This window comes from Galleria mellonella, unplaced genomic scaffold (assembly GCF_026898425.1).
Source record: "Galleria mellonella isolate WM207_F2 unplaced genomic scaffold, CSIRO_AGI_GalMel_v1 utg789, whole genome shotgun sequence".
Lineage (NCBI taxonomy): Eukaryota > Metazoa > Arthropoda > Insecta > Lepidoptera > Pyralidae > Galleria > Galleria mellonella.
In genome coordinates, this window is record NW_026442155.1 from 331,812 (window position 1) to 620,169 (window position 288,358).

Sequence of the window (288,358 nt, forward strand, 5' to 3'; positions counted from 1 at the left end):
CCAGCGTATCCCGTTAGCGCAGGCGGGGTTACCATACCATTTTCATAATTATTACCCATACCCATTAAAAAAAAAAACTTCGTTTACCATCATACATGCTGTGTGCTCATTTGCTACCATTGTATTTGGAAAAAGAACCAGCAAGAAACTTATGGCTATAATGAAAACGGTAAATTACCTGCCAAGCAGCCAGTGCTAGGAGGAGGCCCGTTTTCCAGTACATCTTACAGCTCACTGTTTGCCGATCCGCAGCCACTACCACGATGGTACATCGCGTTATCTCGAAGCAATAGTCATTTTGATAACTGTGACGATGTTAAACTAGCGGCTGAATTAACGGGTAAATCACTGTAATTATTTCGATAATCTATATCTGATATAACGATAATTAATGATCGATTGTAGGCAACTAATGTAATTAATAGCGCGTGATTATTTTTCATGTTAATTGTGACGTCACAGCGACGTCATTTTTGTGATAAGTTAATTTTAGAATAATTTGTTACCTACTCGACTGTTCCAGAGTGACGTTCTTTTAATGCACTAATTATGTTCTTGTTTACACATAAGAGATAGTTTTTTAATGCGTGAAAATGGTGTGGTAATCATGCCTGTGCCACTATTAACAATACGTGGGTGGGGCACGAGTGAATGGTGATAAGTGAAGATGAAAACAGGGCAGTTAGCCTATCATGACCGATTAATTTGAGTTAACTGCCAGGGGGAACTACGTCGAACTGGTAGGGTATATTGCTAGTAATGGGGCTATTTGACCCCAATACTAACACAGTCATGCAAATACAGCTGCTTTACGGTAGAAACACGAATGGGCAGAGGTACCCATGCAAACGACTTTTGTAGTCTCCCTCATGCTCTGGTGTTATATAATTTTATGTCTTTTCAATAGATTTCAAAAAAAGGAGATTCTAAATTCGGTTGCATTTTTTTGTTTGTTAGTCCCACCTGATGGAAAGTGACGACGTCAACGATAAATTAGTCACAATGATTTCCATATGGAACCGCTTGAAGGTCCCATTACTGACAATCTCTTCACTCTCCATGGTTGCAGGTTTTTTAATGGATGATACTGGAATGGTACCCCCGCCTGCGTTATCGGTATACGTTGACGGGGCACCAGTGAAGGATGATAAGTGAAGTGAAAGAGCAGTTCAGTTAATCCATCGTGATAAATACATCTAGTATTTATGGTAGCAAGTTTGAACCCTGTACAAAAAAAAATTGCTAATTCTATTTGAATATTTATTTTTTGGTGATGATAATGGCGGGGTGAAGTGTCATACTTTTAAACTCGCATTTTATCAATTAATTTGTTAGTTATTTTGTTTTATAAATTTTTGACAAAAAAAGCTACCCGATGGAAATAAAACTGTGTAGGAAATCGTTAGTCTTGAGCAATGGCAACGAAACGGGCGTGGAGCCATTGCAGTACCGTTTATCCCATAGTTCTGTAGATAGATAGATACTCTTTGTTTCCTCCATATGATTACAATAGTAAACTTATTATAGATACAAACAATTACAAAAAATAATCACCGTGAGAAAACAATGGACGAACTTATCGCTAAAAGTGATCTCTTGCAGGCAACCTTTGGATGGAGAGGAGTAATTATAAATAATTCTATAGTGCTTCTTCAGATGTGTTTGTAAAGGCTGGTACTCATTAATGGATTCATATCGTAAGACAGAAGAGAACTGCATCCAAAAGGTATTTCGGAGTAATGTCCATTCCTTAGCTGAACACTATGCACAGTTAAGGGCCCAGTGCAACTAATGATGGACATAGGTATACCTACTATTTTTAATATAGTTTTTTTAATTCTTGTTATTAACACTATAGTATTTTATTAACCGGGAACCGCGTAGAGGTCCACCTGATAGGTTATATTGCTAGGGAGGAGAAAGGGATTTTTAGTAATACGGACAACCAGTGGCGTAACTATACCATTTGGGGCCTGTGGCAAATTCTTTTGATGGGGCCCTATCAATAAAAAAAAGATACTTTTCACGTAAAATAAAATACTCAGGTACAATGCAAAAAAAATTGAGCCGGGGCCCTGTTGGTTTGGGGGCCCGTGGCATTTTGCCAGCGCTGCCACCCTATTGTTACGCCACTGCGGACTACCAGTCCCATTCCAGGTGTATTCACGATAACTAACCTGCATTTTCATTCTCATCTATCCCTTAAATGGTGCTTCGCCTGCGTATATTAATAGTACAGACGAGGTAACCATTTCATTATCATCCTTTAAAAAAAAATAATATAAAACTTCGCTATAGTGTTAGATTTTTGTATTTAGAATTCCAGAAACTACAGTAGGTACCTACTACTGTAAGTATTGTAATTTGCTTTTTTAAATAATGATACCAACAGGGTCGGATTATTTATTTGGCTGTGTAGGCTACTGCTTAGGGCCCAACATCGGCTAATAAAAATATAAATGAAAATATTAAGCAAACGATCAATGCAAAACAAATTATTTGCTTTTGTATTCATCATCATCATATCAGCTTTTAACTGTCCACTGTTGAACATAAGCCTCCCCCTTGGGAGGTCTCGCCAGTAGTTGTCACGCTTGGCAGACGGATTAGTAACCGCAGTTAGACTTTGGAGATGTTTTAATGTGTGGCTCGTCCTTCGCCCTACCTTAGGCGACTTCTACAACACCCATGGGAAAGGAAAGGGTGTCCCATTCTATGCCGGGACCACACGGCGATGTTTTTATAATACATTGTCATATTTCAGTACATTTCTTAAAGGATGTCACGTTATTATATTTTGAATAATATTATAGCAGCTTTTAGTAAGCGATCCGTGCATTGCCTAAGGGCCCCGATTTGATTAATCCGTGTTGGTATTTAGCTTGAGATATTAGCTTATATTTCCGTAGTGGAAGGAAATAGGATAAACACAATATAAAAGTACGATAAAATTTAATAGAAAAGCAAATACAGAAAAGCAACGATTGTTTCTAACAGTGTGTCAACTAAATTTAAAAACATATCTTTTTAAATTACAACCGGCCAGTAGTTTATAGCTGTATGAAAATAAACCTATTTCTAACAATCCGGCCCTGGGTTCGGATAACGACTACATCTTTGATCAGCGAAGGATCAGTTTATCAACGCATTGCCTATCGACACTCGAGAATACTCGAGATTACAATCATGGAACGTTCTAAAGGTATACGTTAGAATAAAAAATATGTATGCATACAGTAATAACCCAATTGTATTACATTTGCTATAATTTTAGAGCATATACCTCTTTAAAAGTCCTGCAGCACACCTGCAATTCTTCAAGTGTTGCACATACTGATGGGCGATAGTCACTTATTATCAGGTAAGCTGCATACTCGTTTGTTAGTGTTTTATTTATATATCGTATATTTAATTAACTTTTTAAATACCCTCCCCTATTTGATAGAAGGGATTGTTAGTAATGAGACTAGCGGTCCCATTGCTAGCAATGTACCATATCATGTCCTCGGCGCGATAACCCTGGGGGGAAAGAGATCCCATTGCTAGCAATATACCCAACCAGTTTACCAGAGGGAGACTTTGTACAAAAGTCGAGATGTCCCATTCGTGTTTCAACCGTGAAGCAGTTGTGTTTGCATGGCTGTGTTTCATATGGCGTGAATTTACTGGGTACAGAGGAATAACACCTGAGTCCTCAGGAATGGCAACAAATAATGGGCGAAACAGTTACATTTGTTATGTCCATGGTTTTTCATGTCTATAGGCGAATGTTAAATCCATCAGGTCAGCTTGTTTGCCATTCTAAGTTCTATAAAAAAAAAAAAAAAAAAAAAAAAAAAAAAAAAAAAAAAAAAAAAAAAAATATACCCAACCAAGTCGACCTCCTCGCGGTTCCACCTGGAAACTATCATGGTTAATTCCTGATGAACTCATCATGATGGTCTAACTGGCCTGTTTTCATTCTCATCTATCACCTTTCACTGGTGCTCCGCCAGCGTATCCCGTTAGCGCAGGCGGGGTTATCGAACCATTTTCACCCATCAAAAAAAAACCCTGGAACTCATCACTGTTTACTATTTATGTATTCATCACAATGGGCCAAATGGCCCGTTTTCATTCTCACCTATTATTCGTCACTGGTGCCCCGCCAGCGTATACCGATAGCGCGGGCGGGGTTACCACTCCATTATCATCAATTAATAAAAAAAAAACAAGTATGTTCACATTACAATTAATAGAAATATTGTTTCCAGAGAGACCCATAATATCACTATGTATACAACTACTATGAAGCTCCTAAAACTATGATAATATTATGAATTTGAAAAATTGTAAAATTGCTTTACCGAAAATCGAACCAGGACCTCATTTATCGTAATGAAAAAGTATCAATCTGCCACCCCGTTGTTGTTAGTTTTTTTTTAGTACGTTTGTTCCCTTGTGGAACAGGCTAAGGTCGGAGACCATGCTGCCAATTTGTTGTTAGTTAACGAAGCCGAGTTTTTTTTTATACCACGAAGATGGCAATCAAGCATACAGCCCAAAGGATAGAAGGATAGCGTAAAGGACTAGTATAGTATTATTTTATCTGTGCCGAATATATAATATATATATATATATATATATATATATATATATATATATATATATATATATATATATATATATCACCAATAATCACTTTGATCAGACATTTATATTAATCTATTATTTTAATTGACAGGAAATACCTGATCTGTGATTTTTTTTTAATAAATAAGCTAGATTGTCCGCGTAGCTAATAAATATTCGACGAACGACGACAAACTTTAGAATATTGTTTTTAATTGTAGTTTTTTTCGTTTCTTTTTTTTTTAATGTCACTGTGGTGGCAAACAAGCATACGTCCCACTATTTTATACGAGTAAGATGCAAAACAATGTTTTTCAAATATTACCTAATGTTTAAATGAAATAATAAATTGCATTTAATTTTATACTCAAATGTTAAATGTATCAATAGCTCTAATTATTTTAATTCTTTTAAAAAATAATAAAAATATAATTTAAAAGAAGTCTTCACGCGTATAAACAATGCAATTAAAAAACCAAAATTGCGTCTGATATAGGCATGAATTTTAAATCTATGAATAAACTCATGGAAACAAGATGTCCTCAAGATTAGCGATTAATCAAAAATATATATATATATATATATATATATATATATATATATATATATATATATATATATATATATATATATATATATATATATATATATATATATATATATATATATATATATAATCTTTTTAATGAATGAATGAAGTAGTGAGTGGGCAGTAGCAGTGCTAAACATAAATTAAAATAAATAAAAGATTATGTTCCATAAAAAAATCATTTTAATTGTTACATAACCAGCCATTTTACATAACCACCAAATTTCTATAGGATTAATCTGTAGATATATCCTTTCATATATATAAAAAAGATCTAATCGGTTTGCAACAAACTGACTAACAAACAAAAAAATGCAACCGAATTTAGAATCTCCTTTTTTTGAAATCTATTGAAAAGACATAAAATTATATAAACACCAGAGCAGGAAACCGCCAGAGGGAGACTTTGTACAAAAGTCGTTTGCATGGGTACCTCTGCCCATTTGTGTTTCAACCGTAAAGCAGCTGTATTTGCATGACTGTGTTAGTATTGGGGTCAAATAGCCCCATTACTAGCAATATACCCTACCAGTTCGACCTCTACGTAGTTCCCCCTGGAAACTATCGCAGTTAACTCCAAATTAATCGGTCATGATAGGCTAACTGCCCTGTTTTCATCTTCACTTATCACCATTCACTCGTGCCCCACCCACGTATTGTTAACAGTGGCACAGGCACGATTACCACACCATTTTCACGCATTAAAAAACTATCTCTTATGTGTAAACAAGAACAAAATTAGTGCATTAAAAGAACGTCACTCTGGAACAGTCGAGTAGGTAACAAATTATTCTAAAATTAACTTATCACAAAAATGACGTCGCTGTGACGTCACAATTAACATGAAAAATAATCAGCCGCTATTAATTACATTAGTTGCCTACAATCGATCATTAATTATCGTTATATCAGATATAGATTATCGAAATAATTACAGTGATTTACCCGTTAATTCAGCCGCTACTGTTTAACATCGTCACAGTTATCAAAATGACTATTGCTTCGAGATAACGCGATGTACCATCGTGGTAGTGGCTGCGGATCGGCAAACAGTGAGCTGTAAGATGTACTGGAAAACGGGCCTCGTCATAGTACTGGCTGCTTGGCAGGTAATTTACCGTTTTCATTATAGCCGTAAGTTTCTTGCTGGTTCTTTTTCCAAATACAATGGTAGCAAATGAGCACACAGCATATATGATGGTAAACGAAGTTTTTTTTTTTAATGGGTATGGGTAATAATTATGAAAATGGTATGGTAACCCCGCCTGCGCTAACGGGATACGCTGGCGGAGCACCAGTGAAGGGTGATAGGTGAGAATGAAAACAGGTCAGTTAGTCCATCATGATGAATTCATCAGGAATTAACCATGATAGTTTCCAGGGGGAACCGCGAGGAGGTCGACCTGGTTGGGTATATTGCTAGCAATGGGATTCTTAGTCTCCATTCCTAACAATCCCTTTCCTCCTAGGTAAACGGAGTTACCGTAGCTTATGGGCGCTTGTAACAGCAGAGATGCTACGTGTGTTTTGTCTACCATTAAGGAACTTATCTCTCTCGCTCTTTTTGAAAAACCCCATGTAGTCTCTAGGGAAAACCTTTTTAAGAGAAAACAACAATCCAAAATTAGCAGTAAAATCATAAAAGATGACAATTTAAATGAGCTTTTTAATTTTTATATTTGAATAAAATTATTTTGTAATATTAATTATTCTACCAAAATTATTTCGTAGTTTTTTTTTTTATACAACTTAGAATGGCAAACAAGCTGACGGCCCACCTGATGCAAAGTGGTAACCGTCGCCTATAGACATGAGCAGTACCATGAACATAACAGAGTATACTGTTTCGCCCATGATACCCCCCATGCGTTGCCATTCCTGAGGACTCAGGTGTTATTCCTCTGTACCCTGTAAATTCACGCCATATCCCACCCTTCAAACCGAAACACAACCATGCAAACACAACTGCTTCACGGTTGAAACACGAATGGGACAGAGGTACCCAAGCAATCGACTTTTGTACAAAGTCTCTCTCTGGTATTTAATGTTATTTTCCAGAGAGGCTCGGGTTCTTTAAAAACGGTGCATATCTAGGTAGGTAGGTATAGGTAGACATGTCATTGTAAAGTTTTGCTTGCATTCTGAGGGGTTTTTTTTATGGATGATAATGAAATGGTAACCCGGTCCGTGCTATTTATCATCCCTTACTGGTGCCCCGCAAGTGTATATCGATATATACACTAACGGGGCACCAGTGAGGGATGATAGATGAGAATGAAGGCAGGTCAGTTGGCCCATCGTGACAAATTTAAAAATAATTATTCATGATGGTTTCCAAGGGGAACCGTGTGGAGGTCCATCTGATAAGGTATATTGCTAGTAATGGAGCTGGTAAATCCCCCATACTAACAATCCTTTACCCCCTAACTCGCTGGAGTGGGCACCAGACGATTGTGGGGCGGGCACAGCCCACCTAGACCCTTTAAATAAACCTATGATGGAAACCCCGGAGTTGTGTGGAGGGAGTGATTGTCCAACAGCCTCATTGCTAGCAATAAACCCTATCAGATCGACCTCTACGCGGTTTCCTATGGAAACCATCATGGTTAACTCTTGTCAAATTTATCAGGCTGGTCTGCATTCATCATCACCATTCCCCGTTCATTTTTCACTCATTTCCCACCGCTGTCAGTATATACATTGACAGCAAAAGCGGGGTGGGGTCTCATCCACAAAATTACATAATTGAGAGCTAGAATTGGTTTGGTACATAACAGTTGTTATTTTATTCACGAAATCATTTTTATACACTTGTCTTTTATTTTAAGTATTTATTTATCCGTATCCAATATAACAACGCGTTTATGGTGTTGATGGGATTGTCACCATTCTGTAGCGCGTCAGGGATGTTAGCAGAGCATCGAGTACATTGTTTTTATGCCACGATGCGGAGAAGGTGCGCATCCCTGGTGCGCAGAGTACGTGCCAGCGCCAACAGCATCCTGAGTATGACAGCAAGCAGGCTGCACTGTGTGTACGTTAATCACTGCTTGACAATTTCCAATGGAATTGTACAGCGGTGATTATTTGTATACTATTTTATATTTTATGTGTGTGTATGTGTGTATGAATGCAAATGTGTATGTGTGTGTGTGTCAATTTACTAATATTAATTTTAAGATCATTGTTACTAATAAATATAAATGGATCAAAAAGGCCGAAATATTATTTTTTTTTATTTCGTACAGGTGCAAGCTGAAACACTAATACCTGCCGACTACGTTGAAAATGTTTTCGCCAAATGTAAGTAGCTGCATCACACAAGAGTTCATTGTATGGAATGGAATACAGAACTTGAACCGTAGTCAAAGGATCGAATCCTAGTTCAACCTTGTTACGACCCCCATATGGTGTGAAGTCTACTTTTTATTGCTAATAATGGGGACCTTAATTCCCATTGTTAGCAATATACCCTGACAGCAACCTGTCAGGATCAACCTTTACGCAGTTCCCCCTAGAGACCATTGTGGTAAATTCCAAATTAATGCACGTTTTCACTTTTATAATATTAGTAACCATTAGGTACTAACTATTGTACCATTAGCCTGAATTATATGACGTATGGCCGTATTGTCCCGGCATAGAATAGACCACCCCTTCCTATCCCATGGATGTCGTAAGAGGCGACTAAGTGAGGGCGAGGGATGAGCAGCAGCATCCCTCTTAAAACATCTCTAAAGCCTGACTGCAATTGCCAATCCGCCTGCCAAGTGTGGCAATCACTGGCAAAACCCCCCAAGGAGGAGGCTTATGTTCAGCAGTGGACAGCTGAAGGCTGATATGATGATGATGATGTTAAGACGTATAGGTGACGTGACGTTTATCGAGTTTGCTACTAGGTACCTCCTATTCCAGCATCCCAACGGATAGTGTCCGGTTGGGAGGCGCTGCCGGGCCAGCTGCCTTATCACGTGGCGCTGCGCCAGGTGAACGCAGCCGGCGGCGTTAGCGCATGCGGCGGCTCGCTCGTGCACCGCTCGTGGATCATCTCGGCTGCACACTGCACTGCACTGTACGTACCATAGATTCGCTTCCTTCCGTAGGTTCGCTATTATTTCCTATCATAGGAGTTAGCAACGAACTTTATAAAAAAATGTATTTTCTTTAGCTGATTTTTTAATTTTCTGGGGATGAAGAGCGATGACACATACTATTCACACTGCGTTCCACCGATCCTGTGCACGGATCTTCCATTATTTCACATTACATTTCTCCCACAGTCAAGTGACGCTGGTAGTCCGCGCCGGCGTCGTGGCCCTGAGCACTCCGCAGTACATTTACGAGACGACGGAATGGTACAACCATCCCACGTTCAACGACCAGAACCCAATGCTGGTGCAGCCGAATGATATCGCCCTGATCAAACTGCAGAGACCTGTTACCTACTCCAGTAAGAACATATTTGTTAGCGCCACATTTTTTTTTATTTTTACAATAGCACGACGTGGAATCACGTTAACTTGAGCGAAAACAGTGGCAATATGTTCCATAAATGCCGACCGAACAACCGAAAAGCGAATTTACAATTCGTAAGGGTTTTTTTAATAAGTGAAAATGGAATTGTAACCCCGTTTGCGGTATTGGTCTACCCTGGCCAGACGTCAGTGAGAGATGTTCGGTGAGGATGAAAGCAGGGTCTGTTAACTCATTGTACCGAATTCCATAATCATGATGTTTTCCAGAAGGCACCGTGTGGAGTTCGACCTAATAGCCATGGACCTGTTAAACCCTATTGCTAATAATCCTTTCTCCCCACTTTCAACTGTTTAACGCACTATGCCAACTCCATTGCTGTTTCATGCTGTTTGAAGGATCTGAGGTTATATGATGAAGGGTATCACGAGAAAAAGTATTCCACAATGTAACGACAATTAAGAAATACTTTGAAATGACTCCCAAAAAAAGAAAGGATCTAAAATCAAAATTCAAATATTTACAATGCAGATCCATTTAAGCCACTTTTTGCGTAGCAATATGCAAGACTTGATATACTTATGATATTTAGATATTATCTAGGATAAATACAGTTTTCTGCTTCATCAGGATTGTTGCAACCCATCCGAGTGCAGAGCAACTCCGAAGCGTTTAGAGACTATGGTGACGAGATCGTGGTGGCGAGCGGACACGGCCGATTGTGGACTAATGGTATTTGTATTAAAAGCATTATATTTATTTTAGTATTGTGCGTCTCCGGATTTTACCAACTTAATTAGGATAACAGTGTGCTTTTGGGCAATGTACAATATATGTTGTCTACTTACGTGCTGAATTTAATTCAAAATTAAAAGTTTAACCGTAGCTGAGTAATGATTATGTCTATTAAGGATGTCTTTATAGCACTTACGCTTATATAAATTTGTAGATAGTTATGAAGTCTAAATTCAGATAAAATTTTATATTCAATATGTAAATATGAAAATGGATAGATCAATTGGACCCTCTCCCCATCATTTTACATATAAACCATTTTACAATTATTAGATCAGGGGTGGCTGACTTGACTAGACCCAAGATCAACTATTTACTGACTATCTACGAAATTTTTTTATACAACTTAGAATGGCAAACAAGCTGACGGCCCACCTGATGTAAAGTGGTAACCGTCGCCTATAGGCATGAGCAGTAGCATGGACATAACAGAGTTTCGCCCATGATACCCACCATGCGTTGCCATTCCTGAGAACTCAGGTGTTATTCCTCTGTACCCAGTAAATTCACGCCATATCCCACCCTTCAAACCGAAACACAGCCATGCAAACACAACTGTTTCACGGTTGAAACACGAATACATATTTCTTGAAATCACAAATAAAAAAACATAGTACAGTGCACAATTATGTAGTATTGCGGTATTTTATATTTTATTAAGAGGGAAAACTAAAAATTATTCTTAATAACTACTTATTTATGTTAGTGTAAACATTGCGTCTGAGCATCTTCCACTAGATTAGCAAAATATTAGATATATTTTTGTCTTGTCACGATCAACTGAACTAAAAATCGCGATCAACTGGTTGGCCACTCCTGCTATAGCAGGAGATCATAATGTAATTTTGCAAATATATATTTTTTTTGTACTATTAAGATGGCAAACAAGCTGACAGCCTGGCTAATGATTAGCAAAAACTGGATGCTTGCATTATCGGGAGCTTATTTGTTAATTTCAAAATTCTAGGCGCCTCTCCCGAAGTATTGAACTGGGTATACCTGCGCGCCGTCACCAACGCTCGTTGTCTGCAGCTGTTCGGTAGCACAGTCATCAATGACAACTCCATCTGTGCTGGACCGTACAACGTCACCTCACAGTCTACTTGTCAGGTGAGAGAGCTAGCACCATAGTGCTGAACATGATACCACTCCTGAGATCAATATCTTAGGTGCCTTAGATAACATCTATTGCGACTGTAAGAAATCATCTAAGGTCAGCCTTGTCTGAAAGTAAGAGTTAAAGATCTTAACGACTAGATGCCGTTAGTCATGTGAAATAATACGTAACTTCTCAATTTCAAGATTGCTTTAGCTATCTTATTTTACCAAATCCATTCAAAACATATCTACATAAACTAATTTTAGTTCAATAGAGAGAACAGTAAAGTTAGTACAAGTAGGTATCATAACCTTATCTATCTTTGGCGTGAAAATGTTATAAGCCAGAAATAGTTCAGTTTTTTTTTTTTAATTTTCACGCATGCACGCACGCACACACGCACACACACACGCACACACACACGTACTCACTTTTTCACATAGTTTTCCTTATTTTTTTTTTAAATAAAGTGTACTAAATAGGTAATCGCACTCATAGTCCCCAAGATACAGGTCTGACCTAATTTGGGGACTGATGGTAATGCAGATATTTTCTCGTTGAATATCAATTGTAAAAATTGTAAATTGTACCTTATGCAACTGTATCTTTTTTTTTTTAATGTGATCTTAAAGGAATAGTAACACCGATTGCGCTGTCGGTATACGATGGCAGGGCACCAGTAAGTGATGAAATGATGACAACAGGTCAATTAACCCATCGTGAATTTAAAAAGAATTAATTACGATAGATTTCAGCAGAAACTGCGTGGAGGTCAACCTAATAGGGTATATTGGTAGCAATGGGGCAGTTAGACTCCATTCCAATCCCTTTCCTCCCAATACGTAAGATTGTGGTACTTGCTAAAAAAAACAAACTAGTAAGACCTTTTTTTTTTTTTAATATTTTAAGGGCTTTTACCTTCTTCAGGTATATCAGTCCTATTGTACCCTGAACTGATTTCTCCAACAAAACTTTATCTACCTTCCCTAGACGCGGAAAGAGAAGAATTAATGGGCATCAATAATTTACAGAGATGTTCAAAAATTTCTGGTTTAAGTTCAGCTAACATAGTTTGAATAAGACCAACATTCAATTTATTTAAGTTAAAGTGGCGCATGAATTCTTCTCTTTCCTTCGTGTTAATACGACACTCTAATAGAATATGAAACTAGTAAGACCTTTACTGCAACATCCTTATATGGTGAAACTCCTGTGTTTACGATGGTCGAATAAGATTAAATAATTCATAGTAATTGCTGCTAGGTCACAACGCCTTTGACTTTATTTAATTAGTTATTTTAACACAGGGAGACAGTGGTGGTCCATTAGTCCATGTGTCCAGTGATGGAACGCCAGTTCTGGTTGGCATAGCATCCTTCGTGGCTGGCGGAACTCATGGCTGTCATTCCGGTATTCCCGCTGGTGAGTAACATACTTCCTGATAGCTCCGAACAGCCCTGGTCTGTTTGGAACTCCTTAAACTATTTCCAGACCCAAATAGCCATTGTCGTAATGGAGATACAGCAACGATGTACCCTGCAACTTAGGATATATGTATATATCTTGTCTTATGTTTATACCTCTTCATTTAATTGCAGGTTTCGTTCGTCCAGGCCCTTTCTTAGCATGGCTTGAAGAGGTTTCTGGAATAGACTTTGAGAACATTGAAGAAGATGGAGTTACTACACCAGAACCGGAAGTAACCAACCCTCCCACAACAACTCCTGAACCAGAAGTGACCAATCCTCCCACTACAACCCCGGAACCAGAAGTGACCAACCCTCCCACTACAACCCCGGAACCAGAAGTGACCAACCCTCCCACTACAACCCCTGAACCAGAAGTGACCAACACTCCCACTACAACCCCGGAACCAGAAGTGACCAACCCTCCCACTACAACCCCGGAACCAGAAGTGACCAACCCTCCCACTACAACCCCGGAACCAGAAGTGACCAACCCTCCCACTACAACCCCGGAACCAGAAGTGACCAACCCTCCCACTACAACCCCTGAACCAGAAGTGACCAACCCTCCCACTACAACCCCGGAACCAGAAGTGACTTATCCTCCCACCACCACCCCTGAACCAGAAGTGACCAACACTCCCATTACAACCCCTGAACCAGAAGAGACTAACCCTCCTACGACAACTCCCAACCCTCCCACCACAACCCCTGAACCTGAAGAATCCACCGAGGAACCGGAGACCGAAGAGGAAGATGAAAGCGAAGAAGATAGCTCGGAATCCGATGAGTGTGACCCTGAACTCTCTGAACTTCTTAAAAAATTGCAGGTTCAGGTCAAGGTCAATGTTAAGCTAAACAAATACGGAGTTAAACATAAGTATCATCATAATAAAACTAAAACTCATCATAAGTAATGTGATTCTTGTCATAATAAAGTCAATATCATAATCATTTATTTATACAGAAGTTTTATTCTATTTTACCTATATTTATTATGTTATTTTCTGTGTCAAGAAGCCCGGTTCGAGTGCTAAAGATTTATTAATATAAACTAGCTACGAAAATTAAAGTATTCAGAATGATTAAGGTGAGGAAGGGGTGGCGAAGAGCAACTATTGCTAACAATAATCCCTAACATCGACAACCATCCATCCTTGTCCTTGGAAAGTTTGTGGTGTTTTTGGTGAATTTTTGAAAATGGGCTAATTGACCTAACTTCAGGGGAGGGAGGTATTTCAATGCGAATTATCAGGACCATTGACCTTCACGTGGTCCCCCTGAAAACTGTCGCGCTGAATTTCATGTATGTTCATCACAATGGGCTAACTGACTTGCCTTTTCATTGTCTCCCTATCATCCCTCACTGATGCCTCGCTGAGTGTACCGTTAGCGCAGGTAGGGTTACCATTCCATTATCATCCATTAAAAGATCAAACTTTATGCTAGATGAGGCGTCTATCATCCTTGTGTAAATTGTTAATTTTTAACAAAAAATATTCTTCCAAAACAAAATTAATGGTTTCTTTATAAAAAAAATCAACTGTCAAATGTCAATCTCAAGACGTCAATTACTATCAACAATGACAACAATTTACGTCATTCATTCTCGAAAAGATACTTAGTACTTAGGTATGGACACTGTTTTTTAAGTTTTTATTTTTCCTTTATTTTGTAATAAATGTTTAGTTTTGAAATGAAATGGAGGGATCACACAATAAAGGTAATTTAATTACATCTAATACTTTAATTATTTAATTAGTTTAAGTACAAAAAAATATTATATTCATGTTTTTAGAGTTCTTGTTAGAGTTATTTGTGTGGGCGAAGCTAAAGCTTCCTTCGTTTGTGAATTATCTTTTGTTTGCCTCAGCCTCACCTTTTATACGACAAACTAGATGATTTCGCGGAATGATTGCGAAAGTTCTGTTTATGTGAAATGTCTATTAATCTGGTTTTTTTGATCATTTTATGGTATGAGTATTAAAATGTTTGTATGAAACAATTGTTATTGCACTTCCGCATTAGTTAGAAGTTATCCACAAGGCGATCAAACTAACTGGAGACTAGAGTTGAAGGATTTTACCTGTTACTTTAAAAATACCTATTCTATATGTTACTCAATATATTGTTATATCAGAACAGTTTTCCTTTCTTGTCAATACAATTCTACTGGTTCATTATTATTTATTATCACGGTTTAACATAATCTTTATATTAAATTATTAAAATAAATGCACTTTATTTTTACTATTGATTTTAATTATTTAAAAATTAAAATATTAGCTTTGATTCTTCCCTTAAAGTTGTTGCTAATTTTGTTTTTTTTTTTAATTTATCTTTTTATACTGCTCAACATGGTCAAAATTTTTTTTTCTTTACGAGTTAAAGAACTCATGGAAGTAAACATACAATGTGAAAAATTTATTAGATCACAATAGAAAAATCAAAACAAGCAGGTGCTATATAAAAAAATAAATAGGTATTATGACAAATTATGACTAGTATAGTGTACAAGAATTATATAAGATAGATACAACTGCTTTTCTGTCAGTCCTTTGCTCCATATCACATATGGGGATACCACTAATAAATGCATTCCCAAGAAGAGTTGATGTCAAGCAAGCAGTCAATTGTAAAACCAAAACCCGAAACCTTGTGTATTAAGAATAAAAACATGTTATACTGGCCACAACTAATTGGGATTAGGGCAGAAACATATAAAATTAATAATAATAATAATGAGGTGGCTCACTTCTGGGAAATATACAGAAAGCAATGCTCTTAGATTCTGCCCGCATTGTACGCCGGTTTCTCTCCCTGGGGCCCTGAACCCTGGCCGACTGTGCTTCTGCCGGGGTTAGTTGCCGTCTCCTCTCCTTAAGAGGGGAGATGTGAATTTTTGTAAAAAATTAAAAATGTTTTAGAGATGTCATAATTTATATACGCAATGTATTGCAGAGTCCCTCAACTGTGCCGGATGCCTGAATGACATTGGAGATGATGACTATGTGTCTGCTTTGGGACAAGACTGGCATAAAGACTGCTTCAGGTGATACCTTCATAGCATACTCGTAATAACTAATGTAACAGCAATATTTTTTTATTTTTTATTTATTTATTTAACAAAGTATTTATCATTGCTTCCTACACTAGGCTGAGCCTGTCCTAGGAAGCAGTACTCCTGTTATCATATACATGCATATAGATATTAAACATAGGCTTTTTAGCAGTACTGACAATTGTGTAACTAATCTGTATAATACAATTATTTTATTTATTTATTTTTTCTTTCTCTCACCACCAATACACATGTATAAATAAGTATTATGAATGAGTGTGTGTGCATGCGTGTGTGTGTGGTGTATGTGGTGTGTGTCTGTGGTGTGTGTCTGTGTGTGTGTGTTTGTGTGTGTGTGTGTGTGTGTAAATATAAAATAATTGTTCAAAATTGAGATTTCTTATTAGTGCAGGCAATTGTTATTGTTAATTGTTAATCATCAAATGACATTATTAATTTTGTTTGACATAAATCAATATAATATTTAAAATAATTGACTATATAAAATAATTGACTTTATTTGAATAATAATTGAAATAACTCTTGTGCTGTTTGACACAAATATGTTATTGTTTAATCAACTTTTGTTTGAAAAATGAACAAAGTTGAGTTTCTTTCCTGTTCCTCTCAGCAGCATTATAAATTATACATATTTTTTTTTATACAACTTAGAATGGCAAACAAGCTGACGGCCCACCTGATGGAAAGTGGTAACCATCACCTATAGACATGAGCAGTGCCACGGACATAACAGAGTATACTGTTTCACTCATGATACCCCCCATGCGTTGCCATTCTTAAGGACTCACGTGTTATTCCTTCATACCCAGTAAATTCACGCCATATCTCACCTTTCAAGCCGAAACACAGCCATGCAAATACAACAGCTTCACAGTAGAAACATGACTTTTGTACAAAGAGTCTCCATCTGGTGAATGGTATATATCCCTGGGTGGTATATTCAAGGATATTAATAAAAAAGAATAAAAATACTTGTAATTAACTTTACTAGAATAAAACTATTCTTATTACCAGAACGATTTACATGAATTTTGAACTTTATTAAACATACCACTAGTTAAACAGTACTATTTTATTTTTGTTCAATGCAGGTGCTCAGTTTGTGATGCGTTGTTATCAACATGGTACTTTGAGAAGGCGGGACTGTTGTTCTGCCAGAATGACTACTGGATGCGATTCGGTGAAAACTGCCAGCAATGTGGACAGGTAATTAACAATATACTTAAGGAAAGCTATAAAAGTTGTCCGCTTGGATACTTCTGTCCCACTTGTGTCTATGCTGTCAAGCAGCTATGCTCATTTTGAAGGATGGGATATAGTAATGGGATTACAAGGTATGGAGACATTATATCTTAGTACAGGGGGGGGATGGGATTGTTAGTAATGGGGAGGTCAGTCCCCATTTCTATCAATATACCTATATAATAGTAATGCAAATGGGGTTATCATTTCATTATCATGCATTAAAAAAAATCTTAGCTCTCAAGAATCTTGACATGTGTTCTCCATAGAGATTCTGTGTTGTCAACAGCACTCTTCATATCTATAGATGTTGGTCATCATTGTGACCAATTATCCTGTTTCTAACTTCAGGTTGCATAAACAAAACAACATTTTAAAAGCTAACGACTTGTTGTAATAGTACTACAGTTGAATATCCCACTGTAATATATCCATTATGTAAATACCTCTGGTATTGCAGGCGTTCAAGGCTATGTTACCATCAGGTCTATGCTTGTTTATATATATATATATATATATATATATATATATATATATAGAGCATTGTTTAGTTCAATTATTTAGATAAATAAATAGATAATAAATAATACTGGCAACTGAGAAACGCATGCATTGCCATGTTGACCAAAAATAACAGAAAAAGTTAATTCTCATTAAAAAGTATTCTTCTACCATTACAATGTTTTTTATTTGTCACAAAATCAATTAAATAAATCGAGTGGTTCCTCAAGATCCTCATTAGTATCGATCAACTACCCTGACAAGCAATTTGCTATGTAATTTAGAACTTTAAATTCTCTACTGCATGATACATTTTGAGTTATTTTATTGAACGAGGTTATCAATCCAATTGGCAGTATATCATAATGACTGTGTAACTGTTAACATTCTATTTAATGCGATAAATAATATTAACAACAAATGTATGCCTTATAAAGAGAGTGTTGCATTTTCTAGTAATAAACATGATGAATTAAAAATGCATTTAAATTTAACTTTACCCCCTTTTTTTTCTCCCTTTTTTAGTCTTGTTATTTTTCTCTTATGCATTGACTGGACACAATTTTAATTATTCCTCTCCATCCTAAGGTTACTTGAAAAAAATCGCTAGGTACCAATATGGCCGATCATTGTTGCCTCTTTATGTTGTTTTTATGTCATTAAATATTTATTTTGTTTGTGTACGTATTGTTAATCTTTATAATTAGTACCAATCTTTGAAGGAAACAATAAAGAGATTTCGTTTATTCAGTGTTTTATTACTGAATTAATGAACATGATATTGAATTTTGATATCCCAAACATGTTGAGCATCTCATGCTCAATATGTTTGTTAAATTACCAATGTTATATACACTGTATTTATCAGACTTATCAATAATCCCTAAAAAATTATACGATTAATTATTTTTTCTCTAACTACACTGGGTTGGCTGGAAGAGATCTCTTTTAGAGATAAGCACTCCTTTGCTAACAAGTGGTTAAAGTAATCGTTGTATTTATATTTTTAGAGCTTTCGTGCTAACCATGTGGTTATATTATAAGGTCTACTTATAATGATGTGAAGTTATAATGAAGATGCAATCGCTAGGTGATGACCGGGCCGGTGATGTCGGCCGGCGAGCACCGCTTCCACCCCGAGTGCTTCGCGTGCTGCCGCTGCGGCTCGCACATCGAGGACGGCGAACCGTACGCGCTGCTCGACCGCACGCACCTCTATTGGTCAATATTATTATTACTCATTATTTTAATTTCAAATACATTACCAGAGGGAGACTTTGTACAAAAGTCATTTGCTTGGCCACCTCTGTCCCATTCGTGTGTCAACCGTGAAGCAGTTGTTTGCATGTCTGTTTCGGTTTGAAGGGTGGGATATGGCGTGAATGTATACACTAAGTGTAATAAGAAATAGTTTGTTTCCCAAATAAAATACTGTTTTTAATCATGATGGTTTCCAGGGGGGACCGCAAGGAGGTAGACCTGATAGGGTTTATTGCGGGCAATGAGGTTGCAGTCGCCATTACCCACAATCCCTTTTCCCCCCATTCAAAGTATGTTGCATGTAAACTTTGATTTGTGTACCAGTGGTGGGTGCTACGGGCAGTCGGACGGCTGCGGCGGCGGCGCAGGTGGCGGCGAGGAGGTGGCAGCGGTGGCGGCGTCGCGGCCGCACTCCATCCGCGTGGTGGAAGTGCCGGCCGCCGCGCTGCGACGCCCGCCGCTATTGCACGCGCTCGACGGCTCACAGTCAGTAACCAGTCCTCTATTTCTACCACACACACTGTTGTAACAGGTTACATGAGAACTTGTAACATCGTCATAAATAGGATCACATCTAGATCTTGAATTGAGTTTAGCTTTCAGTGTCAGTAATTTCTTAACATTAGAAGATTTATTTAAAAAAAAGTATTAACCCTTTATACTCCAACCTAGTAACTCATAAAAAATGCCAATAACTCCACGACTATATTAGTTACTTGTGATGTAAAAGAAAAATGTAGTCGTTGCAATAAAACAAAACATTTATTTCTTATCTATTTTATAAAGGGCGCCGAGTCAGTAAAACAATCGTGTCTCCGTAACCGCGACATTGGATTTAATGTTAGCATTTTCATGTCGCAAATACAATGGATTGCAGAGGATTAAGTTTAGAAGTAATGTGTATAATGAATCTTTTAAAATATTAAATGATGTGGAACCTTCATTCCAAATTGAATAAATACTTAGAATTGATTTTGCCACAAGTAATTTTTTTAGGAAAACACTTAAATAGAACGATACACGCTAATAATGATTGCTAACTGCAGACATTCAATTTATTAATATAGGTCCAATTAGAATAACAAAAGTAATTAAAAAATTCTTTATATCCCCACATCCTAATTTTTAATCGAATACTAATTCTGATTTTATAAGCTGGAGATCAACTTAATGGAAAGTACTAACTCCTATTAATTTTAATTTCACCCCTCATGCTTTAGCATAAAGCTGCAATTCCTGAGAACGAAGATGTAATTATATTAAACAATAAATAGCTTTAAATAGGTCCCATTTTGATTTGTTCAAAAATAAAGAACACTTTCCTAGTAAATACATTAGAAGACATTGTAAGAAATTAGTATTACCAACAATAAAGACATCCTTGTGTAACTCAAATTGTTATTCCATGGCAGTCAGAATATGTAATAAAGTGCCAATAAATATAAAAAATGTAAACTGTAATAAATTTAAAAAAAGAATTGCTTAAACGGCTAGTAAATAAGTGTTATTATAGTGCCCAGGAATATTTACAAAATATAAAATATTGACATATTATAAAAGATTGACATTTCTGTATTGCAATTGAATTAACGTTTATAAATTGACATAAACGTTTACATTATTGATTTTTTTTTATCATAACTTTTATAATGACTGTTGCACGTCAGTAATGACAAATTGTGTGAAACTATTGTAATATTACCATATCTCCTTATTGCACTACATTTTTAGCAATAAAATTCATTCATTCATATAAAAGTGCTTCGTGAAAAGATGTGCATTGTGTGAAATGTTTTCTCGTTACATTTCACCTAATGCATATCACAGTAAATAAATGACTCATTAGAATTTATTATTACATTATAATTAAAGTTAACATCTAACTGACCTCCGTCGACCGGCGACCTCGTTGATAACCATAATTTATTATTTAATGAGGATAAATTGTCATGCTAATTGTTTTATATATATATATATATATATATATATATATATATATATATATATATATATATATATATATATATATATATATATATATATATATATATATATATATATATATATATATATATGGATTATAATTATAATTACAATATAAAGATCTTAAAAATAGATACAATAATCAGCTATTTTAATTCTGTTATATTTATTTCTGTCTGACTAGACTAGAAAAGAGCTTTACATAAAGATGTGATCGAACTGTTTTGTTCTTAATGATTAATTAAGCGATTTATCGATGAACGGTCTTATCCCAACCAGTCTAGAACTACATCTCAGACTGCAGGTGTTCATAGGCTACGGTAACCACTTACCATCAGGCGGGCCGTACGCTTGTTTGCCACCTCAGTGGTATAAAAAAAAGACGGTTGGGATTCCGAGGCGGCTCACTCCCGGGAAAGATGCAGAAAGCAGTGTTTTTAGATATCTGCTCACATAGTACGCCGGTTTTTCTCCCTGGGGCACTGAACCAGGGGGGTTAGTTTGCCATCTCCTCTCTTTAAGAGGGGAGATATGACTTTTGTTTAAAATAATAATAATATATGATTTAGATTTATATTTTTAAGATTTTGTTATTGCTCTCACTCTATCATAGTTTATTTATTATATTTGGTGTTAGAGACGTATCTGTCATCGCCTTGAAGGAGAAAACTCCAATCTCTTATCAAACGAAACATTAACACCTTTGTTCTCATGAATTGCAACGCACGAGGGATAGCATTGGTAGTTTTGTAATTTCTCAATTAGTTAGTGATTTTTGAGAATACAACCAAAAACTTGCTTAAACAAAAACTTGAAATTGACTAATTAGGAAATTTCAAAACAAACGTTCAAATTAGCGAATAATAAATTGTACACATCCCTTGAAAAGATTTTACGAATTCCACGTTAAGGAGACACAATGGATGCGTTATTACAACTTACATGACATTACGACCTCATTACAAGACGTTACTAACGTGAAATTATTTTAATATTAATTTGTCATAAATAACACCCACTAAAAATCAAGGTTGTATTTCATTGGTTCAAATACTAATTTCATATTGAAGATGTTATTACACAACTGATGCTCCATAATAGACTGATTGAAAGTCTGCCTTTATAATTGACTAACATCTAATTAATTGTAACCATACAATACAGCAACCGTTGCGCTGGCAAGCTGTCATGGTTGGCGCGCGCGATGCTGCGGGTGGCACTCTCCGCCTGCATACAACTCACATGTCATAGGTACTAACACAAGTCCCAGTGTCGCTTAGGCATGTTTAATATTTTCGTTATTACGGCGCGCTTGGGCATGTTCAACATATTCGTTATTGCAACACGATTGGGCCATGTTCAACATATTCATTATTACAAAACGCTTGTGCATGTTCAATATACTGATATTATAGCATGTTAGACATATTTGTTATTTCAACATACAATTAAAATACACTTAAACTAAACATATATCCTCTTATAAAGGTATACCTTAGTTCCTAACATTATATATTGTATAAAATGAAGTCAGGATATAAATAGTAGATATGAAATTTTTACAAAAGTGTTAATGAAACTTAACCTTCCTCAAGGAAAATGAAGTGAAATCTATTTAAGGTAACGTTATTGATTAACATACATCTAAATTGCTGGGTCTAGAATCACAAAAATAAGTCAGCATAAGCAGCCACAAAAAACGATCAGTATAAAAATACTTTCCTTTTGAACATTTCATACTTTTATACAGAATTAATTTAATTTTTTGACCCCAATTCCTTGAAGATAGTTCAGTTTCTCCTATGTGTGTGTACCTTATCTTTTTCCGTTACAGTTTATGTTAACAGTATATGATAATAAGAAATTTTAGATGAATCGCTTTCTTCGTTGTAGATATAGAAGCATAGCCATGAATGTCGCATGCGCATGTTCAATGTGTTATTTTAGGAAAACTTAATATATTTGTCAAACATGTCACCTTCTATGGTATAAAACAAAGTCGCTTACCGGTCTGTTTGTCGCGCCACCTACCACTATCTATCTATCTGTTCTCCTTTAACCAAAGATTGTCTGTAAGAGATTGCCTTAGCGATAAGACCACCTTTTGTACCTTTATGTTTATATTTTCATCTGTACTTTATGCTACTCTATTCTACTTGAATTGTTTATATGTCATTGTTAATTATTATGTTTCTGGTGCAATAAAGAGTTAAATAAATAAATACGGGTTTCACACGAGCAAAGCCAAAGCGGTTCGTTAGTTTATCATATGAAATGTATTGCAATATATATGACAATAACAATATATAACGATAAATTGCATTTAAGTATCGCATGTGTATCCATCATATTTTACAACATGAATATGTTCATTATGTTGTAATTGGATAATCAACATGTTTATTATTACAAATATATTACAATACAATGTAAATGAACACGTCATATTGAAATAGGCAAGTTTTTTCAATGATATCCAGAATATGAACGAAATTTCAAGTGCATATCTTGTATTTTTATGAATTAAATGCAATGTTTTAGTGATTCATTTAAAATATTTTGATACAAAAGATTATCCGTTTATTAAGTCATAATGTAAATATGAAATATCCCCGTGTCACACGCCTGAGTCAGAGACATCGCGTGATCGATGGACGATCGCCTGCATTGCCTATATACATACTCAGTACTTTCCGTGGGCTTCATTACTCCATATTCGACGTACTTTAAATAAAAGCCGGTCAAGTGCGAGTCGGGTTCGTGCAACGAGGGTTCTGTACAAAGTCATAAAGTTAAAACCTTTTTTGTGATATAAATACAAATTTATATTTTCGGATTTTTTCCTTCACTTGTGCTGCATGATATTGCTTCTTGCCTCTTCATGATTCTAGATTAGCGGGATGATTTGTTTATACCCTATAGGTTTTGATGGATGTAATTTACATGTACTTTATAGAAAATTGTCGCATGTTATATCTATATGTGTGTGTGTGTGTGTATGTGTGAACGTACGTCGCGACACCTCACAGGCGGTGCTGTTAGTCAGTCAGAAGTCATGAAGGAACGTCCCGTGTCTCCCTCCCGTTCTAACATAATACCTTTATACATTTGAATCATATAGTGAGTGAGTGATACACGCGTTTTATTATTTTAACAAAATTATAAATTATTCTATGTATCCTGTGTCTAAATCGAGTGTGCATTGCTTCTGAATATAGCATTGGTTATCACAATATTTTTTAGGTAATTTTTCCTCTTTATTTGTTGATTTAAATCAGCTGTGTAACAGTAATAATAATAAACTCTTTATTGCGCACATTAGAGATGTATACAAGGAGTATTTATACAGAATGTGCATATACAAAAGGCGGCCTTATCGCTAGAAGCAATCTCTTACAGGCAACCTGGTATAAAGTATGGATAAGTACAGAGAGAAAGGTAGATGGCGCTAGTCAGGGTAAATACAAAAAAGTAAACAAATAAAATATGTATTATTCTAAATATCATTTATATAAAAGTAAGTAAATTATATAAACATACATTTATAATATATTTAATAGATAGATAGATAGATACTCTTTATTGTTACCTCCATAAGATTACAATAGTTAACTTATTATAGATACAAACAATTGTAAGAAAATATTACACTGAGAAAACAATGGGCGGCGTTATCGCTAAAAGCGATCTCTTACAGACAACCTGACATTAATAGTTACCAGAGGGAGACTGTACAAAAGTCGTTTGCTTGGACACGTCTGTCCCATTCGTGTTTCAACCGTGAAGCAGTTGTGTTTGCATGGCTGTGTTTCGGTTTGAACGGTGGGCATATGGCGTTAATTTACAGGGTACAGAGGAATAACACCTGAGTCCTCAGGAATGGCAACGCATATACCCCTCACGGCCTATTGATGGTGGTTATATTTTTATTTTCTTTTAAAACGGATTATGACATGAGTAATTTTGTGGTCAGAATTGATTCAGCGTGCGGTCTGCTGACCCTACACATCGGGGACAGGATATTGGAGATAAACGGCACGCCTGTACGGAACCGGCCCGTCGATGAGCTGGACAAGGTGTTGGCGAGGCCCGACGCCGTTATACAGGTAGGTTGTACTCCATTTTTTTTATACAATCCCACCAATCAGTCCCGGTCCTCTAGCTGGGGTATATTTTTTTTTTATGGATGAAAATGAAATGGTAACCCCGCTTGCACTATCGGGATATACTGGCGGAGCACCAGGGAGGGATGATAGGTGAAGATGAAACACGTCCGTTGGCCTATCGTGATGAATTCATCAAAAATAAACCACGATAGTATCCAGAGGGAACCGCGTGGAGGTCGACCTGTTAGGGTGTATTGCTAGTAATGGGCCTATTGGATCTCATTACTAACAATCCCTGTCCCCCTCTAGCTGGGGTATTAGGAGGAGGAACCTCTGGGAGACGCAACTCAGAACACCCAGACACGAGGCAATTTAGAAAAAGTAATTTTCTAAATCAGTGACGTGGGAAAATTTCATAGTTTTACGATATCAGCAGAGGGAGACTTTGTACAAAAGTTGTTTGCTTGGGTACCTCTGTCCCATTTGTGTTTCTGCCGTGAAGTAGGTACACGCATTCTACTCTTAAAATATTTTTTGTTTGCATGGCTGTGTTTCAGTTTGAACGGTGGGATATGCCAGTGGAATTACAGGGTACGGAGGCACATAATAACACCTTAGACGTCAAGAATGGCAACGCATAGGGGTATCGTGGGCACAATAGTGTATTCTGTATTGTTCATAGTACTGTTCATGTCCATAGGCGACGGGTTACCGTCCACCTGATGGAATATGGTATTATGGTACGTTCACCGTCAGGTGGACTGTCAACTTGTTTGCCGTTTTAAAGGTGGATTCGACTAAACGAGAATAGATTTTATTCTTAAATTAAATTTATTCGAGAATAAATTAATTTTACGTTTTACCATTCACAATTCTAAGATTAACGATCTTATTCGGGAATAGCTACTGTACCGCTGTTTTGCGCCGTATAACAGAAATATTCCAAGAATATTAAAATAAAATGGCGTCCTAGGACCATATGATCTAAAATTCGTAAGCTGTCAAATGCGTGTGGTGATTTCTATACGTAGGTACAATTATGTACTGGTAATCTTATATTATAGTGGGTCTCCACTAAACTTAACAGTAACTCTCTCTCTCTCTAAATAAATAAAATAAAATTAAAAAAAACTCAGTAAATGTATAAGCCTATTACTCACTAAACGATTACTTGAATGACGAGTGTGCATGGCAATAGTTGTTCATGCACTGAATTTTCATTTAATGTTAGACATAGACACCTATATAAATATACATTGTAAATAAACTGGCTTTAAAAAAAGTAATTCAATTGAGTTTCTTGCCAGTTCTTCTCAATTGGATCTATATACCGAACTGGAAGGGAAATAAATAAAATTATAATGTAAAAATTTGACGTTCATAAGCGGCTAAAATGTCCTACATGAATAAATGATTTTTGAATTTGAATTTGAATTTGATAATATGACAAAGATATGAAGGTTGTCGCATTAAAACATAGCGACAGAAGCAATGGAAAAAAAAACTCCGATTGGCAACACGTTTCCGTTTATCTTCAGCCATTTTCTTGCAAAAAAAAGTAGAAAAAGCAGACACTACACAAAAATAACTAATAATATGCAACAAATGTACATATACCACGTGGTTGTCAGTTGACATTGACAAAATGACAGCATTGTTTTTTTCATTCACTACAACACAACAAAAGTAAGTTGATACAACATAAGCTTTTATGTCGTCTCCTTGTAGAACAACGTTAATTAGTCGGGTATCATTTTCGGTCACCGTTCACTTTACTAGCCACGAATAGTTGTTCCAAGTATAGTTATACGTTAGATTGCATGGAAAAATGAGTTTTAAATAAATAGTATAATAACTAGTAAACCTGTTTGTCTGTATAGTAATTCTATTTGAATGTGCAAATGAGAAAAATCAATGTAATAAAATAATAATTTGACAGTTAACCATAGAGCACAACCCAGAGACAACAAACAACAACAAAAGAGCGCCAATGTGTAAAATTATCACTGATCTCGAAGACAAACCGAAGCATGATATCAAATCGCCTGTTGAAAGGAAAATATTAAGAGAAGACTTGAAGAAGAACATTCCAATTAGGCATTCCAATGAAGTGACTGACAACGAGGGCGAGGACAGTGGCGGGAAAAAGGAACGGCTGTTTAAAAGGAAAGGGGAGGATGGGGGGAAAGTGAGATTGAAGCGGAGGCAGACGCCCTCGTCCCCGCTTTTGGGTGATAAGGAACGGAGTAGCAGTATGTCAAAATTGCTCGATGTGAGGTGAGTGCGGCTTCAGTGCTCACTAATATTATAAGTGTGCACGTGAGTTTGTCTGCTAACATATATCGCTTTAACAACTCGACCAATCACTATGAAATTTGGTATGAACGTACTATATGGGATGGAGAAGAATATAGGCTACATAGACTATAGACTTTTTAACCCAATCAATAAATATGCTTAGGTATATCTGTCCCATTCGTGTTTCTACCGTGAAGCACTTGTGTTTGCATGGCTGTGTTTGGGTTTGAAGGGTGGGATATGGCGTGAATTTACTGGGTACAGAGGAGTAACATCTGAGTCCTCAGGAATGGCAACGCATGGGGGATATCATGGGCGAAACAGTATACTCTGTTATGTCCATGCTACTGCTCATGTCTATAGGCGACGGTTACCACTTTCCATCAGGTAGGCCGTCAGCTTGTTTGCGATTCTAAGTTGTATAAAAAAAAACCCGGGATCGCGGACGAAGTCGCGGGTAAAAGCTAGTATGGCTATAAGTAGACTATTGTTATTTTTTCAAATTTTCGAGCCTCCTATATTAACAGCTGGACGCGTTAGTATGAAAGGTTTAAATTCTTTTGATTCTCGATCCATGTTTTCTTTGGTAAAAATGTTTAGTCTGGTATATTAATTAATACGAAGGATACCAATTAAACCCTGTATAATATGATTAGAGATTTTTTTTGAAATGGATGATAATGGAAATTATTCCATAACTCCGCCTGTGTTAACGAATGCTGGTGGGACTCTAGTGGAGATGGAAATGAGTGAGGATGAAAAAGCAGTCGGTGCATCGTAATGAATACACCGGGAATCGAGCACGATGGTTGCCAGGGGGGACTACGGGAAGGTCGACCTAATAGGATGTATGTATAGCCAGCGATAGTAATGCGTGTGTGCGTGTGTGCGTGTGTGCGCGTGCAGCGCGGCGGACGCGCGGTCGCGCTCGTCGTGCGAGGAGCGCGGCGTGCTGCACGAGCTGAGCCGCGCGCGCTCGTTCCGCGCCGCGCCCGCGCCCGCGCCGCCCACCGTCTTCCGCGCCGCCGACCTGCTGCAGGTACGCCGCACTCGCCCCACACGTCGTCCCCCGCACGACGCACTCGCCCCACATGCTGTACTCGCCCCACACGCCGCACTCGCCACACACACCGCACTCACCCCACACGCCGCACTCGCCCCGCACACCGCACTCGCTCCACACACCGCACTCACCCCACACATCGCACTCACCCCACTCGCCACCCACGCCTCACTCGCCCCACACACCGCACTCGCCCCACACGCCGCACTCGCCCCGCACACCGCACTCGCCCCACACACCGCACACATCGCACTCGCCGCACTCGCCCCACACGCCGCACACATCGCACTCGCCCCACACATCGCACTCACCCCACTCGCCACCCACGCCTCACTCGCCCCACACGCCGTACTCGCCCCGTACCACACTCACGCTACTTGACACAATCACACCACACAACCCACTTACACCTACTCAGCCTACACACCCCTTTTGCGCCACACACCTCACTTGCTACATACACCATTAATCCAACACGCCCCACTTAAACCCCCATACAATTTACTCTTCTTACACCTTTTAATTCCCCAAATTGCCAATTCATCCCACACGCCCCTTTCACTCCACACCCTCTACATGTCACACCACACTTATTGCTGCAGATAGCGTCTACTGCAACCCCTCTCCCCGCCCCGACATACCCATACTCACCCTACGTATTCAGTGCCATCAATCTGCTACATCATTCATCATCATTTCAGCCACTACCCGTCCACTGCTGGACATAAGCCTCCCCCATAGACTGCCATAAAGAACGGTCCTGAGCCACCTGCATCCACTGACTCCTTGAACCTGCTCCAATACTACACACTTTTTAATAAAAGAAACAGGCAAAAAACATTTCAATGTATTTTTCGTCAGGGCGAGCTGCTGGGCTCCGGTTTCTTCGGCCAGGTGTACAAGGTGACACACCGCGACACCAACGAGGTGATGGTGCTCAAGCAACTGTACAGGGTCGACGAGGACGCCCAGAGGAACTTCCTCAAAGAGGTATACTTTTAACAATTTTTTTACAAAAAATAACTATTTTTTTTTAAATGGATGATAATGGAATGGTAACCCCACCTGCGCTATCGGTATACACCGGCGGGGCACCAGTGAAGGATAATAGTTGCGGATGAAGTAGGTTAGTTAGCCCATCGTGACGAGTTCAACAAGAATTGCTCACGATGGTTTCCAGGGGGAACCACGTGGAGGTCGACCTAATAAGGTATATTGCTAGCAATGGGGCTGTCAAACTCCATTGCTAACAATCCTTTTTCCCCCAAAAAAAACTATTGGCTAGTTGATATGGAGAAAATGGATGAAAGAAGAACTAAAAAAAAGAGATTTATTGACAATGAATGGATGGAAATGTCAGTAGGGGCCACCCTAGACGGACGTATGTCGATCTAATAGGCGACGTGCTGAAGAAGGGCCAAATTAAAGTACCCGTAACCGGCGAGTTTGTATGAATAGATTGATGAATGTGAAGGAAGCGAAAGAGCTCTGTTTGAATCGAAGCATTTCATCATATCAGCTCTTAAATGTTCATTGCTGTTATGTTCAGCAATTCAAATAATATTCGCTTGCTACATGGTACAATAAGAAGTTACATATACAGGGGCACATAACATGCAGCACCCCGCAGACGTATGTAAATGTTAAACTGTATTTAGTCCAGTAGTTTAGTCAATTTGATCATTTATATTTGCCGCAAACTAACTCAATGATATACAATAAAAGTAGTTATATGATGGCTATTAAAATATATAATCATTTGCCAAATAACCTAAAAGAAGTGCCTAATACAAAATTCAAATTATTATTAAAAAAATGGCTACTTGCAAATGCTTTCTATAATATGAATGAATTCTTTGCTCTTTGACATTTTTCTTTTTTTTTACATTGACATTATAAATAATTTAATTAATATATAAGATGATAATATGTTCTAATGGTGACCATGAGTTAGTTTGTGACTGCTGATTGACATGTTTTATTTTATTTTCAATTTTATTGACAATTTTAATGTATGACTGTAAAATAATTAATGTTTTGTAATTATTCGTATTGTATGCCCGATGTATGGGTAGGCTGTTTTCCTTTGAGACGTTAATAACATCTTACGAAAAATTGTAACATACAGCTCACAATAAATTTATTCTATTCTATTCTACATTATATTACAATTAAAGTTCAAACATTTTCCAAATTACAATATTCTCTATGTCAAATTATCATATGAAATTATGGTTTATATTTTAAGTAATTTTTAATACATTACATCTTTTATTAAGTTCACAGTATCTTTATGTTCTACTGCATAAGCATCTTGTAATCATGTTAGATAGATAATTTATTTGCATTACTTACAGCACACAAATTATAACATATATAGATATATATAAAAAGCGAGATAACATAAATGATATCTTATTAGCCTTTAATTTACCACTGTTTAACATAAGCCTCCCCAGAAGGGGAGCTTGGTCAGTAGTTGCCATGCTTGGCAGGCGGGTTGGCAACCGCAGTTAGGCAAATAAATGGAAATATGTTATGTATGTATAAATGGTAAAAAAAAATGATTTTGTCTTAACATGATGTCACATGAGGTGCAAAAGTCCACATGTAAGAATATCGTGGTTTCAACATAAACGAGTGCGGCGTGTGCCGGCAGGTGGCGGTACTGCGCTCGCTGCGGCACCCGAACGTGCTGCGGTTCGTGGGCGTGCTGTACAAGGACAAGCGCTTGCACCTCGTCACCGAGTACGTCGCTGGCGGCACGCTGCACCATCTCATACAGGTACACGCGCACACACGCACACACGCGTGAACACACGCACACACGCGCGAACACATGCACACACGCGCGAACACACGCATACACGCGCACACACCCACACGCGCGCTACACGCACACGCGCGCACACACACACACGCGCGAACACACACACGCGCACACACACGCACACGCGCGCACACACACACACACACACACACGCGCGCGAACACACGCACACACGCGCGAACACACGCACACACACACACACACACACACACACACACACACACACACACACGCACACACACACACACACACACACACACACGCGCGCGCACACACACACACACCTGATATCTATAATATTACATGTCCCAACTGGATGTAGGTTGTATGCTAGTGTATGTACGTGCGTACAGGACCCCGGCGTGTCGCTGAGCTGGGCGGCGCGGGCGCGGCTGGCGCGGGACGTGGCGGCCGGCGTGGGCTACCTGCACCGCCGCAACGTCATCCACCGCGACCTCAACTCGCACAACTGCCTCGTGCGCGAGGTAACCACTGCATCAAAACTAACTCCACTCGGTCGCAAATCCCGTAAAAAAGATTTTTTTTTTATTTATACTACTTAGAATGGCAACAAGCGTCGGCCCACCTGATGGAAAGTGGTAACCGTCGCCTATACACATGAGCAGTAGCATGAACATAACAGAGTACACTGTTTCGCCCATGATACCCCCCATGCGTTGCCATTCCTGAGGACTCGGGTGTTATTCCTCTGTACCCAGTAAATTCACGCCATATCCCAAACCTTCAAACCGAAACACAGCCATGCAAACACAACTGCTTCACGGTTGAAACACGAATGGGACAGAGGTACAAGCAATCGACTTTTGTACAAAGTCTCCCTCTGGTATAAATATATGGCGCCACACTTGTTTTATCCTCTAAATCAGGGATTCCCAAACTCATTTTGTCTACTGCCCACTTTGAGAATAAATTATTTTTTACCTACTTTAAAATTGCCCCCCTTTAGGGCTGCAGCGCCTACAAGGGGGCTTCATCGCCCACTTTAGGAAAGGCTGCTCTAAATCATCATGTAAGCTGGTAACTGTCCAGTGTTGAACATAGCCCTCCCCCATGTGGAAGGTTTTGACAGTAGAGTTGTCACGCTTTACAGGCGGATTGGTAACCGCAGTTAGGCCTTGGTGATGTTTTTAAAGAGACTCTGCTGCCCATCCCTGGACAATTAATTTTCCTTAGTCACCTCTTCCGACATCCACGAGCAAGAAAGTGGTAGCCCATTCTATGCTGGGACCACACAGCGAAGAAGTGACCATTCCACAATAATAATAAGAAATTTTTAAGCCAGATATGATGTACAGGATCAGACGGTGATAGTGGCAGACTTCGGCCTCGCCCGCATCGTGCAGCGCACCGCTAGCAGCACGCTGGAGCGACCGCGAGCCGCACGCGTTGCGTCCGCCGGCCCCACCGCACCCTCCGCCGGCACGCTGCGCCGCAAGCGGTACACGGTAAATATTAATCTCTAGAGGTTATTTTAGGAAGAAATTGTAAAAATTGTCCATTTTTATACACACACTTCTCGTGTCGTTTGTTTCATAATTTGTCCCATGAGACAAATGCATGTTTTCATTCAAAATGCGTTTCTATCGTGAAGCAGTTGTGTTTGTATGGCTGTGTTTCGGTTTAAAGATTTTTTTTTAGGGGTGATAATGGATTGGTAATCCCACCCGCGACATTGGTATACGCTGGCGGGTCATCAGTGACGATAAACCAGGTTCGTTAGCCCATCGTGACGAATTGCACTAGAATCAACCACGATGGTTTCCAGGGGGAACCACGTGGAGGTCGATTTGATAGGGTATATTACTGGCAATCGATCAGTTAGACCCCATTACTAACAATCCCTTTCCTCCCTCGGTTTGAAGGATATGGCAGTGAATTTACAGGGTACAGAGGAATAATACCCGAGTACTCAGGAATGGCAACGCATGGGGGGTATCATGGGCGAAACAGTATACTCTGTTATGTCCATGGCACTGCTCATGTCTATAGGCGACGGTTACCACTTTCCATCAGGTGGGCCGTCAGCTTGTTTGCCATTCTAAGTTGCATGAAAAAGAAAATAGATAAAAACGTTTTGTTTATTTTTTTCAGTATCAAATTTCTTTAAAACTTTTAAACTGCTACGTGCTCTTTATATTGGCTCTGTCATTCCATTTCTAGTCTGTACATATTGTTTATAATTATAATGATGGCGTGTTTCCCAGGTGGTTGGCAACCCGTACTGGATGGCGCCGGAGATGATGAACGGCAACTCGTACGACGAGAAGGTGGACGTGTTCTCCTTCGGGATCATACTGTGCGAGGTACTCACACACACATAAATATTTGCTAAGTTTCAAGCAATCTATACTTATAATAAATCTGTAGAGAGGTCAATTCTGTACATGAAATATATTTACAAAATAACTATCAGGCGATGATTAGTGATCGATACTGATGCCAAAAATGCAATCAGTAAAATTTTTGTCTGTCTGTCTGTATGTTCGTTATAGAAACAAAAACTACTCGACGGATTTTAACGAAACTTGGTACAATTATTCTTGATACTCCTGGGCAGGTTATAGTATACTTTTCATAACGCTACGATCAATAGGAGCAGAGCATTGAAGGGAAATGTTAAAAATGGCCACCCGTGCGACGCCGGGACGGGCCGCTAGTTTATAAATAAAAATTTATTTTTTCTCTGTGTCTATGCCAATTTTATTTATTTATTTATTCTTTATTGCACAATAAAACTCTGTACAAATGGCGAGCTTAATGCCACATGGCATTCTCTACCAGCTAACTATTGGGTAAAAACAGAAAGCGTACGAAGGGCAGATGTGGTGGGAAATATGTGGCATGCATATGTAGCAACATGATATTATGATATATTATTTATTTTTCAAACATTATAATAATTTACTCACCGTTTATTTATTTATTTAAACTTTAACGCACAGTAAAATTCTATGTACATATGGTGGACTTAACACCGGACGGTGTTCTCTACCAGTCAACCATTGGGCACACAGAGAATTACGTAGGCGGTGCATTATTGAATAGAGGAGAAATAAAGCAATACTTGATATATTCATATAATACAAACATACACATAATATATTAAATAAATAAATAAATATATACATGCAGTAAATAAATACATAAAATATTACTATATAAAAACAAATGATTAACTGTATTAGAAGAACAAATAGCAATCTATGACTCAAACAGAGTAACCAGCAAGATTAAGTTTAAAGGGAACGTGTGAAAAAAAGTCAAACAAGTTTATAAATAGGCCTTTTTAAAGTTTGCTGTGTAACTTCTAGTACGTGCCAGCGCCAACAGCATCCTGAGTATGATGGCAAGCAGGCTGCACTGTGTGTACGTTAATCACTGCTGCGGAATTTCCAATGGAGTTGTGCAGCGGTGATATATTGTGCTTAATATATTGTATGTGTGTGTGTGTGTGTGTATGTATGTGTATGTATGTGTGTGTAAATTTACTAACATTAGTTTAAAGATTATTGTTACTAATAAATATTTAATGGACCAAAAAAGTCTGAAATAAAAATTATTATTATTATATAGTTTTTTTTTTATGATATCAGTCATTGTTTTTAGAGCAAAATCAATTAATGTGTTTATATTTTTTAATTATTTTAAAAAGCATTAACGCGGATAATGAAATTGTTGGCTTTTTTATTTGTCTAAATAAAAAGAAATGTTACAACATTAGTACATTACTGCAGCGGCCAGCAACTGAGGCATTGATGGACGAACGTGCAAATGTGGGCCGAGGCGTAGCCGAGGCACACATACGTGGTTGATTTTCATACAACTTTTGCCGGCCTCTGCCCGCATGTGTTTGGCCAGTACGGCAATTTTGATTTATCTCTAAGAAGATTGTCAAAATAATGCTCACATTTCCAAGCATGTTTGAGAAAAAGATATAACTAGATATTTCATCGTCTACGGACAAGTCTGTCGTCGAAAATAATTCTGTCGGTGGATGGACAGGTCTGTTTTACTAATACCGTGTCAAAGCACCAAAAATTACCAAAATACTCCCACCGATATTCATTATTATTTGTTAATTATATTATAATGAATATGATACGTAGATAATCGGGCGCGTGTCTGCGGACCCGGACTTCCTGCCGCGGCGCGCGGACTTCGGCCTCAACGAGACGGTGTTCGTGGACAAGTTCTGCCGCAGCCACGCCTGCCCCGAGCCCTTCTACCGCGTCGCCTTCCGCGCCTGCCACCTCGAGCCCGACTGCAGGTACCGCCCCCTCCGCCCCTCCCCCCTGCCATCCGCGGCCGCTACACACCTCCCGCGCCTGCCGCCTCTATTATTTAAAACTACTATTTACTACTAAATATTACTATTTACTACTAATTGTTCATATAAAACTGACTATTTAAAAGTGCTTGTTGATAACAGGCCAACGTTCGAGGTGATAGAGATTTGGCTGGAGACGCTGATCCAGCAGCTGTGTGCAGGCGCGTCCACGGCGGCCCTGCTGGACGACATTTGCCGTTACGGGGCTGCTCCCGCCTGCGGCCTGCAGCGCTCGCCCAGCAAGCTCAGCGGTGGGCAACTAACGCCCGACGGTCTCGTTAAGGTATATTTTTGGTTTTTTTATGGGAAATCTCACCATATATACAATACTTTGATATTACAAAGTCCTCTATTGAGGTTTTAGGACGTTGCTATACTTGAGGAGTTTTTTTTTAATGAATGATAATGCTATGGTAACTCCGCCTGCGCTAACGGTATACGCTGGCGGGGCACCAGTGAGGGATGATAGGTGAGGATGAAAAGGCAGGTCAGTTAGTCCATCGTAATGCTGTCATTAGGCACTGTAGTGCTACTCAGTTAGGAGTGTCTCCATTGCTAGCAGTTGGGGTGTTTACAATAAATCCCCATCCCTCTTCCGCATAAAAAATTAAGGTGAAATTATGGTGTACAGTCAAAGTCGAACGTGACGATCGAAGGCGAGGCGGCGGCGGGCGAGGCCGGCGAGGCGGCGGGCGGCGGCCGCGCGCTCGGCAAGTGCGTGTCGGCCGGCCACATCAGCGCCGCGCGGCCCGTCGTCACCGTCACCACGCTCAGCCGCAGCCACCACTCGCTGCACCCCGCGCCCGCCGGCTACATCCTGCGCGCGCACGGCAACAGCATCAACATCACCAAGGTAGCTTCCACAACCCCCCCCCACCACCACCACCACCACCACCCCCCACTCCCACTACACCCAATCCAAGCACACTCCGCTTCTGTCTCGCCGACCATATTGGTAAAATAATTAAGACTCTTAACTAGTTCATTATGCCTATTTTTTGACTTGGTGTTACAATATTAACTTCAGGATTTGCTTTGCCTCAAAACACAATGTAATATTTAAAAAAAATGTGTTTAACTTGAACATGCTCTGTGTTCTCTTTTATTATTTATTATATACATGTTAGGGTACTTGATACGACATGACGAACTCATGAAAATTATAATAGAAGGTAAGATAGAAAGAAGGAGCGAAAAGAGGAGACCAAGGCATAGATACATCGGGCAGATCAAGGAAAAAGTTGGTGTCGTATCAAGAGGTGAAGAGACTCGCTGAAAATCGTAATAAATGGTAACAGCTCCACCGACAAGAAAGCAGCTCTTAAATAGACTTTTTTTTATACAACTTAGAATGTCAAACAAGTTGACGACCCACCTGATGGAAAGTGGTAACCGTCACCTATAGACATAAGCAGTACCATGGACATAACAGAGTATAACAGACTAGATAGTGTACATTGACTGGGCCCAGCGCCATTCATTGCTGAAACATTTAATTTAGCAGAGATTGTGTGAAAGATAAGCTGTAGCATCTGACTTCATCACTAATTTCAAATGAACAAAGTTGCCATAGTATCTGCTTTGATCATTTATAGTTACAATATTTTAATTAACAGGTTGATGACATCAGTAAGTGGTTGGACTCCCCCCCGCCACTGAAGCGGACCAGCCCCGACTCGCAGCTCAACACCCTTACCTTGGAGCACAACAACAAGACCAGGAAAGTGGACGCCGCCCTCGGACAAGGTAACCTACCCTGCTTTCTCCGCAATCAGTCGGTCGAAGGGCTGGAGAGCAAGTCCAAACACGATATGGACCCTCCGCACCCTATATGTAGGCACATCAGCATTCCAGATGATTGTGAAATCACCCGCGATCAGGATACTGATTCGTCCGATGACGATGATGACCTTGACATCGCAGACTGGCACAGGAACGTAAGTACATTCCAGAAGGTAGAGAGAATGGATGTGGACCAATCGAAAAATATCCTTACGGGATTAATGAAGAAAGGTGAAAATTTATTGGCGAAAAAGTCCAGTTACGACGTTACAGATATATCGCTAAGGAACCCCGAGTGTTTGAAGGGAGAGAGGAGGATTCCAGAGACGGATTGTAGGAGGTACAATATAGACTTTTTAACTAAAAGCCCTATCATGGCAGAAGGTGTGAAAAACATTCCAAAGAGTTTAGAAGTACGTGAGAAACCCACGGAGAAATCTGGGTTCTTTACTAAGAAACTGTTGTCGCCAAAGTTCAGTAGACTGTTTAGCCCCGAAGTATCAAAAAGTAAGCCTGAAAACTGTGAGAACAAGGAGGAGAAGTCAAGAAGTAAGTTTTTCATCCATCGACCAGCGTCGCCCAGTAATATCTGCCGGTCATACAAAGTGAGACCCTCTGAAGATCGTGACAGGAAACCGAACTTGAGGGGGGATAACAGTGATGTCTTGAAAAGTGACTTAAAACTGGCCAGTTTAGGGAAACCGATGACGCCCATATTCAGGCGTCACCTGCCCACAGAAAAGCCGGAGTTCGCCGACGGTCGGTTTAGCTACCGAGACCGGCGTTCCAAGTATGACGGTAAAAGTCAGGAGCCCAAATTTGTAGAAATCGGCCGCAACAGGATCAAAGCACCGATCAATGCGATGGAGAAGAATAAATTAACTCCTTTAATACGTAGTTCCCAGATCAATACCATGCCCGCTCTGACTCCCGTATTGGAGAAGAATAAAGGGGAAGTTAAGGAAAAGAAAGAGGACGTACCGAAGCGACGGGAGGTGACCATATCGAGAAGTAACTACGTGAGCCTCGCCAACCTGAAGATCAACAGTAAAGCGAGGAATTTGGAGAAAACGGTACAGGACAAGTCCAGGAGCACTGTAGATGAGGGTTCGCCGGTCGAACGGGTTATTTAAGTACTGAGGATATTGAAACTATTAACAACGAGTAAAATACAACGAATTTTTTTTTTTTTATAAGAACCAATCAGGTTGTGTTCGTTCAAAAAAACAATATTTAACTTTTTTTTTTATTTATTTATTTAACTCTTTATTGCACCATAAATAAAAATATACAATGACAAGTGAATAATTCAAGTGAAATACAGTAATATAAATACAGATTGAAATATACACATAAAAGTACAAAAGGCGGTCTTATCGCTAGGGCAATCTCTCACAGACAACCTTTGGTTAAAGGAGAACAGATAGAAATGGCCATTGTATGGGATTTGTACCATGAGGTTTGGAACTAAATGTCATTTTGAAGCCAAAATCGACAAATTTACCCTTGTCGTTTTACTTTGCCGTTGTCACAGATAAAAAAAGATTTAAAACAATAGTGAGTTGTCTCTATCTTACGTACATTTAATAAAAAATAGGGTCTTTTAAGGTTAAAGAAAATATTTGTTTGTACGCTTGTACAGTACATTGTCTTTCCAATACATTTACAGTACAATTATAGTAAAGTATCTGAAAAAATATATAAATATATTTTCCGAGAAGTGTCGACTATTTGTTTTCAAAATTAATTTACAAAATAGTTGGAATAAAAATTGGCATTAATATTTCTTTTAACATTTGCGTGTATATATTTATATTTTCGATTCTATTTTAAGTATTTATTAATAAAAAAGTGTAATATTTTCGTAAATATGTCTGTTGTTGATAGTTTCATAATCTATTAAATATTTACAAACAATACTCTTGCCATGTTGAAATATTCAGGGCGCTTGAAGTATGTAACTTGATAGCTGCATTAATAAAATGTATTAAACAATTACATACATTTATCGATGGTTGAATGGTCACCAAACAAACGTGTAAACATTCCCGCCAATTTTTTATAGAGTAATTAATACCAGAGACTATATTATTTAGTTTTTTTTTTCAATAACGTTTGTTTCATAAAGAACAGGCTAAGGTCAATGATCATACTGCCTAGTCTTCAGTTTTAGTTTAAATATTGCTGTTAATTACACGAAATTAATATCTTCGATTGACAATTATTTATATTTCACATTTCATTGTCTGAATCATAATTCTTTAGTGACTATATTATTTAATCTTCAATCTGGAATGCCAAAAATCTTTCACTACCATAGACTACATTGTTAACTTTTTTTCTCGTGAATGTCAGCGACTCATCAAATATTGATAAAAAAATAATCACTGCTTCCAGCGCCCTGAGCCTAGTTGATATACAATTGTTGTGTTTGTACATGTATACATTAGTAACTGCGTTGTTATAGCATAGATAGTGCACGATAAGAGATCTAAGCTTCGATTGACTTTACGCGAGGGTTGACATATTTAATTTTAATTTCACACGAGTTAAATCTGCATCGTTAAATAATTTGATTCAACGAATTTATATATCCATAATATCGCTCCATAACCCACTGTATATTATTGTTTAAAATGAGTTTAAACCTTTTTATAAGATTGAGAACAGATCGGCTCTCTACTTTGGTGTTTCTAATGACTATTAGTTACTTCTAGCCAAAGTCTAAAAAAAAATTGTCTATGGATTGCAATAATCATTTACAATGGTAAGTAATATGATAAGGTCGCTTGTTCTTTTGTTAAAAAAAAAAACTGTACTACATAAAAAAATTTAAAAAACTACAGAAAGACAAGAAAATGGTATTAAAAATATACAATCATATTTTATCCTATCTAAGGAATGAATTTCTTGAGATTGTAAAAAAATTTGAAATGTTAATTAAAAAAAAATCAAAATGTATCTCATTAAAACTTTTTCAACTTATTCTATCCATTCGTTATTCGCTTACAAGTTTTGCTTAACGTTGAAAGGTAACCTAAAATTGGGAAAATATTGGCAATAAATAAAATAAAAAAAAAAAAAACAAAAAACATTTCCAATAAATTATATATAAAATTCTAAATTATTACTAGAACCTATGAAAATTGATATTTCAATAATATTATTACATATTTGAATTAAAATATGTGTAAAACATAAGCGCTTTCAGTTGAAAGAGAAAATAATGATCAATTTACTTTATTAATATTCAGCAAAAACTTATGGCGGATAATCTTGAAAATAAATTAAAAATAAAAAAAAAATCTTGTCTGAAAAGTTCGAGCACATAACGTCATCTATCGACGACTATTAAAACTATTGAAATAGGCTTGTTTGCAAATACTTATATAAAAGGTCGGCAGCGCACCTGCAATGCCGTTAGTGTTGCGGGTGACCATGGGCGGCGGTAGTCACTTACCATCAGGTGAGCCGCATGCTGATGTCCCGTGTTGTAAAAAAAATATATATATTACACAATTTTACTGTAATTTGGAAAGAGAAAATTTAAAAGAGTTTATTTGAAACTCACCAATTACTCTTTTGTAAATCAATCTACATACCGTTCAAATAAAAAAAATGGGCGTGCATCTATTCGAAATACACTTAGTAAGGACTGCATACACTTAAACCATCTTATTCATAAAAATATGAAGCGACTAGTAAACCTATTTTATATGTTGAAGTGTTCTGCCTTTTTCTTTCGCGCCAATTTCTCAATTTGGTAGAAAGTGACAATAGTATAATTTCTAAAATAGGTTTGTACGTGGTATTAATTTTTATGAGAGGGTCAGTGTTTTCAGATATATCGTCACCTCTACGGCAAATTTACGATCTGCAGTTTTGTCAAATTTGACATTTCTTTAGAAATCTACATTTTGCGCCATACTACTTATTGTGGCTTATTTTCAAATTTCTATCTCTAACGGTTGAAGAAATCGAGTAGCTCGAATCTCCATATTTTTGTGATATACCCAAAGTAAACTTACTTAGCATATTTTTATAGTATTTTCAATAAACACTTTAATTTGAAAATTTTAATAATTATTTTAACAATTTTTCAATCCTAATTTAGTTATTTTACATGAATGATTGCTTTAACGTTGTTATTTAAACTGAAGTTTTCTCCAAAACACGTGATTTATACCTTGGTATATTTACGAAAGTGGCACTTTCGTTAGTTTGCCAGATATTAAAATAAATTATTTTCTTTGGCAACTTACGAAACTGCCACTTTCGTAGATTTGCTGTTGTATAACTCAATACCTAGGAACTCTCATGTATGAAGGTGCAAAGTAACGAATATGCATTTATTTCTGATACTTGTAATATAATAATAATTAATTAAGTGCATTCAATAAAAAACAGGATTTTAAAACTAAAATGCTAGCATGATCGTTTACAGTAGTCTTCTGTCAAAAGTTATTTGCATTCTAATGTTTCAAAAGGTTCCCCTGTAAAATGTATCTTTTTCAATTTCGTAAGTTTACCGTAGAGGTGACGATATTATGTGTGTGCGATTATTTGTGTGAAATCAGACTGTAGTTATTAAACGCCTGCAGCGGTGCCTTCGTCACAAGACTGCCTAGAGGTCCGCATCGTCAATTGTTTATATACACTCCATGTGGACGGTACCCCGACGATTAGAGTGGTATAACACTGGTACAAGTCTGAAGATTAAATAGTCGCTTACAGTGCTGTTTCAGACGTGTTACCTCCCGCGTTCTAGCTGTGGAATAAGCTCCCTGCCGAGGGTTTCCCTAGAGACTACAGTATGGGGTTGTATTTAGGTTTCTTCAAGGTCGACAACACGCACGTGACGCCTCCAACCCTTAAAAGCCTGATTTTTTTAAATAAAAAATATATAAGTGTACCCTTTTACTGTGTTTACTAATGGGGAAAAATAGTAAAAAAATCAAAACGATACATTTTTAATTATTTATTTTAAAAAAAAAAAAAAACGTTTGGTATCATTTTTGATACTCCAGGCATTACGGTAATCAAAATATTTAAATTTATTTATCAATGAAACAATGCAAACGTCGGTATCAAATTTGAAACTTCACGTATTTAAGGGCTAATGTTGCAGGTGACCATAGACTACATTGACTGACTGTAAATGCTTGTTTGCCATTTTTGTGGTATAAAAAAATAACGCCACGTTTACTATAAAACAATACATGTTTATGGTATTGAAGACTGTTTTCCACATGATACTTAGGATGTCAAATAAGTTGACGACCCACCTGATGAAAAGAGTAATAGTTGATGGTGAGATCTCTTTTAAAATGTTTTCAAATAAAAATATAATTTATCTCCGTCCTACTTGTGTTTTTTACATGTAGAAACTTAGTATGAATAAAAAGTATGCAAATTTAGTAATAATCAATACGGTAAACGATTTATTTACAATTCTCATATACGTGTAGTTCGAAACGAGGGTTTTTTTATTAATGGGCGAAAATGGTATGGTAACCCCGCCTGCGCTAACGGGATACGCTGGCGGCGCACCAGTGAAGGGTGATAGATGAGAATGAAAACAGGCCAGTTAGCCCATCATGATGAACTCATCAGGAATTAACCATGATAGTTTCCAGGGGGAACCACGAGGAGGTCAACCTGGTTGGGTATATTGCTAGCAATGGAATTCACAGTCTACAATACTAACAATCCGTTTCCCCCCCGAAACGAGGGTTAAAATTATTCTCAATGGTACTGTCCAAATGGAACGTATCAAAACTGTTTGGTATACAATTATACACAAGTTATGTTCACTGTTTGTAGTTTTATACAATGTAGCTAATAAGTATTGTGACGTATCAGTAAAGATCGATTTAATAGTAGTAATAATTTATACACAATGGGAAAGGCAAAGTAACTAAGCCATACATCCTGGTCTCTAGTAAAATCAGTAACAATTGTTTGTTTACAACGAAAGAGGTAAAGGCACAAAGATATACAACCTTATTCTCAGTAAATAATAGATTAAAAATATAAATAAAAGTGCCAAGGTACTATAAAATTCTACAACATAATTAAATATTGTTTTTGTAAAGTCATTTGTGTAAGTATTCGTTTTTTTTTTTTAATAAGTATGTACTTTTAAATAATATATCAAAATATTTTATATTTTGTTATATTATGCAATAACGATTGTATTTTTTTACATTTTGTTCTCTGTAGACTCGTAATAAAAATATAATATGCTTTAGTGATACGTCACAGTTATGGTAACGCGCAATAATTATAGACAATTTTTACGAAATCCAAAGTATTTAATCTCTTTGTCTATTAATTAGTAGGTCACATTTTTTACATGTGTGTGTATTAAATTTACTCCTGCGAGTGTAACGAATCTCTGTAGTGCCATTGTATAGGCTTGTTTATAGTTCACTACAGCATCGCATGATTTGACTTTTACGATTATAAAATAGAAGCGACATGTACGCGATTGTATAGAGACTATTTAAATTCTCCAATTATGAGAACGTATACGACATGAAATTAGGTTTTTAACATAATATAACGAAAGCCTATTGTCAATTTATCTCGATTATGCTGTTGTGTACACATAACTAAACTTCAGCTTTAGTCTGTAATTATTGGCGGGAAAATATTAAAAAAAAGTTCCCGCCAAATGGACTTTTTTTAATGCACATGACAGTACACTTTTAAGTGACGCTATTTGCGCATAGCTTTACGTTCCTTGTTGCGTACATTTTTATTTTTCGGTTACATATATACTGTCTATAGAATCATGACGTGTGAAGGTAAATAATAAATAGCCTATAGTAATGATGTTGGACACTTGGCTCGAAGTGGTGTATACGTACTTATAAGATAAACTGAATGTTTTCAGTGTTTTTTTTTTCTTACTAAATGTAATTGTTAAGTATATAACTTAGTATTATGATAAAGTGCCCCTTGAGCCGAGTGTATCATCACATCCCATAAATAATTTGACGTTAATTTTAACTATGAAACATAAAAATACATTGCGTAATGTTGTTTCGCATAGTGTGTTTGCTGCGACCATATTTTTATAAGACATTAACATTTTTTTCTAACAAAATAGGTGCGAGGACTAACCGTTTCGGTTGCAATATTAGCTGAACATGTTTTTTTAATTATTTTGTTAAATTCTATCACAGCGAACACGCTGTAGAGTTGCGTTTCCTAAACATTTATGGCCGCAGAATATTCCTTTTTTTTATTAATCCTTATTCCTAATTTCTTTTGATCTAATAAAAAAATAATACATTTTTTGATAACTCGTGCGTGATTATACATGGAAATAAAATTCAACATGGGAGACACGATTTTTAATGTTTGATTAATAAACTTCGTATTCCTTAATTAATTTCTGACATTATTATAATTAATTTTAGTTTTTAAAAAACTAATTTATTAACAGCAATATAGATTAGATTTAAGTTATAGACAATATAGAAGTCTGACTTTTTAATGTTTATTACACAGGGTGCCATTATGTACTTTATTTCAAATATATTAACTAGGAGAGCAATGTTCGATTATAATTAAAAAAAAAAAGAAATTTATTTACCTATTATAAAAGTAAGTACTTGATGAAATCAAAGTTTATTTATAATCGCACATTGCATTTATTTTAAGGATCTGTTTGAAAAATCTCATTTTTATATTTCGTTTACCGATAGCTTGTGCTCATTTTTTATATCTTATCTGTGATACATTTTGTTTGTAAAACGTTCTCTGTATTGAATATTTTGTCTCATAATTTTAATACTTTTAAAATTATGGACTGGTTTCTGTACCTTTAAAAAAAATAAAGATTTTTGTATTGTAGAGAGACCGCTTAATTTATAAGTTAACATTAAAGTTTAGTTTTAGTAATAACAACTGAAGCTCTTTGCGGTCGAATAATATAGTACATACCTATCCATGTACAGATTAGGCTAACAAACTATCGTAACGATTGTTTTTTTTTCTATATCGTATTAATCTATGTATAATTTTTTTTTTTTGCAACTTTCCCGCCTTTTGTAATTTATCTATGATTCAGGTTAATCTATATTTGAAGGCTTTGATTTTAATACCTACTATGTATACTTTATGATTTTATAAGATTACTTATATATTTATATTTTTATGAACCGCATAAGGGCTAAAAAAACGTTAACACATTAATTGCAATAACAACGACTCTCTCCGTCTCCTAGCATTCCACGTGTCTTTTGTAATTGTTTATAAGTACAAATAAATAAAGGATTATATTGATATTTTAAATGTTGTTTATTTTTTTAGTATTCCCTATAATGTTTCTTCATATAAAACTGCATGAATATTTCTGCCCTATTTGCATGGCTATGTTTTCTTATGGATATGTCAATAAAATTATTGGGCGATGGCAGTGCCCCAGCGGGCATAGAGGACAATGGGGCGCATAGGGGAGAAAGGGATTGTTAGTAATAGAGACTCAGAATCCCATTGCTGACAATAGGATTCTGAGGTTGCAACCAGGTCGACCTCCTCGCGGTTCTCCCTGGAAACTATCATGGTTAATTCCTGATGAATTCATCATGATGGGCTAACTGGCCTGTTTTCATTCTCATCTATCACAATTCACTGGTGCCCCGCCAGCGTATACCGTTAGCGCAGGCGGGGTTACCATACCATTTTCAACCATAAAAAAAATGGGGCGCATACACCAGGAAAAAGTTTCATGAAATTTAATTCTTTAATCAAGAGGGTTTTTTTATGGATGACAATGGAATAGCAACTTTGCCCGCGCTATTGGTAGGCGCTGCTGGGAAATGATAGGACGAGGATGAAAGCAGATTTATTGGCTCATCGTGATGACCTCAAAAAGAACTAATCACAATGGTTTCTAGGGGAAACCGTGTAGAGGTCGACTTGACGCTATAATATATATTGCTAGCAATAAGACTTTTAGACCTCCATTATTAACAGTCCCTTATCCCTCTATTAATCTGGGATTTAGTGTACTAATAACCCTGTCGAATCTTTCCGTATCTCCTGTAATTTATTCAAATTCAAATTCAAATTCAAAAATCATTTATTCATGTAGGACATTTTAGCCGCTTATGAACGTCAAATTTTTACATTATAATTTTATTTTTTTCCCTACCGTCCAGTTCGGTATATAGATCCAATTGAGAAGAACTGGCAAGAAACTCAATTGAATTACTTTTTTTTTTTTTTTTTAAAGCCAGTTTATTTACAATGTATATTTATATAGGTGTCTATGTCTAACATTAAATGAAAATTCAGTGCATGAACAACATTTATTGCTTTTAAAAGCGTCATCAGCAGCTTTACCTAGGGGCGCTAACTATGGCCGACTTGCTATTGAAATATATTCTTGTTCAAAATTTGTAACGTAAAGCTATGAACACCAGTGCACTATCTAATGTCAATGGTGACAGCGAGATTTAAACCCTCGGTAGGAAAAACCTATAAATTTTGACCTATTTATTGATTGATATTTCCTAAGTGTCACAAAACCCAAAATGTAGCAATCACATTATTTAATACTAAAATATATTTCTAAAATATCTAACTTTTTTAAACTACTTCCATTGCAGGCCAATCACACCCTTATTTTGTTAGAAAAACTTGCCAGAGGTAATGCAGTCGATCTGGGTTACCATTTCTCTAAACTACTTTATACCTAATATTTTAATTTAACAATTTCGAATTTATTATTTTATGGACTGTTATAAAATAAAATTATAATAAATTGACTTAAATCTATTACAAATTTAGTTCATATTGGTATTTACAATAAATATGTCGCTGTGATATCAAATTGAAATTTTAAGAGATAGGTCTCGAGAAATGACGTCTCTGAATCGACCTCGATTATTAGAGGGGTTACATTAAGACAAATGTTAACCGTAAAATATTTTATTTGAAAACAAATCATAAAACAATGGGGTACAATACAAAATCCGTTGTAACGAATACAATAAATCAAAGTAGAAAATATACAGTTAGTACTCTTCGAAAGAAACTAGCTAACAGTGTGTAAGTATAAATTATATATACGATAATCCAAAATAAAGACAACTACATCATAGATAGGAATACAGTGCAATATTGTCGTCATTGGACATCGAGAGTCAGGCTCATTCACTATGTCACGGTTATATTGTAATTTATATCAGGCACTGGCTACATTTTTTATTGTCATGGATGCAAACCATCTAATGGAAAATGGCTAACATCGCCTATGAACACTACAACACTAAAGGTCGTTACCAGCACGGTGCTGATCTTTTAAAATAAATAATTAACAAAATCGGATTAATGTGGACAAACATCGTTACACAACATGACATATATATTTATTTATTTATTAAAATATTAAAATAAATCTCTTGGCAAAAATAACTGGATGAATATCCATCTTCAAGCTTAAACACCTTACAGATTGGTTCTGAATGAACTTCGGGATCATTTGTCGGGCGGTTGCACCTAAAGTTAGGATTCCATGATATAGTTAACTACAAATTACAATATAGCCGTAACACAGTACGCACCATGTTTGACAGAGTTAAATTTTGTTTATTTTATGAAATGATTTTTTTTTTTTTTACTTTCAGTACCTCTCCAATTCAATAATAGACTGTACAATAAGGTTTCTTGTTTTTATAAAATTCTATCCTATTTTTTTTTTATTTGCATAAAACATAACAATAATTTAACTTTTAATATAATAAAGCGAAACAGTTTTATTTTTTCGCGCCAATCTCTTGAACAACCAATCGGATTTAAAAAAATCTTTTTGTATTCGACAGCTCATTACTTGAGGAAAATTATATTCAACATTACGATACAAAGACAGAAAATACCACAGGATTTTACAAATACCGAGTTTAACTCTCGCCAAACATGGCCAACTTCGGAGCCTATAATTATAGGTTATTAATTACAAGTTAAACTACCAAAGGCCGTAGATTTAAGTAACACAATATCGTTAGAACTCTTGTAAATATTTCTACAAAGTTTACATTACATACGACTATAAAATATATACGTGACGAGTGGTAAATTGTGCACAACGCGATCACAACGGTGAGTATAAATACTGCTACACGGCGGACTTGTTTCGGTAAGCGACCAATAGATAGCAGTGAATTAAGTGGCGGGAAAATGTGTAAAAGAAATGTTAAAAAAATACTTGCAAATTTTGTTTAATTTATTAGATGACAACTTATAATACAAGATTTAGAAAGTAAATTTTTAAATATTAATAAAAGTATACAATTTATTAATATTTAACTATAAAGTATGGGAAAATTTGACTTTTTTTATGATTCGAACCCACATTTATTTGCTATTCGTGCCATTGTGTTTCTATACATATCGTGGAAGGAATCCTATCAGTTGGCAAATTTTCAAACGTCATTACATTTGTAGTACCCGTGGTTTGGAAATTCACGGATGTGAGTTCGAATCCCATGGGATTGAGACGTTGAAAATTAATTTCTAACCTATTATTTATGATTGCCGAAGACAGGCTTACTCGTTTTAAAATATTTTCAAAGCCACCGTGTAGAAGTCGTACTATTTAAAACTTTAAATTTAATAAGTGTATTACAGATCGTGCTATAGAAATGGACGTGCTTGAGTATTCGTGTAAATATTAAAAATGGATTATTATTTATTTTGTGTGTGCTGTAATTGTGTGGGTTCAGTGACACGATGCGATCACGGTCACAGGTCGCATTTTTTTTTAACAAATGTAATTTAGAATTATATTCACAAATTAGTCTCAATATTAAATAAGTTTAAGTTCGTATGATTGATATACAAAAAACTTTAGATTCCCATACAAAATGGGTCTAAATATTTTTTACAAATTCATATAGAATAAAATAGAAAATATTTATTGCCAGAAAAATACATAGTTACAACAGAAAATACAGAAATATTATATATAAGTGACTCATATCAGGCAAAAGGAACTGGTTGAGCTGATGCTGCGAGTGTCCCAGTGCAGTGTGTACAGCTGCACAGCGCTTGTTTACAGCCAGTCCCTCTCTTAACAAATATCAATAAAAATACAAACGGGTACAATTGCAACTACATATTACAAGAATGTATCCTTGACATTCATATTATAAAACTATATTAAAAACTAAAGAAATAAAACTGATCGTCGCCACACGTACTATGAAACCGTGATAGATATCAAATTAAAACTGAATCCAAAATATATTTACGAATGAAATAACAGTTATACAGTTATTAGATTCAGAATACTTACCGGTAAATCGACAAATTTTGCGTTCAGATATCACATTATATACAAAATTTAACAATATTTCACCATGTTTGAAATTAGCGTGAAATAAGTGCAACTCAAATGATGCCATTTGTTTGTATACGCTCTAATTCCTATGACGGTATGTACATCTTGAGTTTTTTGTATATCAATGGTTCATAATGTACACAAAGATTAACAACTGTTAATGCACTAAAACCGACAATCGTTTACTTAATCTGTCCAATTAAAAAAAATGTTTTTAGTTTATATTTACTTTATAATTTTCTGAATTATCTTAAATTTTCCTTATTGGGATTTCCTAATATTTTTTTACTATTTAGTTCTCCAAGTATATGAGTAATTTATAAATTATATAGGAATAAATAAAATTAATTATTTTATTTATATTTTGGCAGGTAATACAGACATTGCCGATGTTATGACATCGCTGTCTTATTACTTATTTCGTTTATCATCAACATGAGCAATTTTTAAGCATTTTGACACAATATCTGAGCTATTTGCAGACAATGTACATTCAATTTGACAGTACAACAATGCGTTTCCTTATATTTGTCTATGGAATTACTGTCAAACGACCATCGCTGCAAAGAATCGCTATAACGCATAAATATTAAAAATAAATGCTATTTAACATCTTAACACTATTATTCTATAGGACGATGTCCTAAAACTTTCTATTTAACATTTATTTTCGTTTCCTTTTTTCTCTCGACTCTCATAAATATAAAATCACCATCGTAAAACAGGCCCGATGTAAAACATATCAAAAAACATACAGGGAACTATAACTACCTAATCTAAAAATCAGGTATACTTGTTAATTTAGACTTAGACATAGTTTCAGACATGTATTTCCCTTAAATACTACGTTTTTGACTAAATAACGAGGCAAATTTAATTTTGAGTTCAGATGAAATATGTTCTATATTGGTGATTGATGATACTATTTCGCGCCAAATTAATAATAGGTATTTATCTCGTTTGCCCCCAAAATATAAATAAGTACAGAGTAGACATAGACAGACGCGTTCCAGAAAAAAAAAATGTTAAAATTTTATAAAATTAACGAATATTTATTTTAAAATAAATGAGATTAGACTTCAAAATTATACTTCGTGATTTTTATAGAGTATTTTGAATCTCCATTAAATAATATTTAGTTTAAAAGCCTATAAATGACGAGCCAAAAAAATACCATCCCAATATTAAATTAGAAACGAACAATCACCAATATACAGATCATACGGAAAGGGTATAGAATTGATAAGGATATTTTTAATCTATAACATAAAATTATTTCTCATTTTTAAATATTTATGGAACATTTAACAAAATAACACTTTCAGTATGATCTTTCCGCGCCATTTTTAATCGATTCCCGCGTTTATTTCGTGAGATCACTGTTCTCAAAAACGTCAAGTAAGCATCAGACATGCAAGTGATATGTGCACTCACTACCTCACTACGCTATGATAGATAGCCCAAAGTGAGCTTTACAAAAACTATGATTTTCAAAAACATGGTCACAAATAATTTTTTTTCTAAAAAGTTACCTTTCATATCAGCACACCGTATTTATGGAAACATTTGAAATTGGCACATTTTTTGTGCATTATTTTCATGCCTAATTTCTTCGAATATCTATCAACTACATAATATATGACCACATTTTGAAAATAGATCTAAAATATATGCTAATAAATGCAAACAATATGACTATAAGCAACATAAAGAGTTTTAATAACGAATCTACAAGAACATACATAAAAGCAACAGATCCGAGCGCTGCTGATGTAGCTACATCCCCTACTGTCGATTACTATCAATATATTAGCACACACGTAAATTCGATTCAGACGCTGGTATCATTTTCCAATTGACGTCACTTTATTGGCCATTTGGAAAGTTTACTGCACACCAGGTTCCTGCCCGGCCATTTGCTGTGTTCATGCAAACACACCCTTATTTTCTGTGTCGTAGATTTCTTTATCGAAAGCAATTGAACCGTTTAACGCGTACGAAAATATAATATTTCAGCAAATAAATTTAAGTGACTCAAAATTACATAAATATTATTTCATGCCTCCTTCCATATGGTATCAAATTAATAACTTTTTATTTAAAAGGTCGCATTCACTAACAACCTTGGATATAGCACCGACTTATAATTTATAAAAATAAGGAGTAAAATAAAAATTATAAAAACTAAGCAGTCATATTAAACGACTAGTAGCAAATTAAAAATATTAATTTGCTTTGAACAAACTTAAGCATAGTTTATATTAAAATCTATTGAAATAATCAAAATCGAGTTTTTTTTTTTAAATTTACATTAGGCAAAGGGGAAATATTCTTCTTCGTATTTTTCTCAGAATGGGTAGTAATAAGTTAATAATAAGTTACAGGTAGATCTATCGTTTGTCCTGATTGTATGACTAATAAAACCAACCAAAAAAAAATTACATTTATTCTGAAGTGCCATTCCCTAAACCAGTGTCTGAAAAACTAAAATTTTAAGTGATCTTCTAAAAATATTATGCCTAGATCCGCTTTTGAAATACTACAGGCTCTAATCTTTATTTCCCTGTAATTTCCAATTAACTCCTTACAGGCAAACGCAGTGAAGGACGACCCCTACAAGATGGGGCGACGACCTCAAATACAATGCAGGGGGTCGATCCGTTCCTTATGGCAGTCTATGGGGAAGGCCTATGTACATTTAACGGCTGAGTTGATGATCCATATGGAGTCTATCTAAGAGAGTATATCTATGTTCATGCGTGCAAAGCAATAAAATTGTTGGTTTACTAAGAAATTTAATAATTGTTAATTTAGCAATGCACGTACTAGGTCAATGTATCGCCCCACCAGTTTTGTATTAATTTCCTATATTTGCATTTAGTATTTGAAAACATTTTTATTTCTTAATTTTGACAGTCATAACCGAGCTATTAGATTTTTTTATACAACTTAGAATGGCAAACAAGCTGACGGTCCACCTGATGGAAAGTGATAACCGTCGCCTATAGACATGAGCAGTACCATGGACATAACAGAGTATACTGTTTCGCCCATGATACCCCCCATGCGTTGCCATTCCTGAGGACTCGGGTGTTATTCCTCTGTACCCAGTAAATTCACGCCATATCCGACCCTTCAAACCGAAACACAGCTATGCAAACACAACTGCTTCACGGTAGAAACACGGACAAAGGTACCCAAGCAATCGATGTACAAAGTCTCCCTCTGTATACATGTCTACCAACCTCGTCGTCTCAATACAATATCGCAACAATCCAATTAAGTCTCACATTTATTTAGAGATCATGGCACTTCAGAATCGATTTCAATAAGTAATTCTATTAAAATTAATTTCCTAGCAATGGGGCCTATTCTGAGACGTTGTTACTCTAAACCTATGTGTAAAATTTCAATTTGATATAACATCGAAATCTTTATTCTAAAAGGACCAATATGAACTAAATTTCTAATAAAGTCCAAATTATTACAAACTTAATTTATGATGGTCCATAAAACAGTAATTTCCCAAAATTATTGAATTAAAATATTAAGAGATAGGTTTAGAGAACTTGGGGGCCTCAAAATCGACCCTAATATAAAAAAAATACTAAATAAACAAATTATCAGTAATCCTACTGATTTAAAAAATATTAAGTAGTTTTTTTTTTTAATATGAACACAAAATGGAAATATTAAAAAAATAAGTATACAACTATGGCGGGACAGCGGATATAACCCTTCTTTGCATGATGTTTTTTTATTGGTGAAATAAATCAAGGTGATATAATTCATGTTCAAAATTAAAGGAAAAATGATTAAAAAAATAAATTTGACAGCTATGTTTTTTTTTTCTGCAATGGACATTAAAAAGGTATCCACACACGATCAACTTAAAGTGTACTTGTTCTTTTATATAATTTTTGGGCATTCAATGTTATAATGGAAATTTCCACCATTATGCAAAGAAGGGTTAGCTCATAATAGATTCTTATTTAATAAGATATTGGGTACAATTTTCGGTCAAACCGGTTCTGGGGATATTTTTTTTTAATTGACTTGGTTCTACAGTGGTACACAGTGTACTGTTACCACCAGATGTTTATTGTCCGGTTTGCCATATAGATGCTAGTTTTAGATCCGAACGATAGGTATTTTTGGCACTTATTATTATTAATTTCAGACTTCACACGCAATGCATACTTTGAAAATATGCCATCATTTATATTTAATCCAAATATTTCTTTTCTAATTAAGATTATATAAATCAAAAGTCTAAAACGTAATCTACGGTAAATATATCAAATAATTTTAAAATAAAAAATTACAATAATAGTAAAAAAAAAATTGTATGGGTAAAAATCTCCCTTCTGTCTTCCGAAAACGCAGGTCAACGGATCTAATTTCGAATACTGATATAAAATCCACGTTTTCGTGTTTTAATGCTAATTCAGCTAATATTCAACTATAACCTACAGAATTAAAATTAACTTTTAGTATTTCAGTCGAAAAGAATCTTGCCAATTGTACTCAGGTGAAATTGGACTAAAACACTATTGCTACAAAGTTCATAATACATTGCATTCAACAATTGAAAGGCTATAAAAACCTATTTAACATACACACAGCAGTTATTGCTAAAATACACACAACATATCATGCGGTAGATATTTTTTTGCGATTCCATTAAGAATATTTATTTATAATGAGAGAATTTGTACATACATACAGACTGTGGCACTGACAAATAGACAAAAATAAACAGGTATTTTTAGTTTGATTTCCTAAAGATGCAACAGAACGATCAATAATTTTATTTTACGCATATTTTTATAAAGCGTTAATTCATTATGAATTTTGTATGCACATTATACCACATAATTCAATAAATGCAGTCATTAAATGTTGTAATCTAAGTGACTTACGACCATCTAGTCTACGATCATATTCCGTCACGTATAGTTCGTTTAAAAATCAAACGATTAAGCTTAGATATTATCTTAACTTCCTGCACTTATTGCTTTGAGAATGTTGATCGCTCTGTCCCACCAAGTACAGTCGTGTTTACTTTAAAATTTATAATCCCATATTATTGAAACGCTAGCTTATTTCATTAAATATCTCACTCAAAATGGAGATCAAACGTATGAAGGTATAAAGGTATCGTGCTAACGCTGTGCTCGTAGATATAATTAAAACTAGATGTAGTTATTTCTAAACATTGGCACATCATATTCGTATTTCTATCAGTTACGACTTAGGTACACGATGTCCTTCTACGGGTTGGGGCACTATGTTGAGCTATTTCTTAGTATGTATGTTTATCATACTTCATTTGACCTCTCATGTCTTTTTGACAAATGTATATTGGATAGAATAAGATTAATTTTGTAATTTTAATAAAGGAAAACTCAAGTAATTTCTTTCGTTTAAGTTTTCCAATGATAAATTATTTCAAATTAGGTGCCGTGACCAAGGTTCCTATATTAATGGTAGACATGAGGGGCAGTTAAGTAGTGAAGTTCAACGCGGCGGGGAAGCAGCCGCCAGCCTCTGCCTTAGACGCGCAAACTTGCCGTGAACGAGACGTAATTGAGCGCGTAGCCGCGAAGAGAGCTCCCTCTGGAGGGCTTGTACCTCTACTAGCTCACGACGTAACTGCTGGTAGTCGGAACGTACCTGGAGAAAGTAGTCATTGGTGGATACGAGTATAATACATTAAAATCAAGCAGAAAAAAATGAACTGTGGAGATGAAATATTAACGGAGCATTTCTACAATTTCTATTATAAGCATAAAACTATGGTAATTTATGGGATTACTTAAAAGTACAATAATATCCTTGAGTTGCGTAATGGTATTTCCATGGAAATTCCCATAAGAACGGATAATAATGGAAGCAAAGGGACCCAAAGCAACAAGAAACAGCTAATTTAAATAGTACTAGCGACCCGCCCCGGCTTCGCACGGGTGCGCATTACATCATATCACATTAGAATTCTCTAAAATTATCAGTATTTCTCTACTATATTATGAATGTATTATACATATAAACCTTCCTTTTGAATCACTCTATCTATTAAAAATAGTCGTACCAAAATGTATTGCGTAGAGATCTAAGCATACATAGGGACAGACAGACGAGAAACGACTTTGTTTTATACTATGTGTGTGATATATGTGGTGATATTGATGTATGAACTCCTACGATAGAAGTAAGTTAAGAATTAAAATATTTTTATTTTAAACTGACACAGTTCGAACGTAAAGGATTTGTTTCTAATGAATAATCGGGTCCTTGTTAAGGTCTTCCATCATTAATTCAGTCTACCATGAATTCTAGATGATATAATGTACTATTCAGATATCTATAATGACATTATAACAATTTTATTAATAATCACCATTTCAAATAAAATATGAAATATTTGAGAGAGAAAACATGAAATAAATATCTCAAAACATTGATATACCAGCCAACAATAAATTAGAAATGGTTAAAACTGAGAAATGCTCCGTTTATAAAAAAGAGAAAAATACCTACTTATATATAATAACTGAATTGAGACTCACACAGCTAATGGACTATTGTTATTAGATCTTTTACATTATTTATAAATGATATTTTCTATTTATACTGTGTCAATAATACTACTAATCGTATGAAGACGGCGGTCATTAATTCCTTTAGACCATATTAATGGTACACGCGCCTCTATGACCTTCAAAAATCAAGTGGAAAAAAAAAATTAACACCCGACATAAAAAGATGTTAACCTTTCTTTGCATGATTTTTTTATTGGTGAAATAAATCAAGGTGATATAATTCATGTTCAAAATTAAAGGAAAAATGGTTAAAAAAAATAAATTTGACAGCTGTTTATTTTTCTGCAATGGACATGTAAACTTGTTCTTTTATATAATTTTTGGGCATTCAATGTTATGATGGAAATTTCCAAAATTATGCAAAGAAAGTTTAACAAGTTTGAACATAGATATGTTAGTTTCATCTGTGGCATCGTAACTCCAAATTTAAATACTTCAATTTTTTTTTTATATTAAGACTGGTTTATTTGGAACATGTCCTAATTATATTTAATGAAAAACTGTTTGGTGTGTCAACTTTCAATTTATAATTTAACACTTCTTATATTATTTAAATATGAGTTTGAACAATTCCAAAACCTGAATTGGAACGTTATGATCCATACACGATTAGCAGTAGTACTGAACGTTTTAGAACTGGCTGATCTTTTAGCATGCAAATAACGAGAATTTGTGATCACACAATGTGACACGGTGTACACCGTGTCTGAAGTATCATATGTGTAGATATGTTAATAAATATATGTGTAAGAAGAGGGATCAAAGAGGAACGTAAATGGAAGCCTATAAAACACAATTATATAAATATATACCACAAAACAATAGCCTCATAGCCGTTTCACTGTCGAATAGTCGCCGCGCGGTGTTCTGATACATGTTTATATTATTTTTATATAATATATATAAATTTATATATCTATATTATATGTTGCATACGTATATATGGGCAATAAAAAGACTATTATTATTTTTTATAAAAATCAAACGATGTTTACTGGAACCAAGACAATTAACTAGATCCTTCATAAGATTACAATAGTAAACTTATTATAGATACAAACAATTATAAGAAGTATTTACATAACTAGTAACCTATTGAGTTGTGTGTGTATCGTGTAGTAACTCCGTGTGGTCCCGGCATAGAATAGACCACCCCATCCTTTCTCGTGGGTGTCGTAAGAGGCGATTAAGAGACGTCCCTCTTAAATCATCTCTAAAGCCCAACTGCGATTGCTAATCCGCCTGCCAAGCGTGGCAATTACTGACAAAAGCCCTCAAGGGGGAGGCTTCTGTTCAGCAGTGGACAGTTAAAGGCTGATGTGCTGATAATGATGATTATTGTTTTGGTTCCAGTAAATATCACCTTTTTTATTTTTTTTAAATATTGCCTAATCGTATAAAAATACACCCATATCAAATTTATTGACATTACTATTTACTTATTTTAAATAGACAATCGAGAGTTAAACTTTTTTTTTTATTCTTATAAGCAATCGGCGACTGGTCGTCAGTGTGTGGTCACAGTAGCACTCCCGCAATGCATATAATTAAGCCTTTTGATGAAGCAACACTGGCCCTGTTCAGAGGGCTTTATTGGGCTTAAATTTGTACCACATTTAAGCCTGATTTCAGCTAATATCAACAAGCATGATAGATTACAGCTGGTCATTTTTCAATTATTACAATATTATTTTTATTTTTTATTATAATTAAATTGAAAATAACTTTTTTAACAAAATAATAATTAACTGTCCAATAACAAAATTTTCCATAATGTAAAATTAAAAATATGCACTCAACTGTATAATTAGGAAAAAGAGTTGTTAGTACAATATTTGAACTAAGCCATAGATTATTGATATAAAAAAAAACAAAAGTATATATATATATATATATATATATATATATATATATATATAAGAAAAGAAAAGAGAAAATATATAGCATTATATTTTTTTCAAGTAAATGAGAAATCACAAGCTGTAAGCAACATGACAATGGGTACACTAGTATATTTCTGACCTTTTTTTCAACACAATTACGCAAGGGGCTGAAAAATAAACATTAATATTTTTTTAAAGGTTCAAACTGTAGGCATGTTAGTAACCATTGTGTGTCTAAAAATTTAATTACATATACAGGTTAGACAGAAAGGGTATATGAACCTGAAACCCAGAGACAGTGTCCAGAGAATTTAATATGTTCCATTTATGGGCAATTGCAAAACAGCTATACTCTTTACATAACATCTGTTCTTGTTTTTTGGTAAATAAATAGCTAAAATTGCTTATATAATATTATGGAAATTACACAATATCTAGAATATAATAAGACTATAATAAACTTTACCCTTACTAATATACTAAGAAGGGGGGGGGGGGAGGGGGAGGGGCGGATTGTTACTAATTGAGATGTTAATCCCCATTCATAGCAATATACCCTATCAGATCGACCTCCACGCAGTTCCCCTTGGAAACCACCCTGACTAATTATTGGCAAATTCGTCGTGAAGAGCCGACTGACTTGACTTTATCCTCACCTATTATCCCTCACTGGTGTTCCGCCAGCGTATACCGTTAGCGCAGGCGGGGTTACCATTTCATTATTATTCATTAAAAAAATATAATAAACATATAACTTAGTCGATGTTTACACATTGGAGATATCTTGGAAATAATTACAAATGGGATTTTAATAAGAACAATAGAAGCAAAAACAATAATTATTGATAATAAATGGTAATTTGAAGCATAGAATTTACTTATTATTTGACAATCACAAGTAATGTTTTGCTTTTAGTCACATATTCAACTAAATTAAGGCTGAGTCTAGTCATAGATGTCGTTGCACTTAGTGACACGTATTGTTAAAGTTTACAAAATATATACATTTTATATTGAGCTATTATTTAAATAAATATTACAAGTTAGTTACTTCTACAATGTTATTAAAGTCTTTTTACTAATAAATTAATAAAATATTAGTATTGTTATTAATAATATTTTAAGTAGAAGTGCTATTTGATTTTTTTTTATACAACTTAAAATGGCAAACAAGCTGACGGCCCACCTGATGGAAAGTGGTAACCGTCGCCTATAGACATGAGCAGTACCATGGACATAATAGAGTATACTGTTTCACACATGATACCCCCCATGCGTTGCCATTCCTGAGGACTCAAATGTTATTCCTCTGTACCTTGTAAATTCATGCCATATTCCACCCTTTAAACCGAAACACATCCATGCAAACACAACTGTTTCACGGTTGAAACACGAATGGGACAGAGGTGCCCAAGCAATCGACTTTTGTACAAAGTCTCCCTCTGGTAAATGTGATGATGTACTGATGTGGTAAATTTGTTTGAATGTAAATCACTGATTATTAAAGAAAAATTATACACTGATATTATACTGAATTACTTGATGCCTTGTGGTATGTAGCATTATTTTTTAGATTAAAGTATTAAAGCATATATGAAGCAATATTGATATTAATATAATTTGAATTTAAATATATTAATAAGAGAAAAATAAAATAAAAAATACAATTGCAATTCTGGAGGGGCAGTCAGAAACAGTAGGGAATTATTCCCATTCTGGTAAACATAAATCTTTACATTGTAAAACATACATACATACATATCTGTCACGCCTGTCTCCCATTAGGGTAGACAGAAACAATGGAACACCAAATGCTCCAATTTAAACAAGCCTCTATCTCTTCCTCCACATTCATCAAACTTTTCATACACTCTTGCCAGTTATGAGTACTTTTAATTTGGCCTTTCTTCAGCATGTCACCTATTTGGTTAACTTATGTCCATCTAGGGCGGCCCCTACTGATATCTCCACTCATTCTTGCTTGATAAATCTCTTTTGTAAATCTTCTTTCATCCATCCTTTCCAAATGGCCAAATCAATGCAACATTCTCTTTTCCAGTTTTGTCACTACATCGTCTTTGAGTCTATACTACTCTCTAATCACATTATTGAACAAATTTCAGTATAATGTGACAAGATTTCCATTTTGGAGTAATTAAATTTATTTATAGTGTTAACAGTTTAAAAAATAGTCACTGATACTAATGCTATAGAAATAAATACTTTCTCTTTGTATTGACAAGTAATATTTATAAAGAATAAAATTGAATTAATTAGAATTCTTTGAAGGAAGTGTTGTACCCCGTCTTTAAAACAAGCATTAGTATTCATTAATGGGGCCTAAAAAAAATACTTTCCTTGAATTTTTTTATATTAGGTACTAAAAACTAAAAAGTAAATTAAAATTCTCGAAACATAGAAAACAGGTATTTGTAGCAAGTGCACTACACAGTACAAGGTATGTACATACCTGTCATTATGGTTGTACTTGATTTCAAAAATTTTAATTCATTTTTACTTTTTGGCAATATAAAATAAAATCTATTTATGTTATTCTTTTACATTAATTACACATTATTACATGTAGTTCCTCAAGCCAATTTAAATTGCATTATTAAAATAATATTTTGTCATGCATTTGGCATTCTATTATTTCTGCCTACCCTAATGGGAGACAGGCGTGACAGATATGTATGTATGTAAAAAAGTAGGAAAAAAAATTAAAACCCTATTAATACTAAAACTAGTTTTAAAGAATGGATTACATACACATACTGTATATTAAATACAATACAAATTAATTTCATTGAACTAGCCTTGTTTACAAGTTCTATTAAATCTGTTTTTTTTTTATGATAATATATTATTATTTAAATACAAAGTTATAACAACATTATGTAAATGTGTGTTAGCAGAGTGTGGTATCACCTCAGAGACAGATTTGAGTAGGTTGATGACACAAAGGTCCTGAGTGTTGACCGGTTCCACCAAGTCTCTCTCCACATTGTCCATTTTCCACTCCATCAGGTCTAGCTGTTCATCTGTACGCTTCACCTGGCATTTATTAGAAATATAATTTAATTATTTATATATCAAGAAACTTACTGCTAAAGTAACATAATTAGTAAATAAGCTGACAGAAACCATTAGCATATTTTTAAAGGAATTTGATCAGTGTATTTGGGCCTTTTTCTTAAATGAACATAGATAAAGAAAAGTAAGAGAATCATTTAGAATTTCCTATACAAACTACCTAGTTGGATGGTCATAGACATGGTCTATGTTAATATGGTATAATCAAAATTTTATATTGTTTTCGGGGCTTTTGAAAAAATGTTAAATTTTACTGGTATAATACTTCTTTAAAAGGATACTAAAGTATTAAATTTCTTACTCTATATAATATAAAAAAATAATTAAAATACATTTATCATATGGAACTCATCACATAATCATTCATTACATCTTTAAATCAACAAATACATTGACAGATCTATTAACTCAGAATCAAAATATATATAATTATAATTTAACTAAGAGTTATTCAAAAATAATTAAAATAAATTAATAAATAACATACAAATGTACTTATTGTTAAATTTATTGTAACTGGCAACAGAACAGACTCAACAGGAATTTAACTATATTGGAAATGGATTATAAGATATAAGTTTTAAATTGGCATAATTCTAATTACTATTATAAGTAGAAGCAATAATTTATGTGCACAATTATTTTAGACTAATTACACATTACTATATATAGTTCCTCAAACCATTTTGTGTCAGCAAAATAATATTTTGTTATGTCATATGGAAATGAAATATTTTTTTATGGTACAAAATCTTGAAATATTCTTAACTGATGCTTTTTTATTTGTTAAGCATGTATTGTTCAACAAATTAAGTTGAAAATCATAAATTATTCATTGTAACTAAACAATTTATATATATATTTATCAAAAGGTCATGCAGTCACTGACTATCTATTCTGCTATAATTAGCAATGAGATACTAAAATAATCCCATAGACATTCCATACGCCCATTCACAGATAAATAATAAGTGACCTTTTACAAATTACTTCTTCAATCTAATCTAGTATTCTAGACGGTACTTAGCAAGGGTTGAATGGCAGAATCAGGGCTTATTGCTTCATACAATATCTACATATTATAATAGTTTATTATTTATAGCGGAAGCGGCGCTCTGACCCAAATTCAAGACCCGCTACATACCGTGACCGTATTGCCTTCGAAACATTAAATGTAATAATCTAACATACCGTCTCTTCTAGATCCTCTAATGTAATTTCCTTATCAGTCATATTTTCAGATTACTAATGATTTTATGTTAGAAATTTAATAAAAATATTACAACTATAGGAAAACGACCATTTCCTTCCTCATTTACTGAAACAAATGTTTATTTTTTTTTTTTTTTTTAATTTATGCTGCCTAGTCTTCAAAAAGATAATTTGTCTGGAATACAAATGTTTAATTTATAAATATCAGTATGTTGTCAATTTTAGTTTGTCAACTGTCAGCGTAATTGACATTGACATATGTCAATGTCTATTGCGTTTTGATTATACCATTTTTTTAATTATTACGTTACGTATCTTTCAATGTATACTTACATAAAGACTTAAGATTACAATACAGGACAAAACTTTAAATACAAAAGAATTTAAAAGAACCTATATTAATTAAAAAATGTATAGATCAAATGTCCTATATGATCTGAATAATATATACTAGAATGATTAAATGCTAAAAAAAACTACTAAAAACGGGCAAAGTTACAATCTATGAATAATAACTAAATTCAATGCATAAAGCCAAAGGGTTCCCAAACTTATATTTTGTCTACTGCCCACTTTGAGAATTAATTATTTTTTAGCGATCTCTTTTTTTTTCACCTACTTAAAAACCACTATTATTTCAAGATCAACAAACCACCCCCCAAGCCTCTACAAAACGCTCTACATTTTTTTGGGTCTCTTATCGCCCCCCTTTAGGCCTGCAGTGCCCACAAGGGGGCGTTATCGCTCACTTTGGGAAAGGCTGGCATAAAGATATAGATAACTAAAGGATTTTCTAAAATTGCTACATATACAATGAAGACATAATTAGCTCAAAAAGCAAATTGCAAAATACTTATGTAAATTGCAACAGGTAACAATAGGTAACAGGTAGTCGGCCCCTTTTATAACGTAGTAACCACCACTTATAGACATAAACTGTAACGATAACATGAATGGAGCTTAAACTTTAAATTAAATTTTATAAGATGTAAATATCTATTAGTTGTTGGATATTTCCAATTTCCAGGAGAATGGACAACAACGGATTCACATGGGGTCTCAATGGGAAATAGGCAATACAGGTCAGTGGATAATACACAAATAAAATCAAGGATTATTTTATAATTATATACATTTATTTCCTGTCTTTATACACTAAAGACATCGAGACAAGAATATGAGACGGTGCGATGGACACCGTACCTGCATTTAGTATGAACAATCAATAGTGTTTATTAGCTTAGAGTATCGCATAGTATTAACAGACTTTATATTTTCATTGTGTATTCTACGTAAACATGATAACACCACAATTAAATTATAAAAGCTATGTTTTTTTTTTTCAAAATAATCTGTCAATATCTGTTTTATGTACTAACACCTAACATAATTAACAGTTGTATCAATTCTGATGCGATCACAGAATTCAGATAGATGGTAGACTAGACAAGTCAGACGATTCTAAAATGTGGTATCATCAAATAGAAATGTGGCATTACTGTTCTCATAATTTTACAGTGAGGGTTTCTTTTGGTGAATATTGTTATTCATACCTAAACAACTTGTGTGTATTATTTATTAGTATTTACTAAATATATAAATAAAAAAAAAACAACTGTAACTGTAATAAATAGATAGATAATTTGCATTATTTACAGTACACAAACAACAAACGACACAGATAAATATGCATAGAGAGAAAGAGAGAAATAGTAAGATAAAGACAGAAAGAGTAAGAGAATATAAAAAGGGGAAATTCCATAAAAGCAATTTCTTTTTCTTTTTGAATAAAATAAAATAAATTAACCTGATAAAGTTATTACGTTGTTGTATTAGGCATGTTACGTTGCTAATCCTGACCACAGAAACTATGATTACCTAATGGTGTTTATGACTGGACTTGCTCGACGTCACATCAGAATCCGGTCCACTGTTTACTCTATTCAATGCTTAATATAATAACTAGTCCCTATAAAATTTACATATGAATTGCAACTGAATTGGATACAACTGGCTGTACTAATCTAAAACACTATGGTTTCTGGTATTTTTTTTTATCAATTAAAAACAACGAGACCATAAACAATTTTTTTTTAAATAAAAAAACGGAAGTACATACAAGACATTTTAAATAAATATATTTTTTTTTCTTGTAAGACACATGTGTAGTAATGTAACTAAAGTAAATCTATTGATATTCATAAATATGGAGGTGTTATTATGTCCACATTTATATATAAACCATATAGCTGAGCGTATTTCTTACAATATTTGCTCTAGGAGTTAGCTACGGGCAGATAATGTATTATTATTATTTATTTATAGCTTTATTGTTAATTTGCTAAGTATCAGGAGATATTAACAGATTGATAAAGATAATTATTTAAGTACCTATTTTATAACTAAACTAAACATTAAAAATCCGACGAAAATCTTGAAATAAGTTCAGATCGAATTTTTGGCTAACATTTTCAACATACTAATGCGTTAATACTCGCAGACCAGAGTCGACTTGTACGACACATGTAGTTTGAATTGACCCATCGCGTTCTAATTCCAAATTGCTAAGTTGACAACTAAACCCATAGTTTTAATTTAAAAACATTCTTTTTTTTTTTAATTTTATATCTGTGAATAAAAGATCAAATATTTCAATATACGAGCAAAAGAGTGGATTGAGTATTAAGTGTTTTAGATTGGCACAGTTGTACATGCGCCACCTCGGTGCCCGCGGCCTGCGGCCCGCAGTCATATTGCACTCCCTTATAACACGTATAACATACAATAACATCGCTTAAAATCGATACACATACAATATCGTACTAATTTATAAATTATGTTACACAGGTAAACAGTTGAAATCGATATAATTAAAATAATAATAATAATAATAAAAAATTCATCTATAACTTGATATAACACTAGATATTTGTACAAAAATTAAAATTCGATTCGTATACGTATACATCGTGCCCGAAGCTGAATATTTGAAGTGTTGACATTGAAACTAATAAAAAAAAAACTGACGTATAATATAGTTGGTTGTGTATTACTTAAAAATATGCCGTATGCAGTGTACATAAAGTTTACTTTGAGTAGACTTAAATTAACGTACATGTCGTTGATCACAAAACCGAACGTCGTGTCTGAACATTAGAGAAATAAAAAGACTACCATAGATAAATCTAATTTGCATATTATTTTTATTTGCTTGATATCATCTTTTCATGTATCTTTATTTCTCTACACGACGTGGTAACAAACACCGCGTTTCCACCCAGGCTTTTTACATACAACATGTATTTACATGTGCAAATCAACCAGCTGGTTTACATCAAAATATACCATTATTTTTATACATGTTTAAGACAATATTTCGCGTATCTTTCAAATCAAGATCAAGACAGCACGTATTTTGTTTTTATAAATACCGGTACAAAAAATACGTCATAAACAAGTATAAAACATTACATGCACAAGGCATGTTTTCTACAAGTCTCGCACAGAACATGTGTGTGGGTGGAAACAAGGTGTTAGTAATAATATCACAAAAGTCAACGACGCTCAGTAGCTAACTATAGAAAAATCAGTCGTACCGCATTGCTTCGCCCGTAATTGACTACGTTCGAGAGCCGCCGTCGTAAGGCCATTCCTCGCCTCCCGCCTCCCAGCCGGTGGTCAGAGCGTACCGGCTACACGTAAATAAAGAGATAGAGGAACTGTGAGTGGGGTCCGCGCTAAACTAGACTTAATTACTAAACATGTAGGGTTCATTTGAGCGTGTCCGGCTGTTCGAAGTTTTGCTCGGTGACGGACACGGCGTCCGACGAGAGCGTCTCCTTCAGTGGGTCCACACAATTCTTTGGAATCATCGTGCCTGCGGAACAGGACAAAAAATGTATAATTAGTAACATGTATGAGCTTGTCTTGTGTATTAATAGTTGTTTACTAAGTTATTTTCGGGTTCTTCTCGCGAGATAAAAAATATATTTAATTCAGCGTTGGAACCATCAATTCTATTTATACGGATATTAAAAAGAGGAAAGATTTCATAGTTTGTTTGCAATTAATAAACTCAAAAGCTACTCAACTGGTTTTAAAAATTCTTTCAGATTCTTTATTTGTATTAAACATGGGTTATATTAGTTATTCAGTTGTGTACGCTTTGAGCCACATGTTTCATCAAAATACTGGTATGTAATATTTATTAAAATACTTATAACTTGGCCATTTTATACATATATTGGTATGTAAAAAAATATATTTATCATCAGAGAAAATTAATCGTTAACACTTGAACAATAGATACACGATTAGTTTAACAATTGCTAGGGGAGCGCTTATCTCTAAAAGAGATCTTAGCCAACCCAGTGTAGTTAGAGAGAAAATAAAATATTGCAATTGATCAATCGTTACCTTACTTTTTTATATACATATACTATTTAAATATATATTAATTAATTAATTAATTGAGAGGCAAAAGTTAGACATTCCAGCAAGTTACCTCTATGTTCCATTTGTCTGCTAGATAGACTGTCATATCTGTCTGTTTACTGTATATCTGTCTATTTATTGTGCAGATAATCTGTAGTATTGTTTTATTGATATTCCCTTTGGCCGCAACAGAATATCAGTGCTTTGCTCTTTTGAGAGAGAGAATTAAACTGAGTTGTGACCATTTTGTATTGCTATGGCACACTCACAAACGAAAATTGTATTTAGCTTTGTGTATTTTTTTTTATCATTTATGTTATCTCGCCTTTTTTTTCTTTTTTTTTTGTATATGTATGTTGTAATTTGTGTGCAAATAAATTATGTATCTATCTATCTATATTCTTTTTAATTGCCATTCCATCTTGTAGCTTTTTATAAGCTACATTATTAGCAAGAAATGAGGCTATATTTATTTTCAAAATTTCTGTCGGAACTGGGCTCCTAAATAGGTTAATATAATAATCTGTGTTAATGTGAAAGATTCAATTGTCTTTGTATATTTATGTGTGTGGTGCAATAAAGAGTTGAACAAATAAGCGGGGCCCCAAATAAGTAGTAGCGGTACGCACCGACGATCTTGAGGCCGCGGTCGGTCTTGATGCGCACGACCTGCATCTTGTTGAGCGCCGAGCGCGCGGCCAGCACGGCCTCCACGCGCGCCCACACGGCCAGCACCGACCCCGCCAGCACGTGGTACGTGCGCCGCCGCAGCCCCACCTGCACCACCATACGCTAACTGACCACGCCCTCTAACTCTAACTCTAACTCTAACTCATTCTATCTCACGGACTCGCTAGCGATATCGATTCCATCGACCAATTCGCTCGCCACTTGTCTAAGAGGGCCTGATTTTTCATCCTCACCTATCATCCCTCACCGTTCTTGACAAGTGAAAAGACAACCATAGTTAGGTTTTGGTGATGTTTAAAGAGGGACACTGCTGCCCATTCCTCGACCAATAAGTTTTTTTTAGTCATCTCTCACGACACCCATGGGAAGGAATGACACATGTAGCACTTTTAGTACTTGGTTTTGTAACAGTTGCCATGCTTTTAGTTAAATCAACAATTCTACATTCTGCTTCGTTCTTTATATTTCTAATTATAATTAGGGTTGCCATCCGTCTGGGTTTCCCCGAATTTGTCCTAGTTTAGAGGGCATCTGGGGAGTGCCCGGGCGGGAATAGTCTTGATTTAAAAATTTAAAGTAAAAAAAAGTAAAAATTAATAAAAACGTAATGACATTTTCAACTGTTTTTTATTGCAATGACTATGTTTAAAAAAACCTGTTGATATGTTCGAGTCCTGGGCTTTAAAATCCGGGGTTTGCACGCGTCTTCTCCTTGTTGCCAAATTTTAGAGATGGCAACCTTGATTATAATTAATAATTTTAAAATATTGTAAACTTTACAAATATATATTGTATCTCTGTTTTATTACAGGTCTCCTAATAGAATGAAACATTGAATATTGCTATATCATAAACTCACTAGTGACAACTATTTCATCGATAGATTTAGTTTACCACTTGTCTATGATTCTTTTTTTTTAACGAGTGAAAATGGAATTGTAACCCCGCCTACGCTATCTGTATACACTGTCGGGGCACCAATGATAGGTGAAAATGAAAGCAGGTCAATTTGCTCATCGTGAAGAATTTAACAAGAATTAATCACGATGGTTTCCAGGGGGAACCGCGTGGAGGTCGACTTGATAGGGTATACTGCTAACAATGGGGTTGTTAGTACCTATTTCTAACAATCTCTTTCCCCCATATCTATGGTTCTAGATCGTTTACTGGTGGCATACGCTGTGCTATCGTTAATAGAGTCGCTTGTGCAGCGGTACCTCGCATTCGGCGGCGCCGCGGCAGGCGCCGCGCCAGTAGGCGTGGCTGCAGACGCGCAGCGAGGCCGAGTACTGGCCGCGCCACCACGACTCCGCCTCGCTGCTCTCCACCTTCTTGTACTTCTTCTCGATCTCCGCCAGCGACTCCAGCCGCAGCTGCAGCCCCGTGTTCGGCCTGCCGGCGAAGCGGGACGGTTCTAAACAAACTCTCACGCACAAGGTGTCCTACCACGTGGTACGAGGACAGAACCCCACAACATGAACTAATTCAGAAAATTTCCATTCTTGTATTGGTAAACGCAAGAGCAAACAAAGTATGTCAGTTGTATTGTATTGTAAAATCTTTATTGTATATAATTCATACTGAATACATTAAAAGATTATCCCATAAATGGATCTCTTACAACCTTTGAGAAGCTGAAAGAAAACTGTAGAATGTACAAGGGTAATAACCGTTGTAATTTATGATCCCTCGAGCCGGATATTTATAATCAAAATATTAATATACCAACGTATGTAATTGTTACATTAGCTATCTTTCGCGTATGTATTATACAAGTTATGGTCCTTCGAGCCATATAAATAAGATACATACAACTAAGAAATTGAAGAAGCCTACCTATACAGCTGAAACATCTGTTCCTTCTTGGAGAGCTTCTCCTTTTTATGGGGGTTGGTGTGCGCGGCGAGGCACAGCACGGCGGTGTACTTGTTGTTACGCGCCGCCTGCGACAGGTAGAATCCGTCCTTTGGTCCCGTTGCGCTCGAACACTTCTCCAGCGCCTCCATCCACTCCATGCCGCGCTGGAATATGACATATGCGGTTATCATATGTAGTATATTCAACTTATTATTTCTACCAAAAACTCTTGTCAAAAGACAAGTTTGTGAGATGTATTTTAGTAAAAACAATTGATGTGATATTTTACACAAAAAAAAAAAAACATGTTTTATAAATATATGTGTAATAAGAAGTGTATGCAGCGCATGATCTCTTAGAAGTTCGTAATGTGTGTATTAGGGGTCCGTAGGAAGTCAGATAATAGTAAAAATACTTATTAATTGTGTAGTAAACTCGACGAGACGCATCGTCGTCGTCGTCAGGCGGCAATTTTAATAAAATCTATTGAAACTACCAATAATAGTATTTTTTTAAATACAAAGCATTTTTTCTTTGTTAAATCTTAGGACCGAACAGAAATGTTTTTTTGACAGCGAGGACTCGTGGGATTGTGTAAATGGTGAAAGTGGTACCTCCGAGTGCACGGTGTGCAGCTCGACGGGCGCGCGGCCGGTGGCGTGGCGGCGCACGAAGCGCACGCAGCGCACGCGCCGCACGAGCTCGCCCGCGCTGCCCAGGTCCAGGATGCCCAGGTCGAACCGCCCGCTGCGCTTCGCTGACAACCACACGGCACACGTACAACGACCACGCTCAACGCACACTAACTGTACACATGTTTGTAGGCAAATGTTCTAACATATCGTTACACGGAGATATTTCTGATGTTCGAAAAATATACTAGATTATGAAATATAGTACATTACTGCAGCGGCCAGCAACTAAGGCATTGATGGACGAACGTGCAAATGTGGGCCGAGACGTAGCCGAGGCACACATACGTGAGTCCATCAATGCCTAGTTGTGGCCAAGACTTATACAGTGCTTTTCCCAAACAATGCGCGGAAATCAAAAACACAATTTTACTTTCTAAGAAGCTAAAATAAACAGGTTTCTTTTTGCAAGCCAGTTCGAAATTTAAATAAAACCTTGTATTAGTTACCTCCTTGGTAGCCATGTTTCGAAGTAAAAGGCCATTCCATTTTTAAATTACAGGACCAATATGAGTTTACATAGTAATTTATCTGGCCGCAAAACACGACAGATATGGATTTTCATACAACTTTTGCCGACCGCTTCCCGCATGTATCTGGCCAGTACGGCAATTTTGATTTATCTCGAAGAAATTAATTTTTCAAACATACTTGAAAATGTGAGCATTATTTTGACAATTTTCTTGTCTTGTGTAGGTTTATAAAGCCTACCAAATCTATCATAGTAGTATCGATCAAATTAATAAAATTATATATATTACCTTGCTCCATGACAGCCGTGAGTGTGTCCGTGAAATATTTGAAGAGTCTATTTTGCAGATCTACTGGCATGCCTAATATCCTGTTCAGGAATTTTGACATATTGTTGTAATCCTGTGAACCAAAATAAAACAAATACATTATCTAGCCTCACACAGTCTCAGGACTTTGGAATAATTGTTATGTTCATGGTGCTGCTCATGTCTATAGGCGACGGTTACCACTTTCCATCAGGTGGGCCGTCAGCTTGTTTGCCATTCTAAGTTGAAAAAAAAAAAAAAAAAAAATAAGAGAATCCAAGGAAGGAATAAGGTGCCACAGATCTACCTTCAGATACCTCCACATTGAATAACATAATATAAAAGCTTTACTTAAATATTATATGTAAGTTTTCTGTTATTCATTTGTGCATGAATAGGGATACCAGAAAGCCTAGTTACTTTTCAGTAAGCGTTAGATATGTATATGGTAAGGCTAAATAAAAAAAAAATACATTTTTTTTTTCGTTAATAATAGAAAAAAAATAAAACAAGGCAAATAGAGCATACTAATTCACAATTATGTCATTTTCACTGATTAATTTGGATCGATATCTGAGATGGATTTTAAAATATGAAACAATTATCAGAATCGTTAAAAGTGCTTGTCATTTTAACAGGACGTACATACATTAATTTGTACAAATTAATATTACATGAAACGTTAGTTTTCGACTAAAATAAAAAAAAAAAAAACACCTAATTTGGGGAATTTTTAATGGAATTACAATAAAAAAGTGGCAGGCTTCGTTTTGTTTGACATTCGTTTTCACCGACTGAATTTTAGCGCGTTTCTGATATTAGATGCGCCATCTTAAAATCTAAGTAAGCTGTTCACATTAGCTAGTTCTAAAGATTTTTTTTCTTTTTAATTGCATCCAATTTTAAGATCAATTATCATTATAATTAAATTTAAATCCATTTGCGCAGTCGGTATATGGTCGTGGTGGTGGGGGGGGGGGGGGGGCAGTGAGGAATGATAAGTGAGGATGATAGCATATCCAGTTAGTCCAATGTGACGATTACGTCAAGAATTAACTATGACAATTTAATGGATGATAATGGAATGGTAGCCCCACCCGAGCTATCGGTATACACCGGCGGGGTACTAGCGAAGGATGACAGGCGAGGATGAAGCAGGTGAAACCATGACAGTTTAGAGCCGAAGTGAAGTCGGCAGGATATTTTTTAAATGAATAATAATGGAATGGTAACCCCGCCTGCGCTATCGGTATCGATATCGGTGTTGAGGACGGTGTGGAGGTGTGGAGGTGTGGAGGAGTGACCTTGTCGAGCGACAGCACGCCGGGCGCCGCCTCGCTGTTGACGATGAGGCCGACGCCGACGAGCGCGCTTGCCACGTCCTGGAAGAAGTCGCCCGCGTAGTCGCGCGGCGCCGCCACCAGCGGCGACTCGTACTTCATGATCGCCTTCATCACCGCCTCCAGCGCCGCGCGACCTGCACACCACCAACCGCACACATTTATACTTTGCCAGTAATAATATTAAAAAAAAAAAAATCAACAATAAAAGGGAAAAAAAGCAATTTATTTTGCTGGTCGCTGGAGCCGCCTCAGCTGTTGCTATATATGTACAGTGTACAGCTCCAGCGAGATGTACCTATACAGCGCTGATTTTCAGGCGGCCCCTTAACTCCTTCACCTTTAGCATGCGTGCGGTTCGCCAATACCTATTTCTCGGATGGGAGACTTGACACGCTCAACGAGTACAGTGAGCGTATAGCATCAGACGGGCTGTATGCTTGTTTACCGCCTTCGTGGTGCACCTTTTTTTTATATAACTTAGAATGGCAAACAAGCTAATGGTTCACCTGATGGAAAGTGGTAACCGTCACCTATAGACATGAGCAGTACCATGGACATAACAGAGTATACTGTTTCACCCATGATACCCCCCAGGCGTTGCCATTCCTGAGGACTCAGGTGTTATTCCTCTGTACCCTGTAAATTCACTGTCACATCCCACCCTTCAAACCGAAACACAGCCATGCAAACACAAATGCTTTACGGTAGAAACACGAATGGGACAGAGGTGCAAGCGGCGAGGGGCGGCGAGGGGCGGCGAGGGGCGGCGAGGGGCGGCGACTAGGTGGCAGCGTGGGTACTGACCGTACTTGTTGTCGATGTTGAACTGCGAGAGGTCCCTGGTCTCGGTGGCGCGGCGGTCGCCGTGCGTGAGCGCGCCCAGCGACTCGAGGCGCTTGGCCACGGTGGAGGCGAAGCGGCGCTCGCCCGCCAGGTCCGAGATCAGGAAGATGTACTCCGGCGCGTTCACCTGGTTCGACCGGTGCGTGCGCCCTGCCGCCACCACACACATCGTTACTAACACCATTTCACACCCTATACACCCTATCAGAGCAACCTCCACGCGGTTTCCCCCCGGAAACTATCGTGACTCTTGTAGAATGCGTCACGATGGACCAACTGACTTGCATTTTTTTTGTTTTATGTGTAAAAATAGTATGGTAGCCCCGCCTGCGCTAACGGGATACGCTGGCGGAGCACCAGTGAAGGGTGATAGGTGAGAACGAAAACAGGCCAGTTAGCCCATCATGATGAATTCATTAGGAATTAACCATGATAGTTTCCAGGGGGAACCACGAGGAGGTCAACTTGGTTGGGTACATTGCTAGCAATGGGATTCTCAGTCTCCATTACTAACAATCCCTTTCCCCCCAAACTGACTTGCACTCATCCACACCTATCATCTGCCACTGGTGAATATATGAGTTTTATAATAAAATAATTGATATTTTTCGGATATATACCCCATGTATATCACACCTTTTAACTATGATCGTATTTTTATACATATTAAAAACTTGCCAGTAACTACATAGACCCGGGGGGAAAGGTATTGTTAGTAATGGAGACTAAAAATCCCATTACTAGCAATATAGCCAACCAGGTCGACCTCCTCGCGGTTCCCCCTACAAACTATCATGGTTAATTCTTGATGAATTCATTAAGATGGGCTAACTAACGGCCTGTTTACATTCTCATCTACCACCCTTCACTGGTGCTCCGCCAGCGTATCCCGTTAGCGCAGGCGGGGTTACCATACCATTTTCACCCATCAAAAAAAAAAAAAAACTACATAGACCTCCCCCTCGTAAGAAGAGTTTTGCCGGTAGCTGCCACGCTTGACAAGCGGGTTGGCAACCACAGTTAAGCTTTGGTGACGTTTTAAAGGGAATGCTGCCTCCTATCCCTCAACCATTCATTTCCCTTAATCACCTCTTACTACACCCACGGGAAAGGAAGGGGTGACCCATTCTCTGCTGGGACCACACAGTGGACCAAAAACTTGTACCTATTGATGAGATAAGGGTAGAAACACTCACCAAACTGCTGTATAGCCCTATCCGCTGACCACGGCAGCTCCAGCGTTATGTGCACCCTTCGCCTTTGGTTTCTAGCCCTGTTACCAAATTGAACACTTAATATCATCTACATATTTATTTATTTAAACTTTAACGCACAGTAAAATTCTATGTACATATGGTGGACTTAACACCGGACGGTGTTCTCTACCAGTAAGTCATTGGGCAAACAGAGAAATAAGTAGGCGGTGCATTATTGAATAGAGAAGAAATAAAGCAATACTTGATATATTCATATAATACAAACATACACATAATATATTAAATAAATAAATATATACATACAATAAATAAATTCATAAAATATTACTATATAAAACAATTAAATAAAACAACTGCAATTGAAGAGCAAATAGTAATTTATATAAAAAAAACACATATATATATATATATATATATATATATATATATATATATATATATATATATATATATATATATATATATATATATATATATATATATATATATATGACCCACTAATATATATCAAAGTACAGCCAAAACAGCTGGGTGACTTTGTACAAAAGTCGATTGTTTGGGCAACTCTGTCCCATTCGTGTTTCAACCGTGAAGCAGTTGTGTTTGCATGGCTGTGTTTCGGTTTGAAGGGTGGGATATGGCGTGAATTTACTGGGTACAGAGGAATAACACCTGAGTCCTCAGGAATGGCAACGCATGGGTGGTATCATGGGCGAAACAGTATACTCTGTTATGTCCATGGTACTGCTCATGTCTATAGGCGACGGTTACCACTTTCCATCAGGTGGACCGTCAGCTTATTTGCTATTCGAAGTTGTATAAAAAAAGAATTATTTTGTATAAAGAAAATTATTGTATTTGAGTTAGATCAAGAACACGCTGTTTCGCCCATGATACCCCCCATGCGTTGTCATTCCTGAGGACTCAGGTGTTATTCCTCTGTATCCTGTAAATTCACGCCATATCCCACCCTTCAAACAGTGTGACAGAGATGCCCACGCAAACGAATTCTAACAAAACTTTAAATTTTTTCTTCAAGATAAGCAATTATTTCTCCTGTCCCCACTATCTGTTTAGTAGTTTACATTTGTTTGACTGGTTTGGACAGTTCTGCTATAAAGCATTACAAGTACGCTTGATTTAAGCGTTACCTCCTATCACTCTGCAGCGATATCCCGCTGGAGGCGGCCTCCGAGATGATAGCCACGTCCTTCTCGCCGTCCATGAAGCGTTGCTTCTCCGTGAGGTTGAGCGTCTCCAGCGGCACGTCCGCCTCCGACCGACTCTCGTACAGGATCTGGCCGTCTTCTGTTTGCACCACGCGACCCTTGCGACCCGTCATCTGTTATACAATGCATTAGATTGAGATTAGATTTGATAGATGATACTCTTCATTGTTTCCACCAAAAGATTACAATAGTAAACTTATTATAGATACAAACAATTACAAGAAATAATCACAGTGAGGAAACAATGGGCGACCTTATCGCTAAGAGCGATCTCTTCCAGGCAACCTTTGGATGGAGAGCAGTAATTATAAACAGTTTGATCGGAGGCACGATGAAGATCCTATTATTTCTAAATATGGAGATGAAATACATGTAATAATGTAAATAGAAATTCTTACTCTGATTCTAGATTTTTTAAGGCTTGATGGAAAGTGTATGGTGAACGGGTGAAGAACATATTGTATCTAAAACTTATATCAATATAATACAGCATTACATAATTAAGTTATCCAGAAGTAATCTTAATTCAAATAAACTTGTTTACAGGCACTTTTAAATAGTATGGTATTTTTTTTTAATTTATTGCAGGGTTTGGATAGTTATTTATTTATTTAACACTTTATTGCACCAACATAACAGAATTCGTTGGGGGGAAAGGGATTGTTAGTAATGGGGTCAAATAGCCCTATTACTAACAATATACCCTGTCAGGTCGACCTCCACGTGGTTCCCCCTGGAAACCATCGTAACTAATTCTAGTTTAATTCGTCAGGATAACTGACCTACTTTCATCTTCATCTGCCATCCTTCACTGGTGCCCCGCCAGTGTATACCAATAGCGCAGACGGCGTTACCATACCATTATCACTCATTAAAAAAACAGGATTTGTTGTTATCTGTTGTGAAGAGCCCGGAACAAACTCAACAGTTACTCTTTTAAATCTCTGTTAACATTATGTATATTTATTTAAATGTACTATGTCTAAAATTACATGGTCGTTAAAAGCCCGTGCATGATCGACTAACACCATGCACATTTTTTTTTACAACACAGGGGACAAACGAGCATGCGGTTCACCTGGTGGTGACTAATCAGCAGCAGGTATATCGCTAGCAATGGGATTCTTAGTCTCCATTACTGACAACCCCTTCCCCCCTGTATGGTGTAGTTGTGTGGTCACCTCTGCGACGTTGTCGGTGCCGCCGAGCTCGTCGACGAGCTGGTCGAGCGTGTTGGGCGGCAGGCGGCGGCCGAGCCGCTCGATGGCGGCCAGCAGCTCCTCCTTCATGCTGCACGCGCGCTCGATGGCCGACCGCGGCGGCGGCTGGCTGCGGCTCGGGCCTGCACCACCCACCACACCACGCAACGTCACACATACAAATCTACTATGTTACCAGTACATGGTGTATACAATACTATCTTTAATATGAATAAACACATTATTTCTTACTACAGAATATTTTTTATACAACTTAGAATGGCAAACAAGCTAACGGCCCACCTGATGGAAAGTGGTAACCGTCGCCTACACACATGAGCAGTACCATGGACATAACAGAGTATACTGTTTCGCCCATGATACCCCCCATGCGTTGCCATTCCTGAGGACTCAGGTGTTATTCCTCTGTACCCAGTAAATTCACGCCACATCCCACCCTTCAAACCGAAACACAGCCATGCAAACACAACTGCTTTACGGTAGAAACACGAATGGGATAGAGGTGCCCAAGCAAACCGACTGACCGAGGTAGAGTCCGTTGGTGCCGACGGGTGTGCCGGTGATCAGGCCGCCGGGCGCCGCCACGGTGACGGGGGCGGCGGCCGGGGCGCTGTTCTTGCGCTCGAACATCGTCTCGATCTTGTCCTGCGTGCTCGCCGGCTTCTTCTTCTGCGCCGGTGCCTTTTTCTTTTTCGTGATCTTCTTTTTGCGGCCGATCCACGGATCTGTTTAATGGATTACTTTTTGAATTATTTCTTTTTTAAATTCCGCTACCATTAGTATGCGTGCGACTGCCGATAGTTGACGATTGACTACTATTATATATTTATTTATTCATTAGTACATATATGTGTACATGGCGGACTTAATGCTAAAAGCATTCTCTCCCAGTCAACCGTAGGGAAGTGTCAGAACACTCGAATGCGGTACTAGTAATTATTGATATACATACATACTAAAATTATATATATAAACGAATAAATATATATGAATAACAAATATACTTACACATATATGATATATACTATATTATACACGAAATTGAGAATAATATAAAGCACTTTTGTTGTTAGTATAAGACTATGGCCTTCCTTATTAATTATCAATTCTGTTATTATTGTTATTATATTATTAAATTTAATTCTTCGATTCGATCATCATCATCATTATTATTAAATATTACATTGTTATTAATAATATAATATTATTATTATCAATTATTATTATTACCATATATTCTTCATCTCTGAATGAGGCATCGCCGCAGATTATGCCGAACGGTCAATACCACAGTTCAAGTAGCAATCTTTTAATTTGCCTGAAGTGAAGTCGCTCTCGTACAGAAGTAAAACACGTGTCGCAACAAGTACATAGAGTGAACAACAGAGACTGATGCAAATCATTGGCGTGTGTATATATGTGCTCTGTGAATTGTTTTTTTCTACCCGAAGTAGTGGTAATTTATACCAACCTAACACTGAAACTAGCTTTCCTCAAGATAGCGGGCATTGTGTGGTTTCAATTTGAAACGATTCTAATCATGTATCTGTGTCTATGTGTGTGCGTGTGCGTGTGCGTGTGTGCGTGTGCGTGTGCGTGTGTGCGTGTGTGTGTGACTGTATGTGTCTATATGTGTCCGTGTGTGTACGTGTACATGTGTGCGCGTGTGTCCGTGCGTGTGTGTACGTGTGTTCGCGTGCGTGCGTGTCCGTGTGTGTGTGTGTCCGCGTGTACGTAGGTGTGTCCGTGTATAGTGCGTGCGTGCGAGCGTGCGCGTGTCCGCGTGCGTGTACGTACCGTCGTCGCTGTCGCTGCCGGCGCGGAAGGGGTTGAAGTCGCTGAGGTCGGAGTCGGTGCGGCGTGCGTCGTCGGAGTCGCGGTCGGCGTCGGCGTCCAGCTCCAGCTCGTCCTCGGAGCCGCGCACGAACTCGTCCGACGACGAGCCGCCGCGGGCGCGCTTGGCCGCCTGGTTCGCCTGCTGCCGCGACGTCACTGCGGCCAACAATCATTGGCTTACATTAGACAATGTCTCAGTACATTTAACACGAATGTAAATACTTCTGACAGAATTCTACAATTTAAAATATTGTAATTTAATTAAATCTCTTTTCAGCCGGCTGCCGGCTGAACGGAAAGGACAGCAAATTCGGCGCCGGACTCAACGTGTTAATGCTCCTCTCCACTCAGGGTTTGCTGGATGAGAACTCTTGCAGAGTTAAGCTCGCCTGTTGTACATCTTCATTTAATATAAATTATATATTTTGTAATTTTTGTGTGTACAATAATGTATAAATAAATCCTCATCTCCCTAGCCTTATCCCAATTATTATTTGGGGTCGGCGTAATATGGTTTTATCCAAACCTCTGGTATTGCAGGCGTTCATAGGCTACGGTAACCGCTTACCATCAGGTGTGCCGTATGCTTGTTTGCCACTTCAGTGGTATAAAAACAAAATGAATCCACCTGGAATTCAGCACGATGGTTTCTAGGGGGAACCACGAGAAGGTCGACCCGACCTATATTGCTAGCAATAAGACTGGCAGTACCATTACTAACAATCCCTTTCCCCCGCCAAGTTAGTATTAGTGCAAGCAAGCAAGCGCAGTGGACTCACGCTTCCTCTTGGAGGTGTTAGCGTCGCCGTCGAGCCCGTTGGGGTTGTAGTGGGCGGCGGCGGCGGCGGCGGCGGCGGCGGCGGCGGCGGCGGCGGCGGCGGCGGCGGCGGCGGCGGCGGCGGCGGCGGCGGCGGGGGCGGCGGGCGGCGCGGCCTTGCCCTTGGCCTTGGCCGGCTCGAGTCCCAGCAGCCGGTTGATGCGGTTGCGGTCGGGCGCCGGGAAGTGCTTCTCCACCAGCGTTTGGAACACGCCCCTGTACGTAACACAATTAGTTATATATTTATTCTTTATTGCACAATAAAACTTTGTACAAGTGGCGAGCTTAATGCCACATGGCATTCTCTACCAGCTAACCATTAGGTGAAAACAGAAAGCGTATGAAGGGCAGATGTGGTGGGAAATATGTGGCATGCATATATAGCAATATACTGAAAGAATTATACATAATATATACGTATATATATACAATTATTCAGGTAAATCAATTTTATCCCCTTCAAAGCATTCTGTGACATAATGCACTTGTGCCAACGCCGTTTCCACTGTGAGAAGGCTCCTTGAAAGTCCTCTGGTTGTAGGTTTCTGCTGCCCCGTCGTAGCTTTTTTTATCTCATTTATGTCCCCCAAATGCCGCCCCCGAAGTACCAATTTGGTTTTTGGGAACAAGAAGAACTCACACGGGGCCAAATCCGGCGAATACACCGTAATGGAATTTTTCTCAAAAACTCACGGACAACTTATACATATGTATATATATTCTACTCGTGCCACACGAGCTTTGAGGCGTCTGAGCACATCGACGTAGAATTTTCCATCAACTGTCTGGCCTGGAGGGACGAATTCTTGATGGACAATTCGAAAAAAACAATCAACATTGTCTTGACATTTGAGCGGGATTTTCTTGATTTTTTTGTTCGTGGTTCCCCGGATGTCTTCCATTATTTTTCACGGCCATTCTTGCCGAGTTTCGAGAGAAACTTGATTACGACGCGCTGCTCTTCAACGGAAGCGGGCTTGCCGACGGGGTTTCGTTTTTCACTCGTGACAAACTACCGCACGGCGGTCAGACCAGAACTGAAGCATTGTTAGGGACAGAGATCTCTTTCTCGATCCAGAACACTTTTATACGAACTTTCCGGACAGACCTCGTATATAAGATATATATACATATCAAAACAACTATAAGCATTCTGAGATATAATAACTATTGAGTGACCTGTAACTAGATGGTTTTGTTCAACAAGTAATTAAAGTCCTGTAAAATATATATATATACATATGTATATATATATATATATATATATATATATATATATATATATATATATATATATATATATATATATATACACTGGGTTGGCTGGAAGAGATCTCTATCAGAGATTTTGTTGTTAAACTCATCGCTATATGTATTGATGTAATAAAGTATATATATATAAAACTATATATATATATATATATATATATATATATATATATATATATATATGTATTTATGCTTTAAAATAATGTTTAGTGAAAAAATACGAGACATGTCTTATAAAAATCTGACATAGAACAAACACTTATATATATTTTTTTTTTTTTTTATACAACTTAGAATGGCAAACAAGCTGACGGCCCACCTGATGGAAAGTGGTAATCGTCGCCTATAGACATGAGCAGTACCTGGACATAACAGAGTATACTGTTTCGTCCATGATACACCCCATGCGTTACCATTTTTGAAGACTCAGGTGTTATTCCTCTGTACCCGGTAAATTCAATAGTTTTACAATGACTATAAATTCATATCTGTATTTTATTAACATATAAATACAATATTTTATCTTAGATTATATATAGATAGATCATCGAACCTCAAAAACGGGTCAACTTTTTGTCAGCTAATTGTCAAATTAGCTGACTCGTTTTTTTTTTTATCAGTATTCTATATATTTACGCATAAAATGTATTTTGACGTATTATTTAATAAATAAAATTAATGTTTACCGCATTAAAAAAGTGCAGAATTTATAAGACAAAATAAATATACAAGTTATAAAGGAATCACTCGTAACTATTTATCAAGCACAATTGTATGAAAAATTTGGGTCAACTTTTTCTCGAAACATTTTACAATCTAAGTATTTTATATTTAGACGTCCTTGAAATAACATTTACATTAGCAAAACAAAAGATATCGACTTTCGTTATCGCCATATTTCAAATTTCCCGCGCTTTTTGTACCGCGTATCTATAAAACCTACTCGCTCCGAGTCACGAGGTCGTTCGCCCCGGCCGCCATTGTCCGAACTCGGTTATTACGCATCAGAAATACCAACTCGGTTCGGCGCACGGCGACACATGCGCTTTTCTTTCAACATTGATTTATTGTAATTGTGTGATACCGTGTAGGTTTTCAATGTGCATTTTATATTCTGTTATTGTTTTAGTGATGTAAATATTCGAGTGAGGCATCGTTCACTAAAAATTCTAATTTGATATATTATTCTACGGACCAGTATAAACTAATCTTTGTATTCACAATATGTCTCATAAATGTATTTTAGCAATTGAAGTTTTGTCTTTTATTGCCTTGAATTTTCAGTTTTAAAGAAAGTGATAAAAAACTCCAATAGTTAAAATAGATTTGTAGGTTTTAATTTTAAACCGACTTAAAAAAAAGGAGGTTCTCAACTCGGCTGTATATATTTGTTACTTCCTAACTCCGTTAGTTTTAAACTGATTTGGAAAATTCTTTTTTCATCTGAAATGATATACTTACATATTGGTCCCATAGAAATTTTATCAAAATCGATTCAGTAATTTAGTTTTGAAATCAAAATAAGGCTTGTCACAATTGATGTCAGTTTTTTTTTTTTTTATGGAAGACAATCACAACTAATTATGTTTTTTTTAAATAGAATTGCATCAGATCTGCATTATACTTTAATTCTTTATAAACTCGTAGTTTCGCTCAACTATCAAATTAAACTTATAATTTTAGAAATAAATTTAAGCATCTCAAAATCAACCCTAATGTTATTTACAATTTTATTTATTCCGTTTCAGATAACCTGTTTAGATTTGTAAGAAAATCTAATTCCAATATAACACAGAGACGTAAATTACGCTTTGGAAGTAATAACGGATATGTTTACTTCGCAAGAACTAAAGAAATTTCTAGAACAAATATCTGAGAACGCGAAATTCGTAAAGTACGATTTCGTGTCAGCGGAAAAATTTACGATACAGTTGAGAAGTACGGTAGTAACCGACCAGTCGCAGGAGTACTACAACCAGTATGTCGGCAAATGGATACAAAAGTTCTCCGACTACACCGCCACCAACTGGATAGTGAGGAATTCATTTCCTAAAGTCAAACGGATGCTGTTCCGCAAGGTGTTCACTTGCCACCGGTCGGGTTATAACAAGTCAAAGAGCGCCGATAGAACGCTCAATGTCGAGTGTAAAGCAAAAATAGACTTCAAAATGAAGTTTATCAATAGAAACACCATAAGGAACGACGCGTACCTGAAGGATAATTTGAACATGTGCATCTTTATAAACTTCGTGCACTCCCACAAGGTGAGAGGCCGGGAGTCGTACAACTTATTAAAGAGCTCGTCGGACACCGATCGGATTTTCTACGAGTTGTTCGACGATGGATACACACCGACCATGGCGAAAATGTACCATGAACTAACACTGATCGATAGACACGGGCACGGGTCCGAGGTTTTAATGGCGGCGAGTATAAACCCATCGATGCACCACGTACATTACGTACATAAAAAGTGGAAAAGTTTGGACAAAACGATTGGCACACCTGAAGAACTTATGGCCAGAAAGAAGGAGAGTATCACCAAACTGGGCGGTCTGATGTGTCACGACAACCCTCAAGTTATCGTCGTCGTAACCCCTCTGATGAGGCGCGTAATCTCAGAGTGTAGTTTGGATATTGTCATCGTGGAGTCAACGGTGACAAATATTCTTGTAACCTTCATGTACGTGCCGAGCAAAGTAGGAGCTTTACCAATGGCTTGCGTGCTGCACACGGAACAAAACGAAGCCAGCTACAGTCAAGCTTTTTTCGCTGTAAAATTGCTATTGGAAGATGAGTGCGGCAAAAGTTTCGAGCCGAAAACGCTGTTCGCGAACAATCTGCAGGTCCAAAGGAGCGCATTGGAAGCTATCTATCCGAGTTCGAGGGTACTGGTCTCCAATTCGTCGATATGCTGCGATGTATGGGAATGGATATGTAAGGACACCAATAAGATTGATCGCAAAAAGCGACACATCCTTATGACAATGTTCGACTCAATGTTTCGGGCTGATACTATGGAAACCGCTGAGAAGTATTTCGACGTGTTAAGTAAAGACGAATATGTGAATGCGACACCGACATTGTTGGACTATGTCAATGAAATATGGGGCCAATGTAGACATTGGTTTGTTGATCACGAGGAGGTCAAGGATAAACACATCGATTTATCTGTACGTCTGTTTAAAGAACTAATTGTGAGTAAATGTAAGCCTTTCAACATAGGTGCAATGGTCGACGTCGCAACCAATATATTGGACAATTATTTCCGCCAGATATTGCTAGCTTACGTGAAGGAGCAGGATGTTTTCAAGATGTATACAAAGTTTTTTAAAATGTGTAAAAGTGTATTAGAATTGGACTTTAAAAGAATTGGTGCTAATGAGTACAGGATGCAGCTCGAGTCGCCGGCATCGAAGAGCAAGTACATAAAATTCAGGACGGACACGTGGTGCTGCGACTGTGTTTACGGAAAGAGGGGACATTTCTGCGAACACCTGACGAGTATCATCAATTCGATGGAATCAAAGCTCAAAATAGCGGATTTGGGTGAAGATGAGAAATCGTTTATCGTTACAATAGCTGGGGACGACAAATGTGTTAAGGAGCTAAAATTTGAGAATGTAGCTACTGAAATAATTCACGAGCACGGAGAATCGATAGATGACGAATGCGACGACCAATCAATAAAATCATCGAAAGACAATGACGTTTATTGCTATGAAGAGATAAAAATAGAAAAGCTTGAGAATACCGATCCTTTGAATGACGATGATAGGAATGACGAGCAAAACAGTGGACTAACTGCCGACTCCGAAGCTAGATCAGTGGATGGACAATCAGAACTTCATAGAAATTACGGCAAGGCCTTGAGAGCGTTGAACGAAGAGTTTCGAAGGTTGAATAAGTTATTCAAGGAGAATGCTAATACGTCCAACTTGAATACAGTGCAGCGGTTGGCGAGGGAGTTGAGCAAAATAAGGCCGATAGAGAGAGTGAGTTTTGCTAATATGAGTATAGAGTTAAATTCCAATGCAAAAAAAGGAAACGTAACGATGATGATGACGATGATAATGATGATAATAATGATGATGATGATTAACCGTTTAGTTGATATTTTAAATATTTCAATTAAATGCTGAATGTAATTATTACTAAAGTTATACAATTTGCATATAGATATGTTCAACTTATTTGATTAATATAATATCATACCGTGCTATAGAGTGCAATATCTATGTATTGTAGTTACAATATCTATATATTGACCCAATAACGGATATATCGGTTATCCAAAATTTCAAAATTCAAAATTAAAAAATCATTTATTCATGTAGGACATTTTAGCCGCTTATGGACGTCAAATTTTTACATTATAATTTTATTTTTTTCCCTACCGTCCAGTTCCAATCCAATATATAATATAGCAGCCGATCAAAATTAATATAGATGTCCGACCAGTGTGTACAATAACGAAACGGATAATGACCTTTTTTTCACCATCAATGTTCAGAGAAAATCACCAGAAAGAGACAGGGACGCAGTTGCGTTTGCATGGCTGTGTTTCGGTTTGAAGGGTGGGATATGGCGTGAATTCACAGGATACAGGGGAATAACACCTGAGTCTTCAGGAATGGCAACGCATGGGGGGTATCATGGGCGAAACAGTATGTGTGTGTACTGTTATGTCCATGGTACAGCTCATGTCTATAGACGACGGTTTACCACTTTCCATCAGGTGGGCCGTCAGCTTGTTTGCCATTCTAAGTTGTATATAAAAAAAAAAAGAGCAAATCAATACATAGATATTAGAGTAGTACTCATATTACACATGCCTAGTTAACTCAGAGCAGGCAACCTGGACCCAGGTGCCTTATATTGTATTTTTATCTTTCATTCATTTTTCAAACTTAATTTCATTAAAGTCTTGCAGAGGTTCTCTCTCTTCATTTGTACACTCTTGACAGAGTGGTCGTGGTTTTCACATTGACAGTGGATCGTCGATGAGACTCTCCTTCACGATTGAGGTCCTCGCAATGCGTCTCCATCTACTTCTGTTCGCAGCCGAGCGAGAGCATTCCACAATAGACTGCTGTGTGGCCGTTTTGATGAGGTCAGTCCATCGCCTTGGCGATCTACCACGAGAACGTTTGCCTTGTACAGCTCCTTGCAGAAGTTAGCGGCGGAATTTTAGGCTAAAGTATTTGTATTGTGCGGGGATCGAAGCTACGACCATCAGAAGGCAGTACATCAAACCGCTAGAGCAGTAAGATCGTCGTAATTGGTATGCGACGACAAGTACTCACTTGGCGGTGGATACGAAGTCTGTGAGCTCGCCGTCGTCGCGCTCGAGCTGGTCCAGCGTGCGAGCCTCGCCGGTGGACTGCAAGCCGATCACCACGCACTTGCCGCACTTCACCGCCTCGCGCGCCGTTACCACCGCGTGGTTCACCTGCACGGAGTTGTTTTCTTTTAATACATGATATTGGAATGGTAACCCCGCCTGCGCGTTGGGGGGAAGGGGATTGTTAGTAATGGGCCCATAATATAGTAGTAATAGTAATTGACCCATTGCTAGCAATACATATTTCTTTTTATGTTTAATTTTTTTTTTACCAATAGTTGCAACTGAATGGCTTTGTTGCAGTCGCATTTATTATTAGATCATGCCATACCAGAGGGAGACTGTACAAAAGTCGATTGCTTGGGTACTTCTGCCCTATTCATATTTCAACCGTGAAGCAGTTGTGTTTGCATGGCTGTGTTTCGGTTTAAAGGATGGGATATGGCGTGAATTTACTGGGTACAGAGCAATAACACCTGAATCCTCAGGAATGGCAACGCATGGGGCGTATCATGGGCGAAATAGTACTCTGTGTTATGTGCATGGTACTGCTCATGTCTATAGGCGACGGTTACCACTTTCCGATGGACCGTCAGCTTGTTTGCCATTCTAAGTTGTATAAAAAAAAAAACTATCATAATATGTATTAAAAATAGAAATTATGAATTCTCATTATTATCATCATCAATTCGGCCATCATCCGTCCACTGATGAACATAGGCCTCCCCCATAGACTGTCATAAGGAACGGTCCTGAACTGGTAACTGGTGTTCTAACATACCTTAGCAGAGGGGGAGGGATTGTTAATAATTTTTAGATCTGACCTATTGAAGAAAATTTCTCATTGATAATCCTAGTAAGCTATAATGAGGGGGGAGAGGGATTGTTAGTAATGCGGATTATCAGTCCCATTGCTAGCAATATACCCAAACAGGTCGATCTCCACATGGTCCCCCCTGGAAATCATCGTGCTGAATTCCAAGTGTATTCAACACGATGGGCTAACTGACCTGTCTTTTCATTCTCACCTATCATCCCTCACTGGTGCCCCGCCAGCGTATACCGATAGCGAAGGCGGGGTTACCTTTCCATTATCATCCCATAAAAAAAAAACTCTCGCCTTTGCTAACATTGTTATTAACTTATTGTTGTTACTGTATATTTTAGTGCAATAAAGAATATATATATATATATACCTTAGCAGCAATACACAGGTACTTGAAGAACCTCTGGTGTGCAGACCAGAACTGTCCCCACATGGTCTTCTTCATGCGTGGCTCCGCGTCGATCAGCTCCGCCGCCTCCGTGAAGCGTTGCATTGCTTCTACCCACTGTACATAAACAATTTAAGTTTGTATTCACACAAACAATAGAATCACAAGAGAAAGAGATCCTATATTGCTCTTTTTTGAATTTATTTCAAAAAAATATGGTTATATTAATTAAATAATTCATTAGATTTAACCTTTTAAAATATGATTAATTATAAATTTGTTTTAATTTATTGTGCACATATTAGAAATATATAAATTTCGAATGTGGAATTACAAGTAAATTAATCCAGGATTTTGCTACACAAAAAAAAAACACAATTTAACCAACTGGGAGTAAACTTTGCAGAAAAACACAAAAAGACGGGGTGGCCCATTCTATGCCGGGATCAAACGCACTTGTTCTTTGTTGTACAGCATGAAATGTTTTTTTTTTATTACTTGGAATTAAAAAAGAAAGTGTTTAAACTAATGCTTACAGAAAATATTATCAGAATAGATTCAGAATTGGTGTCTGATAATCCAGGTTGCCTGTAAGAGATTGCTTCTAGCGATAAGGCCGCCTTTTGTATATGCATATTCTGTATAAATACTCCTTGTATACATTTTATTTTTTTATACAACTTAGAATGGCAAACAAGTTGACGGCCCACCTGATGGAAAGTGGTAACCGTCACCTATAGACATGAGCAGTACCATGGACATAACAGAGTATACTGTTTCGCCCATTAAACCCTCAATGCGTTGCCATTCCTGAGGACTCAGGTGTTATTCCTCTGTACCCAGTAAATTCACGCCATATCTCACCCTTCAAATCGAAACACAGACATGCAAACACAACTGCTTCACGGTAGAAACACGAATGGGACAAAAGTACCCAAGCAATCCACTTTTGTAAAAAATCTCCCTCTGGTGATAAGTTAATGAGTTATTAGTATCCTCTATGAGTTACTAGGGTCGAGTGCAAAGTGTTAATAGCAGCTCTAATAGCTAAGGCGTACCAGTGCGACAGCCTTGTCGTATGTCTCCTTGAACGCGTCCGAGAGCGGCACCTCCTCGATCTTGAAGGAGACGCCGTGGAAGGACAGTTGCCGCGCGATGTACATCCCTCGTAGCTTCATGTCCATGGCTACTATCTCCATCGCGCCCACACCCCTGTACACAACAAGCGTCCATATTTTAGCCTACTGACACGTGACAACGTCGTAATTATAGGTATTTTTTTTTATTGTTTTTTTATTCTAAATTATTATAAATTTTTTATAATGGTTTGGTTATACAGGTATTATTCTCAAATAATGTTTTTCTAAAAAAATGTTTTATTAACTTCTGAGCATTATTATTGACAATGTTGCTGTAGTTTTCAATAGTATTTGTTTGTTTAATTTTGTTTATATTTGTTTAATTTAGTATTGTCTAATTTTCTGTTTCGTTTACTTGTATTTTATTTTGTGCAAATTCTACTGGCTACCAAATTACTGTTTAAGTGTATAATTATATATTATTTTAGCTGTTTGTTTGCCTTAAATAAATTAATTAAAAAAAAAACAATTTAACAATTTTCGAGATTATTTTTAAAACTTATTGTTGAAAGAATAAATTCTATTTGTCGACTTCAAACACTGTTTTATACAAAATTTATGTATTTGTATGTATCTATTAACAAACAATTATTTACGAACACAGAGCGACCGACCAGTTTAGAGTGCGGTCACCATCACCACCATAATTCTATATTACGACACCAGGTGGCGCCACAAGGTAAAATAAACATATATGTTTAAAAATACATTTTGATGCTAGTTACTAGTTTATGTTCATTTTTTATTCAATGCCTATATACACATGTAACGGGAAATTAAAGTAAGGTAAGTGCGAGACGAGACGCTGTGATGCAAAGCGTCCAACGCCCTTTGAATACTTTCGGATGAAGCCGGAACAATTGTCAGAAACGATAAAAACAGAGTGAATTCATTAATTTCTCGTTACATATGTATAGATATCGGTGGTAGGTATGTCTGATGGGACTATTGGTTATTTAAACGTACTTCCTAAGATCCATATAAAATGGGTCCCAGTACTATTACCATAATACACGTGGGGGTCTACCATGAAATGAAATTCCGAATTTTCGGCCTCAATTTTGTGTTTTTGTTCATACCAAAACCGACCCTATTAATGGAGCTTAACATTTCATTTGTCATAAATCCTACCATAAAAGTAAAAAGGAACGATACTTTAGCATTTTTAAATATTTTTAAACGGTATGTATCAAGTAGTTTTAAATTAAAATTTTGTTTAGGCCCTGTATATATAGGCCCTCTGTTTGTTCCATGTCATTGACATGCCATTTTAACTAAATGCGAAAACCATATCGATGGAAACACATAGTTCAGAGAACATTAGCGTTAACATTCTCGTTATCTTTCGATTGATCGTTCATCGCAATTAAATTACAACTCGCTTAATTTACTAAAAGGTGGCAAGATTATTAAGCTATCATTGCAAATTTCAGAAGCAAAAGTCACTAATCTACGGCGGTAGAAGCGGTCCGAGCGCGACCGACCTCTTCTCGACGGCGTTAATGAAGTCCATGAAGGTGGGGAAGGGCGTGCCGTCGCCCCAGATGCCGAGCCGCACCATGTAGGCCATGTTGCGCGGCTCGGAGGCGCCGGTGGCGGACGCGTACACGACGCGAGCCTTCGGCAGCCGCGTCTGCAGCTCCAGCGCCGTCAGCCCCGTCTTCGTCGCCTTGCCCGACCCCACCGGGCACAGATTCTTCGCCTTGTGACACTCGTCGAACACGATCTGAATGCTTGTTGAGGAAACATATTGCAACTCTATCGTCCCTGACTAAGGTCACCAGGTTTACCAGAGGGCGACTTTGTACAAAAGTCGATTGCTTGGGTACCTCTGTCCCATTCGTGTTTCAACCGTGAAGTAGTTGTGTTTACATGGCTGTGTTTCGGTTTGAAGGGTGGGATATGGCGTGAATTTACTGGGTACAGAGGAATAACACCTGAGTCCTCAGGAATGGCAACGCATGAGGGGTATCATGGACGAAACAGTATACTCTGTTATGTTCATGGTACTGCTCATGTCTATAGGCGACGGTTACCACTTTCCATCAGGTGGGCCGTCAGCTTGTTTGCCATTCTAAGTTGTATAAAAAAAAAAAAAAAAACGGTGGACTACCTGACCTGACATTATCTTATATATTATCATCACACATGTCTTTGGGAAGAAACAATAAAGAGTATCTATCTATCTATCTATCACACACTAAAAAAAAAGTACCATACAGGGAAGAATGATTTATTACCAATTTCACTGCTAGCTATATACCCCAGATTATCTATACTTTATTATGAGTCAAAGTTGACATTTTTTGTAATTTTTCAAACCATATTTCGTTAGTAAATTATTCATGTTGTCTAGTAGAAACTTTAAAAAAAAAAAGTAGTAATATTTTAAATACACTCTCGTGTCACACTACACGTATGTACATATGTATATACATATCCTAATGCGATGCAATTGCAGGTAAATAGTACCTACATACCTGATTTTATCTGAAAATTGTATCAGTCGAGTTTCACTATCATCCTTGGATAGTGCGTGAAGCAATTACAATTAGGAAACATCAGGAAAATTTTAATAAGAAAGATGGATGGATGAGGATGTAAACAGGTCGTAACGTGGAGACAATTCAGGTAATATATCATTACAAACTCTCTTACAAACTATTAATCATGCAACGCGGGGGGAAAAGGAATTGTTAGTAATGGAGACTGAGAATCCTATTGCTAGCAATATACCCAACCAGGTCGACCTCGTCGCGGTTCTCCCTGGAAACTATCATGGTTAATTCCTGATGAATTCTATATATATAGATATAAAAGCTGCCAGAGGTGTACTCGACATCAAAATCATTTTTCTCAATTCCATTTAGTGACATAAAATTGTATACGAATAGAAAAGGATACAAGTCCATCAAAGTCCTCGCCGCACCACTGCAGCAGCTGCTTGAGCCGCGAGCGGTACTTGGTGGTGGAGGACTGCGTCTCGCCGATCAGCGCCGAGTACGTCGCGAACACTACTCCCTTCTTCACGTTCCCGTTCACCGCCGACGAGATCTTGGCGTACTTGAACTGGATAGGGGGGTACAAATCTGTATTATAAAATAGTTATGGTCGAAAATTCTGCATTTTGATTTTATGGAACCTTATGGAAATTACCGGGCACTGGGAACTTGGTATGGCCATAGAATAATACAGTAAAATTAATCTTGAAGTATCTTTTACTATTTCTAAAAGCGAATTTAAAATAAAAATTTTAGTACTATTGCTTCATATATAATTTTTGATACCATAATACTTTTACTCAACTCTCTCTTTTTCTTCTTTTGATTTGTCTTATCCCATTTTATTTGTGGTTGGACCTCCTAATCATTCTTCGCCATGACTGTCTGTCTTGATTAGACATCAGATCTTAAAACTTCCTTGTTTTTCATATGTCAGAATGTATATTTATTTATTAGAAACCAACAGTGTTACTAGTATTTAAAATATTAATGCTAATAACAGGTTTCTTATTATTATAATTATAATATATATATATATATATATATATATATATATATATATATATATATATATATATATATATATAAGACACCAACAATATATATAATATACAATATATATATAAGTAAAACAGAACAAAAAAAAAAAAGGAACGGTTAGGAAATATGATCAGCCAAAATGGTAATGTTCTACTCTCCACACTTGGCCGTACTATACACGACCACTTAGTGCTTTTCTACGTAGAAAAGCACTTAGTGGTCGTGAAGGAACCGAGGTTATAGAATAAAGGAAACCAATCACGGGTGAGAGTATATTATAATAGAGACGGTGGCACCTTGTTGAGCGGGTAGACGGCGATGTGTCCGGCGCCGACGTCGCGCAGGTCGCGCTCGGCGTCGTACTTGAGGTCGTTGGACACCGACACCCACACGGCGCGCCGCCGCCCGCGCACGTAGTTCTCGAAGATGATGCCCGCGATCGTGCGGCCCTTGCCCACGCCCGCGCCGTCGCCTGCAACCAAATATTACTGTTAACGTCTTCTAATCAGCGTACACACTTAGCACAAGCGGGCTTACCATTCTACTATCATCTATTACAAATAGCTGTACGACCTATGAGGAAGCCGGCGCGCGTGCCGTCGGGCAGCAGGTGCTGGTGCGCCTGCGAGGCGTACACGATGGCCTCCAGCTGCAGCGCCGACAGCAGCCCGCCGCGCACCGTGTCGCCGGGCAGCGCCAGCTCGTACGTCACCTCGGCCGGCTCCACCGACGACAGCGACGCCGTCTCCACCACCGGGTCCGGGTGCTTGCGGCCCAGCTTCACTGCGAACGGTACAAAGAGTATCGTTAATAATCCTAAACCGAACATAAACCTTCCCCATAAGGTTGCTATGCGTGGCAGGTGGATTGGCAACTGCAGTTAGGCTTCCATAAGGTTGCTATGCTTGGCAGGTGGATTGACAACCGCAGTTAGGCTTTTAGAGATGTTTTAAGAGGTCCATCCCTCGCCCTCCCTTAGCCGTCTTTTACGACACCCACGGGGAAGGAAGGGGTGGCCTATTCAGGCCCCTGTCAAAATGAGACAGATACAAAAGAGGGTGGTATACGATACGTACGTGTAATTGATTATCTACAATAATTTTCAATTTTTTCACCGTTCATAATTACATTTCTGTTTTGCCAAAGGTTGAGTGGGAGAGAAAATGTCTGGTACAAAAGACGGACTTAATACTGTATAGCATATACAGTATTAAGTCCGTCTTTTGTACCAGACATTTTTTTTTATGTAATGTATTCCATAAAGAATAAATAAATAAATATACTCATATAAATTACGGTCTGACGGTCAGTGATAGGTTTTTTTTAAAAAACCAATACTATTTAAATTCACAATATCATTTAATATAATTTAACACAGAGTCTTTATTTAAAATTAGTAATTATATAATATTAGTTATATGTATGAATCGTGATTGATTCCTAAAATATACACCGTACGTTCGCGACTTAAACAACAAACTGGCTTCTCACTGCCCTGTCGTATTCCCTTTTATCAATTTTCTTTGTAAAGTATGTCTTCATTCTTTCTGAGAATTTGTGTGGTGGGAACAGCTATTGTGCAGTATGTATTGGTATGTTGTAGTATGGTTTGGATGGGGTTTGCACCCGTAACACATATATAAACACAAATTACAAATAACATTATTATAAGCTATTATCATTAAACGCGACTCACGTTTAAGCGGCATGTAGTCTGCATACGTTTCCGCCACACCCATGTCCTCGTCATCCACTTCTTCCTCTTCTGCTGGCATCTGGAATTAGAATTACAGTGTGATCTATTATTGGCCAATAACAACGTTTGCCATTTTCCATCAATTATAATGAATACTGATTACGTAGTGCACAGAAAAAATGGATTATGTAACACTCCGCTCTGTTAGCCCGCTGTTAACTTTACAATATAAAATTTTCCATTTAACGACAATTATAATAATAATAATCAACAAACTATAATTAATACAATCTCAGTTTAAATAGATTTTAATGACAAAACAAACGAATAGTTTGCCGGACCATAGACAGTCTGTTAATGTTTATTTTTATTTGTTCTTTAGTAGTATACAAAGCAAACATCGATCATTTGAATGTTTCCATTTGTTACTAATATCATTTAGAGAGATAGTTTCAACAAAATTTACTTAAATTTACAACTAAATGTAAATTTAACTAAATTATGTTGAAATTGTCTCTATCTATTGAGACAAACCACATTCTAGTTCTAGTTATTCCTAATTCGTGCACACATATAATGAATAAAAAAGTTGGCCTGTTTTTGGGAAAGAGATTTAAAAGAAAAGCAAATTAAAACACTTTATTAGTTCTCTTCTTTTTTTTAATTTTTCTATACCACTTTACCCACCTGATGATATGCGGTCATCGTGACCTATGAACGTCAGCAATACCAATGCATTATTACGACCCTGAAGAAACCTCTTTACCCCTTTTTTGAAGAACTCCATTTTTTTTTTCTTTTATACAACTTAGAATGGCAAACAAGCTGACGGTCCACCTGAATGGAAAGTGGTAACCGTCGCCTATAGACATGAGCAGTACAGTGGATGTAACAGAGTATACTGTTTCGCCCATGATAACCCCCATGCGTTGCCATTCCTGAGGACTCAGGTGTTATTCCTCTGTACCCTGTAAATTCACTACCATGTCCCACCTTTCAAACCGAAACACAGCCGTACAAACAACTGCTTCACGGTAGAAACACGAATGGGACAGAGGTACCCAAGCAATCGACTTTTGTACAAAGTCTCCCTCTGGTAAATAATAATATTAATATTGTAGCCTCTTGGAAAGAAATATATATGGAAGTAACAATATATGATCTATGCAGATCAAGTTTGTTTGAAGATTTTTTCGAAAACAAACCTTTATAATGTAAAGTCACCATCTTGCTGCTACAGCCATTTCAAAAGATGAGAATCATCATTATTTACTGTTCAAGCCCTTTTATTTTATATTCATATTAATAGGGTTGACAAAATATACACCATCCGCCATCTTGTAGTGGCGGCCATTTTGAAAATAGTACAATTCTGAGTATTGCATATTGTATTATCATCAGAATTAGAGGTGTATGCTAAATTTTACTTAACATACTTTTCCATAAGATTCTCAATGGCTCGGAACCGTTCCTTACACGGCAGTCTATGGAGGAGGCCTATGCCCAGCAGAGGACAGTTAATGGCTGACATGATAATAATGGCATACTGTTGCCATATTAGAAAATGTACTTTTATAAATTGGCTCGGAGGTAGGTATTTTTAAATACGCAATCGGGACTTAACGCGACGAAAAAGCTTTTGCAGGTAAATAGTACTTACATACCTGCTTCTTTATTGCCGACGTTTCGACGTGGATTGTACCGCGTTGTGACCACGATAGAACTGTCGTACTTAGCTACCAAGACATTTGTTGCCTAGTTCTTTATAATGGAGTATTGTAGCTTGATGACCAGGTCAGACCGGGTTGGCGTGATTTAAAAAAAATGAATTAAAAACTTGTAAACATATAATACATACCTTGTCGGGCTGCCACATGGTGCCTTTGGGGTGCGACCAGGGCGGCAGCTGCGCGAGCTGGCCCAGCATGCCTGCGAGGGGTCCCCCCATGCCCGATGCCAGGATCTGGTTCAGATTCTGCAGCAGGTACGAGTTCATGCCTGGCATGTTGCCCACCATCTCCACTGTGGGCACGAGTAGAAGCCAGTATTAACAATTAGTCCTTTTACAGTGGCACCCAAGGCTCTCTGTCATTAATCACAAATGAATTAAAAGTAAAACAAAGTTTTGATGTAAAAAAATCATACATGTCACAGTTAATGACCAAATTTGACAATATTTTTTATTTATTTTAAGTAACAAGTCTTTATATAAATAAAGGCTCATAGACTTATACTTTGAAGTCCAAATATATAATGTTCACCAAATTACGTGTGAAAAAAAAATTATCACCGACCACGTGTGATACGCATAAATTAATTAAAACATGCATTCATACATTCCGTACCGTATTTTACAAGTAATAAATAATAAATATATAAAATAAAAATAAAGGTCTATAGGCGACGGTTACAACTTTCCATCAGGTGGGCCGTCAGCTTGTTTGCCATTCTAAGTTGCATAAAAAAAAACAATTAAAAATCTATTTTGACGAGTTAAGTCAATTGCCTTATTATGCCATAATGAATAGGTATTACTCAGTATATGAGAGACATTACATTACAAGAATAAATTGAAACATATAAACGATACAAAATGGTGCGTTTTGATTCAGTTTAAAAAAATATGTGTCAAAATTAAGTCATATATATATATATATATAAAACCTCGTATATATATATATATATATATATATATATATATACGAGGTTTGTCCGGAAAGTACGTATAAAAGTTTTTTAAAAATTTTATTTTACAATTATTCAGGTAAATCAATTTTATCCCCTTCAAAGTACTCCCCCTGTGACATAATGCACTTGTGCCAACGCCGTTTCCACTGTGAGAAGGCTCCTTGAAAGTCCTCTGGTTGTAGGTTTCTCAGCTGCCCCGTCGTAGCTTTTTTTATCTCATTTATGTCCCCCAAATGCCGCCCCCGAAGTACCAATTTGGTTTTTGGGAACAAGAAGAAGTCACACGGGGCCAAATCCGGCGAATAGGGGGGTGTTCGGTCACCGTAATGGAATTTTTACTCAAAAACTCACGGAACGATCTTGGCGCAAATTTTTTTTCATTTGAAGTTCGTTTCTTAGAATTTCGTGGACCACGGTTTTGCCCAAATTAAGCTCTTCAGCCACCTGTCTGACCGTTAAACGACGGTCCCCATTAACACAAGTTCGAATTCTTTCCACGTTTTCGTCGGAATGTGAAGTGGAAGGACGTCCTGAACGTGGGTCATCTTGAACGCTTTCTCGGCCCTCTCTGAATCTTTTTAGCCACTTGTGGACGGTTGGTTCCTTCACAGCATCATCCCCATAAACTGTTCTGAGATCGGCAAAAATTTCACGGCCATTCTTGCCGAGTTTCGAGAGAAACTTGATTACGACGCGCTGCTCTTCAACGGAAGCGGGCTCCATGCCGACGGGGTTTCGTTAAGAGGTAACTTCACAGATGGCGTGACAAGCCAGTTCGCACCGCACGGCGGTCAGACCAGAACTGAAGCATTGTTAGGGACATAAGGAAGGGGTCCTGCGCTTACCTGGCCTCCCCACTCCTCTTTCTCGCATTCCAGAACACTTTTATACGAACTTTCCGGACAGACCTCGTATATATATATATATATATATATATATATATATATATATATATATATATATATATATATATATATATAATCTAAGAGCCCTACAAGAGGTTTAATTTTATTTAAATAAATCTTATCTACAATAATTATAAACGCTACTAAAAAGAAAGGATAGCTTCATTAAACATAGAGTTATTATTTAACTACTAACAAAAGACAAAGCTGTAAAAACTATTTCAAACATTAGTTAAACAAACACAAACTGCTCCCTTTATCATATTAGTACTGACTCTACAAGAATATCACACTACAACTAAATTAAATTATTAAAAAATAACAATAAATAATCTACTGCAAGTAAACTACGTGTTAAATCAAACCAAAATAATGTACAATTCAAAATTCCATAAAACCAAAACCATAGGATCTAACAATATACAAAAATACATTGCCAAGATAGAACAGTACAAAGTAGTCTAGTTGCAAAATACTTAAAAACACACTACGTCTGAAGAGCAATATGTTATTTAATAGAATGGTCACACAAAGAACCTGTCGAAGATTTCAAATAAAAAAAAAAACAACAAATAAAAAAAAAAAATCTAACTAACAAAAACGTTACTAATATATACTACAAAAGCCTCAAGTGACACCGTGTAATCAACTCACAAATGCACCCAGGGTTGCCATATTTTTTAGTACATTTGAATTAGCGGGGTATTGCAGCATGGATTTTTTTTTTTATACAACTTAGAATGGCAAACAAGCTGACGGCCCACCTGATGGAAAGTGATAACCGTCGCCTATACACATGAGCAGTACCATGGACATAACAGAGTATACTGTTTCGCCCATGATACCTCCCATGCGTTGCCATTCTGAGGACTCGGGTGTTATTCCTCTGTACCCAGTAAATTCACGCCATATCCCACCCTTCAAACCGAAACACAGCCATGCAAACACGACTGCTTCACGGTTGAAACACGAATGGGACAGAGGTACCCAAGCAATCGACTTTTGTACAAAGTCTCCCTCTGGATATATTATATAAGCGTGTGTGTGCCATGGCAAAACAAGATCACAATTACAACTCTATATGTCGCTTGACCCTGCTGGACAAGACATGATTTTGTACTATGAATTAATAGAATGCCTAATTTCTGAATTAATTTAATAAAATGCTGAAATAATATCTATTAATATGTAGAATGTAAAATCTCTAAATTAGAAGAAGAAACTATCAATAGATACGTTACTGACCTAACAATATTTGTTCAGGCTTTGATTTCTTCAGTTGATATGAGATATGAGGCAAAAACCATATCGGTGGAAACACAGAGCTCGGGGGAAAAAGCGTTAACGTCCTCGTTATGGGTATTGTTCATCGCTATTACATTATAACCCGCTTAACGCTTCTTTGCATGATGTTTTTTATTGGTGAAATAAATCAAGGTGATATAATTCGTGTTCAAAATTAAAGGAAAAATGGTTAAAAAAATAAATTTCACAGCTATGATTTTTTTTCTGCAATGGACATTAAAAAGGGATCCGGACACGATCAACTTATAGTGAACTTGTTCTTTTATATATATTTTGGGCATTCAATGTTATGATGGAAATTTCTACCATTATGCAAAGAAGGGTTAATTTTCTGAATGGTGGCAACCCTGGGCGGTCGGTGGCGCGCGACTAGTGTCTAGAGTGCAGCGTGCAGGGCGCAGTACTCACTCTGCGCGAGCAGCGAGGCGGCACTGTATACGGAGGAGCCGGCCGCCAGCGACGGCGCCGCGCCCGCGCCCGCGCCCGCCGCCGCCACTACGGAACCACACGGCTCGCACCAATACAACACTACCACTAACCTTTACCCACGATCTTTCCCTCGTACACCAGTACATAAAGTATCCTATCCTAAATAAATAAAGGTGTATCCTAACCTACCCATCTGGGGGGGGGGGGATTGTTAATAATGATTGATTGATTGCAGACTACCAGTCCCATTGCTAGCAATACACCCTGTCACGTCGTCCTCCACGTGGTTCCCCCTGGAAACCATCGTGGTTAATCCTAGTGGAATTCGTCACGATGGGCTAACTGGCCTGCTTTCATCGTCACCTATCATTCCTCACTGGTTCCCCGCCAGCGTACACCGATAGCTCAAGCGGGGCTACCATTTAATTACCACCCATTAAAAAAAACCTGCCCGTTTACCAGATTTCATTCAAATCTATCCAGCCGTTTAAACATGAGTGAGTAGCAAATACAACATACATTTTACGTCATACGTTTTAGAATTTCATATTCATAATACATAAATATGCATTACCGCCACACCAACTGTTCATTGTCCACTCTGCAGAACATGAAGCCATTTGCTGACAAAGACAGTCCTAATTTAATCCAATAAAGTGGTTATTCATGCTTACTATTCCACCATTTAATGTATGGCTAGAGCTGTTAATTCAACGTGGTAATGGAACCCACTCGAGGATAGTGTGAGGGGAAATAAAAAAGCTTTTTCTCTCCTCTCGAAGTTGACGCCGAATATGTCTTTGACGAACTTTATGCAGTACTAGCGTCTTGTTCCGGCTTCGCACGGGTGGACATTTTTACATTTTAAAAAGTGGCCACTAAGGCTGCACACGCGACGGAAACTTAAAAATGGAGTAACTTCTCCCGTTTTCCTAACATTTCCCTTCACTGCTCTGCTCCTATTGATCGTAGCGTGATGAAAAGTATACTATAACCTGCCCAGGAGTATGAAGAATAATTGTACCAAGTTACGTTAAAATCCGTCGATTAGTTTTTGTTTCTATAACGAACATACATACAGACAGACAAAAATTTGACTGCACTTTTGGCATCAGTATCGATCACTAATCACCCGCTGATAGTTATTTTGGAAATATATTTCATGTACAGCATTGACCTCTCTACAGATTTATTATAAGTATCGATATAGATTTTTAGTAGAAATCACTTTTATGGTCAAATTGTACAATATTAATTTTGAATTTCGAATACTGCATATTATAATACAGTCAATATTATAGTAAAGAACATGTAAACTCACCTACTCCCCGGCCGGCGCCCAGCGAGATCGGCTTCGTGAGCTGGCTGGCCTGTATCTTAATGGGTTTCATATTTGCAACCTGTCCGAACGCTACTCCAGATGGCGCTGCGAATAAAAAAGGATTATATTATGTTTACATATTGACCTTTTTTTTTATACAACTTAGAATGGCAAACAAGCTGACGGAACCACCTGATGGAAAGTGGTATCACATATGTTACCAATTATTTTATTAATTTAGTATACCAATATTTTATAATATTTGTATCATAACATAACTGTTGTCAAGTGTCACAGTTGCTGATTTGATTTAACTACAAAATGGTGATTTGTCATTTCCGGAATAATTATTTACCCGTCAAAACAGTCGACATAAAAACTAGAAGTAACGACCAACTGTTGACAGTTGTTGATTGAACATTGACCAGTAAAGACGTATAATTTGGTAAGTCGCTTTAATACAAATGTATTTTAATTGCAAAGTTGTGGAACTGTTAATACACGAGTTGGATTCCCCTATAATGACGCGAGTTTTATTTCATAACCACCGACCTGTTAAACATATTTAACCGCATTGTTTTAATGGCGAGGAAGTGAAAGAGGTTTGTTTAAATCGAAGCATTTGGCGTTCCATTGTTTCTGCCTACCCTAATGGGAGGCGTGACAGATATGTATGTATGTATGTATGTTTTAATGGCGTGTAAAATGGTAAAGTCATATTTACTTGTATACATTTAAGATATTTTCAGACCTTACACTAACAATATTTATTCTATTTACAATAAAAACAATAATTAGCATGTAATTTTTTTTATAACGTCCTAGGAGATATTCATTTAAACAATTAAAATTTCAAAATTATTTTAATACAAACTCTCGGAATAAAAACATTTGTCCTGGCGCCGACATTTTAGATCGACTTTAAAAAAATTCAGTGGTAGTTTTGTGTAGTGAATATATCCAAGTCGCGGGTAAAAACTACTAACTACTATGTACAAACGGTACTTTACCAGCTAACGGGTTTGTAGTCGGCTTCACGGTAACCATTGGTGTGGGATTGGGCTTCTTGTCCGCCAAGCGCGCGGCCGCTGCCAAAGTTTTCCCGCCACCTGAGAAACCAGAGACAAATTTGTATTTCTTTTTTTATACAACATTATATGAACGAGTCATGGCCATATCTCGTCTCTTAGCATAAGTTCACAACTGAATGCACCATATTAGAATCAATAAAAATTAGGAAAATACCTAAGTTTTTTTTTTTTTTATACAAGCATAGTAAGCGGTTGCCGTAGCCTATCAACGCTTGCAATACCTGAGGTATTACGTGCGCGTTGCCGACACTGAAGGGAGCTCATTCCATAATCTGAGTGTTCGTGGGAGAAAACATCTCTGAAACTACGTTGTAAGCGACCATTTAGGCTGTAAGGTATGAGAGTGAACTCCCTGTCGATACCGAGCCGTACGATGATAGAAAATGGCCGTGGGCATCATATTGAATAATTCCTGTGAGCACATGATATAAATGATGTAAACAAAACTCTTTTTTTAATGGAACTTCTAATTACCTGGTACCTCCAAGTTGTCCGGGTCCTCGTCATCATCGAAGTCGGATTCCTCGTCCGACGGTGTCGGGGGACTATCTTCATCATCACCATATGCGCCACGTTTTGACTATAACACACAATAGATAGTTTAAAACTTTCGCATTGTTGACACATATCTTAAATACAGTAAAAGCTCTTTATTCGCGGTGTATATGTGCCGTGAATATACCGCGAATACAGAAACCGTAAATATGGAAAACCGAACCACTTATACTGAATATTTGATTATCTGAACTTATTCTTTACAGTTCTAATTATATATTTAGAAATGGTATTATGTATTTTCTTTTATGTGTGAAAATGGTATGGTAACCTGCGCTAATGGGATATGCTGGCGGAGCATCAGTGAAGGTGATAGATAAGAATGAAAACAGGCCAGTTAGCCCATCATGATACATACAGAGGAATAACACCTGAGTTCTCAGGAATGACAACGCATGGGGGGGTATCATGAATGAAAAAGTATACTCTGTTATGTTCATGGTACTCTGCCTATAGGCGACGGTTACCACTTTCCATGAGGTGGGCCGTCAGCTTGTTTGCCATTCTAAGTTGTATAAAAAAAATATAGTATAAGTTATAAGGATAAATAAAGTCTTTATTCCTGAATTACAGATTCTATTTAAATTGTACATAGGTATAAATAACAAATGTTGACATTGGCAACATTTTATTTTTCAAGTTGTCCTTGGACATATGCCTTCTCCATATTTTACCATTGGTAATGGTAATGCCTTGCAGCTTGTCTCCAGCCTTTATATAGGTCATAGTAGTAGTAAATAGGTATTATGTAATCCATTATCTTTATAGTTCATAATGTTATTAAATCATATTATATAAATGAAGTATGTAAAACCCTTTACATATGTAATATATATTAAAGTGGGTATATATTATACTTTGTTACATAATAAATTGTACTAATGTAGGTAGACTTTATATTAACATAACATAAATTGGTTCAAGCTGAACACCACTATTTTGTAACATCATATGTTTAAAACATATTAACATAATAAATAAATATTAAAAATTAGTTACATATTGTTTAAATTTGACTTTGAAATCAATTATGCAGATTTTTGATTATATGGAATATTTTCTTTTTTATTTGATTCGGATAATGTAGATTCTATGTATTTATTTATGTGTATCTTCATGTATTTTGTATGTATGTGATATATATATATATATATATATATATATATATCATACAGTGTTTTGTTCCTTGAAGAATGTTCCACGCTGAGCTTCGACCTTTATGTATTACTGCAGATCACACATAATAACACAATTTTATAAATCTTATGTTGTTTTATGTATTATCTATTCTTATGAACATGTTGTGTGTGATTAGTAACAAACAAATAAACGATATATCTATCTTAATAAATTATATGTATTCGATATTTTTGTGCATTACAGGTTTTTGTATTTTATGCATGAAAAATTATTCACTCTTGCACCACCTGCCCATTTCTATCTGTTCTCCTTTAACCAAAGGTTGTCTGTAAGAGATTGCCCTAGCGATAAGACCACCTTTTGTACCTTTATGTGTATATTTCAATGTGTATTTATGTTACTGTATTTCATTTGAATTATTCACTTGTCATTGTATATTTTTATTTATGGTGCAATAAAGCGTTAAATAAATAAATAAATTCTACTGTAAATTAATTTTTAAGTTGACCATTTATTAATTTATTTTATTTCTCAGACACAAAAGTGCCTAAACATATATCATAACAACTACATTTGACTTCCGCTGATATAAACCCATTTATCCATTGGATTTGTCTGACAACTCTATAAATATAAAACAACAATGTAGAATCATCTTTGTCATAAATAAGGCATTATTAATTTACATTTTATACAATAACCATTAATATACTTTTTATGTTAGTTTTTGTGTAACTTGTAATGACAAACAAGCAAAATTTTTTTATGCAACAAGGAATTTATATTTTGGTAAATTTCAATTCAGATCTTAAGTGACAATAAAGTCTTATGTTGCTATTCATATTGTCTATTTAAATACTAAACAAGTTAACAGCTGTGTAGGCCCAGAAATAGAATGGGCTACCCCTTCTTTTCCCATGGGTGTTGTAAGAGGTGACTAAGAGAAAATAATGATGGAGGGATGGCAGCAGCATCCATCTTAAAACTTCACCAAAAGCCTAACGGCAGTTGCCAACCTGCCTGCTAAGAATAGCAACTACTAGCAAAACTCCCCTTATGGAGAAGGCTTATGTTCAGCAGTGGACAGTTAACAACTGAAATGATGATGATGATTACTTTATTTTAAATTTAGAATTTGATTGTTATTTATTTAGATATTGATGTTAAACATACTATGTTAATGAATTATGTTATATTAAGTCATACTAATAATTACTTATATAAATTTCAAAAACATGTCCACATAAAAACTCCAATAGCCTGTTAATTCATAATTTCTAACCTAAAATTAATTTTATATACTGTAATTATACAAGCTTATAATTGTTTTTTAAATAAACACATTAACAACTGAAACATGTTGTGATTATATAGAATCTTAGATTTAATGCAAATTTATTAAAGGTAAGATACTGCTGGTAAATAATTCAATTCTAGTATCAATTGCTTTTCTGTTTGTTTTCCAAGTTGCAGTAAGCAGCAAGTAATTTCATATACATTCGAAATTACACTGATAACAGAATTTTATAATGTTATTTTATTGGCAATGCACCAATATCTATGATAACAATGTACCTACATTGTGTAACTGACCATGTTACAGCTTGGAATTTACAAAGAAATCCATAAATTAATAATTTAATGTATAAAGACACGTGTTGTTAAACGTAAGTGCATAATAGACACAATGCATCGTATAGACATTGATCCCTGCTTAGTAATACTGCAATACAGCAATGTGCCTAACACAGACAAAGTGCAGGTATTCAAGACGTATTCTAACACTATGTCTAGAACCTTCCAAGAAAATCAATACAGCCACACCCAGCTTGAATAATTAAATCATCATAAATGCAAACAAATAATGAATTTTGGCCAGAAACATCCAAATAATAACACATGTGATATCGACACCACCTTGACAGATTTTTTTTTGGTTAGAAAACTTGAAAACAAAGAAAAAAATACAGAAAAAATAGTTTTTTCTACGCTTATTTTAAAATTCGAGCAAATCACTACGTTAAACACATACATATTTCATTAAATATTAATGAAAAATGCGAAAAACACATTATGTGACAAAGTAAAGTTTGTAAAAAAGTATCAAAACAAAAAACTATCATTACCATTTTTCAACCTGATTCAACGTTTCTGGATCACTTTGGCTTGCTAATTTTTGTTACAATGTAATTCACAAGCAAACATAGACTGTTCAATTTTTCACTAATTATAAATTAAAGTGAGGAACTTCTTGTTTCGTAATAACAAAAATCGAGACGTCCGAACGGCGGTCAATGCTTCCGCCATATTAAAAAATACGCAAAGAGCAAAGAAATTTCATTCGGATACACAAGAAAAAGTTAAATGTTAACAATACAAGTTACATTTTAACAATGCAAAAACGTTTCTGTTTTCGTTCCATAGTCAATTATATTTTACATTTAAACCTAAAACAAGTAGATATATAAGTTTGAACTATTTATTAATATATGATAAGCATAGTATTATTGAATCTTGAGTGCAAAGTGATTTTTAATGGAACTGTATCCGAACATATTGACGCGTTCCGTTCTTCTTGGTTAGCGCATGCTCCATATTTTTTAAGAAAAAGGAAAAAACCAACGAAAAACAGAACGAACCATAAGATTGCCATTCCTTAAAATACATTTAATTTTATTATTTCTACAATTCATTAGCAAATTTAAGTTATTTAAATATATTTATAGTCAAATAAATGTAATTGTAAAGATTCATAAATAAAATTAAAGTCAAACAGCAAAGTGAATATATTGTGTACATGTATACAACAACATACTATTCACATTTTATGTTTTCATTTTATTTAATAAATGGATAAAAAGAGAAATAGACGGTAACATTTCTTTTTTACTAATTGAACTCTAGCTCAATTAAAAAGCTTGATCAAAAAAGTGCATCAAACTTAATTATTGAATACAATTTAGACCTGAAAAACCCGATACTGAGTTGGTAACACTTCAGAATCCGCCATATTGATTATCGTTTACTCATTATTTTGATGTTGTTTGAATTAAATTTGTAATTATTAATTTTTACGGCAATTTTATCTCATTTAAATTGCTCTTCTTTATTGTATAAAATAATGGATTCTCTTATTGGATATGGTAGCGATGATGACAATGAGTCTGAACGACTTGGAAGCCATCACGTCTCGGTAAGTTTTTGTGTCCTTGAAATTAACACGAAAAAAAAGAGTGAAATCTAATTACGTTGCGCCGATTTATATATGGAATTGGTTATATTTACCATTTCCTAAAATAAAAATCGTAAAATAAATTATCCTATGTTGTATGTTAGTAACCCTATGTTGTATGTTATATTTAATTGTAGAATTTACAAAATAGTCACTCCGCTTTGATACAACGTTAATTGAAGTAAAAAAATGGCAAATTTCCCTACTCTGTTTTACAGATTAAGTTAGGTTCATTTACCCATTGTGACAAATCCGTTTGTTACAAATAATTCCCTATTACTTTCTAGCGTATTTTTAGGGTTCTATAAAAGGTACCCACTGATCAATAATATAATTGCCAACTTTTGATTATGATAAAAATAAATGACTGCAGATTTAGATATACATACTTGATGGTATAGATTATATATAGATACCGAACTAATATTTCAAAAACACAAATCTAAAATCACTAATCGAAAAGAATGTTTTTGTAATATTATTAATGTGAGTTCATCACAAACCTCTAAGTTTTCAAAGACATGTTATTTTTTTAATGGGTGAAAATGGAATGGGTACCCTCCTGTGCTATTTGTGTATGCTGGTGAGGCACCAGTGAAATATGTTAGATGAGAATGAAAACAGAGGGCTTACCATGAAATGTTTTCTGAAATTTCAGAGCTGAAAGTGTTTTGTGTAACACATTTTTAATATTAAAAGTACAAGATTATAAATGTTAGGATATTGTTCCTTCTGACTTTTATGGTAGGGTTTATGATGAAAGAAATATTATGCTCCATTTACTGGGCCAATTTCGGTATGAACAAAAGTATGAAATTGATTCCGAACATTTGGATTTTCATTTAATGGTGGACCCACAGGTCAGTTAGCTCATCATAAGTAATTCCACAAATATTCTAAGATGTTTTCCAGTGGGAACCGCATTCATGTCAACCTGATAGGATATATTGTTAGATATAGAGCTGTTAGATCCCATTACTACTTTTTGATAATGTTTTTTATAATTTAAATGAATACTTCAATCTTAAAACTAATTAAATTAATAATTAATAATAATTGACATGTAAGTGAAATTATGTTTATTTTATTTTAATTTGGTTATGATTATTCTTTGTCTTGTTAATTGTATTGTATAATATTTCATATTTATTTGTAATCAAGTAATGGTAATAGTATTGAATGTTTCGATGTTAATATAATTACCTGTTCTTAAATTGTTGCATGCCCGATAGGGTATAACTGTTGATACTGATGTCAAATTCAAAGCAATAGTTACTGCTATATGTATGTACACAGTTAGCAATAAAATTCTATTCTATTCTATTCTAACAATTCTTTTTCCCCTCAATATGTAGATTAATATAGCTATAATTAAAAGTGTACAGATGATAATAAAAAAAAGTTATCTGTATTAATATTTTAACACAAATTGTTTTTATATTTTTTAGATTTGTTATTATATTAATTATTCCTCTGTACCATGTAAATTCACTGCCATATACCCTTTAAACCGAAACAGCCATGCAAACACAAATGTGTCATGGTAGAAACATGAATGGATGAGAGGTGTCCTGTTTTTTTATCATACTAATATAAGGGTACTTTAAAAGAATATGAGGTAACACTAAAAATTACAATTCTGACTGTGAACAAAATAAATGTTGGAACGTTTAAAAACTAGCCCCTTTATACATAAAAATGTTAAAGCTCTCATAAACCTATATTAACTATTGAAGTGTTTTGTCTTTTTTTTTGTGTTAATTTCTCAATTTAAAAGACAGTTATAAATTTCAAACAAAAAGTTAAAATAGCTTTGAAGGATGTTTTATTTTTTATGAATAATAGGGTTGCTTCAAATTTAGTATATAACCTGTGAATCAAATTTGCACTAATAATGTTTTTACTGTGATAATAGCAGAGCAAAATAAATGTATTGATATGCAATCACATTATATGTCAGGCCTGCTATATTTTATAGGAAAATTAAAAGCAACTTAATACAATTACATATTTATTTTGTTTTGTTTATTATTTAATGTATTATAAAGATAAATATTATGTCAAATATAGTTGATTAAATTCTAACCCCTTTAGGTTTATTATATTTATAATTATACCATATTTAAAATGTAGAAGACTAGTGTTTATTACTACTAAAGAGGAAATGTGTATGTTTGTATTTAGAATTTTCTATTTACCAGAGGGAGCTTTATATGAAAGTTGTTTGGGTACCTCTGTCCCGTTTTCTGCCATGAACTATTCCACCCTTCAAACAATTGTGTTTACATGGCTGTGTTTCAATTTGAAGGGTGGGATATGACAATGAAATTACAGGGTCATGTACCCATTTACATTACATCTTAGTCTTCAGGGATGGCAATGTATGAATGGTATCATGAGCGACACAGCATACTCTGTTATGTCCGTGGTACTATTCATGTCTGTAGGTAATGATTACCACTTTCCATCAGGAGGGCTGTAACTTATTTGCCATTATTAAACAGAAATAATATAGCATAATTGTGTTTTGTTTTGAAGTACATTCCACACTATAATCTTTTTTTGTTTTTAATTATAACCTTTAAAATTGGCAATGCATAAGGGAGGGTACCATAGACTCCATAGTATATATTCTTTTATGACCAGAGTGAATTATTTTTTTAATTAAGACTGGCTAGAAAGCCAGTAAAAAGTAAAATAAATAACGAAGTACAATTGAGTACAAAAAAAAATAGGTACAACAATTACATACATAGATATTTGTTACTTATAGTCCATAAAAAAAATATACATATAAAAAGTAATATGTGATCATAGTGATGTTTGTGTGTATAGGCAACAGGTACCACTTTCCGTCAGGTGGTTTAAGAGTAAAATAAAAAAAAAAAAGATATTAAAAGAGTCATAAATTATTCCATATTCAAATAAATTTGAAAATGGAAGCCAAGAATGATAATTAAACTTGTCATATTACTATCAAACTATCCATAAAGTGTAGTGATATTGTTCCAGAGAAATGTTTATTAATCTGTTTTCTCTGCTTGACAATAGACTGATATTGTAGGTGGGCGGTGTGTCCGGTGGGCCGGCGCGGCGGCGCGACGACGACACCAACTACGATGACGTCAACATGGACATGAGCGAGGTGATTACATCTTATCCGCATACCATTCACATACACACGTGTAGTGTAGGGTAGTCAGATTTATATATCACCTATTTCATATTATAATCTGTTTTTGAATTACTCTACTAGTTTCCATTATTACGATACTATATTGTAAACTTGCATTGATCAATTTATATATAATATCTCTCCTTCTTAAGCAGTAAGCATACATGATGTGCTGTTTTCAACAATGATATTAACACTTTTATTATTTTATATGTTACCCATTTGTAAATTGACACAAAAAAAGTCAAAATACCCCCCGAGTACACGCTGAAGTCCCGCGATGACGGCTGTCGACTGCCATGGCTTCTGTTACACCAGGCACACGTAAGTACGTATATTTAAGGCATACTAAATCAACGATAAGTTGGCAATATCTCAATTTATATCCATAATGAAATATGGAAATAAGAAATTTTTACATTATATTATTTATTGCTTAAATGTAAAATGTATATAAACTAAATTGAAGTGGTAATATGAAAAATTCATAAACAGTTCTTGTACTAATTTGTGATAATCAAGATAATTTGAAAAAAGATATTCCCTAGGGGTACCTATTTATATTTGACAGAATGTTATTAAAATTTCACATAGCTAGTATAGCGAAAGCGGTACACATCTCTGATGCGTAGGGTCCGGGACAGCTCTAACGCCATCCTAAGGGTATTTGCGGACCGTCCACACTGCCAGTATTTGAATCATTGCAGAATAATTCACATGCTGGCTAACATACAAAAAAAAAAAATGTAGGTTAAGATAATGTTATTTGTTATAAGTGTCAAAATTTGATTTAATAATTTATATCTGGTACGAACTAATATTGTTAAAGTTTTGTGGACCCTGGTTGCCTTGATTAAAGAATTTATTTATTATTATTTATTACACTCAATCTCTATAAAGTATTATACAATGGCATCCCCATTGTATGATATTTTATTCCCAAAGTTTATTCTCTATCAATAAAACGGAAATTTCTTTTGCATATTTTATGGTCGACTGGTAGAGAGCAACGTTTGGTGTTAAGTCCACCAAATGTACGTAGAATTTTACTGTGCATTAAAGTTTAAATAAATAAATATTTTCCTTAAATTATAATTCTAAGGAGTGGATTAATAAAACAGATTTTAAATTTGGAACTAGCTAATAAATGGCCATCTCTTATGAACGTTACCGGTAATGTGGCTATTTTCTACAGAACTAGCTCCATATAATTCTTCATAGTCTGTGATAGAATAGTTTTGCTAATTTACTTATTTTAGATAAAGGTTTTGAGAATATTATTTTACAATTAACTCCAATATCTTACACCTATAGTTTACAAATGAATCAGACCATTTATGACCTCCCTTCACTCTAAATACGTTAAATATTTGATAACAAACATAAGAGCAATAGGATGTTACAGCTTAAACACGACAATTACATTCTATTAGGACTTGCATGCTTATGTGACATTATTTATTACATAAGCAATGTATAAAACTTATAAAATATTGAAATTTCATTAAAATATGAGAATAATATTTTGATTAACATTCCATTACCTATATGAATTTTTTTTTTCGATTTTTTTTTATACTTAATTGTTTTTATTCAATGCTGGCAAAGAAAATAGTTGTATACTTCTATTATAAATTATTAGACTATTGATATATGTATAATACTTGTCTTTTCTTCAGATTCAATACTATCTATGTATTATATTTATACTGTTTTGATTTATTTTTAATATGCGGACTATAGTGGAGATAAATAAGACCCCATGAGTCGCAATAGTTATAATTCAGTTAAGTATTAATGTAATGAGGGAATTACAACAAAATTTATAGATATATTTCTTTTAGTATGGAGTACTTAAATAGAATAATTTTATGTAATCATTCTTTCTCAGTTTTTTTTTTTTTTTTTTTTTAATATAAAATTTTATTTTATTAAAAAAAAAAACTGCTTCAAGCAATCTAAGAATTGATGAAGGTAACGTGTAAATATACAAATAATTAAAAAAAAAAAAGCAAATGCCTTGTTAACATTTTTAGCCAGTATTACTCGGGTATTGTGTACGAAGTCTTTTTTTTTTATATACAATTTAGAATGGCAAACAAGCTGACGGCCCACCTGATGGAAAGTGGTAACCGTCGCCTATAGACATGAGCAGTACCAAGTCTAATGGTAACCCATACATTTATATCTTTGTAGTTATGGTGAAATATAAAAACTTACGTATTGTTTTATGGACCATCAAAAACTAAATTTATAATAATTTTGACTTCAACATATTTAAGTTTAATTCACATTGGTCCTTAAAAGTTAGTCGATCATGTACGGAGTTTTAACGCCCATGTAATTTTAAACATAGTACATTTAAATAAATACAGTCATAATGTTAACAGAGATTTAAAAGAGTAACTGTTGAGTTTGTTACGGGCTCTTCTCAACAGATAACAACCTTCCGAAGCTTGCAGTAGATTAAAAAAATACGATTTAAAAGTGTTTGTAAACAAGTTTATTTGAATTTGAAAGATTTCCCTGTGAAATTATATTGAAAATTTAATTTTTTTTAATTTTTTATATTGAAAGTTTAGTAAATTGACGTTTCAGAATCGACCCCATTGTAATCTTTCTCTGTCACCACATGGAGAATAGCTAAAAGATGTGCTCATGATGCAGTCATTCCCTTTATCCCTAATGGAGTAGTCAGAGACATAAACTGTAGTAGCTGATTTTAGCGTGAATAGCATTATAAATTGATATACGTATTATTTTTTTTATGGGTGAAAATGGAATGGTAACCCCGCCCGCGCTAACGGGATACGCTGGCGGGGCACCAGTGAAGGGTGATAGATGAGAATGAAAACAGGCCAGTTAGCCCATCATGATGAATTCATCAGGAATTAACAATGATAGTTTCCAGGGGGAACCGCGAGGAGGTCGACCTGGTTGGGTATATTGCTAGCAATGGGATTCTCAGTCTCCGTCACTAACAATCCCTGTCCCCCCGATATACGTATGATTCTATGTATTCGATAATGTAATATATATAGTCTCTAGTGGTAAATTCACTAAATAAAAAGTACGTTAATAATTGTTAAGTAGGAGTAGGTGATACGAACACCAATCTGATATCTATATATAGGGTACTTGAATATTAATATAATGATATATTAATGGCGGGAAAAGGTCCATTCTCCATCACCCATTTTGATATCGTCCATATCGGTTGGGTATCTATTTTCGAATATTTTAAAAGTCTGTTATCCAATATTATTTTTTGGGTAACAAACTTTTAACATATACGTTATTGGATCAATATATATTGTATATATTTATTGTAATAGATATTGTATATTTTTGTAATTATAATATATTATTGTAATAGATATTGTAACTAAAATATATAGGTATTGCTATATATTACTCGCGTCTATTGTTATCACGATTATAATTGTACCTTTGCACAGGATAGTGGTATGATGTATTTGTATCGGTAATTTGTCGCAGGATTCGCAGGCAGAGTCGGAGCCCGAGCTGCCGCCCGCCGAGCCGCACAACTCGTCGCGGCGCTCGTCACGCGATGACAGGAGGGGCTCAGGTACGCTGGCATTTATGCTTAATTTTTTTCCATTGTTAAGCCCCAATGCTAGTAATGTTACTAATCAGGTCGACATCCACGTAGTTCCCCTCGGAAACCGTCGTGGTTACTTCTCGTGGAATTCTTCATGATGGGCTAACTGATCTGCTTTCATCGTCATCTATCGTCTATCACTGGTACTCCGCCAGCGTATACCGTTAGCGCAGGCGTTACTATTGCATTATCACCCATTAAAAAAAATATATGGATACCGATCCGATATGTATATATTGGGTTCCTCTGCACATTGATGGCGGGAAAAAACGTCATCATCTACTTCGATATCGGTCTGATATCTATTTAGGAATATGTTAAAAGTCTGTTATCCAATATTATTTTTTGGATAACAGACTTTTGACATATTCGTTATTGTGGACCTGTATATATATATATATATATATATATATATATATATATATATATATATATATATATATATATATATATATATATATATATATATATATATATATATATATATATGTATATATTGTTACTAAAATATGTAAATATTGCTATAAATTACCCACCCCTATTGATAATGTAGCTTCTTTGTTGAATCCTAATTCTTGTTGATTTCATTACGATGAGCCAACGGACCTGCTTTCATCTTCACCTATCATCTGACATTAGTGCCCCGCCAGCGTGTACCGTGTGTGTAGCGTGGGCGGAGTTATCATTCCATTCTCATCCATTAAGTATACTAAACGTCATTTGTCTGCAGACGACAGCCGTGATCGTGACGGCGATCGTAAGGACCGCCGCCGTGAGTCTCCCGGTCGGACGCGGCCCGACCGCGACCGCGGCGACCGCCGCGAGCCACGCAGGGATGATAAGTACAGGTATGGCCACAATATTTTATACGTTTGAGTACCGACGAGCGCCATTGCGCTCGTGCGCATTGTAACTAAAACTGCCGCGAGCACCATAGTACTTGTGACATCATTTGCTGTTTAGCTCGCTGTAGGAAAATTGGATAATAAAGATACAGTTTTTTTAGAAACAAGAATAAATTACAACAATACGACAAAGGCATTTTTAAGTAAATATGAGTAAAACGGTTAAACATCAAAGTGAGTTTGATTATTACCTTTTAGCGCCTTAACAGCTTAATCTGTCACTATGTGGTTTGGTATACACGTACTGTAGGAGGTGGATAATGACGTACTTTTATATGCTTTTATAAGTCCCGATCACGGGGACGAAGTCGCGGCTGAAAACTTTGCCTACATTAGTCGTTGATGGTGTAGCTTTCTATAGGTGTAAGAATTTTTAAAATAAGTTCATTATTTGTTGAGTATATATATTACAAACAAATATTTCCTATTTATAATATTAATATAAATAAATACTACGAAACATACAAAGAGGACGCCCCTTCCTTTCCCGTGGGTGTCGTAAGAGGCGACTAAAGGAGGGCAAGCGGTGGGCAGCAGCGTCCCTCTTAAAACATCTCTAAAGCCTAACTGCGGTTGCCAATCCACCTGCCAACTGTCAGCATGGCAGCTACTGGCAAAGCTCCATTCACACAGCTGAGAAAGTTCAGCAGTGGACAATTAAAGGCTGACGATGATGATAATACAAAGCTTTAGGGTCGGCAACGAGTTAGTGACACTCCTATTGTTGCAGGCGTCCATAGTCAACAGTGACTGTTTACCATCAGACGTGCCCTATGCTTGTAGGCCACCTTCGTGGTATAAAAAAAAACAGTTTACAGATAATGGTGACCTTGCCACTTTCATGTGAGCAAGAATATGAATGCTATTAATCGTTTTAAAAATTTGTCTTTAATTAAATTTGGTCTGTAGAGCGGAGCGAGACCGTGGCCGGCACGACAGCGCGGCGCGCCGCGGCCTGCTCGGCGACAGACCCGACGACAAGCACACAGACGGAAAGGTAAACATTACCCATTACTTGTTTTTTTTTCTTTAATTGAAAGTTTCCTCTTATCGGTGCAACTAATTCAAGCATCTTCATCCAGCCAGTTCTATCCCAGGCCGTATCTTTGACCTCCCTATACGACATGACACCTAGTGTTTCCTTTATCTGTCCCATGTAGTTGTTCCTCGGTTTTCCTTTTCTTCTTTTGCCCTCTATTTTTCCTTCTACTATGCTCTTTAAAAAATTGTCATGTTGTATGAGATGGCCCAGCATTTTGTCTCTTCTTTACTTGCTTTCAGATGATTTTAATAATTAAAATAAATAATAATGATATTAAATGTATGTAGAAGTAGAAAAAACATAAATAAAGTATAATTTTAATTTGTCTATGACTGTTTTTCAAAATTATTCATCATAACATTTATATTGTGTACTGTTTCTTTTATGAAAGAATTAAAACCGGTTATGTACAGACTAGCTGTTTCTCACGGTTTTACACGCGTCAGTTAGTAAATAAAGTATACTATGTGCTAACATAGGATATGTCTTACACCCATACACAAAATTTCATTCAAATCTGTCAAGTAGTTTTTGATTATACCGTTACAATTTTTGACATTTATAAGATATACATGGATAGTACACATGAGTAATATCGATACAGATCCGATATCTATATATTGCGTCCATCTGGACGTTAATGACGATCAAAAGAGGTCATTACCCATTTCGATGTCGCCCGTACCAGTCTGATATCACCATTCATTTCAATATTTTATATTTTTTTTTATGGGTGATAATGTAATGGTAACCCCACCCGCGCTAACGGTATACACCAGCGGAGCACCAGTGAAGGATGATAGGTGAGGATGAAGCAGGTCAGTTAGCCCATCGTGTGAATTCAACAAGAATTTTTCACGATGGTTTCCAGGGGGAACCACGTGGAGGTCGACCTGATAGGGCATATTGCTAGCAATGGGGCTGTCAAGCTCCATTGTTAATAATCCCTTTCCCCCCAATATTTTATATTGGACAACCAATATTTCTTAACTTATCTTTTATTGAAAGAAAGAAACTTTATTTTACATAAATATATGACTACATTCACAGAGGGGTCAAAAAAACAATTATTAAGAATTAATGGACCAATATATAGATATTGTAGCTATTTATACATAGATATTGCTATATATTACGCGTCTCTAGTACATAGTGCATTAATGATGGCAACTATCTGTGGTAGATTTTTTTCACACTCAATTTTCCACGCTTAGCCTCTCATTTGGGCCATTGTGCGTTATACTGTATTATATACTGTACAGTATTATAACTGTTAAGAGAGTGACTGGCTGAAGACCAGCACTGTGCAGCTGTACACACTGCACTGGGACACTCACAGCGTCAGCTGAGCCAGTTGCTTTTGCCTAATGTGGGACACTTATAGAATATTTTTGAATTTTCTATTTAAATAATGCGTTTTTCTGGCAATAAATATTTTCTATACTATTCTCTATTGTTCACAGCCACCGGCGCTTATGGATTTAAAACCGTTTGGCGGGGAGCCGCCGCCGGGTTTCGACCAGCGGCGCTCGCAGGACGCAAGAGACGCCGTGTCGCCAAGGTATGTTTATATAGAAATTTATACATAAGGGATGCCGGAATTCGTCACAAATAACCCGCTAGCACTTTGGTTGCTAGAAAGATTCATATTATTCTAGTGCTGACAAAGACAATAGGACTATTATTGCAGGCAATATATGATACACTAGCTGTACCCTCGGTGTCGGCCGCTTGAAATAATAAATAAAGTATCCTATGTGCTAAGTTAGGATATAATCTACCTGTGTACCAAATTTCATACAAATCCGCTAATAATGTTTACGAGAAAGATTAACAATCATCTATCTATCTGTACAAACTTTCATACCAATAATATAAAGAGGTTTGCTATTTATATATTTAAGTTAAAGCAAGTTATTTAACTATCCACTGAAATACAGGTCTAGTTCTGTGGGTAGTAGATCTAACTATATGTAATTTATTATTCAGACTTCATAAAGACAATTATTATAGTTGTCGCAATGATGTGTTTGAAATTATAACTTCAGCAAATTCAGGGTATATAGACTTTTTTTATACAACTCAGAATGGCAAACAAGCTGACGGCCCACCTGATGGAAAGTGGTAACCGTCGCCTAGAGACATGAGCAGTACTATGGACATAACAGAGTATACTGTTTCGCCCATGATACCCCCCGTGCGTTGCCATTCCTGAGGACTCGGATTTTATTCCTCTGTACCCTGTAAATTCACGCCATATCCCACCCTTAAAACCGAAACACAGCCATGCAAACAACTGTTTCACGGTAGAAACACAAATGGGCCAGAGGTACCCAAGCAATCGACTTTTGTACAGAGTTAGCATCATTGTCATTTCAGCCTGTATCTATCCACTGCTGGACATAGGCCTTCTCGAATGTCTTCGACCATACACGTTCTTCTGCTTTCCACATCCATCCATTTCCGACTGTCTTAACAAACGGAACAGTGACCGTCTAAGAGGGCGCCCCACAATACATCGTCCTGTACATATCCTGTCCAAAATTATTTAAATTCATAAAGTAGCGTTAAATTTACAGGTTCGTAGACCGCGACCGTCGTGACCGCGAGAAGGGAGAGCGTATCGACAGAAGCGACAGGGGGGAACGTGGCGACAGGAGTGATAGGGGGGAGCGCAACGACAGAGGCGACAGGGGGGAGCGTGACCGCGACCGACACGGCCGCCGCTCCGAAGAAAGGAAGTAAGTGGTCACTGGCAGTAGATCTCTTTATGTATAGATCGTTAGTTGATTTTATTTTGTAATTATACGTAATAAACGACTTCAAAAACAAGGTTTCAATTCGGTTGAATTTTATTTTCTTTGTTACATGTCAGTTGTGAACCGATTTGGAAAATTCTTGATTGATGATTGATCCCATAAAAACTTTATCAAAAAACGGATCAGTATTTTAATTTTTATATCTAAAACTTGTTTTGCCACGATTGAAGTTGGTTTTGTTTTGTAGGACTCAGTAATTTCTAATACTGAATAATCCTGATACTATTAAGAGATAGACTAAACTGTCTTTAAAAAAAAGACGTTCATGCTCATTTTTTTACTTTATCCGAGCAGTAAGTGCTTTATATTATTCTCAATTTCGTGTATAATATACGAGGTTTGTCCAGAAAGTACGTATAAAAGTTTTTTAAAAAAATTATTTTACAATTATTCAGGTAAATCAATTTTATCCACTTCAAAGTACTCCCCCTGTGACATAATTCACTTGTGCCAACGCCGTTTCAACTGTGAGAAGGCTCCTTGAAAGTCCTCTGGTTGTAGGTTTCTCAGCTGCCCCGTCGTAGCTTTTTTTTATCTCATTTATGTCCCCCAAATGCCGCCCCCGAAGTACCAATTTGGTTTTTGGGAACAAGAAGAAGTCACACGGGGCCAAATCCGGCGAATAGGGGGGGTGTTCGGTCACCGTAATGGAATTTTTACTCAAAAACTCACGGACAACAAGAGAGGTGTGGGCAGGGGCATTGTCGTGGTGAAGAATCCAACGCCCCTCTCGCGCCAATTCTGGACGAACTCGTGCCACACGAGCTTTGAGGCGTCTGAGCACATCGACGTAGAATTTTCCATCAACTGTCTGGCCTGGAGGGACGAATTCTTGATGGACAATCCCCCGAACATCGAAAAAAACAATCAACTTGAACGCTTTCTCGGCCCTCTCTGAATCTTTTTAGCCACTTGTGGACGGTTGGTTCCTTCACAGCATCATCCCCATAAACTGTTCTGAGATCGGCAAAAATTTCACGGCCATTCTTGCCGAGTTTCGAGAGAAACTTGATTACGACGCGCTGCTCTTCAACGGAAGCGGGCTCCATGCCGACGGGGTTTCGTTAAGAGGTAACTTCACAGATGGCGTGACAAGCCAGTTCGCACCGCACGGCGGTCAGACCAGAACTGAAGCATTGTTAGGGACATAAGGAAGGGGTCCTGCGCTTACCTGGCCTCCCCACTCCTCTTTCTCGCATTCCAGAACACTTTTATACGAACTTTCCGGACAGACCTCGTAGTATATGTCATATATGTGTAAGTATATTTGTTATTCATATATATTTATTCGTGTATATATGTAATTTTAGTATGTATGTATATCAATAATTAGTAGTACCGCATTCGAGTGTTCTGACACTTCCCTATGGTTGACTGGGGGAGAATGTTTTTAGCATTAGGTCCGCCATGTATATATGTATGTTATTATTATAATGTTTTCTTACTTCTCGAGATGATTTATTGTAAAAATGCTAAATTGATATTGTTACAGAAGTTCACACCGTCGCCGCGAGCGGTCACGGTCGCGGTCGCGGTCGCGGTCACGCGGCGCCGCCTTCCCACCACCCACCACACATACGTCTACGTAAGTATTTTGCGTCTGCGCTCGTTACACCAATGAAGTATCAGATAGTAAATAAATATTTCTAAAGTTCCAAGCTACGCGAAAACTTTAGCAAAAAAAAAATTACGAAATACTGGCCAGTTATAATTATTTTGAAAATAGCATTCAAAAGTAGAAATATGAATGTTCCATTTTAATTTTTTTTTTTATTCTCCATGCGTATTATTTTATTCGCCGTTTAGTCCCAGCATAGAATAGGCCACTCCTTCCTTTCCCGTGGGTGCCGCAAGAGACTAAGGGAGGGCGAGGGATGGGCAGCAGTTGTCCCTCTTAAAACATCCCCAAAGCCTAACCGCAGCTGCTAAACTACCTGCCAAGAGTGGCAACTACCGGCAAACCCCACCAAGGAAGAGGCTTACACTCAGCACTAGACAGTTAAAAGCCGATATGATATAGGTCTTTATATCGGTACATTATTTATATATTGTTGTTAATTAACTCATTTTTTTTTCCAGCTCTGGCGAAAGACGTGGTTCCCCGCCTTCTGGAGATTACAGACCGTCATCTTATAAAGTTAATAAAAAATTAGAAGTCATGGAGAAAATGGGTAAGGAATAGTTTCTAATTAGCACATTTTGTTATGTAATTGGTAAGCTCACGGCCGACCTGATGGAAAGTGGCAACTGTCATCTTTAGACACCACCACTATTCACGATTCAGTTGTGATATTCAATATATTCTTGCGAGGAAGATTGTTGTAGAAAATCACTAATGAATAAGGTGAAGAGACTCGCTAAAAACTCTTTGGAATCAACTTCCAGCAGCAGTATTTCCGAACCGATACGACAACATAACCTTCAAGAAAAGGGCATATTCCTTTTTAAAAGACCGGCAGCACATCTGCAATGCCGTTGGTGTTGTGGGTGACCATGGGCGGCGGTAGTCACTTACCATCATGTAAGCCGCATGCTCGTTTGCCCCCTGTGTTGTAAAAAAAAAAAAAGACTAGTGAGTGGCAAGATTCCTACCGACAAGAGCATAGCTCTTAAATAGGAAGAAAAGTATAAGTAATGCAGTGTAATGTAAATAAATCTTTGACACATTTTTTTTATTTATTTAATACAAAAATCCATAGCTCTTAAAAAATAACTTATGCTAAGTCATTTATAAATACAGCCAACAACGGATTTTATTTATACAAACGAAAGTTAAATAAGTATAAAGCAAGATAGGCAAGTTAGAGTATGTAATGTAAGTGTATGTTTGAAAGAAACTGTAACAATGAGTGTCCATAACGTCAGGTTAATGGATATATAAATTAAATAAAATCTATGTTGCTGCAGTTCAGACATTCACATTATGTCATCTTTGTGGGGAAAAATGTTCAGTTGAACGTGTATAACACACATTGGAGATGCTAATTATTTCGCTATCATCTTATAATCCATTTTCGTACATAAATGATTTACACTCATGTGTCCGGTCGTGCAGGGCTGCAGATCAAGACCCCGGACGGGTCGATGGCGACGGCGCAGCAGCTGCGGGCCGCGGCCGCGCCCACCCACCCGCTAGGCCACCACTCGCACCACTCGCTGCCCTCCTACTACAATCCCAGCGCCGTCAACACTACCAAGATACTCGACCAGGTGTGTATTGCGCATTACAAGCCAGCTAATGAAGGAGGAAAAGGAATCATTAGTAATGGACTCTAGTGACTAGTAATTGCATACATGCAATTCTTTAATTATTATCATATGAGCCGTTAACTGTCCACTGCTGAACATCCTTCTTGGCAGTTTTGGCAATAGTCGTCACGCTTGGCAAACAGGTAAGGCACGAAGCTAGACTTTAGTGATGTTTAGATGTAAAGAGGGACGCTGCTGCCCATTCCTCGACCTCGACGTGAAAGGGTAGCCATTTTATGCCAGGACCGCATGGCAATACCAGGCCATTCTAGCAATATACCCTCTAAAGAATGAATAAATTGGTGAATGTGGTGAGAAAGAAAGAGGTCTGTTTGAGGAGCATTTGGCGTTCTATTGTTTCTGGGTTTTTTTTTTTATACAACTTAGAATGGCAAACAAGCTGACGGCCCACCTTATGGAAAGTGGTAACCATTGCTTATAGACATGAGCAGTACCATGGACATAACAGAGTATACTGTTTCGCCCATGATACCCCCCATGCGTTACCATTCCTGAGGACTCAGGTGTTATTCGTCTGTACCCTGTAAATTCACGCCATATCCCACCCTTCAAACCGAAACATAGCCATGCAAACACAACTGCTTCACGGTTGAAACGCGAATGGGATAGAGGTACCCAAGCAAATGACTTTTGTACAAAGTCAATTGTATGTATAAAAAATACAAAATTATGGTCAAGTAGTCTTGCATAGACTAATCTGTCAAGACATACCACTGTGTGCAGGTCCAGAAACGCAAGTTGCTATGGTCTAACAAGAATAAGAGTGAAGCGGAGGAGGCGGCCAAGTGGAGCGGCACGCGGTTCGCGCAGGACAGCGACGGCAAGCAGGTGTCCAAGTTCATGCGGCTCATGGGCATCAAGGAGCCATGTCAGTGTAATATAATTATTTTTGCCCACTTACAAACTTGTGTCGACATGTACCAAAATTGCCAAAAAATTTACACAAAATTTCGAAAAAAATACTTTTTATACCAGTAAAGTGGCAAACAAGCATACGGCCCACCTGACGGTAAACGGTTACCATAGCCTGCAATACTAGATGTATTATTCGCGCGCTTCCGACCCTGAAGAAACCTCTTTATCCCCCTTTTGAAGAACTCCATGCTGTAGTCCCTAACGACGATTAAAAGTGCTTGTAAACAAAATATAGATTATTAGAACGGTAAACAAGCTTACAGCTTACCTGCTGGTAAGTGGTAAACATCGCCTATATACGTAAACAGTACCGAATACACTGATGAGCTTGGTGCGTAATGCTCTGGTCCCTGTAATATCATTTTAAACTTAAACATAAGGGGGTAACAGGTACTCATGCAGACAACTTTTGTGCTGTGTCCCTCTGGGAAACATTGTATGACCTATACATCCTACCCACCTATCAGCGTTGTAACTGTCCACTGCTGAACATAGGTTATATGGAGCCAGTAGTTGCCACTCTTGGTAGGAAACTGTTAGGATTTAATAATAATTTGAGATAAATGCTGCTGCCCATCTTTTGATCATTAAGTTTGATAGTCGTCTTTTACGACTCACACGGGAGCCACATGGCAGCGGTGGCTCGTTCTATGCCGGGACTACACGGCAACCTTTATATAAATGTACTCAATGAATAATATGAACACAGCTGCAGTAAAACCCGAGAACCCGGAGCCGTCGGCGGACCCGATCAAGAAGCAAGAGGAGCTGTTCCAAGCGATGCAAGCGCAGTATGAAGTGGCGCGTGCCACCACGCACACCATGCGCGGCGTCGGGCTCGGCTTCCAGCGCGGCCAGTACTAGCCTCGCCATCACCCGGCTTACCGGCCCTCGTGGACTACGCTCGACACTGCGAATAGGGAGCCCTGCCTAACAATTAACCTCGTAATGGAAGGGTTACTATCTCGTCTGAAAAATTAACATTCGGTACATAGCAATACGTTACAGTGTTGCCAGCTTGACGTAAGATTTCCGATCTTCTGAATTGAACACAGTGGGCTAGATTGGTATAAAATTTTGAAAATGTAACTCTTTTGCTGTCTGCCTACTTTTTGGAATTTTGGATATACTCACGATAGTAAGTTTAATGGGAATGTATTTGTACAAAATTATAAATAATTAAATATTAAAAAAAAAAGCTATATAAAAACATTAATTAATCTTAAACATGTCTCAAAGCCCCTGTTAACATTTTTTGGTCATGTTCAAGCCGGATTTTCACATTATAATGCCTGTCTCGATTCCTTGCCAGTTCAATCTAGGTCTGTTTAAATATATTTATGTAAGAAACAATGTATGTATTCATATCTGTGCAGTCTGCTTCCGATCCAGTCACTATCAATTTCAAACTGCTACCATACCGAGGTTTTACTTACCATACCGAGATTATATTGCGAAAAAACCGAGACCGACATTATTGTGTGGACCCAGCGTTATTGTATTCGATATATATATCTTTCGTAACATCAAAGCAAGTAGTATATAGTAACGGCATACTTGTTTTTTATATAAGTTAAAATACTAGGGACATTTATCCCAGGAATACTTTCAGATTGTAATATATTCAAACTATTTCGAACATCAAGCCTCACATAGTCTAGGGCTATGTTTAAAAAATATATACATATTTTGTTAGGATCTGTGGTTCATTCCGATACCATAGAATTCTTATTATGGTGAAAGTACCATAAAACTAAGCAGTATTGGCTTTAATTAAGAATTTTTTACTAGTAAATATTTATGTGATTGTTGAAATACATTGAAACATGAATTAATGGCGTTTGCCATTTAAAAACATGACATTGGTACGTTCTAAATTTAAATAATTACAAACTCTTGCTAGGTTATAAAATACTTTGAACTTGGTGTAAATTAAAAAAATATATAAACATGCATGACAGGCAACAAACTATTATTGTCCTTGTAACATAACGACTTTCGAGTTTTTTTTTCCAAGTATTAATATAAAAAATAACGCATGTACTCGTATAGTCTTGTTGTAAATTAAAGTATACATCTAGAAAAACGTATGATTTGGTGAGAACGCCATGTTAAAATATTATTTTAGTGTTCTCTCAAATATTTGAATTCCATTGTTCGATGTCTGTCATGATTGTAAGTCATTATTATATGTAATAATGTGGGAATTTTGTAAACTTCTATGTTAGTTCATCAAATTTCCTTTATACGTATAATTATGTATATAGATAAAATAAAAACTCCTTATTTCTAAAAATGTCAAACCATACATAAACATATTTTACCTATTCAAGTGTTTTGTCTCGTTCTTTTGTATTAATTTCTCAATTTAAAAGATAGTGTAATAGATAAAATAGGTTTGTACGCCGTTTTAGTTTTCATAAATAAGGGGATAAGTCGTTATTGTAAATATAATTAAAAAAAAGTTACTCTATTTTATATTTTGCGTACTGAAAGTTTATACTTTCGGTCAAACGTAATGATTTACTACATACATGTTTCACCGTGACCGCCTGTTGGGTGGTAATGCGTGGATTTATTTTGTATTTATAACTTGCACATTGGCACCTTCCTTAGTGTAAGTAGAATCAAGAAATTTTATTTTAAAATTGTATTTTCATTATATATTGTAATGTATGTCACGAAATCTTACAATGGAGTCGGTTCTGAGGCCCTATTTCTTTAGACTTGTTTGAAATTAAAATAAATTTGATGTCATAGCGAAATCTTTAATGTATGAACCAAAATGAACTCATTATGTACTAGATTTAAATCAAAATTATAGTAATTTTAGTTTATGTTGGTTCATATAACAGTAATTTAAAAAAAAAATATGAAATTAAAGTATTATGTTAAGACATCTTACAATCGGTCCCATTGTTTTTCTTCTTAGTCGTGTTTTTTTTTCTAAATTATTTATTTAAAAATAAAATTGACAAAATTATCTTACTAATTGTAAGATTATTTTGTCTATTTTATTTCATAAAAATATAAAAGTCAGTCACCTTATATATCTATTTTAGATATCGAAGTTTGTCCTTTACGCTCAAATCCCAGTTTGAAAGAAAGTGACAAAAAAATAACAAATAGTGTTATAAATCTGTAATAAAAAGTATATATACTAAATTGAACATTAATAAAATGGTTTGGAATAAATTATGAATAAGAGGCTGGTCTAGCTATTTATTTTATGGACTGTTATAAAAAAAATATAACGCGTCACTAAATTCATTGTCGATGGAAATTCATGCCAAGAGTGTTTTATAAATATGCCTAGTAAAATATCTTTATCTCAGCCATTATCTGGCCGTATTCTTTATCCATGAACAATTACTAAACAGTTTATGTAATGGTGTATAAATATGTCTAAATTTCGTATTGATTTGTAAATTATAATGAATACAAGGTTATAATACATATTTTCGATAATATATTATGAGATATGAGTTGCCATATTCAAATTAGTAATTTAGTTGACAGGCGATTTATTCAGCATTTAATAAAATATAATAGAAATAAAATAGACCACTATTTTGAACGAGTAAAATATTTTTTAATAAGTTTACCGCCATTTGACTAAATTACCAAAGCGATCCAAACTGTACATACTCGTGTACTGCTGTATTACAAAGGTGCCTTTGTGTAATTCTGCAAGCTGTGTGTGATATAACTAGCAGTAGAAATAATATAAACATGGCAATTATTGTGAGTAGAATTTTTAACATTATTATGTTTGTTTGTATCGATAGTTACTGTATTACAACTCGCAATGATTATCATTTTTATCAATTAGTTATTTAATTAATAAAAACTATAAAAGATTTTAAGTCTTTTTTTTTGTTGTTAAACAATTTAAGGTTTTCAACTTGACGCGATTTATCTCGAAATTCTGAAACGATTTTAATAGATTTTCATAATTGTTTTGATGCGGTACTAGTTTAGTCATGTTTTTTAATAACTGACAATGGAATGGTATCCCCGCCTGCGAGGGAAGGGGTTGTTAGTAATGCGGATTATCAGTTCCATTGCTAACAATATACCCTAACAGGTCGACCTCCCCGTGGTCTCCCTTGGAAACCATCGTGCTGAATTCCAAGTGTATTCATCACGATGGGCTAACTGACCTGCCTTTTCATCCTCACCTATCATCTATCACTGGTGCCCCGCCAGCGTATACCGTTAGCGCAGGCGGGGTTACCATTCCATTATCATCCATTAAAAAAAAAAAAAACCCCGCCTGCGCTATCGGTATACACGGGCGGGCCACCAGTGACCGATGATAAGTGAAGATGAAGTAGGTCAGATAGCCGATCGTGACAAATTCACCAATTAATCAATCACGACGGTTTCCAGGGGAACTGCGAGGAAGTCGACCTAAGAGAGTATATCACTAGTAATATTTTTTTATGCAACTTAGAATGGCAAACAAGCTGACGGCCCACTTGATGGAAAGTGGTCAGCGTCGTATCTTCGTCGTTGATCAGCGTCGCTCTTAAATAGGATAGATAGAACCAATTAAATATTGCTATTTTTTTTAACCAGATAAGAAATTCATCTTTACAGTCTTGAATAAAAATGATCATGTATGGTGCGTTTTTTTGAGATTTCTCTCGTGAACTCTTAGATTGTGGAATGAAGTTCCTGCCTACGTTTTCCCTACAGACTATATGGGGCTCTTCAAAAAGGGTATATTAAAGTTTTTTAATTTTTTTTATACAACTTAGAATGGCAAACAAGCTGACGGCCCACCTGATGGAAGGTGGTAACCGTCGACTACAGACATGAGCAGTACCATAGTCATAACAGAGTATACTGTTTCGCCCATGATACCCCCATACTATTCCAGAGGATTTGGGTGTTATTTCTCTATAAATTCACTGCTATATCTTAACCTTAAAACTGAAAGAGCCATGCAAACAACTGCTTTACGGTTGAAACACGAATAGTACAGAGGTAAAAGCCAAGCAAACGACTTTTGTACAAAGTGGTAGACTGGTTATAGGCTTGCTAATCGCCATTACTAACAATCCCTTTTCCCGCTTTTAGTTACATTTGAATTTAGTATCTGTTTAAATGTATAATTGCAATCTATAACTACGAATGACTACCTCTATCCCACAGCTTCTTTCTGCATAAATACTTTATGTATGTAACATATATTTAAGTAATGAGAAAAACTCTATTCATGTACCAAGTTTCATTCAAATCTGTTCAGCGATTTTTTCCTGCAAAAGTAACATCGTCAAAAACTTTAGTAGGATTGTATCTGTCTGTCATACATTGCCACTCTTGAGGACTAATATGTTATATCTGTAATATGCGATTTCATACCTACCTATATATTAGTGATTTTTTTGTGAAGCCACCCACAAAAGCCTTTTTACTAAATACTTACTAAAGATCAATTAGAGAAAATTAATATTTTATTTTTATGTAAAAATTAAGATAATATCGTTTTTTGTAAGTAATTAAATTACAAGGTCTATCTTTTCGATTACGATTTTATTGTATCGATTATGTACATGTCTTTAGTTTGTACTAATGACCTCTGTAGACGGTTAATAACATTTAGACAGCTTGGTTAACGGCGACGGGGGATTCCCTATCACCAATCATTTTGGAAATAATTCGTAAACTAAGAACAAGTAAGAAATTTTTATTCGTAATAGACTACTAATTGTAAAAAAAAAAAAATTATGTGACACGATAGTTTTCTAATCGTTACTAATAATAATTATATTAAATAAATTTTTTGACAAACAGCCCCGTGATTCAATGTCAAAAGACAGAACTAATTCATAATAGTAACTTTAATTTTTTAATTTATCCACAATGACAACACCAACATTAGTTTTTTAATTGTTTTCAGTTAACACAAAACGTCAAAAATAAGACTGATAAAAATAGTAGATTTTTTTATAAATGTAACAATTTTATCTTTTTGATTTTGTCACACAAAAAAAAAACCACAGAATTGTATTTTTTTTTACCATAGATTCATATAAGCTTAAGTCGAGTCACTTAACCGTATAGTGATATTATTTTTATTCTTTCCAAAGTCCTTGAATCTGTTGTACATAAACAATTATATCGTTATCTAACTTCCTGTAACCTGTTATGTCCTATTCGATCTGGTCTCCGTCCTTCTCACAGCACCACCGGGGCATTACTCAACATTACAGAAGATATACGGCACGCCATGAACGAAACTAAACTTACTGCTATTATCTTCCTGGACTTTTCCAATGCATTTAATTCCGTCAATTTTGAAATTCTTCTTAGTGTTCTTTGTGTTGTTATTGTCTTTGCTTCTGCCTTGGAATGGTTCTCTTCTTATCTTTTCGGTTGCGAGCAGTGTGTGAGGTTAAATGATGTTTCATCTAGTTGACTTTCATTCACTGCTGGTGTACCTCAAGGCGGTATACTTTCTCCCTTAGTATTTTCGGTCTTTATCAATATTATTTCTCGAGCTATCTTCTCTCTTCCATCTGTATGCGGATGATCTTCAACTGTATTGACTTTTCTCTCCAGTTGTGCTGACATATACGGTCACAGTTTTGAACAAAGATCTATCGTCGATTCATTCTTGGGCTAAAGCTTTTGGTCTCCTTGTTAATTCATCGAAATCTCAAACCGGATAGTTCTTTCATTACTTCTTTCAAGAAAAGATTGAAATCACACCTTATAATCAATAGTACATGATAATTCTATGCACTTATACATATGTATATGTTCGCGACATTATTTGTATATATCGTAATTTATAGTTGTTAAGTCCTAGTTAATCGTTTTGTATTCTGTTATTTTATATAGATTTGCATAGATTTAAGATATAAGTTAAATAAAGTATTTCTTTGTGTGTTGTCATTATTACCTACGAATAGAAATAGAAATTGTAACAATAAAGAGAATTAAGAAATTGTAAATTGCAATAAATAGACGCTATAGAGTACCGATCTGAAGAGACACGCGTCTCGTTCATTCTCGCCCCGTCCCGCTCGCACAGATCGCTAACGCGAGTTGGAAATGTTATCGTGCGAGCGGGCGGGTATAAAGATAGGCCGCCTCTCGTCGAGCGGCATTCGCTTTCGGGCAGCGACACACTACACTCGAGAAGAAATAGGACAAGAAGAAAAAATACTCTCTTCAGACGGTACCGGAGGCTTCAGAATAGTAATCCCTGTGTTTCACTCCAGCCTGAACCAACGCCCCTACAGTCCACGCTCACCGAACGGCAGTCCACACCGCACATCGTGGTCCTTCGAGAAGCCGGATTGCTGGAGGAACACCGTTGGTACATCGAGAAGCCGGATCGCTGGAGGAAGACCATTCTGAAGCCGGATCGCTGAAATGCCGACTACGAGAAACATGAAGTCGTCGCAACAAAAAATCGCCGTCACCGAAGCCACAACGTCCGCCGCCACCACGTCGACTACGGCCGCCGGAACGCTGTCCGTCGCTGCCACGCCGTCCGTTGCTGCCACCACGTCGTCTGCGGCTGTCAGAATGCCTTCTGTCGCTGCCACGTCGTCTACCGCCGCCACCACATCGACTACGAACACGTCCGGCGATACGACGACCACAGGAGCCACGGAGACTACCGAAGCCACAGGAACGACAGAGGAGACAGCAAGGAAGAAGGAACCGAAGCACGGCACGGCACGCACGGTTCGCACCACGGCCTCGCAGAAGAAGAAGGCTCTGGCCAAGGCACGGGAGGAGCTACTTCGAAAGGAGGTGGAATTATGTCGCCGCCCTGGAAGCCGAATCAGAGGACGACGAGGAAGTAGAAGACGACGACGCTACCGTCAGAAGAGAACGAACGTCGGATTGGGTTCGTCGAAGCACGCTGGCACTCACAATGGAGCCGCATGTACCAGAGATAGAAGAAGTCACCGGCAAGCGTCAGGGGTTCGTCCCATCGAGACCCGTTGAAGAGGATTCGAGAGCGCCGCCGCCACAGCCGAGCAGCGACGCACTTCACCGGGACCACGCACGCCACGTTGACCCACATGCCGCCATGCCTACGATAGCAGCAGCGATGCAGTCGATAAAGAAGGAAGAACCGGTGCTGAAAGTGGGCATCGATTGTAATGAGTTTGCGATCGCCATGAAGATGGCCGCTCGCAACATACTGCCCTCCACAGCGTCAAGAGTCACCGAGTTGCCAGTCTTCAATGGATCGTCGAGCGAGTGGTTACCATGGAAGATGGCCTATGAAGAAAGCGCAAGTCAACACACAGAACAGGAGAACCTAGCAAGACTGCGCAGAAGTTTGAAGGGGGCCGCAAAGGACGCGGCACGCTCCCTATTCGTCGGGTCTACGACCGCAGAAGAAGTGATGAAGATGTTAGCCGCGAGGTTCGGCCGCCCTGGAGCACTCGTCACAGCCGAACTGAACAAACTCCGCGCGCTACCACGACTCTCGGACAACGCAAGAGACGTCTGCCTCTTCGCAAGCAAGGTGCAGAACGTCGTCGCCACGATACGAGCTTGAACAAGAGTCACTACCTCTACAATGAAGAAATAGTGAGAAACGTCACAGAGAAGATGCCGTCGGTACTACGCTTTACTACGATTTCGCCAAAAACCGGAAAACCGGACCTCATAACACTCTCTCAGTTCCTGCAAAGGACCGCCGCACGATGTGGAAACTTCGCCCCCGCCGAAACCGTCCGAATATAGGAAGACGGCGAAGACATACACGACGCAGGAGAAACCCGCTACACCACCGTGCCCGATGTATCGACGAGAGGGACACGCTCCATCGGACTGCAAGACGATGAAGGAAGCAGACACATCGGCGAGATGGGAGTTAGCGAAGACTCATAGGCTGTGTTTCCGCTACCTCAAAGTAAGAAGATTTCGCCACGCCTGCAAGAGCAAGAGATGTGGAGTGGATGAGTGCACGCAGACTTTCTTGCACACCACGCGACAACAGCCGGAGAACGAAGTGACAACACACGTCATCGAGGACAAGTCCGCCGCAGTCGCCGCATCGGCAAGGGAAAACGACAAGATCGCGTTCCTGAAGATCCTGCCGATACGAGTCACCGGTCCCACGGGAACATGCGACACCTACGCGCTACTGGACGACGGGTCGACTTGCACCATCATCGAGATATGAATCGGTGCTACGGGTCCCCCCGCACCATTCTACATGGAAGGTGTGGCCGGGGCACGGATCAACGCAGCTCAATCGACGCGTGTTCACTTCAAGATCCACGGGCGGAATTCACAAGAATACACAGTGGGGGCACGGACGATGGACAGACTGCAGTTATCACCGCAGTCGGTACCGCGCAGCGTCATCAAGGGCTGTCCACATCTACAAGACATAGAGAGGGAACTGGTCTATGAAGAGGGCAAACTGACGGTGCTGTTGGGGCAAGACAACTGGCACCTACTGCTGGCCCACGAAGTTAGAAGAGGATCCGACACGCAGCCGGTCGCATCACTCACCGATCTGGGATTACTGCACGGTACGAGTATGCACAGAATCAGCCACATAGTGACGACGCACGAAGAGGAACAATCGATGGAAGAAATGATGAAGCAACATTTCGCTCGAATCGTATCGCACCGAAGAGGTCTTACAATGAAGAAGAACGTCGCGCCCTGCGCATTTTAGAAGAGAAAACTCGTCCGTTACCGGCGGGAGGATACGAGACGGGGTTACTATGGAAGAAGGACGACCCTGTGCCGCCGGATAACTACGAATCGGCAATGCGACGTCTCCAACTGGTCGAAAGGAAACTCGACAAGAATGAAGAAATTAAGAAGAGGTATGAACAACAAATGGACACGCTACTCAAGAACGGGTATGCTGAAGTTTTTGGTACCTGCCACACTTCGCCGTCATCAACCCGCAGAAACCGGGGAAACTGCGGATCGTGCACGACGCAGCAGCCAAGACGAAGGGCATCAGTTTGAACGACATGCTGCTGCCGGGCTGTCCTCATGCGGTTCCGGCAACGACGGGTGGCAGTCACGGCGGACATAAAGGACATGTTCATGCGGGTCACCATACGGGAAGAAGACAGGGACATGCAACGGTTCCTGTGGCGAGGAGATCGACGAGAGGGTCCACCTGTGGAATATAGGATGAAGAGTGTCATATTCGGCGCAACATCGTCACCGTGTACAGCGATCTACGTCAAGAACAAGAACGCAGAACAGTACAAGGAAGAGTTCCCGGAGGCAGCAACGGCGGTGGTCATGAACCACTACGTCGACGACTACCTCGCCAGCTTCGACACGGAAGAGCAAGCCGTACGCGTCTCAAGACAGGTCGCACAGATCCACGGTCGAGCCAACTACTATCTCCAACGGTGGGCGTCGAACTCGCATCAAGTGCGCGCCGCGTTCTCCGACACCGGCGGGGGCAGCGTGGTACAACTCGACGCGGAGAAGATACTGGGGATGGTATGGCGACCTTCTGAAGACACCTTAGGCTTCAACTTCAACGGACACAAGCTTCCGCCACAGATAGCCAGCGGGGAACAGACGCCGACGAAGAGGGAAGCGCTACGAGCGATCATGTCGCTGTTCGATCCACTGGGCCTCGCCACGCCCATCACCATACAGGCGAAGAAGATATTGCAGGAGACGTGGCGTACCGGTATCGACTGGGACACCGAGCTGCAACCACGGGAAGCGGACGCCTGGCGGAGCTGGATGGACCACGTGCGACGGCTGTCCGCGCTGGAGGTGCCGCGGTGCTACCCGGAGGTAGCCACGGCCGATACAGCGGAACTGCACACATTCGTCGACGCCAGCTCGGACGCGTACGCCTGTGCCGTGTACTGGCGGGCCGTAAGCGCGACCGGCGAGGTCCACGTGTCGCTGATCGCGGCAAAGGGACGAGTGGCCCCACTCAGCAAGGTGACCACGATACCGCGACTGGAGCTGCAAGCGGCCGTCCTCGGGTGTCGCCTATCGCGCACGGCAGTCGAAGAACACGACCTGAAGCCCGCTCGCCGAGTATACTGGTCGGACTCACGCACCGTGCTCGCATGGCTACGCACCGGTCCTCGCGCATACAAGCCGTTCGTCGCGCATAGAGTCGCCGAGATCGTCGAAGAAACGAAGACGAACGAGTGGAGATGGATACCGACGCGGCACAACGTAGCAGACGACGCCACACGCGACCCACCGACGGACTTCGGCTCGCAGCATAGATGGTTCCGTGGGCCGGACTTCCTGTACCTCCCCGAAGAGCAGTGGCCGCGTGAAGATAGTACGAGCGACGATAGTCAAGCGGAAACGGGAGAAGAACGCGTACACAAGCTACAGAACGCGACGCAGTTGTCTATAGCATTACCCGATCCGTCACGTTTTTCTAATTGGTTGAAACTTGTTCGCAGTTCAGCACGGGTGTTGCAGTTCATCGACCTCCTGCGACCGACCAGTCAACGCTGCACCGCCATCCGAAAGAGAAACACGAAGAAAGAGAGCGCCGACCCCACTTGGACCCGCACGAAGAAAGTCGATAGAGAGAAGACGAAGATGAAAATCAAGAACAGCAATAGTCCATCTGTGTGTTTCATCCCCATAGACAGTAGATCGCGCGCGACGGCTATGGATTCGCGCGATACAACAAGAGGCGTTCGGCGACGAAATCGCAGTATTGAAACAAGGGAAACAGCTGCCGTCATCCAGTCGACTCATACAGCTGTCAGTCGTCATAGACAACGACGACATTCTGCGACTTCGATCGAGAATAGCAGCCGCCGCCGATCTGTCAGCCGAGCAACGAGAACCCCCCCTCGTCGACTGAAACCACGCCTGGGTGCGCCTATACATCGCATGGGTGCATCGGAAACTTCACCACGGCGGCTTCGAGATCACCACGAACGAGGTGCGACAACACTTGTGGGTGTTGACGACACGCCGTCCGCAGTGAACTGAAGAGGTGTCAGCTGTGCCGCCTACGAAGAGCAAGACCGGCGCAGTCAACGGGCAACCATCCACAGAGCAGGCTGGCGCATCATGACCGTTCACGTTCACCGGCCTAGACTACATATGACCGTGACAGTGGGCCGCACTCACCAGAAGCGGTACGGAGTGCTCTTCACCTGCTTAACGACGCGCGCAGTCCACCTGGAAATCGCCGGCAGCCTCAGCACGGACTCCGCCATAATGGCCCTGCGGCGCTTAAGCCGCAGGGTGTGAATTATGGTACCAAGGCACCAACCTCAAAGGTGCTGACGTCGAGTTGAAGAAGGCAGCCGAGGAAGCCATCCAAGAAGAGTCATCAGTTCATTTCATCCGGTGCTACATTCCCCGAGCGCACCCTTCATGGGAGGTGCGTGGGAACGGTTGGTGCGTAGCGTGAAGAACAGCCGCTACGTTGAACGAGCGGGCGCCCAAGGAAAATTACACTCTGCTGGTCGAGGTCGAGCACACCCTCAATAGTCGACCGCTAACCCACGTGTCAACATCGGCAGACGACGACATAACCCCCAATCACTTTATTGGGCGGTCCGTCGCGCGTCCCACTGCCAGGCAGCTTTAGTGGCGTGCCAGCCAGAGGCTAGCTGATGAAGGAGTACCTACCCGAGTTGCAACACCGGCGGGAGCCCCGAGCTACACACGGAGCCATCAAAATGGACGACCTGGTCCTGATAGCTGATGGGACCTTGCCTCGCAACACGTGGCCGCGAGGCGTGGTGGTGGCGACCTACCCTGGACCAGACGGCGAGGTTCGAGCGGTCGACGTGCGGACGAACAAGGGCATCCTACGGCGACCCACTAAGAAGCTGATCATACTGCCCACATCGACATCGAGCGACGCGAACACGAGTTAACTCCAGCTACGAGAGCTGCGGCGGGAATGTTCGCGACATTATTTGTATATATCGTAATTTATAGTTGTTAAGTCCTAGTTAATCGTTTTGTATTCTGTTATTTTATATAGATTTGCATAGATTTAAGATAGTGTAAGTTAAATAAAGTATTTCTTTGTGTGTTGTCATTATTACCTACGAATAGAAATTGTAACTTGTAACAATAAATAGAATTGAGAAATTGTAAATTGCAATAAATAGACGCTATAGAGTACCGATCTGAAGAGACACGCGTCTCGTTCATTCTCGCCCCGTCCCGCTCGCACAGATCGCTAACGCGAGTTGGAAATGTTATCGTGCGAGCGGGCGGGTATAAAGATAGGCCGCCTCTCGTCGATCGTCATTCGCTTCCGGGCAGCGACTCACTACACTCGAGAAGAAATAGGACAAGAAGAAAAAATACTCTCTTCAGACGGTACCGGAGGCTTCAGAATAGTAATCCCTGTGTTTCACTCCAGCCTGAACCAACGCCCCTACAGTCCACGCTCACCGAACGGCAGTCCACACCGTTCAGTATATATATTTATCTATTTACTTATTTACGTATTTATTCGTTTTATTTATTTATTTATTCACAATTTGTGTATGTTTGTTGCATTTACATTATTTTTACCGGTATCTTTCCTGCACTAGATTACCCGCCAATTAATTATTTTCTCTCTAACTACACTGGGTTGGCTGAAAGAGATCTCTTTCAGAGATAAGCCCTCCCTTGCTAACAAGTTGTTTAACTAATCGCTATATGTATTGTTCAAGTGCAATAAAGAATATATATAACGTCACGATTATAGTTATACTGCAGATTGATTCATCTTTTAATAGTTAATGGATGAAAATACGTAAGTACGTATACTAAATCTATAGTGAAAATGAAATGGTAACTCTACCTATCAACATACGCTAGCAGGATAATATTTAGGGATTATAGGTGAGGATGAAGCAGATCAGTTGGCCCAACGTGACGAATTCCAGGAATTAATTCAATATTTTCTTGGGGGATTATGTGGAGATCATCTGTTATGGCATATTACTAGAAATAAGTCCGTTCGACCCTGTTTTTAAAAAATCCCTTTCCTCGTACTGTAGGTCAATAAAATATTGACTCCATGTATCTTGGTAGGTATTATATTTGTGGTTCAAATAGTATTCCGAATGAGAGGATGCATCTTTAAAAATGACTATATAAAAAATGCTCAAATTAAGTTTATTTGGATAAAAATATTTTTATTCTTATAATCATCTAAGTTAAGAAATGAAAACTGATTTGCTAAAAAGACAGAGTAAAGTGGAGCAATTTTCTCTTTTTCAGTAAAACATTCGGGCGTTTTAAACTTATTACGCTACTTGACCGTTTATTGAGCTAAAAAGTAACAGTTATATAGTAACGACTATATTTAGTGTTATTAAACGCTTTGCATAAAACGTACCTAGCACATCACTATATCATCGAGAAAAAAAAATATATTTATGGGATTCACCGATAATTTTTCAATTTTTTTTTTTTGATTATTATTTACTGAAGAGGGTAATAAATTTCAGATTAGAAATTAATAGTTACGGTTTTCATTATACTGTTATATAACGTTTATGTATGAAAGAGTGTGTTAAAAAAAAGTATTTCTTAGGTTAAATAATTTCGTAAAATTTAAAATATTTGCACTTAAACTAAACTTTGCGCCAAAGGATTTGTAAAAATGGAAGAATCGGAGGCAAAGATATGTGAAAATTGGTGAGTATTTATTTCTGCCTCGTTGGCTATGTTGTGTCAATATTTATACTATTAATAAACAGGCGAGTTAGCAAGATTTATTTTTAGATTTTGATATTCGGAGCATTGCAAACAGAACAGCTGTTTTAGGTCGATGGTCGGCTTGGCTGTTTACATGTTTGTGCGGAACTTTCTAAACTCTCGACAGAGGGTATCATTACTTTTTTTTTTGGAAATTTTTTAAATTAAAAAAAAGTGAATAGTAGGGGAAAAAATAATATTGTATATGTTTAAATACATTTTGTATATATTTTGAAAAAGTAATACCATTTTTAATTTTATAAATTATTAAACTACCCATATACTCATCATAATCATTAGAATCTAAACTAAAATAAAATTACCTGAAAAACAAATTGTTTCTCTGAATTTATTTTCAACACTTATCTAAGTATTATGTTATCTATGATTATAATACTTTTTAATCTAGTATAAGTTTATCTATTATCAAAGGAGAAAGATTATAAAAAATTCTTCACTCAAAATAAATTATAATAAAATAATTTTTGTGTATAATAAAGTATAAATTAATAAATAAATTTACTTTTTCACAGAACTTTGAACTTTTTAGACTTTCTTATGCATTGTTTGCAATATTAATATAGTAAATTTATAAAACTTTTTATTTAATTTTGAAATTTGACATTTAAATAAATTTCTTTAGACATACCTTATGTCTGCTCTTAAGTTTACATTGCTAAGTAGATTGGAATGAAATTTGCTACTTATCTTACATTTTATTACTAATATGATAAAATTGTAACTACCATTGTATTGTCCATGGTACTACTCATTTTTATAGGCAGTTATCATTTTCCATCAGGTGGGCAATCAGCTTGTTTGCCATTCTAAGTTGCATAAACAAAATCTAGACGATATCTATGCATGGGAGATATTTGACAAAAATTGATAAGTGAAGATGAAGCAGGTCAGTTAGCCCATCGTGATAAGGTCACCATCACTGGTGACTTTATCACGATGGATTTTGATCAATCAATGGTTTCCAGGAGTAATCACGACGAGGTCGACCTGAGAGGGTATATTGCTAGTGATAGGATTGCTACTCATCATTACTAACAATCTCTTCCCCCTCCCCCCATTTAGTAACAGTTGAATAAGGTAGGTAACTATTTAAATGTTATATTGCTATCTATGACTATAAACATAAATTACTACCTGTATAACTAGCTTTCTGCATAAATACTTTATGTATTTTTAAGTAAGTATGTATGTATACGCATAGATTTTATAAGTATAAAATCTATGCATGTTTATGCATGGGAGATATTAGACAAAAATTGATATGAGAGATCTTAATAAGAGTTATAGAAGATATAACAATAATTTTTAGAAATTTTGTCCGTTTGTACAGATAAATACAGAATCATGTAACACCCGAACAAACACAAGTTTTTGTGTTGCAGAAACAAACTTTCTTTTTTTTATACAACTTAGAATGACAAACAAGCTGACGGTACACCTGATGGACAGTGGTGTAACCGTCGCCTATAGACCATATGAGCAGTACCATGGACATAACAGAGTATACTGTTTCCCCCATGTGATACAGACCAATAAAATTTCTCCTTCCTATTAATTTTTTTTTAAAATCTCCCTTGTGTTTTGACATTGTCTAGTTAAGATTTTAATATACTAGTAAGATAATTTATAAAAAAAGGTCCCTTTCACTGACAGCAAGCGTGAGATTCCTGCGGTTAACTTCACTATCCACTCAGTGCACTGCGCGCGAAACCTCCGCGTGTGCCCGGTGTGCAAGGAGCCTGTGCCCCACCAGGAGCTGCAGGAACACCATGACAGATACCATAAGCTGTGTGAGTACCATACAACCTATATGAACTACAGTATGAGGCTTAAAAAAGGCTGTATTAAGGTTTCATCAGTATCAGCAATGCGCGTGATAACGTGATCTATAATATTTTCTGTCTATGGTAGACTGGTAGATAACGCCATATGGTATTAAGTCCACAATTTACACGTTCTAGGTGTAGTAAAGTTTAATAAATAAATAAATACCCTTAGTATTGCCAGAGATCAGGCTCTTTAAACAAGTGGCAAGCGAATTCGTCGATGGAATCCACATTGCTAGCGAGTCCATGAGTTGGAATGAGACATCCGATGTTACTATCTCACTGTATCTCAAGGAATTGCTAGCAATGTCGATTCCATGATGAATTCGCTTGAAATTTTTCGTTAATTTGCTATTTATCAATAGCAAGCAGGCGTCCATAGGCTATGGTAACAGTTTAGCGTCATAAAAAAAATAAGCGTAACAGAGGGTAGAAATGTAAACCAATAACGTTGTACCAGTCGAGTCTGATTTTGTGTTCTGGGTTTTTTTAAATCTATATTTTACAACCTCTAAATACAAATGCAAAGAGTAGTAATAGCTAGAGGGGGCAAAAGGGATGGGTGACATGGGTTGAAGGGCCTCTCGTTCCGCATATTTTTTGTTTTTTCATAACATACTTTCGTATGTTTAAATAAAATGTTGGTGGCGTAAAAGGCTTTAAGTTACCAACGAGCTATGGAGAGGGCTATGCTCGTGAGTTTTTAAGGAACTAAAGGAACCGACATAGCCAGAAGGATAAGCAAGCCGAAGTGGCAACGGACTCGTCGCATAGCTTTAACAATCGAGAACCGATGGGCAAGAAAGGTTTTTTAGTGACGTCCTCTTACGGCAGTCTATGGGGGAGGCCTATGGTCACCAGTGGACAGATATTGGCTGATGTGATGAGGGGACGACACTTCCGTTTTTATATAGTCTTTTTGTATTACTAAACGACCTCGCACAATGTGTATCTTGCCCACATTCGATTTAGGGCTTGTCCCGCTACTAGTCAGTCGGTTGATCAACGATTGACTACATTCTGAAAGTCTAAAATCTGATCACTGTTTAAACTTTTGACTTTAGCAAATTTCGTTTTTGGATCGTGTCATTCACTTCATGCCTCAGAGGGCACGTATAGCGTCCTATAGGCCAGGTCAGAGGCCTTCATGTATGATGAGGGCGGGCTGGAAACTCTTGGCACCAGAAGGCACTCCTTTTATCATTAAATTTTAATGTATGATAATGGAATGGTAATCCCGCCCGTACTGTCGGCATACGCCAGCGTAGCAACAGTATGGGCTGATAGGGGAGGATGAAAGCAGGTCATTTAGCTCATCATAATTATAGGGCACCACGGTGGTTTCCAGGGGGAATCACGGGGAGGTCAGTCTGACGGCAATGATCTGAATCCTTTTACTCTCCCCTTCACATGATTGGCAGTATGTGAATGATACTAATGCTAAGTTAATTGAACAGTGCCTTGCAAACAGTGTGGGGAAAGTGTCTGCGGGACAGATCTCGAGGATCACATCAGGGACTCCTGTGGACACACCATTAAGTCATGCAGGTATGTTTTTACACATTATATATCCAAAATTAATAATAAATTTTAATAATAAACAACACTGGATATATATATATATATATACATATATATATATATATATATATATATATATATATATATATATATATATATATATATATATATATATATATATATATATATATATATATATAGCGTCATCTAGACTCAAACTCAAACTAAGCAGATCTTTAAGAAATTAAAAAAAAAGAGGACTGCACAGCTATCTACTTTATACTAATATTACAAATAGACAAGATTTGATTGTTTGTTTTTAATAGATTAACTCAAAAACTACTTAACAGATTTCAAAAATAATTTGACCTTTAGAAAGTTACATTAATAGCAAGTAACACGGGTAATATCAAGAGTGCCGAGGTTTTCCCAAGAGACTACAGCGTGTGGTTCTTCAAAAGGGGGGTAAAGAGGTTTCTTCAGGGTCGGCAACGCACGCGTAATACCTCTGGTATTGCAGATGTTTATAGGCTACGGTGACCGCTTACCATCAGGTAGGCCGTATGCTTGTTTGCCAACTCAGTGGTATAAAAAAAATTGACCATATTTTTTTTTAATGTATGAAAATGGAATGGTAAGCGTAGGAGATGCCTATGCTATCGGGATATGCTGGGGGGGCACCAGTAAGGGATAATAGGTAAAGACCATATGTCCTTGTGTTGGCTCAGAACGTCGTTATAAAAAATACCATTCCCAGGTTCTGCGAACTGGAGTTGCCACGCCACGAGCTGCCTGCTCATGAGAACTACTGCGGCGTCCGCACAGAGCAGTGTCCAGACTGCAAGGAATGGGTGATGATCAAGTACAGACAGCTCCACCTGGACTCCAACCATGGGTTCTTACGGCTTGATGATGGTAAGTACCAATATAGCATTGACTCCACGCTTTTGTTGAATGATGAGTTAGGGCGCTACGTCAGAGCTCTTCGTTTTCAAGGCAGAATAGAAATTCTTGACGCCGGAGGAGAATAATGGATGATAATAGAATGGTAACCCCGTCTGTGCTGGCGGGGCACCAGTAATTAGTGATAGATGAGGATGAAACCAGGTCATTTAGCCCATTGTGACGGATTCTACAAAAATTAATTACGTTAGTTCCTAGAGGGGCCGCATGGAGGTCGACCTGACATCATATATTGAGGAAATAAGGGTTTGTTGGGAATGAGGATCTAACCGCCCCGTTACCAGCAATATACCCTAGCAAGTCGACCTCCACGTGGTTCCCCCTAGAAAGAATGGTGGTTAATTTTTGATATTTCCAATTGACCTGCTGATCATCATCACCTATCATCCTTCACTGGAGCCTCGCCAGCGTATACCGATAGCGCAGACCAAGTAACCATTTCATTATCTTTCATAAAAAAAAATCGAATACTCGACGTATTAGATCTTTTTTTTTATACAACTTAGAATGGCAAACAAGCTGACGGCACACCTGATGGAAAGTGGCAACCGTCGCCTATAGACATGAGCAGTGCCATGGACATAACAGAGTATACTGTTTCCCCCATGATACCCCCCATGCGTTGCCATTCCAGAGGACTCGAGTGTTATTCCTCTGTACCCAGTAAATTCACGCATTTTTAGTTACCCTTTATACACCCTGTATTGCTAGCAATAGGATTACCCGAATTGGTTTACAACTAACAGAGTTATGAGGTAACAGACATAAAAATAAAATACAATAAAATTGAGAATTTCCTTTTTTTTTTTTTAAGTTGGACTCAAAATATAAATATCATTAGAGATTAGAAACTAATTAAGTATTTTCTTTCTTTGAAAGTTACTAAAAAAAATAACATAATTTGAAACAAGAATATATTAATATTCATCCACTTTTTTTAAATTTTTTTAAATATATATATATATATATATATATATATATATATATATATATATATATATATATATATATATATATATATATATATATATATATATATATATATATATATATATATATATATATATATATATATATATATATATATATATATATATATATATGACATGTTTTTGACTTTTGCTCTCTCTCTCTCATATATATATATATATATATATTAACAACATTTAAAACAACACATCGAGAAATACGAGCCTTACATAAAAATATAACGAGACAACTTGAAAAAAGTTATTAATCAACCTCTCTTTCTTCTTTAATCATGAAGTCCGTTGAATTGATAGCATCCGAACAAGACATCGTAGAATCAGTGTCGGTGTCGGAGTAAGCACCTATATCTTTAATATTAAAAAATAAATTGTCTATCGTTTGATCCATGAGCGTGTCCAGTTTATACAGTGTCTCCTCTTCTTCTTTGACACGCTCCGCTGCACTCCTCCACTGTTCCGTCGTGATCGAGGCGAGGCTCTCGTCGAAATATTTATATGTTTCCCTAAAATCGTCAGTTTGCGGTATTTTCGCTTTTATTCCCTTGAAAACTATCTCGATTGGGCTCAGTTCGCTGTGGAACTCTGGTAGTCTCAACACTTCGATATTGTGTTTGGCAGCCATCACGTCTAGTGCGTATGCTTCGTATTTTTTTATAGCTTCTTTGGCTTTAATCAGTAATTCGCATTTCAAGTCACTCTCTTCGAATGGCACATCCTTTTTTCTCATCCAATCTGTAATATTTTCTTTCGTCCACAATATGTTGGGTGTTCTCTCGTGAAGCCTGCAATGATGCGATGCATTACTCATCACCACCACAGAATTCTTCAGCAACTTGGGCAGTAAATCCTCGAACCACTTTTCAAAGTTCTCAGCATCAGCAGTCTCGCGAGTATCAAGTACTTTGATTTTTGAGTTAAAGCAGTATATACTATTGTCTATGACCCCACCAACATCTGTGTGCATTATGATTATTCTCTTTGGTTCATCAAGAATTGTTGTCGTTTGTTTTGACGTAACTGTTGATCGTCCTAAAACAAATAAAGTATATATTTTATTAATTGTTCATCTATTTCACACGTAAGGTATTTAAAATAAGAATTAAATTTACAAAAAATGTTCATAAATAAATGAATAAAAACTCTTGTTTTATTGTTACCTTCAAAAAATGGTACAGATTATAAATATTATATATGTACACAGAACTTCTAGTAACTTCTATATTTCCGAACCGATACGACATCATAACCTTCAGGAAAAGAGCATATTCCTTTTTAAAAGGCCAGCAGCACACCTGCAATGCCGCTGGTGTCGTGGGTGATCATGGGCGGTGGTAGTCACTTACCATCAGGTGAGCCGCATGCTCGTTTGCCCCCTGTGTTGGAAAAAAATCTCTGGGAATTCACCACGATAGTTTTCAGGAGGAATCATGTGGGTACTCCACATAATTCCTGCCCTGAACCTGCTGGGGAGAAAGGGATTGTTAGCAATTGAGTTGGACAGCCCCATTGCTACCAATATTAGGTCGATCTCCACGAGGTTCCCTCTGGAAATCATCGTGAACAATTCTTTTTGAATTCGTCACGATGGGCTAACTGACCTGCTTTATCCTCACCTATCATTCTTCACTGGTGCCCCGCTGGTGTATACCGACAGCGCGGGTGGGGTTACCATTCCATTATCACCCATAAGAATTTGCGTGATTTTACTGGGTACAGAGGAATAACACCCGAGTCCTCAGGAATGGCAACGCATGGGGGGTATCATGGGCGAAACAGTATGTGTGTGTACTGTTATGTCCATGGTACTGCTCATGTCTATAGGCGACGGTTACCACTTTCCATCAGGTGGGCCGTCAGCTTGTTTGCCATTCTAAGTTGTATAAAAAAGACCCATAAAAAAAAAAGAAACCTGACCTGCCACAGTGGCAACTAACAACGTTCTGCTACCAGGGACTGAAGTATTAATTCTGACATGACAAACCTGAGGCACCCGGTATCCATGTTTCATCTATATAGTATATGGGATGGTTTTGTGCTTTGTGCTTTCGGATCTTGTTCAGATAATTCCTACGCATAATTATAATTTTATCCCTGTCTGTGACAACAGTCTCTCCTTGTCTCCTGATAAATTTATACCCCATTTCCTTCAACACGCGATAAAATGTCGATCGCGTGAAGTCTGGCAGTGATTTATCTGAATTCACCTCGTCGAAAACCGAGGAAGTTCGCGGCAATTTGCCGTTCAAGTAATAATTATAAATTTTCTTTTTTATCATTGACTTGTCAAAGTTGGACAGTTTATTGTATATCTTTGTATTTCTCTTATAATGGTGGTTGTCTTTGAAATGACCAAATTTTCTATAGTCAGCCAACAGTCTGGCCATAGTGTTCTTATTTATATCACACAGACTCGCTGTTTTCTCCATTATGTCGGACTTGTATGGAAATTTGTCTACTGGCCAAGATTCTTCCACATATTTGTATAAATTTATAGCCATGGTCTTTTCATGCACACTAAGATGTCTCTGAAAATGTATTTACAAAATTTTATTAATTATTTATTTGCACACACACACACATATTTTTTTAATGGGTGATAATGGAATGGTAACACCACTTACACTATCGGTATACACCGGCAGGGCATCAGTGAAGGATGATAGGTGAGGATGAAGTAGGTCAGTTAGCCCATTGTGACAAACTCAACAAGAAGTGTTCACTATGGTTTCCAGGGGGAACCACGTGGAGGTCGACCTAATAGGGCATGTTGCTAGCAACGGGGCTGTCAAACTCCATTGCTAACAATCCCTTTCCCCCCATGCCCTTATGTTAGAATGTGGAATAATGAACTTTTTTTTTTATTATTATTTTAAGGGCTTTTACCTTCTTCAGGTATATCAGCCCTATCATATCCATAATGTACTTGTAAATAATAAAAGATTGCCCCACAAATTCTAAAAACACCTAAATCAATTTAGATAAAATTTCTATTGGACCAATTTGCAAGTATAGCCTTTCAGATACAAAAAGAATTTTGAATTTGTAAATAATTAAAGATAAAATATAAATAAATTAAAATAAAAATATAAATCATAATTAAAATTAACTTCAATTAAAAAAAAAACCCAGTTATTTTAATTCTTAAAACTGAACTACTAAACTGATTTTGATAAAATTTCTATGGCATTAATCTGTAAGTATATTTATTTAGATAAAAAAGAATTTTCCATTTTTGGTTTACATCTGATGGAGTTATGAGGTGACAAACATAAAGTAAAAAATAACCGAATATAACCAAGAAGTAAATAAATTATTTGATATATATATATATATATATATATATATATATATATATATATATATATATATATATATATATATATATATATATATATATATATATTATATGAATTAAGTGTCTATGTGTTTTCTGAAAGACAAATCTTAATATATAAAGATTCCGTGTCACAGTGTTCATCCATACTAATTTTTGGAAGCTCAATTGATTTTAATAAAATTATGTTTATATGTATTTTTTTGTGTCAACTTGTGATAAAGGATCTCATTCCTACAGGAATGTTTTGCCCACCATGTAGTGTGCAACATTTTTCATGGGTTAGCTATTATAGATTTAGATAGATAGACAATTTATTTACATTACTTACAGCACACAAATTACAATAAAAAAAAAAACATACACGTAATACACAGCAAAAGAGACAAAAGAATAAAAACAAAAAAGCACAAATAAAAAAAATAATACAAAAACAAAATACATAATCTAACAATCTCCTTTGTTACCATTTCTTCATGCGTGTGCCATAGTAACACAAAATGGTCACAGCTCAGTTTATTGCTTTGCCCTTAAAAGAGCAAAACACTGATATTCTGCTGTGGCCAAAAGTCAGTCACGAAACTTTTCATTAAAAATTTTCAATATAAAAATATATATATATATATATATATATATATATATATATATATATATATATATATATATATATATATATATATATATATATATATATATATATATACGAGGTCTGTCCGGAAAGTTCGTATAAAAGTGTTCTGTGAAAGAGGAGTGGGGAGGCCAGGTAAGCGCAGGACCCCTTCCTTATGTCCCTAACAATGCTTCAGTTCTGGTCTGACCGCCGTGCGGTGCGAACTGGCTTGTCACGCCATCTGTGAAGTTACCTCTTAACGAAACCCCGTCGGCATGGAGCCCGCTTCCGTTGAAGAGCAGCGCGTCGTAATCAAGTTTCTCTCGAAACTCGGCAAGAATGGCCGTGAAATTTTTGCCGATCTAATTCGATAAGACATCCGGGGAACCACGAACAAAAAAATCAAGAAAATCCCGCTCAAATGTCAAGACAATGTTGATTGTTTTTTTCGATGTTCGGGGGATTGTCCATCAAGAATTCGTCCCTCCAGGCCAGACAGTTGATGGAAAATTCTACGTCGATGTGCTCAGACGCCTCAAAGCTCGTGTGGCACGAGTTCGTCCAGAATTGGCGCGAGAGGGGCGTTGGATTCTTCACCACGACAATGCCCCTGCCCACACCTCTCTTGTTGTCCGTGAGTTTTTGAGTAAAAATTCCATTACGGTGACCGAACACCCCCCTATTCGCCGGATTTGGCCCCGTGTGACTTCTTCTTGTTCCCAAAACCAAATTGGTACTTCGGGGGCGGCATTTGGGGGACATAAATGAGATAAAAAAAGCTACGACGGGGCAGCTGAGAAACCTACAACCAGAGGACTTTCAAGGAGCCTTCTCACAGTGGAAACGGCGTTGGCACAAGTGCATTATGTCACAGGGGGAGTACTTTGAAGGGGATAAAATTGATTTACCTGAATAATTGTAAAATAAAATTTTTAAAAAACTTTTATACGTACTTTCCGGACAAACCTCGTATATATATATATATATATATATATATATAAATAAACTGCATTGTATGTGTCCATTATATTTGCCTCCACTTGATATTATATTCTACATAAATAAATAAATAACAGATACCATTAGATGAGGGGTAGTCAGAGATCACTTTCTGTCACATTCAGATATATATAGATTTTAAAGTATCATTCAATTTAATACAATATTGTTTGTAAGCAGTATAAAAAGAAAAGTATTAATTTATTTAGGACAGTTGTCGCTCCCTTGTTAGCTAACACTGGCATTTAATTTTCATCCAACTTCAAACAGAAGGACTCTCAGTTTAGTTGTACTTTTTTTTACCTCATCTCTGTTAATTGTAAACAGACTTTGAAAATTCTGTTTTATCTGAAAGGATATAATTATGGATTAGTTCCATAGAAATTTTATAAACATCGATTTAATAGTTTACTTTTTATGGCAAAATAATTGGTTTGCCACAAGTGAAGTAAATTTTTTTTGTGGAACATAATTTAATTAATATGTAAAACTAACTGATAATGAATTCGTTATTTTATCTGAATATTTTTTTATTCCAGAGATAAATATTATAAAAGAGGTTTTTAATTTGAGAAATAGATTACTGTGCATAATAAAAATCGTGGACGTTACAACGAAGTTTCTTTTTTTGTGGTAGCAAAAAGTATCGTAGAATAAAAAAATGACAAATATTAAAATTCATGAAATATTTTTTAATAAGTAGATATTGTTTTCTCTAAGAATATTAAGCTTACAAGCTTTTTTCGTGGTGCGGTTTCTTGTTGCGGCTCTAGTTCAATTTTCACTGTAACAGTTTTCTTTTTTGAAGCCATTTTAAACAATTTATTGACATAAATAATTGAGATAATTGATTCTGCGATAATTTATCGATTATAAGTATACAAACAAATACAAGTTTGATGGCATTTAATCGGACCACAGACTAGATACTGTGTAAAGAAAACACCACAGAGTACTTTTCTATATACAAGTTAGGGAGGCGTTAAATAACATAGCTAGTTACAGAAACTGGCTACTGGGCCTGTAACCGAATAACTGGTTATAACATAATAACTACTAGTTATTTTTTTATATATTATATTTAGTAAGTGGTTACTTTTGCGTTTCGTCGTTTTTTTTTTGCATTGCCCTTGTTCGCGTATTCACCCCACATCGGCCGAATGGTCTAGCAGACTATATGTGTGAGTGAGGTCGCCTGGTACAATTTACATCTAGTTACGTTGGACTTTTTCATTATTGGTATTGCTCAAATATAATGCTTCTAGTTCACCGTATTATCATCATCATTATATCAGTCATTAACTGTCTACTATTGAACATGGGCCTCTTCCATAAAGAGGGGTTTTGCCAGAAGTTGCTACACTTGACAGGGGGATTCTCCGTTATATAACCATATAATATAACCATCAGAAATGCTCAGTAGTGTATGAGTATGCCCCTCTTTTTCTAAAAAGCTGTCATCGCGATGATTGTTTGGCTTGACTTGGTATAGTATTTTGTTTGCATTTCTCGATATATTTTTTTCATTTTATATATCTGAATGTTACAAGAATAATCGTATAAACAAATTTTAATAGTCAGAAATGAACTATTATGCTATATAGGAAACTGCATAATAGAATTTGAAAAATAACTAGTTAAAAAAAATATTTTTGTGCCTTTTCTGTTTAACACAAGATAGGGTAGACAGAAAATGTTATTCTTAATCTATGAAAAATAGGTACTGATATCAAATCACAATATAGGCTCTATAGGTATCTGTGATTAGCTCCTAAAAATTTGGCGGGAATTATGAGTAAAACAAATTTGATAATTTTTACTTTTTATTTTTAGGTTCTCAGAGGACTGCTAACAGTCAAAATGTATATTTTAAAATTATCATTCGATTAATATATTGTTCGGTAAATTAAAATTAAAGCGTTTAGCTTTATGCCTACACAATACGCTTGATTAAGAATAATAGGTACTGTGGTCCTTAGATAAATTATTTTCCCATATATCATATAAGACAGTATTAAAACTGTGCCGTTAGATCGCATTGTATCTTTTTTATATCTATGCCACTTTATAGTTTTAAGAGCTTATTAAAATTACGATTTATCAAAAAAAAAAAATCAAATGTTTACTCTAATTTTAAATTTTACTTTTCAGATCCTGTCGTGCAGCCCAAGAAAGAATCACCAAAGCCTACAAATGTACCAACACCATCCCGCCAGTCGTTACCACGTAAGAGCAACGTCACAAAAGACAATAGCTCCAAGAATAAACCGAAGATCACATATCCAAATAGACCGAGAACCGAAATAAGGTAAATATTTTTTAATACATTAACTTCAATAGTCGTAGATGACTTATAGTATCTTTGGACGTTTCACGCCGGATCATCTCAGTTTTTTGCTAATCTCTAAAGTCGCTTAACCGATTGTATTGAAATTTTGTAAATGTTTACTCCAATATTTAAAATGGACCTAATGGCAGAATAGAATTGGCCGAGTCCGTTAATTTTTAATATATATATTTTTTTTCCACAATTTTTTCTCACGCTAATCTTCGAAATTGGGGGGGGGGGGGTTGTTAAATTCGCGACTATCGGACCCGATATTTTAATATTATTAAACGATATGTATTATATAATTTTAACGTGTAGGATATAGGTAACGTGAGGGATGAGCAGCAAGCAGCATCCCTTTAAAAACATCTCCAAAGTCTAACTGCGGTTGTCAATCCGCCTGCCAAGTGTGGCAATCACTGGCAAAATCCCCCAAGGGAGAGGCTTATGTTCAGTAGTGGACAGTTAAAGGCTGATATGATGATACGTTATGGCGTTACCAATTCGTTGTCATTTCATAAAAAATCTCTTGCTTCCATCTAATGGGATTACATGATTTTTATTATTTTATTACTTTACCAAAAATTCTTACTACCTCGTATCTTCAGGTGTCTAAACGACGCGAGTCCACTCGAAGCTCCAGGTAGTTCAAGAGATGGCGCTGTAGCTGGCGCGTCTGGTGCTCGTGAAGTGCAGAAGGCGCCGCCGAAGAGAACCAACGACCAGCCACAAATCAACACTACTGTGGCCAACCTGGATAAAGTTCATAAGGATTTGTAAGTATTGATAACGAAATATCTTTCAGATAAAGAGCATGCTGTTTCTGCTAGTAATACACTCTATCAGGTTGACCTCCAAACGAATCTCCCTAAAAACTCGCGATCAACAAGAATTTTTTGAATTTGCCATTGTGACGAATTCAAAAATATCTTGTTAAATTCGTCACAATGGGTTTTTTTTTTATTGGACGATAATGGAATGGTAACCCCGCCTGTGCTATCGGTATACACTGATGGGCACCAATGTGGATGAAAAAGGATGAGTAAAGATGAAAAACCAGGTCAGTTAGCCCATCGTGACGAATTCAATAATAGATTAGTAACAATAGTTTCCAAGGGGAACCGCGAGAAGGTTGACCTGATAGGGTATATTGATAGCAATGGGGATTAACCTCCCCATTACTAACAATCCCTTCCACCCAGTCACAAAAGGTCAACTAACATGGGGGTTTACCATGAAATGAAATTTCGTGTTTTTGTTCATACCGAAATCGGCCCCGTAATTGGAGCTTAATATTTTTTTTTATACCACTGAGGTGACAAACAAACATACCACCCACCTGATGGTAATCGGTTACTGTAGCGAATAAACACCTGCAGTACCAGGGGTATTACACGCGCGTTGCTGATCCTGAAGAAACCTCTTTACCCCCCTTTTGAAGAACCCATGCTGTAGTCTCTTGGAAAAACCTCGGCAGGGAGCTCATTCCATAACCTGAGTGTTCGTGGGAGAAAACATCTTTGAAACCGCATTGTACGCGACCATCTAGGCTGTAGGATATTAGGATGCTCTTTCTGTAGACGTCGAGCCGTACGACGTTAGAAAGTGGCCGTGGGCATTATATTGAACAATTCCTCTGAGCACAATCCGTTGTACATGCGGTAGAACACGCAGAATGAGGCAAAATCTCTTATGACTTAAGGGATCGATACCGCTTGCAAACCTGGGATCATAAACAATTTTCAAAACTTGTCTTTGCACTGAGTCGAAGGGTTCGAGCGTGTATCTAGGTGTTTCCGCCCATTAGTGATAACAATACTCCATGTGGAGCCGGATTTGCCATTTGTAGAGCATCAATCGTTGATCCGGCGTAAAGTAATGCTTCGCTTTATTAAACGTGGCTTTCGTAACCCACACGTATCCGTAATACCGACAGGTCCCTGTCTTCAAGGCCATGGAGACAGCGATAACAAATGTCGGTCCGAATATACATACAAACCTCGGCATGACGAGCAAATTTATGCTCGAGTTTGTAAGCGGGGTATAGTAAATATGATATATCAGCCGGACACGAGATCTGTGTCTCAATGAGGAATAACAGAGTTTCAAGATGGTGGTGAATTGTGTTGATATTAGAATGAGCCCTCTGATATTGCAGAAGTCCACTTTAAATGTGGATGAAGGTGCTGCTGTGTATCGTCTATTTTTTTCGAGATCTGGCCATAAAATGAAAGGGTGTTTGGAGGTTAATAGGGAAAGATTGTGTCAATAACAAAGGAACAAAGTGGTGTCTACTCCGTCCCCGCGCTAAACAGGTTGTGCAAGTTATCGGCACGGCGGCCAGAAGGACCCTCGATCCCCCCAATGATGTAGTAGCCGGGTCCTCTTTGGTCTCCTCCTCCGGCACAACTACTACACCATGGATTATGCACTGGCGGCGGATCAGCCTCCCAGGGCGAAGATTGAATAATCCCTGTGTTCGGGAACTCAACAACCTGCAGGCGGCCAACGAGCAACCGTATCACCGGGTCTCCCTGAAAGCTTACTTTGCTTACTTCGGTACTTCACGCCTGCATAACATGAAGACAGTATTAAAAACACGCCGGCCCCTCTAATATCGGCACAACCCCTCCCCGAGATGGAAATGGAAACCTTACTCGCCGCAGGAACACAACGGTATTAAAACAGCATTATTTGGCTGCAAACTTCTGCAAGGTGGAGATCTGCCCAGGCGGGTGATTACACTTATGAGCGAGAGTCCCACTGTGCCCTACCTTTCTTGTCCGTTCGTATGATAATCCTACTATAAAAGTCCAAAGAAACCCCGAAATTTTGGAAAACATTTCATGGTAGATCCTCTCCTTTTATCCTATCATCTTTCACTGGTGTCCGGTCTGATATAAGTGGGGCCAATGCTGATGATATACACACATGCTCAGGCCGATGTCTCGCGGCGCGATCAAGAAGCGTATGGCGCCGATGCCACCCCCACCGGTTCCTGTGCGCCACCTGGTGTGCTGCAGCCCGCTGCAGCGGCACCAGCTCGAGCAGCACCAGCGGATGTTACAGTCTGCACACTACGCCGCCATAGGTACTGTGGGCGAACGAATGAATTGCTTTGAATAAAGGAATGAATGAATATAATAGAGTGCCACACAACCACACCTATCGACTGGTTCACAAGCTAGGATACTCTGTGTTACGAGGAATTAGGCAACAAACATTTTGGGCACAACCCAAAATAACACATTGACCAATTGAGAAAAGGTTGTTTTCTAAAAGCTAAGAACACAGGTCAATTGTACCTAAAACCTGCTTCTTTATTGCTGGCGTTTCAGTCAGTCATCGTGACCGTGACTTGATGCAATCCACGTCGAAAATTCAAATTGTGTATTTAAAATATACATATTTTTATTTGTCTAAAGTGTGTATAATATGTATATCCCTTTCAGACCCAAGATTTTTTTTTTCAGGTTAGATATATTTTCGTGTTTTGGAACCAAGCCATCTTGCCGGCACGCACGAGACTACTGCACCACCTAACCGCTAAAATGATATCTTATTGGCTGGTTTAGAATCTCACTATCATGTTATTTCAGCTTCGTGCGTAAAAATGAATTGGGCGCGGTTTTAGAATTTTCTAAAGTTACAACTCACGCCCGTATCGTTCAGGTTTGAAAGGGATATACACACATACACACATTTAGTGGACTTATAAGGAAGTGGTGGCTCATTCTATGCCAAGACCCGGCGATTTAATTTTTTATATAATAATAACAACCACTTGCCAATTTAGAAATTTCACTTCAAATTACCTTTAATTGTAAAATAATCAACAACAGCCACAAGTCTCGATGTTAGCGTCATCTAGTATTTCTTGTATAATTTTGTTTAGTGATCCAATCAGGTGGTTGAAAATCGTATGTGGAGATGTTGGTAAGGGCCGCCATAGACGGACATAAGTCGAGGTGACTTGTTGAAAAAGGGACAAATAAAAAGTAGCCGACAACGGCTGGGAAGTGTGTGGAAGTTAAACATAACATATATAATAAAGGACGAAAGTGGTATCTGGCAACACTGTATCATTAAGTTAATTTTCTCACAACTCAACGAGAGAGAGAGAGTTTGTACAGAAGCCGTTTACCTGTCATTCTCTATAAGTACCTCTTAGATGAATGTCTATCTAGTATTTCGTATTCGATTTTGTTTAGCTCATATTAATATTATTACAATTACAGGATTGCGACCAGTGTTCACTCCAACAGTTTTCCTCAATCGACATGTATACTATCAGGATTACATGAACAGGATGCATGGCCACGCGTGGCCGGGCTCGAGAATGATAGTGCCCACTGGGTACCAGCATGGATCCAATAGATCTGAACATACACCGGCTAGGGAATTGTGGCCCCAGCGCAGGTCCAGAAGCTCTGAGCATGCACCACCTCGAGAATTGCGGCCCCAGCCCAGGTCCAGAAACTCTGAGCATGCACCACCTGGGGAATTGTGGCCGCAGCCCGGACCCAGCAACTCTGAGCATGCACCAGGTGGGGACTTGTGGCCGGAGCCTGGATCCAGTAGCTCTGAGCATGCCTCGGCAGAGGACTCGTGTCCTCAGCCTGACACCACGACCCCTGAGCTTGATCCGCGTATTGACTTGTGGACCAATTTCTCTGATCTGAAGCCGATGAGCCCTCAAGAATTCGCCGACAGGTTTGCATTAATATATATATATATATATAAAGTAACTTATATGTTACGATATAACTTGTCCATATATACACTGTCTAGGATAATATGACGCGCCCCACCGAAACCCAAAGAATTAAAAATTTGTGAGTAAAAATATTCGCGAGGTTTCGACCAAGGAATATAATACTCCTCCGTCCGGGCCGCTACTGAAGATGTTTCCTCACGAACACAAACAGAGCACCATGTCTGTACACGGTATACTTTACAAATTCTTATGAAAACAAATGGAAATGAAAATTTCATTGAGATAAAGTTTACTTTTTACAGCATGTTAATAGATGCAGTTGATCAGAAGATAATGCGAAATAAAAACAATAAGCCGGTATAATTATTGCGTTTTCGCTGCTTTCTGTGTAAGTAGGGGGGGGAGGGTAGGACGAACTATATAAACCCGCGCATATGAAAGTAAACGTCAAAAACATGAGTCATCCAATATCAGTCTTTAGTCAAACGAGATATTAATTTAAATAATATCAACATTTTATCATTAATTAAAACCATGCAAAGACGAAGAGGGACGTTATGCATAATTAAAACATGCTCATTTGTGATATTCCTCAGGTTCAAGCACCTACATCTGGGCCGCGAGTCCGATGATGAAACGCGGTGGGTTATGGGCTCTGCGAGAAGTGGTGCGGGGGCTGCGGGGAATAGTGCAGAGGCTACGAGTAGTGCGTGGACAGCGGGCAATGGTGCGCGGTCACAGGGGAGTGATATGAGGACTACGCGGGGCGGTGCGACGACCGCGGGTAGTAGTGCGAGGGCTGCGGACAATAGTGCGGGGGCAGCGGGGAGTAACGCGGGGGCAGCTAGTAGTAGTGCGGAAGCTGCGGAGAGTAATGCGGGGCCAGCGGATAGTAGAGTGGAGGTTATGTCGAGTAATGCAGGGGCTGGGGATAGTAGTGCGGGGGCTTCAGGAAGTATTGCGCGATCTCCGGGGAGTGATGCGCGGTCTCCGAGGAGTGATGCGCGGTCACCGGGGAGTGATGCGCGATCACCGGGGAGTGATGCGCGGTCTCCGGGAAGTAGTATATGGGCTCCGGGAAGTGATGCGCGGTCTCCGGGAAGTGGTGCGCGGTCTCCGGGAAGTGATGCGCGGTCTCCGGGAAATAGTATATGGGCGTGGGACGGGCCAGGGGCTGCAGGGACTGGTGCGGGGGCTACGGAGGCGAGGGCGGGCGGCAGTGACCGTTTCAGCGAGATCAAGTCCTCGCTGCAGGAGCTCCGTCGAGGACTCAACGAGGTCAGTAATATTATAGTCAATTTTTAAACTCGCTTGAATTGTTTTTGAGTTTTTATTTTAAAGGATGAGAATAGAATAGTAACCTCGCTATCGGTATACCTTGGGGAAGTACCAGTGAGAGCTGATAGGTGAGGATAAAGCAGGTCAGTTAGCCCATCGTGAATAATTCCACGAGAATTAACCACGTTGGTTTCCAGGCGAAACCGCGTGGAAGTCGTCCTAATAGGATACATTGGTAGCAATGGAGCTGTTAGACCCAATTGCTAACAATTTTTTCCTCCCTCAGTTTTTGAGTTTACCCATTAGAGTTTGGTTAAAAATGGCTTTTAATATGCCATAGTGATGTGTGAAGTTTAATATATAATGTTATGTATTAATTAATCTTTATTTCTCAAACATGCTTGGAAATGTGAGCATTATTTTGACAATCTTCTTCGAGATAATCAAAATTGCCGTACTGGCCAGATACATGCGGGCAGCGGCCGGCAAAAGTTGTATGAAAATCCATATCTGTTGTGTTTTGCGGCCAGATAAATTACTATGTAAACTCATATCTGTCCTGTAATTTAAAAATGGAATGACCTTTTACTTCGAACCATGGCTACCAAAGAGGTAACTAATACAAGGTTTTATTTAAATTTCGAACTGGCTTGCAAATAGAAAGCTGTTTATTGAAAAAAAAAACAAAGGAATATTATGGCGCGTGAAAAATTATTATTGTTCGTTATTAGTCATTGAACTTAAAAAGTAAAATTGTGTTTTTGATTTCCGCGCATTGTTTGAGAAAAGTACTATACAACCCTTGGCCACAACTAGGCATTGATGGACTTACGTATGTGTGCCTCGGCTGCGCCTCGGCCCACATTTGCACGTTCGTCCATCAATGCCTCAGTTGCTGGCCGCTGCAGTAATGTACTATATTTATATGTATTATTATGTCAATATCAGATTTTTAATAACTGTAATTCTTCCACAAAATTAAATGTATGTTGTTGTTGTGTCAGCCATTAACTGATGAATGGAGGCTGTACAAAAGTCTCTTGGTCACCTCTGTCCCATTCGTGTTTCAACCGTGAAGCAGTTGTGTTTGCATGACTGTGTTTCGGTTTGACCGGGATACGGCGTAAATTTAAGGGTACAGAGGAATAAATATTAGGGATGGCAAAATATAAACAGTATACTCTGTTATGTCCATGGTACTGCTCATGTCTATAGACGAGTTGCCACTTTCCATCAGGATGGCCGTCAGCTTGTTTGCCATTCTAAGTTGCATAAAAAAAAATAATATTATCACAATAAAGTTGGCACAGAAACCACTTATAATATCTCGACATAGATTGGCATTGTACGACAGAGACTGTCACTTTATGGCAATTAAAATATACATAAATTACCGGCAGAACACAGATTTGGCAAACAAACAATTTATTGAGAAACAGTACAAGCAGCATTGTGCAGAACGCACCTTTTTAAAGTATATTTTTAAATTTTATATTTTTTATTTTGTTTTTCGATATCTGACAATGTCATCATTCAGTGATTATATTTTTCTCTACCACTAGCAGCGACCGTCTTATTATTTCGTAAAATATACAGTCCTTTCTCAAGAGCATATCTCTCGTCAAAAAGCTTACTGAAAATTAAGCCACTTGTAAAGTTTTAATGGCAAGTTTTAAATGAATAACTTTTTTTTTTTACAGAGATACAGTTTTATTACATTAGAAATATTTATTGTTGATAAACTGTATTTAAACAAATAAAGTTATTAAAACTTCATTACAAAATACAATGCTTATTTTTCATAGCTTTTTAACGAAGAGTTGAGAAAGGTGATATTTGAAATAATAAGACGATCGCTGCTAGTGGTGGAGAAAAATATAATAACAGAATGATGACATTGTCAGATATCGAAAAACAAAATAAAAAATATAAAATTTAAACATATATTCTAAAAAGGTGCGTTCTGCACAAAGCTACTTGTACTGTTTCTCATTAAATTGTTTGTTTGCCAAATCTCTGTGTTCTGCCGGTAATTTATTGTAAATTTTAATTGCCATAAAGTGACAGTCTTTGTCGTACAATGCCAATCTATGTCGAGGTATTATAAGTGGTTTCTGTGCCAATTTATTGTGATAATTTTTTTTTATGCAACTGGCAAACAAGCTGACGGCCCACCTGATGGAAAGTGGTAACCGTCGCCTATAGACATGATCAGTACCATGGACATAACAGAGTATACTGTTTCGCCCATGATACCCCCCATGCGTTGCCATTCCTGAGGATTCATGTGTTATTCCTCTGTACCCAGTAAATTCACGGCGTATCCCACCCTTCAAACCGAAACACAGCCATGCAAACACAGTTGCTTCACGGTTGAAATACGAATAGGAGAGAGGTACCCAAGCAATCGACTTTTGCGCAAAGTCTCCTTCTGGTTTTTATACTTTATTATACACAAACATATGTGATGTTTGTGTATATATAGTTAAAGTGTGTGTATAGTTAGTCTATATTAAATAAAGATGTACAACAGGCGAGCTTAACTCTGTAAGAGTTCTCTATCAGCAAACCCTGAGTGGAAAGGAGCATTAATTATTATTGATAACTGCAGTAAATATTGATTGATTAATCAAATTTCCCCTCTTAATAACTCTCCGCTTCTCCTTTTCCCCGTCAAGCCAATTCTGACTCTTGTCTCAATGTCATTTCAGGTCACGGCACCTTATAATTCTAATATCAGCCCGTCTGACAACAATATGTAAGTATTATATACAATTTTATGGATTTGGGTCTCAAATAATAAGGCACCAAAGGATATTTTGGGTCTAGCTTTTAATGAATTTCAAATTAACATTCATTGAACAAAATCACACTAAACGATTACTTGAATGATAAATGTGCATGGTGTTTTTTTTTTTAATAGGTGATAATGTAATGGTAACCCCACCCGCGCTATCGGTATACACCGGCGGGGCACTAGTGAAGGATGATAGGTGAGGATGAAGCAGGCCAGTTAGCCCATCGTGACGAATCCAACAAGAATTTTTCATGATGATTTCCAGGGGGAACCACGTGGAGGTCGACCTAACAGGTTATATTGCTAGCAATGGGGCTATAAAACTCCATTGCTAACAATCCCTTTCCCACCTATGTGCATGGTGTTAGTGGATCTTTCACGGGGTTTTAACGCCCATGTAATTTTAGACATAGTACATATAAATAAATACAGTCATAATGTTAACAGAGATTTAAAAGAGTAACTGTTGAGCTTCTTGCAGGTTATTTAAATCTATCTGCTATGATCTACTATGTAAATCTGCAGTAGTTATAAAAAATGACGATTTAAAACTGCTTATAAACAAGTTTATTTTATTGAAGATGTTTCGAATGTACATTCATATAATTTTTATTCATATTTATCTTAAATATACATAGATATACATAGAACTATATACATACATATACATAGAACATTCAAAAACAAAAGTGAACGAAAACTATGGTTTCCTTCAAAGAATGATACGGTTTGAAAAGATTGTCAATATGTACAAAAAATGAAATAAAAAAAAATGTATACGTGATTATATATGTTAAAAATTGTATGACTATACATATACATATATATACATACATCATATCAGCCTTTAACTGTCCACTGCTGAACATAACCCTCACCCTTGAGGGGGTTTTGCCAGTAGTTGCCACGCTTAGCAGTCGGATTAGCAACCGCAGTTGCTAATTCGACTTTTTTTTAAGTGGGACGCTGTAGCTCGTCCCTCTATCATTAAGTACCCTTAGTCGCCTCTTAGAGTAGCCATGGGAAAGGAAGGGATGGCCCATTATACGGCGGAACGACACGGTATAGAATTTACTATATTAATCATAATTTATCAAAACAGGTTCTGTAGTTTTGCTTTTAAATAAAAAAAAAACTGGTCATGCCATCATTGAAGATTTTTTTTGTGAAACTAAATCTTATGTCTTTTATAAAAAAAAATTAATACTTTAAAAAAAGTGCCCATTGTATTCTTATTATAGTAATGTCAGGCCGTCACCCCGGCGAGTTAATCGGGACCCCCGGGGCTCCCAGGGCTTCCAGGGACACCAGGGTCTCCAGGGACATCAGGGTACTCGGGCCCCCTGGGGTTCCCAGGCCTCTGACGCCCCACAGGCCGCTACACAGGTCCCCCTGACAGCCCAAGCGATAGCAGCACACGACGGGTGCGAGGTGAATGCGCAACTTCCGTGTGAGTTCTGCAATGTCCTTGTGCCTGCAAACCACCTCGTGTTGCATCAGGTACGTGTATCTCATTCTCTGTCTTTCTCAACACACGCACGTACGTACGTACGCATGCACGCACGCACGCACTCACGCACGCACGCACGCACGCACGCACGCACACACGCACGCACGCACGCACGCACGCACGCACGCACACACGCACGCACGCACGCACACACGCACGCACGCACACACGCACGTCACGCACGCACGCACTCACGCACGCACGCACGCACGCACGCACGCGCACGCACGCACGCACGCACGCACGCACGCACGCACTCACGCACGCACGCACGCACGCACGCACGCACGCACGCACGCACGCACGCACGCACTCACGCACGCACGCACGCACGCACACACGCACACACGCACGCACGCACGCACGCACGCACGCAAAACCCACCCACCTACCACGTTACCACGTCACGCCACGTCTGGTGGCAAGACAATACTCCATCAATATATATATATATATATATATATATATATATATATATATATATATATATATATATATATATATATATATATATATATATATATATATATATATATATATATATATATATATAAGAAAAACTATTATAGGGGGCTTTATGAACGCGATAGAATGATTTTTAGAATTTTTGTGTTTGTACGTTTATGTACGCTAATCTCAGAAACGGCTTAACTGATTTAAACGCAATTTCCATTAATGCGTTGCGGTTTACTTAACTCCCCGCCGAGGTTTTTCCAAGAGACTACAGCATGGAGTACTTCAAAAGGGGGTAAAGAGGTTTCTTCAGGGTCGGCAACGCGCGCGTAATACCTCTGGTATTGCAGGCGTTCATAGGCTACGGTAACCGCTTACCATCAGGTGGGCCGTATAAAATAACCGATCAGTTGAATTGGCTGAAACTTTATGAAGGCCTTAGGTACGTAATTATCATTTAAGTATATAATACAATATAAGATCGGATTCATGAAGAGTTCCAATGGGAATGACATACGGGAGCTACATAGTTAGACGCTGGAAATGGCTGGTATTTTAATACTTTCAAAATGGCCGCAGTGAGAAGATGGCGGATTGATTAAAAGTGTTGTCAAATGTCGTCAGACTGGCTGTCGGCCGGACCTGACGCAGCTGCGGCCGGACCTGATGCAGCTGCAGCCGCGCGGGCGCGGCTTCCGCCGTGCAGCGCCCTCGTTCTACGATACGTTACACGAGGAGCCCGTCATACCCTGCGAGTTCTGTACCGAGTCGCTGCCTTTATACCTCATCATTGAGCACCAAGTTAGTATTTTTTTTCGTTTTTTATACTACTTAGAATGGCAAACAAGCTGACGGCCCACCTGATGGAAAGTGGTTACCGTCGCCTATAGACATGAGCAGTACCATGGACATAACAGAGTATACTGTTTCGCCCATGATACCCTCCATGCGTCGCCATTCCTGAGGACCCAGACGTTATTCCTCTATACCTTGAAAATTCACGCCATACGAGGTTTGTCCGGAAAGTACGTATAAAAGTTTTTTAAAAATTTTATTTTACAATTATTCAGGTAAATCAATTTTATCCCCTTCAAAGTACTCCCCCTGTGACATAATGCACTTGTGCCAACGCCGTTTCCACTGTGAGAAGGCTCCTTGAAAGTCCTCTGGTTGTAGGTTTCTCAGCTGCCCCGTCGTAGCTTTTTTTTATCTCATTTATGTCCCCCAAATGCCGCCCCCGAAGTACCAATTTGGTTTTTGGGAACAAGAAGAAGTCACACGGGGCCAAATCCGGCGAATAGGGGGGGTGTTCGGTCACCGTAATGGAATTTTTACTCAAAAACTCACGGACAACAAGAGAGGTGTGGGCAGGGGCATTGTCGTGGTGAAGAATCCAACGCCCCTCTCGCGCCAATTCTGGACGAACTCGTGCCACACGAGCTTTGAGGCGTCTGAGCACATCGACGTAGAATTTTCCATCAACTGTCTGGCCTGGAGGGACGAATTCTTGATCCTCGAACATCGAACTCTTTCTCGGCCCTCTCTGAATCTTTTTAGCCACTTGTGGACGGTTGGTTCCTTCACAGCATCATCCCCATAAACTGTTCTGAGATCGGCAAAAATTTCACGGCCATTCTTGCCGAGTTTCGAGAGAAACTTGATTACGACGCGCTGCTCTTCAACGGAAGCGGGCTCCATGCCGACGGGGTTTCGTTAAGAGGTAACTTCACAGATGGCGTGACAAGCCAGTTCGACCGCACGGCGGTCAGACCAGAACTGAAGCATTTTTAGGGACATAAGGAAGGGGTCCTGCGCTTACCTGGCCTCCCCACTCCTCTTTCTCGCATTCCAGAACACTTTTATACGAACTTTCCGGACAGACCTCGTATCCCACCATTCAAACCGAAACACAGCCATGCAAACACAACTGCTTCACGGTTGAAACACGAATGGGACAGAGGTACCCAAGCAATCGACTTTTGTACCCAGTAAGGGTACAGAGGAATAACACCTGAGTCCTCAGGAATGGCAACGCATGGGGGGTATCATGGGCGAAACAGTATACTCTGTTATGTCCATGGTACTGCTCATGTCTATAGGCGACGGTTGCCACTTTCCATCAGGTGGGCCGTCGGCTTCTTTGCCATTCTAAGTCGTATAAAAAAAATATATATTTCTCCACAGGAACGTTGCAGAAGAGAGTCCGACCAACAGTTCCCCGACTGAGACGAGACTTGCCACACACATACATACATAATGTACGATACATTTATATATTGTCCCCTAGCTAGTAATATTTAATTGTGATTATAACGTATACTAAAATATTAGAGGAATATTTAGATAGAGACGTATTTAAAATTGAGAGAGAAATATTTTTTTAACAATTTCCCTTGTCATTCAAAATATTTTTAAAATTATCGTTCCACTGTTGGACACGGGCTGGTCATAGAGAGGGAATAAAGTGAACAAATTAAATGTAAGAAGTCCAGCAGCTCTAGTATATTTTTCAATGGCAATGCCAATGGTTTTGTAAAGTTAATTGTATATAAAATATGTTATGGTACTAAGATTTATAAATACCAAACTGGTCAAATAGAGAATTGGAAACCGTTTGCAAGTAAAAACTGTGTATATGTAAGATATCGACAGACACATTGATGATGTAAACAAGTATTGTAAGAAAAGATTTACTCTAACTTCAATTTTGACACATAATTTAAAGTTATGCACTTCAGAAGACGAAGCTGGCCCGTAGCCATGCTGAGTATATGTCCGGCGAAGTGTAGCCACGTCGAATATGTTTGCCACAACGGCAATCGACAATTGTCTCCGACTGTCCCATCAAAGATTACAGTCGTGAGCATACTTGTTCATTTAAAAAAATTAATAATACTATTTCGTTTAATATTTAAGGAATACGGTTGCTCTATGGTACAGTTTTTTTTTTTCTAAAACTTGCATCAGACAAAGCACATCACAGTATTCATACATATAGTAAAATATTTTTAATTTAATAGTTCATGTAAATATTGTAGTAATTTGCTAAATTTATGTAAAAAAAAATATTGACTTTGTTTTTAAACTTGACAATTGACAAAATAAGTTTTTTTTTTTTTTATAAATATGTGGTCACAAATTGTGATAAGAATGACACAAATTTTTGTCACATTTAAAGGAATATACTGGGACCCCTATGGTAGGTACATTATAAATGTGTTTGCATGTTCAGGGTTTTTTTTTTAATGTATGATAATGGAATGGTAACCCCACCCGCGCTATCGGTATACACCGGCGGGGCACCAGTGAAGGATGATAGGTGAGGATGAAGCAGGTCAGTTAGCCCATCGTGACGAATTCAACAGCATGTACAGGGTCGCCACTAGTTAACTTTAACAGTTTTTTAATCTGCATTTAAATATAAGATTACTCATGGCTATGTATTTGATAGTGACGCGTTTTCAAATCGAGAACAACGCTGTATTTTTTTTATTACATACTATATAAGCTCAGATATAGCAATTAAAGGTTTCTAGTTTTAAACATACATTGTATAATTTGTTGTTAACTTGTTCAGCCACAGTTATGTTAACCTGAGAGATATTTTTATAGCAGTTACTAAGCTAGGAATGTAAATATATTAAAATAATTTAAAACTTCCAATATAAAAAAAAAAGTTGCATGCGTTATTTTGACACGATTATGTTTTTGTTTTTATATAATTGACGCTTCCTTATGCACAAAAAGTCAGTATTCCAAAAAGCACGTTGGTAACAGAAAAAAAAATTATATCGATCTATCTTTCGAAATATCTATCATCGTCATGCTAATGATTTAGTTAGACGAATCAATAATTCGCTAAATACATTTTTTTTTTCGTAATGTTTTAATTTATAATAGATAAGTTTGTTTAATTGAATCATACAAAATTAATCATACATAACTCTTGTGTTCTTTGTGCCAAATTATCTTTTTTTTTTTTTTAAATTAAATATTATAAAATTGACGTGTTTAGCCAAGTTATTATGACTAAATACATATGCATGTAATAGAATTTCTACGTGTACTGTAAAAAAAAATTGCATTTTATAAATTTGACATTTGTAAGGATTATAATGAAATATTGGTGCTATAAACCCTAACATCGACTATGATTGAAAAAATTTATTATTTATTAGTAAAACTCAGTGTAGACAACCCTTTAAGACAGTGTAGACAAGTCTTTAAATTGAGATATTATGACTATGACTAGAGATGGGTTATATATGGCAATACCTATATATTGTTAGTTACAATATCTATATATTGGTCTTATATCACGGTTATCCATATTACCCATCGAAATAAATACAGATAACAAACTAGTGTGGCTAATATTGAAATAGGGGAACTTTTTTACCGCTATCAATTTTCAGAGAAGTCCAATATATAGATACGGGAACGGTACCGATATAACGCATCTTTAAATGTCACGAGAGATACGTCAGTAGGACGCTGTTCTTGACTTCACACATTATTCTGGCGAAATGATAATATAGCTCTAGAGATACAAGAAAGCGCCATCTAGTCCAAAACTAAGCAAACTTATGGCACAACTGATAAGCGTAAGTACTTATCCTTATGACCGCTGCAGTTGGAGATACCTGACAAAGTTCCTCTACCGTGCATTTTTCAAGGCATTTTCTTCCACATTCATGCTTCGGAATCAACTTCCAGCAGCAGTATTTCCTAAACGTTACGACGTCGTAGCCTTAAAGAAAATTGCATATGCCTTTTTAAAAGCCGTCAGCACACCAGCAATGTCTCTGGTGTTACGAGTGCTCATGGGCGGCGGTAGTCATTTGCCATTAGGTGAGCCGTATGCTCGTTTGCCTTGCAAACCTAGTGTCAAAAATAAAAAACTGTCTTACTGTGCTATCATTTTATACTTTTATAATTAAAATATACCTGTGGATCTAATAACTCTATGTAATTGTGATTTATGATAATCCAAAAATTTCTACTATAAGTTATTAACCCTTTTTTGCATGATTTTTTTATTGGTGAACTAAATCAAGGTGATATAATTCATGTTCAAAATTATAGGAAAAATGGTTAAAAAATAAATTTGACAGCTAAGTTTTGCTTTTTGCAGTAGACACTAAAAATGTATCCGGACACGATCAACTTAAAGTGAACTTGTTCTTTTATATAATTTTTGGGCATTCAATGTTATGATGGAAATTTCCACTAATATGCAAAGAAGGGTTAATAACTATTTTTCCACTTTTGTACAGTGGAAGTTTTTTTGTCCAAGGCAGAAAACATACTACCATACACGTGTAGTGTAACACGTAAAGATCAGAGTAGATCAACGAATTAGCACCTTTAGGTGTATTAACATACAGCCGAAATTGGTATAACAAAACCAATAACCACTATGGATGGGTGATATATAAAAATATATATATATATATATTGCGGTTGCAGTACCTATATATTGGCTCTATAACGATTAAATTAAATATGAGTTATCCAATATTGAAATGAATATAGATATCCAACTGATATGGGTCGTATAGTAATGTGTAATGGTTTTTTCTGTCATCAATGTCCAGACCAATATCGGATATACAGATATCGGACCAATATATAGATATCGGAGTAGTACTCATTCGATATTACCCATCCCTAAAAGGACCTTTATTATTCTGTACTGGCAAATATATTACCACGTAATCTGTGAACTATGGCAGTGTGTTTACTGCCTAAAACATAATTTGATACTTGCTCATTTTCAGTAGAAATTATGTTGACGAAGTGTGATTCTATAAATTTTTTTTTGTGGTCAAATGTCTCACTTAATTTGTGATAAATTTATAAACGTAATGAAATGTGCCAATCAAATAAAATATCGTATTAAATAATTGGTTTTTAATTTATCCATCAAAAATTTTTTTTTATGGTACTTACAATGGTAAACAAGCTCACGACCCACCTGATGGTAAGTGGTACTTTTATAATGTCTATAGGCGACGGCTGCCACTTTCCATCAGGTGGGCCGTCAGCTTGTTTGCCATTCTAAGTTGCATAAAAAAATATGAAAGAAGAAAAGTTATTATATTATTTTTAATGAATTTTATTACATTTAAATAACATAAACCTTAAGGTAATAATAAAAATACCACAGAGTAGATAACATAAAACTTGCTACAGTTAGGTATAAGCTGAAGCGGGTAAAGTCGCGGGATTGTTCAAGTAAACACCAGTGCTTTCGTCGTAAGCTTTCTAATTTGAGATGCTGATAAATATGTGAGATTTTTTTTGATGGGTGAAAATGGTATGATAGCCCCGCCTGCGCTAACGGGATGCGCTGGCGGAGCACCAGTGAAGGGTGATAGATGAGAATGAAAACAGGCCAGTTAGCCCATCATGATGAATTCATCAGGAATTAACCATGATAGTTTCCAGGGGGAACCGCGAGGAGCTCGACCTGGTTGGGTATATTGCTAGCAATAGGATTCTCAGTCTCCATTACTAACTTAGAGTTGAAACACGAATGGGTCAGAGGTACCCAAGCAATCGACTTTTGTACAGTCTCCCTCTGGTATTAGGTCGACCTCCACGTAGTCCCCCCTGGAAACTATCGTAAACAATTCTTGTTGAATTCGTCAAGATGGGCTAATTGACCTGCTTCATCCTCACCTATCATCCTTCACTGGTGCCCCGCCGGTGTATAGCGACAGCGCGGGTGGGGTTACCATTACATTATGACCCACAAAAAAAAACAGGTGGACCATATAATTGGTTATCATATTTCAATATTCTATATATAAAAATAAATATATAAATTTGCACGTGTCTGGTTTTATGTATATAGAACTAAACGTTAAAATGTATTTAGTAAATAATTCAGTTTATTTACGACGAAGCTTGATTTACAACTGTTGGCTAATAAATATGAATTTCGTTCGGTGGGACTAAAACGAAAACTTGCGAGGAAATATCTGTAAGGTCACATATACCTACATAATATCTCAAAAGACCTGCGCAAACGAGGAATTGTTTATTTTTTTTTATATGACTTAGAATGGCAAACAAGCTGACGGCCCACCTGATGGAAAGTGGTAACCGTCGCCTATAGACATGAACAGTACCGTGGACATAACAGAGTGTACTGTTTCACCCATGATACCCCCCATGCGTTGCCATTCCTGAGGACTCAGGTGTTATTCCTCTGTACCCAGTAAATTCACGCCATATCCCACCCTTCAAACCGAAACAGCCATGCAAACACAACTGCTTCACGGTTGAAACACGAATGGGACAGAGGTATGCAAGCAATCGACTTTTGTACAAAGTCTCTGTTTGTTCAGAAACTCATTGTTTCGGCCCTGTAGTTATACAACACTTGTGCGTTATACCCCCCTTAATAGGGGAGACCTATGTTCAGCAGTGGATAGTTAACGGCTGGCATGATGATGCTGATGATGATATGCGTTGTAGCATGCAATCTTAGAGGTCTTATTTTGACCGCTTTAAACCAAATAAACTGTGATTGCCAATCCGCTTGCAGATGGCAACTGCTGCTGGCAATATCCTCCCAATGGTAAAGTGCCATTAAGAATGGTCACGCTCCTTATGGCGGTCTATGGAGGAGCAGTGGAAAGTTAAAAGCTGTATAATGATGATGTGTGTTGCAGCATGCAAACTTAAGGGTTTTATTATGACCGCATTAAAGTACATTCAGGATTGTCTCTTGTCAGCGTTGGTGTATTTCAGATTACTGTCCAGAGGGGGGTCGTTCAAAGCTTCGTTCCCATCCTGGCATGTGCACCGAACAACAATCCCACTTCGCCCCTCCCCCCCTTAAATATGCACCTCAGATTTTAAAGTTTAGAAAGACTCAAGATCAATTTTGTTTACGGACAAAATGTATTTAGTAAGTACGCATTATAATTTAACTGTAAAAATAACCGAAGTAATTTGCGCTCGCGTCACCACAGCTCCTGATTAAGAGTTCCGGATAGTCCCGAAACTAGTCGAGCATTCTCGATTGAAATAATTGTAAGAAACCAGTTATTTTTACAGTTAAAATAGAACGTGTTTCGTCCGCGCAGGCCATAAGAGATAGCTAAATTATTTTAATATTTTTTATTTATCATAAATACTTTAAAAGCAGCATAAGAAATATTCATTGGGACATCGCGGCACTGTGATCTGCAACTTCGGACAATTCCATATCTTCTCGCATCGACACTTGGATCGGAACCTCTTCTTTCCACCGGTCTCCAGCAAATTGATCGAGCCACCTGAACTTGTTGTTTTGTGAAAATAACTTAACTTGGAAATGTATCTTGGTGGTTTAGTTCTCGCTTCGTTTGCAACAGTTGGTGATTCAGACGCTTCTGTGGTCTCTGCATCATAATTAGCCGTTGTGAAGTCCTCGTTTCTGGCAAATCTCTTGTCGTGATTACTCTCGGATAGACTTTCTGTAGAAATCGTGATCTGAGCGAGACCGTCAGGGGATATCCTGTTCAGTTTATTTATAATAGCCGCATCGATCGTCTGATCTGAAAGTGGTTTGACAGATTTGACACCTGTACTGTTAGTACCAGGATAACTGTCATTATTGTCAGTGTTATTAGATGTAGTAATTGTTTTTTTAAATACATCATTAATAATTCTAACGTCCGCTTTGGTGGTGATCTCGCTTGATTTGGTCGACTGGTTGTTAGCGTTGTCCGGAGTGGTCCCGCCTATGGACAATGGCAGGATTTGAATCCGGGACTCCCTTGAGGAGTGGTTCGGAAGAGGGTCGCCAGGTAAAGGCTGGATTTTGACGTATGTGATGTCACTGTTGTCCTGTGGCGCTGGAGCCACGGTTGAGCATACGAGTAACGGGAGCAACCATCTGTAAATTGAAAATATGTATATATAAGTAAGTAAGATAGATCTACGATTAGACATTTGGAAATTTACAATCCAAATTTCATAACTGATTCCATGTATGTATCAAAATTGAACGCATAGACGAGAGGGATCTGAATTGTCAGGATTCAATTCTTTTCCCAAATGCGTATATCATCTTTGTTCAAATAGACTTGTTTGCAAGCACTTGTAAATCGTCAATTTGTTTTTTAAATATACTGCAGGGTTCGGAAAATTGTTATCTGCTGAGATGAACCCGCAAGAAACTCAACAGTTTCTCTTTTTAATCTCTTTTAACATATAAGTATATACATTATAAGTACATATATATTTATCAGCTAGCTATCTCGTTCATTGGAGTTACGGTCTTTTTGTGGAACTAAATCTATTTAAGACAATTTTTTTATGATCAATTTTGTATCTCAAATAAGTCCGAAACGGAGAGAATTTCATGGTAGTTACATGGTGAAATGGACACTGAACACCGTAAAATGAATTTACGGTAAACGGTTCGGGAGTATTGAACTTCATTGTGATCAGCGTGGGACAATGGCCTAGTTATAATGTAAATAAAAAATGCTGAGTCAGTAAAAATGTTTTATTGCATAATTAGAATAGGAGTATGGGAGACGCCATTGGCTTTATAGAGTTATTCAACCAACTTCAAAAGTAGACTAGGTTCTCGATTCTGTTGTATTTTTATTTTTGATTGGTCCCATACAAATTTTATCAAAATTGGTTCAGTAATTTAGTTTTTAATTCGAAATAACTGGTTTTGCTACGATTGAGACGTACGACATGATATCATGGGAGGTATCATGGGCGAAACAGTATATTCTGTTATGTCCATGGTACTGCTCATGTCTATAGGCGACGGTTACCACTTTCCATCAGGTGGGCCGTCAGCTTGTTTGCCATTCTAAGTTGTATAAAACTAAAACTAACAGTTTTGACCGAATCATCTGGGATTTTTTGTTTTATTAATCTTTCCCGTGGGTGTCGTAAGAAGCCACTAAGGGTACTTAATGGTTGAAGAATAAACAGCAGCGTCCCTTTTAAAACATTGCCAAAGATTTACTGCTGTTACCAACCCTGAAAGAAGCTCTGAAAAGTGTGGCAGCTACTGGTAAAACCCACTAACAGGAGCAGGCTTATGTTCAGCAGTGGACAGTTTTATTTTTTTAATATTTTTTTTATACAACTTAGAATGGCAAACAAGCTGACGGCCCACCTGATGGAAAGTGGTAACCGTCGCCTATAGACATGAGCAGTACCATGGACATAACAGAGTATACCGTTTCGCCCATGATACCTCCCATGCGTTGCCATTCCTGAGGACTCAGATGTTATTCCTCTGTACCTTGTAAATTCACGCCATATCTCACCCTTCAAACCGAAACACAGCCGTGCAAACACAACTGCTTCACGGTTGAAACACGAATGGGACAGAGGTACCCAAGCAAGCGACTTTTGTACTAAGTGTCTCTCTGGTACAACTTATTAAATAACTAGATAATTAGTATAATAATTATAATCTCTTTTGCAATGGCCTTGTTTTAAGAACTGTGCATCATTGTCAAACTTGTAATACCATCGATGATGTGCATCATATTCTATTAGAGTGTCGTATTAACACGAAGGAAAGAGAAGAATTCATGCGCCACTTTAACTTATATAAATTGAATGTTGGTCTTATTCAAACTATGTTAGCTGAACTTAAACCAGAAATTTTTTAACATCTCTGTAAATTATTGATGCCCATTAATTCTTCTCTTTCCGCGTCTAGGGAAGGTAGATAAAGTTTTGTTGGAGAAATCAGTTCAGGGTACAATAGGACTGATATACCTGAAGAAGGTAAAAGCCCTTAAAATATTTAAAAAAAAAAGAACTGTGCACGTACCTACAATTCTCAATATAGAATAATCTATATATTGTTCATATATAAATTAATTATATATGTATATTTATTTATCCTGTTTCCTTCAATGAGACATCAATTTGTTTGTTTTTGTATACAATAATTGTTTTAACAGATAAAAGTCACATTGTCTGTACTTATAACTGTTGGTCCGGCAAACGCTGTTTTGTTCCCTATTGCTTTGCAAATGTTCTTTTGGATAAAAACTACCCAATTTCTCGAACTGTAGCAAACCATCATTATCATGTCAGCTTTTAACTGTCCACTGCTAAACATAGGCCTTCTATTAATGTGGAGTTTTGCTAGTAGTTGCTATGTTTGGCAGGCGGATTGGCAACCGAAGATAGAATAAAATTCTATGTACATTTGACGGACTTAACACCGGACGGTGTTCTCTACCAGTCAAAGCATTGGGCAAACAGAAAAAAAAAGTAGGTGGTACAAACACGAAAGTGTGTAAGCATGGATGAATAAATGCATGTTTGTTACTCTTTCACGCAAAAACTACCGAACAGAGTCGAATGAGATTCGGTACACGCGTAGATTATATTGTAACTTAAGATATTTTTTTATTATTTCAGCCGTAAACTGTCCACTGCTGAACATAAGCCTTCCCCATAAGGGGAGTTTTGCCAGTAGTTGTCACGCTTGGCAGGCGGGTTCACAACCGCAGTTTGGCTTTTACAGATGTTTAAAGAGGGACGCTGCTGCCCATCCCTCCACCATAAGCTCCCTTAGTCGCCTCTTACAACACCCACGGGAATGGAAGTGGTAGCCCATTCTATGGCAGGACCGAAACGGCTTATAGCTTAACATATAGGACAGTTTATATACGTACGCGCGCGTTTATATAGTCACGCGTAAAGCCGCAGGATACGACTAGTTATCGAATAAAAATATAAGTTCTTTATTCTTTATTGTACACAAAAGGTTATTGAAATGTAAAAACAAACATAATAGTGCACAAGGGCGAGCTTATCTCCAATAGAGATTTCCTCCAGCAAACCCAATATGAGAACAACTGACAGTTCATTAGTAGTTACAGTCATACATGTGTACCGATCGACTTAAATGTTATAGTTAAAAATAAATAAATAAAATGTCTTCACAATTGAAAAGACCGATAGGTTTAGGAGAAATGGTGCTTATCGACTCCAATATGTATTCGGCCGTTGACATGCTCAGGTGAACATTGCGTGGCTACCTTCTATTCTAATATTACATGATTATAGTAAATATTGACAGGCCCTGACCTGTTCATGTATGTATGTATGTATGTATGTACATTGCACGCGCGTGTTGTACGCCGTTGCCCCCATTTGTAACGTTAAATACATTGCAGTTAAAAATGTTAACTAAAAAGTTTTGTTGAATTTATAAAAAGTAGGTAAACAATTTGTTAAAATTATTTAAAATGCCTTTTGTTAAACATATTTTTCAAATAGGTAACATTGTTACTATGAGGTTTGGTATATTAAATCACCAATACGTGGCAACGCATGAGGTGTATCATGGGCGATACAGTTGTTAACATCACTGTTGCTGTTTATGTCTGGAAGCGTCACCATCAATCGAGCCGTCAGCTTTTTTTTTATAGCTGATAATCAAATAGTAACCCTATCCGCGCTATCGGTATATATCGGCTGGTGCCAGTGAAGGATGATAGACGAGGGAGAAGCAGGCCAGTTAGCCCATCGTGATGAATTCAACAAAAATTGTTCACGATGGTTTCTAGAGGGAACCACGCGGAGGTTGACCTGATAGGGCATATTGCTAGCAATGGGGCTGTCAAACTCTATTGCTAACAATCCCTTCCCCCCGCCGTCAGCATGTTAGCTATAATTTGTAGCAATTCTATGTAAAAAACAATTATATTCTATGAAAATTGTTTCACAAAAAAAAATCAACTTACATTGTGTTAAAACCAATCATTTTGATTTAAAAACAAAATTATTCAGCCGATTTTGATAAAATTTCTATGTAACCAATCTGTAAGTATAAACTTTCAGGTAGAAAAAAGAATAGTTCAAATCGGTTTACAACTGACGGAGTTGTGAGGTGACAAACATAAAAAAAGTACAAGTGTATTAAGAACCTCTTTATTTTTAAATCGGTTGAAAATAGAGTTATTAAATAGATGTAGTGCCTTTCTTTTCACCTTAGATTGTTAAATAGAGCATCGAGTTTTAAAAACGGGTCAACTTTGTGTCAGCTAATTTTCAAATTAGCCGACTCGTTTTTTTTCTTAACAGTATTCTATATATTTATGTACATAATGTATCGTGAAGTATCCATATTTAATAAATACAATGAGTTCTTACGCATTGAAAAAAATGCAAAAATTATAAAACAAAATAAATATAAAAGTTATAAAGGAAGGAGACTTTGTACAAAAATCGATTGCTTGGCCACCTCTGTTCCATTTGTGTTTCAACGGTGAAGCAGTTGTGTTTGCATGGCTGTGTTTCAGTTTGAAGGGTGGGATATGGCGTGAATTTACTGGGTACAGAGGAATAACACCTGAGTCCTCAGGAATGGCAACGCATGAGGGGTATCATGGGCGAAACAGTATACTCTGTTTTGTCCATGGTACTGCTCATGTCTATAGGCGACGGTTACCGCTTTCCATCAGGTGGGCCGTCAGCTTGTTTGCTTTTTTTTTTTTTATACCACTGAGGTGGCAAACAAGCATACGGCCCACCTAATGGTAAGCGGTTACCGTAGCCTATGAACGCCTGCAATACCAGAGGTATTACGCGCGCGTATTCTAAGTATTGCTATTCTAAGTTGTATAAAAAAAAAACTATTTATCATGCAAAATTGTATGAAAACGTTGATCAGCTGTTCTTGAAGCATTCGTGTCTATATAATGTAAGCTCACCACCTACTTTACCCTTAGACTACATAGCTGGTCAATCAATCAGCTTGATTGATGGCTGACCATGTACCTGAATTCGAGGTTTACAATTTTCAGACCTGTTTGAAGGCAATTTACAAACGCGATATTGATTATGTATTGTTAGCTCCCACATCTATAGATCGACGTATATAAAATGGATACCTACTCTTAGGGGGAAAGGGATTGTTAGTAATGGAGACTGAGAATCCCATTGCTAGCAATATACCCAACCAGGTCGACCTCCTCGCGGTTCCCCCTGGATACTATCATGGTTAATTCCTGATGAATTCATCATGATGGGCTAACTGGCCTGTTTTCATTCTCATCTATCACCCTTCACTGGTGCTCCACCAGCGTATCCCGTTAGCGTTGTATATATATATATCATATATATTTATCTTTCATCATCTTTTAGACATTGTAATGGGAGCGAGAGAGATAGACATAGTCGTACTATAAATCTATAAGTTAGTAAAATTTTTTGGGATATGGCAGTGAGTTTACTGGGTACAGGGCACAGAGGAATAACACCTGAGTCCTCAGGAATGGCAACGCATGGGGGGTATCATGGGCGAAACAGTATACTCTGTTATGCTCATGGTACTGCTCATGTCTATAGGCGACAGTTACCATTTCCATCAGGTGAGCCGTCAGCTTGTTTACCATTCTAGGTTGCATAAAAAGAATAAAGAAATTCATAGAAGTGCCTATGGGATGCAGGAAGACAGTATACAATAAATGTGGCTCCCATAATCTGTGTACTCACTTTACACTTGGGTTTTTTGTTTAAAAATTATGTAATGAAGTGTTTTGGCGGGTCATTAGCTGCAGACGTTTACAAATAGAAGGTTATTCAGTCATTACTTAACAAAAGCAACGGCAAACTACATTGTTAATTTAATGTAACAAGACATACATAGTAATAACTGTTTAGTTTAAACTTTCACGCTTAAATGAGTAGGTAAGTATAGGATATATATGTTTTAGAAAATAGTTGTTAACATTTTTTCTAATTGCAACATTGTTGGCTTTGGGTATTTTTTTATATAGCAACATCACTGTTAGACAATAGGTTATTCAATTTAAAGTGAATTCTTTATAATGTAGGGCTTAAAAGGACTTGTATCCAGAGCCCTAAAACATATTAATAAAAAAAAAAAATAGGTTAAAGGTTTGTAATGAAAAGAAGAAAAAAAAAAAAAATATTTTTTTTTTGGTGTTGATATTATGCTTGCGTTTATGTTTTTAATAGTTTTAATCTTCAACCGACTTCATAACATTATGTTATCTCATAAGATCGTTAGATTATTTTTTTTATTTGAAATGATATACTTACAAATTGGTCCTATATAAATATAAAATCGGTTCAGTAGTTTTATTACTTTTAAAAATAAAATTTTTTTAATTTTTTTTTTCTGTCAATTAATATTTTGTTATTAGAGAACGTCATTTTTAAATATCACTATTATTGTGTTAGAAAAAATATTAATATTTCTTTATTCAGTCATTCAAATTAGTGTTGAATCAAAATAACTGATTGATAACTGGTTTCCATAATTGAAGTAGACTTTTCTTGTGGTCTTAATAATCGGTGTTATTATTATGCTTGTCTTTGTGTTTTAATAGTTTTAATATTAATGTTTTTGAGTTCATGCATTTATAAAGACAGTTCAAATATTTTTTTTTTTTTATATTCTGTAATATATACGATTGGAAGCTATTGCTATATATTTTTACTACTTATAATACGAGGGAAAAATATCATTTGCACGATCATAATCTATACTTGTCAATAGACAATTTTTTCCGCATACTGCATATGCCACATAAATAAATGTATGCGGTAAAAATTCGCGAGGATAAAATCGTGCGATGAAAATGCAATGTTCAAACTGATTGGATGAGACACTAACCTGAGGCAGACAAACGAATCTGCCGGTAGAGACGTTTACGCTACAGCATGCTTGAGATAGAAGGAGACAATGACGTGCGGTATCATAGATTAAGACAATCCGGTATCTAATTCTATCTTATGCGTGACAAAAAAGTAAAAAAGACATATTTTTAAAGTTCTTTTTTCGTTTAAAATTTTTATCTATTTTTAACCATTTGATGGCATTCGATTTTGTTGAGATTTAACACACTTGGGTATGCTCGGAGTTAATATAGTATTATGGTATCACTGCGCTGGTCTGATGTCCTTACCGGATCAGCGCGAGACGGAAGGTCGCAATTGTAGGAGTTCGTGAACTACGTATGATAAAACCATCATGTTTGGGCTCCTTTGATTTGTCTTAATAAAAACTATAGTTCTGTATGGTGTCCAGTGTTTGATGATAAAGCCTAAAAGTTATAAAAGCTTTTTTTTTTAATTTTAAACAGTCTTTTTACGACACTGACAGTTTCCGAGAATACAGCTCTTTGCGCGCGCACTTTAGAAGCTGTCATAGACAATTCCCGCCAAGGTGACAACCGTAAAATTATGAATATGAATGAAAACCTCTGAATAGAAATTATCGCCACCACTGCAGTCAATATACAGTTTTACTGTACAGTTTAAATTTAATTTGACTCTTAACCTTGTGTATTAATACACGAGCAGTAGGTATTTTGGGTTTTTTTAATGGGTGAAAATGGAATGGAAAACCTGCACTTTGGTATACGTTAGCGGGGCACCAATGAAGGACGACAGGTGAATATGAAGGCAGGTCAGCTGACCAATCGTGAAGACTTTAACAAGAATTAACCACGATGATTCTTAGGAGGAATAGCGTGGAGGTCGACCTAATATGTAATATAACTAGCGACCCGCCCCGGCTTCGCACGGGTGCAATGCTGATACTAAATATACCTATCTACTACATAATGCTACTGCATTTTAAATATGTAATGTCTTCGAAAATATTCATTTAAATTACATGCTGTAAAGGTCCATATTGATCTATATTAAATGGACAATGTAATTAAGCACTTAATTGGATAAAAATCCATGCTGTATTGCTTAAAATCACTTCGTAAATAAGCTATTTTTTTCCCGTAAAATGTAAAGGATAAAAAATGGTTATTGTAGGTTATCCTTAAGTGATAGACATATACCATCGCAGACTTTTTTGTTGACCTTTTTAAGGTGTACAATACTGTACTACATTATTTTAATTTATCTCGTGAGGTTCAGCCAGCGTTTGCAATGTAAGTGCAAAAAATGTGTTTATTTACGACATCACATTAGAAACCTCTAAATTTATCAGTGTTCCTCTACAATATTATGCATGTATTCTACATATAAACCTTCCTCTTGAATCACTCTATCTATTTAAAAAAAAAACCGCTTCAAAATCCGTTGTGTAGTTTTAAAGATTTAAGCATACATAGGGACGGACAGACAGCGACAACGACTTTGTTTAATACTATGTAGTGATATACCCTATATAGTTATGAATGGGCTTGTTGGAACCGATTACTAACAATACTTTTCCTTTCGGTACTTCGAGGGTAGGGAAACGTAACTGGGACTATTTTTTTTTATTGGATGAAAATGGAGTGGTAACCCCGCCTGCGCTAACGGGATACGCTGGCGGAGCACCAGTGAAGGGTGAGAGATGAGAATGAAAACAGGCCAGTTAGCCCATCATGATATATTCATCAGGAATTAACCATGATAGTTTCCAGGGGGAACCGCGAGGAGGTCGACCTGGTTGGGTATATTGCTAGCAATGGGATTCTCAGTCTCCATTACTAACAATTTCTTTTCCCTCTACTGGGACTATTGGTAGCAATAGGGCCATCCATTGTTAGCATGTAAATAATATATTTTTCTACGAACCATGCGTTTTCGATTGACTTCAAAAAGAAGGAGTCTTTCAATTCGGTTGTATTTTTTTTTCTATATATATTTGTACCTCATAATACCTTCAGTTCTAAACTAAATTGAATTTTTTTTTATTTAAAAAAATATAGATTGGTCTCGTGAAAATTTTATCATAACTTAACTGGTTTTGTCACAATTAAAGCCTGCTTTTTTTGTAAACTATGTAACTTTTTGTTGTTGTCAATAAATGTTTTCTTTCTTTCTTTCTTTCTTTCTTTGTGGGGCACAATCTTTAATCCCGTCACATTTGAAGTAATTTTTTTGAGCAAAAAGCACTTGACATTCTGCTATACACCTATTAAAATTTAATCTATGGAACAATAAAGAAAGAGTACCTAAGTATCTATTTTGACGTTAATATGCGGAACGCTCGGCATGCATTTTCGAGTCCCACTTGTTGCATTTTTCAATCACGTAATATCACGCTTTGAGTAGGAAACTAATTAATAAATTCCACACCAATCCGTCCATCAACACAACAATGGCGGTGTTTATCACTAAATTAATTTATTAATTACTCTGTGATCACTCATTGACACTAATGTGACCACCTTAAACATGGTTACACAGGTAGATGTTAATTGGACATCATGTGTTTTTGTGTAAGTCCTTCACACAAAAACAAATTATGTTTTTTTTTAATGTATATTTTTTTCTTTTATGCATGTATTGTTTACCAATAATTATTAGTGCAATTTTTTTTTTAATTTTTAAGGGCTAACGTATCTATTGTACTGCAATGTAATAGCCTAACCAAAATATCATTGCAACTAATGTTGGTGCTCCTAAATAAATAAATACTTAGTTTGTAAAAAGAGTTCCAATATTATAAAACTTACTCATTCTAGAATAATCTGGTGGCAACCCCCAAATGTAACAACAGACCCAATGCTAGCCATGTACATTATAAGGTCGGTCTCCACTGTGGTTTCTCTGGAAACCACTGTGATCTTAATAAATTCGTCATGATAGGCCAGTTGAGCTGATTTCATTTTTATCTTATGTTCACTGAGGCCTCGCCATCGTATACCGATAGTGCTGGTGGGCTTACCATTCCATTGTCATCCATTAAAAAAAAATCCAGGAATAGAGTTAACTTTTACGAGAACATGTCTGAGAGTATATATAGCCTTTTTTAAGGGGCCAAGTCCACCCTGTAAATTAATTTTATAGAGGCCACTGCCCTAACGTGGTAGTCTCAAAATTGAGTTTCCTTTATAAATCGGCCCTACTAATTGCGATAAATAAACCCATGTCTGATGTCCGGTTTTAAGTAAAAAATAAATAAATGGTCACATTAAGCATAGCATAATGGCATCAATAGGGGGGGAAGGGATTGTTAGTAATGGGGAGGTTAGTCCCCATTGTTATCAGGTCGCTCTCTACGCGGTTCCTCCTGGACACCATCGTGATTAATTTATCGTAGAATTCGTCATGAGTGGTTAACTGACCTGCCTTTTCATCCTCACCTATTACTTCTCACTGGTGCTCCGCTAGTGTACCTATACCGATAGTACAGGCGCGGCTGTCATGCTATTTTCATCCATTAAAAAAAAAGGGCACCAAGATTGATAAAGTTTAGGAATCGCTGCTCTATAGTAAAAGTCATCCTTGTAGGCGAGAAAAACTAATTTCCTACATGTTGACATATTTCGCAGCAATCCAAATATTGTTCTGAGCAATCACGACGATTGTTCAACGTTTAAAACCTATTTTTTTTCTCTGTTGATCACTACTCGTATCAACACGCAACTAGAATCGGAACGCAACCGAATATAAAAAAAATAAACATTGTCCATAGACAATGGCGACGGGCGGTAATTAGTAAAGGAATGCTTCCAACATTTTGTAATTAAGTGTTTGGCTAAACAGACAGACGGACAAATGTATTATTGTTACGTAGACGGTGTACAACGTGTTTGTGATTTATTACATAGATTTACACATAATGGATAGTCAGATAATTTTATTTCAAGTAATAATAGAATCTTTATAATAAGTCGAATGGGTGACTTGTGTGAGTGTCGCGACCAAGTAGATTTATTTTTAATTAAATTTCTGACAGACAGCGTGTGAAATATAAGACCATGGAATCGGTTATAGTATTTATAGAGTAAAAAAAATATTACCATCATATGAGCTTTTAATTTTTTTTTATACCGTCGCCTATAGACAAGAGCAGTACCATGGACATAACAGAGTATACTGTTTCGCCCACGACACCCCCCATTCCTGAGGACTCAGGTGTTATTCCTCTGTACCCAGTAAATTCACGCCATATCCCACCCTTCAAACCGAAACACAGCCATGCAAACACAACTGCTTCACGGTTGAAACACGAATGGGACAGAGGTACCCAAGCAATCGACATTTGTACAGTCTCCCTCTGGTCTGTCTACTGCTGAATGTAAGCCTACCCCATACATGGTTTTTTGGCAGTAGCTACTATGCTTAGGCGGATTGGCAACCGCAATTTTTTTTAATGGGTGATAATGGAATGGTAATCCCACCCGCGCTATCGGTATCAATAAAAAATATCGCTAGCAATGTCGAACTCCATTGCTAACAATCCCTTTCCCCCCTGGCAACCGCAATTAGGCTATGGTGATGTTTAGAGAGTTATTGCTCATCATTCGAACATTAAGTTTCCTTAGCCGCCTCTTACGACACCCACGGGAAAGGAAGGGGTGGCCCATTCTATGCCGGGACCACATGGCAATAATAAAAATATTAATAAAAAATTCTTATTACAAGCAAATTATATGCCGAAATATATTAAAGAAATACAAACTTAGAGGGGAGGATAATGGATTGTTAAAAATGGGGATTAATAGCCCCATTACTAGCAATATACCCTGTCAGGTCGACCTCCTCGCGGTTGCCCCTGGAAACTATCGTGTTCTATTCCAAGTGAATTCATCAAGATAAGCTAACTGACCTGCCTTTTCATTCTCACCTATCATCTCTCACTGGTGCCACGCCAGCGTATACCGTTAGCGCAGGCGGGGATACCATTTCATTATCATCCATTTAAAAAAATACATATTTAAAGGGGTTTTGTTTTATTGTATGAAAATGAAATGGTAACCATGTCATATATATAGGGGATGGTTACCAATTTTTATCAGGTGGATCGTCGGGTTGGTTGCCGTTCTAAATTACATTAAAAAAATTGCAGGCGCTATCAGTATACGTTGGCGAGGCACCAGTGAGCCAGTCACCAATCCCTTTTCCTTCCGACGTTTGATAGGTGGGATATGGCAGTAAAATACATAATACAATGTACAGAGGCATAATATCATATCCTTCAAAATTGGTAACGCATGAAGGATGACATGGGCGTCACAGTATATTTTGTAATGATGGGTATTACAGGATGCTGTTCATGTCTATAGGCTGTCAGTATTCAGTTTCATAAAAAAAGGTATAACTAGTATTTAAAAAACGATTAAATATTATGATTTTACATTAACAATTAACGTCCTACTGCTGGGTTTCTCTTGTAGAGAAGTGAAGTAATACTTTAAACTTGGAGCAAATTAAGTAAAATATACCAAATAATTATTAAATTAAAAATCACGAGTCCTAAAATTAACTGAAAATTATCTCCCTATATTAAGAAATATAGACTGTAAACAATAAAATACGAATATCTATTTATTTTAGAAGTTTTTATTTAGTTATAGGTAATTACAAACAACTTTATAACTAATCAATGTCTAATTTGATATTTGCTAACAAATTATTACAAAAAAAAAAACAAAATATTTAGGTTATGGAATTACGAAAGAAACGGAAATAGATTTTTTTTTATATGGATTTATGATTAAATTTAAATTGATTAGAGATAAGCATAGATTAGGGATAGCATCTCCCGCCGTGCGAAGTAATGTGAATTTTGTTAACAAGTCTTTACGCATTAATTACTGATTAAACAGAGATGTTTAGCTTAATTACTCGTAGTTATGTTGTAAGGATGTAAATGATCGAAATGAGAGATTTCTCTTTCTAGACAAAAAAATTCAAGAACACCATAAAGAAATCGGCTGTCATTGAACTCGAGCCGGCTTTTAAAAAGTTTGTAAAAAAATATGAAAATCTACTAACCGATGCATGTTGACGTCTTAAAATCACAGATTATACACTATATATAAAGTAAATCGACAACTGAACGAGTTACTTCAATTTACAATGCACTCTTTATAATTCCAGGCATAGACAAGGAGCGGGTATGTTTTTCCCGCCAAGCGATACAAGACTGATGTTCACGGTAGCGCAGCCTCCGTCTCGAAAATGGTGGGGCGTGAGATTATTGTAGACAATTTTTTATTATTTATTCACGAACTTGAAAATAGTTCCCATGCGTTTATTGTTGTTGGTCAGGAAACTATGCGAATTTAATGCGCAAATGAAATAATAAGTTTATTATTATTATGTTGTATTAGATAATACTTGTCATGCGCGTTCTGTGTTTACATTGAAAATCGCATTGAAAAGCCTTGTTGTTTTTTTATTTATTTTTATTTTATTTTATTGGCACATAAAACGGATCACAACCATAAAAAACTTAAATAATAGTTACATTTGTGATTCGGCTAGGTTATAATCCAATCACATTATGTGCACAGCTTGAGTGATTCATGAAAAGCAAATACATAAAATAAAGAAAATACTTAAAATGTTATATAAATATATAAAAGATAAAACTATATAAAAAAATGTCGTATATATTTCTTTTATTACTATTTTAAAGGAATATTTTTGTGTTAATTAGAGATTTTGGAATATCAAGAACGCCTACTGGAATACAAGCATCTAATAGATTTTCAATTGATAATCAGCACGCGTCAGTTTCTTGAGTTTCTTTTCTATTCTAATCAACGCTTTAATGATTAGAAAATTTAAAGTGAACTTTAAAAAGTGTTTGTTACGTTATAGCGTTTTAACCAATAACCATGAAGTTTGGTATACACGTATTTATATGGGATGGAGAAGAATATAAGCAATTTTTTAACCCAGTCAGTAAGGTAATAGCTAGTGTAGAATAAAAACAGATTTCAATTTGTAAGATTTATCTATTTAAATAACTTTATTGATCAAAAGAACATATTGTATAAATTTATACGCAATTCTTTTTTTAAAAAGACATTTTTGTTTCACTCATTTGGAATGAGTCTCATGAAATTCAATGCAACATTTTTATTTAATTAGCTACAAGTAAAAACTGATGATTTATGTAAAATTCTATTGTGTGTTAATGAAATCTTTTTGTCCCATTTTGAAGGAGTTCTGATGAAATGTTGAAGGACAAATTTTGTTTCGATTTAGACATAATTTATCTGTTTTTTCTTTTTTTAATATTTTATATATTTATTTCAATGCTTAAAGGTTTTTTTTATATAATTTTTATTACATGTATATTAAGAATTAATTTTCAATATATTTTTTTTTATTATTAGATTTGTTTACAGTTTTCTGCAAACAAACCGACAGGCCATCTGATTAAAATTGGTTGTCGGCTGTAGATAAAAACTGCATTAATAATAATAAAAATCATTAATTAATTTTTAAATCTATATTTATTTTGTTTCCAAGCTGCATCTAATATTTGGTTTTTCGCCACAAAATCATAAAAATTTTTACGTGAAAAATCGAAGTTTGTTAGTACTTGTAACGTTTTTTTTACAACACGGAGACAAACGAGCATGCGGCTCACCTGATGGTGAGTGACTACCGCCGCCTATGATCGCCCGCAACATCAACGGCATTGCAGGTGTGCTGCCGGCCTTTTAAAAAAGAATATGCTCTTTTCTTGAAGGTTATGTTGTCGTATCGGTTCGGTAATTCTGCTGCTGAAAGTTGATTCCAAAAAGTGGAAGAAAGTTGGCGCGTATCATGTTATGGTATTTATGGTATTATATCATAACAATTGTATAAGCATGTCGCCATTTAAGACTAAGTATCCATATTTCATGGAATTATTATCCCATCAAAAACATAAAAGTGTAAAACAATGCCAAGCCTCGCACTATACTTCTTTCACTACAAAAAAATATGAGATCCCATGATCCCATTGTGTTTCGGTTTGAAGAGTGGGATATGGCGTGAATTTACAGGGTACAGAGGAATAACACCTGAGTCCTCAGGAATGGCAGTGCATGGGGGGTATCATGGGCGAAACAGTATACTCTGTTATGTCCATGGTACTGCTCATGTCTATAGGCGACGGTTACCACTTTCCATCAGGTGGGCCGTCAGCTTGTTTAACATTCTAAGTTGTATGAAAAAAAAAAGATATACCTGAAGAAGGTAAAAGCCCTTAAAACAATAAAAAAATATTGCATATATACGTACATATCTGTCACGCCTGTCTCCCATTAGGGTAGGCAGAATGGAACGCCAGATGTTTCGATTCCAACAGACCTCTCGCTTCCTCTACATTTATCAGTTTTTTCAAGTCATCAATCATGTGTTAATCATTTATTTGCATAAACCTAGGTATTTAGTTCAGTAGATACACGTTAATTACATTGATGTATAAATAACCTAGATATATAATTAGAGATAAGTAATTAAAAAATTAAAAAAATAATAAAAAAAAAATATATATATATGTTTAAAGATAAAAAATTTCTTCGCGATCACTGCCAGCCGGTAGGGTGCCTAGGATACTTGCTGAATTACCACGCTGAAGAGCTATGGAAATGCATTGACCAAAGTAGCCAGCCTTCTGGTCACCAGAGGTTTTCACCAACCGGTTAGTAGATTATATTGTTGCTTTTATGTTGCAATAGTACTTAATTTCCCCTAATTTGGTATTAAGATAAAATATACATACTGAACTTGTTAGTTCAGTGTTATAGTAAAGTAGTTAGTTAGAAGTAAACGAATTATATGACGTAAGGGTCGTCCATTGTTCTCTCACTGTGATTATTTCTTGTAATTGTTTATATTTATAATAAGTTTACTATTGTAATCTTTTGGAGGAAATAATAAAGAGTATCTATCTATCTATCTATCTACGTGTATATTATATCTAATAATAATTAATCTGTTTAAAGAAAAAAAAAAAATTTTATAATTATTAGCATTGTAGCATTTTAATTTAGTAATTAATTATATATACACCAGGAGTTTATCAAGCGCCGTAAATGTTCATCCCTTGGAAATGGATATATATTTGTGGCGTTTGGAGTTGAAACTCTGGGTCCGTGGGGCCCCGAGGCTATGAATCTTTTCAAAGAGATTTCACGCCGGCTGGTGGAAACCTCTGGTGAGCAGAAGGCTGGCCTATACTTTGGTCAACGCATTTCCATTGCTATTCAGCGTGGAAATGCAGCAAGTATCCTAGGCACCCTACCAGCTGGCAGTGGCAGTGATCTCGATGAAATTTCTTATCTTTAAATATTTTTTTTTTTATTTTTTAATTACTTATCTCTAATTATATATCTAGGTTATTTATACATCAATGTAATTAACATATATTAATGTTGTGTAATATTATATATATATATATATATATATATATATATATATATATATATATATCTGAATCTTGTATTTAGTTGAATCATGTATTAAGTTACATTATATATATAAAATATGCTTTGACTATATTTTGCAAAATACACAAAATACGAACACAGATTTTATAATATTAATTGGAAGTAATAGGATAGTAGGTTACTAAGGATTTCTATATTAACAATTGTATTATGTATAAATACACAATCTACTCATTATGTTTTCCTGGTATAACGGTTGTGGTTTGGATATCGGCCAGCTGCGAGAACGGTACGGGGAACGGCTCCTGCCCATAATAACGGTAGGTTTTTACATTACTACAATTTTATTACTTGACTAACGCTCTGGTTTAAAGTTTTAGTTAAGATGAACTTTCGTAGGATCTAGTTGCCGGATCTCGGTCCTGCATTTTTTTTTCAACGGGTAATATTGCAATGGTAACCCTGTCTGCGCTACTGGTAGACGCTGGCGGGGCACCAATGAGAGATGATAGGTGAGGATGAAAGCAGATTAGTTGGCCCGTCGTGGTGAATTAAAAAAGAAATAACCAAGATGGTTTACAGAGGGAACCACGTGGAGATCGACCTGAAAGGGTATATTGCTAGTAATGGGGTTGTCAGATCCTCATTACTAACAATCCCCCTCCTCGGTCATTGGCTTTATGCCATACTATGAATATGAAGAATGCCCCCAGAAGTTATCTCGCTTGATTCCTGGTGAATACTCCTACAAAGATTAGTACGTTATACCAAGACTATAAATATTCTATTAATATAAAAAAAAAATTATACTCTATGGTGACATGTAACTTTTTACGTTATTCTGTGGTTAAAAATTGAACAAAACAAAAAAAAATGTGTTCTTTTTATGATTTCAATCGTAAATTTGTTAAATTTACGAAAAAAATGTAAAATAACTAATAATAAAACAATTTTTATTTGCATAATTGCCAAAACACTATGGATCAATTAAAAAAACCTACTTGTCAAAGTTTAAACAATACGATAATGGCTTTATCTACAATTTGTGTTTTTTTTTTTTTTTATTTATACAACTTAAAATGTCAAACAAGCCTATCGGCCCACCTGATGGAAAGTGGTAACCGTCGCCTATACACATGAGCAGTACCATGCACATAACATTTTGTGTAAATACATTATATCTGTAGTATTAATTCCTGAGTTTTATGTATCAGGTCAAAGTACCCATAGTAATAAATACTTATCGTTTTTTTAACGTAGCAAGGCCAAGGGAAACATTACTCGACCATGCCAGGCCAGTAACTGAATGGGATAATAAAATCTCGCGCATTTTATTTTTTAACTTGACTCCGTATAATTATGTTTCGAAGTAATTTATATTCTTTGGTTGGTGTGGATAGAGTAGGTCCAAGTGGACCTACTCTTGACTGAATAAGATATTTTTGAGAAATATTGATATGTTATGTGCCTCCATACTATATTTTGTAATTTGGATACCAATCCAATATATAGAAATTGGATTGGTATCCAGAAGTTCTACCAGAGAGAGACTGTACAAAAGTCATTTGCTTGGGTACCTCTGTTCCATTCGTGTTTAAACAGTAAAGTAGTTGTGTTTACATGGCTGTGTTTCGGTTTGAAGTGTGGGATATGGCGTGAATTTACAGGGTACAGAGGAATAACAACTGAGTCCTTAGGAATGGCAACGCATGGGGGATGTTATTGGCGAAACAGTATACTCTGTTATGTCCACGGTACTGCTCATGTCTATAGGCGACGGTTACCACTTTCCATCAGGTGGGCCGTCAGCTTGTTTGCCACTCTAAGTTGTATAAAAAAAAGAACATTGATCGTGGTAAAAAGGTCGGAAATCTATTTTGGGACATGTTAAAAGTCTGTTATCCAATATTATTTTTTAGATAACAGACTTTTAACATATTCGTTACTGGATCAGTATGTATATACCAGTAGATATTGTTGACAATACAATTGACAGTGGAGTCAATTGTATGTATAATAGTTATTCGATGTTTATATATATTTAATTTTATTTATCTGTACTCTGTTATTATATATATATATATATATATATATATATATATATATATATACTAGCTGACTCGGCAAACGTTGTTTTACCATATACATTATTTCTAGAACTATACATGAAAATATATCGTACTACAATTATTATATTCGATTGCCATCTTGCAACCCTATTGCGATATATAAAAATCGCGATTAATAAACAGGGGTTGATCGTAAAAGCGTGAAAATTTCAATTTGTATGTATTTTTCAATGCTAAATCATATTTAAATAAAAATAAAATATTTTGTCAATAAAATAAAAAAAAATTTTTAGGGGTGGGTTACCCTTATCATTGAGGGGTTTAAAAATAGATGTTGGCCGATTCTCAGACCTACTGAAAATGCACACAAAATTTCATGAAAATCGGTAAAGCCGTTTCGGAGGAGTTTGGTAACAAACACCGTGACACGAGAATTTTATATATTAGATATATATATATATATATATATATATATATATATATATATATATATATATATATATATATATATATATATATATATAGCTACAAATAATTTATTACTTATTGTATTATTTTAGCATCATTAATGTTATATTTTATATACAAACGCTACAGACACTTTCTCCTTACGGGTTATCAAGGTTGACTGGAAGAATTCCCTTGAAGGTATAAGTCTACCTGTGTAGGTACATATTTGTTATAACTTAATGTTCATACTATAAGCAATGTACAGAAGCATATAATAATATATGGATATTGCTATTATACATATTTATTTATATATAAAAGACACACCAACAATATACTCACAATAATTAAGCAGACAATATACAATGTTATTAGTAAGTACAAGAGAAAAACTACTATTAAAAAATGCTTAAATCTAAGTTTGAACAAAAACATCTCACTCCTCTCTACCAAGCTTAAGGCCATATGAACACATCCATTAAAGGTGTATACAGCTCTCACAGACAAGCGTCAATGTACACTAACTATTATTATATATATGTATACCCACCCCTAGATATTTTTTTTAATGGGTGATAATGGTATGGTAACCTCGTCTGCGTTATTGGTATACACTGGCGGGGCACCAGTGAGGGATGACAGATGAAGATGAAAGTAGGTCAGTTAGCCCATCATGACAAATTAAACTAGAATTAGTCACGATGGTTTCCAGGGGGAACCACGTGGAGGTCGACCTGACGGGGTATATTGTTAGTAATAGGGCTATTTGAGTCCATTACTAACAATTCCTTTTCCCCCACCCCTAGATATTACTACATGAATTTCTTATTGTCATTACACTAATGTAACTACGTACAGTACATAGTTCGGTATCTTTGGTATAAATAACGAGTTTAATCACATGTAGAGATTTTATTTTCTAAAAAAATCTTTATTTTTGAAGACGAGCCTCATTGCAGTTACTGCAAAAACAAATGGAAGTGAATTAACTAGCCATACAGGCGATGACCTGGAGGCATTACCTTGAGACTACGCGCTCGAGATCGTCCGAACTATTTAATCGATGCTCTTTACCACTTGTTCCGACACAAATACGATACGACACCATAACCTTCGAGCATAGGGGGGAAAGGGATTGTTAGTAATGGAGACTGAGAATCCCATTGCTAGCAATATACTCAACCAGGTCGACCTCCTCGCGGTTCCCCCTGGCAACTATCATGGTTAATTTCTGATGAATTCATCATGATGGGCTAACTGGTCTATTTTCATTCTCATCTATTACCCTTCACTGGTGCTCCGCCAGCGTACCATTTATTTAGGTTACCATACCATTTTCACCCATCAAAAAAAAAACCTTCGAGCATATTCCTTTTTAAAAGGTCGGCAGCACACCTGCAATACTTCTGTTGTTGCGGGTGATCATGGGCGGCGGTAGTCACTTACCATCAGGTGAGCCGTACGCTCGATTGCCCCCTGTGTTATAAAAAAAAAATTGGGGTATCATATGAAAATAAAAATTAGTTTTAAGAATGTACATTCTTTATTTTCTTAATTTAAAACTAATTTATTTATTTTTATGTGCATCATCATCTTGGCCATTATCGGTTCACTGTTGAACAGAGGCCTCCCCCATAGACTGCCATAAAGAACGGTCCTGAGCCACCCGCATCCACTGACTACCTGCAATGCATTTGAGGTCATTATTGTATCTAGTTTAAAGTCGCACTACACTGCGTTTACCCATACAGGGTCGTCACTCAATAACCATGCTGTATAGTTTTCGTAAATGTTAGAAAAAAAACATTCCTCCCTTCCCAACCCTTATTTTCGAAATTTGTAATGCAAAAGGTCTAAAATAAATGCAATTTATAAAAGTATACGAGAATATTACATGGGAAAATAAAACTATGTTTCTAACTGGCATAGTTTCTGATAAATTATCAAAAAAAAAAAAACCACCATAATAAATTTAGTTTTGCGGTCCAATTTTTTTAATTACAATTATGGCTCAAAAGATCAAAATTACGAATTGCAATAAGAGCAAAAACTATTTGATGTTATTTTTTGTTTTATTTTGAAAAACAAATATTACGTGTCTATTTTGTGTTTACTCGGTAGTCGTACAAATGGGAACCCGGGATCCAACATAAGCGCCTCGAGGTACGTCGTGTGGTTTTTAGTGGGTACGAATCCCACACACCCCAGCTGTCCTCCCTCCGGCAGGTGGGACGGTCTTGCTGAAGATTTTCCACACGTTAAACAAAAAACAAAAAAAAGTGTCTATTTTGTGTAAGAAATGAAAAAAAAAGCCATTTTATCTTATACGTGTGTATGGAACTGTTGGCGTACGAGTTTAATTCGCATCTGAATGGTTTTATTTTAAAGTAATTAATTAATTACTTCCTTTAATTATTACATTTTGACACACAATATGTTTTTAGAAAAAGTACTTCAATTTTTTTCTATGCATACTAGAATGGCAAACAAGCTGAAGGCGCACCTGATGAAAAGTGGTAACCGTTGCCTATAGACGTGAACAGTACCATGGACATAACAGAGTATACTGTTTCGCCCATAATACTCCCCATGCGTTGCCATTCCTGAGGACTCAGGTGTCATTCCTCTGTACCTTGTAAATTCACTGCCACATCCCACCCTTCAAACCAAAACACAGTCATGCATGGTAGAAACACGAAACTTCAAACGATAGAACTGTACGAATGGGACAGGTTGTAGATGTAAAGTCCAAAAGCACTTGGTATTATTGAATATTTATTATTTTAAACTATATATAAAGAGACGACATGTTTTGCGGAGTGGCGGGAGCGAGAGAGCTCGAACGAACGAGTCAGAATGAATGATTACTCCATCTGGTATCTCTATATCTACAATTAGTACACAGTTTTCTTAACAATCTGTTTACTTATACAATGTTGACACAAATAAAATGATTGGAAAACTGCATCATTAGACTGCGCAGGTATAAGTCGCTGCATGGTGTCCTTGTAAGGTCATGAACACACGACAGGCGTCCTGGCATCCGACGAGCCTATCATTTGATAGTAATTACTCATCTCCACCCATTAAAAATCATAAGCTTTAAGGGACACGTTAATTTCTTTAACGAGTGATAAATTATTCTGTACATATAAAAATTTTACGGAGAAAATAACGTATGCGCAATGCGTATGTTTTGTATTTTATTTGTGTAAAAGTATTTTTTTTTATAGAACTTAGAAGCTGACGTCCCACCTCATGGAAAGTGGTAACCGTCGCCTATAAACATGAGCAGTACCACGGACATAACAGAGTATACTGTTTCGCCCATGATACCTCCCATGCGTTGTCATTCCTGAGGACACAGGTGTTATTCTTCTGTACCTTGTAAATTCACGCCATATCCCACCCTTCAAACTGAAACACAGCCATGCAAACACAACTGCTTTACGGTTGAAACACGAATGGGACAGAGGTACCCAAGCAATCGACTTTTGTACAAACTCTCTCTTTGAGAAGAAGCGATTTACCTAAATTGTTTAGACTTTTTTTCAGTATAGGTAGATTATTGTAATTACTTGAGACTAGTGATCCGGCCCGATTTAGAACAAATAGAATTTTCTAATAAAAATCTCTAGATTAATAAAAAAAAAAGAAATATGATTTCTAATATACAGTAAACATATATACGCTAAAAGGAAGCACAAATTGTATATAATATCATGTGGAATCTTCATTTCTCTTTCGTTGAACAACTCTGCCTTTTGTTGCCCTTCGCTAGGCAGCTGGCATACAATACTCAGCAAACTGCCATACGATGAGCCGCAACCGGCGCGAGTTCGTCTTCATTCTTCTCCGAATTCTTCATGTTCTCCATCGCGTAAGTCGTTGGCGTGTTCACTGATCATTGGCTCATATCCGGCTCGAAGGACCACGAAACGCAAATTAAACAGCTAATGCCGTTTTGTCGAAATTATCACAGAAATACATACAGTCTTAATAAAATTAGTAATAAATTGAAGTATTCCGTCAATTAATTATTTTTATTTGTACTCATTTTTTTATTGGCTAACAATGGAATGGTAGGGCCAGGCAGCGTATACCTGGCTGGCCGTATATAATATATATATGTAATAATGAAATGGTAACCCCGCCTGAGCTATCGGTATACACCGGCGGGGCACCAGTGAAGGATGATAGGTGAGGATGTAGCAGGTCAGTTGGCCCATCGTGACAAATTCGACAAGAATTATTCACGATGGTTTCCAGGGGGAACTACGTGGAGATCGACCTGATATTGTATTTTGCTAGCAATGGTACTGTTAAACTCTGTTGCTAACAATTCCATTTCTGTCCAGTGAGGGATGATAGGTAAGAATGAAAAGGCAGATCAGTTAGTCTATCGCGATGTATACACCTGGAATTCAGCACAATGGTTTTTAGGGAAGACCACGTGGATGTCGATATGACAGGGTATATTGCTAGCAATGTCTAGACTGGTAGTCCAGATTAGAATGGACTGGTAGTTCAGACTAGAATGGACTGGAAGTCCAGACTAGAATGGACTGGTAGTCCAGATTAGAATGGACTGGAAGTCCGCATTACTAACAATCCCTTCCCCACCATTTGTAGTACTGTTGGACATCGACAGACTGTCTTATGGTCCGGAGAATTATTGGTTTATTTACATTTTAAGTTTTATTTTAATAGAATAAAAGTATTTAGGTTTCAATAATGGAGAACGTTTAGTTTTCAATGACGGTTTATTGCAAGAGTTTTTTTTTTTTTTTTTAATATTTTAAGGGCTTTTACCTTCTTCAGGTATATCAGTCCTATTGTACCCTGAACTGATTTCTCAAACAAAACTTTATCTACCTTCCCTAGACGCGGAAAGAGAAGAATTAATGGGCATCAATAATTTACACAGATGTTCAAAAATTTCTGGTTTAAGTTCAGCTAACATGGTTTGAATAAGACCAACATATCAGATTCGAATAAAATCTAATATATAAAATTCTCGTGTCGCGGTGTTTGTTACCAAACTCCTCCGAAACAGCTTTACCGATTTTTATGAAATTTTGTGTGCATATTGGTTAGGTCTGAGAATCGGCTAACATCTATTTTTCATACCCGTCAATGATAAGGGTGACCCACATCAAAATATTTTTTTTTTATTTCATTTTATTATGCTTTAGCATTGAAAAATACATACAATTTCAAATTTTTAAACGCACATTTTATATTACGCAATAAGATGGCAATCAAATATAATAAATGTAGTACCTACGATGAATTTTTTGTGTATAGTTCTAGAAATAATGTATATGGTAAAACAACGTTTGCTGGGTCAGCTAGTCTTTTTAGATAAAAAAAAATAACACTCTAATTTCTTTTATAACTAACGGAGTTATGAGGTAATGAATGTAAAAAAAAATGCAGCCGAATCGAAACCCTCCCTTTTTTAAAACGGTTGATAAATAGTTTAAAATATAAATAAATAAACAATATAATGCGATCGCTTATTGTGCATTTATAAGTTCAATATCTTGGTTTTGCATATGTACGAGCTAATGCATAATTATTCTTTTTCATGCATGCATATGCATGAAAAAAAAGATGGGATTAATAGACGATTTCTATAATTTTATAACTTTGAAAGTCAAATTAATATAACGAGGTTTTCAAAATTCTATTTAGGGGGTCACAACACTAAAAAGTTTGAGAAACGCTTATTAAAAAAGCCCATAAAAAAAAAAGACAAAATATGTACTCACCGCGGCAGTATATTTAGTCCCTCCTCGCACAAACATGAGTAACTTTAAAACGCGCATTTCAGCAAATAAATACTGTTTATCTACAAGGAAAGCCACCGAGTTTAATAAAATAGCTAATTAGGTACCATATAACGCTGCTGTTTTAGTAACAACTACAAAACAATATTGTTTAGAGGCGGTACATGAACTTTAGTGATGTGCACGTGTACCGGGATTATGAAATCCCGTGGGAAAAATATATGACGAGTGAGGTGCGAACAGTTTTTGCGTACGATGATAGAATGGCACGCTTTTTTTTTATACAACTTAGAATGGCAAACAAGCTGACGGCCCACCTGATGGAAAGTGGTAACCGTCGCCTATAGACATAAGCAGTACCATGGACATAACAGAGTATACTATTTTGCTCATGAACACCCCATGCGTTGCATTGCCATTCCTCTGTACCCAGTAAATTCACGCCTTATTCACATATAATGTATCTTTCTGTAGATGAAAGAATTTTTAAAATTGATTAAATCATTTTCTGAATTTGTCCATTACAAACGAAAAATCAAATCTTTCCTTTTTATAATGTTAGTATGGATATAGATAAACGTTAAGCTATTTGTTGCCTCTTGGTGTCTAAAAGGCATAAAAGTTCAACCAATCCTCATGAAAGTTACCATCCATCTACTATTAGGAAAAGAGAAGGACAAAGGTTACTTTTATCTTATCCCAATCAATAAAAGTGCCACACAATTAGACCAGAATCGCTTGGTACTTAATTCGATCCCGTCGGGATAGCAAACACTTTGTTGTGTCATGAGGCATCAGGCATGAACGAAGATCTGGGGTCACATTGATCGGGATAAGATAAAAAGTTGCTATTCCTAATAGTAGATGATGGTAACTTTCATGAGGATTGGTTGAACTTTTATGCCTTTTAGACATCAAGAGGCAACAAATAAATCTCGTATCACAAATTTGTGTTTGGACAAATTCAGAAATGATTTAATCAATTTTAAAAATTCATCTACAGAAAGATACTGGGTACAGAGGGATCGAATCTGGTATCGAAACGTTTATGCAAAGTTACCACTTTCCATCAAGCCGTCAGCTTGTTTGCCATTCGTTGCCACCACTGCACGATGGGGTTGTATACATATTAGGAAGGACATTTATTTATTTATTTATTTACACATACACTGAACAAACTTTTCACTTAAATAACTTAATTAGATACAATCTCTTTATAAGAAAATAATTTTAACATACATACATATCTGTCACGCCTGTCTCCCATTAGGGTAGGCAGAAACAATGGAACTACAGATGCTTCGATTCAAACAAACCTCTTTCGCTTCTTCCAAATAATTTTAATTACAAATACATGTTATGACATATGACAAAACAACACAAAAATTAAGATTTTACAATTATATAACATTATTATTTTATTTTGAAAAATAAAAAAAAATATTAAAAAAAAAATAAAAATAAAAAATAATATCTAAATGTCTTATTTTAACTTGTTGAAAAACTTGACTCGTTTAAATATAAACAAGTAATTATCATAAATTGTTAATGAAAAGAGGTTATTTTGGATAAATACATACATGATATTTTGAAGAGAAATAAAAAATCCCGTGGTATATGTTCCCATCACTATTTGCAACGAAATAATGCCCTTATCAAAGTCCACAGGAAACGTGGCAGGATGGATCGGGATTGCAGTTCGTGATACGCTTCCAGTGTTACAAAAAAAAAAAACTGCGCCTAAATAACCATTCCTACATCTAACAGAACAGTTATTAGGGATGGAGCATAAATATAGATATAATGAGATATAGATGGAGTTAGATGCAAGAATCTCGATTAGGTAACGTTTGATTTAATTTAGACAGAGTCCAAGTAGAATTTTAAATTAGTTACAGTAAAAAAAAACAACTGAAATAAAGGCAGGGGTGCCAATTGTTGTTATCTATCATGATTTAATCCAGTTTTACTGATAAACTTTATTTAAGCCGTCGATTTAACTTAAAAATGAAGGTAGTTTTAAATTCACTTGTTCTTTTATGTGCATGTTTCGCGATATCTGTGCCAATTCTGATCCGATTTTGATGGTTCCTTATGGAATCAATAAGTTTTAAACCTGTGTAGGTCGCATATTAATTTTGTCATAATTTAATGTTTTAGGAATTAACTATCTATTTACTGTCTTACCTTTACTTACTTACCTTTTATTTTACCCTTTATTTACCTTTCTATTAATACCATAAATGTTTCAATGATTGCGACTAAATGAAGGAATTTTATCGCTTTGGATATGTTTGTAGATGGATAATATTGCTAACGTACTATCCGTATGTCAGAATATCAGTAGTGGATGAAACAACGAGATTGAAGTCAATTCAAATTATTTATTCCCTTTTTATGGGTAATAATGGAATGGTAACCCCGCATGTGCTATCGGTATACGTTGGTGGGGCACCAGTGATAGATGATAAGATGAAGATAAATGTAGGTCCGTTAGCCCATCGTGACGAATTCCACAAGACTTAACCACGATGGTTTTTAGAGGAACCGTGTTGAGGTCGATCTGATAGGGTATATTGCTAGCAATGTGTCTGTTAGACCCCCATTACTAAGAATTCCTTTTTCCCTAAATGATCTATTTCTAGGGGGAAGGTGTGGAGGTAGACCTGTGGGGTTACTCTTGAAATAAATTCCAATAAATCGATATTGATGTTGAGACGTTTCGCACACTCGAATTGCAACACTAGCGACATAATGGTTCCATATTGTTCTGATAGATGCATGTTAGTGTAACTTGAAAATGCAAACTATTGTAAACCGATCCCAATTATAACCTAATTCCTAATTGTTGTTTTATAAGTGCAGTATAAAATTCATTTACAATAGATTGAATTGGGGGAAAGGGATTGTTAACAATGGAGTTTGACTGCCCTATTGCTAGCAATATTAGGTCAACCTCCACGTGCTTCCTCCTGGAAACCATCGTGAACAATTCTTGTTGAATTCGTCACGATGGGCTAACTGATCTGCTTCATCCTCACCTATCATCCTTCACTGGTGCCCCGCCGGTGTATACCGATAGCGCGGGTGGGGTTACCATTCCATTATCACCCATTAAAAAAAATTATTGGATTGATATTAGAATCAAGGGTAGATTGGCTGACACGACGTTTTTTTGTAAATAGTCCCTAGTGTTCCTGTAAATGCTAAAATAACCCAGTAGGTACCTTTTACCATGTCGAATTTCGTCATTCAGCTTAGGGTACACAGATTACAAAACTTTATTAACATTATATCATAATTACAGCGTGCAAAATTAGCGGGCTACATCTAGAACTTAAAATGTATTAGTGTCTATGTACACATAGGTGCCTATTATTTTACGGGTGGTCGGTTATAGAAATAGTATTATATTATCTATGGTTTTAGTTACGTAAATAAATATACATTTAATTAACGTTCAATACAAGCAGATATGATATTTAATAATTAAGTTACAGGAATGGTGCACAGGAAAAACCTATGACGGTGTCGTTAACCACATTTTGTGTATTTGTCGTTTCAAATGGTTATATTTTATACATATATGTAGGTACCTACTAGCTATGGGTTATTTTTTGTAACATTTATATATGTTTATACCGTCCGGGGGGAGGGGTGTTAATAATGCGGGCTACCAGTTTTTTTTTATACAACTTAGAATGGCAAACAAGCTAATGGTCCACCTAATGGAAAGTGGTAACCGTCGCCTATAGACATGAGCAGTACCATGGACATAACAGAGTATACTGTTTCGCCCATGATACCGCCCATGTGTTGCCATTCCTGAGGACTCAGGTGTTATTCCTCTGTACCCTGGTAATTCACGCCATATCCCATCCTTCAAACCGAAACACAACAATGCAAACACAACTGCTTCACGGTACAAACACGAATGGGACAGAGGTACCCAAGCAATCGACTTTTGTACAAAGTCTCCCTCTGGTACGTAGTTTCCCTTGGAAATCGTCGTGCTGAATTCCAGGTTTCTTCATCACGGTGACCTGTCCTTTCATTCTCACTTAGCATCTCTCACTGGTGCCCTGCCAGTATATACCGTTAGCGTAAGCGGAGCGACCATTTCGTTAAAGAATTAAAGAATAAACTACCCTAGTCCACAGGTACAGCAACGCAGGAGGTACCATGAGCATCCCAGTGTATTCTGTGATGTCCATGGCCTGTAGCCGACGGTAATCGTTAGCTATCAGCTGGGCACTTAGCTTATTTGCTATTTAAGTCTCATAAAGAAAGGTTATTGAGCAAAAAAAGGTATCAGATTATGAATACACAGTAATTCGGTTATTTTGCTCCACTTACCTGATACAGTTCAAGTTTAAAGCACCCCAGAACAGCTGTATTGATTCACAATTACCACAAACACAGAGACCAAGTGAATGTTTACAAATTTCCCAAATAGATACACAACAAACAGCGATAAACTATGTAACACCGCAGTGGAATTGTTTTCTCTCTTATTGAAGCGAGTTGTTACGAAAATTTCGAGGGTCAGCCGTCTGTCAATGTCACGACCTTGAGGTCAAGGACGGGGTCTGATCATGCGCACACGGTACAACAATGTTATCAAGGTTCCTGCCACCCGGCAGGAATGGCTGAAGAATTCAAAATACAAAACGTGCCCCCCTAAAGCGGTGCCACTCTTGAGGACTTTTTTTATGCAATTGTACAAATGCCGTTTGTTTGGATACCTCTGTCACATTCGTGTTTCTACCGTGAAGCAGTTGTGTCTGCATGGCCGTGTTTCGGTTTGAAGGGTGGTATATGGCGTGAATTTACAGGGTACAGAGGAATAACATCTGAGTCCTCAAGAATAGCAACGCGTGAGGGGTATCATGGGCGAAACAGTATACTCTGTTATGTCCACGGTACTGCTCATGTCTATAGGCGACGGTTACCACTTTCCTTTAGGTGGACAGTCAGCTTGTTTGCCATTCTAAGTTGTATAAAAAAAAACTGATTTAGATAAAATTTCTATAGGACCAAACTGACTTAATCATGTTTTATTTTTATATATGGGATAGATAAAAATATATGGAATTATATATAGAATAGTTTTTTTTGATGGGTGAAAATGGTATGGTAACCCCGCCTGCGCTAACGGGATACGCTGGCGGAGCACCAGTGAAGGGTGATAGATGAGGATGAAAACAGGCCAGTTAGCCCATCACGATGAATTCATCAGGAATTAACCATGATAGTTTCCAGGGAGAACCGCGAGGAGGTCGACCTGGTTGGGTATATTGCTAGCAATGGGATTCTCAGTCTCCATTACTAACAATCCCTTTCCCCCATATATATGGAATAGTTAACTGCTTATATATTATTAAGTGTTAACTGTCCCCTATTGAACATAAGCCTATAAGGCTTATGTTCCCATAAGGGGGGGTTTTGCCAGTAGTTGCCATGTTTGGTATGGGAGTTGGCAACCGTAGGCTTTAGAGATGTTTTAAGAGGGACGCTGCTGCCTACTGCACGCCTTTCCTTAGTCACCTCTTACGACACCCACGGGAATGGAAGGGGCGGCCTAATCTATGCCGGGACCACACGGCGAATGTTTTTCACTACATTTTTATTCAATGATAAATTTTTACTTGATTTTGTATATATGTTTAATTTTCTCGTTGCACATGCACATACAACTTCATACGATGCGTGTATTACTTATTAATATTACTTCGTGATAAAAATATCCGAAGTTACTCGCTTTTGTAACGTCCGGCTTAAAAATCTGAAAGGTTACAAGGTACAGCCCTGACCATTATTTGCTTTTAATACGTACAAAGCAATTATTAATAACTTGATAAATGAGCCAAAGTCAAAAATACTTTTTTTTAAATGGGTGATAATGAAATGGTAACCCAGAATGCGCTAACGGTATATACTGACGGGGCATCAATGAGAGATGATAGATGAGGATGGAAGCAGGTCAGTTAGCCCATTGTGAAGAATTCCCCGAGAAGTAACCACGACGTAACCCACCAGAGGGAACCACGTGGAGGTCGACCTGATTGATAAGATTGCTAGAAATGCGGCGGTTAGACCCCATCGCTAACAACCCTTTGCCCCGCCAAAAATACTTATATTTAGTACAGGATTAAGCTTTGTGTTCCCGGTACAGAATGGGCCACCCCTTCCTTTCCCGTGGGCGTCGTAAGAGGCGACTAAGAGAACTTAATTTTCGAACCAAAGCCTAATTGCCAACAACTAGCAACTGTCCACTGCTGAACATAGGTCTTCCTCATAAGGGAGGGTAGTTTACCAGTAGTTACCACACTTGGCAGGCGGATTGGCAACCGCAGTGAGGCTTTTGGTGATATTTTAAAAGGGACATGATTAAATAGATTTTCGAAATTTGCATGCAAATATTAATACACATACATTAACAGAGTCTGTCGAGTTTGTTGCGGGTTTTCTTCGGCAGATAACACACCGATCCCAGAGCGGTAGAATAAAAAATTGGCCGAGTTTTTATAAAAAATTTACACGCCCATATGCTCATTTCGTTAGTTATGGTAATCCATTTAAATATAATAATTAAAACACAATCATGAAATATATAATAGTGCTATATTTAAGTAAAATAACGTATCAATAAAATTTTACATAAATGGAGGTCACAAAACAGAAAAAATAAACGTAATATGCGTAAAGCTGCCTTTAACAAAATGGTTATCGCTATAATTACATATAATATAATATCAGCGCCAGTATTTAGGCCTTTTTCCATAAGAATAAACATCCATGTAGAACTGACACTCTCGTGAATCCAATATTACGTTGATGCTCTAACGCTCTAACGTCCAGTTCGCGTCCAATCAGCTAGGGCTTGCATTCAACAGACATGTGCAGTGATATTTTTTTTTAATGGCTGATATTGGAATGGTTACCCCGCCTGTGCTATCGGTATACACTAGCGAGGCACCAGTGATGGACGATAAATGAGGATGAAGCAGGTCAGTTAGCCCATCGTGACGAATTCAACAAGAATTTTTCACGATGGTTTCCAACGGGAACCAAGTGGAGGTAGACCTAATAGGGCATATTGGGGGGAAAGGGATTGTTAGCAATGGAGTTTGACAGCTCCATTGCTAGCGCAGGCGGGGTTACCATTCCATTATCACCCATTAAAAAAAAATAGGGCATATTGCTAGCAATGGTGCTGTCAAACTCAAGCTAACAATTGCTTTTCCACCTGTGCAGTGATATTAGTACGTCGCGCTCATACAAATTGTTAAATGCGAATGAATTTGTGACAATCCTTTAAACTACTGTGGAGGGTAAAGGGAACAAGGGCACATCGTGTATTTAGTACAAGCATACAAGTGTCACTTCCACCGAGTATGTTTACTCTTATGCATTTCTCGATATTGGAAAAATAATCTGAAATTTACAGACTCGTTTTCTGCCAACAAATTCGTATCGAATTCGAGGGTTATTTATGTTTTATTATTGATAACATGCTCAACATACTTGTAGTTCTTGTAAATTTATAATTCTTTACTATTTCATTGAGCTTATTAAAAAAAAAAAGTTTAAATGTTAACCCTTAATTAAGAAGTCTTAAAATTTACAAGGTTAAAAAACATTACGTCTCGACAATTTACCGCTCGGTCTATTTGTTTTGTCACATAACATATAATAGTATTTCTTTCCCCCTTCTATAGGTGGGAGGGGATTCTTAGGAACGGGGACTAGGGGCCCTATTGCCAGCAATATGGCGATGATGATAAATTAACCAGGAATTACTAAGCGCCCTCCCTTCACCTGAAAACCGTTGTAGTCTTAAATGGATGATAATGCAATGGTAATCCAGCTGGCGCTCTCGCTATAGCGCTGGCGGTGCACTAGTGAGAAGCAATAGGTGAAGATGAAAGCAGGTCTTCTAAATAAGTGTCAAGAGTGGTCATGTGGACCGTGCCCACTCCAGATTTGTTTAGTGCCCACCCTTAAATGCAGGCGAAGAATCCCATTATGTACAAAGATATGTCTGGTAATTGTGCCTTCTTTAAGGGTCAGCCCCTCCCTCCTACCCGGAGAAAAAATATTAAATACGCCAATAATTGGATACCAAATGACGGGAGTTCGAGTCTGGTCGGAAGGACCTCGTTTAATTCAACCTAATATATTTTGAGCGGGGTGAAAGGGATTGTTAGCAATGGAGTTTGACAACCCCATTGGTAGCAATATGCCTTATTAGGTCGACCTGCACGTGGAAACCACGTGAACAATTCTTGTTGAATTCGTCACGATGGGCTAACTGACCTGCTTCATCCTCACCTATCATTCTTCACTGGTGCCCCGCCGGTGTATACCGATAGCGCGGGTGGGGTTACCATTCCATTATCATCCACTAAAAAAAAATATATATATTGAGCTTATTCTATCAAACTCCTGGAACATACATTTCCTCACACATTTGCGACTTTTGGCATTACATCTTATTTTTTTACGTGTTACAAGTTCTTTTTACAATTTCTTTTTTGAAAATTTTTACACAATTCATAAACTTATTCAACTTTAAAATTGGTTTAAATTTTTAAAGTTCAATTCATAATTCGGTGCTTAGTTTTATCGTAATTTTAACTATACGTTATTGAATTATAAAAAAATTTATACAGATTTTCCCCGTTATCTATAAAAATTAAAAACTACACACCTTTTTTGGCTATTGAAGTGTTTTCTGTCTTTCATATTGAGAAATTAGTGCAAAACACCTGAGTCCTCAGAAATGGCAACGCATTGGGGGTATCATGGGCGAAACAGTATACTCTGTTATGTCCATGGTACTGCTCATGTATATAGGCGACGGTTACCACTTTCCATCAGGTGGGCCGTCAGCTTGTTTGCCATTCTAAGTTGTATAAAAAAAAGACAAAACACTTCAATAGCTAAAATGGGTTTATTGCAAGTTGGGTGTTTGATAAATAAGGAAGTATATTTGTCAGGTCGACTGATCTAAAATGACCGGGGTGGAAGGTATTTCTAGTAATGTGGACTACCAGTCCCATTGCTAGCAACACACCCTGTCAAATCGACCTCCGAGTGGTCCTCCTGGAAACCCTGCTGAATTCCAGGTGTATTCATCACGATGGGCTAACTGACCTGCCCTTTCATCCTCACCTGTCATCCTTCACTGGTGCCCCGCCAGCGTATACCGTTAGCGCAGGCGGGGTTACCATACCATTATCATCCATTGAAAAAAAGGAATAGTAACCCCGCCTGTGCTAACGGTATACGCTGGAGGGGCACCAGTGAGAGACGATAGGTGAGATGAAAGGGCAGGTCAGTTAGCCCATCGTGATGAATACATCTGAAATTCAGCATGATGGTTTCCAAGTGGGACCACGTGGAGGTCGACCTGACAGGGTATATTGCTGGCAATGGGACTGATAGTCCGCATTAGTAACAATCCCTTCCCCCCATCCCCACCCTTGTAGGTATTACAAATATAATAAAATTAATAAAAAATCATTTGAAGACTGTACAGGCAGTGGAATTTACTGGGTACAGAGAAATAACACCTGAGTCCTCAGGAATGGCAACGCATGGGAGGTATCATGGGCGAAACAGTATACTCTGTTATGTCCACTGTACTGCTCATGTCTATAGGCGAGGGTTACCACTTTCCATCAGGTGGGCCGTCAGCTTGTTAACCATTCTAAGTTCTATAAAAAAAATATTAATTTTAAAATGGCGATTTAACACTATTATTGAATATTACAAAATACAAATGGCATACTTATTCAGAGCTTTATTACACTGTCAAATATGTAGGAATACATTTATATGACTAATTATGAATCCAGAGTAGAAGAAATAATACCTTATTTCTCGATAGAGTTTATTTTCTTATTTCTTGATATATATATATAATAGTCTGAAATTGAAATCAGCATCCTTAGAGGAGTATTCTACCAGGAATATTGAACATTTTTCACTAAGAGACACGGATCGTAAGGCGGTATAGTACATTACTGCAGCGGCCAGCAACTGAGGCATTAATGGACGAAGGTGCATATGTGGGCCGAGGCGTAGACGAGGCATACAAACGTGAGTCCATCAATGCCTAGTTGTGGCCAAGGCTTGTATAGTACTTTTCTCAAACAATGCGCGGAAATCAAAAACACAATTTTACTTTTTAAGTTTAATTACGAATAACGAACAATAATAAATTTTCACGCGCCATAATGTACCTTTGTTTTTTTTTTTCAATAAACAGCTTTCTATTTGCAAGCCAGTTCGAAAGTTAAATAAAACCTTTTATTGGTTACCTCCTTGGTAGCCATGTTTCAAAGTAAAAGGTCATTCCATTTTTAAATTACAGGACAGATATGAGTTTACATAGTAATTTATCTGGCCGCAAAACACGACAGATATGGATTTTCATACAACTTTTGCCGGCCGCTGCCCGCATATATCTGGAATTTTCATTTATCTCGAAGAAGATTGTCAAAATAATGCTCACATTTTCAAGCAGGTTTGAGAAAAAGAATTTTTGACACTGTAAGCACTGTGTGTACACGACCGCTTACCCACACAGAGACGTTCATACCCGATATCCGAACACCGTCTACCTTATCTGTGACGGTACCGCGAGCATCTACCGCTCGCGCACAGTAGGCCGAGGCGCGCAGTCAGCTCGCGTTCACGTCACACCCGCTCATGATTAAGGATCACGAATTAATCCTGAAACTAGTCGAGCTTTCTCGATCTAATTACACGTAAAATAAATCGGTAGCTACATTAGAACGAATTTTGAGTTTTCATTGCAAATTTTTTAACTCGCCTTCCCCGGACGGTTAAAATTTTTTGTTATTATTCGATCCACGTTTCATTGAAAAATGTTCAGTTTTCGTGGGAGATTAGCGAATGTTAAAAGGAAGGTAATGCTTTCAAATTTACTTTTTATATTTCATTCAAACTTGGCAAACTGACATTTTAATATTTAGCCGATATCATCACGACCAAAAATCGACGAAGATTACGTTACAGTTTACACATTAACAATTTGGATGGCTAAAATCGGGTGGGCTTTGGGGTACTTATGTGAAGGCAAGGCCAAAAAAAAGATTCGAATTTCAAAATTTAAATTTTACAACAATGACAAATTTAAAAATATAATGTTTTTTTTCAATAACACATTTAGACAAAATGTCCTTTGACCATTTTTTTGTAAAGTCAACGAATTGTCAAATTTAGACCTTACAGAGATACGATTTAAAGTTGAATTTTGATTGAGGAATCATTAAGAAAAAACTATTTAATTTTTTAATAACATAAATGGATATATTAAAAATGACGTAAATTTTTAAAATGGCACCAGTAATTTTACGTTTAATAGGTAAATATATTTATATTTGTTTTGATTATGATAGAATAATAAAATACAGATACATTCAAGTAATCTGAGGTAATAATATGAATTTTTCTATTTTTTTTTTATTGGATGAAAATGGAATGGTAACCCCGCCCGCGCTAACGGGATACGCTGGCGGAGCACCAGTGAAGGGTGACAGATGAGAATGAAAACAGGCCAGTTAACACATCATGATGAATTCATCAGGAATTAACCATGATAGTTTCTAGGGGAACCGCGAGGAGGTCGACCTGGTTGGGTATATTGCTAGCAATGGGATTCTCAGTCTCCATTACTAACAATCCCTCCCCACCCCCAATTTTTCTACTATAAACGATATCATAAAATGAGTACAAATAAAACATTAGTATAAATAAAAAACTAAATATTAGGTTGTCTGGAAAAGATTGCTTAGCAATAAGACCGCTTCTTGTCTCTCGTACCTATCGAAAATCCTTTAATAAACCATATAATATTGGTGCAATGTTATTTTTTTTATACAACTTAGAATGGCAAACAAGCTGACGGCCCACCTGATGGAAAGTGGCAACCGTCGCCTATAGACATGAGCAGTACCATGGAAATAACAGACTATACTGTTTCACCCATGATACTCCCCGTGCGTTGCCATTCCTGAGGACTCAGGTGTTATTCCTCTGTACCCAGTAAATTCACGCCATATCCCACCTTTCAAACCGAAACACAGCCATGCAAACACAACTGCTTCACGGTTGCAACACGAATGTGACAGAGGTACCCAAACAAACGACTTTTGTACAAAGTCTCCCTCTAGTTCTTTTTGTCACACCGCTCTACCCGCTGACATTGATGCTCCTTTCCACTTTGGGTGTTGCTGGAAGAGAACTCTAGAGTTAAGCTCGCCTTTGTACATTTAATTACCTGTCATATTTCTATATTATTAGTGTCTACAATAAAATATAAATTAATTAATTAATGGCAAACCATGAGAGGTAGCATTAGTGTCACAGTGTATATTCTGTGACGCTCATGGTGTCATGTCTATAGGCGACGGTCAGCACTTTCAAATTGTAACGATTTATAATACGATACCAGAGGGAAACTTGGTACAATAGTCGATTGCTTGTGTACCTCTGTCCCAATCGTGTTTCAACCGTAAAGCAATTGTTTGCATGGCTGTGTTTCGGTTTGAATGGTGGGAAACGGCGTGAATTTACTGGGTACGGAGGAATAACACCAGAGTCCTCAGGAATGGCAACGCATGGGGGGATATCATGGGCGAAACAGTATACTCTGTTATGTCCATGGTACTGCTCATGTCCATAGGCGACGGTTACCACTTTCCATCAGGTGGACCGTCAGATTGTTTGCCATTCTAAGTTGTATAAAAAAAAACAGACTATGGTTTACAGTTTACCATATTTTACACTCAAAAATACATACATACATACATATAATTAAAATATTTAGAATTAAAATAACTCTTGTGTAATATTATATTTATTTCACATTAATACAAAAGATACGTCTTCCTGTTAACTAAACGTTATTTACAAAACAAAACATATTATGAAACTTTATCCGACTTCTGCGTCGTTTTTTTTTTTGATGAGTAAAAAATGGTATGGTAACCCCGCCTGCGCTAACGGGATACGCTGGCGGAGCACCAGTGAAGGGTGATAGATGAGAATGAAAACAGACCCGTTAGCCCATCATGATGAATTCATCGGGAACTAACCATGATAGTTTGGGGGGAAAGGGATTGTTAGTAATGGAGACTGAGAATCCCATTGCTAGCAATATAGCCAACCAGGTCGACCTCCTCGCGGTTCCCCCTGGAAACTATCATGGTTTTTTTTTATACTTTACTAATAAAACTAGCTGTATTCCACGGCTCCGCCCGCGTATATACACAGTACCCCATGTGCTAAGTGCTTAGCTGGCCGTGTGGTCCCGGCATAGAATAGGCCGCCCCTTCCTTTCCCGTGGGTGTCGGTTTCAGGGATGGGCAACAGCGTCTCTCTCAAAACATCTCTAAAGCCTGATTGCGGCTGCCAATCAAATACTAACAATTCTTTTTCCCCAATTGGCGGTTGCCAACCCGCCTGTCAAGCGTGGCAACTACTGGCAAAACCCCCCAAGGGTAGGCTTATATTCAGACTCTACCTATACAGCACATATCTCTCATAATGGCTCTTTCAATTTATTCATAATTTGAAAGGAAATGACAAAACAATAGCTAAAATAGGTTCGTAGAGGACTTAGTTTTTAAGAATGACTTTTTTTCTATTTAATTTAACCTACCCTCCAAAAATAAACATAATGTTGTCTGGTATACAAATTGGGAATCTGTAATTGGCTAATGTAAGGGTGTAAACATAATACTTTTAATTGGGGGGAAAGGGATTATTAGTAATGGAGTTTGACAGCCCTATTGCTAGCAATATGCTCTATTAGATCGACCTCCACGTGGTTCCCCCTGGAAACCATCGTGAACAATTCTTGTTGAATTCGTCACGATGGGCCAACTGACCTGCTTCATCCTCAACTATCATGCTTCACTGGTACCCCGCCAGTGTATACCGATAGCGCAGGCGGGGATACCATTCCATTGTCACCCAATAAAAAAAAAATACTTTTAATTATTCTAGATATAAGCTGTTGATTCCAGATATAATATTAAAATAAAATAAAAATAAATGAAAGGGGTAAATTTTTATCTAAGCTTTGCATACTTCACATTTTTACTTAAACACTGTAAAATCTTATTTATTTTATTTAAACTTTAACGCACAGTAAAATTCTATGTACATTTGGCGGACTTAACACCGGACGGTGTTCTCTACCAGTCAACCATTGGCCAAACCGTTATTTATAATGTGGGAATAAAAATAAAAAAAAAAGCACACTGAGTTAATATCGTATTAGAAACACAGGCCTAGCTTTGACTCATTCTAATATACTAGTGTTGCCTTATAATTGGTGTGTGTCGATTATTAATCGATTCGATAGCACTCAACATTAGGACATAATTGATTATAAACTATTTCACGATTGTAATCGAGTGAGATAATATTGATTAATATATCACATATTGGAGCATGTAGTATTTTAAGTTCGTTATCAAAGGTGTAACAATTAAAAAAAAAAAAAAAAAAACAGTGAATTTACTGGGTACAGAGGAATAACACCCGAGTCCTCAGAAATGGCAATGTATGGGGGATATCATGGGCGAAACAGCATACTCTGTTATGTCCATGGTACTGCTCATGTCTATAGGCGACGGTTACCACTTTCCATCAGGTGGATCGTCAGCTTGTTTGCCATTCTAATTTGCATATAAAAAAATCGCATATTCCATATCGATCTAGTCAATAATCAGTAGCAACATTCGAGTATCGATTCAATCTATACTATAAAAGTAATGTAATTAATAGTAGTCAATTGTAATCGATTATTGCCGATGTCGACAGACCAATCGATATTTCGATTATTCCGACTCACAATCGGTTAATAGATAAATCAATTTATTAGGCTGCACTGTAACATATCTGTAGTTACCCTGCCGTGTCCATCCGTACCCCAGCCCCAGTTTTTATCCGGGGAATTAAAAAGCCCACCTTACGAACTACAATAGGATTAGCTTAGAACTCGCTGTGTTTAGTGTTTTTTTTTTTTTTTTATATATGATAATAGAATGGTAACCCCGCTTGTGTTAACGGTATACGCTGGCGGGGTACCAATGAAGGATGATAGGTGAGGATGAAAAGGCAGATCAGTTAAGCCATCGTGATGAATACATTTGGAATTTAGCACGATAGTTTCCAGAGGGGACCACGTGGAAGTCGACCTTACAGGGTATATTACTAGCAATGAGACTGTTAGACTGACCTGCCTTTTCACTCTCACCAATCATCTCTTACTGTTGCTATGCCAGGATATACCGATAGCGCAGGCGAGTTACCATTCCATTATCAACCATTAAAAAACCAAAGTACATTTCACATGGGTGGGTTATACAATGCAAATTCTATTACGACTTGTGTACAATGGAGTCTCCAGGCCCCCAGGTCATCTGTCTGACTTGCCAGCGTTGTGCAGATGGTTGGGGGCGTCGGCGAACGCGAATTTTAGCCTGTACGCCTCGGCAACTAAGATACTAATGTTCGAATCTGACCAGTTCTGCGTTGGTACGTTTTGGAGTAATATCATGAGTCCTTGAAAGTCCTTCTCGAGCATGAGCCGCTCCCGCCAGTGGAGGAGGAAGGCCGCGCATACGTACAGCTGGAACGTGGCGAATCCGTCCGATTCAGCGAGGTACGTGTCCCATAGACGGATGGTGCAAGGTAGGGGTATCTCTCTTGTGAGCAGGTTGTTCATCCAACGGAATGAGAATTGGAGGTAGTCCACGCCGTGGGTCTGGAGGTGCTCGTGGAGGGGCAGGTCTATGCGGCGGATCAGATCCTTCAACTGATTCACCTGTGAATGAAAGTTAGGATTTTAGGTGTCGTAATATCAGCTTTTAACTGTTCACTGCTGAACATAAGCCTTCCCCATAAAGGTTTTTTTTTATTTATTTAATTAAAAAACCCACAACTCTTAAAAAAAACAACTTACATGCTAAGTCTCTTATAAATACAGCCAATAACGGATTTTAATTATAGAAAGGAGAAGTAGTAGGCAAGTTAGAGTGGATGTATGTAAGTGATGTATGTATGTATGAAAGAAACTATTTTGATTATGTTTTAAGAGAGACGCTGTTGTCCATCCCACTGCGATACAGGCACGACCTAGTTCAGTGGCTAGTAGATCTAATTAAATGTGTTTTTGTTTTGTTTTATACAACTTAGAATGGCAAACAAGCTGACGGCCCACCTGATGGAAAGTGGTAACCGTCGCCTATACACATGAGCAGTACCATGGACATAACAGAGTATACCGCTTCGCCCATGATACCCCCCATGCGTTGCCGTTCTTGAGGACTCAGGTGTTATTCCTCAGTACCCTGTAAATTCACGCCATATCCCACCCTTCAAACCGAAACACAGTCATGCAAACTTAACTGCTTCACGGTAGAAACGCGAATAGGACAGAGGTACCAAAGCAATTGACTTTTGTACAAAGTCTCCCTCTGGTAACTAAATGTTATTTATTACTCAATAAAGACAACTATATATATATATATATATATATATATATATATATATATATATATATATATATATATATATATATATATATATATATATATATATATATTAATATTATTTATAAATTTCATTATCTGTGCTGTATTTGACATTCATGTACATTGTATTAAAGTAAGAAATGTCTATCTGTCTATAACGATAAGGCCGCCCATTGTTTTCTCAGTGTAATATTTCCATGTAATTGTTTATATCTATAATAGGTTTACTATTGTAATCTTATGGAGAAAACAATAACAATAAAGAGTATCTAACTCTTTTGAGGGCAAAGCAATAAACTGAGTTGTGACCATTTTCTGTTACTATGAAAAAAGGACATGGAGGCATGAAAAAAGGAAATTGTTGTTTTATATATTTTGCTTTTTGTTTTCTTTTTTTGCTGCTTTTTTGTTTTTTATCCTTTTATCTCTTTTACTGTGTATTATGTGTATGTTTGTATTGTAATTTGTGTGCTGTAAGTAATGCAAATACAAGAGGGAGACTTTGTTCAAAAGTCGTTTGCTTGGGTACCTCTGTCCTATTCGTGTTTCAACCGTGAAGCAGTTGTGTTTGCATGGCTGTGTTTCGGTTTGGAGGGTGGGATATGGCGTGAATTTACAGGGTACGGAGAAATAACACCTGAGTCCTCAGGAATGGCAATGCATGGTACCCATGATACCCTCATGGGCGAAACAGTATATACTGTTATGTCCATGGTACTGCTCATGTCTATAGGCGACGGTTACCACTTTCCATCAGGTGGGCCGTCAGCTTGTTTGCCATTCTAAGTTGTATATAAAAAAATTATCTATCTAACCTTATACTGAATGCCGAGTTGAGCAAATATATAGTTGTCTTGTATGCTGTCCAGGAACTTGGACAGGCACCAGAACGAGTCCGCCTCGATGACGTCGCGCTGTGCCTCCGTCAGCTTGTCCAGGGGGAAGTTATCCAGCTCCTGGCCGGGGGCGGCCTCCTGTAGGAACACCATGAAGAATGGCGTGACCAGGTCGTTGATGCCTTGCACGTACCCTGAGGCCGGGTGCCGGATCGCCCATATGTAGAGTATTCGTTCGAACATCACCTGGGGAAAAAAATTTAATTACAAATAAATAGAAATATATTTATTAATAGACTTTGTACAAGTTATCTGTTTCTTAGTGGATGATAATGGAATGGTAACCCGGCCCGTGTTATCGGTATACTTTGGTGAGGCACCAGCGAATGGTGTTAGGCGTGGAAGAAACTAAGTCAGTTAGCCCATTGTTACGGATTCAACGACAATTAATCACGATGATTAATGATCACGATGACTGAGAATCCCATTGCTAGCAATATAGCCAACCAGGTCGACCTCCTCGCGGTTCTCCCTAGAAACTATCATGGTTAATTCCTGATGAATTCATCATGATGAGCTAACTGGCCTGTTTTCATTCTCATCTATCACCCTTCACTGATGCTCCGCCAGCGTATCCCGTTAGCGCAGGCAGGGTTACCATACTATTTTCACCCATCAAAAAAAATCACGATGATTTCTAGAGGGAACCGCGTTGACGACAACCTGACAAAGTATGTAGTTAGCAATGGGGATTAATGTCCCCATTACTAACAATCCCTCTCTCTCTCTCAAGTCGTCTGTTTTTTTAATGGGTGATAATGAAATGGTAACCCCGCCTGCGCTATCGGTATACACCGGGGCACCAGTAAGAAATGATAGGTGACGATGAAAGCAGGTCAGTTAGCCCATCGTGACGAATACACCTGGAACTCAGCACGATGGTTTCAGGGGGGATCACGTGGAGGTCGACCTGACAGGGTATATTGCTAGCATACGCATATAATAGCATAGCAGACTGAGAATACGCATTACTAACAATCTCTTTCCCATTTGGTTTGAAGGATGGGATAGGGCAGTAAATTTACAGGGTACAGAGGAATAACACCTGAGTCCTCAGGAATGGCAATGCATGAGAGGTATCATGGGCGAAACAGTATACTCTGTTATGTCCGTGATACTGCTTATGTATATAGGCGACGGTTATCACTTTCCATCAGGTGAGCCGTCAGCTTGTTTGCCATTCTAAGTTGCATAAACAAAACTCATTACCTGAACGGTGCTCTGCTGGAACAGCGCGACGAGCGGACTCATCCGCGGTATGTCGATGTGTATTTGTCTGTAAGTGTCGTCGTCCCGCTCCGCGTCGTAGTATTGGCGCACCAGGTGCTTGTAGTCCGCCCGCTTGCGCTCCAGAGTTTCCGCACGCCGCTCCGAGTTCGCTGGCAGGTAGCCGGCGAGCAGGCGCCATGTAATCGCACGGGCCTGTAATGGGATTCCATTCATCACATCAGCCTTTATCTGTCCACTGTTGAACATAGGCCTCCCCCATAAGGGGGTTTTGCCAGTAGCTGTATGCTTGGCAGGCGGGTTGTCAACCGCAGTTAGGCTTTGGAGATGTTACAACAACATGTGGTAATTTAGTATACTTCATGAAGGTAAAGCCGCAGGATACAGCTAGTAAATAACATAATAAGCATACATAGCTGTCTGCAAAAAATTGCAATTGTAAGAAGTCATGAAAAAAAAAGCAGTCCCTGATGATAACTAACTTAGAGTACCTATAATAGTCAAAGATGGTGACCCATAAAAAAAACAAGTTCAATTATAACTAAACCAGTTATTTTGGTCTAAAAATTAAACTAATGAACCGATTTTGATAAAACTCCTATGTGACCAATCTGTAAGTATATAATAATAATAACTTTATTGCTAAAACCATGATTGTAACAAACTCAGCACTGGAAATTACAGTAAAAGTAGATACGAATTCACTTGTACATTTGGATTAGTTTAAACACCTGTGTCTGAACTAGGTTATAAAACCTGTATCTCAGACAACAGCGCTCAACCCTCATTACATAGTATATAATATTAGTTCAGCTAATTTTTTATATAATTTATCCTTTCAGGTAAAAAAAGAACCGTCCAAATCGGTATAGAACTGACTGTAAAACAATCTATATAACATACATACCTTGTATTAGTATGTAATAATGTACATAGGTATTGGCGCGAAAGGAGCACGTTGGAATGCGCATGCGTCCTTTACTCACATAGTACTGTTTTTATACCGTTAACTGAATCCATTTGTTAATAATAATGGAGTGGACACAGTGTATAACTTTTATTTAGTCAGTCTACCATAGGTAATTTATTTATTTAACCGTTTTAGTGCCATTGATTTTAACTCATATCTGCTTAAAAATACCAAAGAAATCTTTGTCGTGTCGATGTTATTTAGCCTTGTCTCTAAAAAAAACTGTATCTCCTCCAAAAATTATCCAATTTTAATAAGTTTTCTACAGCAAGTGATGTCACGAACGCTCTATGGCGCTCAATTGGTTAAACTTTTTTTTTTATACAACTTAGAATGGCAAACAAGCTGACGGTCCACCTGATGGAAAGTAGTTACCATCGCCTATACACATAAGCAGTACCATGGACTATACAGTGTATACTGCTTCGCCCATGATATCCCCCATGCGTTGCCATTCCTGAAGACTCAGATGTTATTCCTCTGTACCCTGTAAATTCACGCCATATCCCACCCTTCTAACCGAAACACAGCCATGCAAACACAACTGCTTCACGCTAGAAACACGAATGGGACAGAGGCACCCAAACAATCGACTTTTGTACAAAGTCTGCCTCTAATGAGGTCAAACAAAGTCCTTTATTGCATCCCTTTAAAGCACAGTAAAATTCTATGTACATTTGGCGGATTTAACATCAAATGGTGTTCTCTACGAGTCTAAATAAGTAGGCAGTGCATTACTGAATTGGGGAAACATAAAGTAATACTTAATATATTTATATATTATAAACATATTAGACTTTTGTAAACATTTACATGTGTACATGTTTACAAAAGTCTCATTATATGTATTTGTGTACATATAACATGTGATACTGTACCAAAGATAATGGATTTTAAAGAAATCTTTTAATTAAACAAAATTATTCAGATACACTGATTCATAATTGATAAAGTTATTTCTTAATATTCTTCAAAAAAAAAAATACAGTTAAATCATGACTTCCTCTTGTCTGAATTAAGTGTAAAAATATATATATATATATATAACTATGTGTGTATATGTATTATCATGTGTTCATATTGTATCTGCTACGCCTAACAGCTTTTATGTTCTCCAACTGTATATATTACCATAAAATGTTTCATGCCAGGGAGGGGTCCTGGTGCCTTGTGATACGGGTTCTTCGGATACCCAGTTCAGACACCAGTTCACTGCAACTTTAATGTATCTATGGTATTATTATAAATTGTTCATTGTACTCAAAAAGTTGTCAGAAATAAATAAACATTATTACTATTATTATTATTATATATATATATATATATATATATATATATATATAGATGTAATATGAAACATATCATTTTATATTACAATTACATAATTGTACCATTTAGTATTTTATTGATTAATTTGATAACAATACAAAAGAGTTTATGAACAAGTTGTAAACTAGTTGAGTGGCACATTTCAAAGAAGTTGTTAAACAAAAATGCTTATAGAATACACATGGCTCCCTATAATAGTGGCTATACACAGCCCTCTATGACAAAACTGTTCTAATGCAGAAGAAACGGTTTTTCAAATAATCCTGGTATGTGTGGCTATAACCCATCAATGTTCACAAATCCTCGACGCACAACGGCCCAAATGAGAGGCTAAGTGCGGAAAACAGAGTCTTTCTTTCACAAATCCTCGGCACAATGAGGTCGCTTTGTGAGACCTGTGATGATGCCAGGAAGCTTATGTGCTATGGGCAGAGCTTAGCTGGCTGTATTAGCCACAACTCACATAAACAACAGCTCAAATGAGCGGCTTAGTGCAGTAATGAGAGTCCAATTTGCATTTACACATTACTCACTTAAATAGAGTGTAAATAAAATTGTGTGCTACAAAAAAGAACCAACTTCATTTGCAATAAACAGTAATTTCATAAAATAAATGAAAATATTGGGTTTAAAGAAATGGCAACTCAGAACATGTCTCACTTTTACTACATGTAAATAAATGGCAAGATTGTTTACACATTGTAATATTGAAAAAAAATTATAAAATTTACAAATTACTGAAAGAAGACTATTGCCTACATACCTTGTCTGAAGTTAAAAACAAACTTTTTGAGGCAACAATTGTAGAGGAATATTGGATAGAAGATTTACTTTTTTATATTTATAATTTACTAGCAGTTGACAACCTTTTTGGAGCTACAGTGGAAAGTTTTATAAAGAAACTCATTTTTTTTACATCTATCTTTACTCCAAAAATTTTCATGTATCTAGAGATGTAACCTATTCTGAATATCTTGAAGGAAAATGGTGAATATAATACTGTTACTAAAAGAATACTATTTATTCTTACCTGTCGCATAGCAACTAAGACATAAAACAGTTTAAGACTCACCTTAACTGGAATTCCAGACCAACTGAGATGTTTCAACTCATTCAGATCAACAACAGCGCTCTCATGTATTTGCTGGAACCTTTCCAATTTCGATTCACTACTCTCTTCTCTAGACAACAAAGCCGACGGCCTAACAGCCCGCGGACGGCCCGGATAATGGCGCATTGGCCCCGAGGATCCCCCAGAACCTCCACCAACTTTCCTAACCTCATTCTTCCTCGCTTCATCACGGGATTTCACATTTTCAGTCTCTTGTATGTCACTCAATTTTTTACTACTATTTCTATGTGAATTAATCACGTTTAATGCGGCGGTTTGTGATATCGCCTTAGATATTTTCGTTTCTGCAATTCCGGAGACGATGTCGTCGTCGCCCAGGTCCCAGGCATCGTTCACAGACGCCTGGAACTGTTGATATGATGATCCCGAGCCAGACATAACCTCGGTCTGACCGACTCTTTGTAGAGGTCTACCCGGGTACGCGCGCTGTGGTGTTCTCCAAAAGGTGTCAGACAACAAATCGCTCTTGTCATATTCGAGTTGATAACTTTCCATAATAAAATATATCTAAGAACATTATAAATAACTTTGTTGAACAACAAAATAAAGTGAAAAATGTTGATATGACAATGACATATTACTCGTTGTCAGAGACAATAAAGCACTCTTGTTGCCATATAAGATTAAAATGGTTTGTTTACTTTGTTTATACATTAAATTAAAGTAATATAAGACATTGATTTAATAATAATTATAATGATAATAATAAATTCATATACATAATAGCAAAGATCACTGGTTATAATAAAAAATACAATAAATTTGATAACGAAACTATTTAAGAATAGCAATACCATTTATTTATAGACAAACAGCTACGTTTCAAGAATTTTATTAGTTTGGTTTCTTTGTCATTTTATGAAATTAAAAATAATAATGATTAAACCTAGCCTCTTTCGTTTTAATTATGTAATATGCATTAATTTGGCATTTGGCACATATCAAAATACATAATCAGACATATAATTTAATTAGATTATTTTAGTACTTATTCATTTTTCATTTTCATTCAAATATTTAATATTTACTTATTTGTACACTACAAACTAAATTCAAATAAAACATTTATTGAATAATTATTTTCAAACCCAATGAAATTTAACCTGAATACATCCAGTAACTAATTATTACTACAGCAACATATTGGGGTTTCTAAGCGGTTTATTTGATCAATACACGCAGTCCATACCTACTTGTGAATTAGTTTATAAAAATGTCGAGTCCAAATTCTGAGACAGATTCCACTTCTATGTTTATGCAAAAAGGCGATGGTAAGAAAACAAAAAGTCCAACACGCTCCGAATCGTCCTCCAGAAGAAATTCTATGGTAAAAATAGTACCAGCCGAAGTTATCACGGTAAAAGACTTTTTTGACTTTATGAAAACAGCTTATCAAGTTTATGAGCATTTGGAAGGTGATGAGGACGAAGGATCGAAGATTAATTGGGAGGAACTGACAAAATTAACGGTTATCAATCACGTTATTGAACAACAAGAAAGAGATCTTCTCTATCAGACAGCTTTTGCAGAACCAAAGCCTATAGTCAGTAAAAGTGATACCGCAATCGAGAAGAAAAATAGCACTGACCGTATTGAAAAAAGATTTAGTTGTAGTGAGCTTGAGGGTAAGTCGAAATTTTAAATTGTTTTCTATAATTTTTGGCGATATTATAATTGTACTTGAGTTCAACATTTTCATATTCCGCGTTTTAGGAAAAGGTCGGAGGCGTTCATTACCACCTGAAGCAAGAGTTGAGATGCTAGGAGTGTGGACAGAAGCTAATCTCAATTGTAAATTAAATGACGTAAGTGAAAAGTTTGAAGAATTTGTATTTGTATTAATCTATTGTGGATTTTAAATACAGGTATCTTTCTTATTACAGGTGATAAATGAAGGAATATTGGATTCTATCTTGCCTTACTTAGTTGGCTATAAAAAATCATCGAAAACAACAAGCGTTTATGCTCCTATAATTAAGAAAGCTCCATCAAATTCCACAAGTGATTTAAAAAAACCAGCCAGCTTTGGAGGTTGTGTATGAATTATTTTTTTAATAATAGAAAGTCATTAAATTGATGTTTTTCTAAAATTATATTTTTTTAGACATTATAAATGGTACATACATGATATACATCTTTCATTGTATTTTTCTTTATAATTTGTACAATGAAAACATACTGATTGTATTTAATTCGTAGGTTTCGTGAATGAAAAAGAATCGAGAGATCGACTTGGGAGACGGAAATCTTCAGTTGTAGCTGCTCAAGAGCGTAACAATCAAAAACAAGAGTAATTCAATAAATTATAGTTTTTATAAATTATTATAATTGAATGAAGAATATATATCTGATTTTCAACACTTTTAACAATATCCCATATTGTCTAGTGGTTAGGATACCTGGCTCTCACCCAGGAGGCCCGGGTTCAATTCCCGGTATGGGAATTCTCTTTTTGTTCACTATTTTTAAACTGTCATCAAATATATTTATTTAGTTAATGACATGATTGATATTTTGTCTGTACTTACTTAATTATATTTTATTTAAATTCAATTGATATATTGAGAACATTTATTAAATAAATAAGGCCTTTTTTTATACAACTTAGAATGGCAAACAAGCTGACGGCCCACCTGATGGAAAGTGATAACCGTCGCCTATAGACATGAGCAGTACCATGGACATAACAGAGTATATTGTTTCACCCATGATACCCCTCATGCGTTGCCATTCTTGAGGACTCAGGTGTTATTCCTTCGTACTCAGTAAATTCACGCCATATCTCACCCTTCAAACCGAAACACAGCCATGCAAACACAACTGCTTTACGGTTGAAATACGAATGAGAGAGAGGTACCCAAGCAATCGATTTTTGTACAAAGTCTCCCTCTGGTCATTCGAAAGGCAAGGCTGTCTTATGTTTGGCGGCCCCAATGGAAATCAGGGTTGTGATATTATCAAATGCCAAGTAGGAGCCCCATTTAATATCCACTGAAGTACGTCAAATGTTTTTCTATTTCTAATAAAGATAGATCGCTTGGTCTATCGTGATGAATCGACCGCATGGAGGTCCACCTGACAAGGTATTTTACTAGCACTAGGGCAGCTAGTCCCCATTACTGACTATCACCTTCCCTCTGTGTCCAGAAATGGAGTGGAATTGGGTTATTATAAACACCATCATGTTACAGTGGTGAAGTGGAAATCCATGTGTGCGATGAAGTCAAGGGCCTGAAGAAGGACTTCAGGTGTCCCCAGAAGTTGCTAGTCTCCAAGATGGGGTACTTCGCTGACGTCACCGCAGGACAGCGGCTCGAGGACATGGATATATCTGTGCATTGCGACATACAGGTAATCTATATTACCATATTGGCGGGAAAATATTGTTACACCAACGCCTCTACCGGCAAAATATTGAAACATACTAAAATGTATACAAAGATTTTTTTTTGATGTGGCAGTTTAGGTTGAGATTGTGTGTTTAAAATTCAAAACTTTAACTAAATTTATAATTTAATTATATAAATATATTATAAATATTCACCAGAGGGAGACTTTGTACAAAAGTCGTTTGCTTGGGTACCTCTGTCCCATTCGTGTTTCAACTGTAAAGCAGTTGTGTTTTCATGGCTGTGTTTCGGTTGAAGGGTGGGATATGGCGTGAATTTACAGAGTACAGAGGAATAACACCCGAGTCCTCAGGAATGGCAACGCATGGGGGGTATCATGGGCGAAAAACAATAATATATAATTTATTCACTGATAATATATATGCAATATCTTTCTAGGGCGGGTTGTCTGAGAAAACTTAGCAAATTAGCCGAGAATGATATATAATTTATAATTATTTATAATATATAATTTATTCGCTGATAATATATAGCTTTCTATAAGTTAAAATCGGCTGAGTGGTTTGTCCATTATAAACAAACAATCAAAAGTTTCCTCTTTATAGTACATATTAATATAGATTTATAAAATGTGTCTAGATTGTGAAATAACAATTTCTTCTTGTCGTAGATATTTGACTGGCTGATGAGGTGGGTGAAACGGGACAGTATCCTAGTGGCGGACTGGCCGCTGCTCGACCCTCACAACGTGGTGCCCATACTCGTCTCCGCGTCCTTCTTACAGGTCTCTGAGCTCAACAATTAATCAATCATACGTATAATAAAATCGTAACTGGTCGCTGTCTGTACATGGAAGATATATATAAAAAAAACTATTATAGGGGAGCTTTATGAACGCGATAGAATCCGAAACAATGATTTTTAAAATTTTTTACTATTTCTCTGTACGTTTGTGCACGCTAATCTCAGAAACGGCTTAACCGATTTGAATACGGTTTTCATTAATGCATTGCGGTTTACTTCGCTTAACATTTAGTGTTTGTTTTATACCAATCGTTTTATAAATAAAATAAAAAAAGTTATATCGACCTAAATCAATATATCTAATATATAAAATTCTCGTATCGCGGTGTTTGTTACCAAACTCCTCCGAAACGGCTTTACCGATTTTCATGAAATTTTGTGTGCATATCGGGTAGGTCTGAGAATCGGCCAACATCTATTTTTCATACCCCTTAATAATAAGGGTGACCCACCCCTAAATATTTTTTTTTTTGACATTTTTTTTTTATTTTTATTTTATTATGATTTAGCACTGAAAAATACATACAAAATCAAATTTTCACGCTTTTACGATCAACCCCTGTTTTTTAATCGCAATTTTTATATTCCGCAATAGGGGTGCAAGATGGCGATCGAATATAATAATTGTAGTACGATAAATTTTCATGTATAGTTCTAGAAATAATGTATATGGTAAAACAACGTTTGCCGAGTCAGCTAGTCACATATAAAATGCTATAAAATAGCCTATCAGTTGATTTATAATATTTTGTTTTGTTCTGTTTTGCATTTCTCGGGTATTTTAATAAATTTATAGTTATCATACATACATATCTGACACGCCTGTCTCCCATTAGGGTAGGCAGAAACAATGGAACGCCAGATGCTTCGATTCAAACAAACCTCTTTCGCTTCTTCCATATTCATCAATCTTGTCATACACGCTCGCCGGTTACGGGTACTTTTAATTTGGCCCTTCTTCAGCACGTCGCCTATTTGGTCGACATACGTCCGTCTAGGGCGGCCCCTACCGACATCTCCATTCATTCTATTTATAGTTATTTTACAAATTTATGTAATAAATAAATATTCGATTCATCCTGTGATCACCATCTCTCAGATCAAAGCCCCCTCGGGTCTGGGGCCCGAGACATTTTACGCACTCTGCCATCGTATTGTTACGCCACTGCACTGAAATGCTTTCCCTGACGAGGCAAATGTTTTATATTGGACTCGTTGGTGGTACATAGATGGAGCCACTGCTCCACGACTGCCTGATCTACTGCCACGCGCACATGAACGACATCGTGAAGACGTCCACTAACCTCGCCTGTCTGAGTGACGCTCTACTTACCAGGTATGGCGTATTGTAACACTAGATAGATAGATAAGGGCGGAAGGGAGTGTTAGTAATGCGGATTAACAGTTTTATTGCTAGCAATATACCCCGTCGACTTCCAAGTGGTTCTCCCTGGAAATCATCGTGCTGAATTCCATGTGTATTAGTTACGATGGGCTAACTGACCTACTCTGGGGGGACAGGGATTGTTAGTAATGGAGACTGAGAGTCCCATTGCTAGCAATATACCCAACCAGGTCGACCACCTCGCGGTTCTCCCTGGAAACTATCATGGTTAATTCCTGATGAATTTATCATGATGGGCTAACTGGCCTGTTTTCATTCTCACCTATCACCCTTCACTGGTGCTCCGCCAGCGTATCCCGTTAGCGCAGGCGGGGTTACCATACCATTTTCACCCATAAAAAAAAAACTGACCTGCTCTTTCATTTTCGCTTATCATCCCTCACTGGTGCCTACCGATAGCGCAGGCAGGGTTACCATTCCATTATCATCAATAAAAAAAACGGCTCCATTGCTAGCTTTGTATCAGGTTGATCTCCACGCGGTTTCTCCTGGAAACCATCGGGTTAATTCTTATGGGATTCATCACGATGGGTTAACTGACCTGCTTTCATCCTCAACTATCATCTTACATTGGTGCCCTAACCAGCATATACCGATAGCGCAAATGGTGCTAACATTCTATTTTCACCCATTAAAAAAAAAGTTAGCCCAGTTCCGCCTAGAAAAACAGAAACTTTTTGGACTCTTCGCAGGCCTCACGGAGCGGCCTCACTTCTCGAGGATTTCTGAACTGTTTGTTTCTGTGGCCACAGCTACATATTCCAGGATTACGTGAACAGCCGTTTGTTCGGCATCAAAACAGCTTCGACCTAGAGAGCTGTCTTTATCTATGTGGTGAATAGATATTAAGAAAATATTATCTAAACCAGGTTAGCGGCAATGTACACGAATGCGGAATTAGAAGCAATAAGAGATCGGAAGGACAAGGTCCAGTCGCGTCTCTACTGCAAGATGATAATGTCCCTGGCCGAGCCTGTACCTGAGACGCTGCGCGGACATTACGCCACTCTCGCCACTCTCTTCAAGTGTTCCAAGTAAGATATATTTGGGATGAATTCATCCTCACACCTTTAAACCTATTTAATTATAAATCTATTTAGTTTTTGCCAGAGACTACAGTATGGGGTTCTTCAAAAAGGCTATATTAAGATTTCTTTAGGATCAGCAACGTATATATGACACCCCCAGTGTTGCAGGCGTCCATAGGCTACAGTGACCGGTTACCATCAGACGGACCGTATGCTTCTTTGACATCTTTGTAGTATAAAAAAATTATAAGAAAATTTGAACCCTCTGACTCAATGCAACAACGAGCTATGGGAATTGTCGATGGTCCCAGGCGTCCAAACGGTATAACCCTTAAGTCTTAGGAGAGATTTTGTCTCACTCTGGGTATTCTATTGCTTGAACAATGGACTGTACTCAGAGGAATTGGCACAATTAACTGCCTTTTTTATAGAAGTAAGACAAATCATTCATAAAGCTTTGTGTTATTCTAAATCAGGTGCAACAAATTACTAGGGCGGCACATAGCTGAGCAGGTGCCGTGCCAGCCCGCCAGCATGAGGATCGACCGGCGAGGGAACGTCATCTCCACACACAGCAAGTTGGTGTTCTCTTCAATCTAAATACAAATCTATTATTTGTACGAGAAAGTGGATTTTAGAACAATTTGAAACAGAACAAAAACTTCTGTTTTTTCCCAAATTTAAGTGTATGCATTTTTCACAAGGCTGTTCTGTTCAAATCCTCTGAGTTGTGTCAACTACAGGTGAGTTGCTTATTTAGCATTCATCATCTTCATCGTTAACTCAGCCACTATATGTCCACTGCTGGACATCGGCCTTCTTGAATGCCTTCCACTATGACAATAACACAAGTCTCCCCTATAGAATGCCATAAGGAGAGCCTCCTGCATCCATTTGAATTCTTCATTTTATCTAAAGGAGGTGGGAGTCGTTCTGCATTTAGTATTGCTGGCAGTATATTCTGTCAGGTTCATTTTCACGTGGTCCCTCTAGGAAACCTCGTGGTTGATTCCTTAATATTGCTACAGTAGGCCCATTGACTTTATCCTCATTCTCCGCTGGTGCCCACCATAAAGTCTGGTGTCATCGTATACCATTAACATTCCAAATGTTGACGGTAAATGTGTAATTTTTTAAAGCCAGTATTGTGGTAGTGTATATAAGCTTTTAATGACTCTTTGATGACACATGACTCATGATGATTGCAAGCAAGATCTAATATTATTTATAATGTATGGAAGAATATATATACAGGGACCAATCTTGGAGCCTGAATGAGTACATAACCTGGTTATATGGGGAGCTGCGCTCGTGGCGTCGCGTCTACTGGAGATTGTGGGCTGACTGCCACTTCCTCAGGTGTCAGTTGTGCGACAGCTACTTCCCTGCTTATCAGGTAAGGTCACGGATACGAATCTTTTTCTACAACTTAGAATGGCAAACAAGCTGACGGCCCATCTGATGGAAAGTGGTAACCGTCGCCTATACACATGAGTAGTACCATGGACATAACAGAGTGTACTGTTTCGCCCATGATACCCCCCATGCGTTGCCATTCCTGAGGACACAGGTGTTTTGCCTCTGTACCCTGTAAATTCTCTGCCATATTTCACCCTTCAAACCGAAACACAGCCATGCAAAAACAAATGATTCACGGTAGAAACACGAATAGGACAGAGGTGTCCAAGCATACGACTTTTGTACAAAGTCTCGCTCTTGTAAATACATACGTATATACGAATCTATTAAATAAGGTCTCTTTCACATTTTTAAATTCTACATAATTTTCTTATTAGAGCTACAAATAAAGTATCATAAAGAAATTGCGGAGATACTGCTCGTAGCAGACAGGCATAAAGTTTTTTTTTTTTTTGAGATCAGCAAACAATCGTTATATTATTATTTCAGCCTTTAACTGTTTACTGCTGGACATAAGCCTTCCCCATAAGAGGAGTTTTGCCAATAGTTGCCACGCTTGGCAGGCGGGTCGGCAACGCAGTTAGGCTTTTAGAGATGTTTAAAGAGGGACGCTGCTGCCCATCCCTCGCTCCGGGAAAGGTCGCTACGGGAAAGGAAGGGGTGGCCTATTTTATGCCGGGACTACACGCTGAATCGTTATATAGGTGGTACTTAATTCGGTTAAAGACGTTTAAATGCTAGTTAACCACACATTTATATTTTAATTTACATACGTACATACATACATATCTGTCACGCCTGTCTCCTGTATTTTAATTTAATTTCTTGATTTTCCAAAAGGCAAAAACTTTTTTAACAAAAATAAAAAATAAGTTACGTATTAATAGAAAAACCACACCTATTCATGGTGCCACTGCCTCAGTTCTGAATCTTCAGCATTACTGCGTTTAGATTCACAATATAATTAGCAATAATCGGAATATTTTTGTTCCTGATCTTGTTGTTATTACTCCAAAACAACACCGGGACTTAATCTTCACTAGGACCCAAATCAGGTCTTTGCAATCAAGTCAATTTCTCCTGTTATTATTCAGATGGAGTGGTGTTCTCACCACGAGCAGTCGGCGCACATGTTTGCGGTGGAGGGGCGGCCCCCACTGCCGGCCGGCCGGTACCCGTGCTGCGGGGAGAGAGCCTACCGCTTCGAGACTATCACCAGGAACACTGTAAGATGTTTAGCATTCTGAGCCAGAATTATTTATTTATTTTTATTTATTTACACTTTATTGCACCAAGTAAAAAGAGAAATAACAAATACAGTAAATATTAATGAGAAGTGATACAAAAGGCGGCCTTATCGCTAAGCAATCTCTTCCAGACAACCTTTGGGTAGAGGACATTGAGAAAAAGACAAAGAGTAGGTGGCGCACTATTATATAAATATTATCATATAGATACATACCTACATATATACACATACATATATAATATATACACAATTAAATATATACATAACATACATACATACATACACATACATATATAATATATACACAATTAAATATATACATAACATACATACATACATACACATACATATATAATATATACACAATTAAATATATACATAACATACACATACTTAACAGCACACATACAACAGAAAAAAAAAATGACGAAGGAAAACGAAGAGAGAACACAGGAAATAGTACTAAAGTGAGAGGTAGTAAGATTATGTCCACTGTTGAACATAGATTTCCTCCTAGATAGACTTTGTCAGTAGTTGCACTGCTTGGTAGGTGAGTCTTTTTTCAATGGATGAAAATAGAATGGTAACTCCGCCTGAACTAACGGTATACACTGATGAGGCACCAGTAAAGGATGAATGGTGAGGATGAAAAGGCAGGTCAGTTAGCCCATCGTGATGAATACACTTGGAATTCAACACGATGGTTTCCAGGGGGGACCACGGGGAGGTCAACCTGATAGGGTATATTGCTAGCAATAGGGATGGTAGTCCGCATTACTAACAATCCCTTCCCTGCGGAATACCAACCGCTTACCAAAGGAGATTCCCTTACTATTTTTCTAGAGAGCCAAACGTTCGTATACTGCGGTAATCATTTTCCACGAAACAAGCTATAAATTGGTCATCTTAGTTTTATAATAAATTTCTACTAAGTAGGAACGAACGGTGATAGATCAGACGGACGTAGCTGCGGTTCAGAAGCCCCAAGATCAAATCCCAGCACCAATCCCAGAATTTTCAAAATCATGTTTGATTTATTTAAAGATGTTACTTGGTCCGTACTTTGAAGAATATGTAAAGCCAGGTTAAAGGTCCGTATATAAGGTGGTCTTGAAGCTCTTGGCACCAGAGGGCGTTATACGAATAGTAGAAGTAGTACCAGACTTACTCCCCAGGGTTGTCAATTCCGCGAGCACGTGCCAGACGAACGGCTGGCGACGGATGCTGCGGTGATGGAGGTGTACAACAAGTTTCGGGACATCATCGCCATGAGGCCACCGCAGCTGATGTTTCCGGAGCGGCTCACCAGGCTCGTGCCTAGGGGTAATAATAATAATAATAACTGTATTGAATAATAAATTAATTTTTTTTATACAACTTAGAATGGCAAACAAGTTGACGGCCCACTTGATGGAAAGTGATAACCGTCGCCTATACACATGAGCAGTACCATGGACACAACAGAGTATACTGTTTCACCTATGATACCCCCCATGCGTTGCCATTCCTGAGGACTCGGGTGTTATTCCTCTGTACCCAGTAAATTTACGCCATATCCCACCCTTCAAACCGAAACACAGCCATACAAACACAACTGCTTCACGGTTGAAACACGAATAGGAGAGAGGTACCCAAACAATCGACTTTTGTTAGACATTTAGTTAGATGTACTAGCCACTGAACTAGGCCATGCCTGTATCTCAGTAAGCAGTAAGAAGCGACTAAGAGAACATAAAAGTCGAGAGATAGACAGTACCGTCCCTCTCAAAATATCATCAAAGCCAGTAGCAGTTAGCGGTTGCTAACCCGCCTGCCAAATATAGCGACTATTGGCAAAACCTCCTAATTTATGGAAGAGGCCTTCATAGTTGACAGATAACGATTGATATGGTAATGAATGAAGATGATGAACTCGTTTCCAAGAACTAGGTGAAGACAGCGGTGGCCGTCTGCAATGCAAAGAGGTGTTCTGGTGGGAGGGCATCCAACTGGTGCCTCCGCGTCAGCACCTCGGCCTGCTCGGGAAGATGTATACCAGCAACAACAAGTTCAACCGTGAGATATTACTGTTTATTTGATCATGTGGTAGTAACTTGGTCGGGTGACGTGTTGGAAGATGTTATATGAAAGGGTTTTTATACACGTGTTTGAAACCTTCAAATTAAATTTACACTATATATTACAAACTACATTAATTTAATCCAACACGTCATCGCATCATGTAAGTACTATTCACATTAATCATATACCTAGATAGTGTAAATAGTATGTTATGAAATAATCACACAAGTATACAATCTGTCTGTCCAGTATTGCTTTTGTCTAAAATTGTCAAGCGTCAACATTTAGGGGTTGTTTGGAGGCGGACTGTAATCATATAAAATATCACATTAAGGGTTAAGGACAACAATAACATAACTATACTATTTCTTAATCATCAATATTATTTCTGTTATAAAGTACTTGTTTTATTTGTGTAATAGAAAGAAAGAAAGGAAGAAAAATTTTTATTTAAGTAAACTTAGATTTAACTTTCATTTTTTCATTACCGCTCATTCGAAATGCAATTTCAGCCAAGAAAAACGGGCAAGAAACTTAGCTATTGTTTTTTTAAAAGTTAATTTTACTAATAAAACTAAACCGCATTTTAAGAAATTAAGCTTTATTGGACAGATTGTGTATTTTCTCTAGTAGCGAGTTTGTGTAGCAGCCATGTGTAAATTATGCTTTGGAATGGTGCGTAATGACTCGGTAATTTGCAATTGGCTGACACATACAACAAAATTGTATATACACTGAATGTGCAAAGTATATATTTATATAGCAATCGTTAGCAATACAATTTGATATAACGGGTAAGACTATCCTAGCTCGAAGGACCAAAATGTTTTGGTCCTTCGAGCCGCACTGAAATGTAATAGTAATTTTAGTTACCTCGTGGCTGCTATAATTTTTTTTAAATTTAAAGCGTAATTTTTTAATTTAAGTAAAATTTTGTATATTGATTAAAATTTATTTATCACGTTAATTAAACCATTGTAAAATTTGATACAATATAAAAAAAATTAAAACAAGGAAATAAGTACATTAAAAAATACTGCACGAGGAGTATTTTGGGCGTTACAGTAATAATGTTCATGTCTATAGGGGATGGTTACCACTTTTTATTAGGTGTGTCATCAAATGGTACCCATTCCGAGTTGTATAAAGTGGTGGTAGTATGAATATTGTGAAAATGGCGCACACGCAGCGTGCGCTCGGCCCGGCTCGCCGACGTTGGGCGGCGTGAGGGTCTCCACTCAGTCCCTCGCCGGGAACTGCCCCGGGGGCACCTCCCAATCACCAGATCGGGAGACCAAATCGAAGCCCCAACTGCGCGAAGCCAAAGAGGAACCATTACAACCCAAGGTAAGTGATTGACGCGTATCCGGCACGAAGGATCAAAGCCAATATGATCGGTATTGGGGAAATTACAATTTTAAAGAGTATGTACCTTTATTTTTTTTTCTAGTTTCTAGTTCTCGCTGTGATAGATAAATATGGAAGAACATATATGTATTTAGTAATATCAAAGGCACCATAACACAACTCATATGCTGGTAGTAGCGCCTATAATTCTCGACAAGTCCAGTTGACAAAGTCATAGGCGTATTTTAAGAGTGAGAGAGTCGTGCCTATCTTATAATTGTCCGGTGTCCTACCGCAGGATGCGTACGAAGCAAAAGCAAAGATATGTCTTGGAATACATATACTTCTATGCATTATTAAGTGGCCAGGGACCCTGAAATATTACTTTAATTACGCCAATGACCAAGTCCTGTACAACATATAATTATAACTTACTACCTATTTCTTGGTATTTAATACCAACTAGCTGACCCCGCGAAAGTCATACCGCCTAACAGTCGTATCTGAGGGGGAAAGGGATTGTTAGTAATGGGGACTGAGAATCCCATTGCTAGCAATATACCCAACCAGGTCGACCCCTGGAAACTATCATGGTTAATCCCTGATGAATTCATCATGATGGGCTAACTGGCCTGTTTTCATTCTCACCTATCACCCTTCACTGGTGCTCCGCCAGCGTATATCCTGTTAGCGCAGGCGGGGTTACCATACCATTTTCACCCACCAAAAAAAAAAACAGTCGTGTCTTTAATTTTTTAGTTTTTTTTTTAATACTTATTCTGCTATTCGGGACACCTGGTCAGCTAGTAAGATAAAAAAGGAGAAAAAAAATGTAATAAGTCAACAATTACATTATGTGAAAAAATAAAAATGACAAAACACGCCGTGCCACGGCACTCAATTGTTTTGCCTTTCCGGAACCTCTCCATTAACACTGAACTTTATGGATATGGCATATAAAGTTCAAATTGACATTTAAGTATTACGTATCGTTTGTAAGGGAATATAGAAAAGTGTTATTTTTAGACTTTTTCATGCATTTTTTTAGATATTTCTAAAAAAAGAGTTGGCGGAATCGGTTCAGCTATTCTCGAGTATTTGCCCTTAGAAACACATTCAGCGATTCATTTTTATATTATAGATTACCTAGTAATTACTACCTATTACTTAGTACTTACTATTTAGTGCCTAGTGATTAGTTAAATATACACAAAAGTATGCAATTCACTCATTAATGTCGTAGTAATTATACTGTCGCTACCAAGAGGGGATTTGACACCATTGTACAAGTATTGTATATAATATTTGAGCAGAAACTTGCACTAGTCTAGCTTCAAGCACTCTCCAATACATTCATACACACACAGAATGCGTGTGAGTATATTTTTAATGGATGGAGATGAAATGGTAACCCCGCCTGCGCTAACGGTATACGCTGGCGGAGCACCAGTGAAGGGTGATAGGTGAGGATGAAAGCAGGTCAGTTAGCCCATCAAAAGGATGTATTAAGGTTTCTTCAAAGTCAGCAACGCGCATGTAACACCCTAGTGTTGCAGGCGTTCATACGTTGCAGTAACCGTTTATCATTAGATAGACAGCTACTGTGTTAGGTTGACTGGAAGAAATCTCTTTTAGAGATATGTTCGCCTTTGCTAACATTAATATTGCATTAACAATTAATATGCAATAATTTATTTGCATTACTTACAGCACACAAACAGCAAAAGACACAAATGCAAAGGAAAATAGATAAAAAAAGATGCATGTACAAAAAATAAAAAAAAAAACAAAATCAGAATGTATAAAATTAGTAACAATTTATTTTCTTCATGCGTGTGCCACAGTAATACAAAATGGCCACAACTCAGCTTTTTGCTTTGTCCTAAAAAAGAGCAAAACACTGATATTCTGTTGTGGCCAAAGGTGAGCCGCGAAATACCACTGAAAAAAATAAAAATAAAAAAAAAAGAAAGAAATATTGATCAAATACATTGTGTGCGTTCGTTATATTCGCTATTTAGAAAAAGGGCTGTATACTTGTTTGACACCTTCGTGGTATAAAAAAAAAGTATGTCTAATTATTATATATTTAATGTTTCGACATGTATCAGGAGAAAATATATAAAGCTTTACTTTTCATACGTTATTTACGGATAGTATTATGTTATCTGTGCTTAGGGTTATAATCAAAGATTTCGGAATAGAATAGATGGAATGAATAATTCGCATAGTGTGTTGCTCGTTGTATTAATGACATTGCTAATGCGTTAGAGAGAGATAGGCATATAAAAACGCATCTGCCTTTTAACTAGTCCGTAGAAGTCAATTTCATGAAGATATGTCACTTGTTTTTATTGAGTGTAACCCTATCAAATTCAGATACAACCTGTTTGCATAATTTCTACATAAACTGTGTCGAATATATAATTTAGTAATGTAAATGAACAAAAATTTTTACGTATACATTTTCTATATATTAGCCTGCTATGAATTGGAAAAAATAGCAACTGATGGTGTATCTTTCTTCCTCTTTTTACTAATTATATTTGCATAAGAAGAAAGGAGGCAACCAAATGATTTACAATTTTTATTTCATCATTCCTTCTATGTAATTCCTTGTTCTTAGGTTTCGACACTTGGATTTTTTTAATTTAACTCTTTCTAACCGCTTTCTCATATTCTTTCTTTGCTTCCGGTTGATCTTATGAGAACATTTGCCTCACATAATCATTCTGTACTCGTTGAAAACTTAATTTTATATTGACATAATTCTAATATACAAAGAAAGGTATCCAAGTGAGCGGAGTGTTACCGGCCGGCGGTGATGCCACTGATGATGGAGGTGAGCAGACCAGCTCGGACGAGAGCGAGCAGAGTTCGGCGAGCGCGAGGAGTGAGGAGGACGCTCCGCCGAAGAGGACTCCTCGTCTGCCGCGCCCGCGGTCCAATCCACCAATCAAGTGAGTGTACACAGGGACTTGTATATTATAAAATATTAGTATAATTGTTGTAGCTAATTTTGGTATATTCTTTAGAAAGGCGTATACGAAAATCCCTTCTTTGCATAATGGTGGAAATTTCCATCATAACATTTAATGTCCAAAATTTATATAAAGGACAAGTTCGCTTTAAATTGATCGTGTTTGGATACCTTTTTAAAGTCCATTGCGGAAAAAAAAAACATAGCTGTCAAATTTATTTTTTTCTAACCATTTTTCCTTTAATTTTGAACATGAATTATATCACCTTTATTTATTTCACCAATAAAAAAAAATCATGCTAAGAAGGGTTAACATACAATCCACACACTGATCCATTCGATATACTTTACATCCATATTTAACGCACACAAACACACGACACGCCGTCACCTAATGTTTTATAATATAAGTGTAGGTTAGGGGGAAAAGGGATTGTTAGTAATGGAGACTGAGAATCCCATTGCTAGCAATATACCCAACCAGGTCGACCTCCTCGCGGTTCCCCCTGGATACTATCATGGTTAATTCCTGACGAATTCATCATGATGGGCTAACTGGCCTGTTTTCATTCTCATCTATCACCCTTCACTGGTGCTCCGCCAGCGTATCCCGTTAGCGCAGGCGGGGTCACCATACCATTTTCACCCATTAAAAAAATACATGGGTCATATATATATATATATATATATATTTTTTTTTTTTTTTTTTTGATATGAGGTTTGTGAATGCAGGCGCGGGCGCGCGGCTGGCCGGCAGTGGGCGGCGGCGCTGTCGGCGCGCAGCAACCAGGACGCGCAGCGCCGCTACGAGGAGCGCGCCGCCCGCGCCATGCGGGCCGCGCTTGGCCGCCGCGCCGCGCCGCCGCCCGCGCCGCGACGCACGCCCGCCGGTACGTTTTATTTTTATTGGATGAAAATGGAGTGGTAGCCCCGCCCGCGCTAACGGGATACGCTGGCGGGGCACCAGTGAAGGGTGATAGGTGAGAATGAACACAGGCCAGTTAGCCCATCATGATGAATTCATCGGGAATTAATCATGATAGTTTCCAGGGGGAACCACGAGGAGGTCGACCTGGTTGGATATATTGCTAGCAATGGGATTCTCAGTCTCCATTACTAACAATCTCTTCCCCCCCCCCCCCCCAAATGCAATGTTAACTGAATGAATCTTAATTTAATAATTAATAATTTAAAAAAGCTCATCGAATACCGATCAAACATTTATTTTTTAACAGTTTTTTAACACTTTTTATATCAATTTTTTATGATTCGCCGAGAAAATCTAAACTAGCAAAAATATTTTCTAAGAAGCGACTAAGGAAGGTCGAGGGATGGGCAGCAACGCCTCTCTTAAAAAAAAAACACCAAAGCCTAACTGCGATTGCTAATCCGCCTGCCAAACGTGACAACTACTGGAAACAATTCATCAATCATTATTTTCCAAGAGCACAATACGCTCAATGTATTCCGCGTGGAGGTCTATCTGACAACGTATATAGCCAGTAATGGGTCTGCATTACCTCATTACTTCATACAAGGTTATTTTATCTTGCAATATGAGCAATTTTTATCTTCAGGAGGTGTTTACGTCAAACTAGAGACAGAATGGCGCGAACGACACGGCCAACGGACGCGGAGCACGGCGTCGGCCCGGCCGCGGCAGCCTGCCAACAAATTCAAGTGAACACACGGACAGACAGCGAGCTATATCTATAAATACCAACACTATATTATTAATAATATAGAGTTTAGATGATATAATTACACGATTATTTATTTGCTTTGAGTCGATATTCGAAAAATTTCATCCCAACCATCTGGACGAGTGGCGGTCCTCCACCGTGCGTTTTTCAAGGCACTTCCTTCCACGCACAACCACTCTTTGGAATCAACTTCCAGCAGCAGTATTTCCGAACCGATACGACATCGTAACCTTCAAGAAAAGAGCGTATTCCTTTTCAAAAGGCCGGCAGCACACCTGCAATGCCGTTGGTGTTGTGGGTGATCATGGGCGGCGGTAGTCACTTACCATCAGGTGAGACGCATGCTCGTTTGCCCCCTGTGTTGTAAAAAGAAAACAGTGAAAATCGTAAAGTTTTATATATTATGATTCTTGTATACAGGCACTCCTCGTACTTACGGCATGTTTTTTTTTTGATGGGTGAAAATGGTACGGTAACCCCGCCCGCGCTAACGGGATACACTGGCGGAGCACCAGTGAAGGGTGATAGATGAGAATGAAAACAGGCCAGTTAGCCCATCATGATGAATTCATCAGGAATTAACCATGATAGTTTCCAGGGAGAACCACGAGGAGGTCGACCTGGTTGGTTATATTGCTAGCAATGGGATTCTCAGTCTCCATTACTAACAATCTCTTCCCCCCCCCCCCGACTTACTGAATGAATGTTAATTTAATAATTAATAATTTAAACGTAAATCGAATACCGATCAAACATTTATTTTTTAACAGTTTTTTAACACTTTTAATATCAATTTTTTATGATTCGCCGAGAAAATTAAAAAAAAATATTTATCAGAGGATATAATACTTTATTATCAAAAGTAAGTCCTTAAAATAATTATATACAGTGAAGTAACTGCGATTCCTATGCCGGGAATCGAAACAATTGACAACTGCTTGAAACAATGTCAAAACATTGTTTGACGACATAACTTGAAACGACGTAAGTCGAGGACTGCCTTTATTAATCAAATATATTGGATTTAACTACCTACAAGACATGGGTAATATTGGCATTTTATCTTGCAATATCTATATATTTTTTTTTTAAACGGTTTACGGTCGCATAGAAACCTCATAGCGCGGACGACACTGAATCGACGCGGACATAATCGTAACTGGAGGTTTTGACCATCAATAATTCAAGCCGTTGAACACACGAACAGCCGAGCTCATGATCTACCAAAGTATAAGATATATTATTAATAATATAGAGTTTCAGAGGGGATATATTTTACACTATTATTAAAAGCTATTGAGTCGATATTCTAAAAATTCATCCCAACCATCTGAACTAGAAGGTCGTTTTTACCTACTTGTTATAGTGTGGGCTGCTTAATCAACTTCCAAGCAGTAACCCTGGTGTTAGTGTTCTCTCATGAACGTATGCCTTTTCGCAGCACACCTGCAATGCCGTTGGATATTGTGGGTGATCATGACAACCACTACCATCAGAGATATTAATGACCGAGTTTCACCTGTGTTGATAGGTAAGTAACTATTTATTTATTTTGTAGTTTTATATATAAAATAAAATTCGTTTAACTTAAAAGTTTTTTTACGATTTTTTTTTTTGATGGTGAAAAAGGTTCCGATATCGCTCGGGTCCTTTATTAAACATTGGATTTACATATTCGTTATTGAGCCTGTACATGTACTAAAATATATAGATGATATTGTTGTATATTAACCCTTAAATAGCTGAAGTTTCAAATTTGATACCGGCGTTTGCATTGTTTCATTGTTAAATAATTTTAAATATTTTGATTACCGTAATGCCTAAGGTATCAAAAATGATACCGAATATTTTTTTCGAAATAAATATATAAAAATATCTTTTTGATTTTTTTACTATTTTCCCCTATCAATAAACACAGTAAAGGGTACACTTATGTATTTTTTAATTTGATTTAAAAAATCAGACTTCTAAGGGTTAACCATCCGTACTACCTACGCCATTTTGTTATAATTGAAGAATTATCAATCCTACTTTTTGGACTTACCAGAGTGTACAAATTTTTTTTTTTTGTTTATCTATTAATACCTTTATATTAGTTGCAAAACTAATAAAATGCACTGAATGACGTGTGGTATTTTTTAAAAGGGCTATTGTCCTTAAATATACGCAAATATGAAAATTATTGGGGATAAATTTTATAAGTTTGTGTTTCACAGAAAAAGCAATTTCAAATGTGACAAATCAGTTATTTTCATTTAAAAAGTATGTGACAGATTCTGATAATATTTGTATGGTACCAATCTGTAAGTATATACTGTCAGATAAAAAAAAATTCAACCGAATAAGGAATCTCTTTCTTTTTGAAGTCGATACAAAATAATGTGAGTTGTTGTTTTTATTTTATACAACTTAGAATGGCAAACAAGCTGACGGCCCACCTGATGGAAAGTGGTAACCGTCGCCTATAGACATGAGCAGTACCGTGTACATAACAGAGTATACTGTTTCGCCAATGATGAATAAATTATATATTATTGTACATATTCGTTATTGAGCCTATATATATATATATATATATATATATATATATATATATATATATATATATATATATATATATATATATAATATAGTCATTATTAATAATTCAATATGTTGATGTAATGTATTCCAGTCAAACAGTAACGTATTTGTTTAAAATTAAATAATAATAAATTAAGTATTTTTAAGATAGTTCAAGAATAAACACAGTATGTAAATGTATTGCCATTTTTTTTTTGTCTTTTATCGACAGTTTGAATTAAGATTGCGTTCTAAAATAACAATTTCAATCGTGCTTAAATCAAGTATTGTCATTAAAAATCCGGTTATTTTAATAACTAAACTACTGAACTGATTTTGATTGTTTCTATTTTTCATCTTAAAGTATCGCCTTTTAAATAAAAAGATTCTCCGATTCGGTCCAGGCATTTTTAAAAGGGCTATTGTCCATATATATATATATATATATATATATATATATGGGATAAATTTTATAAGTTTGTGTTTGTAAGAAATATTTTTCAAATGTATGACAATTCGTGCAATTATTTTCATTTAAAAATATCTAAAAATCTGATAATATTTGTATGGTACCAATCTGTGCCGTATATACTGTCAGATAAAAAAAAATTCAACCGAATGGGAGATCTATGTTCGACAGTGGTCAAAATAATGTGATTGTTGTTTTTATTTTATAAACTTCCAGAATGCTACCAATATATCCTGTGTACGGCCCGCCTGATGGAAATCGGTTTACGTCGTATATACGACGGAAAGTACGTATAAAAGTTTTTTAAAAATTTTATGTTTACAATGATGAATAAATTATATATTTTATCCCCTTCAAAGTACTATATATATATATATATATATATATATATATATATATATATATATATATATATATATATATATTATATATAGTCATTATATAATAATTCAATATGTTATGTCGTATTAGTTTTTTTATATCATTTAAAATTAAAAATAATAAATTAAGTAAATTAAGATAGTTCAAGAATGTACCTAGTATGTAAATGTATTGCCATGGTAATAAAATTAAGTTTTTTTTTTATTATTTTTTTTTGTCTTTTTTCGACAGTTTGAATTAAGATTGCGTTCTAAAATAACAATTTCAATCGTGCTTAAATCAAGTATTGTCATTAAAAATCCGGTTATTTTAATAACTAAACTACTGAACTGATTTTGATTGTTTCTATTTTTCATCTTAAAGTAGAATTTTAAATAAAAACTGTCTGGATTCGGAGGGACATTTTGATGGACAATCCGAACATCTACCATATATATATATATATATTAGAACGCTTTCTGGCCCTCTCTAAATAATATTTTCATCTAATGTATGTACTCATATTCGTGCAATAAATAAATTGGATTTGAAATATCTAAAAATCTGATAAATTCTTGCCGAGTTGTCGAGAGAAACTTGCCGACGCGCAACTCTGGCGGAAAACCCCCTCATGGGACGGGGTTTCGACAGTGGTCAACTTCACAGGGCTGATTGAACAACTTGGGTCAGACCAGAACTGAAGCATTGTTAATAATAACTTCTCCAGTGCTACCAATATATCCTGTGTATCTCCGCCTGTGATATCGGTTTACGGTATATATCGGGCACTAGTGACAGATAAGTGAATGAAACAGGTCCACTCCAAGTTGTTCCCTCTCGAAACCATGTGGTCAGAGGGAGACTTTTGTACAAAGTCTCCCTCTGGTAAACCTCAAATTTATTTCACGAATAAAAAAATCATGCAAAGAAGGTTTAACACAGAGATTAGTGCGGGTAAATCCGCGGGGAACAGCTGATAAATGAAAAACTACGATTTTGTCAATAAAATTTATTGACAGTTTTAAAACTTATGCCTAGAAGCGCAGCCGGTGCGGGTACTGGCTGGAGCGCAGGCCGAACGCCGCCCGCAGGTAGCCGCGGAGCGTTTTCTTGTCGGCGCGCTTGCCAATCGCTTTGATCACCGCCTCGTCCACCAGCTTCTGGTCGGTCTTGCGCTGTTCCGACGGAACGTATTTCTGCAAATAGATACATTTCCATTTATAATCTTACTATAATTCATAGTACACTTAAGAAATAGTATGTACTGAAGTTTTATCAGAGGGAGACTACAAAAGTAGTTTGCTTGGGTACCTCTGTCCCATTCATGTTTCTACCATGAAGCAGTTGTGTTTGCGTGGCTGTGGTTCGGTTTGAAGGGTGGGATATGACAGTAAATTTACAGGGTACAAAGAAATAACACCCGAGTCCTCAGGAATGGCAACGCATGAGGGGTATCATGGGCGAAACAGTATACTCTGTTATGTCCATGGTACTGCTCATGTCTATAGGCGACAGTTACCACTTTCCATCAGGTGGACCGTCAGCTTGTTTGCCATTCTAAGTTGTATAAAAAAAATCACAATCGAGAACCTCAGTTTTTAAAGTCAGTAAAGAATATTTATATTTAAAAACGTAAACCAAACCAACCTCTTTCTTAGTGACAAATATGTCCTCCCCCTGTTTACGCTTGACGCTGCGTTTGACGCTCTTCTTGTTCTTCTTGAAGTACGCGTCGTCCAGATGGGCGGGCAGCTTGAAGTCGCCCAGGTCGATCTTGGTAGAGGTGCCGATCACGAACCGCTGCGGGATGCGGCGCAGTGGGCACGCGTTGAACTGAAAAATGTTTACCAGTAGATTATAGCATTCTCTCTTCACCCATTTACTAGGAATTTGAAATGAAATAGTGCATATTTTGTGGTACGTGAGTCTATCTGGCAAGTCGTAATAATACATACATATCTGTCTCGCCTGTCTCCCATTAGGGTAGGCAGAAACAATGGAACGCCAAATGCTTCGATTCAAACAAACCTCTTTGGCTTCCTTCACATTCATTAATCTTTTCATACACGCTCGCCGGTTACGGGTACTTTTAATTTGGCCCTTCTTCAGCACGTCGCCTATTTGGTCGACATACGTAATAATAATGATTACTTATTACAAATTACTTAATAGTTATTACATCTCATAATGTTGGTTGTTTGATTGGGATTATTTCGTTTAATTCAGCTAAGATTCATATGTTTTTAACTGATAAAACTTGAAGATTGACAAAATAAAAAAATTAAGTAAAATAAAATAAAAAAAAAGTACTTTAAAATAGTAAAATATTTTTAGTATTTGCATGTGTGTCTGTATGTGTATATATGCATATCTGTGTATATGTATGTATAAAGATATAAGTTTAGTATATAGAATTAGGATATAAGTTTATAAAGCATCATTGTGTATTTGCAATATATAACAATATATAAGAATATATATATATATATATATATATATATATATATATATATATATATATATATATATATATATATATATATATATATATTTAAGTTACAATATATTGGTATCGGACCAATATTATTAATAATAGTGATATTGAATCGAACCAATTACCTGGGGGTCTACCATGAAATGAAATTTCGGGCTCAATTTCGTGTTTTTGTTCATACCAAAATCGACCCAATAAATGGAGCTTAACATTTGTCATAAATCCTACCATAAAAGTAAAAAGGAACGATATTTTAGCATTTTTAATATTTTTAAACAGTATGTATCAAGTAATTTTAACATCAAAGTTTTGTTTCATTCGGATCCGAAATTTCGGAAAACATTTCATGGTAGCTCCTCTGATTAAGACCCAAACTAACTTAATCCTCACCTGTCATCAGTCACTGGCAACCTACCAACATAAACTATTATGGTGTTATCAAACAATCATAAAAAAAAATTAGCTAAAACTCACAGCGAAAGGTCCAGTGACGAGCAGCAGTCCACTGGGCAGGACGCCAACCAATACGACCCTCTTGCCGGCGTGGCGGCCGGCCAGCAGGATGCACACGGCGCCAGGAGTGAGGTTTGGTCGGATCCTGCGCACGTGCTTGCTGAACGTCTTGTGGTGGGGACGCTGGCGAATCCTGTAAACAATAGTTGTAATAAACATGTGAATATTATTAAACTACAATTGGTTGGGGGGAAGGGGTTTTTTTAATGGGTGATAATGGAATGGTAACCTCACAACTGCAATTTTATTGTTAGGGAGGAAAAAGAACAGACAATCCACCTGATGGAAAGTGGCTACCATCACCCATGAACACATGCAATACGAGAGGAGATGCTTGTGCTTTTGTTTGAGAGAATGAACACCAACAACACAATTGTTTTCTTTCTATCTCCAATGATTGATTTATTGCCACATACAAAAATAAAGTGTTCTTATTAACCATTGAAAGCGTTCCTTTGCAATTATTATGATTAATACAAAAACATAGTCTCAATAGACAGGAGACTGGTTTATTTTCAAATATACTCACAGAACCACATTCTGGAATGGCAAAATCTTTAATTACTATATTTTTGTATCAATAATTCCCTTTATCAAAATAGACTACTAAGACATTATGTATTATTTATTTATGTATCAATGTTCTAAGTATGTGAGGTATTTTATAAAATTAGGGTATGATGAGGCTGACATATCCTTATAGGATAACGCCCCCTTGTGGGCACTGCAGGCCTAAAGGTGGTAAGAGACCCAGAAAAAAAAAAATCGAAGTGTTGTGTAGAGGCTCGTTTAGAATTAATGTTTAATCTCTGCTATATCACAATAACTGATTAATTCAATTTGAAGTAATAGTGGTTTTTAAGTTGGTGAAAAAATTGGGGCGCTAATAATTTATTCTCAAAGTGGGCAATAGACAAAATAAGTTTGAGAACCCCTGATTTACGAGTGTTTACTTAAGCTGCATTGAAACAAAATTTAAACGCTAAATGAAATTTTAAAATTGACTTACATGTTTAAAATAGAAAGGAAGAATTCTATAGAAAGTAGTCTACATAGATACAAATAATAAATGTTGAAAAGTGTAGCAACACACTGACTTCTCTCCTGGAAATATTAAGTTTTTTTTAATGGATAAAAATGAATTAGTGACCCCACCTGCTCTATTGGCTAATGGCTGGGCACCAGTGTGGGATGATAGGTGTGGATGGAAGCTCAGTTAGCTCATAAAAATGAATTCCACAAGAATTAATCATGATGATTCCCATGAGGAACCTGTTATTGCTAGTAATGGTACTGTTAGACCCCATTATTAATGGTCCTATTCCCCGTGTGGTGGAAGTTTACCATAAATATTACACAGCACATATCTTATTTGCCTCCTTAAAAATCAATGTGAATCAGACTCACTTGTCCTGTGTGGGGTAGAAGGACCTCCTGCGTCTGAGCAGGACTGTGCGGGTGCCTCCATTCTTCTCACCACCAATCTGCTTCACCACCACTGTTGGCTTTTTCGGCTTCTCAGCTTTGGGGTTCTTTTTGCCAACAAACTTGTACTTTGCCTGGAAATAATTATTGCCAATTGCAGTGAGTTAACTATTTTTATCGATTTTGTACATGTTGTGAATATGGGGGTAGTTTATGGATGGTTCATAAAACAGTAATTTTGTGAAATTATCAAAATTATAAGTTGAGAATAGGTTTAGATAAAGAGCAACTCGGAATTTGCTCCATTATATATATTTATGTCAGTTTGTTAATGGTGATGGACACCTCATTATGTACTCATATGCACTGAACTATAGGTTGTTTTTGACATAAAAAATATCAATTGATAATGGAAAAAAACAATTGTTTATTCAAATTAAGTTTAATCAAAGCTAAGGGGCGATCTATCAACTACTCACCTTCTTATGGAACATCTTCGTCTTGGAGAATCGGACAACTCCATTGCCCAAGTCATAATTTCTTGGTCTACCAACTTTGGTCTTCTTGACTCCGCCCGCTGGGGCCGCGGCGGGCTTGGCCGCCGCCTTGGGCTGTGGTGGAGCCATAACTATCTGTACAAACGAGATACAACCTCAATAACAAACTTGCCACCTGACTTATGAGGTTAGGTTATGTTTAGTTTCTCCAATTGGATCTCACAAATATGAGGTCTATTATTCTACACAATTATGATAATATATAAACTATGATTTTAATATAAAAACACTAAATATAACATATGGAAAGCCAAGAAATCACGAATACCAGTCACTAACCCAATTGTCAATTTAGCAAATTTAAGTTTAAAAGCCTGTTTATACGTGAAATATAACACAAAATCACTAGTAAATAAGATCGGACATATTATTTTTAAAACATATTAACTAGATCAGTGAATTTAGACGTAATTCAATTGGATTTATTTTCAATAAAAACAACATCAACTCACATTATAACCGGGATCAAGAAAAAGAAATTATAAGAAAAAAAATATCTATGGTGTTGTCAGAATAGTGTTGTCATGTAATCACAGATATAATAAATAAGATTTAAGCAGTCAAAGTGGTAGATTTTTTTAATTGATTTATTTTACTAATTAATTAAATAATGAAATTATATTATGTAATAGTAGTAATTTGCAATCTTACTGTAGTAAATTTAAAATAATAATACAAAAGTATAATTCATTTTTTTCATTTCATTTTAGTGTTTTGTTCTTTTTTCGTCAAATGAATGTTGCTATTATAATATATATATTTAATCTGTAACCGAAAACAGAGGACTACGTCACAGAATGTCACAGTGACAACGATGTCATAGTTATTTAATGTCAAAATTGTTGAAAAAATAAAAATCAGTGTTAAAAATGGCTTCTTTGAGGAGCCCGTCTTCGCCATCGGACGGTTACAAAAGGTTCAGTGATGATTTCGCAAATACCAGCATCAACAATTACGGCTCAAATGTCACAAGTAAACGGAAGCTAAAATTTTTCTATGCACTGTAGCCGCAAGACTTTATGTATGCTTTTTTTGTATTAACAATACATTGTAAATCCATTTAACATTTCGTTTTAATTTCTCACCTGTCTTTAGTATTAACGCCTGCTGTCCATATGTCACGATGGAATCGATTGGCTCCTCATTTAATGCCTTAATTGGGTAAATGACGCAGACACCGTAGGCATGAGTCATGCATGAGGAACTAAACACTAACCTATCTATAACATAAACAAAACAGTAAAGGATCCGACCCGACTCGACCTAAATTCATCTAGCCCGCATAACGCTTCGAGGCTTGAGTAGAAAATCGCCAGGCATGCCCATATTTATTTGCATACTTAGTTTGCATGCTTTTTGCACACTATATGTAAATAGTACCAATAATTTCGATTTATGTAATTATTCAGGTATTTATCTAAGTATATTTACTACATACCAACTAACTAGTTATTTTTCTATTTAAAATAAATAGTACATATAGTAACTTGCCTGTACTTGTCTATATATCCATTAATTATCTGAAGAAAAACCATTTAAATTTAAATGGTGCTCCGCCATCTATTTAGCGCAGGCGGGGTTACCATACCATTTTCACTCATCAAAAAAAAATAGATATCTATTCCAAATGTTAACCTATATTGTCAGTTCTTAGTCAACCAGTCCGAAATCGCGCTGGGTCTCGTTCAAAAATCTAGTTCAATTTACTTTTGCACTGTAAATGAGCACTAAAGTGAGAGGGATTGTCAGTCTATAACAGGGACACTAGTCTATATTTCTATCAATATTTTTTTCTTTTTTTCGTCGTTGATTTCGGTCTCTGGAAAAACTGCCGTAGTAAAATCGAGTTCGGCATGATAATTGACCAGACGTTATTCTCATCGTTTTATCTTCCACTAGTCCTCTGCAATTGTATGCCGTTTTTTTATGGATGATAATGAAATGTTAACCCCGTCTGCGCTGACGGTATACGCTGGCGGAGCACCAGTGAGGGATGAAAGGTGAGAATGAAGCAGGTCAGTTGGCCCATCGTGACGAATTTCACTAGAATTAACCATGACGGTTTCCAGAGAGAAACTGCGTGGAGGTCGACCTGATAGGATATATTGCTAGCAATGGGTCAATTAGACCCCATTACTCTCTTTCCCCCCGATAGGATATATTGTTAACGTTAAGACTGGTAGTCCGCATTACTAACAATCCCTTCCTCTCCAATAAGGGATGTTTTTTTTTATGGGTGAAAATGGTATGGTAACCCCGTCTGCATTAACGGGATACGCTGGCGGAGCACCAGTGAAGGGTGATAAGTGAAGGGTGGTGGTTATACCGTTGTCACAAATTACCGCTAGATAACTTTAAACATTTCAGTAAGGGATGTTATTGCAGTGAGATCAAATGGACTTTTTTTTAAATGGGTGATAATGTTTCCTCTAACAACCATGATATCTATTTGTCACAATGAATAAAGCGGACGAAGTCGCGGGTTAAAATTAAGTTTAGGTTATACCGTTGTCACATCGCTAGATAAATCCTTTATCGCCCCAGTGTTTTTTTTTTTTTATTGATAATGGTGGTTGTCCACGGTTCGTAGGTAGATAGATGAGAGAGCAGCCCATTGTTAAAAAAAATAACCACGATGGTGGAACTGAGACTATATTGGCAATGGAGTTTATTATCCCTTTCTCATTACAGTGGCAACTCGTAGGTAGGTAGAGAGCAGAAAAAAAAAAACTTAGGCAAAAAAGATAAAAACTCTTAAAAAAAAAACCTTGAAAAAAAGAGGTGTGTGTCCTACGTCTCTTTGATCCCATCGAGAATTAATTCCATAAACAATGACTGACTTTACCTAATACATTATTTTTTAGCAATTCGCAGTAACTTATTCATTATTCATAATAATCTTTGTCACGCTGTTTAACCATTTATCAAACGGTTCTCCGAGATTTGTCGAACAATAGAATTCTTTACCACTTAGATATTAAGTATGTCGATACGAAAGTAGGTATATGTAGTATATTCCATGCTTAGATTATAGGTATAGATAGAGTGACTCCATAGAAATGCTTCGAGAAAAACAGCTCAAGTTTTTTATACAATTTTGCATGATAAATAGTTATGAGTGATTCCTTTATAACTATTATATTTACTTTTATAAATTTTGCATCTTTTTAATGCATAAATACTCATTTTATTTATTAAATAACACGTCAAAATATATTTAATGCGTAAATATATAGAATACTGATAAAAAAGAGGCAACTAATTTGACAATTAACTGACAAAAAGTTGACCCGTTTTTGTGGTTCGATACTCTATCTATATAATCTAAGATTCCATCTTTTTTTTTTATACAACTTAGAATGGCAAACGAGTTGACGGTCCACCTGATGGAAAGTGGTAACCGTCGCCTATAGACATGAGCAATACCATGGACATAACAGAGTATACTGTTTCGCCCATGATACCCCCCATGCGTTGCCATTCCTGAGGACTCGGGTGTTATTCCTCTGTACCCTGTAAATTCACGTCATATCCCACCATTCAAACCGAAACACAGCCATGCAAACACAACTGCTTCTCCTCCTAAACCTCCTAGATCTATACTTAGACTATTATATTTTTAGAAACATTGCAATGAGTGGCGTGTAGGTACTTATGAATGTACGGTACCCATCAGTTTTTATCACTGATAAAGTGATCGATTCCATATCATGCAGAAGTGGACAACATTTGGTGAATTTTTTTTTCTCACTAAATTGGATATGTTATATTAACAAAAGACATACACAAACATGTTTTAGTACTGCATTTTGTTGTTTACATGATGTGTAACATTGTCGATGTACCAATAAACAATTAAATCACTACATAGTATAAAACAAAGTCGCTGTCGCTGTCTGTCCGTCCCTATGTATGCTTAAATCTTTAAAACTACGCAACGGATATTGAAGCGGTTTTTTTAATAGATAGAGTGATACAAAAGGAAGGTTTATATGTATAATACATGCATAATATAGTGGAGAAACACTGATAAATTTAGAGGTTTCTAATGTAATGCCTTAACGTAATGGGGCGGCGGCGGTATTTAGTATCAGTTTTGCACCCGTGCGAAGCCGGGGCGGGTCGGTAGTAAACCATTAACCATGCGACGCGAAAGTAGAAAAGTTAATAATTAAAATGGTAAGATTTTTGTTAAATATTATTTAAGCATCCGTTTATAATTACGTATATAACAATGTTGACATCATTTGGTGCATGATTTATACTAATTCAGGTGTTATATAAATTTGCATTTTGATATCGAAGCCATAATGTGAAATCACGTCATACTTTCAACTAAAGGTCAATGGCAACAGCTCCAGTATCTTTACCCGACTACGACGAACCAAAAAGGCGGATTATGATAAAGTTGTATAGTTTGTTTTAATAGAAATAAATGAATCCTTAAATTTCCGCCATATCCCACCCTTTAAACCGAAAATGCACGCAAACAGGTAGCTTGAAAGCAGAATTAATATAGACAGATGCACCCGTGCACACGACGCCGTATAAAGCCTGCCTCCGATGAAATATTACCTGCACCGAATTATTATTAACTAGCGACCCGCCTCGGCTTCGCCCGGATGCAAATTATACACACACAAACTTTTCGTAATAAATAAACGGATATATATATATATATATATATATATATATATATATATATATATATATATATATATATATATATTCATCTGAAATTAATCATGTATATATTTATTTATTTAATATGTGTCGATGGTTTATATTATATGAATATATCAAGTATTCTTATTTTTTTCTCTATTCGATAATATACCTACGTATTTCTCAGTTTGCCCAATATCTGGTAGAGAACACCGTCCAATGAATATAAATATGTATATATATATATATATATATATATATATATATATATATATATATATATATATATATAGTAAATAGTATATTTAATATCAATTATGCATATGTATATAATGTCAATGGGGTTTTTTTTATTGGATGAAAATGGAATGGTAACCACGCCTGCGCTAACGGGATACGCTGGCGGGGCACCAGTGAAGGATGATCGATGAGGATGAAAACAGTGGACAGTTCACGGCTGAAATAATAATATATACAACGTATTATCTATATGTGTATGTATATGTATTTATGTTTATATGTGTATATATATGTATGTGTATATATGTGTATATGTATGTGTAAGTATATGTGTATGTTTACCGGGTTTATGTATTATATGTGTAGTTTGTATTATTCTTTGTGTATAATATATGTATTCATACAATATAGAGCGATGACTGAAATTGGAATTTTTAATATATACACAATTTACATGAAAAGGTTATATTGGAAGAAATCTCATGTCTAGAGATAACCTCGCCTTTGTACATTGTGTTTATAATGAATGAAATGAAATGAAATGAAATGAAATGAAATGAAATGAAATGAAATGAAATGAAATGAAATATTTATTTGCTTTAAACAGACATTTGACATTATAAGGGCCATGTGACACAACTTTTTGGCATCTGTCTAATTGCCTTAAAATTGAGGTAGGCATGAAATCTAATATATTCCGTATTAAATATGGATATAAATTTAATTTATATGTGTATATATATTATTATGATCATAGTATATATAAAAAAAAGAAAATATATGAAAACAATGCTCAAACAATTATCAAGTCAAATTACATATTCAATATCGTCAAATAAAATTGTAATTACATTATTATTATTAATTAAATACAAATTATTCCTTATGTTATGTTAATATAATATATGTCAAGTATGACTGATTTATATTATTAATAATTATGTTAACTATTTTTGGGATGTGTAGGCATAATATTCTCCCATACTGTAAAAGACCTTATCCAGAAGCCATAGATTATTAATAGAATTGTGATTAACATTATGTTTTGTGTACAATAAAGAATAAAGAATATACAAAGTCGGGGAGAAAGGGATTGTTACTAATGGACACTGAGAATCCCATTGCTAGCAATATATCCAACCAGGTCGACCTCCTCGCGGTTCTCCCTGGAAACTATCATGGTTAATTCCTGATGAATTCATCATGATGGGCTAACTGGCCTGTTTTCATTCTCATCTCTCACCCTTCACTGGTGCTCCGCCAGCGTATCCCGTTAGCGCAGGCGGGGATACCATACCGTTTTCACCCATCAAAAAAAAAATATACAAAGTTAGCTAGATTTTTATCTACGTAACCAAATGTTGCGTATCTCTGTCCAGTCTGAATCATTATCAGATACTCATCATCGTATACAGAGAAGTATAGTAAGATGTTACTGTCATACAGTCACAGGATTTTTTTTTGTGTATTATAATTTGTAAAGTGAATTAAATACAGTGTAGTGATGGCTAAAGTAATTAATATGTACGACAAAGTATACTATTCGATGCGGGAACACTGGTACAAATTGAAGTCATGTGAGTTTATTTCTCAATTGTACAGTATTCATTGCAAAATGTCCACATAAATACATATAGTCACAGAATATTAACAATACAAGATAGACACCTACAACCATAGCTATTCGGGGGAAAGGGATTGTTAGCAGTGGAGTTTGACAGCCCCATTGCTAGCAATATGCCCTATTAGGTCGACCTCCACGTGATTCCCCCTGGAAACCATCGTGAACAATTCTTGTTGAATTCGTCACGATGGGCTAACTGACCTACTTCATTCTCACCTATCATCCTTCACTGGTGCCCGGCCGGTGTATACCGATAGCGCGGGTGGAGTTACCATTCCATTATCATCCATTGAAAAAAAACCATAGCTATTCCATTATCCTGTAAAATTAATTTGTGCTACTGTCATTTATTATTAAATTATATATAGTCTGTGGCAAATAGAATAGATTGTATACATTTTTCTTATTCAATAAGAATAGCATCGCATTATTTGTTACATTTAAATTCAGAACGCTCTGAACTTAGCCATGAAATATGAAATCTAGACAATGGCATAGATAATAGGTATTCTATGACAATAGAAATGTTCGCAATACGTTATAATTGATGACTTACAGACATTTCAATTTGTAGATTTTGAAATAGTTGAACGGAATTAAAAAAAATAAAATAATAATTGTTATTACCAGATACAAACTGAAGACAATGGCTGTATAGGCTTAGTCCTTTTGCCTTCTCTATGTATAAGGGAAAACGGAACTAAAAAAAATATTGAAGACTAGGCAGCATGGTCTCCGACCTTAGCCTGTTCCACAATGGAACAAACGTACTAAAAAAAAAGGAACCAAAAAAAAAATTTTATAATGTTAATTCAGCTCCCATGCAAAACAAAGCTACGTGAATACGTGAAGAGTTTATTTGACTTAATTTAAACGACAGAAACGAACAGTGTGTTATAAAATGGTTGATAACATAGCTTTGTAAACAATGTGCCTGAATGACACTTGTTTATCTAAATTTGATAAGTGCTCGAGGAGTTACTGAGCTAAATATACCATAACTGCGAAATCAGGAATGGAGTTCTTATCTTTTTTGAGCTATATAAAAAAAAATGCGACGTCTCAATTCGGTTTTTCATTTTTGTTTGCACGTTTAGTTTGTTACTTCATAAATCCGTTCGTTGTAAATCGTTTCGGAAAATTGTTTTTTTTTTTTATCTGAAAGGATATACTTATAGATTGGTCTCATAGAAATTATATCAAGTTGGGTTCATGACATGAGCAGTACCATGGACATAACAGAGTATACTGTTTCGCCCATGATACCCCCATGCATTGCCATTTCTGAGGACTCAGGTGTTAGTCTTCTGTATCCTGTATATTCACTGCCATATCCCACCCTTCAAACCCAAACACAGCCATGCAAACACAACTGCTTCACGGAAGAAACACGAATGAGACAGAGGTGACCAAGCAAACAACTTTTGTACAAAGTCTTCCTCTACTATCATATTTACAAACAATCCTGTCTCCTCCCCCCCCCCCCCCCCCATCATTGTTATTGTTATCCCCCCTAATTATTTCTTAAAAATTTTCAATAACTCGTTCTCAATAATTGAAATTTTAGCATGATTTTGCCGGACGCCTCCCCCTCCACCACTTCCCTCAAAGATGACTCATGTCATTTCGTCAAATCGTTATGCTGTTACGTAACCAGTCTAGGTCATCGTAGAATGCCAACTTTCACCAAAACGCATTACTTCTACAAAGTGTTACAGTATTAACACCGCTAAATGGGGAGGGGGAAGGGATTGTTAGTAATGGAGACTGAGAATCATATTGCTAGCAATATACCCAACCAGGTCGACCTCTTCGCGGTTCCTCCTGGAAACTATCATGGTTAATTCCTGATGAATTCATCATGATGGGCTAACTGGCCTGTTTTCATTCTCATCTATCACCCTTCACTGGTGCTCCGCCAGCGTATTCCGTTAACGCAGGCGGGGCTACCATACCATTTTCATTCTTCAAAAAAAATGTAATAAAACACCGAATTCTGTATTAACACGCTGTTCCCCCTGGAAACCATCATGGTTAATTCGTATGGAATTGTTCGCAAAGGGCCGACTGACTTGAGGGCCTACCATGAAGTATTTTCCGAAGTTTCGGGGACGACCGAAACAGAAATTTTATGTTAAAATTACATAATACATGCTGTTTAAAATTATTAAAAAAAATATTAGAATATCGTTCCTTTGGACTATTAGAATAGGATTTATGATGGACGAAATGTTAAGCTCCATTTACAGGGTCGATTTCGGTACGAACAAAAACACGAAATTGAGCCCGAAATTTCGGAATTTCATTTCATGGTAGACCACTTGATTTTATCTTCACCTATTATCTGTTACTGGTGCTCAGTCAACGTATACCGATAGCAAAGACGAGGTGACCATTTCATTTTCACCCATAAAAAAACCACTTCTTTCCGAAGCATTTGCATGGAGACACTCTATCTATGTTTACAATCTATGTCCTAAAAATAGTAACATCATATTTAACCCTTATTTGCATGTTTTTTTTTTTTATTGGTAAAATAAATCAAGGTGATACAATTCATGTTCAAAATTAAAGGAAAAATGGTTAAAAAAATAAATTTGACAGTTATGTTTTTTTTTTTCTGCAATGGACATTAAAAAGATATCCAGACACGATCAACTTAAAGTGAAATTGTTATTTTATATAATTTTTGGGCATTCAATGTTATGATGGAAATTTCCGCCAGTATGCAAAGAAGGGTTAAGTTGAATCAAATTGTACACGGTTGCGTACCAACGGCCGGTATAACCTCGCACCGTAGTTGATGCAATTACAAACGTATTAAAAAGCAAAAGCGCAAAGCGGCAAGGTCACGTCGTGCGTACCACGGAATTGGAAACAATTGGGTAGTTCGAATGGGATCTCTCACAATGCATATCATTGAGCAAATTTTATTTTATTACAAGCAGGTTTTATTTCGAAAAATAAATCCGCAGTTTTAACAACCAATATAGGAGTAGACCGCATTTTTTTTAAAGGATGATAATGGAATGGTAGCCCCGCTTGTGCTAACGGTATACGCTGGCGGAGCACCAATGAGGAACGATAGGCGAAAGTGAAAAGGCAGGTCAGCCCATCGTGATGAATACACTTGGAATTCAATTGGTTTCCTGTGGGGACCACGTGGAGGCACCTGACAGGGTATATCGCTAGCAATAGCCCTGGTAGTCCGCATTACTAACACGTCTGCCCGGGGGAAAAGGGATTGTTAATAATAGAGACTGAGAATCCCATTGCTAGCAATATACCCAACCAGGTCAACCTCCTCGCGGTTTCCCTGGAAACTATCATGATTAATTCCAGATGAATTCATCATGATTGGCTAACTGGCCCGTTTTCATCCTCATCGATCACCCTTCACTGGTGCTCCGCCAGCGTATCCCGTTAGCGCAGACGGGGTTACCATACCATTTTCATCCAATTAAAAAAAAATAAAAAAAAATGTCTGCCGCCTTGCTGTCATCCCTTGCCCCCGGTAGAGCGCATTATGAAAATATTATAATCGGATTCAAACTTGCATTGAAACTACTCAATGACATTTTGAGCCAGTATCCGCAATTGGATGTATTTGCCTCCAACTTGCTGGAGTTTCGTCGAGTGACCACAGAGTATTTGTGTTTAGACATTTTTTGTTTTAAAGTTAAATCTTTTTATATTATTTTTTGTTTAATATTTTTGTGTAATATTCCTTTTTATATGTTATTGTACTCATGCTTTCCTGGGTGAGCGTATTGGAAGACTGCAAGGCTCACCCAGTGGATGTAATAGGGTTTTTTTTTTTATACAACTTAGAATGGCAAACAAGCTGACGGTCCACCTGATGGAAAGTGGTAACCGTCGCCTATAGACATGAGCAGTACCATGGACATAACAGAGTATACTGTTTCGTCCATGATACCCCCCATGCGTTGCCATTCCTGAGGACTCAGTTGTTATTCCTCTGTACCCAGTAAATTTATGCCATAACCCACCCTTAAAACTGAAACACAGCCATACAAACACAACTGCTTCACGGTTGAAACACGAATGGGACAGAGGTACTCAAGCAATCGACTTTTGTACAAAGTCTCCCTCTGGTGCTTGTTGAAAACCGGGCTGGAACGTTAGTAACAAAAAAAGAGCAAATTACATTCAGTCTTTCTAAGTTATATTAAATTAAACTCATGTAATATATATATATATATATTTTGCTTTTTTAATTTTTTGGTTTTTTTTTTCATTCTTTTCTCTTTTACTGGGTATTTTCGTATTGTAATTTGTGTGCTGTAAGTAATGCAAATAAATTCTCTATCTATGCAATGAAGTCCTACGCTAGAGTAGATAATAAAATAGGGGCGAGCTGTACGGTGATAGGTCACGGCCACCCCCATAACGGACTAGTACACACATACAAACATATATAGGTGTTTTGGGCACAGCGAAATCAATTTATCACCTAGTTTACCATGCCATTGTCTTTGTTCGACCTTCGATACAGCGGTGTCTATTACAGCGTGATCTGTATATTGATTACTAGAGGGAGACTTTGTACAAAAGCCGATTGCTTGGGTACCTCTGTCCCATTCGTGTTTCAACCGTGAAGCAGTTGTGTTTGCATGGCTGTGTTTCGGTTTGAAGGGTGGGATATGGCGTGAATTTACAGGGTACGGAGGAATAACACCGGAGTCCTCAGGAATGGCAATGCATGGGGGGTATCATGGGCGAAACAGTATACTCTGTTATGTCCATGGTACTGCTCATGTCTATAGGCGACGGTTTCCACTTTCAATCAGGTGGGCTGTCAGCTTGTTTACTATTCTATATATATATATATATATATATATATATATATATATATATATATATATATATATATATCAGAATTATTTTGTTTTTACAAGCTTTTTGTCTTTAAGCCCAAATTTACAATCTATTTTTTAACCACTTACTGGTGCCCTGTTCGGCTGAAATTTGGTATACTTATGTAAGTTCGGTGACAGTATAACATTATGGTACCGTTAAAATGGTCTGAAGACGGATGGTGGCTATAGGAACTCGGAAACTTTTTTTTTTTAGAACCCAGGGGGCAAACGAGCATGCGGCTCACCTGATGGTAAGTGACTACCGCCGCCCATGATCACCCACAACACTATAGGCATTGCAGGTGTGCTGCCGGCCTTTTAAAAAGGAATATGCGTATATACTATGTATGATAAATCAGTAGTATTTGGACTACTTTGATTTGTCTAGACAAATACTATAACCCTGAGAGTCTGATGATGAAGCCTAAAAAGGCTATAAAGTTATTGTTTTAAAATTAAACAAACTCTTTCAACTCTTTGGGAAAACAGCCAGCCAGTAAGTCGGTCGAAAGAGCTACCGTACGAATCATGTAAATATTTACACACTGATAACGCGCGCACAGCCCTATTGTAACGTTAGAAAAAAAAAATGGAAAGAAACCTTTTTTTTTTACAACTTAGAATGGCAAACAAGCTGACGGCCCAACTGATGGAAAGTGGTTACCGTCGCCTATAGACATGAGCAGTACCATGGACATAATAGAGTATACTGTTTCCCCCATGATACCCCCCATGCGTTGCCATTCCTGAGGACTCAGGTGTTTTTCCTCTGTACCCTGTAAATTCACGCCATATCCCACCCTTCAAACCGAAACACAGCCATGCAAACACAACTGTTTCACGGTACAAACACGAATGGGACAGAGACACCCAAGCAAACGACTTTTGTACAAAGGCCCTGGATTTTAATATGCTCGGTAGAATGTGGACATATCAAGTCTTACGTACACGGTAACGGCAGCAGCCTACAAATGCCTTCGACTACCCCATCAGGGATTATAGACGTGAGCATACAAACGAAAAAAGCAACAGCTGTGTTCCTCGCCCGTTCTCAGCTGCAATTGCATTCCGAACTGGGCGGTACATTCATAAAAAGAGACCATACAAAAATGCTTAGTACTAAGTTTATTAGAAACAAAAAAGTATTTTTATTTTATTTAATTATTTATTTATATCTGTACTTATAAAATCATTTATCTTGACCGACTATCAAGGTACAGCCAAAACTGTAAACTTTAGAGAACTTAAGTTTGAATGTTTTATGTTTTTTTTTAGTCTATATAATTTAAATTTAGAACACAGATGTGTTTTATAAAGTACGCATTCGATTTTTGAAAATTTAAACTTATAGAATTGTGTTCTACAATACACAACCAACTTGAATCGTGGTGAAACCAGTATTTTAATTTAAAAAGTAAACTAGTAAACCGATTTTAATAAATGCGACTTATCTATAAGTATATATTTTCTGATAAAAAAGAATTTTCCAAGAATTTGTGAGGTGACAAACGTAAAAAATACAACCGAATTGTGAATTCCCTTCTTTTTGAAGTCGGTTGAAAAAGGAAACATGACACTACGCGTGCAAAGCAATAGACAATAGCTCACTCCCGGGAAAGATGTTGAAAGCGGTGCTCTTAGATTCTGCCTGCATTGTACGCCGGTTTCCCTCCCTGGGGCCCTGAACCCCGGCCGACTGTGCCTCTGCCGGGGGTTAGTTGCCGTCTCCTCTCCTTAAGAGGGGAGATGAGAATTTCTGTAAAAATTTAAAAAATAATAATAATAATTCTTTATTTTAAACAAAAACATTGGTTACAATATTAATGAAAAACTATGATATACGCAGAAGTGTAAAACTGTACCGCGAATATCAACGCCCTCTACTTCACATTGTAGGATTCCAAAACGTGTTCCAAAATTCCATATAGTGTATAATATTTTAAATATCCTATGTTTTTTAAAGTACTTATCTTAACAATAAGTTATCGTTGACTTAAAAAATAGAAGTCACAAAGAAAATTACGCTTTTTATTGTTACAAAATTAAAGTAAAAAAAAAAAAAACACGGGGCTCATAAAAATAAATTGTAAATAAGTTATCAAAATCGTTTTTAAATTTGAAACTTATTCATGAATTAAATATAATTATTTGATGTTTCTCCTTTTTGCAGAGCAAAAATTTATTACTAGAAAAGCCAGTTAGACATTTTTGCCAACCGTTTCTTATCTTTGCTCTATCAATATCAAGTTCCACTTAATTTTTTCACGAGATCTCGTCTCGTACGCAGTTAGTGCTTGTACTTGTGTGAGTTATTTTAATTAATAATTAGTTTAATTAATCATAAATGAGTTTAAGCGTGAATAATTTTTTTAATGCGGTTGTTGGAGTAATGCGCATTACAAGGGCTTACGTCACGTTTACTGATCTGATAAGTAAGTACGACTCTTACATTTTAACACAAATTCTCATCTCCCCTCTTAAGGAGAGGAGATGGCAACTAATCCCTGGCAGAAGCACAGTCGGCCGGGGTTCAGGGCCCCAGGGAGGAAAACCGGCGTACAATTCGGGCAGTATCTAAGGGCACCGCTTTCTGCATCTTTCCCGGGAGTGAGCCGCCTCGGAATCCCAACCGTCTGAGATGTTGTTCCAGACTGGTTGGGATAAGACCGTTCACCGACAAAACGATTGGAACGATTTCGGTGGACGTCACCCCCCACATTTCGGTCACCTCGTGAGCCCAATTCTTACATTTATTATTATTATTTCACCCATTTACTCTCCACTGCTGAACATAAGCCTTCCCCATAAGGGGAGTTTTGCCAGTAGTTGCCATGCTTGGCAGGCGGGTTGGCAACCGCAGTTAGGCTTTTAGAGATGTTTTCAGAGAGACGCTGCTGCCCTCCCTTCGTCGTCTCTTAATCGCCTTTTACAACACCCACGGGAAAGGAAGAGGTGGCTTGTTCTATGCCGGGACCATACGGCGGCATTTATCACCATACACTTAGAATAATGTAGTTATATACTTTTAAGGATAACACTCTCCAATACATGGGTCGGGGGGAAAGGGATTGTTAGTGATGGAGACTGAAAATCCCATTGCTAGCAATATACCCAACCAGGCCGACCTCCTCGCGATTCCCCCTGGAAACTATCATGGTTAATTCCTGACGAATTCATCATGAGGGGCTAACTGGCCTGTTTTCGTTCTCATCTATCACCCTTCACTGGTGCTCCGCCAGCGTATCCCGTTAGCGCAGGCGGGGTCACCATACCATTTTCACCCATCAAAAAAATACATGGGTCGTCCATTAGTTCGCTATTTTCCAAGTTATATCAAAAAGATTTTTACTGTTGCGTTTGTATTTTTTTTTTTACAAATTTACTGATGACCTAATAAATATCAGATGTAAGTGAATTATGGATTTTGAACTTTAAAGATGTGCAAATAATAACACTTTTAGTTTGCACTATGTATCTGCAAAGTTACGTGCGTAAACATTGGCTCGTAATGAATTAATTAATTTACACTGAATACCAATTATTTGCCTACTTATATGACTTTTATCCAAAGGCCTAACTGCGGTCGCCAACCCGCTTGCCAAACGTGGCAACTACTGGCAAAACCCACCTTATGGTGAAGCTATGTGCCGCAGTGGACAGTTAATGGTCAATACAATAATAACTATATGACTTTTCGTATATTTTCTGTGATTTTATAAAGGCTTTATTTTTACGCTTAAATATTATAGTGCCACTAATAACTACCTATTTTCAGTAGTTTGCTTGGGCACCTCTGTCCCATTCGTGTTTCTACCGTGAAGCAGTTGTGTTTGCATGGCTGTGTTTCGGTTTGAAGGGTGGGATATGGCGTGAATTTACTGGGTATAGAGGAATAACACCTGAGTCCTCAGGAATGGCAACGCATGGGAGGTGTCATGGGCGAAACAGTATACTCTGTTATGTCCACGGTACTGCTCATGTTTACAGGCGACGGTTACCACTTTCCATCAGGTGGGCCGTCAGCTTGTTTACCATTCTAAGTTGCATAAAAAAAGCTTTAGGGGGAAGGAATTGTTAGTAATGGGGTGTAACAGTCTCCTGGCGGCTCTCCCTGGAAACAATCGTGGTTAATTATTGTAGAATTCGTCACGATGGACCAACAGACTTACTTTAATCCTCACTTCATTTATCACTGATGCTCAGCCAGTCCACCGATAGCGCAGTTGGGGTTTTTTTTTAATAGATGATAATGGAATGGAACCCTACCTGTGCTAACGGTATACACTGGCGGGGCACCAGTGAGGGATGATAGGTGAGAATGAAAAGGCAGGTTAGTTAGCCTATAGTGATGAATACACTTGGAATTCAGCACGATGGTTCCCAGGGGTGATCACGGGGAGGTCGACCTGATGCATTCCATTATCATCCATAAAAAAATCTCTAGTTTGTGTTTCGATTGTTTAGCATGAAATTTGCCACGTGTATCATTCTTTTGTTAACTAAATTGATGTCTGTTTCGCATGGTATTGAACAAGAGCGACGACCCCTGGACGCGATGGAGCGAAATAAGTATATGTACCTATTGAATTAATCGCTGACATTATAGGAAGTTACAGTAAACATTCGTGTTTGCTGTATCCGGCATAGAACAGGCCAGCCCTTCCTTTCCATGGGTGTTGTAAGAGGCGACTAAGGAAATGTACTGGTCGAGAGTTGGGCATCAACGCCCCTCTTTCATAACATCACCAAAAACCTAACTGCGGTTGCAGATTTGTCTGCCAAGCGTGGCAACTACTGGCAAAGCTAACCTTATGAGGGGAGGGGAAGGGATTGTTAGTAATGGAGACTGAGAATCCTATTGCTAGCAATATACCCAACCAGGTCGAGCTCGTCGCGGTTCCCCCTGGAAACTATCATGGTTAATTCCTGATGAATTCATCATGATGGGCTAACTGACCTGCTTTATCCTCACCTATCATCCTTCACTGGTGCCCCGCCGGTGTATACCGATTCCACTGCAAAATTATATATAACAAATTTACCGTAACATGTTGTGCTGTCAAGCAAATTACGCTGCAGCCTGTGTTTACCTCTTACATCTAAGCCTTCTACCTTTAGGCTAGATTCACACTATAGTACCAATCATAGGTTAATCTCGGTCTAGCAAAACATTATTACGTTATAAACAATGTGTCTATTCCTACAACATTTTTTTTTTATTTTATTAATCTTTTATTTGAGAAAGAAACAACAGATAAAATATATCATAGTAAAAAAAAAAATTAACCAATAAACTTTCAACAAAATACAAATCTGATGTTAAAATTACGTAATACACACTGTTTAAACTACTACTGCCTTCGACTAGTCCATCAGGGATTACAGTCGTGAGCATACAAACGAAAAAAGCAACAGCTTTGTTTCTCGCCCGTTCTCAGCTGCAATTGCATTCCGAAGTTGGCGGTAGATTTATAAAAAGGGATTATTCAAATATGCTTAGTACTAAGTTTATTAGAAAAAAAAAGTATTTTTATTTTAGATAATTATTTATTTACATCTATACTTATAAAATCATTTATCCTGACTGACTACCAAGGTACAGCCAAAACTATAAAGTTTAAAAAACTAAAGTTTTAATGTTTTTTGTATTTTTTTTTTGTTTAAAATATAAATTTAAATGTAAAAAAATATTAACCAATAAACTTTCAAAGAAATACAAATCTGATGTTAAAATTACGTAATACATACTGTTTAAAAATATTAAAATATCGTTCCTTTGGATTTTTATGGTGTCATTTATGATGAACGAAATGTTACTGAGCCGTTTTCAGTAGCTATAAAAACACGAAAATAAATTTCAAAATTCACAATTTCATTTCATGGTAGACCCCATGGAGATATATCGTTCTTGCCATAAAAAAAGTCATTTTTAAGTAACCTAACATTGTTTCAGATACAAGAACAAACTCAGATGGCGGGACCGGGGACACGAGTACCCTGGACATGGGCAGCCGCTCCTCACTGCACACGGGCCTCCACATGTCAGAAGATGAACACTGGGAGATGAATTATCATGAGGCTGCTATATATTTAGAGGTAAGAAGTTTTTGGAAACAGTTCTCTTGTAGAAACTATATTCTTACTAATTATTTTTTGAAATTTCACATAATCAGGATATTTTCGTTGACCGGGAGATAAAATATTAATTTATTTAAATCATTTTATTGAGCAAAAGAAAATATGGTACAAAATGGACTTTTTTTTTTATACAACTTAGAATGACAAACAAGCTGACGGCCCACCTGATGGAAAGTGCTAACCGTCGCCTATACACATGAGCAGTACCGTGGACATAACAGAGTATACTGTTTCGCCCATGATACCCCCCATTCAGATTTTATTCCTCTGTACCCTGTAAATTCACGCCATATCTCACCGTTCAAACCGAAACAGCCATACAAACACAACTGCTTCACGGTTGAAACACGAATGGGACAGAGGTACTCAAGCAAACGACTTTTGTACAATGATCTCCCTCTGGTATACTCTACTGGCAAACCCTCCCTCTATGAGGGAGGACTATAGTCAACAGTTAACGGCGGAGATGATGATGAATGTAAAGAATATATTTATTGAAATTGCGGGCAAATTATGGTTTGTCGTAGAAGAGTTATAAAGTTACGCGAGTTATTTACTCGTAGCAAATATTAATAAATCGCACTAGTGACGTCCTAATGTCACTGCCGCCATATTTTTTTTTTGATGGCTGAAAATGGTGTGGTAACGGGATACGCTGGCGGAGCACCAGTGAAGGGTGATAGATGAGAATGAAAACAGGCCAGTTAGCACATCATGATGAATTCATCAGGAATTAACCATGATAGTTTCCAGGGGGAACTGCGAGGAGGTCTACCTGGTTGGGTATATTGCTAGCAATAGGATTCCCAGTCTCCATTACTAACAATCCATTTCCCCCCACTGCCGTCATATTGACACAGGGAGCGCTTTGTTTTTATATAGCTTGATAGATTGACCATAAATATTTTTGGCAGTACTCTTTTCTCATATTACCTATTCGAAATAATGAATAAACTTTTATTGTTTGTATATATTATAATTATTATATCAGCCAAAAGTTGGGGGTGCTCAATAGGGTGAGACGGTATTTCACGCCGGATCACCGCCTGAAATTGTATAAAGCTCAAGTGAGGCCACACATGGAATACTGTTTTCATCTGTGGGCAGGAGCGCCACAGTACCAACTCCTTCCGTTAGACCGCATTCAAAGTCGGGCAGCTCGAATTGGTGACGATCGGCGTCTTGCTGTCCGGCTCGACCCACTGAAACTGCGTACAGATGTTGCATCTGCTGGGAGTGCTCTGAAGAATTGTTTGGATTGATACCTGCTGCTGATTTTCACCATCGTACAACCCGCCATAAACTAAAATTTCATCCCAACCATCTGGACGAGTGGCGGTCCTCCACCGTGCGTTTTTCAAGGCACTTTCTCCCACGCACAACCACTCTTTGGAATCAACTTCCAGCAGCAGTATTTCCGAACCGATACGGCAGCATAACCTTCAAGAAAAGAGCATATTTCTTTTTAAAAGGCCGGCAGCACACCTGCAATGCCGTAGGTGTTGTGGGTGACCATGGGCGGCGGTAGTCACTTACCATCAGGTGAGCCGCATGCTCGTTTGCCCCCTGTGTTGTAAAAAAAAAATCAGCCTTTAACTGTCCTCTGCTGAACATAAGCTTCTCCCTTAGGGAGTTTTATCTGTTGTTGCCACGCTTGGCAGGCGGATTGGCAACCGCAGTTAAGCTTTGGAGAAGTTTTAAGAAGGATGGTGCCCATCCCTCGCCTTCCCTTAATCGCCTCTTACGACAATCACGGGAAAGGAAAGCGTGGAATATTCTATGCCGGGACTACATGGTCATATATATCATGAACAGTATCATGGACATAACAGAGTATACTGTGTCACTCATGATATCCTTCATGCGTTGCATTCCAGAGGATTAAAGTGTTGTGCATGTTATTAAATTACTTCTTTCTACTCAGGCTCTTTGGAAAAATCGTTAACTTCACTGTTTGTATACCCCTTTAAAAGATTACTAATCACTTCGGTTAACTCCAGTAGCATAATATGCCGGGGGTTACCATTTATACTATGTATAAAAATCAGTGTATTCCAGGAAGGATTAAACAATGAGAAATTTGACTCCCACCCGTCGAGCCCTGAGGAGTTACCAGCGTACCTTAGAGTGCACAATCCGTGGTATCACGGACTGGACCTCCTCGCCTCTTTAGTGCTTATTATGCTGGCGTTTACAGAAGATCCAGCAGTACCGGCTTTTGAGGTATGTTTCAAAATCCATTGGCAATAGATTGTGTACTGGTATATTCATGAGGAGCTTTCTGACTTATTCTGTTATAAAATGTAATATAATTTTCTCAAACATGCTTGGAAATGTGAGCATTATTTTGACAATCTTTTTCGAGATAAACCAAAATTGCCGTACTGGCCTGATACTTTCGGGCAGCGGCCGGCAAAAGTTGTATGAAAATCCATATCTGTCGTGTTTTGCGGCCAGATAAATTACTATGTAAACTCATATCTGTCCTGTAATTTAAAAATGGAATGACCTTTTACTTCGAAACATGGCTACCAAGGAGGTAACTAATAAAAGGTTTTATTTAAATTTCGAATTGGCTTGCAAATAGAAAGCTGTTTATTGAAAAAAAAACAAAGGAACATTATGGCGCGTGAAAAATTATTATTGTTCGTTATTCGTCATTGAACTTAAAAAGTAAAATTGTGTTTTTGATTTCCGCGCATTATTTGAGAAAAGTACTATACAAGCCTTGGCCACAACTAGGCATTGATGGACTCACGTATGTGTGCCTCGGCTTCGCCTCGGCCCACATTTGCACCTTCGTCTATCAATGCCTCAGTTGCTGGCCGCTGCAGTAATGTACTATTTTCGTATTGAATTTCGCTTTTTTCTTTTAATGATGGTTGTGTGGATTCTAACATATAATAGATTATCCTTTGCCGTCCCTGTGAGTGTGCCATCCGTCTTGCAATGATGCTCGTCAGAGCTAATATGTTCTCTTTTCTCGTAACACATGGTATTCTAGTACGGATTCTATCCGCCACCAATGGCAGTCTATATATATTCGATATTCTTTTATATTATGCTTCTTAAATATCAGCTTTTATTTTTTTTTTACAATAAGAATGGCAATTTAGCACACTGTCTTCATATTTGCAACCTATACTTAGCTTAGTACTTGATTAAAATAATTAAATATCAATTAATTAAATAAGAGATGTAAATTTCAGCTTCCAGTATGGGCGCACGGCACCATAGAATTAATGGCATTAACAGTTATTGGGGTGGAACTACACTTAAAATTAAAATGGATAGGCTGGAGCACTATCCTAAAACACAAAAGAACTATGATAAAGGTGGGTAGACATTGCAATATGTGGCGATGCAATTTTTTTTATCAATGTTTAGACCAAATAATTAAAATTGTTAGCACCTCTATAGGCGCCAACAATTTTTCAATATTTGTAAGTTTATACTGGGCATCGATGTTTTACATATATACATACGTACATACATACATACATATCTGTCACGCCTGTCTCCCATTAGAGTGTATAGTATTACCATCAATTATAACATCGATGCCCTAACACCAGAGGAAGACTGTACAAAAGTCGACTGCTTGAGTACCTCTGTCCCATTCGTGTTTCAACCGTGAAGCAGCTGTGTTTGCATGGCTGTGTTTCGGTTTGAAGGGCGTGAATTTACTATGGCGTGAATTTACTGGGTACAGAGGAATAACACCTGAGTCCTCAGGAATGGCAACGCATGGGGGGGTATCATGGGCGAAACAGTATACTCTGTTATGTCCATGGTACTGCTCATGTCTGTAGGCGACGGTTACCACTTTCCATCAGGTGGACCGTCACCTTGTTTGCCATTCTGAGTTGTATAAAAAACAAAAAAAAAACTTACCATACAGGAAGATTATACGAATTAAAAATTTAGGGTACTTTTCGCCTATATTTTATTATCTAAGTCCGCAATTATTTTAAGGATCTTAATATTTAAACTGAAACAAATCAAATTAGATAGATAGATAGATATTCTTTATTGTTTCCTCCAAAAGATTACAATAGTAAACTTAGTATAAGTGTAAATAATTAATTAATACAAGTGTTGCTGATTAACCGCAAACAAGTTCGATTATGGTAGTTGTTTACTCTGTAGAACAATTTATATTATATATAATGTATTAAACTACATCGTTTACAATACTAATTAAATTAATTGATGTTAATATTTATTTTTCAGGGTATTACCCTTTTAATAATGGTATTGGAAGCAGTGGTGGTCCTTTGTAGACAATCTTCACATTTTCGTGTAACGAGAGCACTGCGACCCATTTTCTTGGTAGACACGCGGCACTGCGGTGGCGTGAGAAGGTTCATCAGACAAATATTACAGTCGTTACCGCCTATTATTGATATGTTAGGTGCGTTTTAATTATTTAAATGTATAAACTGATCATTCTTAGATTAATTTATTTAAATTAGTAAAGTAGATACAGCGTGTGTTGCCTATATCCTCTATATATAATAAAAAATATTTGGATACTAAATTTAAATTTGAAAACGTACTATTAATTTTATTAATTGAATATCTAATACCTAAATACAACCAAAAGTACTCTAAAAATATAGTTTTTTTCTAAAAAAAAGTAAAATTTGCTTCAATAAATATACTTTATACCGTAAGTTTTATTTGGTAATAGTCTCGATTCAAATCCATCCTCTTTTTTTTTTGTTTCAGGTCTTTTAATGTTCTTTGTGGCGACATATTCGCTGTTAGGTTATTATTTATTCTCGGAACACATAGACAATGGACACTTTCAGACAATCAGTGATTCCTTCGTTAGCATGTTTGTTTTGCTGACTACTGCCAAGTAAGTAATTCTTTTTTTTAAGAAGTTTTCTCACAATGATCAGTATCATTAAATATTCTTGTATTATTAAAAAAAAAATTGTTGCAGTTTCCCAGATGTAATGATGCCGTCGTATGCTAAATCAAAATGGTACGCGCTGTTCTTTATCCTGTACATAATTACCGTCCTCTACGTACTTATGAATTTGGTGAGTTATATTTATATTAAATATTATAGAGTCTACTTAACCCATTTAAAACAATCTCAAACATTATGTATGTCACGGAGAATATTGGCGCAAAATCGACGCCATTATTTGAACATCACTGACAGACTGTCAAATACGAGCATTTAAAATGTTAACAATAATACAATGTGTTGCAGATTCAATTTATTTATTTATTTAACTCTTTATTGCACCGTAAATAAAAAATATACAATGACAAGTGAATAATTCAAGTGAAATACAGTAACATAAATACAGATTTAATAATTTTAGGAATTTCCAAGTGGGGCATGGCATAAACATGGTTGGGAAACATTGCTCTAGATGCTGGCGGTAGTGTACGAGACGTTCACGCGCATCGAGCGCGAGAAGTGCCGCGCGCTGCTGCTGCACCGGCGCCGCGCCGCGCGCCACGCGTTCCGGCTGCTGGTGTCGCGCCGCGCGCCGCGCCACGTGCGCCTGCGCCACTTCGCCGGCCTCATGCGCCACTACGCGCCGCACTACAGTACGTACCGCGCTACCGGACACCTTTCACAAACTAATTCGTCGGTAGATACGTTTTCGTTACAACACAAGTGAGGAAAAAATAAAACGTCGTCTATTGCTGTGTCCGTCCTACAATCACCACGTAGCTTTCAGAGAGAGATATTTATTTTAAAATTATATTAAACTATTTAGTTATTACTCGTGACATTGTTCGTGATTGGAATATTCCTATTGAAGCAGTTCAAGAGTAGTCTCTCTCCTATACTATGTACGACGTATATATCAAATTTCATGACGATCGGTCGAGCCTTTAAGGCGTCAAGCGATAACAGACAAAATCATAATTAAAAATATTTTTTTCTATATTTAATGGTGTGTTTTGCATGATTTACAGGCGGTTTAGACGTATATCTAATGTTCAAGCAACTAAACCATTCCGACACCGGCGGCCTGTCTAGTTCCGAGTTCGCGAACCTGTACGAGGTGTTCGCGCTGCGCTGGTGTCCGCAGCAGTCGCGCGCGCCCTGGTACTCCGCCTCGGCCTTGGAGCCGTTGGGGAGGGCCGCCGCTGCTGCCGTCCGGTGGCCTTACTTCGAATACCTTATATGTACGATAATCATTTTATAATAAGTATACATGAAATGTGAAACGCAGTGTAGAACGAGCCCTCACTAGATGGAGTGACGATACCAAATATATTGCAGGGAATCAGTGACTGGCTTATGGCAGTTTATGGGGGAGGCCTATGTTCAGCAGTGGACGGATAGTGCCTGATATGATGGTGATAAAAATTGGCTAATATGAAAAAAGAAGCAGGCCAGTTAGCTCAACGTGATGGATACACCTGGAATTCAGCACGATGGTTTCCATGGGGCTAGGGTTTCTAGGAAGAGGCCTATGTTAAGAAGTGGACAGGTGATGTGACAGCTGATATGGTGATACACGGAATGGCATACAATTTTTTTAACTTATAAAATGTTAACTCCACCTACGCTATTAGACTATGAATTACTTTCTTCAATCGTACATTCTTGACAGAGTGGTTTTCATGATTATAGTGGATTGTCGATGAGGCTCTTCATCGTGACTGAGGTCTTCGCAATGTGTTTCCATCAATTTCTGCTCACAGCCGAAAGATTCTGAATACATTAGTGAAGTATTCACGAAGTTTATTAGTTGATAACGAAGTCAGATCTGTTGGATATTGTAAGGAATTCAGCATGAGTTGTTCTATGATGTTTTCCAGGGTCTACCTCGTGGAGGTCGACTTGATAGGCTATACTGCTATTGCCGTGTATTCCCGGCATAGAATAGACTACTTCTTTTCCCATGGGTGTCGTAAAAGACGACTAAGTGAATGGTCGAAGAATAGGCAGCAGCGTCCCTCTTAAAACATTTACTGCAGTTGACTGCAGACTGCAGTTACTAACCCGCCTGCCAAATGTGGCAACTACTGGCCACCCCTCCCTCCCTCCAGTCCCTCCCCTCAAGGGCGAGGCCTTTGTTCATTGGACACTTAATAACTGATATGATGACGATGATGAATAGCTTTTATCTCTTTTCAGACGCACTAATCATAGGTAACGGGATATCAATGGTGCTGCGTGTTTGCGAAGCGGCCGGCGACCTGCAGGACAGCGCCAGACTGTTGTGTGCCTCGTGGGATACTTGGTTATTCCTCACGTGTAAGTTGCAATATTTTACCAATAGGAGAGTGTTGAAATTTCTTTCTCACTTGAATATCTAAGTCCAAGCAATTACATTAGTGAGATATGTAATAATAGGGAGACTTTGTACAAAAGTCGATTGCTTGGGTACCTCTGTCCCATTCGTGTTTCTACCGTGAAGTAGTTGTGTTTGTATGGCTGTGTTTCTGTTTGAAGGGTGGGATATGGCGTGAATTTACTGGGTACAGAGGAATAACACCTGAGTCCTCAGGAATGGAAACGCATAGGGGGGGTATCATGGGCGAAACAGTATACTCTGTTATGTCCATGGTACTGCTCATGTCTATAGGCGACGATTACCACTTTCCATCAGGTGAGCCGTCAGCTTGTTTGCCATTCTAAGTTGTATAAAAAAAAATTGTACATAAAATTTTGTTTGCAGTGTTCCTCCTGGAAGCTGGGCTCCGTATAATGGCCATGGGACTAGCGGCCTACCTGGAGAGTGGGTGGAACGTGTTCGACCTGAGTGTGACGCTGCTGGCCCTCATGGGCGCTGTGCTGTTGAGCATAGCTCCCAAACTATTCATTGTTGTTATATTCAGACCACTAAGGTTAATAAGTCGTATATATATATATTTTTTTATAGATAAAGCCCTTTGAACTTTGATTAAATTAAGCTTTCTAAAGCTTTTATTCATATTTATTTTTATTAAGGAATTTCGCGACTGACTCTTGGCCACAACAGAATATCAGTGTTTTGCTCTTTTGAGGGCAAAGCAATAAACTGAGTTGTGACCATTTTCTGTTACTATGAAAAAAGGACATGGAGGCATGAAAAAAGGAAATTGTTGTTTTATATATTTTGCTTTTTGTTTTCTTTTTTTGTTGCCTTTTTGTTTTTAATTTTTTTTATCTCTTTTACTGTGTATTATGTGTATGTTTGTATTGTAATTTGTGTGCTGTAAGTAATGCAAATACAAGAGGGAGACTTTGTTCAAAAGTGGTTTGCTTGGGTACCTCTGTCCTATTCGTGTTTTAACCATAAAGCAGTTGTGTTTGCATGGCTGTGTTTCGGTTTGGAGGGTGGGATATGGCGTGAATTTACAGGGTACGGAGAAATAACACCTGAGTCCTCAGGAATGGCAATGCATGGTACCCATGATACCCTCATGGGCGAAGCAGTATATACTGTTATGTCCATGGTACTGCTCATGTCTATAGGCGACGGTTACCACTTTCCATCAGGTGGGCCGTCAGCTTGTTTGCCATTCTAAGTTTTTTGTTGCTGTTTTTGTTTTTTATTCTTTTATCTCTTTTACTGTGTATTATGTGTATATTTGTATTGTAATTTGTGTGCTGCAAGTAATGCAAATAAATTATCTATCTATCTATTTAAGGTACTTTTTAGTATAAATTATATAATATAATTATATTTATAATAATATTTATTTAATTTTAAGTAAGTATCATTATAAATTGTTAAAGATACCGCGAACATACAGGAATACAGATTGAACCATGAATCTCTTTCTTTTTTATTTACTTCAAATTGAAGGACGTTCTCTATACGTCAATATTAAAATATTACATTTATAAAATTTTCATATGGCAACTTTGAATTAAAAAAAAAGTAGGTGTAGTAGTGATTTTAATAGTAAGTTATAATTAAATAAGTGAAAAGCATTTGCAGATTGAAAATTAGTCAAAAATTTTTTATCTCCCCCACATGTCTATGTATACAGCTATTATTAAGTATTACCATTGATACAGCTACAGATTATGCTATTGTTAAAAAATTATAACTTGTCTTTATTTCATTTTTTTAATTTTTTTTTTCCATGTTACCAGTTTTAAGTAACTAATTACGTAAATTAAAATATATGTATTTATATTATTTTCTGTAGATTAATGCGTCTATACAAATTGAAGAAACGCTACCGCGACGTGTTCGGCACGCTGGTATTGCTATCCCCGTTGATGTCATCCGCCGGCTGCGTAATGCTTGTCATGTACTACTTCTTCGCCATCGTCGGCATGGAGCTCTTCGCCACATACGACTTGAGGAATTGCTGTGTGTAAGTGCCACTAAAAGAAATATAACTATAAAATAGCCCTAAAACAATTATTAAATGTAATTTTGGTGACAATTTAATACGTACTACTTTTTCAAAGTATCTATGTTTAAGTGTCACTTTTGTACGAATATTTAGGCGGGAAACGATTTCAACAAAACCATAGACAATTAAAGTTTGCGCAATAAGCTTTTTTATGTTTAAAATTGTTATTGCGCAAAAAATATATTAATACTATACTAACATTTTGCAAAAGACATTGCGAGAACCTCAACCGCGAAGGAGGGCCTCATCGACGATCCACTATCATTGTAAAAACCACGACCACTCTGTCCAGAGTGTTCGAATGAACAGAGAGATACTAAAATTAAGCATGTTTCTTATGAAATACGACCAAATAAATCTTTTATCTCAAATAACCTATAATCGTTACTCGACTTTCATTTTTTGTATTTATTCTTTTGTTCGAAGATACAACATTAATGCTACATATTTAGTTAAATGATATGCAGCGATTGATTGGTACACCTTTGGGTGTTAGATCAAATTCCACAAGATTTTTATGTATCCTTATACATAAAAATCTCGTGTCACACTGTTTGTTCATGTATATCTCTGCAATCGCTAATATTTTTTTTGCTAATTTTAATGAAATTTTGTAAATATAATATATTGTTTACTTCAAATTGAGAGATGCGATATTTGTATCCTACTTATAAATAATGTAACCTATGACAGCACAAAACGAAGTTTGCCAACGCATTAATAAATAAAATGCAATATAACGCAAATTGGACTCTATTTTCCGCGCTTAACCTCTCATTTGGGCCGTTGTGCGTATGAGTCGTGGCTTGTACAGGCAAAATGCAATATAATAATATAATGTTTTAACTTTGTAGTTTAAGCATAACCTGCTCTTCCACAGTAACACCACCGTGGAGGATTTCTACAAATTCTCACTGAACAGTTCCACCCCCCTTGGGTACTATTACTTGAACAATTTCGAGAACATCGTCACTAGTGGCGTGACGCTGTTCGAGCTGACCGTCGTCAACAACTGGTTTATCCTGATGAACGCATATGCCACTGTTGCCGGGCAGTTTAGCAGGATGTACTTTATGGTAAGTGCTTCTTAAATTTTAGAATTAGACAGTCTATTAAAATTTATAATTAAATTCCCCAGCACTTTAAAAAATTACCAACTAATTATTTTAAATCCCAATAACAAAAATGGCTTATTGACCATTGTTTCTATTTAATTAATGAATTTATAAAATGAAAAGTGAAATGAGTAAATAATTAATATTATAATAATATTGTTGACACTAATCACAGACCTACTAACTACTAACTACGTACCTAACGTATTAATATCAAATGAGATGAAGTACATTATTTGACATATTGTTTTTTTTTTTTATAAAAATTGTTAACATTGTTTATTTAATGTTTAAGTATTTTAAATTTTGCACGCCTAATTGTGGCGAAATATGTGGACTTAATATTATTTTAACACCTATATGTGAAATGTGAAATGTGAATAGGACCCTATTTTCCGCGCTTAGCCTCCCATTTGGGCCGTTGTGCGCCCCAATATATTTACCATGTTTCTTGCCAATAAATATTTATTTATTTATTCAAAGATACTTTTGGTTACTCAAGGGATTAAAGAGATCAATCTTTTGTCTGTTAATCTTTATAGCAGTAGCAGAAGCCATATAGGCGTGTTTGAAAGACAGGAGGGTTGTTCAATTTGATAGCAGATAAAATTGATTACTTGACATTTCCAGGTATTCTATCTATTCACAATGGTGGTGCTGACGATAGTGGTAGCAAGCGTGCTGGAGGCTTTCAGATTTAGGATACAGTATAAACGGAGCACCACGAAAAGAGACGGTATGATTTACTTTTAGTCCTAATAAAACTTTATTAAGCTTAAGACAGAATAAAAAATAAAGAAACACATTTCAAAAATTACAAAAATATTATAAATCCTAAATACATTCAACAATATGTACTTTTAAATATTATTTTATTTATTTAATAGCTGTATGTTTTTCTGTCTTGATTTATGGAGACACAGCGAGAGTAATTTAACTGAATTAATTTATTTTTTCTATATTTTTTTTTAAATTCATCTGCTTACCTTGTCAGCGACTTAGCGTGAAGACTGTTAGTTTTTTTATGTAGAAATTATATCAATTGATTGAAATGTCCACAGAGGAGAAGCTGCTGCATGAGGAAGTACATACGAATTGGGAAGAGGCGCAGCGGCTTGGCGCCAGCGGAGATCTAGCTGAAGAGTTGCGTCCTTATCTACCGCCTGGGGTAAGAACACATTGGTTCAGCCTATCTTAGAAGCTGGAGAAGTTTTCAGCACATGACTGATAAGACTGGAAAGGTTCACAGTGGGAGTAAAGGAATAAATATTATATTTTTAGTAGTAATAATCTATTTGCAGTTCATTTTTATATATATACATATATGTCAAGAGTACTTTTTAAGAGAAAAAATATGGATAGAAAAATAATATTGATATATTGCGTGTTTTAACTTAAATCTATATATACCTACTATTAAGGAAGTTCAATGAAGGCTTCCTTAATTGCTTTAAAATTATTTTTTATACAACTTAGAATGGCAGACAAGCTGATGGCCCATCTGATGGCAAGTGGTAACCGTCGCCTATAGACATGAGCAGTACCATGGACATAACAGAGTATACTGTTTCGCCCATAATACCCCCCATGCGTTGCCATTCCTGAGGACTCCGGTGTTATTCCTCTGTACCCAGTAAATTCATGCCATATCCCATCCTTCAAACCGAAACACAGCCATGCAAACAACTGCTTCACGGTAGAAACACGAATGGGACAGAGGTACCCAAGCAATCGACTTTTGTACAAAGTCTCCCTCTGGTAAAATGTATACTATTATTGCCTGATTGCCCGTTATTTCTTAATCATGGATTACAGAAGTAGGAAAACAAATTAAATAAACACCTTTTAGATGGTGTACCAAGATAGATTTTCAAAAACATAACTGTTCCCGTGGTAGACCTGATGCATTGGCATTACTTAATATTAAGGTGTTATGTATACATACTCTGTAAACCCTTCAAACTGAAACAAAATCATACAATTACAGCTACGTGATGGCAATAATCTACCATAAAATTACTTGTATAGTATATCAATATAAAAAAAAACTAATGTGCAATGCATTATTTATTTATTTATGTTGTAATACTGAATAATAATAATTTATTTATTTTATTTACTTATACTTTTGCACACATTAAAATATGTCTGTAGGACGGACTTAATGCCTGACAGCATTCTCTACCAGTCAACCGTTGCGCTGAACAGAGAGAGCAAATGGCGGTGCATTGATTAAAAAAATTTTGTGAATTAAATAAATATTTTGTGAGACAACAACATTAATACATTTAAAGATAAATGAACATACAAACATATATAATAATACACTTACAAAAATTATACATACATAAATCACATACAAAACAATACATATAAGTATAAATAATTATACATAAATACATATTAATAAAATAAATATGTAAGTCAAGACTAATTAAATAAAACAATGTTGTGCGTTATTATGAATTTGAAAAACTTTGTTGTGTCCAGGTGGATGTGACGTTTATTGGTTCAAGACCACGAACGAAGGAGGTGCTGCAAAGGAGAATGTATCAGTCTGATATTCAGAAGTGGCTTGCTGAGGAAGACGAAAATGAAGGTGTGTTGTAATAGCCTATATTTGCACGGATAGCTGAAAGATTAAAAGCATTAAAAGGCATATACTGTTGTGAGATAAGCATTATTCAATTTCTATTATTAAAGGTTCCATTATTTTAAATAAAATATTCTAGATTTTTCAAAGATTACTAGAAAACTATAAAATTCTTACTTTGCAATAAGCAGCCCTTTAAAAAAACAGTTTCTTAAAAGGCCAACAATGCAACTCTCGTGTTACAATGGGACATTATTAATCAAAACTATAAACCTAAAAAAGGCAAAGTTAATCCACTAATTAAGACAGGTTTTTTAAAGTTAGACACCATTTCATCTTTGGTGAGATGTGGTGAGAATTTATGTGCGATTTTATTAAATTCGGTACGGAAAATAAGTTATAATGTCTTATAGTAACTAAGTGGCAACCATTATCCATAGACATGTACAGCAATATAAATATCACTCCCATGGCGATGGCTTAAATCTTGAAGTAAAATTAAGAGCTTGTTAAGAAAAAAATCTCTTCTAAAATTTCTTAACATTCATTAAAATATTTAGGTATGCCCCCATCGACTACGCTAACCTCAAGCGAGGACCCACTATCTCCTCCTCTCATCCACCAGCCCGAAACGGAGTCCAACAGTCAACTTCAAACCGGCTACCAGTTGTAGAACATAATTCTGAGCGCGCTGTTCGACCGGCTCGCCTTCATCTGGGACGCGGTTAAGACTTTATGATGGAGTATATTCCGATGGTTCTTCGGATCATTCCAGGCTTGAATAGTGCAATTATCTACATAGGATTGAATGTGTGCTGTGAGGTATACTCTGAATATAATTATATAGCTATCTAGCAGCTTGATGTCGATAAAACAGCAAGTACATTCGCGGTAAACAACTTGAACAAAACCATAGACAATGATGCTTGCGCAGTACATAGTTGTGCAAGCAAAATTGTTACTGCGCAAATCGTATTGTGTTAGATGCTCAAGTTATTTGTCGTAGTCTATAGAATCGTTATGTTCATAGGCAATTTTTAGCAGCTTTACGAATACATAATAAATATATTGTAATATTTTGTTTATAGATATATTATTATAAATGCAGTACTGTTTTAATATTTTATATAATAACATTAATAAATAGACACATACCTAGTAATAGATAAATTGTTTAATGCCTTTATTTTGATTGACAAAATTGGCATATTTGAAAAAAGTATACTTGTAAACATTATGGTATAAATAAATTCTAATTTTGAAATTGAAAATCTGCTACAAGTATAGAAATTAGAGTACGTAAATTGTAATAAATTGCCAGATTAATTTTTTTGCAAATATGCTATATATATAAAAATAAAGGTTTGTATGGTGCATGGATGTATAAAATAATATATTTAATAAAGTATTTCGAATGGTAACAACATCTGTGATAACGGAATCATGATTGACCAATGTTTTAATAGAGACATATATTTCGTTTGAATTTTGTTTAATCGTAAATAGCTTATTGTGTAGTCTATTTCAATAGAGCTTAATTAATATGTAAATAAACGAATAATTAACTTAACTATAGACAGTCTACTGATCCAATAATACTACAAATAAAAAAAAACAATCAATTGATTAAATGTTTCTATTTGTTACTGCTTAATTTTACTTAAAGAGTGTTTCTGTGATAATTTTAATAAAATTTTCTTATCTATTCATTATTTTCTATTGTAATAGACTATACATATTATAATTATGACGCGTTGTGAAGACATTATGTTTGAGATTATTTTGGTCGTATCTGTATTAATTTACCAAAGGTGGTTTAATTAATGTTTAATTTAGTATTACTAATGTCGCGCCACGACTAGAGAAACCCATAACATTGTCATTGTAATACCAGTAAAAATTATCAAGAAATGTCATAAAGAGATATTACTGTTGAAAAGAAATAGGTAAGTACTATTTATATTTATAAATTCTAATATATTTTAAACATTAAAAATACTTAAAAATTACAAAACTTAAAAAAATAGAATACTTAAAAATTAAAAAATAATTTTATTTAAATTATTGTAAAAAAAAGTATATAAAGTTACACACGGTTTGTTAAACACAAATATATTATTTGAACAAAACTACTTAACAAACTTATAACTCTTGCGCAGTAATTAATTTTGTATGTAAAATTTTACTGTGCAAGTTACAGGTTGTATACCTGTACTCAAATTATTTCCCATTACCTATTTTCAAGGTTTTCTACACATTTTAAATTTATGTTAGTAATTTAACAATGCGAGGACAAGTAAATAGTACTTACATACTTAAAAATAAATTTGAATCTACAGAAAATTAAATAAAATCTCTTTTCGTGGTGACGACTTCTTGTATTTTTAACGACGGGATTAATTACATAACAAAAAAACATAAAATTTTACTATAAGTTTTTGTTTTTTTTTTTACACAAAAACTACAAGGCAAGATAATATTCTAAAAGTGCTTTATAGATAAAGCTAATTACTGTTAGTTGACGTGTTTATATAATTAAATCGACATCTATGTAAAAAGAAATGAAATTGGAAATATAAATAAATAAATAAAGTATTGTAGTTAGGGCACACAGAGCTTAGACGTGTATATGTTTGTATACAAATTAATAAATACAAAATAAGTGTAGTTGGCTTCACTGTTCAGAAAAAAAAAAGTGTAACGGAAAAGATACAATTTGAAATCAAGCAATAGTACCTAATTGTGAAATAATATATTATTAATTATGCTTAACAGGAAATTTACAAAATTATTTTTTAAATTTGGATCATTTGGCTTGTATTTTTTCCGTTACACTGCTTTCTACCAAGAATACAAACGAAAAATATTAACTATGGCAACACTTGTAAGGTGTTGCTACTTTAGTGATATAGCAGTGCAATAGACTAATACAAGCTATAGCTAATATTGTTTATAATAATTTACAATATAAATTCGAAATGGCTGCTTCTTTATTGATTGAAATGAATCTAGTCTAACCTGTAGCTAATTTTATATTGTGTATGAAGCTCGTAGCTAGTATTCACGTGAAAAATAAGGCGGGAAATAATTATTTATTTTAATTATTCATTTGCTTATATGTGTATGATATAAATGCAAATAATTTATATACATATATACCTACTTATTACGCATCACATAGTTTCCTTTTCCACTGTTTTATAAAAGAACATAGATACATACGCGGTCAAACTGCACTATGATATATATACGTATTAAAATTAAGTAGTCTCTTTAACTACATTGACGTTTTGATTGGATATAAAAAAAAATACAGGTAAAAAAAAAACAACTAATAATCTTTAACAAAAAAAAATATAGTGTGATGTAGTCTTTGATCTCAGATGCTCGTCCTGAGTTATCATAACACAAAATATCATGGCTTGAGTCCTTTGCCTCACTTTTTTTTTTATAGAACTCCCTGGCTACGGGCACAATACTATTATATTAGAATAAACAATTAATTAAAAACACATACAACTAAGTTAAACAAATACAATGCTGTATTTGTTTAATTTTACAATACCTTTTACATTTGATATTTTTAAATTAGGCTTTTATTGTATTATTTAATGACGAAATAAATTTGAAAAACAATCGTATATACTTAAGCATAATTACCTAATTGTGTTTTTATTGACCATTAATTTAGGAAATAATCTAATTTAAATACTAACATATTTTTAATTTAAGAATTTTTTTAAGGTGTATTAATTTATTTTCCGTTTCTAAATTTTATTTTTTATACCAACCACAGATGATAATATAGATACTACTTGATATAAAAGTTCTCTCTCTTTTCATTTAAGAGATTCTTCTTGTCGCGGCAACTAATTCATGCATTTTCTTCCAACCAGCTCTATCCCAGGCCATATCCTTGATCTCCCTATACGATATGACACCTAGTGCTTCCTTTATCTGTCCCATGTAATTATTCCTTGGTCTTTCCCTTCTTCTTTTGCCCTCTAAATTTCCTTCCTCTTTAAAAAATCATTATGTCATATAAGTTGGCCCAGCATTTTGCCTCTTCTGTTCTCTATTGTTTTTATTCTTGTTCTTTTCTCATTCACTCTTTTCAAGACTTCCCCATTCGTTACTATTTCTGTCCAGCCTATCCTTTCCATTCTCCTCCATGTCCATATGCCTCAAGCATCTTTCTTTCCTTTTGCGTCATTGCCCATATTTAACACCCATATAATGCTATGTTCCAAATGTAAGTTATTAAAAATGTCTTACGGATTATTTTTGATATTTTTGACGTAAATATATGTATTTTTGTTATCATAGCTCTGTTTTGTAACTATAAATATATAATATGAATATAAAAGTTATTTGCTATAAGTATTAATGTTAAAGTATTAAAGTTGTTTTATGTAAACGCAGTACATACCTAAATGAAAAAGTATACGCAGCTATAATATATATTATGTTTTTTTAGAAAATTTACTTTTCGAAATCATCTACTAGAGGTGCAGCTTCTTTTTAATTATATCTATTCGCAGTCATAACGTTCATTCAATTATTAAATTTTGTAGAACTCTCACTAGCCACTCGGATAGGTCCGTTAAATATCAGGTACGTTCTTTAATTTATACAGCGCCGCATTTAAGAACAGATTATATAGGCTATAGCCTAGAGGCTTCTACCATAAAGGGCTCCCCAACACAAATGGGCAGATTTGGTTAAAAATTAAGAAAATAAAAAAAATGGAAACTTAATTTTTTACCAATAAGCGTTAAAATTTTATTACTAGCAACACTGCCACGGCTAGAGATTTCCCGCAGCCATTTCATTTGCAGATTAATAAACAATAGTGAATATGTCAATAATTCTAGTTTCATTCCATCAATTTAACTGAATTTTAAATACTATATAGGTACCTAATAAAATGATTAAAAATCAATTTATAATATATTAATAAATATTAGGAAATTAATTTGTAATTTTAAAGTTGAAATTATAAATATAGTAATCTGCATTATACGTAAAATGGTATCCTCACCACAGATTTAGCTTAGGATCCACAGACCCTAAATGCGGCGCTGAATAATCGACAAGATGTCTCGGATTAGATTACCCCATCTGAAATTACTGTCGTGAGCATAACACACATGTTTTACTAAATTAATTGCAAATACCTTACTTTACATTTGCAGTATTTTTCTACATTATATAATAAAAAATACATAAATTAGGTAATGCAGGGTTGGAAAAATTATTTGTACTAAATCTATATTATGAATAGTGTAATGTATTTTTTGTTATTAAATTTCTATATGAATTAGGTATGACATTAAAATACAAACATATATTGAATTATAATAGCTTTCTTTAAAGAGGGGAGACCCTTTGTAGAGACTTGCATTGAACAACTTTCAATATTTATGATTTAAAAAGTGCTCTAAGAAGCGAACTTTGTCTCTGGTATTGCAAGCGTTCATTGGTTACGGTAATTGCTTACAATCAGGCGGACCGTATGCTTGTTTGCCAACTTTTTTATATACAGAAAAATTGCCATTTTCATCAAGATACTAAATCATTGATCAGTACCAGATCAGTCATGTTTTTGTTAGGCCTGTGTCTGGATGATGAAGATGATGATGACGTGATTTAACGACGATTTTGTTTTTAAATGACTTCATTTATATACTAAAGATTATGCTTTTTATTTTTCTGGTCCAGTCTTCCAGGTTTTTTGATTTTTATCATCCATTTTACAATGTTTAAGTATTGATATTAATTGTATGGCCACTATAGTATAGCTAATGTTACATATAAAATGTACCTGGAATCATTAATGGGTTTTTAGGGTTTTTATTTTTAAATATATTTTTTTAATATATTAAGACGTAAAAGATTTTATTAATTTATAAAAGATTAAAAATAGATTTATATTTTTTGTCATCGATAAGTGCATATTTTTTTTTAAAGTTTGTAATAGTTTTAACCTTAGATTATATAGACAGAGTGTCTCTATATACTTCCCCAAAAACAGTTCATCTTTTTATCCATGTGTGCATAAATAGGGTTACAAATATCTACAGTTAATTCCGCGTAGTAGGAAACATTTATAAGGTTTAATTAAAAAATTAAAACAACTTAACTATACTCTTAGGAATATATTCAAAAAAACAAAATAAACAGTGCAAAATGATGCTTAACTTTATACTGAATATTTTGATTAATATCTGAGTATAGACACAAAATATGTTTTCATTTTTAAATCACTAAAAATGTCCACCATTTCAATTAATATATGTATTCAAATTTATAAGAAACACGCACATATGTATATTTATATTAGAAAAAAAAAATAGTTCCAAATTCAAATAAAAAAAAAAATCAACTACTTGATCTTGGAAATTTTTAATCCAATTACTTGCAACACTGAAAAAAGCGCGGTTTGTTTTTTTTTTATACCTTTTTAATATTCGATGCTCTATTTATATAATCAGGTTTAAACGGAATTCATTTATGTATGTATGTGAATGTTTATAGTTTTATTATTTTATTATATTGTTAACAGTATTAATATGATTTGAATGTATTGTAATCGCTTTAAGTGAAGATAATTATTTTTTTTTTAATATCACATTGTTGATACGCAATTGTAATAATATTGAAATGTGTTGATATTTTATTGTCAATAAATGCACTTTTAGGTAATATTTGTCTCAATTTTTTATTTTTTTCACATCGTCAAAAAATTTTAGCTGTTTTTTTATGAATGATTTTTTTTTATACAACTTAGAATGGCAAACAAGCTGACGGCCCACCTGATGGAAAGTGGTAACCGTCGCCTATAGACATGAGCAGTACCATGGACATAACAGAGTATACTGTTACGCATGTTAAATAAAATAACATACCATGGCGTTGTTCAGAAATAAGGTGTTATCATTCCATACTCTGTAATTTTTTATCGTATATTATCGTTAACACGTTGCGCCCGGCGCCGGTCCCTGGGGACCGGCAGCGAACTTTCCGTGGTCAGCGTCGATCCCAGGGGACCGGCACTAGAATTTTCCGTGTGACCAGCGTCGGACATATTCAATGTTATGGGCAATAACTATTTCCAAAACTAAATTCAATTTTCTTTTTACGAACAATCTGTACACTTCGATAGGTCTTTTGTAACTGATCACCTCTCGAAGGTACGTACGTGGTTTTATTATACCTACATCATAAGAAAATATGGAATAGAATCACACATACATTACACATACACTTAAAAAACGTCCAAAATAGCGCGACAAAGAATTCTTTATCTCATTAGTACTAAAGTAATCTCTTGGCGATAGCATACAACATTGTATCTCTCGCCGGCTGCCGGCTGCCGGCTGAACGGAAAGGACAGCGAATACGGCGCCGGGCTCAACGTGTTAAGCAATCTCTTCCAGGCAACCTTTGGGTAAAGTACATTATAGGACACGGGAAATTCAGGACATTTTAAATCCAAACAAATAAAAGACATATAATTTCAATAAATTTATTAAACGACAGTCTATAATTCTGCAACAATATTCATTTAGCACCAATTAAACTAACGTATTGAGCGTGGCAATACTGATTTAGCTAATCGTAATAATAATACTATCTAATAGGAATGGGTAATATAGAGAAATATAGAGAAATATATATATATATATATATATATATATACGAGGTTTGTCCGGAAAGTACGTATAAAAGTTTTTTAAAAATTTTATTTTACAATTATTCAGGTAAATCAATTTTATCCCCTTCAAAGTACTCCCCCTGTGACATAATGCACTTGTGCCAACGCCGTTTCCACTGTGAGAAGGCTCCTTGAAAGTCCTCTGGTTGTAGGTTTCTCAGCTGCCCCGTCGTAGCTTTTTTTATCTCATTTATGTCCCCCAAATGCCGCCCCCGAAGTACCAATTTGGTTTTTGGGAACAAGAAGAAGTCACACGGGGCCAAATCCGGCGAATAGGGGGGTGTTCGGTCACCGTAATGGAATTTTTACTCAAAAACTCACGGACAACAAGAGAGGTGTGGGCAGGGGCATTGTCGTGGTGAAGAATCCAACGCCCCTCTCGCGCCAATTCTGGACGAACTCGTGCCACACGAGCTTTGAGGCGTCTGAGCACATCGACGTAGAATTTTCCATCAACTGTCTGGCCTGGAGGGACGAATTCTTGATGGACAATCCCCCGAACATCGAAAAAAACAATCAACATTGTCTTGACATTTGAGCGGGATTTTCTTGATTTTTTTGTTCGTGGTTCCCCGGATGTCTTCCACTCTTTGCTTTCACGGCCATTCTTGCCGAGTTTCGAGAGAAACTTGATTACGACGCGCTGCTCTTCAACGGAAGCGGGCTCCATGCCGACGGGGTTTCGTTAAGAGGTAACTTCACAGATGGCGTGACAAGCCAGTTCGCACCGCACGGCGGTCAGACCAGAACTGAAGCATTGTTAGGGACATAAGGAAGGGGTCCTGCGCTTACCTGGCCTCCCCACTCCTCTTTCTCGCATTCCAGAACACTTTTATACGAACTTTCCGGACAGACCTCGTGTATATATATATATATATATATATATATATATATATATATATATATATATATATATATATATATATATATATATATATATATATATATATATATATATATATATATATTTATACAAATTAGAATGGCAAACAATCTGACGGCCCACCTGATGTAAAGTGGTAACCGTCGCCTATAGACATGAGCAGTACCGTGGACATAACAGAGTATACTGTTTCGCCCATGATACCCCCCATGCGTTGCCATTCCTGAGGACTCAGGTGTTATTCCTCTGTACCCTGTAAATTCACGCCAATATATTGTGGTTACAATATCTGTATATTGGTCCAATAACGAATATACACAATATCGGTAATAACATATGTAATACCAAATAAAACATCCGATGGAATTAAAATATCCGATTGGTATGGGTGATAACCAAATAGACGATATTTTATCCGGTCGTCAGTGTCCAGAAAACCCAATATATATATATTGGCATGATATCGATATTACCCATGCCTACTATCTAACGCGATCTGATATCATGTTAGACGAATTTAGCTATTCTCAAGAACACCTTACAATAAAGGACATTTCATAATGGGTTTGTAAATAAACTATATTATATTAAATGCGGTAAAATGTACAGAAAATATGGGAATCTTTATAGGTAAAGCACGCAGGCATAGACTTAGTTTTATTTGAAAATAGACTCTAGTCACATTAGCAAAGGTTGATATTGGTATAACAATTAAACTGTGGCGTTTGTCGTGGCTTAAAATTGTCCACAACAGCCTTCTAGACAAGAGACAAATGTATCTAAATAGGTTATTTTTTCTGCTGTATTAGATAGAACGAGACAACAATGTCTGCCGTTTTGTTTCTTAAGCACACAAAGAAAACATCTGATTAAACTCTCATTTGTCGGTTGTCGCTTTGTTCTCTTAAACTTGCACTGCGCCAACGTGATTGTCTGCGTTGGCCTTAGATATATAAAATTATATGGTTATTTATACAGTTATGATATATTTATAACTGTGTACCCCATAGATAAAGAATAGTATCTATGGTGAACTTTTTTAATATTTCGACTTGACATAACCAGCCAGTTTTCCAACAGCTAAATTTTCCTAGTTTTGAATCTTTGCACTTTGAGCAGATGATTCTATTTAGGAGCAAAATATTTAAAACAGAAATAATTATACACTAAATAAGTAGGAAATACATCTGTTTATATTTCTTATAATTTTTTTTATATAATAAATTATAATTTCACTTTTAACAATTGAAAAAATATTTACAATACATTGGTATCTATATATATATATATATATATATATATATATATATATATATATATATATATATATATATATATATATATATATATATATATTGTGTAAAATATGCAGTCTCTGCTCAGTGAAAATTTGATTCAATTTTTTTTTTTTATTAAACTAACCATAAATCAGTTTAATCAAATTACAGACAACACAAATAACAGTACATATATTTATATTTAATTAGAAGGTGGGTGTACATACGGTCGAAGAGTCATTGGACAATTATTATAAATCCTTCGCATTTTAAACACATTACGAGATTTGTATCCAATAAAAATATAACTTTAAGTAGATTAAATCGGATATATATATATATATATATATATATATATATATATATATATATATATATATATATATATATATATATATATATATATATATATATAAATAATTGATAAACACACTTCATTTTATATGAATTATTTATGTAGATCTAAAATGCAAGCAATTCCATGTTCCTTCATCAATACAATGCCATAATTCAATGGAGACATAAATATAAACAATATCCATTACAAAACAAAACTACGAACACATAAAAACAACGATTAACCTATACATACAGGGGGGAAAGGGATTGTTAGTAATGGAGACTGAGAATTCCATTGCTAGCAATGTACCCAACCAGGTCGACCTCCTCGCGGTTCCCCCTGGAAACTATCATGATTAATTCCTGATGAATTCATCATGATGGGCTAACTGGCCTGTTTTCATTCTCATCTATCACCCTTCACTGGTGCCCCGCCAGCGTATCCCATTAGCGCAGTCGGAGTTACCGTACCATTTTCACCCATAAAAAAAAACCTATAGATACATATTTGATTATATGGTACATAATAATAATAATGTGTCAATCCATGTGTGTTATACATATACATATATATATATATATATATATATATATATATATATATATATATATATATATATATATATATATATATATATATATATATATATATATATATATATATGTATATGTATATATATATCTCTGAATTTAATAATTTCACGTAAGTACTGCTGTATGAACCATCACAAAGAGGGGGGGGGGGGAGTATTGTTAGTTTCTAATAGCTCCATTGCTAGCAATATACCCTATCGGGTCGACCTTCATGCGGTTCCACCTGAAAACCATCTTTGTTTTTTTTTAATGGATGATAATGGAATGGTAACCCCTCCAGCGCTTTCGGTATACACCGGCGGGGCACCAGTGAGGGATGATAGGTGAGGATGAATGCAGATCAGTTAGCCCATCGTAATTCCAAAATGTAGTTTTTAAACCGTATTTTTTTTTTGTGTTACACAATATCATCGCCAATATACCAAAATTCTTGATAAATTCTAATACAACCTTAAAGAAATCTTTGAAAGATCGTCTCGTGCATGCAGTTCTTTGTTTTTCCATTTATTTCCACCGAGGAATCGTAAAATATATGCACGAAAAGAGCCCATTTGAGACGTGCTATGAAATCTTATTGTTTTACTGAATTCGATTTATTTGTCAGCTAGCAGCTTCTTATAAAAAGCAAATAAAACTATAAATAGGAGTGGTGTACCACTAGGTCATGACGCTGTCTATATGTTGATAAATCAATTAACACGCGGGTATGATCCTATATGTATGACAGCGTAGCATACCCCTTAAAACGTGCGTACAAATAAATTGAAATGAATAATAAACATATATGGTACCTTATTCAATATCTAAAAATAAAAATAAATTATTCATAAATTTAAAATACACCCATCTTCAAAATTAATACATATTTATTATTAAAATAATAATTACCACTCTACATACATCACTCTTTGTTTTTTTTTTCTATTTATGCTGGAGCTATACCAACGTTTGTAACGAACATTCGTGCAATGACACAGTAACACGTATAAACTGACCATTTATTAGCTATCATGGCGATTATTCGGACCGCAGGTCGCAATCGTTTGGCGATATATAAATGTTTTTAGCACATCAGATACTAAATTGAATAGTGTGATCGAATTAACTATTAAAATGTTATCGTTTAATCTGACGACATTAATATTCAATTAGACTGACTCAACAGTATTATATTTTTAACACAATACGGTACGATATCGTACCATTTTACCGCCACGATACAATACAATATAATAACAAAATATTGTGTACACATTGCTCTCTTTTTACATGTATTGAAAAGATTTTAATATCTTTTGCACAATATTTTTTCTGCGCAAAAATGTATTTGAGCTTCTACTCGTGTTGCAGTGTTACGACGAAGGTAAGGACCCAGCATTAGGATAAAAAAAAAAGAGGCAGTACAGTATAGCTGCCAAATTAAGTCTTTTGTCGTTATATTATATTTAATACAACTGGTATCATTATTAAGGTTTAAACTAAAATAAGTTATATATATATATATATATATATATATATATATATATATATATATATATATATATATATATATATATATATAAATATCTAGCATACTTAGTGAAATTGCGCTTTCCTCGTTCATTTTATGTATTGTAAAATTATCTGTCACTTAATTAAAGTATTTAAGTAAATTTATTATGAATGCCGTGTGGTCCCGGCATAGAATGGACCACCCCTTCTCTGTATCACTGTCTATGTCGTAAATAACGACCATGAGAACTTAATAGTGGAGGAAGGGACCGCAGCGTCCTTCTTAAAACTAACTGTGATTGCCAACCTGCTTGCCAAATGTGACAGCTACTGGCAAAGCCCCCCTTTGTGGGGCAGACCTATGTTCAGCAGTGGACAGTTAAATGCTGATATGGACACTAGACTGTTCTAGTAGCCATAGTACAAGTTCTTTGGGCCCAGATGGTGTTATGTTATCTATTACTTATGTACAGGTTAAAAAATAAAAAGAGGAAGCGATGGAAGTTTGTTTGAATTAAAACTATCGGTAGGCCAATCGATTTTCAGATTATTCGGTGTCGATTAATCGATTAATCGGCGAATCGATTACTATGCAACAGTACAGCAAAGAAAATAATCTTTGAAATTTTATTTAAAACCCAGTACACGATGGCTCGTTATTTTGATCTGAGACGACATTATGTCTGTCTTACTCTTACTGAAGTCTTACTGTTGACATCACACTGACCGAATTACAGGTACTACAGTGACTTTTCTTTCTCAATTTACCTTTGCTAGCAATAGGATTCTCAGTCTCCATTACTAACAATCCCTTTCCCCCATCACGATGGATTAACTGACCTGTCTTTTCAGGGGGGAAAGGGATTCTTAGTTAGGGAGTCTAACAGCTCCATTGCTAGTAATGTACCCTATCAGGTCAACCTGCCCGTGATCCCCCTGGAAACCATCGTGCTGAATTTCAGGTGTATTCATCACGGTGGGCTAACTGACCTGTCTTTCATTCTCACCTATCATTCCTCACTGGTGCACCGCCAGCGTATACCGTTAGCGTAGGCGAGGTAACTATTCCATTAGGGGGGAAAAGGGATTGTAAGTAATGGAAACTAAGAATATCATTGCTAGCAATATACCCAACCAGGTCTACCTCCTCTTTTTTTTCGCGGTTCCCCCCAGAAACTATCATGATTAATTCCTGATGAATTCATCATGATGGTAGCCCATCTGCCCCACTGGCCTGTTTTCGTCCTTATCGATCACCCTTCACTGGTGCCCCGTCAGCGTATCCCGTTAGCGCAGGCGGGGTAACCACTCCATTTTCATTCAATAAAAAAAAAAAACTATTCCATCATTATTCATTACAAAAAACCCAATATATAGATATTAGTGCAATGTCGATATGACCCATGCTTACGTACACCATCATACCATGCCATAAGCCCTTCGACATGACCATGACGAGCCATCGTGTAGGGGAGTACAATGGTTTGTTGCTTTCATTCACACACCATGATCAAATTCAGACTTCGGAATGTTTACATTGGAAATTTGGAATTGTTTTTTGGTTAACAAATTTGGGATAACAAACAATTGAGAATTAATACCTAGAGACCGTATTTACTGTAAGTTTAGGCTTCACGATTTGCTGCCCCAACATAGAATGGGCCATCCCTTTATTTCCAGTAGGTGTCGTAAGAGGCGACTAAGGGAACTTAATACTCGAGGGATGGGCAACAGCGTCCCTATTAAAACATTACCAAAGCCTAACTGCTTTACCCGATCTTTTGTCAAACCACTTGCCAAGCGTGGTAACTACTTGGCAAACCCCCCCTATTTATGGGGAGAGCTTATGTTTAGCAGTTGACAATTAATGACTGACATGATGAAGACGATGCTATGATTTTATATTTTAAAGATACGTAAGTAAACGATGAAACCTTTTTGATAAAGTTCAGCATCTCTTAAACTATACCATAGGCATTTCTCATGTATTTGAATAGAATATATGTCTTTTCATATTTTTGATTATGTATAATTAAAAAAAAAAAGTAATTTACATGCATTAAAATTTTAAAAAAACATAATTACACACATTTATTTGAAATTGAAATGTGTTACCAATCTAAAGAATTTATATTATGAATGAACATATATACATACAATCCGTAAAGTATTACTTATAGGAAGCAAATATGTAAGGGTGAAGGTCTCTAGCATTAGTTCTCTCTGCCTGTCCCGTAAAGTAGCTGTCGTGAATATAAATAATACAATGATGTCACTAATACTCGCTTAACCTAACTGCAGTCACTGGTCCTTTTTCGAGTACTTAAAATTCGATGTCATACAATAATAATTTCGAAATGACAAAAACCTACTTAAACAACATTAAAATAGAATCCATATTGCAATAGCGTCCACTCAAATTATCACACCTAATTTATTTTAGGTAATTTTTTTTTCTATATCGAACCAAACACCAAACTGTCATACAAATATCCATACATTTGTATGGTATTAATGTAGCAGTCACACAAATTCGAGTTAATTTTAAAACACACTGATGCTAGCTAAGACGGCGGCGTTTGTGCACAAAGCCGGGGTTCTCACAAGATGGGGTCACTTTGGGGGTCACACTTAAAGACACGGGGGTCACAATACTTGACGCTAACATTTCAATATACTGCTTTGAATTGGACGTCGACGGGCTGAGCTGCACTGTAGCTTTGCTGGTAGATTCATTCATGCCCATGAGAGTCGCATTTAGAGTCCCATTATTTGATGGCATAATTTTTGGAAATCTATGTAAAACCGTCGATGGGCTGATATGTACTGTAGCGTTGTTGCTCGACTCCGGCTTCTCCGTGGGGGTCACACTTGTAGCTGCGGAGGTCACGATACTCAACGTTATCATTTTTGGACTGTGTTCTAAAAACGTCGATGGGGTACCGTGTACCGGAATGTCCTTGGTGTCCGTCTCGCGTGAGGGGGTCACTTGGGGGTCTAGACGCACGGGTCACATCTCCAGCGTGATCCCTGGCCCGCCGAGTCGCGTTTCTGTGACTCTGAAGCCGTGCTCGAGGAGTTGACCGGCTAGCGAGTCGACGGTCGAGCGAGGAGTGGATGGAGGGATGAGAACCATAGCATATCTGTAATAGAGTTTGAATTCTTTTCATCCCCAGAATTTTACCAGAGATATTCTATCTATGTTTCTATCATAGGTGACACGTAAGGGGACGTGGACCATTGCCCACGGTTTCGCGGTTAGAGGCCTTGTACACTACTGGATATACCTTTTTACAAATTTACATTTCCAATTTTTTTATTGTATTAAAAGAGCCTCGCGTAAAATATTTTGCCCACAACCAATCTAGAATGAACCCTTTCCTTTCCCGTGGATGTCGTAAGGGGCGACTAAAGGAATATAATGTTCAGAAAATGGTTTTTTTTTATACAATTTAGAGTGGCAAACAAGCTAACGGCCCACCTGATGGAAAGTGGTAACCGTCGCCTATGACATGAGCAGTACCATGGACATAAAAGAGTATACTGTTTCGCCCATGATACCACCGATGCGTTGCCATTTCTGAGGACTCAGGTGTTATTCCTCTGGACCCTGTAAATTCAGGCCATATCCCACCCTTCAAACCGAAACACAGCCATGCAAACACAACTGCTTCACGGTTGAAACACGAATGGGTAGCAGCGTTCCTCTTAAAACATCACCAAAAGTCAACTGCGGCTGTTAATGTGCCTGCCAAGCGTGGCAACTACTAAAATCCCCCTTATGGGAGGGGCTCATGTCCAGCAGTGGACAGTAAGGCTGATATGGTGATGATGATTGACTTAGTTTACACTGACCCGCCGCCGCCGGCGCCGGTGAGCTTGCAGGCGAGCGAACGCTCGCGCGCCGCGCTGCGTATGGTC

General features: G+C 36.8%; 14 protein-coding genes and 1 non-coding gene across 31 annotated transcripts in view; 8 read left to right on the top strand and 7 right to left on the bottom strand.

The window, feature by feature from the left end:
- Positions 1-3,263: 3,263 nt before the first annotated feature.
- Positions 3,264-13,991, top strand: LOC113510315 (soluble scavenger receptor cysteine-rich domain-containing protein SSC5D-like). Its single transcript, XM_052901732.1, has 9 exons — positions 3,264-3,361; positions 6,138-6,309; positions 8,449-8,503; positions 9,116-9,272; positions 9,481-9,650; positions 10,304-10,405; positions 11,436-11,578; positions 12,875-12,989; positions 13,166-13,991. Exons 2-9 carry the CDS (start codon positions 6,265-6,267, stop codon positions 13,948-13,950), a joined length of 1,572 nt encoding a protein of 523 aa, XP_052757692.1. The 5' UTR covers positions 3,264-3,361; positions 6,138-6,264; the 3' UTR covers positions 13,951-13,991.
- Positions 13,992-14,117: 126 nt separating this feature from the next.
- Positions 14,118-45,832, top strand: LOC113515154 (LIM domain kinase 1). Of its 2 annotated transcripts, XM_052901730.1 has the most exons (18): positions 14,118-14,756; positions 15,995-16,085; positions 17,207-17,321; positions 18,949-19,079; positions 19,443-19,604; positions 22,266-22,352; positions 25,075-25,207; positions 27,147-27,484; positions 28,412-28,544; positions 29,430-29,558; positions 31,228-31,353; positions 31,752-31,883; positions 32,715-32,864; positions 33,624-33,722; positions 35,526-35,686; positions 35,849-36,029; positions 36,378-36,599; positions 37,363-45,832. In XM_052901730.1, the coding sequence occupies exons 1-18, from the start codon at positions 14,735-14,737 to the stop codon at positions 38,659-38,661; spliced, it is 3,711 nt and encodes a 1,236-aa protein (XP_052757690.1). In that variant the 5' UTR covers positions 14,118-14,734; the 3' UTR covers positions 38,662-45,832. The 2 variants fall into 2 exon arrangements, with proteins under 2 accessions (XP_052757690.1, XP_052757691.1); XM_052901731.1 differs by lacking the exon at positions 22,266-22,352.
- Positions 45,833-47,457: 1,625 nt separating this feature from the next.
- LOC113515153 (uncharacterized) lies at positions 47,458-62,793 on the bottom strand. Its single transcript, XM_026899315.3, has 3 exons — positions 62,653-62,793; positions 61,297-61,422; positions 47,458-55,559 (listed from the first exon to the last, which is right to left on the bottom strand). The coding sequence occupies exons 1-3, from the start codon at positions 62,692-62,694 to the stop codon at positions 55,404-55,406; spliced, it is 324 nt and encodes a 107-aa protein (XP_026755116.1). The 5' UTR covers positions 62,695-62,793; the 3' UTR covers positions 47,458-55,403.
- A 994-nt stretch (positions 62,794-63,787) lies between these two features.
- On the bottom strand, positions 63,788-105,583 carry LOC113515152 (protein strawberry notch-like). Of its 6 annotated transcripts, none has more exons than XM_052901685.1 (29): positions 105,395-105,583; positions 102,048-102,153; positions 101,493-101,591; positions 100,483-100,587; positions 99,141-99,227; positions 95,693-95,856; positions 93,835-93,913; positions 92,712-92,921; positions 92,435-92,610; positions 91,501-91,665; positions 90,081-90,322; positions 88,516-88,669; positions 87,440-87,574; positions 86,206-86,351; positions 79,702-79,846; positions 79,593-79,644; positions 78,775-78,969; positions 77,502-77,702; positions 76,939-77,099; positions 75,680-75,870; positions 74,508-74,584; positions 73,273-73,461; positions 72,430-72,602; positions 71,108-71,219; positions 70,269-70,411; positions 69,634-69,818; positions 69,015-69,189; positions 67,737-67,884; positions 63,788-66,550 (listed from the first exon to the last, which is right to left on the bottom strand). In XM_052901685.1, the coding sequence occupies exons 1-29, from the start codon at positions 105,395-105,397 to the stop codon at positions 66,444-66,446; spliced, it is 4,125 nt and encodes a 1,374-aa protein (XP_052757645.1). In that variant the 5' UTR covers positions 105,398-105,583; the 3' UTR covers positions 63,788-66,443. The 6 variants fall into 6 exon arrangements, with proteins under 6 accessions (XP_052757645.1, XP_052757644.1, XP_052757643.1 ...); XM_052901684.1 differs by having other exon boundaries at positions 79,693-79,846; XM_052901683.1 differs by having other exon boundaries at positions 79,678-79,846.
- Positions 81,899-86,170, top strand: LOC128202219 (uncharacterized). Of its 3 annotated transcripts, none has more exons than XM_052901689.1 (3): positions 81,899-81,986; positions 82,648-84,894; positions 85,893-86,170. In XM_052901689.1, the coding sequence occupies exons 2-3, from the start codon at positions 82,729-82,731 to the stop codon at positions 85,923-85,925; spliced, it is 2,199 nt and encodes a 732-aa protein (XP_052757649.1). In that variant the 5' UTR covers positions 81,899-81,986; positions 82,648-82,728; the 3' UTR covers positions 85,926-86,170. The 3 variants fall into 3 exon arrangements, with proteins under 3 accessions (XP_052757649.1, XP_052757650.1, XP_052757648.1); XM_052901690.1 differs by having other exon boundaries at positions 85,964-86,169; XM_052901688.1 differs by lacking the exon at positions 85,893-86,170 and having other exon boundaries at positions 82,648-85,055.
- A 665-nt stretch (positions 105,584-106,248) lies between the features above and the next one.
- LOC113514997 (arginine/serine-rich coiled-coil protein 2) lies at positions 106,249-126,109 on the top strand. 2 transcript variants are annotated; one of them, XM_052901691.1, is made up of 12 exons: positions 106,249-106,461; positions 109,565-109,645; positions 113,174-113,264; positions 114,028-114,145; positions 115,112-115,199; positions 116,708-116,805; positions 117,824-117,985; positions 119,556-119,648; positions 120,143-120,234; positions 121,119-121,273; positions 122,057-122,201; positions 122,958-126,109. In XM_052901691.1, the coding sequence occupies exons 1-12, from the start codon at positions 106,390-106,392 to the stop codon at positions 123,110-123,112; spliced, it is 1,350 nt and encodes a 449-aa protein (XP_052757651.1). In that variant the 5' UTR covers positions 106,249-106,389; the 3' UTR covers positions 123,113-126,109. The 2 variants fall into 2 exon arrangements, with proteins under 2 accessions (XP_052757651.1, XP_052757652.1); XM_052901692.1 differs by having other exon boundaries at positions 106,312-106,461; positions 109,552-109,645.
- A 10,472-nt stretch (positions 126,110-136,581) lies between these two features.
- LOC113515151 (uncharacterized) lies at positions 136,582-163,365 on the top strand. 2 transcript variants are annotated; one of them, XM_052901693.1, is made up of 13 exons: positions 136,582-136,864; positions 138,599-138,735; positions 140,229-140,319; positions 141,050-141,207; positions 149,339-149,495; positions 150,125-150,292; positions 152,456-152,607; positions 153,755-154,229; positions 154,830-155,511; positions 158,223-158,269; positions 159,550-159,808; positions 160,896-161,072; positions 162,456-163,365. In XM_052901693.1, the coding sequence occupies exons 1-13, from the start codon at positions 136,830-136,832 to the stop codon at positions 162,495-162,497; spliced, it is 2,580 nt and encodes an 859-aa protein (XP_052757653.1). In that variant the 5' UTR covers positions 136,582-136,829; the 3' UTR covers positions 162,498-163,365. The 2 variants fall into 2 exon arrangements, with proteins under 2 accessions (XP_052757653.1, XP_052757654.1); XM_052901694.1 differs by lacking the exon at positions 136,582-136,864 and adding an exon at positions 137,605-138,022.
- LOC113515043 (uncharacterized) lies at positions 142,366-148,109 on the bottom strand. Its single transcript, XM_026899175.3, has 3 exons — positions 147,922-148,109; positions 144,226-144,769; positions 142,366-143,273 (listed from the first exon to the last, which is right to left on the bottom strand). Exons 1-3 carry the CDS (start codon positions 147,997-147,999, stop codon positions 142,489-142,491), a joined length of 1,407 nt encoding a protein of 468 aa, XP_026754976.2. The 5' UTR covers positions 148,000-148,109; the 3' UTR covers positions 142,366-142,488.
- A 3,780-nt stretch (positions 163,366-167,145) lies between the features above and the next one.
- LOC113510985 (uncharacterized) lies at positions 167,146-193,858 on the bottom strand. Of its 3 annotated transcripts, XR_008253653.1 has the most exons (3): positions 193,665-193,852; positions 189,986-190,130; positions 189,373-189,573 (listed from the first exon to the last, which is right to left on the bottom strand). XR_008253653.1 is itself a non-coding variant. In XM_031908723.2 (2 exons), exons 1-2 carry the CDS (start codon positions 181,979-181,981, stop codon positions 168,423-168,425), a joined length of 750 nt encoding a protein of 249 aa, XP_031764583.2. In that variant the 5' UTR covers positions 181,982-182,131; the 3' UTR covers positions 167,146-168,422. The 3 variants fall into 3 exon arrangements, 1 of the variants encoding a protein (XP_031764583.2); XM_031908723.2 differs by lacking the exons at positions 189,373-189,573; positions 189,986-190,130; positions 193,665-193,852 and adding exons at positions 167,146-169,164; positions 181,974-182,131; XR_008253652.1 differs by lacking the exons at positions 189,373-189,573; positions 189,986-190,130 and adding an exon at positions 169,024-169,164 and having other exon boundaries at positions 193,665-193,858.
- A 15,211-nt stretch (positions 193,859-209,069) lies between these two features.
- LOC113515006 (TBC1 domain family member 22B) lies at positions 209,070-216,395 on the bottom strand. The gene is made up of 4 exons (XM_026899119.3): positions 215,757-216,395; positions 212,368-212,580; positions 211,078-211,344; positions 209,070-209,553 (listed from the first exon to the last, which is right to left on the bottom strand). The coding sequence occupies exons 1-4, from the start codon at positions 216,309-216,311 to the stop codon at positions 209,146-209,148; spliced, it is 1,443 nt and encodes a 480-aa protein (XP_026754920.2). The 5' UTR covers positions 216,312-216,395; the 3' UTR covers positions 209,070-209,145.
- A 366-nt stretch (positions 216,396-216,761) lies between these two features.
- Positions 216,762-233,773, top strand: LOC113515091 (SANT and BTB domain regulator of class switch recombination). The gene is made up of 17 exons (XM_052901695.1): positions 216,762-217,441; positions 217,530-217,621; positions 217,700-217,847; positions 218,016-218,106; positions 219,008-219,167; positions 219,837-219,950; positions 221,200-221,306; positions 222,245-222,409; positions 222,880-222,981; positions 223,658-223,799; positions 224,917-225,048; positions 226,247-226,394; positions 226,995-227,126; positions 228,322-228,479; positions 231,264-231,439; positions 232,192-232,349; positions 233,037-233,773. The coding sequence occupies exons 1-17, from the start codon at positions 217,030-217,032 to the stop codon at positions 233,141-233,143; spliced, it is 2,544 nt and encodes an 847-aa protein (XP_052757655.1). The 5' UTR covers positions 216,762-217,029; the 3' UTR covers positions 233,144-233,773.
- On the top strand, positions 218,189-218,260 carry Trnae-cuc (transfer RNA glutamic acid (anticodon CUC)). Its single transcript has one exon. It is a non-coding gene; the product is annotated as a tRNA-Glu (tRNA).
- A 3,774-nt stretch (positions 233,774-237,547) lies between the features above and the next one.
- On the bottom strand, positions 237,548-242,106 carry LOC113514048 (60S ribosomal protein L6). 2 transcript variants are annotated; one of them, XM_026898029.3, is made up of 6 exons: positions 241,995-242,106; positions 241,465-241,617; positions 240,968-241,119; positions 239,522-239,693; positions 238,201-238,386; positions 237,548-237,749 (listed from the first exon to the last, which is right to left on the bottom strand). In XM_026898029.3, exons 2-6 carry the CDS (start codon positions 241,609-241,611, stop codon positions 237,588-237,590), a joined length of 819 nt encoding a protein of 272 aa, XP_026753830.2. In that variant the 5' UTR covers positions 241,612-241,617; positions 241,995-242,106; the 3' UTR covers positions 237,548-237,587. The 2 variants fall into 2 exon arrangements, with proteins under 2 accessions (XP_026753830.2, XP_052757656.1); XM_052901696.1 differs by lacking the exon at positions 241,995-242,106 and adding an exon at positions 241,822-241,954.
- Positions 242,107-242,353: 247 nt separating this feature from the next.
- Positions 242,354-279,208, top strand: LOC113522377 (two pore channel protein 1-like). 4 transcript variants are annotated; one of them, XM_052901697.1, is made up of 17 exons: positions 242,354-242,514; positions 258,905-259,047; positions 261,148-261,312; positions 262,299-262,424; positions 263,323-263,503; positions 263,821-263,953; positions 264,041-264,140; positions 264,483-264,663; positions 265,039-265,251; positions 266,210-266,329; positions 266,754-266,922; positions 268,216-268,386; positions 269,309-269,504; positions 270,174-270,279; positions 270,605-270,711; positions 272,034-272,142; positions 272,697-279,207. In XM_052901697.1, the coding sequence occupies exons 1-17, from the start codon at positions 242,412-242,414 to the stop codon at positions 272,807-272,809; spliced, it is 2,436 nt and encodes an 811-aa protein (XP_052757657.1). In that variant the 5' UTR covers positions 242,354-242,411; the 3' UTR covers positions 272,810-279,207. The 4 variants fall into 4 exon arrangements, with proteins under 4 accessions (XP_052757657.1, XP_052757659.1, XP_052757658.1 ...); XM_052901699.1 differs by lacking the exon at positions 242,354-242,514 and adding an exon at positions 247,853-248,024; XM_052901698.1 differs by lacking the exon at positions 242,354-242,514 and adding an exon at positions 255,220-255,383 and having other exon boundaries at positions 272,697-279,208.
- A 5,289-nt stretch (positions 279,209-284,497) lies between these two features.
- LOC113515150 (uncharacterized) overlaps positions 284,498-288,358 on the bottom strand; it is an 18,053-nt gene continuing 14,192 nt past the window's right edge. The window contains exons 5-6 of the mRNA XM_052901701.1: positions 288,293-288,358; positions 284,498-287,580 (exon numbers count right to left, since the gene is read on the bottom strand). The exon at positions 288,293-288,358 is cut by the window's right edge and continues 62 nt beyond it. Of these exons, the coding sequence (XP_052757661.1) occupies positions 287,448-287,580; positions 288,293-288,358 (199 nt within the window). The 3' untranslated portion in view covers positions 284,498-287,447. The remainder of the gene's footprint in view (positions 287,581-288,292) is intronic.

Bases quoted from the DNA above. Each gene is read 5' to 3' on its own strand.
- LOC113515153 (XM_026899315.3), bottom strand. From the start codon at position 62,694: ATGACTGATAAGGAAATTACATTAGAGGATCTAGAAGAGACG. The intron at 61,423-62,652 runs GTATGTTAGATT...AATAAATGCCAG, and splicing joins TAGAGGATCTAGAAGAGACG to GTGAAGCGTACAGATGAACA. The intron at 55,560-61,296 runs GTGATACCACAC...TACTTTCTCCAG, and splicing joins TACTCAAATCTGTCTCTGAG to GTACGTTCCGACTACCAGCA.
- LOC113515043 (XM_026899175.3), bottom strand. From the start codon at position 147,999: ATGGCTTCAAAAAAGAAAACTGTTACAGTGAAAATTGAACTAGAGCCG. The intron at 144,770-147,921 runs GTAAGCTTAATA...ATACATTTTCAG, and splicing joins CCGCACCACGAAAAAAGCTT to AGACATCTTAGTGTGCATGA. The intron at 143,274-144,225 runs GTTTGTCATGTC...TATTTGTTTTAG, and splicing joins ATGGATACCGGGTGCCTCAG to GACGATCAACAGTTACGTCA.
- LOC113514048 (XM_026898029.3), bottom strand. From the start codon at position 241,611: ATGGCTCCACCACAGCCCAAGGCGGCGGCCAAGCCCGCCGCGGCCCCA. The intron at 241,120-241,464 runs GTGAGTAGTTGA...AATTATTTCCAG, and splicing joins CGAAGATGTTCCATAAGAAG to GCAAAGTACAAGTTTGTTGG. The intron at 237,750-238,200 runs GTTGGTTTGGTT...ATCTATTTGCAG, and splicing joins TATTTGTCACTAAGAAAGAG to AAATACGTTCCGTCGGAACA.
- LOC128202219 (XM_052901688.1), top strand. From the start codon at position 82,729: ATGTTTACTTCGCAAGAACTAAAGAAATTTCTAGAACAAATATCTGAG.
- LOC113515006 (XM_026899119.3), bottom strand. From the start codon at position 216,311: ATGGAAAGTTATCAACTCGAATATGACAAGAGCGATTTGTTGTCTGAC. The intron at 212,581-215,756 runs GTGAGTCTTAAA...ATCCCATTACAG, and splicing joins GGTCTGGAATTCCAGTTAAG to GCCCGTGCGATTACATGGCG. The intron at 211,345-212,367 runs GTAATGAGTTTT...TTTTTTCCCCAG, and splicing joins TCCAGCAGAGCACCGTTCAG to GTGATGTTCGAACGAATACT.
- LOC113522377 (XM_052901697.1), top strand. From the start codon at position 242,412: ATGGCTTCTTTGAGGAGCCCGTCTTCGCCATCGGACGGTTACAAAAGG. The intron at 259,048-261,147 runs GTAAGAAGTTTT...AGTGTATTCCAG, and splicing joins AGGCTGCTATATATTTAGAG to GAAGGATTAAACAATGAGAA. The intron at 262,425-263,322 runs GTGGGTAGACAT...TTTATTTTTCAG, and splicing joins ACAAAAGAACTATGATAAAG to GGTATTACCCTTTTAATAAT.
- LOC113514997 (XM_052901691.1), top strand. From the start codon at position 106,390: ATGGATTCTCTTATTGGATATGGTAGCGATGATGACAATGAGTCTGAA. The intron at 115,200-116,707 runs GTAAACATTACC...TATTGTTCACAG, and splicing joins ACAAGCACACAGACGGAAAG to CCACCGGCGCTTATGGATTT. The intron at 119,649-120,142 runs GTAAGTATTTTG...TTTTTTTTCCAG, and splicing joins CCCACCACACATACGTCTAC to CTCTGGCGAAAGACGTGGTT.
- LOC113515151 (XM_052901693.1), top strand. From the start codon at position 136,830: ATGGAAGAATCGGAGGCAAAGATATGTGAAAATTG. The intron at 152,608-153,754 runs GTACTGTGGGCG...TTACAATTACAG, and splicing joins TGCACACTACGCCGCCATAG to GATTGCGACCAGTGTTCACT. The intron at 154,230-154,829 runs GTTTGCATTAAT...GATATTCCTCAG, and splicing joins CCTCAAGAATTCGCCGACAG to GTTCAAGCACCTACATCTGG.
- LOC113510315 (XM_052901732.1), top strand. From the start codon at position 6,265: ATGTACTGGAAAACGGGCCTCGTCATAGTACTGGCTGCTTGGCAG. The intron at 6,310-8,448 runs GTAATTTACCGT...TATTTCGTACAG, and splicing joins TAGTACTGGCTGCTTGGCAG to GTGCAAGCTGAAACACTAAT. The intron at 11,579-12,874 runs GTGAGAGAGCTA...ATTTTAACACAG, and splicing joins CCTCACAGTCTACTTGTCAG to GGAGACAGTGGTGGTCCATT.
- LOC113515091 (XM_052901695.1), top strand. From the start codon at position 217,030: ATGTCGAGTCCAAATTCTGAGACAGATTCCACTTCTATGTTTATGCAA. The intron at 228,480-231,263 runs GTAAGTGATTGA...TAATATACAAAG, and splicing joins AGGAACCATTACAACCCAAG to AAAGGTATCCAAGTGAGCGG. The intron at 231,440-232,191 runs GTGAGTGTACAC...TTGTGAATGCAG, and splicing joins CGGTCCAATCCACCAATCAA to GCGCGGGCGCGCGGCTGGCC.
- LOC113515154 (XM_052901730.1), top strand. From the start codon at position 14,735: ATGGAGGGATCACACAATAAAG. The intron at 16,086-17,206 runs GTGATACCTTCA...TGTTCAATGCAG, and splicing joins TGGCATAAAGACTGCTTCAG to GTGCTCAGTTTGTGATGCGT. The intron at 36,030-36,377 runs GTATATTTTTGG...TATGGTGTACAG, and splicing joins CGCCCGACGGTCTCGTTAAG to TCAAAGTCGAACGTGACGAT.
- LOC113515152 (XM_052901682.1), bottom strand. The intron at 86,352-87,439 runs GTATATATATAT...AACTCCGTGCAG, and splicing joins ACCTGTGTATTGCTGCTAAG to GTGAACCACGCGGTGGTAAC. The intron at 66,551-67,736 runs GTGCGTACCGCT...CCTGTTCCGCAG, and splicing joins CCGCGGCCTCAAGATCGTCG to GCACGATGATTCCAAAGAAT.